Here is a 238954-nt window from a genome sequence, read left to right on the forward strand (position 1 = left end):
AGCTTGGTCAGACTCATGCTGGTAACCTCAAAAACACTATCCAACCATCTCGTCCTCTGTCGCCCCCTTCTCCTTGTGCCCTCCATCTTTCCCAACATCAGGGTCTTCTCCAGGGAGTCTTCTCTTCTCATGAGGTGGCCAAAGTACTGGAGCCTCAGCTTCACAATCTGTCCTTCCAGTGAGCACTCAGGGCTGATTTCCTTCAGAATGGAGAGGTTTGATCTTCTTGCAGTCCATGGGACTCTCAAGAGTCTCCTCCAGCACCATAATTCAAAAGCATCAATTCTTCGGCGATCAGCCTTCTTTATGGTCCAGCTCTCACTTCCATACATCACTACTGGGAAAAGACCCTAATCCTGTCAAATCACTCTGCCAAGCCTTTCCTCCAGGCAATGCCAGTACATGGACCATTGTCTTCTCATCAGGATGTGCTTATCTGCGTATATCTCCAGCTCTGCATATTCCCCCCTCCCTCCTCCATATGTTAATCCTGTGTAACCCAACCTCTTCTTAATGTATTCATGATGTAATCTGTGTAACCCAACCTCTTCTTAATGTATTCATGATGTAACTGGGATGTGTTTTGCATTGTATTCTGAGGCATGGAGGGAAGTTTCAAAAGTTCCTATCACCCCTTTCTCGCTGTTCAATCTCGCCTTGAACCTGTTGCGCAATAAACTTGGATCTTCTGCAGCTTGCTCCTATCTCCGGCTGAGCTCATTTTCCTCCGCAGGGACCCGTGGACTTAGTCCGACGAGCTGGGTGGCAGAGCAGCCTCGCACCCAGATTTTACCGTAACAACACCAACCAGGATAACTTGGAGCAAAACAGCAGCCTGTGGGCTTGGCCTTTATTGAACTGTTGCAACAGGGTGCTCCCCTCACTTGCAGGAGAGAGGAGAGACCCAGAAAAATGGTGTGCAAGGTCTTATAAAGACTTTTGAAACTGCCACCCTGTAGATCAAGAACACCCCCAGAAACATCATACATACATCACAGAAGGGGTGTAACCTAAGACCACCCCTCAGATACATCACACCTACATCACAGAAAGGAGGGGTTGAGGGAGGAGGTGTGGTGGTAACCTGAGTGTCCTGCCACCTGGCTGGTTCCCTTCTCTCCCCCTCCCCATGAGTACTTTCCAGGCGACAGAGGGGAGTTTGCAGTTTCCTGCCCCCAGAGGGAAGAGCTGATTATTGTCCTTTGTTCCAGTCCTAATGAATCCACTCCCATATGCAAGTTCTTTGTGATCTTGATTGTCTTCTGTCTAGGACCATCAGGGTTGGCATAGCAACTGGGCAGGGCTCCTGTGTACGTGCTGGTATGCTCAAGGGATTATGGCTGCCCTGTATCAAACCTTCCCCATTTTGTAGTCCTTCCTTCATGGAGTAAAATAAAAGTGGAACAGTGCAAATCCGATGTATGGTTGATTTTTTTATGAATTATAACAGAAGCAGAGCATATGTAGTGTGTGTGAAGTTTGTACAAACTGAATGATTGGGGGGGGGGGGTTTCCTGCGACAGGCAGACCACCTATTGGGAAAAGCTGCTTTAGTGCTTGGATTTCAAGAGCCCGACTGAACCTTTCCCCACATTGTACACCCCCGTATGGTTTCTCCCCATGGGTGTCATTTTGGAGGAAATTAGCAATGATCTTACAGTGAAGCATTTTGCACACTCTTGTCACACACCTGCTTGATTCAAGATGCTCCCACACTCCCCTGTGCCACCTTCCCATGCCGTGCAAAACATGCAGAGAGGAGTTGGGTCTTTTCTGGTTCTCCCACTAAAGGTAAAGGGACCCCTGACCCTTAGGTCCAGTCGTGACTGACTCTGGGGTTGCAGCGCTCATCTCGCTTTCTGGCCAAGGGAGCCGGCATACAGCTTCTGGGTCATGTGGCCAGCATGACTAAGCCGCTTCTGGCGAACCAGAAACACCGTTTACCTTCCCGCTGGAGCAGTACCTATTTATCTACTTGCACTTTGACATGCTTTCGAACTGTTAGGTCAGCAGGAGCAGGGCCCAAGCAATGGGAGCTCAACCCGTCGCGGGGATTCCAACCACTGACCTTCTGATCGGCAAGCCCTAGGCTCACCACCCGCGTCCCACTAAATACCTCCTTTATTCCTGCTGCCACCAAAGATAATGTCTTAGCTGAACATTTCGTCCACCACGTAGCCAAGAATGGCAATTTACTTATAATAGCACTATATAAGGGTTTCAAGATTACTTATCCTAATACATACATGGTAACTAATAACCCACTACATTTTGTATGAATTCATTCCCAATATCAGGGACGCAGGTGGCGCTGTGGGTTAAAGCCTCAGCGCCTAGGACTTGCCGATCGAAAGGTCGGCGGTTCGAATCCCTGCGGCGGGGTGCGCTCCTGCTGCTCGGTCCCAGCGCCTGCCAACCTAGCAGTTCGAAAGCACCTCCGGGTGCAAGTAGATAAATAGGGACCGGTTACCAGCGGGAAGGTAAACGGCGTTTCCGTGTGCGGCTCTGGCTCGCCAGAGCAGCGATGTCACGCTGGCCACGTGACCCGGAAGTGTCTCCGGACAGCGCTGGCCCCTGGCCTCTTGAGTGAGATGGGCGCACAACCCCAGAGTCTGTCAAGACTGGCCCGTACGGGCAGGGGTACCTTTACCTTTACCTTATTCCCAATATCAATATATATGTCCAAACACAGTCTCCATCTATAGGCAATCCGTTCATGTGTTGCATCTTCTATCGTGTTGTCATGTTTTTATTCTTCCAGTTAGCAGTAGCAGCTGGCCTGGGGGGGGGGGAGAGTCCAGCTTTTGGAAGGAGGGGAGGGTGGGGAATTGGACCTCCTCCCAATTTCAGGGATCCCTCTCTCCAAGGCAGAATTCTGGACAGGAGGGGAAAGCCAAGGCAGCGTCTCCGGAGATTCCCCCGCCAGCGCCCAAGTGGGAGACCTCCCTTCCAATGGGCAGCGTCTCTTTCTCTCTCTGCCCCCGCTGCCAATGCTGGACGGGGCTTTCCTCCCCCAGGGAGGCTTCCCTCCCTCCCTTCCTCCCCAGGTTCCTCTGCCCCCTCCGTCCCGAGTCCCTCCTGCGCCCAGAGACCCCCTTGGCCCGGCTCACCCCTCGCCCTGCGAGCAGAATCTCCCCCGAGCGCACAGACCTCTCCATCCGGAGGAGCCTCCCAAGACGAGTGGGGAGGGGGGGAGGAGGTAAGAGACGGAAGTGGGGAGGGTGGGGTCTCTTTCCAGACATCTCTAGGCATCTCGGCTCTCTCGCTTCCGTAACCCCTTCCATGGACTCGCCACACGTGCGCAGCCAGCAGTGGGAGAGCAGCCCCTGCCTTTGTTGCACAGCTGAGGAATATTTTTGTAGAAATTTCAGCTTTTCTTAACACAGGCAAAAAGGTACTGTTGGCAGTGTTTACATAAACGATTACAAACTCTTTTTATAAATGCTGTGATTCAAGGACTGGGAAAATATAACCATTTTCCCGTGACCTGCTTCCCAGAGGGAAGACAATGTTAAAAAGCGTGGGGAGAGGACGGAGCCCTGAGACACCCCCTAAGTGAGTGCCCAGGGGTCCAAACACTCAACCCCCAACACCACTTTCTAGACACAGCCCAGGAGGAAGGAGCGGAACCACTGCATACCCCTGCCCCTAACTCCCAACCCTCCTAGACCGTCCGTGAGGATGTGTTAATATTTAAAATGTCATTTTATTGGGAATGCATTTCACAAAGCAGAGGTGGCATTGGGGAAATGAGGTGGCGCTTGTTTGGTTGTGCACGATGAGTGGAGGAGTTTGGAAATAATACTTGTGACTCAACTCTTGCAAGCCTGACAACAAAAGATTCATTTTCAATGAATTAGGTAAGGCATATGACTACGCAAAAAGCCTTTGACTGTGTCGACCATGGCAAACTATGGCAAGTTCTTAAAGAAATGGGAGTGCCTGATCACCTCATCTGTCTCCTGAGAAATCTCTATGTGGGACAAGAAGCTACAGTTAGAACTGGATATGGAACAACTGACTGGTTCAAAATTGGGAAACTGGTACGACAAGGCTGTATATTGTCTCCCTGCTTATTTAACTTATATGCAGAATTCATCATGCGAAAGGCTGGGCTGGATGAATCCCTAGCCGGAATTTAGATTGCTGGAAGAAATATCAACAACCTCAGATATGCAGATGACACAACCTTGATGGCAGAAAGTGAGGAGGAATTAAAGAACCTTTTATTGAGGGTGAAAGAGGAGAGTGCAAAATATGGTCTGAAGCTCAACATCAAAAAAAACTTAAGATCCTGGCCGCTGGTCCCATCACCTCCTGGCAAACAGAAGGGGAAGAAATGGAGGCAGTGAGAGATTTTACTTTCTTGGGCTCCATGATCGCTGCAGATGGTGACAGCAGCCACGAAATTAAAAGACGCCTGCTTCTAGGGAGAAAAGAAATGACAAACCGAGACAGCATCTTAAAAAGCAGAGACATCACCTTGCCAACAAAGGTCCGTATAGTTAAAGCTATGGTTTTCCCAGTAGTGATGCATGGAATTGAGAGCTGGACCATAAAGAAGGCTGATCGCCAGAGAATTGATGCTTTTGAATTATGGTGCTGGAGGAGACTCTTGAGAGTCCCATGGATTGCAAGAAGATCAAACCGATCCATTCTGAAGGAAATCAGCCCTGAGTGCTCACTGGAAGGACAGATCATGAAGCTGAGGCTCGAATACTTTGGCCACCTAATGTGAAGAGAAGACTCCCTGGAAAAGACCCTGATGTTGGGAAAGATGGAGGGCACAAGGAGAAGGGGACGACAGAGAACGAGATGCTTGGACAGTGTTCTTGAAGCTACTAACATGAGTTTGACCAAACTACGGGAGGCAGTGAAAGACAGGAGTGCCTGGCGTGCTCTGGTCCATGGGGTCACAAAGAATCGGACACCACTAAACGACTAAACAACAAATATTTTTATCACAAATAGCTAACAGGGTACCGTAGTCAGTGGTATTTAAAGCCACTGAGAGACCGGAGAAATCCCTGGAACATGGAAAGAAGCTTATATAACATTGATTCCAAAACAAAAAAAAATCCTTCCAGTAGCACCTTAAAGACCAACTAAGTTAGTTCTTGGTATGAGCTTTCGTGTGCATGCACACTTCTTCAGATACACTCTGAAGTGTGCATGCACACGAAAGCTCATACCAAGAACTAACTTAGTTGGTCTTTAAGGTGCTACTGGAAGGAAAATTTTTTGTTTTGACTATGGCAGACCAACACGGCTACCTATCTGTAATTGATTCCAAAACAAGACTCGGCTTTAATGCAAATAAAAAAATCATAGGCCTATCTCATTATTAAATAATGATTATAAATTATTTGCAAATATTCTAGCAAATAGGATGAAAAAAATTCTAGGTGAATATATACATCAAGATCAAGCAGGGTTTCTTCCAGGTAGGCAAATGAAAGAGAATATAAGAAATAATCTGAATGTGATAGAATACCTGGAGCTAAAAAATGAAGTGACAAAAAGCAGCAACGATGTTTATAGATGCCGAAGCTTTTGACAACGTCTCCTGGGATTTCATGAAAAAATTACTTGGAAGAAATTAATTCTGGATACAAAGGAATGCAAGCAATTTATTCAGAACCATATGCGAAATTAATTGTAAACCAGGTGATAACGAATGAATGTAAAATACAAAAAGGAACTAGGCAAGGATGCCCATTATCTTTTTTTTAAATAAATATTTATTAGCATTTCCAAAATAATACAAAATACAAAAACAAAAAATAACAAAAACAAAAAATAACAAAGATACAAAAATGCAAAACTTAAAAACAATTAAAAACACATAGAATTTCCATTACTTACTTTTCTTTTAACTTATTTCTCCGACCTCCTCACATCTCCCCTCTCTGTATTCCAATTCAAATTATTAGCTCAGCAAGTCCTCACCTAATTTAATTCACCTTAAAAAAACCAATTTTACTTTATCTAATCTTAACTCTCATCCAAACTTGTACATCAATATTTATTCTTAAAACATTTTCTAATATCAACCATAATTCCCTTCCATGAATTTCCCAATTTTCATACAAATAGTAATGCAAAAAAAAAATTATAATTATATACCCTTTAAATTCCCAATTTCTATTCCACCCATACCCCCTTCCCGGTTTCAGTCCCCAGCAAATGTCTATCAGTCTCAATATACAGTCAGCCTGGAGATCTAACATCCGAGGCTCTTAATTCTCTCTCACTTCCTCTCTGCCGGTTTTTTTGATAGTCCTTAATGTTAAACACCAAATCTTGGAGAAGCTCCAGCCCAACACGGTCCATATTTATTCCGTCCAAACCTCCATACTTAAAGGTGAAGCCTATGGGGTATTCCAAATCTTGTTTCATATTCCTTTCATGTCCGATTATCCCCACAACTCCAACCTCCACCTTAATCAAATTTGTAATCCTTAGGTCTTCAGATCTCCACACAAGGAGATCTCTCCATTTTTCACTCTCCAATTCAGACCAGACTTTCCACATCAAGTTTTTACTTTCCTTTGTTGCCATCATGTCAGGCCTCAAATTACAGCTCTCCTTTGGCATCTGCAGAGTTACGGCTCCTCCAAGGATGCCCATTATCACCGCTACAGTGGTACCTCGGGTTAAATACACTTCAGGTTACAGACTCCGCTAACCCAGAAATATTACCTCGGGTTAAGAACTTTGCTTCAGAAATCATGCAATAACGGCACAGCGGCAGCAGGAGGCCCCATTAGCTAAAGTGGTGCTTCAGGTTAAGAACAGTTTCAGGTTAAGAACAGACCTCCGGAACAAATTAAGTACTTAACCCCAGGTACCACTGTATTGTTCATTCTGGTCTTGGAAGTACTTGCAAGAAACATAAGAGCGGACAAAGAGATTAAAGAGATAAAACCTGGGGAAAAATGAATTTAAGCTGAAAGTCTTTACTGATGATTTAGTAATCACAGTAGATCCAAAAAATTCTCTCCCTAGAGTTATAGAGAAAATTCAAGAATTTAGGGAAGTGGCAGGATTCAAAGTAAATAGAAATAAAACGAAATTATTAGTTAAAAATTTAAAAGAGGTAGAGAAAAAAGATTTGGCGCAAAGCATTGAGATAGAAATCCATAAAATGGTAAAATATTTAGGGATACGGCTAACAAACAAGAAATATAAATGTGTATAAAGACAATTATGAAAAAGTATGGTCTGAGATAAAAAGAAATTTAGAAATATGAAGTAGAATGAACCTTTCCCTACTAGGAAGCATTGCAGCGATAAAAATGAATGTGTTGCTGAAAATGCTCTTTCTTTTCCAGACAGTCCCAGTGATGGTCAAGGATGACTGCCTCCAAAGATGGCAGAAGGATATTTCTAAATTTATCTCGGAGGGAGGGAGGGAGAAGGCAAAGGGTTAAACCTAACTATACTTACAGATATAAAGTAAGGAGGAGGCCCTCCCAAACCTTAAACTGTATTATGAGGCTGCATGTTTGATTTGGATTAGGGACTGGATAAAACTGGAAAAGGAGGAAGCATTAGATTTGGAAGGTCATGATAACAGATATGGATGGCATGCATACTTATAGTATGGGAAAGGGAAAGTACATAAAGGATTTTACAATCATATAATCAGGAGATCATTAATGAAGAAGAAGAAGAGTTTGGATTTGATATCCCGCCTTTCACTCCCTTTAAGGAGTCTCAAAGCGGCTAACATTCTCCTTTTCCTTCCTCCCCCACAACAAACACTCTGTGAGGTGAGTGGGGCTGAGAGACGTCAGAGAAGCGTGACTGGCCCAAGGTCACCCAGCAGCTCCATGTGGAGGAGCGGAGACGCGAACCCGGTTCAGCAGATTACGAACCACCGCTCTTAACCACTACACCACACTGGCTCTCATGAGAGTGTGGGAGAGGTATAAAGATTTAATAGAACAAAAAACGCCTTGGTGGCTATCACCAATTGAAGCTTCGTTACTCAAACCGCTTGGCAAAAAGGAAGTGGCCTACATATAGAGATTTACTGAGGGATCAAGATGGAAAATGGAAATTAAAAGATTATGAGGAAATCAAAGACCATGTTCAGAGTTGGTTGCGTTATAGACAATGATATGAGATGTACAAGGAAGATAACAAAAAAGGGTTTAGGTATACAACCTCAAGATTTCAAAAGGAGGTTATAGAAGACGAAGTGAAGCTGTTGAAGAAAGCAAATAGTATTCTGCTAGAATGGGAAACGAAAGGTGAGGAGGTCAAATCAGTTATGATTAAAAGGGCACAAGATATAGGATACAATATACAATCTGAGGACTGGGAAAAGTTGTGGGAGGTAGATTTGAAATTTAGAGACTGTTCTCTTTTGTAAGAAAATTATATGAAAATGATGTATAGATGGTATATTACACCAGTAAAAATGGCAAAAATGTATAAAACCGGGTCAAATGCATGTTGTAAATGTAAAGGAAAAGAAGGTACTTTGTATCATATATGGTGGGAATGTAGAGAAGTTAAAAAAAATTGGGAGATGATATATAATTAATTGAAAAAATGTTTAAAATGACATTTGTAAAAAACCCAGAAGCATTTTTGCTAGGGATTTTAGGAGGAGACCTGCCAGAGAAAACAAAGAACTTATTTATGTATGCTACAACAGCGGCAAAAGTCTTGTTAGCACAAAGATGGAAGAATGAGGAAATCCCAACAAAAGAACAATGGGAAGAAAAACTGATGAGCTGTGCGGAATTTGCCAAGCTGACATATCAACTGCGTGACAAGGACAATTGTAATTTCAAGGAAGAATGGGAACTATTTACAAACTATTTAAAAAGACAACAAAAGGATTTGGACTCCTTGGCAGGTGTTGAATAAACATCCACAAATTCATTAGTAGAACATATGATAGATAATGTACAATGATATGTACAATTTTATAACATGCAGAGAATAATATGTATAAACAAATCAGAGAGGGGAGCTGAGGGAAGTCTCTGGAAGCGGGGAGAGGGAGGGAGTGGGGAAAATGTAGTTATATTGATTTATAAACGTGATTAAAAGTGATTAATTCTATTTACCGTATTTTTCGCTCTATAACACGCATCTGACCATAACACGCACGTAGTTTTTAAGAGGAGAAAAACAAGAAAAAAATATTCTGAACGAAACAGTGGGTGCATGATTTTTATGGTTCATGCTGTGGCCACAGACATGTGATCTGATGGTGAGTTTGGGGTAGCCCAATGCAAAAATCCTGAGGATCCATGTGGATCCGTGCTTTGTAACCACGTTTTAAGTGGGGAGGGAAGGAAAAGCACTCAAGGGACAAGGAGCACGCATGGAGGAGCTTTTCGGCGAGCTGAGCGGGGAGGAGGGAGGGAAAGAGCACTGTTGCTTTAAAGGTATACTTAAGGTACTTGCCCTGTGCCTGGGTTTTTTCCATTTAACAGTTTGCAGCCTTTTCCTTCCGCTCCTTGTTTTGAGGCAGAATAGATTTGAGCAAGTGAGGAGGACTTGGATTGCAGGGGATTCACCATTAGCTGTGTAAAAGCGCTCCTCCTTGTAGCCTGAGTGATAAGCAGCCACCAGCAGCAATAGAATGGAGCACAAAAAGTGGTTAGGGGCACTAGGACCCAGACAATGCTCGAATCTATCCTGCCTGAAAACAAACTGCTCCCTCCCAGCGGGGGGGGGGGGGGATTTGCGAAGTTTTCCCCTCTCCCTCATCCCCAGCCTTTTTTTTTTTAACCTCCTGGTTTTCACTGCGTGGCTCAGAGCTCGAGGTTGGTTTTATTTTGCTGCTGGTTGCTTAAATTTTATCTTTCCTGCCGTCCCTCTGCAGCTTCATTGCTCTGTTTAGAGAGCGCACGGACCTTTGCTAGCGTCTGTCCCTCCTCCCATGTAAGCAGCTGCTGCCCGCTTTGCTGCCATGGCTCTCCTTCCCTCCCTCCTCCCCGGCTCCAGGTCGCTTTAAAGCAAGCAAAGCGAGAGCCTCGTAGAGTGTGTAAGCGGCTCCCGCTTTGCTTGACTGATGGCAGCCATGGCTCCGATCCGTGCATTCGCTCCTTAACACGCACAGGCATTTTCCCTTACTTTCTAGGAGCAAAAAAGTGCGTGTTTTGGAGCGAAAACTACGGTATTTTTTTAAAAGCCACTGAGAGATCCAGCAGAACCAGGAAACAGCTTTTACCCCTATCCCTAGCTCGCCAGAAATAATCAACCAGCACCACCAGGGTGGTCTCAGTCCAATGGCAGGGCCTGAAACCCAACTGGGACAAATGCAGTCTAAATGGTCCATATCCTGCAGATATGCCTGGATTTATTCTGCAACCAAACATACATTTAAATAGTTTTTCCCATGTGAGTTTGCTGATGTCTTCTAAGCGTTCCACTTCTAGTGAAGCTTCCCCCACAATCCATGCATTTAAAAGGTTTCTCCCTTGTGTGAATTTGTAGATGTACATTAAGACTTGAACTATGAATGAAGCATTTTCCACACTCAAAACATTTATATGGTTTATTTCCTGTATGAGTATATTGATGCATTTTCAGCGATTCTCTATGGCGGAAGCATGTTCCACACTCCATGCATTTAAATGGTTTTTCGCCTGTGTGAGTTCGTAGATGTATGGAAAGTTTTGCCCTTTCACGGAACGTCTTTCCACACTCTGTGCATTTAAATGGTTTTTCCCCTGTGTGAGTTAGTTTATGTCTTCTAAGCGTTCCACTCTCTCTGAAGCTCTTTCCACACTCTATGCATTTAAATGGTTTCTGCCCTGTGTGAGTTCGCTGATGGTTTTTAAGGTGTCCGCTTTGACTGAAGCTCTTTCCGCACTCCATACATCTGTATGGTTTCTCACCAGTGTGAGTGCGATGATGTGCATTAAGGTGCTTACTCAAAAAGAAGCTCTTTCCACACTCCATACATTTAAATGGTTTCTCCCGTGTGTGAGTTCTCTGGTGTCTTCTAAGCGTTCCACTCTCTCTGAAGCTCTTTCCACACTCAATGCATTTAAATGGTTTCTGCCCTCTGTGAGTTCGCTGATGTGTTTTAAGCTGTCCACTCTGAGAGAAGCTCTTTCCACACTCCATACATTTAAATGGTTTCTCCCCAGTGTGAGTGCGATGATGTGCATTAAGGTGATTACTCAAAAGGAAGCTCTTTCCACACTCCATACATTTAAATGGTTTCTGCCCTGTGTGAGTTCGCTGATGGTTTTTAAGGTGTCCGCTTTGACTGAAGCTCTTTCCACACTCCATACATTTAAATGGTTTCTCCCCAGTGTGAGTGCGATGATGTGCATTAAGGTAATTACTCAAAAGGAAGCTCTTTCCACACTCCATACATTTAAATGGTTTCTCCCCTGTGTGAGTCCTTTGATGGATTCTTAGCTTTCCGCTATCACTGAAGCTCTTTCCACACTCAATGCATTTAAACGGTTTCTCCTCTGTGTGAGTTCCTTGATGTTGTGTAGGAGTTCCACTCCTACTGACGTCCTTTCCACAATCCATACCTTTAAATGGTGTCTCCACTATTTCAGTTCCTTGATATGAACTAAGTGTGTTCACTGACTCAATCACATTGTATGTTCCACAAATTTAAAGGATTTTTTCGTGATTCCTAATGAAAGTACAGATTGCTATGTCTTCTCTATTGCTTGCATTGGCATAGGGGGAAAGGAAATCCTGTAGAAGAGAAGAAGAGTTTGGATTTGATATTCTGCTTTATCACTACCCGAAGGAGTCTCAAAGCGGCTAACATTCTCCTTTCCCTTCCTCCCCCACAACAAACAGTCTGTGAGGTGAGTGGGGCTGAGAGACTTCAGAGGAGTGTGACTAGCTCAAGGTCACCCAGCAGCTGCATGTGGAGGAGCGGGGAATCGCACCCAGTTCACCAGATTACGAATCTACCGCTCTTAACCACACCTGCTCTCCAAAGAAGAAACTAAAGAATATAACACACATCAAGTGCCTTTGGTACCTTCTCTTATTTTAAGAAGAAGAAGAAGAAGAAGAAGAAGAAGAAGAAGGAGAAGAAGAAGAAGAAGAAGAAGAGTTTGGATTTGATATCCCGCCTTTCACTCCCTTTAAGGAGTCTCAAAGCGGCTAACATTCTCCTTTCCCTTCCTCCCCCACAACAAACACTCTGTGAGGTGAGTGGGGCTGAGAGACTTCAAAGAAGTGTGACTGGCCCAAGGTCACCCAGCAGCTGCATGTGGAGGAGCGGAGACGCGATCCCGGTTCCCCAGATTAGCAGACTACCGCTCTTAACCACTACACCACACTGGCTCTCTTTAACATCTCATACACTCTTCCTTCTTCTATGTGCCAATTTTTAAGGAAATGAAATAATGTCAGAGAATAGCATTGCATCAACTTTTGATAATAAATTATTGTTAATAATGCAGCATGATCTAAGATATGGTGCTTCTCTAAAACTGGCAATTTAAATAAAGAGGTTCCTCACAGGAAGGGGAGCTGCTCTCCCTCCATGAACATGCCCTTTATTTCTCAGGTTCAGAATTCCTAATGACTTTTTTGTCCTAATCCCTTAAATGTTTGGTTGCAAGTCTCTTTGGGTAAGATAAAGTGACTAACAAATTCAATTAATCATAATAATGGACTACAACAGACATGTTCATCCGGTCGAGCGCGATCGACCAATAGATCATGTGAGTGATCCTGGTCGATCATGGGATTACTGGGATAGGCGTCAGTTGTGCAGCTCCCTTTGATGGGGAGGAGAGAGAAAGGGCTGGCTTTGGGGGAGAGAGAGCTGCTTAAGGGGGAGGGGGGCTGGCTTGGGAGTGTGGAGAGATGACTGGCTCTTCAGAGAGAGAGGTTTTGCCTCCCTTTAATTCCCCCCAACTGAAACTCCCCCCTCCTGCATCCAGTTAGCCACCTCCTTCCACCCACGCACCCCACTCCTCATTCCCCCAGTGACAATGGGTAGAGCACTGCCAGTTTTTTATACTGGGAGTAGATCGCAGTCTGTTGGGAGTTGGACATGACTGAACTACAGGAACCCCTGAATTTCAGTAGCAATCTTCCCGATCCCTTAAATCCCAAAGACATGAGAATAAAGATAGTGGTTAATACTGGAAATCTGGTGGAATAGAGAGGAGGAGTGGGACGTAGTTATCACTGCGTAAGGTAAAAAAAAAGATATCTCTGCCTACAACCTTCATAGCAATGGGCAGGGAAGGGTGGACTGGAGGCAATGTCTCTCCACAGAAACATGGGTAAATGGGTGAAATTGCAGAAGACAAGCCAAAATCGGGTCATCCTCTCCATCCAGCAGGGCTTTTGATATATTTTTACATAGTGAAATGTCTCACTGCATACTGTAAGAGCTTACCTCTCAATTTCCCCTTCACGTTTCTGTATTTTTCTTTTTCTAGCAAAATGTGCTTAGACTTGTGAGTCAGAGTCTCTCCTGTGTGGAACAAGTAAAAGAGAAGTGCTGTTTATGTCATATGTGACTGTCAACGTCTTCAGAAACATTCATCTTTTGAAGCAAAAAGAACAAAGTTCCTGGTGGCCCATTGGAGGCTAATAAGCCGCAGCATCAGCTCACGAAATGTTACGGACAAATTTACAGCATTGCTATAAACGATAATCCCACCCACTGCCTTTCTCTCACACACAGTGTTTGTGGAATTCTGCACTCTCACACACCTCACCTGTAATACTGGCAATCCTTGGCCTGCATATGCACATGAATGTGTGTAAAGCCTCCAGTCACAAGCATTGTCTATCCTAATAATGGACCCTTTGTCCTTTTAAGCACCCCAGACTGTGAAGGTGCACACATTCACTGTCTTTGGGTGCTGGTGGATTGCGTCTCAGCTTGAAACTCCCTTTGACATATAGAAAGGTATAGAAAGCTGTCGATATATCTATTATATACAAATCCTGAAAGAATTTCCATAGCACCTCCAGCCATGTTTTTTTTGAGTAGTGGACCACATTATCACCTCAATTAACCATACAGTGAAACAAAGGCTTAGAACTGAAACCCTGGGAGAGGCAGACGGGTTTCTTCTGGCCCTTCGTGGAAGAGGATTCCAGATGCAAAGACCCGCTCTGGACGCCCTCTCTCCTTCCTCTCAGGAACTTCCTGCCCTTTCCTCTCCAGCTGGACGAAAGGCCCGCCTGGGTGTAACGCAGCAGCAGCAGCAGCAGCAGCAGAGTCCCGCTTCTGGAGCCCCCAGCAGCAGCTGGCCTGGGGGTGGGGGAAGGAGGGGAGGGTGGGGAATTGGACCCCCCCTTCCCAATTTCAGGGACCCCTCTCCCCAAGGCAGGTTTCTGGGCAGGAGGGGAAAGCCAAGGCAGCGTCTCCGGAGATTCCCCCGCCAGCGCCCAAGTGGGAGACCTCCCTTCCGACGGGCAGCGTCTCTTTCTCTCTCTGCCCCCGCTGCCAATGCTGGACGGGGCTCTCCTCCCCCAGGGAGGCTTCCCTCCCTCCCTCCCTCCCTCCCCAGGTTCCCCCTCCGTCCCCGGGTCCCTCCTGCGCCCAGAGACCCCCTTGGCCCGGCTCACCCCTCGCCCGGCGCGCAGAATCTCCCCCGAGCGCAGCACCGACCTCTCCATCCGGAGGAGCCTCCCAGGACCAGCGGGGAGGGGGGGAGGAGGTAAGAGACGGAAGTGGGGAGGGAGGAGGGGTCTCTTCCCAGGCCTCTCTAGGCATCTCGGCTCTCTCGCTTCCGTAACCCCTTCCATGCCCTCTCCTTCTGTCCAGCCAAGAGAGGCGCGCCTCGCCACACGCGCGCAGCCAGCAGCGCCCCAAGGAAGGGATTCCTGCCAGGGGGAAACGGGGGACGCGTCCCGAGGGGCGCTTGTTGGGGGGCCTGGGTTGAAAGCCATTCTCATAGGGACGGCCTTGGTGGCCATCTCTATTCCATTCCCGGGTGCAGGGCAGCTGAGCACAGATTGGCCAGCCAGATTGTTATAATGATAAGGATGATTTTATTGTTTATATGCTGCCCACCTCAATGGGTTTCCCCAGCCACTCTGGACAGCTGCAAAAAAAGAAGCAAAAACTTCCCTAACTGGTTTGCCAATGGGTGCCAATGAACTTCTTTTAGGACTGGTGTTATATGGTCCCTGAGGCCGCTCCCAGTCACCAGTGTAGCAGGACCCCCCCCCCACCCCAATCATCCAGTTTGTACAAACTTCACACACACTCACACTCACACACTACATACACCACACTTCTGTTATAAATTCATAGAAAAATCAACCATACATGGGATTTGCACTGTTCCATTTTTATTTTACTCCATGAAGTAAGGACTACAAAATGGGGAAGGTTTGATACAGGGCAGCCATAATCCTTTGAGCATCCCAGCACATCCACAGGAGCCCTGCCCAGTTGCTATGCCAACCCTGATGGTCCCAGACAGAAGACAATCAAGATCACAAAGAACTTGCATATGGGAGTGGATTCAGCATGGACTGAAACAAAGGACAATGATCAGATCTTCCCTCTGGGGGCAGGAAACTGCAAACTCCCCTTTGTCTCCTGGAAGTTCCTGGAAGTGACTCATGGGGGGGGCAAAGGAGGAACCAGCCAGGTGACAAGACACTCAGGTTACCACCAACTCCTCCCTCAACCCCTCCTTTCTGTAATGTATGCATGATGTTTCTGGGGGTGGGCTTGACCTAGAGGAGGGGAATTTCAAAAGTTTTTATAAGGTCTTGCACACCATTTTTTCTGTGTCTTTCCTCTCACCTGCAAGTGAGGGGAGCACCCTGTTGCAACAGTCAATAAAGGCCAAGCCTACAGGCTGCTGATTTGCTTCAATTTACTCTGGTTGGTGTCTTTACTTTTTTTCCAAGGGAGCCCTCGGATTTTTCCGGTAACACCAGTCTAGTTGCCACATTCTGGATTAGTTGCAGTTTCCGTGTCCCCTTCAAAGGTAGCCCCACGTAGAGCCCATTGCAGTAGTCCAAGGATAACCAGAGCATGCATCACTCTGGCAAGGCAGTTTGCAGGCTGGTAGGGTCTCAGCCGACATACCACGATAAAATAAATGATTAAGTTATTTTTATTATTAAACCTTTAGAAGACATCTGAAGGCAGCCCTGCATAGGGATGCTTTTTAAGCTTTAATGTTTCATTATGTATTCATAAGAGGCTGGGTTGAAATAAATTGTTCTTGTTGTCCTTGTTACACCTTTTAAGGAGAAAAAGAAACGTGTGTGATTCTCCAAAGGAGATGGTGCAATGCAGACCCTGCAGTTGTGGGTTCCTTACTTGGCAACTGGAGTGCGTGTATCCAGGTCCCTGCTAATGGGTCCCAGAAGAGGTGCTTTTTGGGGGGGCGGGTGGAGAAGTCCATTTGTCCTTTTCTTCCCCCTCCTCCCTCTCACCACCACCTTCCCACATGCAGCATCTTATTTTTGTCCTCCCTTGCCACCTACCTCCCTTGCTCACTTTTCCAATTCCCCTTATTGCAATTTATAGAGGCGGGCAGAATGTCCACTGTCACCCCTCCTCTCCTTTCCAACGCTCCCCCTCCCCACTCCCAGGGGCTCCTTTTGTCCAATTGCCCAGGAAACATCTGATTTAGGGGGAACACTTCAGGTTTGTTTTGGAACACGGGGGCCCATAGAGCTACGAGTGGGAGAGCAGCCCCTGCCTTTGTTGCACAGCGGAGGAATATTTTTGTAGAAATTTCAGCTTTTCTTAACACAGGCAAAAAGGTACTGTTGGCAGTGTTTACATAAACGATTACAAACTCTTTTTATAAATGCTGCGATTCAAGGACTGGGAAAATATAACCATTTTCCCGTGACCTGCTTCCCAGAGTGAAGACAATGTTAAAAAGCGTGGGGAGAGGATGGAGCCCTGAGACACCCCCTAAGTGAGTGCCCAGAGGTCCAAACACTCAACCCCCAACACCACTTTCTGGACATGTCCCAGGACTAAGGAGCGGAACCACTGCATAACCCTGCCCCTAACTCCCAACCCCCCTAGACCGTCCGTGAGGATGTGTCAGTATTTACAATGTCATATCATTGGGAATGTATTTCACAAAGCAGAGGTGGCATTGGGGAAATGAGGTGGCGCTTGTTTGGTTAATTCACTTTGCTCTTTCTTGACTGCCGAGAGGGAGAGGTGAGAGGTGTGGGGACTTTGTGCCCATGATGACTGGAGGAGTTTGGAAATAATACTCGTGGTTCAACTGTTGCCAACCTGACCAGTAAAGCTTTATTCTCAACAAATTGGGTAAGGTATATATTTTTATCACAAATAGGTAACCGAATACCGTGGTCAACGGCATTAAGAACCACGGAGAGATCCTGCAGAACCAGGAAACAGCTTTTACCTTTTTGCCCGCCAGACATAATCAACCAGCACCAATCATTCCAAATCTGTTTTCCCCTTCAAAGGGACTCCAGGAAGTTCCCAGAGGTGACAATTGCTGAGCTGATTGTTGGCCAAGGAAAGCCTAATCCCATCCCCAAACTTGCCAAGGGGCCAGACATGCAAAGGAAGTTCTATTGTACTTTGGGCGGTGGGACTTCAGAGGTGTTTGCCTGTGCTCATCTTATACCTGGGTCTTGCCCTGACATGTCTGCTTATGCTAATCTTGTACCAAGGACTTGTCTGGACATGTTTGCCAAGGTTGAACTAGTGTAACCTCTGTCTACCCCTCCCCTTTGGTGACATGTCAGTGATGTAGCAATGATGCTGTACGAACTGTATTCTGGGATATGGTGGGGAAATTCTAAAAGTCTTTGTCACCCCATCTTCAGAGTTCAAAATACCTCTTTGAACTGTTACGGCTAAAATCTGGGTGCGGGGCTACACTGCCACCCAGCTCGTCGGACTAAGTGTCCGCGGGTCCCTGCGGAAGAAAATGAGCTCAGCCGGACAGGAGCAAAATGCGGAGATCCAAGGTTTATTGCGCAACAGGTTCAAGACGAGATTGAACAGCGAGAAAGGGGTGACATGAACTTTTGAAACTCCCTCCATGTCCCAGAATACAGCGCAAAATACATCCCAATTACATCATGAATACATTAAGGAAAGGTTGGGTTACACAGATTACATCATGAATACATTAAGGAGAGGTTGGGTTACACCGGATTAACATAAGGAGGAGGGAGGGGGGAATATGCAGAGCTGGAGATATGCGCAGATAAGCGCTTCCTGAGTGTATGCATAGTCTGTCACCTGGCATTGCCCAGAGGAAAGGTTTGGCAGAGTGATTTGACAGGATTAGGGTCTTGACACCTTACTTGAGGAATTAGAGAGGACAGGGCAGGGGTGATGGAATCCTAGAGAAATTGAGCAAATATATTGTAGTGAAGAAGACATGCCCCCCCCTTCCGTAACAGAACCTATTGCACAATAAATTTTGATCTACAGCCATTTACTCCAGTTGGTGGCTGGACTCCTTCCCTTTATTCCGCAGGGACCCGTGGGCTCTGCCCGACGAGCTGGGTGACTTAGCAGCCTCACACCTAGACAGCGGCAAAAGTCTTGTTAGCACAAAGATGGAAGAATGAGGAAATCCCAACGAAAGAACAATGGGAAGAAAAACTGATGAGATGTGCGGAATTTTTCCAAGCTGACATATCAACTGCGTGACAAGGACAATCGTAATTTCAAGGAAGAATGGGAACTATTTACAAACTATTTAAAAAGACAACAAAAGGATTTGGACTCCTTGGCAGGTGTTGAATAAACATCCACAAATTCATTAGTAGAACATATGATAGATAATGTACAATGATATGTACAATTTTATAACATGCAGAGAATGTATAAACAAATCAGAGAGGGGAGCTGAGGGAAGTCTCTGGAAGGAGGGAGAGGGAGGGAGTTACATTGATTTATAAACGTGATTAAAAGTGATTAATTTTATTTATTTTTTAAAAAGCCCCTGAGAGATCCAGCAGAACCAGGAAACAGCTTTTACCTCTGTCCCTTGCCCACCAGAGATAATCAACCAGCACCACCAGGGCGGTCTCAGTCCAATGGCAGGGCCTGAAACCCAACTGGGACAAATGCAGTCTAAATGGTCCACATCCTGCAGATATCCCTGGATTTATTCTGCAACCAAACATACATTTAAATAGTTTTTCCCATGTGAGTTTGCTGATGTCTTCTAAGCATTGTACTACTGGTGAAGCTTTTCCCACAATCCATGCATTTAAAAGGTTTCTCCCCTGTATGAGTTTGTAGATGTACATTAAGGCTTCCACTCTGAATGAAGCATTTTCCACACTCAAAACATTTATATGGTTTCTCTCCTGTATGAGTACATTGATGCATTTTCAGCGATTCGCTATGACGGAAGCATGTTCCACACTCCATGCATTTAAATGGTTTTTCGCCTGTGTGAGTTCGTAGATGTATGGAAAGTTTTGCCCTTTCACGGAACGTCTTTCCACACTCTGTGCATTTAAATGGTTTTTCCCCTGTGTGAGTTAGTTTATGTCTTCTAAGCGTTCCACTGTCTCTGAAGCTCTTTCCACACTCTATGCATTTAAATGGTTTCTGCCCTGTGTGAGTTCGCTGATGGTTTTTAAGGTGTCCGCTTTGACTGAAGCTCTTTCCACACTCCATGCATTTAAAAGGTCTTGCCCCTGTGTGAGTTCGCTGGTGTATTCTAAGGGTTTCACTCTGACTGAAGCTCTTTCCGCACTCCATACATCTGTATGGTTTCTCCCCAGTGTGAGTGCGATGATGTGCATTAAGGTGCTTACTAAAAAGGAAGCTCTTTCCACACTCCATACATTTAAATGGTTTCTCACCAGTGTGAGTGCGATGATGTGCATTAAGGTGCTTACTCAAAAGGAAGCTCTTTCCACACTCCATACATTTAAATGGTTTCTCACCAGTGTGAGTGCGATGATGTGCATTAAGGTGCTTACTCAAAAGGAAGCTCTTTCCGCACTCCATACATTTAAATGGTTTCTCACCCCTGTGAGTTTGCACATGTATGCAGAGGCATCCACTTTTTTTGAAGCATATTCTACACTCAAAACATTGATATGATTTCTCTCCTGTATGAGTACGTTGATGCATTTTCAGCGAATCTGTACGACCAAAGCATTTTCCACACTCCATACATTTAAATGGTTTCTCCCCTGTATGAGTTCTCTGGTGTCTTCTAAGCGTTCCACTTTCTGTGAAGCTCTTTCCACACTCAATGCATTTAAACGGTTTCTCCTCTGTGTGAGTTCCTTGATGTTGTGTAGGAGTTCCACTCCTACTGACGTCCTTTCCACAATCCATACCTTTAAATGGTGTCTCCACTATTTCAGTTCCTTGATGTGAACTAAGTGTGTTCACTGACAGAATCACATTGTATGTTCCACAAATTTAAATGATTTTTGCGTGATTCCTAATGAAAGTACAGATTGCTCTGTCTGTCTTCTCTATTGCTTGCATTGGCGTAGGGGGAAAGGAAATCCTGTAGAAGAGAAGAAGAGTTTGGATTTGATATCCCGCTTTATCACTACCCTAAGGAGTCTAGCTCAAGGTCACCCAGCAGCTGCATGTGGAGGAGCGGGGAATCGAACTAGTTCACCAGATTAAGAATCTACCGCTCTTAACCACACTGGCTCTCCAAAGAAGAAACAAAAGAATATAACACACATCAGGTGCCTTTGGTACCTTCTCTTATTTTAACATCTCATACACTCTTCCTTCTTCTATGTGCCAATTGTTTAGGAAATGAAATAATGTCAGATAATAGCATTGCATCAACTTTTAATAATAATCAATTATTGTTAATGTGCAAGTAGATAAATAGGGACCGCTTACTGGCGGGAAGGTAAACGGCGTTTCCGTGTGCAGCTCTGGCTCGCCAGAGCAGCGATGTCACGCTGGCCACGTGACCCGGAAGTGTCTTCGGACAGCGCTGGCCCCTGGCCTCTTGAGTGAGATGGGCGCACAACCCCAGAGTCTGTCAAGACTGGCCCGTACGGGCAGGGGTACCTTTACCTTTACCTTATTGTTAATAATGCAGCATGATCTAAGATACAGTGCTTCTCTAAAACTGGCAATTTAAATAAAGAGGTTCCTCACAGGAAAGTGAGCTGATCTCCCTCCATGAACATGCCCTTTATTTCTCAGGTTCAGAATTCCTAATGACTTTTTTGTCCTAATCCCTTAAATATTTGGTTGCAAGTCTCTCTGGGTTGCCCTGGTAAACTAAAGTGACTAACAAATTCAATTAATCATAATAATGGACTACAACAGACATGTTCATCCGGTCGAGCGCGATCGACCAATAGATCATGTGAGTGATCCTGGTCAATCATGGGATTACTGGGATAGGCGTCAGTTGTGCAGCTCCCTTTGATGGGGAGGAGAGAGAAAGGGCTGGCTTGGGGGGGGGGAGAGCTGCTTAAGGGGGAGGGGGGCTGGCTTGGGAGTGTGGAGAGATGACTGGCTCTTCAGAGAGAGAGGTTTTGCCTCCCTTTAATCCCCCCCAACTGAAACTCCCCCCTCCTGCATCCAGTTAGCCACCTCCTTCCACCCACGCACCCACCCCACTCCTCATTCCCCCAGTGACAATGGGTAGAGCACTGCCAGTTTTTTATACTGGGAGTAGATCGCAGTCTGTTGGGAGTTGGACATGACTGAACTACAGGAACCCCTGAATTTCAGTAGCAATCTTCCCGATCCCTTAAATCCCAAAGACATGAGAATAAAGATAGTGGTTAATACTGGAAATCTGGTGGAATAGAGAGGAGGAGTGGGACGTAGTTATCACTGCGTAAGGTAAAAAAAAGATATCTCTGCCTACAACCTTCATAGCAATGGGCAGGGAAGGGTGGACTGGAGGCAATGTCTCTCCACAGAAACATGGGTAAATGGGTGAAATTGCAGAAGACAAGCCAAAATTGGGTCATCTTCTCGATCCAGCAGGGCTTTTTATGTGTTTTAACATAGTGAGTCTGACCAAACTGCAGGAGGCAGTGGAAGACAGGACCCAGGGGGTCACAAAGACTAAACGACTAAACAACAACAACAAACGTAGTGAAATGTCTCACTGCATACTCAAAGGGCTTACCTCTCAATTTCCCCTTCACATTTCTGTGTTTTTCTTTTTCTAGCAAGATGTGCTTAGACTTGTGAGTCAGAGTCTCTCCTGTGTGGAACAAGTAAAAGAGAAGTGCTGTTTATGTCATATGTGACTGTCAACGTCTTCAGAAACACTCATATTCTGATGCAAAAACAACAAAGTTCCTGGTGGCCCATTGGAGGCTAATAAACCACAGCATCAGGCCACGAAATGTTATGGACAAAACTACAGCATTGCTATAAACGATAACCCCACCCACTGCCTTTCTCTCACACACAGTGTTTGTGGAATTCTGCACTCTCACACACCTCACCTGTAATACTGGCAATCCTTGGCCTGCATATGCACATGAATGTGTGTAAAGCCTCCAGTCACAAGCATTGTCTATCCTAATAATGGACCCTTTGTCCTTTTAAGCACCCCAGACTGTGAAGGTGCACACATTCACTGTCTTTGGGTGCTGGTGGATTCTGTCTCAGCTTGAAACTCCCTTTGACATATAGAAAGGTATAGAAAGGCTGTCCATATATCTATTATATACAAATCCTGAAAGAATTTCCATAGCACCTCCAGCCATGTTTTTTTTGAGTAGTGGACCACATTATCACCTCAATTAACCATACAGTGGAACTAAGGCTTAGAACTGAAACCCTGGGAGAGGCAGACGGGTTTCTTCTGGCCCTTCGTGGAAGAGGATTCCAGATGCAAAGACCCGCTCTGGACGCCCTCTCTCCTTCCTCTCAGGAACTTCCTGCCCTTTCCTCTCCAGCTGGACGAAAGGCCCGCCTGGGTGTAACGCAGCAGCAGCAGCAGCAGCAGCAGAGTCCCGCTTCTGGAGCCCCCAGCAGCAGCTGGCCTGGGGGTGGGGGAAGGAGGGGAGGGTGGGGAATTGGACCCCCCCTTCCCAATTTCAGGGACCCCTCTCCCCAAGGCAGGTTTCTGGGCAGGAGGGGAAAGCCAAGGCAGCGTCTCCGGAGATTCCCCCGCCAGCGCCCAAGTGGGAGACCTCCCTTCCGACGGGCAGCGTCTCTTTCTCTCTCTGCCCCCGCTGCCAATGCTGGACGGGGCTCTCCTCCCCCAGGGAGGCTTCCCTCCCTCCCTCCCTCCCTCCCCAGGTTCCCCCTCCGTCCCCGGGTCCCTCCTGCGCCCAGAGACCCCCTTGGCCCGGCTCACCCCTCGCCCGGCGCGCAGAATCTCCCCCGAGCGCAGCACCGACCTCTCCATCCGGAGGAGCCTCCCAGGACCAGCGGGGAGGGGGGGAGGAGGTAAGAGACGGAAGTGGGGAGGGAGGAGGGGTCTCTTCCCAGGCCTCTCTAGGCATCTCGGCTCTCTCGCTTCCGTAACCCCTTCCATGCCCTCTCCTTCTGTCCAGCCAAGAGAGGCGCGCCTCGCCACACGCGCGCAGCCAGCAGCGCCCCAAGGAAGGGATTCCTGCCAGGGGGAAACGGGGGACGCGTCCCGAGGGGCGCTTGTTGGGGGGCCTGGGTTGAAAGCCATTCTCATAGGGACGGCCTTGGTGGCCATCTCTATTCCATTCCCGGGTGCAGGGCAGCTGAGCACAGATTGGCCAGCCAGATTGTTATAATGATAAGGATGATTTTATTGTTTATATGCTGCCCACCTCAATGGGTTTCCCCAGCCACTCTGGACAGCTGCAAAAAAAGAAGCAAAAACTTCCCTAACTGGTTTGCCAATGGGTGCCAATGAACTTCTTTTAGGACTGGTGTTATATGGTCCCTGAGGCCGCTCCCAGTCACCAGTGTAGCAGGACCCCCCACCCCAATCATTCTGTTTGTACAAACTTCACACACACTCACACTCACACACTACATACGCCACACTTCTGTTATAAATTCATAGAAAAATCAACCATACATGGGATTTGCACTGTTCCATTTTTATTTTAAGGGACGCAGGTGGCGCTGTGGGTTAAAGCCTCAGCGCCTAGGGCTTGCCGATCGAAAGGTCGGCGGTTCGAATCCCTGCGGCGGGGTGCGCTCCCGCTGCTCGGTCCCAGCGCCTGCCAACCTAGCAGTTCGAAAGCACCTCCGGGTGCAAGTAGATAAATAGGGACCGCTTACCAGCGGGAAGGTAAACGGCGTTTCCGTGTGCGGCTCTGGCTCTGGCCAGAGCAGCGATGTCACGCTGGCCACGTGACCCGGAAGTGTCTCCGGACAGCGCTGGCCCCTGGCCTCTTAAGTGAGATGGGCGCACAACCCCAGAGTCTGTCAAGACTGGCCCGTACGGGCAGGGGTACCTTTACCTTTTATTTTTATTTTACTCCATATGGCAAGGACTATCAAAGGGGGTGGCTTGGTTCTGGTCAGCCATAATCCCTTCACCATCTCAGCACATTCACAGGAGCCCTGCCCAGTTGTTATGCCAACCCTGATGATCCCAGACAGAAGACAATCAAGATCACAAAGAACTTGCATATGGGAGTGGATTCAGCATGGACTGAAACAAAGGACAATGATCAGATCTTCCCTCTGGGGGCAGGAAACTGCAAACTCCCCTTTGTCTCCTCGAAGTGACTCATGGGGGGGGGGGCAAAGGAGGAACCAGCCAGGTGACAAGACACTCAGGCTACCACCAACTCCTCCCTCAACCCCTCCTTTCTGTAATGTATGCATGATGTTACCACCACAACTCCTCCCTCAACCCCTCCTTTCTGTAATGTATGCATGATGTTACCACCACAACTCCTCCCTCAACCCCTCCTTTCTGTAATGTATGCATGATGTTTCTGGGGGTGGGCTTGACCTAGAGGAGGGGAATTTCAAAAGTTTTTATAAGACCTTGCACACCATTTTTTCTGTGTCTTTCCTCTCACCTGCAAGTGAGGGGAGCACCCTGTTGCAACAGTCAATAAAGGCCAAGCCTACAGGCTGCTGATTTGCTTCAATTTACTCTGGTTGGTGTCTTTACTTTTTGTCCAAGGGAGCCCTCGGATTTTTCCGGTAACACCAGTCTAGTTGCCGCATTCTGGATTAGTTGCAGTTTCCGTGTCCCCTTCAAAGGTAGCCCCACGTAGAGCCCATTGCAGTAGTCCAAGGATAACCAGAGCATGCATCACTCTGGCAAGGCAGTTTGCAGGCAGGTAGGGTCTCAGCCGACATACCACGATAAAATAAATGATTAAGTTATTTTTATTATTAAACCTTTAGAAGACATCTGAAGGCAGCCCTGCACAGGGATGCTTTTTAAGCTTTAATGTTTCATTATGTATTCATAAGAGGCTGGGTTGAAATAAATTGTTCTTGTTGTCCTTGTTACACCTTTTAAGGAGAAAAAGAAACGTGTGTGATTCTCCAAAGGAGATGGTGCAATGCAGACCCTGCAGTTGTGGGTTCCTTACTTGGCAACTGGACTGCGTGTATCCAGGTCCCTAATGGGTCCCAGAAGAGGTGCTTTTTGGGGGGGCGGGTGGAGAAGTCCATTTGTCCTTTTCTTCCCCCTCCTCCCTCTCACCACCACCTTCCCACATGCAGCATCTTATTTTTGTCCTCCCTTGCCACCTACCTCCCTTGCTCACTTTTCCAATTCCCCTTATTGCAATTTATAGAGGCGGGCAGAATGTCCACTGTCACCCCTCCTCTCTTTTCCAACGCTCCCCCTCCCCACTCCCAGGGGCTCCTTTTGTCCAATTGCCCAGGACACATCTGATTTAGGGGGAACACTTCAGGTTTGTTTTGGGACACGGGGGCCCATAGAGCTACGAGTGGGAGAGCAGCCCCTGCCTTTGTTGCACAGCGGAGGAATATTTTTGTAGAAATTTCAGCTTTTCTTAACACAGGCAAAAAGGTACTGTTGGCAGTGTTTACATAAACGGTTACAAACTCTTTTTATAAATGCTGCGATTCAAGGACTGGGAAAATATAACCATTTTCCCGTGACCTGCTTCCCAGGAAATAATTGGAAATAATACTCGTGGTTCAACTGTTGCCAACCTGACCAGTAAAGCTTTATTCTCAACAAATTGGGTAAGGTATATATTTTTATCACAAATAGGTAACCGAATACCGTGGTCAACGGCATTAAGAACCACGGAGAGATCCTGCAGAACCAGGAAACAGCTTTTACCTTTTTGCCCGCCAGACATAATCAACCAGCACCAATCATTCCAAATCTGTTTTCCCCTTCAAAGGGACTCCGGGAAGTTCCCAGAGGTGACAATTGCTGAGCTGATTGTTGGCCAAGGAAAGCCTAATCCCATCCCCAAACTTGCCAAGGGGCCAGACATGCAAAGGAAGTTCTATTGTACTTTGGGCGGTGGGACTTCAGAGGTGTTTGCCTGTGCTCATCTTATACCTGGGTCTTGCCCTGCCATGTCTGCTTATGCTAATCTTGTACCAAGGACTTGTCTGGACATGTTTGCCAAGGTTGAACTAGTGTAACCTCTGTCTACCCCTCCCCTTTGGTGACATGTCAGTGATGTAGCAATGATGCTGTACGAACTGTATTCTGGGATATGGTGGGAAAGTTCTAAAAGTCTTTGTCACCCCATCCTCAGAGTTCAAAATACCTCTTTGAACTGTTACGGCTAAAATCTGGGTGCGGGGCTACACTGCCACCCAGCTCGTCGGACTAAGTGTCCGCGGGTCCCTGCTGAAGAAAATGAGCTCAGCCGGACAGGAGCAAAATGCGGAGATCCAAGGTTTATTGCGCAACAGGTTCTAGACGAGATTGAACAGCGAGAAAGGGGTGACATGAACTTTTGAAACTCCCTCCATGTCCCAGAATACAGCGCAAAATACATCCCAATTACATCATGAATACATTAAGGAAAGGTTGGGTTACACAGATTACATCATGAATACATTAAGGAGAGGTTGGGTTACACCGGATTAACATAAGGAGGAGGGAGGGGGGAATATGCAGAGCTGGAGATATGCGCAGATAAGCGCTTCCTGAGTGTATGCATAGTCTGTCACCTGGCATTGCCCGGAGGAAAGGTTTGGCAGAGTGATTTGACAGGATTAGGGTCTTGACACCTTACTTGAGGAATTAGAGAGGACAGGGCAGGGGTGATGGAATCCTAGAGAAATTGAGCAAATATATTGTAGTGAAGAAGACATGCCCCCCCCTTCCGTAACAGAACCTATTGCACAATAAATTTTGATCTACAGCCATTTGCTCCAGTTGGTGGCTGGACTCCTTCCCTTTATTCCGCAGGGACCCGTGGGCTCTGCCCGACGAGCTGGGTGACTGAGCAGCCTCACACCTAGACAGCGGCAAAAGTCTTGTTAGCACAAAGATGGAAGAATGAGGAAATCCCAACGAAAGAACAATGGGAAGAAAAACTGATGAGATGTGCGGAATTTTTCCAAGCTGACATATCAACTGCGTGACAAGGACAATCGTAATTTCAAGGAAGAATGGGAACTATTTACAAACTATTTAAAAAGACAACAAAAGGATTTGGACTCCTTGGCAGGTGTTGAATAAACATCCACAAATTCATTAGTAGAACATATGATAGATAATGTACAATGATATGTACAATTTTATAACATGCAGAGAATGTATAAACAAATCAGAGAGGGGAGCTGAGGGAAGTCTCTGGAAGGAGGGAGAGGGAGGGAGTTACATTGATTTATAAACGTGATTAAAAGTGATTAATTTTATTTATTTTTTAAAAAGCCACTGAGAGATCCAGCAGAACCAGGAAACAGCTTTTACCTCTGTCCCTTGCCCACCAGAGATAATCAACCAGCACCACCAGGGCGGTCTCAGTCCAATGGCAGGGCCTGAAACCCAACTGGGACAAATGCAGTCTAAATGGTCCACATCCTGCAGATATGCCTGGATTTATTCTGCAACCAAACATACATTTAAATAGTTTTTCCCATGTGAGTTTGCTGATGTCTTCTAAGCATTGTACTACTGGTGAAGCTTTTCCCACAATCCATGCATTTAAAAGGTTTCTCCCCTGTATGAGTTTGTAGATGTACATTAAGGCTTCCACTCTGAATGAAGCATTTTCCACACTCAAAACATTTATATGGTTTCTCTCCTGTATGAGTACATTGATGCATTTTCAGCGATTCTCTATGACGGAAGCATGTTCCACACTCCATGCATTTAAATGGTTTTTCGCCTGTGTGAGTTCGTAGATGTATGGAAAGTTTTGCCCTTTCACGGAACGTCTTTCCACACTCTGTGCATTTAAATGGTTTTTCCCCTGTGTGAGTTAGTTTATGTCTTCTAAGCGTTCCACTCTCTCTGAAGCTCTTTCCACACTCTATGCATTTAAATGGTTTCTGCCCTGTGTGAGTTCGCTGATGGTTTTTAAGGTGTCCGCTTTGACTGAAGCTCTTTCCACACTCCATGCATTTAAAAGGTCTTGCCCCTGTGTGAGTTCGCTGGTGTATTCTAAGGGTTTCACTCTGACTGAAGCTCTTTCCGCACTCCATACATCTGTATGGTTTCTCACCAGTGTGAGTGCGATGATGTGCATTAAGGTGCTTACTAAAAAGGAAGCTCTTTCCACACTCCATACATTTAAATGGTTTCTCACCAGTGTGAGTGCGATGATGTGCATTAAGGTGCTTACTCAAAAGGAAACTCTTTCCGCACTCCATACATTTAAATGGTTTCTCACCCCTGTGAGTTTGCACATGTATACAGAGGCATCCACTTTTTTTGAAGCATATTCTACACTCAAAACATTTATATGATTTCTCTCCTGTATGAGTACGTTGATGCATTTTCAGCGAATCTGTACGACCAAAGCATTTTCCACACTCCATACATTTAAATGGTTTCTCCCCTGTATGAGTTCTCTGGTGTCTTCTAAGCGTTCCACTTTCTGTGAAGCTCTTTCCACACTCAATGCATTTAAACGGTTTCTCCTCTGTGTGAGTTCCTTGATGTTGTGTAGGAGTTCCACTCCTACTGACGTCCTTTCCACAATCCATACCTTTAAATGGTGTCTCCACTATTTCAGTTCCTTGATGTGAACTAAGTGTGTTCCACAAATTTAAATGATTTTTGCGTGATTCCTAATGAAAGTACAGATTGCTCTGTCTGTCTTCTCTATTGCTTGCATTGGCGTAGGGGGAAAGGAAATCCTGTAGAAGAGAAGAAGAGTTTGGATTTGATATCCCGCTTTATCACTACCCTAAGGAGTCTAGCTCAAGGTCACCCAGCAGCTGCATGTGGAGGAGCGGGGAATCGAACCAGTTCACCAGATTAAGAATCTACCGCTCTTAACCACACTGGCTCTCCAAAGAAGAAACAAAAGAATATAACACACATCAAGTGCCTTTGGTACCTTCTCTTATTTTAACATCTCATACACTCTTCCTTCTTCTATGTGCCAATTGTTTAGGAAATGAAATAATGTCAGATAATAGCACTGCATCAACTTTTAATAATAATCAATTATTGTTAATGTGCAAGTAGATAAATAGGGACCGCTTACCGGCGGGAAGGTAAATGGCGTTTCCGTGTGCAGCTCTGGCTCGCCAGAGCAGCGATGTCACGCTGGCCACATGACCTGGAAGTGTCTTCGGACAGCGCTGGCCCCTGGCCTCTTGAGTGAGATGGGCGCACAACCCCAGAGTCTGTCAAGACTGGCCCGTACGGGCAGGGGTACCTTTACCTTTACCTTATTGTTAATAATGCAGCATGATCTAAGATACAGTGCTTCTCTAAAACTGGCAATTTAAATAAAGAGGTTCCTCACAGAAAAGTGAGCTGATCTCCCTCCATGAACATGCCCTTTATTTCTCAGGTTCAGAATTCCTAATGACTTTTTTGTCCTAATCCCTTAAATATTTGGTTGCAAGTCTCTCTGGGTTGCCCTGGTAAACTAAAGTGACTAACAAATTCAATTAATCATAATAATGGACTACAACAGACATGGTCATCCGGTCGAGCGCGATCAACCAATAGATCATGTGAGTGATCCTGGTCGATCATGGGATTACTGGGATAGGTGTCAGTTGTGCAGCTCCCTTTGATGGGGAGGAGAGAGAAAGGGCTGGCTTGGGGGGGGGGAGAGCTGCTTAAGGGGGAGGGGGGCTGGCTTGGGAGTGTGGAGAGATGACTGGCTCTTCAGAGAGAGAGGTTTTGCCTCCCTTTAATTCCCCCCAACTGAAACTCCCCCCTCCTGCATCCAGTTAGCCACCTCCTTCCACCCACGCACCCCACTCCTCATTCCCCCAGTGACAATGGGTAGAGCACTGCCAGTTTTTATACTGGGAGTAGATCGCAGTCTGTTGGGAGTTGGACATGACTGAACTACAGGAACCCCTGAATTTCAGTAGCAATCTTCCCGATCCCTTAAATCCCAAAGACATGAGAATAAAGATAGTGGTTGATACTGGAAATCTGGTGGAATAGAGAGGAGGAGTGGGACGTAGTTATCACTGCGTAAAGGTAAAAGAAAGATATCTCTGCCTACAACCTTCATAGCAATGGGCAGGGAAGGGTGGACTGGAGGCAATGTCTCTCCACAGAAACATGGGTAAATGGGTGAAATTGCAGAAGGCAAGCCAAAATTGGGTCATCTTCTCGATCCAGCAGGGCTTTTTATGTGTTTTAACGTAGTGAGTCTGACCAAACTGCAGGAGGCAGTGGAAGACAGGACCCAGGGGGTCACAAAGACTAAACGACTAAACAACAACAACAAACGTAGTGAAATGTCTCACTGCATACTCAAAGGGCTTACCTCTCAATTTCCCCTTCACATTTCTGTGTTTTTCTTTTTCTAGCAAGATGTGCTTAGACTTGTGAGTCAGAGTCTCTCCTGTGTGGAACAAGTAAAAGAGAAGTGCTGTTTATGTCATATGTGACTGTCAACGTCTTCAGAAACACTCATATTCTGATGCAAAAACAACAAAGTTCCTGGTGGCCCATTGGAGGCTAATAAACCGCAGCATCAGCTCACGAAATGTTACGGACAAAACTACAGCATTGCTATAAACGATAACCCCACCCACTCCCTTTCTCTCACACACAGTGTTTGTGGAATTCTGCACTCTCACACACCTCACCTGTAATACTGGCAATCCTTGGCCTGCATATGCACATGAATGTGTGTAAAGCCTCCAGTCACAAGCATTGTCTATCCTAATAATGGACCCTTTGTCCTTTTAAGCACCCCAGACTGTGAAGGTGCACACATTCACTGTCTTTGGGTGCTGCTGGATTGCGTCTCAGCTTGAAACTCCCTTTGACATATAGAAAGGTATAGAAAGGCTGTCCATATATCTATTATATACAATCCTGAAAGAATTTCCATAGCACCTCCAGCCATGTTTTTTTTTGAGTAGTGGACCACATTATCACCTCAATTAACCATACAGTGGAACTAAGGCTTAGAACTGAAACCCTGGGAGAGGCAGACGGGTTTTTTCTGGCCCTTCGTGGAAGAGGATTCCAGATGCAAAGACCCGCTCTGGACGCCCTCTCTCCTTCCTCTCAGGAACTTCCTGCCCTTTCCTCTCCTCTCCAGCTGGACGAAAGGCCCGCCTTGGTGTAACGCAGCAGCAGCAGCAGCAGCAGCAGAGTCCCGCTTCTGGAGCCCCCAGCAGCAGCTGGCCTGGGGGTGGGGGAAGGAGGGGAGGGTGGGGAATTGGACCCCCCCCCAATTTCAGGGACCCCTCTCCCCAAGGCAGGTTTCTGGGCAGGAGGGGAAAGCCAAGGCAGCGTCTCCGGAGATTCCCCCGCCAGCGCCCAAGTGGGAGACCTCCCTTCCGACGGGCAGCGTCTCTTTCTCTCTCTGCCCCCGCTGCCAATGCTGGACGGGGCTCTCCTCCCCCAGGGAGGCTTCCCTCCCTCCCTCCCTCCCTCCCTCCCTCCCCAGGTTCCCCCTCCGTCCCCGGGTCCCTCCTGCGCCCAGAGACCCCCTTGGCCCGGCTCACCCCTCGCCCGGCGCGCAGAATCTCCCCCGAGCGCAGCACCGACCTCTCCATCCGGAGGAGCCTCCCAGGACCAGCGGGGAGGGGGGGAGGAGGTAAGAGACGGAAGTGGGGAGGGAGGGGGGGTCTCTTGCCAGGCCTCTCTAGGCATCTCGGCTCTCTCGCTTCCGTAACCCCTTCCATGCCCTCTCCTTCTGTCCAGCCAAGAGAGGCGCGCCTCGCCACACGCGCGCAGCCAGCAGCGCCCCAAGGAAGGGATTCCTGCCAGGGGGAAACGGGGGACGCGTCCCGAGGGGCGCTTGTTGGGGGGCCTGGCTTGAAAGCCATTCTCATAGGGATGGCCTTGGTGGCCATCTCCATTCCATTCCCGCAAAGGTGCCCAATGGGTGCAGGGCAGCTGAGCACAGATTGGCCAGCCAGACTGTTATAATGATAAGGATGATTTTATTGTTTATATGCTGCCCACCTCAATGGGTTTCCCCAGCCACTCTGGACAGCTGCAAAAAAAGAAGCAAAAACTTCCCTAACTGGTTTGCCAATGGGTGCCAATGAACTTCTTTTAGGACTGGTGTTATATGGTCCCTGAGGCCGCTCCCAGTCACCAGTGTAGCAGGACCCTCCCCCCAATCATCCAGTTTGTACAAACTTCACTCACACACTACATACGCCACACTTCTGTTATAAATTCATAGAAAAATCAACCATACATGGGATTTGCACTGTTCCATTTTTATTTTACTCCATGAAGGAAGGACTACAAAATGGGGCAGGTTTGATACAGGGCAGCCATAATCCCTTCAGCATCCCAGCACATACACAGGTGCCCTGCCCAGTTGCTATGCCAACCCTGATGGTCCCAGACAGAAGACAATCAAGATCACAAAGAACTTGCTTATAGGAGTGGATTCAGCATGGACTGAAACAAAGGACAATGATCAGATCTTCCCTCTGGGGGCAGGAAACTGCAAACTCCCCTTTGTCTCCTGGAAGTTCCTGGAAGTGACTCATGGGGGGGGGGCAAAGGAGGAACCAGCCAGGTGACAAGACACTCAGGTTACCACCAACTCCTCCCTCAACCCCTCCTTTCTGTAATGTATGCATGATGTTTCTGGGGGTGGGCTTGACCTAGAGGAGGGGAATTTCAAAAGTTTTTATAAGACCTTGCACACCATTTTTTCTGTCAAAACAAAAAAAAAATTCCTTCCAGTAGCACCTTTTTAGAATTTTTAGAATTTTTAGAATTTTTTTTTATTTGTTTTGTTTTGACTATGGCAGACCAACATGGCTACCTATCTGTAACATTTTTTCTGTGTCTTTCCTCTCACCTGCAAGTGAGGGGAGCACCCTGTTGCAACAGTCAATAAAGGCCAAGCCTACAGGCTGCTGATTTGCTTCAATTTACTCTGGTTGGTGTCTTTACTTTTTGTCCAAGGGAGCCCTCGGATTTTTCCGGTAACACCAGTCTAGTTGCCGCATTCTGGATTAGTTGCAGTTTCCGTGTCCCCTTCAAAGGTAGCCCCACGTAGAGCCCATTGCAGTAGTCCAAGGATAACCAGAGCATGCATCACTCTGGCAAGGCAGTTTGCAGGCAGGTAGGGTCTCAGCCGACATACCACGATAAAATAAATGATTAAGTTATTTTTATTATTAAACCTTTAGAAGACATCTGAAGGCAGCCCTGCATAGGGATGCTTTTTAAGCTTTAATGTTTCATTATGTATTCATAAGAGGCTGGGTTGAAATAAATTATTCTTGTTGTCCTTGTTACACCTTTTAAGGAGAAAAAGAAACGTGTGTGATTCTCCAAAGGAGATGGTGCAATGCAGATCCTGCAGTTGTGGGTTCCTTACTTGGCAACTGGAGTGCGTGTATCCAGGTCCCTGCTAATGGGTCCCAGAAGAGGTGCTTTTTGGGGGGGCGGGTGGAGAAGTCCATTTGTCCTTTTCTTCCCCCTCCTCCCTCTCACCACCACCTTCCCACATGCAGCATCTTATTTTTGTCCTCCCTTGCCACCCACCTCCCTTGCTCACTTTTCCAATTCCCCTTATTGCAATTTATAGAGGCGGGCAGAATGTCCACTGTCACCCCTCCTCTCCTTTCCAACGCTCCCCCTCCCCACTCCCAGGGGCTCCTTTTGTCCAATTGCCCAGGAAACATCTGATTTAGGGGGAACACTTCAGGTTTGTTTTGGAACACGGGGGCCCATAGAGCTACGAGTGGGAGAGCAGCCCCTGCCTTTGCTGCACAGCGGAGGAATATTTTTGTAGAAATTTCAGCTTTTCTTAACACAGGCAAAAAGGTACTGTTGGCAGTGTTTACATAAACGATTACAAACTCTTTTTATAAATGCTGCGATTCAAGGACTGGGAAAATATAACCATTTTCCCGTGACCTGCTTCCCAGAGTGAAGACAATGTTAAAAAGCATGGGGAGAGGATGGAGCCCTGAGACACCCCCTAAGTGAGTGCCCAGAGGTCCAAACACTCAACCCCCAACACCACTTTCTGGACATGTCCCAGGACTAAGGAGCGGAACCACTGCATAACCCTGCCCCTAACTCCCAACCCCCCTAGACCGTCCGTGAGGATGTGTCAGTATTTACAATGTCATATCATTGGGAATGTATTTCACAAAGCAGAGGTGGCATTGGGGAAATGAGGTGGCGCTTGTTCGGTTAATTCAGTTTGCTCTTTCTTGACTGCCGAGAGGGAGAGGTGAGAGGTGTGGGGACTTTGTGCCCATGATGACTGGAGGAGTTTGGAAATAATACTCGTGGTTCAACTGTTGCCAACCTGACCAGTAAAGCTTTATTCTCAACAAATTGGGTAAGGTATATATTTTTATCACAAATAGGTAACCGAATACCGTGGTCAACGGCATTAAGAACCACAGAGAGATCCTGCAGAACCAGGAAACAGCTTTTACCTTTTTGCCCGCCAGACATAATCAACCAGCACCAATCATTCCAAATCTGTTTTCCCCTTCAAAGGGACTCCAGGAAGTTCCCAGAGGTGACAATTGCTGAGCTGATTGTTGGCCAAGGAAAGCCTAATCCCATCCCCAAACTTGCCAAGGGGCCAGACATGCAAAGGAAGTTCTATTGTACTTTGGGCGGTGGGACTTCAGAGGTGTTTGCCTGTGCTCATCTTATACCTGGGTCTTGCCCTGCCATGTCTGCTTATGCTAATCTTGTACCAAGGACTTGTCTGGACATGTTTGCCAAGGTTGAACTAGTGTAACCTCTCATAGTTCCAGTTACAGATAGGTAGCCGTGTTGGTCTGCCATAGTCAAAACAAAAAAAAAATTCCTTCCAGTAGCACCTTAAAGACCAACTAAGTTAGTTCTTGGTATGAGCTTTCGTGTGCATGCACACTTCTTCAGATACACAGAAGAAGTGTATCTGAAGAAGTGTGCATGCACACGAAAGCTCATACCAAGAACTAACTTAGTTGGTCTTTAAGGTGCTACTGGAAGGAATTTTTTTTTTAGTGTAACCTCTGTCTACCCCTCCCCTTTGGTGACATGTCAGTGATGTAGCAATGATGCTGTACGAACTGTATTCTGGGATATGGTGGGAAAGTTCTAAAAGTCTTTGTCACCCCATCTTCAGAGTTCAAAATACCTCTTTGAACTGTTACGGCTAAAATCTGGGTGCGGGGCTACACTGCCACCCAGCTCGTCGGACTAAGTGTCCGCGGGTCCCTGCGGAAGAAAATGAGCTCAGCCGGACAGGAGCAAAATGCGGAGATCCAAGGTTTATTGCGCAACAGGTTCTAGACGAGATTGAACAGCGAGAAAGGGGTGACATGAACTTTTGAAACTCCCTCCATGTCCCAGAATACAGCGCAAAATACATCCCAGTTACATCATGAATACATTAAGGAAAGGTTGGGTTACACAGATTACATCATGAATACATTAAGGAGAGGTTGGGTTACACCGGATTAACATAAGGAGGAGGGAGGGGGGAATATGCAGAGCTGGAGATATGCGCAGATAAGCGCTTCCTGAGTGTATGCATAGTCTGTCACCTGGCATTGCCCGGAGGAAAGGTTTGGCAGAGTGATTTGACAGGATTAGGGTCTTGACACCTTACTTGAGGAATTAGAGAGGACAGGGGAGGGGTGATGGAATCCTAGAGAAATTGAGCAAATATATTGTAGTGAAGAAGACATGCCCCCCCCCTCCGTAACAGAACCTATTGCACAATAAATTTTGATCTACAGCCATTTGCTCCAGTTGGTGGCTGGACTCCTTCCCTTTATTCCGCAGGGACCCGTGGGCTCTGCCCAACGAGCTGGGTGACTGAGCAGCCTCACACCTAGACAGCGGCAAAAGTCTTGTTAGCACAAAGATGGAAGAATGAGGAAATCCCAACGAAAGAACAATGAGAAGAAAAACTGATGAGATGTGCGGAATTTTTCCAAGCTGACATATCAACTGCGTGACAAGGACAATTGTAATTTCAAGGAAGAATGGGAACTATTTACAAACTATTTAAAAAGACAACAAAAGGATTTGGACTCCTTGGCAGGTGTTGAATAAACATCCACAAATTCATTAGTAGAACATATGATAGATAATGTACAATGATATGTACAATTTTATAACATGCAGAGAATGTATAAACAAATCAGAGAGGGGAGCTGAGGGAAGTCTCTGGAAGGAGGGAGAGGGAGGGAGTTACATTGATTTATAAACGTGATTAAAAGTGATTAATTTTATTTATTTTTTAAAAAGCCACTGAGAGATCCAGCAGAACCAGGAAACAGCTTTTACCTCTGTCCCTTGCCCACCAGAGATAATCAACCAGCACCACCAGGGCGGTCTCAGTCCAATGGCAGGGCCTGAAACCCAACTGGGACAAAGGCAGTCTAAATGGTCCACATCCTGCAGATATCCCTGGATTTATTCTGCAACCAAACATACATTTAAATAGTTTTTCCCATGTGAGTTTGCTGATGTCTTCTAAGCATTGTACTACTGGTGAAGCTTTTCCCACAATCCATGCATTTAAAAGGTTTCTCCCCTGTATGAGTTTGTAGATGTACATTAAGGCTTCCACTCTGAATGAAGCATTTTCCACACTCAAAACATTTATATGGTTTCTCTCCTGTATGAGTACATTGATGCATTTTCAGCGATTCGCTATGACGGAAGCATGTTCCACACTCCATGCATTTAAATGGTTTTTCGCCTGTGTGAGTTCGTAGATGTATGGAAAGTTTTGCCCTTTCACGGAACGTCTTTCCACACTCTGTGCATTTAAATGGTTTTTCCCCTGTGTGAGTTAGTTTATGTCTTCTAAGCGTTCCACTGTCTCTGAAGCTCTTTCCACACTCTATGCATTTAAATGGTTTCTGCCCTGTGTGAGTTCGCTGATGGTTTTTAAGGTGTCCGCTTTGACTGAAGCTCTTTCCACACTCCATGCATTTAAAAGGTCTTGCCCCTGTGTGAGTTCGCTGGTGTATTCTAAGGGTTTCACTCTGACTGAAGCTCTTTCCGCACTCCATACATCTGTATGGTTTCTCACCAGTGTGAGTGCGATGATGTGCATTAAGGTGCTTACTAAAAAGGAAGCTCTTTCCACACTCCATACATTTAAATGGTTTCTCACCAGTGTGAGTGCGATGATGTGCATTAAGGTGCTTACTCAAAAGGAAGCTTTTTCCACACTCCATACATTTAAATGGTTTCTCACCAGTGTGAGTGCGATGATGTGCATTAAGGTGCTTACTCAAAAGGAAGCTCTTTCCGCACTCCATACATTTAAATGGTTTCTCACCCCTGTGAGTTTGCACATGTATACAGAGGCATCCACTTTTTTTGAAGCATATTCTACACTCAAAACATTGATATGATTTCTCTCCTGTATGAGTACGTTGATGCATTTTCAGCGAATCTGTACGACCAAAGCATTTTCCACACTCCATACATTTAAATGGTTTCTCCCCTGTATGAGTTCTCTGGTGTCTTCTAAGCGTTCCACTTTCTGTGAAGCTCTTTCCACACTCAATGCATTTAAACGGTTTCTCCTCTGTGTGAGTTCCTTGATGTTGTGTAGGAGTTCCACTCCTACTGACGTCCTTTCCACAATCCATACCTTTAAATGGTGTCTCCACTATTTCAGTTCCTTGATGTGAACTAAGTGTGTTCCACAAATTTAAATGATTTTTGCGTGATTCCTAATGAAAGTACAGATTGCTCTGTCTGTCTTCTCTATTGCTTGCATTGGCGTAGGGGGAAAGGAAATCCTGTAGAAGAGAAGAAGAGTTTGGATTTGATATCCCGCTTTATCACTACCCTAAGGAGTCTAGCTCAAGGTCACCCAGCAGCTGCATGTGGAGGAGCGGGGAATCGAACCAGTTCACCAGATTAAGAATCTACCGCTCTTAACCACACTGGCTCTCCAAAGAAGAAACAAAAGAATATAACACACATCAAGTGCCTTTGGTACCTTCTCTTATTTTAACATCTCATACACTCTTCCTTCTTCTATGTGCCAATTGTTTAGGAAATGAAATAATGTCAGATAATAGCATTGCATCAACTTTTAATAATAATCAATTATTGTTAATGTGCAAGTAGATAAATAGGGACCGCTTACTGGCGGGAAGGTAAACGGCGTTTCCGTGTGCAGCTCTGGCTCGCCAGAGCAGCGATGTCACGCTGGCCACGTGACCCGGAAGTGTCTTCGGACAGCGCTGGCCCCTGGCCTCTTGAGTGAGATGGGCGCACAACCCCAGAGTCTGTCAAGACTGGCCCGTACGGGCAGGGGTACCTTTACCTTTACCTTATTGTTAATAATGCAGCATGATCTAAGATACAGTGCTTCTCTAAAACTGGCAATTTAAATAAAGAGGTTCCTCACAGGAAAGTGAGCTGATCTCCCTCCATGAACATGCCCTTTATTTCTCAGGTTCAGAATTCCTAATGACTTTTTTGTCCTAATCCCTTAAATATTTGGTTGCAAGTCTCTCTGGTAAACTAAAGTGACTAACAAATTCAATTAATCATAATAATGGACTACAACAGACATGTTCATCCGGTCGAGCGCGATCGACCAATAGATCATGTGAGTGATCCTGGTCAATCATGGGATTACTGGGATAGGCGTCAGTTGTGCAGCTCCCTTTGATGGGGAGGAGAGAGAAAGGGCTGGCTTGGGGGGGGGGAGAGCTGCTTAAGGGGGAGGGGGGCTGGCTTGGGAGTGTGGAGAGATGACTGGCTCTTCAGAGAGAGAGGTTTTGCCTCCCTTTAATTCCCCCCAACTGAAACTCCCCCCTCCTGCATCCAGTTAGCCACCTCCTTCCACCCACGCACCCCACTCCTCATTCCCCCAGTGACAATGGGTAGAGCACTGCCAGTTTTTTATACTGGGAGTAGATTGCAGTCTGTTGGGAGTTGGACATGACTGAACTACAGGAACCCCTGAATTTCAGTAGCAATCTTCCCGATCCCTTAAATCCCAAAGACATGAGAATAAAGATAGTGGTTAATACTGGAAATCTGGTGGAATAGAGAGGAGGAGTGGGACGTAGTTATCACTGCGTAAGGTAAAAAAAAGATATCTCTGCCTACAACCTTCATAGCAATGGGCAGGGAAGGGTGGACTGGAGGCAATGTCTCTCCACAGAAACATGGGTAAATGGGTGAAATTGCAGAAGACAAGCCAAAATTGGGTCATCTTCTCGATCCAGCAGGGCTTTTTATGTGTTTTAACATAGTGAGTCTGACCAAACTGCAGGAGGCAGTGGAAGACAGGACCCAGGGGGTCACAAAGACTAAACGACTAAACAACAACAACAAACGTAGTGAAATGTCTCACTGCATACTCAAAGGGCTTACCTCTCAATTTCCCCTTCACATTTCTGTGTTTTTCTTTTTCTAGCAAGATGTGCTTAGACTTGTGAGTCAGAGTCTCTCCTGTGTGGAACAAGTAAAAGAGAAGTGCTGTTTATGTCATATGTGACTGGCAACGTCTTCAGAAACACTCATATTCTGATGCAAAAACAACAAAGTTCCTGGTGGCCCATTGGAGGCTAATAAACCACAGCATCAGGCCACGAAATGTTATGGACAAAACTACAGCATTGCTATAAACGATAACCCCACCCACTGCCTTTCTCTCACACACAGTGTTTGTGGAATTCTGCACTCTCACACACCTCACCTGTAATACTGGCAATCCTTGGCCTGCATATGCACATGAATGTGTGTAAAGCCTCCAGTCACAAGCATTGTCTATCCTAATAATGGACCCTTTGTCCTTTTAAGCACCCCAGACTGTGAAGGTGCACACATTCACTGTCTTTGGGTGCTGGTGGATTCTGTCTCAGCTTGAAACTCCCTTTGACATATAGAAAGGTATAGAAAGCTGTCCATATATCTATTATATACAAATCCTGAAAGAATTTCCATAGCACCTCCAGCCATGTTTTTTTTGAGTAGTGGACCACATTATCACCTCAATTAAACATGCAGTGGAACAAAGGCTTAGAACTGAAACCCTGGGAGAAGCAGACGGGTTTTTTCTGGTCCTTCCTGGAAGAGGATACCAGAAGCAAAGACCCGCTCTGGACGCCCTCTCTCCTTCCTCTCAGGAACTTCCTGCCCTTTCCTCTCCTCTCCAGCTGGACGAAAGGCCCGCCTTGGTGTAACGCAGCAGCAGCAGCAGCAGCAGCAGAGTCCCGCTTCTGGAGCCCCCAGCAGCAGCTGGCCTGGGGGTGGGGGAAGGAGGGGAGGGTGGGGAATTGCCCCCCCCCCAATTTCAGGGACCCCTCTCCCCAAGGCAGGTTTCTGGGCAGGAGGGGAAAGCCAAGGCAGCCCCTCCGGAGATTCCCCCGCCAGCGCCCAAGTGGGAGACCTCCCTTCCGATGGGCAGCGTCTCTTTCTCTCTCTGCCCCCGCTGCCAATGCTGGACGGGGCTTTCCTCCCCCAGGGAGGCTTCCCTCCCTCCCTCCCTCCCTCCCCAGGTTCCCCCTCCGTCCCCGGGTCCCTCCTGCGCCCAGAGACCCCCTTGGCCCGGCTCACCCCTCGCCCGGCGCGCAGAATCTCCCTCGAGCGCAGCACCAACCTCTCCATCCGGAGGAGCCTCCCAGGACGAGCGGGGAGGGGGGGGGGAGGAGGTAAGAGACGGAAGTGGGGAGGGAGGAGGGGTCTCTTGCCAGGCCTCTCTAGGCATCTCGGCTCTCTCGCTTCCGTAACCCCTTCCATGCCCTCTCCTTCTGTCCAGCCAAGAGAGGCGCGCCTCGCCACACGCGCGCAGCCAGCAGCGCCCCAAGGAAGGGATTCCTGCCAGGGGGAAACGGGGGACGCGTCCCGAGGGGCGCTTGTTGGGGGGCCTGGCTTGAAAGCCATTCTCATAGGGATGGCCTTGGTGGCCATCTCCATTCCATTCCCGCAAAGGTGCCCAATGGGTGCAGGGCAGCTGAGCACAGATTGGCCAGCCAGACTGTTATAATGATAAGGATGATTTTATTGTTTATATGCTGCCCACCTCAATGGGTTTCCCCAGCCACTCTGGACAGCTGCAAAAAAAGAAGCAAAAACTTCCCTAACTGGTTTGCCAATGGGTGCCAATGAACTTCTTTTAGGACTGGTGTTATATGGTCCCTGAGGCCGCTCCCAGTCACCAGTGTAGCAGGACCCCCCCCCCAATCATCCAGTTTGTACAAACTTCACACACACTCACACACACACACTACATACGCCACTCTTCTGTTATAAATTCATAGAAAAATCAACCATACATGGGATTTGCACTGTTCCATTTTTATTTTACTCCATATGGCAAGGACTATCAAAGGGGGTGGCTTGGTTCTGGTCAGCCATAATCCCTTCACCATCTCAGCACATTCACAGGAGCCCTGCCCAGTTGCTATGCCAACCCTGATGATCCCAGACAGAAGACAATCAAGATCACAAAGAACTTGCATATGGGAGTGGATTCAGCATGGACTGAAACAAAGGACAATGATCAGATCTTCCCTCTGGGGGCAGGAAACTGCAAACTCCCCTTTGTCTCCTGGAAGTTCCTGGAAGTGACTCATGGGGGGGGGCAAAGGAGGAACCAGCCAGGTGACAAGACACTCAGGTTACCACCAACTCCTCCCTCAACCCCTCCTTTCTGTAATGTATGCATGATGTTTCTGGGGGTGGGCTTGACCTAGAGGAGGGGAATTTCAAAAGTTTTTATAAGACCTTGCACACCATTTTTTCTGTGTCTTTCCTCTCACCTGCAAGTGAGGGGAGCACCCTGTTGCAACAGTCAATAAAGGCCAAGCCTACAGGCTGCTGATTTGCTTCAATTTACTCTGGTTGGTGTCTTTACTTTTTGTCCAAGGGAGCCCTCGGATTTTTCCGGTAACACCAGTCTAGTTGCCGCATTCTGGATTAGTTGCAGTTTCCGTGTCCCCTTCAAAGGTAGCCCCACGTAGAGCCCATTGCAGTAGTCCAAGGATAACCAGAGCATGCATCACTCTGGCAAGGCAGTTTGCAGGCAGGTAGGGTCTCAGCCGACATACCACGATAAAATAAATGATTAAGTTATTTTTATTATTAAACCTTTAGAAGACATCTGAAGGCAGCCCTGCATAGGGATGCTTTTTAAGCTTTAATGTTTCATTATGTATTCATAAGAGGCTGGGTTGAAATAAATTGTTCTTGTTCTTGTTACACCTTTTAAGGAGAAAAAGAAACGTGTGTGATTCTCCAAAGGAGATGGTGCAATGCAGACCCTGCAGTTGTGGGTTCCTTACTTGGCAACTGGACTGCGTGTATCCAGGTCCCTGCTAATGGGTCCCAGAAGAGGTGCTTTTTGCGGGGGCGGGTGGAGAAGTCCATTTGTCCTTTTCTTCCCCCTCCTCCCTCTCACCACCACCTTCCCACATGCAGCATCTTATTTTTGTCCTCCCTTGCCACCCACCTCCCTTGCTCACTTTTCCAATTCCCCTTATTGCAATTTATAGAGGCGGGCAGAATGTCCACTGTCACCCCTCCTCTCCTTTCCAACGCTCCCCCTCCCCACTCCCAGGGGCTCCTTTTGTCCAATTGCCCAGGAAACATCTGATTTAGGGGGAACACTTCAGGTTTGTTTTGGAACACGGGGGCCCATAGAGCTACGAGTGGGAGAGCAGCCCCTGCCTTTGTTGCACAGCGGAGGAATATTTTTGTAGAAATTTCAGCTTTTCTTAACACAGGCAAAAAGGTACTGTTGGCAGTGTTTACATAAACGATTACAAACTCTTTTTATAAATGCTGCGATTCAAGGACTGGGAAAATATAACCATTTTCCCGTGACCTGCTTCCCAGAGTGAAGACAATGTTAAAAAGCGTGGGGAGAGGATGGAGCCCTGAGACACCCCCTTAAGTGAGTGCCCAGAGGTCCAAACACTCAACCCCCAAACCACTTTCTGGACAGGTCCCAGGACTAAGGAGCGGAACCACTGCATAACCCTGCCCCTAACTCCCAACCCTCCTAGACCGTCCGTGAGGATGTGTCAGTATTTACAATGTCATATCATTGGGAATGTATTTCACAAAGCAGAGGTGGCATTGGGGAAATGAGGTGGCGCTTGTTCGGTTAATTCAGTTTGCTCTTTCTTGACTGCTGAGAGGGAGAGGTGAGAGGTGTGGGGACTTTGTGCCCATGATGACTGGAGGAGTTTGGAAATAATACTCGTGGTTCAACTGTTGCCAACCTGACCAGTAAAGCTTTATTCTCAACAAATTGGGTAAGGTATACATTTTTATCACAAATAGGTAACCGAATACCGTGGTCAACGGCATTAAGAACCACGGAGAGATCCTGCAGAACCAGGAAACAGCTTTTACCTTTTTGCCCGCCAGACATAATCAACCAGCACCAATCATTCCAAATCTGTTTTCCCCTTCAAAGGGACTCCGGGAAGTTCCCAGAGGTGACAATTGCTGAGCTGATTGTTGGCCAAGGAAAGCCTAATCCCATCCCCAAACTTGCCAAGGGGCCAGACATGCAAAGGAAGTTCTATTGTACTTTGGGCGGTGGGACTACAGAGGTGTTTGCCTGTGCTCATCTTATACCTGCGTCTTGCCCTGCCATGTCTGCTTATGCTAATCTTGTACCAAGGACTTGTCTGGACATGTTTGCCAAGGTTGAACTAGTGTAACCTCTGTCTACCCCTCCCCTTTGGTGACATGTCAGTGATGTAGCAATGATGCTGTACGAACTGTATTCTGGGATATGGTGGGAAAGTTCTAAAAGTCTTTGTCACCCCATCTTCAGAGTTCAAAATTCCTCTTTGAACCTATTGCGCAATAAATTTTGATCTACAGCCATTTGCTCTGGTTGGTGGCTGGACTCCTTCCTTTATTCCGCAGGGACCCGTGGGCGCTGCCCGACGAGCTGGGTGACTGAGCAGCCTCACACCTCGATTTTTCCGTAACAGCCAACAAGGCGGTCTCAGTCTGATGGCAGGAACTGAAACCCAAGTGGAAGAAATGCAGTCCACATGGTCCATATCCTCCAGATGTGCCTGGATTTATTCTGCAACCAAACATACATTCAAATTGTTTTTCCCATGTGAGTTTGCTGATGTCTTCTAAGTGTTCCACTATTAATGAAGTTCTTTCCACAATCCATGCATTTAAAAGGTTTCTCCCTTGTGTGAGTTTGTAGATGTACATTAAGGCTTCCACTCTGAATGAAGCATTTTCCACACTCAAAACATTTATATGGTTTATCTCCTGTATGAGTATATTGATGCATTTTCATTGATTCTCTCTGACTGAAGCATTTTCCACACTCAAAACATTTATATGGTTTATTTCCTGTATGAGTATATTGATGCATTTTCAGCGATTCTCTATGACGGAAGCATGTTCCACACTCCATGCATTTAAATGGTTTTTCCCCTGTGTGAGTTCGTAGATGTATGGAAAGTTTTGCCCTTTCACGGAACGTCTTTCCACACTCTGTGCATTTAAATGGTTTTTCCCCTGTGTGAGTTAGTTTATGTCTTCTAAGCGTTCCACTCTCTCTGAAGCTCTTTCCACACTCTATGCATTTAAATGGTTTCTGCCCTGTGTGAGTTCGCTGATGGTTTTTAAGGGGTCCGCTTTGACTGAAGCTCTTTCCACACTCCATGCATTTAAAAGGTCTTGCCCCTGTGTGAGTTCGCTGGTGTATTCTAAGGGTTTCACTCTGACTGAAGCTCTTTCCGCACTCCATACATCTGTATGGTTTCTCACCAGTGTGAGTGCGATGATGTGCATTAAGGTGCTTACTCAAAAGGAAGCTCTTTCCGCACTCCATACATTTAAATGGTTTCTCCCCTGTATGAGTTCTCTGGTGTCTTCTAAGCGTTCCACTTTCTGTGAAGCTCTTTCCACACTCAATGCATTTAAACGGTTTCTCCTCTGTGTGAGTTCCTTGATGTTGTGTAGGAGTTCCACTCCTACTGATGTCCTTTCCACAATCCATACCTTTAAATGGTGTCTCCACTATTTCAGTTCCTTGATGTGAACTAAGTGTGTTCACTGACAGAATCACATTGTATGTTCCACAAATTTAAATGATTTTTGCGTGATTCCTAATGAAAGTACAGATTGCTCTGTCTGTCTTCTCTATTGCTTGCATTGGCGTAGGGGGAAAGGAAATCCTGTAGAAGAGAAGAAGAGTTTGGATTTGATATCCCGCTTTATCACTACCCTAAGGAGTCTAGCTCAAGGTCACCCAGCAGCTGCATGTGGAGGAGCGGGGAATCGAACTAGTTCACCAGATTAAGAATCTACCGCTCTTAACCACACTGGCTCTCCAAAGAAGAAACAAAAGAATATAACACACATCAAGTGCCTTTGGTACCTTCTCTTATTTTAACATCTCATACACTCTTCCTTCTTCTATGTGCCAATTGTTTAGGAAATGAAATAATGTCAGATAATAGCATTGCATCAACTTTTAATAATAATCAATTATTGTTAATGTGCACGTAGATAAATAGGGACCGCTTACTGGCGGGAAGGTAAACGGCGTTTCCGTGTGCAGCTCTGGCTCGCCAGAGCAGCGATGTCACGCTGGCCACGTGACCCGGAAGTGTCTTCGGACAGCGCTGGCCCCTGGCCTCTTGAGTGAGATGGGCGCACAACCCCAGAGTCTGTCAAGACTGGCCCGTACGGGCAGGGGTACCTTTACCTTATTGTTAATAATGCAGCATGATCTAAGATACAGTGCTTCTCTAAAACTGGCAATTTAAATAAAGAGGTTCCTCACAGGAAAGTGAGCTGATCTCCCTCCATGAACATGCCCTTTATTTCTCAGGTTCAGAATTCCTAATGACTTTTTTGTCCTAATCCCTTAAATATTTGGTTGCAAGTCTCTCTGGGTTGCCCTGGTAAACTAAAGTGACTAACAAATTCAATTAATCATAATAATGGACTACAACAGACATGGTCATCCGGTCGAGCGCGATCGACCAATAGATCATGTGAGTGATCCTGGTCGATCATGGGATTACTGGGATAGGCGTCAGTTGTGCAGCTCCCTTTGATGGGGAGGAGAGAGAAAGGGCTGGCTTGGGGGGGGGGGAGAGCTGCTTAAGGGGGAGGGGGGCTGGCTTGGGAGTGTGGAGAGATGACTGGCTCTTCAGAGAGAGAGGTTTTGCCTCCCTTTAATTCCCCCCAACTGAAACTCCCCCCTCCTGCATCCAGTTAGCCACCTCCTTCCACCCACGCACCCACCCCACTCCTCATTCCCCCAGTGACAATGGGTAGAGCACTGCCAGTTTTTTATACTGGGAGTAGATCGCAGTCTGTTGGGAGTTGGACATGACTGAACTACAGGAACCCCTGAATTTCAGTAGCAATCTTCCCGATCCCTCAAATCCCAAAGACATGAGAATAAAGATAGTGGTTAATACTGGAAATCTGGTGGAATAGAGAGGAGGAGTGGGACGTAGTTATCACTGCGTAAGGTAAAAAAAAGATATCTCTGCCTACAACCTTCATAGCAATGGGCAGGGAAGGGTGGACTGGAGGCAATGTCTCTCCACAGAAACATGGGTAAATGGGTGAAATTGCAGAAGGCAAGCCAAAATTGGGTCATCTTCTCGATCCAGCAGGGCTTTTTATGTGTTTTAACATAGTGAGTCTGACCAAACTGCAGGAGGGAGTGGAAGACAGGACCCAGGGGGTCACAAAGACTAAACGACTAAACAACAACAACAAACGTAGTGAAATGTCTCACTGCATACTCAAAGGGCTTACCTCTCAATTTCCCCTTCACATTTCTGTGTTTTTCTTTTTCTAGCAAGATGTGCTTAGACTTGTGAGTCAGAGTCTCTCCTGTGTGGAACAAGTAAAAGAGAAGTGCTGTTTATGTCATATGTGACTGTCAACGTCTTCAGAAACACTCATATTCTGATGCAAAAACAACAAAGTTCCTGGTGGCCCATTGGAGGCTAATAAACCGCAGCATCAGCCCACGAAATGTTACGGACAAAACTACAGCATTGCTATAAACGATAACCCCACCCACTCCCTTTCTCTCACACACAGTGTTTGTGGAATTCTGCACTCTCACACACCTCACCTGTAATACTGGCAATCCTTGGCCTGCATATGCACATGAATGTGTGTAAAGCCTCCAGTCACAAGCATTGTCTATCCTAATAATGGACCCTTTGTCCTTTTAAGCACCCCAGACTGTGAAGGTGCACACATTCACTGTCTTTGGGTGCTGGTGGATTCTGTCTCAGCTTGAAACTCCCTTTGACATATAGAAAGGTATAGAAAGCTGTCCATATATCTATTATATACAAATCCTGAAAGAATTTCCATAGCACCTCCAGCCATGTTTTTTTTGAGTAGTGGACCACATTATCACCTCAATTAAACATGCAGTGGAACAAAGGCTTAGAACTGAAACCCTGGGAGAAGCAGACGGGTTTTTTCTGGTCCTTCCTGGAAGAGGATACCAGAAGCAAAGACCCGCTCTGGACGCCCTCTCTCCTTCCTCTCAGGAACTTCCTGCCCTTTCCTCTCCTCTCCAGCTGGACGAAAGGCCCGCCTTGGTGTAACGCAGCAGCAGCAGCAGCAGCAGCAGAGTCCCGCTTCTGGAGCCCCCAGCAGCAGCTGGCCTGGGGGTGGGGGAAGGAGGGGAGGGTGGGGAATTGCCCCCCCCCCAATTTCAGGGACCCCTCTCCCCAAGGCAGGTTTCTGGGCAGGAGGGGAAAGCCAAGGCAGCGTCTCCGGAGATTCCCCCGCCAGCGCCCAAGTGGGAGACCTCCCTTCCGACGGGCAGCGTCTCTTTCTCTCTCTGCCCCCGCTGCCAATGCTGGACGGGGCTCTCCTCCCCCAGGGAGGCTTCCCTCCCTCCCTCCCTCCCTCCCCAGGTTCCCCCTCCGTCCCCGGGTCCCTCCTGCGCCCAGAGACCCCCTTGGCCCGGCTCACCCCTCGCCCGGCGCGCAGAATCTCCCTCGAGCGCAGCACCAACCTCTCCATCCGGAGGAGCCTCCCAGGACGAGCGGGGAGGGGGGGGGGAGGAGGTAAGAGACGGAAGTGGGGAGGGAGGAGGGGTCTCTTGCCAGGCCTCTCTAGGCATCTCGGCTCTCTCGCTTCCGTAACCCCTTCCATGCCCTCTCCTTCTGTCCAGCCAAGAGAGGCGCGCCTCGCCACACGCGCGCAGCCAGCAGCGCCCCAAGGAAGGGATTCCTGCCAGGGGGAAACGGGGGACGCGTCCCGAGGGGCGCTTGTTGGGGGGCCTGGCTTGAAAGCCATTCTCATAGGGATGGCCTTGGTGGCCATCTCCATTCCATTCCCGCAAAGGTGCCCAATGGGTGCAGGGCAGCTGAGCACAGATTGGCCAGCCAGACTGTTATAATGATAAGGATGATTTTATTGTTTATATGCTGCCCACCTCAATGGGTTTCCCCAGCCACTCTGGACAGCTGCAAAAAAAGAAGCAAAAACTTCCCTAACTGGTTTGCCAATGGGTGCCAATGAACTTCTTTTAGGACTGGTGTTATATGGTCCCTGAGGCCGCTCCCAGTCACCAGTGTAGCAGGACCCCCCCCCCAATCATCCAGTTTGTACAAACTTCACACACACTCACACTCACACACTACATACGCCACTCTTCTGTTATAAATTCATAGAAAAATCAACCATACATGGGATTTGCACTGTTCCATTTTTATTTTACTCCATGAAGGAAGGACTACAAAATGGGGCAGGTTTGATACAGGGCAGCCATAATCCCTTCAGCATCCCAGCACATACACAGGTGCCCTGCCCAGTTGCTATGCCAACCCTGATGGTCCCAGACAGAAGACAATCAAGATCACAAAGAACTTGCATATGGGAGTGGATTCAGCATGGACTGAAACAAAGGACAATGATCAGATCTTCCCTCTGGGGGCAGGAAACTGCAAACTCCCCTTTGTCTCCTGGAAGTTCCTGGAAGTGACTCATGGGGGGGGGGGCAAAGGAGGAACCAGCCAGGTGACAGGACACTCAGGTTACCACCAACTCCTCCCTCAACCCCTCCTTTCTGTAATGTATGCATGATGTTTCTGGGGTGGGCTTGACCTAGAGGAGGGGAATTTCAAAAGTTTTTATAAGACCTTGCACACCATTTTTTCTGTGTCTTTCCTCTCACCTGCAAGTGAGGGGAGCACCCTGTTGCAACAGTCAATAAAGGCCAAGCCTACAGGCTGCTGATTTGCTTCAATTTACTCTGGTTGGTGTCTTTACTTTTTGTCCAAGGGACCCCTCGGATTTTTCCGGTAACACCAGTCTAGTTGCCGCATTCTGGATTAGTTGCAGTTTCCGTGTCCCCTTCAAAGGTAGCCCCACGTAGAGCCCATTGCAGTAGTCCAAGGATAACCAGAGCATGCATCACTCTGGCAAGGCAGTTTGCAGGCAGGTAGGGTCTCAGCCGACATACCACGATAAAATAAATGATTAAGTTATTTTTATTATTAAACCTTTAGAAGACATCTGAAGGCAGCCCTGCATAGGGATGCTTTTTAAGCTTTAATGTTTCATTATGTATTCATAAGAGGCTGGGTTGAAATAAATTGTTCTTGTTGTCCTTGTTACACCTTTTAAGGAGAAAAAGAAACGTGTGTGATTCTCCAAAGGAGATGGTGCAATGCAGACCCTGCAGTTGTGGGTTCCTTACTTGGCAACTGGACTGCGTGTATCCAGGTCCCTGCTAATGGGTCCCAGAAGAGGTGCTTTTTGGGGGGGCGGGTGGAGAGGTCCCTTTGTCCTTTTCTTCCCCCTCCTCCCTCTCACCACCACCTTCCCACATGCAGCATCTTATTTTTGTCCTCCCTTGCCACCCGCCTCCCTTGCTCACTATTCCAATTCCCCTTATTGCACTTTATAGACGCGGGCAGAATGTCCACTGTCACCCCTCCTCTCCTTTCCAACGCTCCCCCTCCCCACTCCCAGGGGCTCCTTTTGTCCAATTGCCCAGGACACATCTGATTTAGGGGGAACACTTCAGGTTTGTTTTGGAACACGGGGGCCCATAGAGCTACGAGTGGGAGAGCAGCCCCTGCCTTTGTTGCACAGCGGAGGAATATTTTTGTAGAAATTTCAGCTTTTCTTAACACAGGCAAAAAGGTACTGTTGGCAGTGTTTACATAAACGATTACAAACTCTTTTTATAAATGCTGCGATTCAAGGACTGGGAAAATATAACCATTTTCCCGTGACCTGCTTCCCAGAGTGAAGACAATGTTAAAAAGCGTGGGGAGAGGATGGAGCCCTGAGACACCCCCTAAGTGAGTGCCCAGAGGTCCAAACACTCAACCCCCAACACCACTTTCTGGACATGTCCCAGGACTAAGGAGCGGAACCACTGCATAACCCTGCCCCTAACTCCCAACCCCCCTAGACCGTCCGTGAGGATGTGTCAGTATTTACAATGTCATATCATTGGGAATGTATTTCACAAAGCAGAGGTGGCATTGGGGAAATGAGGTGGCGCTTGTTCGGTTAATTCAGTTTGCTCTTTCTTGACTGCTGAGAGGGAGAGGTGAGAGGTGTGGGGACTTTGTGCCCATGATGACTGGAGGAGTTTGGAAATAATACTCGTGGTTCAACTGTTGCCAACCTGACCAGTAAAGCTTTATTCTCAACAAATTGGGTAAGGTATACATTTTTATCACAAATAGGTAACCGAATACCGTGGTCAACGGCATTAAGAACCACGGAGAGATCCTGCAGAACCAGGAAACAGCTTTTACCTTTTTGCCCGCCAGACATAATCAACCAGCACCAATCATTCCAAATCTGTTTTCCCCTTCAAAGGGACTCCGGGAAGTTCCCAGAGGTGACAATTGCTGAGCTGATTGTTGGCCAAGGAAAGCCTAATCCCATCCCCAAACTTGCCAAGGGGCCAGACATGCAAAGGAAGTTCTATTGTACTTTGGGCGGTGGGACTACAGAGGTGTTTGCCTGTGCTCATCTTATACCTGCGTCTTGCCCTGCCATGTCTGCTTATGCTAATCTTGTACCAAGGACTTGTCTGGACATGTTTGCCAAGGTTGAACTAGTGTAACCTCTGTCTACCCCTCCCCTTTGGTGACATGTCAGTGATGTAGCAATGATGCTGTACGAACTGTATTCTGGGATATGGTGGGAAAGTTCTAAAAGTCTTTGTCACCCCATCTTCAGAGTTCAAAATTCCTCTTTGAACCTATTGCGCAATAAATTTTGATCTACAGCCATTTGCTCTGGTTGGTGGCTGGACTCCTTCCTTTATTCCGCAGGGACCCGTGGGCGCTGCCCGACGAGCTGGGTGACTGAGCAGCCTCACACCTCGATTTTTCCGTAACAGCCAACAAGGCGGTCTCAGTCTGATGGCAGGAACTGAAACCCAAGTGGAAGAAATGCAGTCCACATGGTCCATATCCTCCAGATGTGCCTGGATTTATTCTGCAACCAAACATACATTCAAATTGTTTTTCCCATGTGAGTTTGCTGATGTCTTCTAAGTGTTCCACTATTAATGAAGTTCTTTCCACAATCCATGCATTTAAAAGGTTTCTCCCTTGTGTGAGTTTGTAGATGTACATTAAGGCTTCCACTCTGAATGAAGCATTTTCCACACTCAAAACATTTATATGGTTTATCTCCTGTATGAGTATATTGATGCATTTTCATTGATTCTCTCTGACTGAAGCATTTTCCACACTCAAAACATTTATATGGTTTATTTCCTGTATGAGTATATTGATGCATTTTCAGCGATTCTCTATGACGGAAGCATGTTCCACACTCCATGCATTTAAATGGTTTTTCCCCTGTGTGAGTTCGTAGATGTATGGAAAGTTTTGCCCTTTCACGGAACGTCTTTCCACACTCTGTGCATTTAAATGGTTTTTCCCCTGTGTGAGTTAGTTTATGTCTTCTAAGCGTTCCACTCTCTCTGAAGCTCTTTCCACACTCTATGCATTTAAATGGTTTCTGCCCTGTGTGAGTTCGCTGATGGTTTTTAAGGTGTCCGCTTTGACTGAAGCTCTTTCCACACTCCATGCATTTAAAAGGTCTTGCCCCTGTGTGAGTTCGCTGGTGTATTCTAAGGGTTTCACTCTGACTGAAGCTCTTTCCACACTCCATACATCTGTATGGTTTCTCACCAGTGTGAGTGCGATGATGTGCATTAAGGTGCTTACTCAAAAGGAAGCTCTTTCCGCACTCCATACATTTAAATGGTTTCTCCCCTGTATGAGTTCTCTGGTGTCTTCTAAGCGTTCCACTTTCTGTGAAGCTCTTTCCACACTCAATGCATTTAAACGGTTTCTCCTCTGTGTGAGTTCCTTGATGTTGTGTAGGAGTTCCACTCCTACTGATGTCCTTTCCACAATCCATACCTTTAAATGGTGTCTCCACTATTTCAGTTCCTTGATGTGAACTAAGTGTGTTCACTGACAGAATCACATTGTATGTTCCACAAATTTAAATGATTTTTGCGTGATTCCTAATGAAAGTACAGATTGCTCTGTCTGTCTTCTCTATTGCTTGCATTGGCGTAGGGGGAAAGGAAATCCTGTAGAAGAGAAGAAGAGTTTGGATTTGATATCCCGCTTTATCACTACCCTAAGGAGTCTAGCTCAAGGTCACCCAGCAGCTGCATGTGGAGGAGCGGGGAATCGAACTAGTTCACCAGATTAAGAATCTACCGCTCTTAACCACACTGGCTCTCCAAAGAAGAAACAAAAGAATATAACACACATCAAGTGCCTTTGGTACCTTCTCTTATTTTAACATCTCATACACTCTTCCTTCTTCTATGTGCCAATTGTTTAGGAAATGAAATAATGTCAGATAATAGCATTGCATCAACTTTTAATAATAATCAATTATTGTTAATGTGCAAGTAGATAAATAGGGACCGCTTACTGGCGGGAAGGTAAACGGCGTTTCCGTGTGCAGCTCTGGCTCGCCAGAGCAGCGATGTCACGCTGGCCACGTGACCCGGAAGTGTCTTCGGACAGCGCTGGCCCCTGGCCTCTTGAGTGAGATGGGCGCACAACCCCAGAGTCTGTCAAGACTGGCCCGTACGGGCAGGGGTACCTTTACCTTATTGTTAATAATGCAGCATGATCTAAGATACAGTGCTTCTCTAAAACTGGCAATTTAAATAAAGAGGTTCCTCACAGGAAAGTGAGCTGATCTCCCTCCATGAACATGCCCTTTATTTCTCAGGTTCAGAATTCCTAATGACTTTTTTGTCCTAATCCCTTAAATATTTGGTTGCAAGTCTCTCTGGGTTGCCCTGGTAAACTAAAGTGACTAACAAATTCAATTAATCATAATAATGGACTACAACAGACATGGTCATCCGGTCGAGCGCGATCGACCAATAGATCATGTGAGTGATCCTGGTCGATCATGGGATTACTGGGATAGGCGTCAGTTGTGCAGCTCCCTTTGATGGGGAGGAGAGAGAAAGGGCTGGCTTGGGGGGGGGAGAGCTGCTTAAGGGGGAGGGGGGCTGGCTTGGGAGTGTGGAGAGATGACTGGCTCTTCAGAGAGAGAGGTTTTGCCTCCCTTTAATTCCCCCCAACTGAAACTCCCCCCTCCTGCATCCAGTTAGCCACCTCCTTCCACCCACGCACCCCACTCTTCATTCCCCCAGTGACAATGGGTAGAGCACTGCCAGTTTTTCATACTGGGAGTAGATCGCAGTCTGTTGGGAGTTGGACATGACTGAACTACAGGAACCCCTGAATTTCAGTAGCAATCTTCCCGATCCCTCAAATCCCAAAGACATGAGAATAAAGATAGTGGTTAATACTGGAAATCTGGTGGAATAGAGAGGAGGAGTGGGACGTAGTTATCACTGCGTAAGGTAAAAAAAAGATATCTCTGCCTACAACCTTCATAGCAATGGGCAGGGAAGGGTGGACTGGAGGCAATGTCTCTCCACAGAAACATGGGTAAATGGGTGAAATTGCAGAAGGCAAGCCAAAATTGGGTCATCTTCTCGATCCAGCAGGGCTTTTTATGTGTTTTAACATAGTGAGTCTGACCAAACTGCAGGAGGGAGTGGAAGACAGGACCCAGGGGGTCACAAAGACTAAACGACTAAACAACAACAACAAACGTAGTGAAATGTCTCACTGCATACTCAAAGGGCTTACCTCTCAATTTCCCCTTCACATTTCTGTGTTTTTCTTTTTCTAGCAAGATGTGCTTAGACTTGTGAGTCAGAGTCTCTCCTGTGTGGAACAAGTAAAAGAGAAGTGCTGTTTATGTCATATGTGACTGTCAACGTCTTCAGAAACACTCATATTCTGATGCAAAAACAACAAAGTTCCTGGTGGCCCATTGGAGGCTAATAAACCGCAGCATCAGCCCACGAAATGTTACGGACAAAACTACAGCATTGCTATAAACGATAACCCCACCCACTCCCTTTCTCTCACACACAGTGTTTGTGGAATTCTGCACTCTCACACACCTCACCTGTAATACTGGCAATCCTTGGCCTGCATATGCACATGAATGTGTGTAAAGCCTCCAGTCACAAGCATTGTCTATCCTAATAATGGACCCTTTGTCCTTTTAAGCACCCCAGACTGTGAAGGTGCACACATTCACTGTCTTTGGGTGCTGGTGGATTCTGTCTCAGCTTGAAACTCCCTTTGACATATAGAAAGGTATAGAAAGCTGTCCATATATCTATTATATACAAATCCTGAAAGAATTTCCATAGCACCTCCAGCCATGTTTTTTTTGAGTAGTGGACCACATTATCACCTCAATTAAACATGCAGTGGAACAAAGGCTTAGAACTGAAACCCTGGGAGAAGCAGACGGGTTTTTTCTGGTCCTTCCTGGAAGAGGATACCAGAAGCAAAGACCCGCTCTGGACGCCCTCTCTCCTTCCTCTCAGGAACTTCCTGCCCTTTCCTCTCCTCTCCAGCTGGACGAAAGGCCCGCCTTGGTGTAACGCAGCAGCAGCAGCAGCAGCAGCAGAGTCCCGCTTCTGGAGCCCCCAGCAGCAGCTGGCCTGGGGGTGGGGGAAGGAGGGGAGGGTGGGGAATTGCCCCCCCCCCCCAATTTCAGGGACCCCTCTCTTCAAAGCTGGTTTCTGGACAGGAGGGGAAAGCCAAGGCAGCGTCTCCGGAGATTCCCCCGCCAGCGCCCAAGTGGGAGACCTCCCTTCCGATGGGCAGCGTCTCTTTCTCTCTCTGCCCCCGCTGCCAATGCTGGACGGGGCTTTCCTCCCCCGGGGAGGCTTCCCTCCCTCCCTCCCTCCCTCCCTCCCCAGGTTCCCCCTCCGTCCCCGGGTCCCTCCTGCGCCCAGAGACCCCCTTGGCCCGGCTCACCCCTCGCCCGGCGCGCAGAATCTCCCCCGAGCGCAGCACCGACCTCTCCATCCGGAGGAGCCTCCCAGGACCAGCGGGGAGGGGGGGGGGAGGAGGTAAGAGACGGAAGTGGGGAGGGAGGGGTCTCTTCCCAGGCCTCTCTAGGCATCTCGGCTCTCTCGCTTCCGTAACCCCTTCCATGCCCTCTCCTTCTGTCCAGCCAAGAGAGGCGCGCCTCGCCACACGCGCGCAGCCAGCAGCGCCCCGAGGGATTCCTGCCAGGGGGAAACGGGGGACGCGTCCCGAGGGGCGCTTGTTGGGGGGCCTGGATTGAAAGCCATTCTCATAGGGATGGCCTTGGTGGCCATCTCTATTCCATTCCCGGGTGCAGGGCAGCTGAGCACAGATTGGCCAGCCAGACTGTTATAATGATAAGGATGATTTTATTGTTTATATGCTGCCCACCTCAATGGGTTTCCCCAGCCACTCTGGACAGCTGCAAAAAAAGAAGCAAAAACTTCCCTAACTGGTTTGCCAATGGGTGCCAATGAACTTCTTTTAGGACTGGTGTTATATGGTCCCTGAGGCCGCTCCCAGTCACCAGTGTAGCAGGACCCCCCCCCCAATCATCCAGTTTGTACAAACTTCACACACACTCACACACACACACTACATACGCCACTCTTCTGTTATAAATTCATAGAAAAATCAACCATACATGGGATTTGCACTGTTCCATTTTTATTTTACTCCATATGGCAAGGACTATCAAAGGGGGTGGCTTGGTTCTGGTCAGCCATAATCCCTTCACCATCTCAGCACATTCACAGGAGCCCTGCCCAGTTGCTATGCCAACCCTGATGATCCCAGACAGAAGACAATCAAGATCACAAAGAACTTGCATATGGGAGTGGATTCAGCATGGACTGAAACAAAGGACAATGATCAGATCTTCCCTCTGGGGGCAGGAAACTGCAAACTCCCCTTTGTCTCCTGGAAGTTCCTGGAAGTGACTCATGGGGGGGGGGGCAAAGGAGGAACCAGCCAGGTGACAAGACACTCAGGTTACCACCAACTCCTCCCTCAACCCCTCCTTTCTGTAATGTATGCATGATGTTTCTGGGGGTGGGCTTGACCTAGAGGAGGGGAATTTCAAAAGTTTTTATAAGACCTTGCACACCATTTTTTCTGTGTCTTTCCTCTCACCTGCAAGTGAGGGGAGCACCCTGTTGCAACAGTCAATAAAGACCAAGCCTACAGGCTGCTGATTTGCTTCAATTTACTCTGGTTGGTGTCTTTACTTTTTGTCCAAGGGAGCCCTCGGATTTTTCCGGTAACACCAGTCTAGTTGCCGCATTCTGGATTAGTTGCAGTTTCCGTGTCCCCTTCAAAGGTAGCCCCCCGTAGAGCCCATTGCAGTAGTCCAAGGATAACCAGAGCATGCATCACTCTGGCAAGGCAGTTTGCAGGCTGGTAGGGTCTCAGCCGACATACCACGATAAAATAAATGATTAAGTTATTTTTATTATTAAACCTTTAGAAGACATCTGAAGGCAGCCCTGCATAGGGATGCTTTTTAAGCTTTAATGTTTCATTATGTATTCATAAGAGGCTGGGTTGAAATAAATTGTTCTTGTTGTCCTTGTTACACCTTTTAAGGAGAAAAAGAAACGTGTGTGATTCTCCAAAGGAGATGGTGCAATGCAGACCCTGCAGTTGTGGGTTCCTTACTTGGCAACTGGAGTGCGTGTATCCAGGTCCCTGCTAATGGGTCCCAGAAGAGGTGCTTTTTGGGGGGGCGGGTGGAGAAGTCCATTTGTCCTTTTCTTCCCCCTCCTCCCTCTCACCACCACCTTCCCACATGCAGCATCTTATTTTTGTCCTCCCTTGCCACCTACCTCCCTTGCTCACTATTCCAATTCCCCTTATTGCACTTTATAGACGCGGGCAGAATGTCCACTGTCACCCCTCCTCTCCTTTCCAACGCTCCCCCTCCCCACTCCCAGGGGCTCCTTTTAAGGAAAGGTTGGGTTACACAGATTACATCATGAATACATTAAGGAGAGGTTGGGTTACACCGGATTAACATAAGGAGGAGGGAGGGGGGAATATGCAGAGCTGGAGATATGCGCAGATAAGCGCTTCCTGAGTGTATGCATAGTCTGTCACCTGGCATTGCCCGGAGGAAAGGTTTGGCAGAGTGATTTAACAGGATTAGGGTCTTGATACCTTACTTGAGGAATTAGGGAGGACAGGGGAGGGGTGATGGAATCCTAGAGAAATTGAGCAAATATATTGTAGTGAAGAAGACATGCCCCCCCCTTCTGTAACAGTCCCCCATTCGGAGATAGATTTGCAAATCTTTTCTCCGCACCCTAAATCTCGATGAAGGTATGGGTGCCCTGTGAATGGGAATAGGATCTAATGGAAAAGGAGGTGGGTTGAGCAGGGCAGCAAAGGAGGGAGCAACACGGACCAATACAATGTACACGCGTGTTATATAGATGTGCGCTAAATAATAACTTGGTATCTACCGTACCAGATGTGTGGGTTTATGCAAACCTGAAGGGGGCTTGCAAGCCATGCCTCTTAAGGTCATTTGCAAATATAGTAGTGCAGATAGCTGGATATAGGATATCAGATAAAAGAACACCTGTTGTATTTTGTTCAATAGTGGTCTATGCTTTACATTTAGCAGGAAGGTCCACTATTGACTGGAAAAGAAAATGCAGTTTTTTGTTTTTTTTTTTGTTTTTTTAGCTCCACCGTTTTTGTGTTCTCAGGTGCGAAGGTAGCTCTTCTGTGGTCTCACACCGGCATGGTGTCACAGTAGTGGCAATCCCTGGTGAATCCACTTAGGGCTTTCATATTAACCATGTTGCCTGGCACCCACCAAAGCTGGCACAGGTTTCGGACACGTCTTGAGAGAAATGTCTTTGCCTTGGCCATTCTATGGGATTTTATTATTATAGGCTCTGGTCTTGCAGTCATGGGAAGTTGCTCACTTGCACATTAAGGACCAAAAAGCTAATTGCAGCCTGGATACACTTGCCCAATTCAAACTGAGTCCAATTTTAATTTATCTTGCCCCGTGGTTCTCAACTTTCAAACCAATCTGTTAAAGCAACACCATTCTTAAGGGGCACTTGTCCAAATAAGTCAATTTAACTCTATAAGGGATCATTCCTGCTAAACCAAAGCATATACTTCCTGAAGCTTCTCCTTGGTAAAGTGAGTTTTAGCACATTTTAAAATGGGTAGGGAAGTTGGCAGAGTGCCAGGTGAAACAACTAAATGTGGTTATAAATTTATCTAATTCTAAACATTGGACTACATAATAGCCTGATCTGTTAAAAGGCATAAAATGTATGAGGATCCTCCACTGGGGTGTAAGGAATAAGACATTAAACATAAAAACAATTACACACAAAAATAGCCATGAAATAGCCCCCCCATTTGTGGAAATAACACACTGTCGAACACATTTTAACATTCCTACGTAATAACACATAATACAAAACAAACTAATATCCTCCAGATGTGCCTGGATTTATTCTGCAACCAAACATACATTCAAATTGTTTTTCCCATGTGAGTTTGCTGATGTCTTCTAAGTGTTCCACTATTAATGAAGTTCTTTCCACAATCCATGCATTTAAAAGGTTTCTCCCTTGTGTGAGTTTGTAGATGTACATTAAGGCTTCCACTCTGAATGAAGCATTTTCCACACTCAAAACATTTATATGGTTTTTCTCCTGTATGAGTATATTGATGCATTTTCATTGATTCTCTCTGACTGAAGCATTTTCCACACTCAAAACATTTATATGGTTTATTTCCTGTATGAGTATATTGATGCATTTTCAGCGATTCTCTATGACGGAAGCATGTTCCACACTCCATGCATTTAAATGGTTTTTCCCCTGTGTGAGTTCGTAGATGTATGGAAAGTTTTGCCCTTTCACAAAAGGTCTTTCCACATGCCATACATTTAAATGACTTTTCCCCTGTGTGAATTCGCTGATGTCTTCTAAGGTTTCCTCTACAATTGAAGCTCTTTTCACACACTATGCATTTAAATGGCTTCTCTTCTGTGTGAGTCAGTTGATGGCTTGTAAGGTTTCCACTATCACTGAAGCACTTTCCACATTCTATGCATTTAAATGGTTTATCCCCAGTGTGAATTCGCTGATGTCTTTTAAAGTTTCCACTCTGACTGAAGGTCTTTCCGCACTCCATACAACTAAATGGTTTCTCACCAGTGTGAGTTCGATGATGTGCATTAAGGTGTTTACTCAAAAGGAAGCTCTTTCCACACTCTATACATTTATATGGTTTCTCCCCTGTGTGAGTTCCGTGATGTTTTGAAGGAATTCCACTCCCACGGAAGTCCTTTCCGCAATCCATGCCTTTAAATGGTGTCTCCACTGTTTCAGTTCATTGATGGGAACTCAGTGTGCTCACTGACTGAATCACATTGTATATTCTGCATATTTAAATGCTACCTTTTTTATTCCTAAGGATATCTGTGATGGCCACTCCGAATTCTGACTGCCTTCTCCATCACCTGGTTGGGAGTTGGGGGAAAGGAAATCCTGTTAGAGTTTCAAGAAAGGGAACAAAGCAATGGCACCTTCTCTTGTGTTAACATTTGTTTAACATTTCACACATGCTCCCTTCTCCTGTGTTCCATTTTTTAAAAAAGGAAACCCAGCCCCCTGCAAGGCAGGAATCTTTTGCCTCACATGGGTTTCCAACTCACATCCCTGAGATTAAGAGTCTCATGCTTTACTGACTGAGCTGAGTTTAAAAGATTTACTTCCAGGAACTTGATTTAAATGTTACAGAAAGAGTAAGCAATATATTGCCTCAGGCATGCAGGCCTCTTCTTACCCACTCTGGTCTCATTATAAGGCCCTGTAGCATATATTTGGCAAAAACTAGCTTTTTCCACTAAAAAAAATGAATAAATCAAAATTAATTCTGCCTAGGGTTTCCCCTGAGATGTTGCCGATTTGGCCAAATTCCCTCACGATGCCATTTTTACACCCCAAAACCAAGGACATGTGAGGAATTTTCCTGATATATGGGAAGCCTAACTCTGCCCCTCTCTTTCCTGCTTTCTGCATCTTCCACAACACCTGTAGGAATTTGTGTCTGCCTGCAAAACAACTTGACATTTTGAAATTCTATCCAAAGACCATGATTCAGGAAGGTCTCTGACACCAGGAAGGTCATTTGGACCCACCCCATTTTTCAGGGATCCATCTCTCCATGGACTTGGAGCAGAGTCAGATTCCTAGGCAGGAGGGAGAAGCCGAGGGAGACCCCTCCAGATAAGGGTGCCAACTTGAATAAAATATGGGGTAAAAGGTAAAGGGACCCCTGACCATTAGGTCCAGTCGTGGCCGACTCTGGGGTTGCAGCGCTCATCTTGCTTTATTGGCTGAGGGAGCCGGCGTACAGCTTCCGGGTCATGTGGCCAGCATGACTAAGCCGCTTCTGGCAAACCAGAGCAGCGCACGGAAACGTTGTTTACCTTCCCGCTGGAGTGGTACCTATTTATCTACTTGCACTTTTCTCCTACTGTTTTCTTTGTCCATGGAGTCAACAGTAGGAGAAAATAACAGAGGCCAAACAGATAATACTGTATTGAGAAGCAAAGCAGCTAGTAAGCTGCTTTGGAAGTGAGAGCTGGACCATAAAGAAGGCTGATCGCTGAAGAATTGATGCTTTTGAATTATGGTGCTGGAGGAAACTCTTGAGAGTCCCATGGACTGCAAGAAGATCAAACCTCTCCATTCTGAAGGAAATCAGCCCTGAGTGCTCACTGGAAGGACAGATCGTGAAGCTGAGGCTCCAATACGTTGGCCACCTCATGAGAAGAGAAGACTCCCTGGAAAAGACCCTGATGTTGGGAAAGATGGAGGGCACAAGGAGAAGGGGGCGACAGAGGACGAGATGGTTGGACAGTGTTTTCGAGGTTACCAGCATGAGTCTGACCAAGCTGCGGGAGGCAGTGGAGGACAGGAGTGCCTGGCGTTCTCTGGTCCATGGGGTCACGAAGAGTCGGACACGACTAAACGACTAAACAACAACAACAATTTTCTCCTACCGATAGGGAACCCACGAAAGGACTCTATATGGGCTCTTGGGTACCCCATAAGGGAAGAAGGGCAGATTTTGTTTACAACAGGGGGCTACATAATTGATCACGACACAGCGTGCATACACCATTTGAATGGCAATGCCAATCAACTCGGGCGGGGAGCAGCCCCCTCGAATATTTTATGGGGAGGGGCGAAGGGACCTCGGCTCCCCGACAGCGCACAAGGTGGAGACGTCCCTCCGAAAGGCCACGTTTCCCGTTCTCGGTCTCCAGCCCCCCCTCCGGGCCAATGCTCCCTGGACTTAACTTGTTCTTGCCCCGGGGATGCTTCCATGCCCCCCAGCCCCTCCCCAGCATCCTCTGCCCCCTCTGAAGCTCCCCTGCGCCCAGAAACGTCCCTTGGCACATCTCACTCCTCGCCCTGCGCACCAAGTCTCTCCCGAGCGCGCCCACATCTCCATTCGCAGGAGCATCGCAGGGAGTGGGGGGGGAGCAGGGGGGGTCTCTATCCAGGCGTCCCTCGCGTCCTTTAACCCTTACGTGGACTCCCTCTCTCCGTCTCTGCAGCCCAAAGGGACCCCCCCCAAAGGCGCACCACGGATGCGCCTCGCAGCGCGCGCGGAGCCCGGAGCGCCCCGGGAGATTCCTGCGGGGGGGGGCGGACACCGGCCGAGGCGTCGCGAGGGGTCCGGAACCCGCAGAGGGACGCCGGGTTTGGGGTCCCGGTTCGACTTCCCTTTAGGGTGGTCGCAGGTAACTGCTCTCTCCCAACCCCTCCAGCGAAACAGGAACAAGTGAAACGTAGACGGCTCACCTTTTGCCACGGCCGTTTTTTCGGGGGGGGTGTGTGTGTGTGTCTCTTTCGCTGCCGCTGCCGGGGATCGAACCTGCGCCCTTCTCACTAAATAAACGAGATCTCTTAGAGCTTTGCTTGCGGGGAATCAGGATTTCCGCTTGGGTCTATCGAGCTGCGCTTCCTAGAGAGGCAAGAAGGGGGGTTTTTTTGCAGGGGGAGGAGGGATGGAAGTGGCAAAGTTGGAGGGGAGGGGGGGGGTCTCCATGCACAGCCCCAGAAGAGAAACAGGCCGGTTGAAGGGGAGAAAGAGGTGCAGCATATTTGGGGGTGGGGGGGTGGGGGTGGGAGAAGGATTTATGCTTTTCCTCCCCCTGAATCTACAAACAGGGCAGCTGGGAGGGGAGGAAGGATTTGGGGAGGGGGATGAGAGACAAGTAGGATCCGTTTAGGGGGGGGGAGATCCAGGCAATCCGGCTGCAAAATAGGGCCCTCCTCCCCCCCCCAACAGGGTTTGCATTACAAGATCTTCTTTGAAGCAGAGAGATCAAGCCAACATCCCTAGGGGATAGGAGGGGGCGAGGTGGGGGGGGCTGCCTGAGACGAATCCGCCCTCATGCAACCTAACTGCAAATAGGTTTACAGCCCCCATCCTGTCAAGCTTACTCCGAAGTCAGTCCTACTCCATTCAAAGGGGTTGCAGCCCCATTCCAACTAGTGATGCTCTGCTGAACAGCCTGCTTCTCTCTTCTCACCACTGCCTCCTCTTGCCCGCCCGCCCGCCCCCTCTGTTGCTCCTTCCAGGCTCTGCCTCAGTGGGCTCCTGGTTGCCCATATATTGGGAGGGCGAGTGGAGCGGGGGGGGGGTCTGCTTTGGTGCAGGGGAAACAGCTGGAGAACAGAGGCTTTTTTTAAAAAAAATATTTTATTGAAGTTTCAAAAAGGTTACAAAAATATAAAAGAGAAAATAAACAAAAAATACAGAATACACACACACACAAAAATAAAAACAATTAAAAAAAACCACACGTCATCCTTTCCATATCTTAACTTTCATTTACAGTACTTGTTTCCCTGACCTCCTCACACCTCCCTTTTTTGTATTCTAGTTCAATTAGTAATTTCAACAAATCCTTTCCATTTTTGCTTTTATCTTGATAATTCATCTTAATATATTATAGCTTTGCATTTTCACCTGATAACACTCAATTTTTAATTAAATAATTTATCTTAAAAGTCTAACCTGTTAATTAACTCAACAAGTCCTTCCATCTTTCTCTACTATATTCTGTCATTCAGTTTGCCTTAATTTATTTTAGCCTTATCTTACGATAAAATATCTTAAAGCTTAAGACTTAATACTTATTTGTATGTAACTCCTTATATTATTTCTACTAAAGCCAAATAGTTTCCTTCCAGAGAACAGAGGCTTTTGATTCGGAGAGAGGGAGCAGATCTTGAAGTGGGGAGGAGGGCAGTGAGAGAGGGACAATGTTAAGGGAAATCGGCCTCTGGAGCTTCCTTAGTAAGAAAGAGGCTGATGTGAGAAGGAGGCAAAAGGAAACAAGAATTTGCTTATTCCAGATGACGTCTACCTTTGCTTAATATTTGTTCCCCGTCAAAGGTGTGCTATCTGTGTAAGGTCCTGGGCCACAGAGAGGTTAGGCTGGCCTCATCCAGAGCCAGGGCTTTTTCGGCCGTGGCCCCAATCTGGTGGAACGCTCTATCACAAGAGACTAGGGCCCTGCAGAATTGACATCTTTCTGGAGGGCCTGCAAGACAGAGCTGTTCCACCAGGCCTTTGACCAAGGCACAGCCTGACCCCCTCCTTCGGTAATCCTCACAAAACTCTTGCCCAGTGGTTACCATGAAACTGATTTTGAATTGATTTTGGAATGTTGTGTTACTTTTATTGTTGTTAGCCGCTCTGAGCCCGGCTTTGGCTGAGGAGGGTGGGATATAAATATATTATTATTATTATTATTATTATTATTATTATTATTATTATTATTAAATGTCTCCCACCCTAAATAAATCTGTCTTTCTCCATTGCCCACATCAAAGACCTGCTCCCTGCTTTGAAGTGCATCTTGGCAATAGGTGAGGGAGTCCCAGAAGTGACAGCGCAATGGCCTCCGAGACCCCCTCTGAACGGCCTCTTCTCAGAGGTGGAGTGAAAAGAGGAGCCAGGCAGCTTCCTCAGGTAGGGAAAGAGCAACGGGAGCAGGGAGGAGGGAAGAGGCACAGATGGGACCACCCAGCCTCCCTCTGTGTTGAGTGGGGATGATGGGGACCAAAGAGAAGCTCTGTTTTCTTCTTCTTCTTCTTCCAGGCCCTCTTGACCTTTGAGGAGGTGGCTGTGTTTTTCACGGAGGAGGAGTGGGCTCTGCTGGATCCTGGCCAAAGAGCTCTGCACAAGGAAGTCATGGAGGAGAATTATGAGATGGTGGCCTCTCTAGGTAAGGGCAGATTTTTATTCCTCTTGGCTGTTAGACATTGGAGGTGTGAATCTCCTGTTTGAGCCATTCATTCATGCCATGTAGGAACAAGCAGTAGCCATCGAAAGACCTCTCCTACTCAATGCAGTTGCGTTCTATTCTTTTCAAGCCACCCAAGTTTGCGGCCATCACTGCCCCCTGTGGGAAAGTTCCCTAGTTTAACTATGCACTCTGTTTGGAAGGACCTACAGTGGTGCCCCGCAAAACGAACGCCTCGCAAGACGGAAAACCCGCTAGACGAAAGGGTTTTCCGTTTTGGAGGCGCTTCGCAAAACGAATTTCCTATGGGCTTGCTTCGCAAGACGAAAATGTCTTGCGAGTTCCTGCAGGTTTTTTCCCCTCCCCCCCTTTCCCTAAGCCGCTAAGCCACTTAACAGCTGATCGCTAAAAGCCGCTAAAAGCCGCTAATAGCGCTAATCCGCTAAGCTGTCAATGGGCTTGCTTTGCAAGACGAAAAAACGGCTATACGAAATGCCTCACGGAGCGGATTAATTTCGTCTTGCGAGGCACCACTGTACTTTTATCTCAACCTTCCAACATTCTGTCACATGACAAAGACACATGAGAGCAGAAGCAGCAAAGCAGGCTGGGAAGTGCGCAATCATTTGGGCCTACTAAAGTTAGTCAGGCCTAACTGCTAACTGCGGAGTCACTCCGACATGTGACTCATTCTCCTTATAAGTGGCAGCCATTTTCTCTCTGTGTTCTCTGTAAGATTTCAGTCAGAGTCAATCTGCCTCAGTTATGAGCAGAGTCAGTATGTAACCTTGTAGCCGCCGAAAACATTTTACAAACAAGTTTTTATCCTGTTTCAAAAAACCCCTTTCCCCCCCTTCCCCTTCATAGGTTTACATAGAAATGTTTATCTTGTTCCCTGGCTCTCTTCCCGGAAGAGAGTTTGCAACAAGCTATTGCCAAGGTCAGCTAGCCAGAGAGCGAAGGCATTGTTTTAATTCAGCTGCCTTTGTTGCATAAAAAGATGCTTAGCTAAAAGCTTTTTTAGCCTTAGAGAAAATGAAAAGTGCAGTTTGAAAAGTGCTTGAGGTTTTGAGGCCTGATTGGGGGGGGGGGGAATTCACAAACAGTTTTTTAGGGTAACCTAACTGACTGTCCCCCTTCAATCTCAGTCAAACTGTTTGGAACCATGTTGTTTAGGAAGAAGTTTATTTTAACTCAGTAAAGCTCTTATTCTTTCACTTAAAAACTCTGCATTATTAATTTACACTGCATGTCACATTCAGCATAAAGGAGTCGCTCTTCATCATTTCGGTTCATCCCCTTCATCATTTCGATTGTCCATTTCCAAACCTCCTCCAACTTTATACTATTTGTTTGGCGGTAAGGAGGACAGAAAGGGACGCAGGTGGCGCTGTGGGTAAAAGCCTCAGCGCCTAGGACTTGCCGATCGAAAGGTCGGCGGTTCGAATCCCTGCGGCGGGGTGCGCTCCCGCTGCTCGGTCCCAGCGCCTGCCAACCTAGCAGTTCGAAAGCACCTCCGGGTGCAAGTAGATAAATAGGGACCGCTGTCTAGCGGGAAGGTAAACGGCGTTTCCGTGTGCGGCTCTGGCTCGCCAGAGCAGCGATGTCACGCTGGCCACGTGACCCGGAAGTGTCTCCGGACAGCACTGGCCCCTGGCCTCTTAAGTGAGATGGGCGCACAACCCCAGAGTCTGTCAAGACTGGCCCGTACGGGCAGGGGTACCTTTACCTTTACCTTTAAGGAGGACAGAACTGCACACAGTATTCCAAATCAAAATACCAAAATGCTACAAAGCCAGTTTGCAATGTTAATAAATCAAGAAGTGGAATGGAACAGAAAAAGAATGGGACAGAAAAATTTCGGGATGTGCTGATAAATCAGGAAAGTGGTTGGCTTGGCAGATAAAAAAAAAAAAGCACAAAATACAATAAAAAAAATTTACAGTGGAAGGAAAAGAAATAGAAAATCTGAAAGAAATCAGGAGATGATTTGTGAATTTTTATAGACAGCAAATTTTTTCAGCAGGGGGCTGGTCCACTGTCCCTCAGACCTTGTGGGGGGCCGGACTATTACTTTGGGGGGAAATGAACGAATTCCTATGCACCACAAATAACCCAGAGATGCATTTTAAATAAAAGGACACATTTTACTCATGTAAAAACATACTGATTCCTGGACCGTCCATGGGCCAGATTTAGAAGGCGATTGGGCTAGATCTGGCCCCCGGGCCTTAGTTTGCCTACCCATGGCTTAGAATCATAAGAGTTGGAAGGGACCCCACAGGTCATCTAGTCCAGGGACAGATGTTAAATTAACCAGCCTGTCACTTCCATTCACTTTTTCTAAAAAATAAAATGAAAAATTATTCCATTGGCTACTTTCCAATCCTCAGATATGTCCAAGGGACAAATTACATACTGAATATAAGCTGCACCCGCAAATAAGCCGCACGTTTAAAATTCATGGGGTGGAGGAGATAAAAAGACAATACCTGAATATAAGCCGCTCCCTTAAAATTCAGCAGGCGCTCACACACGTTCCGTTTTACTGTATGTCTGTTTCAGCTGCAATATCGTAAAAGCCATTTTTTGTAATGTTGCAAATTTAAGCCGCACTTTAACTTTTCACTGTTTGGGGGGGGGGGAGTGCGGCTTATATTTGGGCCAATATAAGCTCCTGAAAAAGGCTAGCTACAGTCGTACCTCTGGTTACGAATTTAATTCGTTCCGGAGGTCCGTTCTTAACCTGAAACTGTTCTTAACTAGAGGTGTTCTTTCGCTAAAGGGGCCTCTTGCTGCCACTGCACCGCCAGCACACGATTTCCGTTCTTATCCCGGGGAAAATTTCTCAACTTGAGGTAACTCTTCCAGGTTAGTGGAGTTTGTAACCTGAAGCGTTTGTAACCTGAAGCGTTTGTAACTTGAGGTACCCCTGTAGTTTTTTTTAATAATAATAATAATAATAATAATAATTATTATTATTATTATTATCAACACACTTTTAAGAGTACAGTCATACCTTGGGTTACAGATGCTTCAGGTTGCGCGTTTTCGGGTTACGGACGCGCCGAAACCAGGAAGTACCAGAAAGGGTTACTTCTGGGTTTTGGCGCTCGCACATGTGCTAAATCACACTTTGCGTATGCGCAGAAGCGCCAAATCGCAACCCGCGTGTGCGCAGACGGGTTGCGAACGCTGTGGGTTGGGAATGTGCCTCCCGCATGGATCACGTTCGCAACCCGAGTGTCCACTGTACCTGTTTCCCTAGAGTTTCTTACTTTAGTTTAGCATGGGTCAGTGACAAATTTTCAAGTGATGTATCTGGTCCGGATATGTGATTCCCTTTTCATTGGATCATTGAAATGTAGAGTTGGAAGGGACCCCAAAGGTCATCTAACCCAACCCCCTGCAATGCAAGAATCTCAACTCAAGCATCCACCACAGATGGCCACTCAGCCTCTGCTTAAGAACATGCAAGGAAAGAGAGTCCATAACCTCCAGAGAGAGACTGTTCCATTGTCGAACAGCTCTTACCAACAGAAAGCGCTTCCTGATGTTTAGTCGGAATATTATTATTATTATTTTGTATCTTGGATTTGAGGTCATAGGTATATGCATTGATTTGAAATGGCTTTATATTTTGTGGCCCAAAGTAACTAATATTGTCTCTTTCCCTGAAAGAATCAGACCTCAACTCCTGTTGGGAAGAAATACAAGATCCGTTTCTCCAGAATCCCAAAGAAGGGGAGATATCAGCAGGTAGGTGCTTAGTTGAGACTGTAGGATATTCAGAAGCTAACTTCAGATTCAGCTGAGGAGGGAGAGAAGTAGGGAGACATGCTTGAAAATGGTAAAATCAGAGAAGCTGAGAACTGGGCCTGAACTACAATGAGAGTCTCTGCTTTACCTTGCAATTTGAATGACATTTTCTTTTTCTGCCTCAAAACAGGTAATGGGCAGAAGAGTGAGAAATCTGATGAGCCATCCATGGTGTCTGTAGAAAACATGGAGCATGAAGCACAGAAAGAGACCTTTGTAAATCAACAATCAACCAAAAAGTATGTAGGAAATACGTGGGAGAACTGGAAAAAGAACTCCCTTACTACTCAGGATATTGGTGTCCATGTATCCCTAAATCCACAGGAAGAATGCACAGGAAGTAGCAGTGTAGAGGGTGGAAAGAGCTTCAGTCAGAGTGGAAGTGTTAGTTTACATCAAGGAACCCAAACAGGGGAGAAAATGTTTAAGTGCACGGAGTGTGGAAAGAGCTTAAGCGGTGCTGGTAACCTTGTCAAGCATAAAAAAACCCACACAGGGGAGAAACCGTTCAAATGCATGGAGTGTGGAAAGAGTTTCAGCCAGAGCGGAAACCTTATTGCACATCAAAGAACCCACACAGGGGAGAAACCATTTAAATGTATTGTGTGTGGAAAGTGTTTCAGTCTCAATCACCATCTTATGTTACATCAAAGAACCCATACTGGGGAGAAACCACATACATCCATGGAGTGTGGAAACAGCGTCTGTTCGAGTAGTGTCCTTATTGTGCATCAAAGAACCCACACTGGGGGAAATCGATTTAAATCTATGTTGTGTGAAAAGACTTTCAGTCAAAATCACCATCTTACTTTACATCAGAGATCCCACACTGGGGAAAAACTGCATAAATGCATAGAGTGTGGAAAGAGCTTCAGTCATAGGAGTAACCTTAGTTTACATGAAAGAACCCACACTGGGGAGAAACCATTTGAATGTATGGTGTGTGAAAAGAGCTTCAGCCAGAGTGGAAACCTTACTGCACATCAAAGAACCCACACCGGGGAGAAACCATTTAAATGTATGGTGTGTGGGAAGAGTTTCACTTTTAGTCACTCTCTTACTTTACATCAAAGAACCCACACCGGGGAGAAACCATTTGAATGCATGGAGTGTGGAAAGAGCTTCAATTGTAGGAGTGCACTTACTGTACATCAAAGAACACACACTGGGGAGAAACCGTATGAATGCATGGAGTGTAGAAAGACCTTTCGTCGTAGGAGTAACCTTACTTTCCATCAAAGAGACCACACCGGGGAGAAACCATTCAAATGTATGGAGTGTGGAAAGACCTTCAGACATAGCGGAAGCCTTACTGCACATCAAAGGACCCACACTGGGGAGAAACCATTTCAATGTATGGAGTGTGGAAAGAGTTTTAGTCTCAATTATTATCTTACTTTACATCAAAGAACCCACACTGGGGAGAAACCATTTTTATGCATGAAGTGTGGAAAGAGCTTCACTTGTAGGAGTGCGCTTACTGTACATCAGAGAACCCACACTGGGGAGAAACCGTTTGAATGCATGGAGTGTGGAAAGGGCTTCAGTTGTAGGAGTGGACTGACTGTGCATCACAGAGCCCACACAGGGGAAAAACCATTTCAATGCCTCAAGTGTGGAAAGAGCTTCCGTCGTCAGAATAACCTTACTTTACATCAAAGAACCCATACTGGGGAGAAACCATTTAAATGTATGGAGTGTGGAAAGAGCTTCAGCCAGAGTGGAAACCTTGCTACACATCAAAGAACCCACATAGCAGAGAATGGAGCATGAGAAGATCTGCAATGTACTATGATGTAAGGTTTTGTTCCTGCTTGGTGAGAAAAAACTGTCAACAGTGAAGCCTAATGGAACCGAACTGCCAAAAGTACAATGTATGGCAGCTATGTTTCATCTTAGAGTTATGCAAAGTAATCAATGCCCATTCACAGCCGCCATAATTGATTATAAGGGGGAAAGAAGAAATTCCTAGCACTGCTATGTTAAGTGTCTGAGGCGGTATTCGCACTCTGCCTAATGTTTGGGCCGGCCCTGTTTGAAATTTGGAATGGGGCACAGATTCGGTGTAAATCCAAGTGGTGGAAAAGGAGATAAGACAAAGCGTAGCTCCTTGGTCAGAGGTGTGGCTAAAGGCACTGTTCTGCTGCCATCACCCTTTCCTTTAAGGAAAACGGTCACATATTTCAGGTATCACAAGGCAACTACAAGCAACGACTGATTGACATGCATTTGATATGTGCATCATGCATCGTGACAAGCCGGAAGGGGGCAGATTGAGGAGGAGGCAGGCTTATGAGTGCTTCACCACTGTACGCCAATTGCGAGTGGCCTGTATTTGGGGTCTTCTGGTGGCTTAGGATGTCTACTTGGGAAATGGGATATACTGTATTTTTTGCTCTATAAGACTCACTTTTCCCCTCCTAAAAAGTAAGGGGAAATGTGTGTGCGTCTTATGGAGTGAATGCAGGCTGCGCAGCTATCCCAGAAGCCAGAACAGCAAGAGGGATTGCTGCTTTCACTGCGCAGCGATCCCTCTTGCCGTTCTGGCTTCTGAGATTCAGAATATATTTTTTCTTGTTTTCCTCCTCCAAAAACTAGGTGCGTCTTGTGGTCTGGTGTGTCTTATAGAGCAAAAAATACGGTATTTGACTCTACACGTTGAAAATGAGCCACAGGTCAGTCCCTCCAAAGAGAAGGGGGTGCAGGACCTTAAAACCTGAGCTGCCCTCGCAGCTTTAATCCCACTCCTTTTCATGATGGGGTCCACAGTGCATCTTCCATACCAGCGGGAGACTGGCCATTTGCTGTGTTACGCATTAGTACACTAGAAATACTGTATTGCTTGTGAATAGGCTGTGCTTAGTCCAGGTAAAGAGCTACAGCAGTCTGCTTTGTTTTGAAATCTCTAACCTGGGGTTGTGGTGTTTTTTTGTTTTGTTTTGTTTTGCTTTGCTTTTAGGCCTCCTACCTTTTTTTCTAAATAAAGTTTCACAATCTGACCAGCTCTTCAGATTGTCCTGTCACAGGGGCTCTTTTGAGTACCAACCTTTAGTCTATTCAGAAGCATATCAAATATCAACATAGAGGATGTTTTGATTAAAACTGCTGCAGTGGTAGCCTTTCAATAATAATAATAACAATAATTTTATTTATACCCCACCCATCTGGCTGGGTTTCCCCAGCCACTCTGGGCGGATTCCAAACAATAAATAATAATAATAATTTAAAAAAAATATTTATACCCCGGTCAGAGCTGGGCTCAGGGCAGCTAACACCAGTAAAATTACAATAATAACATAATAGCGTGGGGGGCATTTAAAATACGGGTTAAAATACAATTTAAAATGCAGCCTCATTTTAATAGTAGCCCGTAGATCAAAACTGTAAGGGGAGGGGAACATAAGGGTCAGACTGAGTCCAAACCAAAGGCCATCCGGAACAGCTCTGTCTTGCAGGCCCTGTGGAAAGATGTCAAGTCCTGCAGGGCCCTAGTCTCTTGTGACAGAGCGTTGCACCAAGTAGGGGCCAGGACTGAAAAGGCCCTGGCCCTAGTTGAAACCAATCTAACCTCCTTGAGGCTCGGGACCACCAAAGTGTTGTTATTTGTGGACCTTAAGGTCCTCCGTGGGGCATACCAGGAGAGGCAGTCCCGTAGGTATGTGGGTACTAGGCCACATAGGGCTTTAAAGGTCAAAACCATCACCTTAAACCTGACCCTGTACTCCATTGGGAGCCAATGCAGTTGGTAAAGCACTGGATGAATGTGATATTAAAAACACTATACAGCATTAAACATTAAAATCTTCCCTAAACAGTAATGCCTTCAGATGTCTTCTAAAAGTCAGATAGTTGCTTATTTCCTTGACATCTGGTGGGAGGGCGCTACACAGGGTGGGTGCCACCACCGAGAAGGCCCTCTGCCTGGTTCCCTTTAACTTCGCTCCTTGCAGTGAGGTCTCCCATAATCTCCTGGCCTAGTCACATAGCCCCTTGCTCTTGAGCTCGGATCCTGCTTTCCGGCTTCTTTCTGGGGGCACCTGGCCAGCCAGGGAGAGAACTAGAGGCTGAACAAGGGGGGCCATAGGAACGTGAAGTTCTTATAGGGCCACAGGGTAGGACACAGCCGTTGTTGCTGCACATCCTCTGCACGGTGCCGCTTGCCCCCCGCCCAGGAGGCAAAGGCCACAGCAGCTCTGGTTCCCCTGGCAAAACTCCTTCCCTGCTGAATAGCAACAAAGGGCAATGTGCGGAGAACCAGATTGCTATTTGCTCCGATTCAGCTGTAAAGAGGGGAGAAGTGGGGGAGCCAAGTGGGGGGGAGCCCCGAGTGCCTCACGCCAGCAGGATGTCCTCTGGGGAAAGATGATCTGCAAAAAGGATCCCACTTGTCTTCCACTGGACGACCAGCAGATCCAAAGAGATCTCGGCAGCCGGAAGATATAAGATTGCATAGCAGGCTGGGGCTTGTCTGTTGACCTCTGCGATGTTCCTCTTCAAGGCTTGGCGCCAGGAAGGACGCCTCTCCCAAACCCCACTCGGTGGTGTCATTTACCTTCTGGAGACACTTGCAAGGGGGAGAAAAATAGCTGAACAACTCCTTCAACTCGCATTAGTTTATTTTAATGAGGCACAAAAATAAGGGCAAGATAGGGAGAGGAGGGAAAACACCAGATCAAGACACCAGAAAAGAATGAATCCTTCCTTGAGGATGTTAAGGCATGATCCAGATAACACAGCCAACTCATGACTGGGTTGCACGCTGACCTTGCATGTCCTGAAACACACCCCTTCCCTGCAGGTTGCTCCCCGCTGGCAGAAGATATGCAGTCATGCACACTGGATTTGGAGGGGTCTCTGCACATTTCCTTCCTCTTCCCCCCATCACTCACTCCAGGCTCAGGAAGACCAGGTGCTTTGCTCTGGTGAGACATTTTAGGAGAGGCAGGTGGCCTGTTCAGTCTCTCTCCTCTGTTCCCACAGAGTGGGGATTCACGGGTTGTGTGGGATAATGGTTTGGGGCATCACACATGACCCACAGCAGGCCTTGGAGATCAGAAGCGTAGAGAAGGGCTCGCCCCTGCCCCTTCATTTTGGGGATTAGTAGAGTGGGGGGAGGGGCTGATCCAGGCAAGCCAGCTGCAAAGTGGGATGTCCACCCCCGCCCAAGTTTGTACTACAAGATCATCTGTGAAGCAGAGATGGACCCAGCCTCTGGGGGTGGGAGAATACACACACACAGAGAGAGGGAGGCAAAGTTACAGGGAACCAGGCAGATGACCTTCTTGGCAGTAGCGCCCAATGTCAAGGAGATAAAGAATTACACAACTTTTACAAGACATCGGAAGGTAGCCCTGTATCAGGTGGTTTTGTATGCTTGATGTTTTCCCCCATGTTTTTAAGCTGTCTACAGTGAGGGCATTGGGAAACCCAGCCAGATGGGCAGGTTATATATACTACTACTACTGCTGCTGCTGCTGCTGCTGCTACAACTACTACTACTATTACCAGCCCTGCTTCCAAAGCAACACTCTCCCCCTCTCTATGTAACATTACATTAAGTCAGGCATCCTCAAACTCGGCCCTCCAGATGTTTTGGGACTGCAACTCCCATCATCCCTAGCTAACAGATCCAGTGGTCAGGGATGATGGCAGATGTACTCACAAAACAGCTGGAGGGCCGAGGGTGGGGACACCTGCATTAAGTCTTTTTTTATTATTATTTTTTATTAAGAATTTTGTTAATACAATAGAAAGAAAGAACAGAATAAACAGAGAACAAACAGAAAAGAAACAAACATAAAATTTAGCATCTTGTAATAACCATCTTTTCTTAATTTTTGGACTTCCTCACGTCTCTCGCTCCTACGTTCCAAATTTATAAAACTTTAGTCAGCAACTTATCACCTTGTTTCCATTCTTATTGTACACATTTCCAATATTTTGTCCCTAACTTTGAATATTTTTATCTAGGTCTTAAATACCTAATTTTAACATGATATTTATTCAAAATTTATTTTTCTCATAAAATTCACTCATTCTCATAATCTTTTCACCTAACTTTATGGTGCCCTGTTATTTTCAAATCTCTCATCCTCATATAATTTACAGTGTTTTTGTAAGTAGTCCTTAAATTTCTTCCAATCCTCTTCCACTGCTTCCTCTCCCAGGTCTCGGATTCTGCCAGTCATTTCTGCTAGCTCCATGTAGTCCATCAGTTGCATCTGCCATTCTTCCAGCGTGGGCAAATCTTGAGTTTTCCAATATTTAGCGACAAGTATCCTTGCTGCTGTTGTTGCATACATAAATAATGTTCGATCATTCTTTAACACCCTCTGGCCAACAATGCCCAAAAGGAGGGCCTCTGGTTTCTTAGGGAAGGTATACTTAAATACCTTTTCCAGCTCATTATATATCATTTCCCAGAAGGCCTAAACCCTGGGGCAAGTCCACCAGAGGTGAAAGAACGTTTCTTCAGTTTCCTTACATTTCCAACACTTATTATCTGACAGGTGATATATTTTTGCTAGCTTGACTGGGGTCATGTACCACCTATACATCATTTTCATAATGTTTTTGTGATGGGATGATGAGCTGCTTGTGCATAAAAGCTTAGCCCCTCAGAGTTTGCTCAGTTTAGCTAAGCTCTGTCTTTAGTGGAGCCCTTAAGCTTGGCTCCTTCAATCGCTGGCAGAATCCGACAGTGGGCATCTACGGAATTTACTCCAGCATAAAAGCTCCTTGACGGAAATGCGTCGTCTGGATTCACGGCGCGACAGTTTCCGGCGAGGAGTGGGTGTACCTATGGGAGGTCCTGAGACTTCTCCGCTGTTATCGCTAGAAGATTCCCTGAGCCATCCCTTCGCTTCCCTCTCTCTCTGATCTCCCATTCTCCCCCTGCTGGTGCCTTCCTCCGCTGCTAAGTCTCTCCTGACTTCTGAGAGCCCCTCCACCTCCTGTCTTTCCGATGGCACTTCCCTGACATCCACCTCCCCTCCAGGGCCCCCTTCACCCCCTCCCGCCTCCTCCCCTACGGGCGGTGAGGATGGAAAACCCCGGAAGGAACACTCCTCCTCATCCGAGGACTCAAACACTTCTCGTCACTGCCTCCCGTCTCTTCTCCCTGATTCCTCTTCCTCGTCGGAGTCTACTCCCTCCTCCACCCCTGACTCTGGGAACCCTTCAAACTCCCCTTCCTCATCGGAGGTGCCGAAGTGTTCCCTCCTGAACCGTGCCACGGGCTGAGGTTTCCTTGGGAACCGTTGATGAAACGTTTCTATTAAAACCTCGTCATTGACCTCCTCTGCCGGTACCCATGTGTTTTCTGACTCCGCTTCCCCTTCCCATTCTACCAAATAATCTACTTGATTCCCTTTCCACCTGGAATCAATGATTTCTGCCACATGCATGTTGCGTTCCCTTTCTTCTATGACTGGTGTTTGTGTAACCTCCCTCTCACGTTCTCCCCACTCTCGCCCCTCTCGGTACGGTGACAGTAAGGACCTGTGAAATACTGGATGCAGCTTCATATGGTTGGGCAATCTGAGTTTGAATGCTACCGGGTTGACCTGTTGTATGACCTCAAAGGGTCCCAGCCGTTTGGGTCTCAATTTCTTACACCCTCCCTTGAACGGCAGTCCTTGGGTGGATAGCCACACCCGGTTCCCCACCCTTATGGTTTCACCTTCCCTTCTGCTTCTGTCTGCTTGCTTCTTGTATTCTTCCTTGGCTCTCTCTAAGTTGAGTTGGAGTTGCCGGTGGATCGCTTCCATCTCTTCAACAAAGTGTTCCGCCGCCGGGACACTCCACCTCTCCCCTCCTTCTCCTGGAAATGCCCTGGGATGACACCCATAATTTGCCAGGAAGGGACTCATCCCTGTGGACACATTCTCCGCGTTGTTGTAGGCAAATTCCGCTAGGGCCAACTTATCTACCCAATCATTTTCTCTGTCACTTACATAACACCTCAGGTATTGTTGTAAAATCCCGTTTGCCCTTTCTGCCTGCCCATTTGTTTCTGGGTGCCTGGCAGTTGAAAAATTGACTTCCACGTGCAGTAAGCTCATTAGCTTCCTCCAGAACCTGGAAGTAAATTGTTTCCCTCTGTCTGAGACCACCCTCAAGGGGGCGCCATGCAATCTGAAAATATGCTTTACAAACAACTTGGCGGTTTCTTCCGCTGTGACTGCGTGTGAACAGGCAATGAAATGGCACATCTTAGTTAATAGGTCTACCACCACCATGACAGCTGTTTTCCCTTTGGATTTTGGCAGATCCGTCATAAAATCTATGGATACCGCCTCCCATGGCCTTTCTGGTGTGAGTAAGGGTTCCAATAGCCCTGCTGGTGCCAGCCTCTCCCCTTTCGCTCGCTGGCACCTGTCGCACCCCCTAACATATTCCCGTACGTCTTCCCTCACCTTGGGCCACCAAAACTCCCTGGTAACCAACCACATGGTTTTGTGCTGCCCGAAGTGCCCCGCTGTGGGGCTGTCATGTAACTGCTTGAGCACTTTGCCCCTCAGTTCCCCATCGGGTATGTACAGTGCCCCTTTGTAATACAACGCTCCGTTCTTTTCCTCAAACCCCCCTGTGTTCTCCCCTGTCCCCCTGAGTTCTCTGAGTTTCGCTTGGGCATATTCATCGTTCTCGGTACCCTCTACCAGTTCTCTTTGCCCCACCAATGCCGCCCCACACACCCAGTGGTCCTCGGGGATGATATGCCTTTCCTCAGGCGCTCCCTCCCCCTCTAAATACTCAGGTTTTCGGGAGAGAGCATCCGCCCTGACGTTCTCTGGTCCTGGTACGTAACGGATTTCAAAATGGAATTTGGAGAACTCCTGGGCCCATCTCACTTGTCTCTGGTTCAGTACTCGGGCAGTTCTCCAGTACTCTAGATTTTTGTGGTTGGTCCACACTTGGACCTTGTGCTGCGCCCCAATCAGCAAGTGTCGCCATCTCCGGAACGCTTCATGAATGGCGAGTAGTTCTCGGTCGTATACGGTGTAGTTCCTTTCGGATTTGTTCAACTTCTGCGAGAAGAAGGCACACGGTCTCCATTCCGAAGTATCTTTTCCCGGCTGTAGAAGCACGGCCCCCACCGCTCTGTCTGAGGCGTCAGTCTCCACTCTCATCGGTTGCTGTAGATCCACGTGCAAAAGTTGTTCTTCCGACGCAAACGCCTTCTTTAATCTTTCGAACGCTCGCTGCGCCTCTTCTGTCCAAACAAATTTCTTCTTGCTGCTGAGACAATCAGTGATGGGTGCCGTTAAGTGGGCAAAGTTCTTGATGAACTTCCGATAGAAGTTTCTGAAACCCAGGAACCTTTGCACGTCCTTCTTAGTTTTCGGTGTCTTCCATTCCAGTACCGCTTGAACCTTGCTAGGATCCATGGCCAATCCCTTGTCTGACAACCGGTACCCCAGGAATTCCACCTCTGTGGTATGAAACTGACACTTCTCAAGTTTCACCCACAGCTGGTTTTCTTGCAGTCTGCTCAGTACCTCTCTTACATCTCGCACATGCTGCTCCTCATTCTCTGAGTACACCAAGACGTCATCTAAGAACGCTACGCAGTTCTTGTAAAGCAAGGGTCCCAGGACGTGATTCATGAACGATTGAAAACAGGCCGAGCCCGCCTGTAGACCGAAGGGCATAATGAGGTACTCAAAGGCCCCCAAGGGGGTGAACATAGTGGTTTTCCACTCGTCTCCCTTTCTCATACGTATCAGGTTATACGCCCCCCTTAGGTCCAGCTTGGTAAAAAATTTTCCCTTTCCTCACCCGGGTCAGAATGTCATCGATTCTGGGCATGGGGAACGTCACTGGTTCTGACACCGCATTTAGGGCCCTGAAGTCCACGACCAATCTGGGTTTATTAGTATTTTTTTTGTCCACAAAGAACACTGGACTGCCCCCCACCGCTCGTGACTCTCTGATGAAACCCCGCTTGAGATTCTTGTCAATGAACTCCCTTAACTCCTGCATCTCCCTGTCTGACATTGCATACAGCTTGCCCACTGGCAATTGTGCTCCTGGGAGTAAGTTGATTTGACAGTCAAAGGGTCTGTGCGGGGGCAGTTTGTCTGCTTCCCTTTTGCTGAAGACGTTAGCCAGGTCGGCGTATTGTCGTGGTACCTTCCATTTGTCTGTTATTTCCACCCCTGCTAGCGTGGCCTGGGTTCCTACTTGGGCTTCCCTTTCCTTGCAGTGTGCCAGGCAATGCGCTGACCCAAATGAGACTACTCTCTGGTGCCATCCCACTAGCGGATCATGTAGCGCTAGCCAGCTCATCCCCAAAATGATGGGCGCTCCTCCTAAGTGTTGGTTTCTGCTCTCTTCACTGTGCAGCGAAAGGCTTGTCACAAGACAATGTTTACATTCCACAGACAGCATTGCTGTTGTGTTTCCCACAGGAAAGGGAAGCTGGATGTGACGTACACTGGTTTCCTGTTTTTCACTGTTCTCTCAGTGTGATTCTCTCTGTGCTTTAGAGGAGAGAGGATGCATTTTCTGCTTCGGCAGAGGAAAGATGCATTTCTGTAATCTACCAGCTTTGAAATGTAAATAAAGCAATTTAGAGTATGTACACATATTCCTCATCATTCCGCTGTGCACGGGACACTGCTACAAATCAACATATTGGTTATCGGCCCAGAAGACAGACGCAGTCATCTGATGCCGGCAAAAGGATCGGAATGCAAAGGGACGGATCGGACGGTATCTGCGCGTCAAGATGATTGATGAGGTATGTGCTACTGCTCCGGGCAGCCTGCCAGCATCTAATTAATGGCTTTATGGCTGGACTTTGAACTTTTATGTCCGTTTGCCGGGAACAGGCAGCAGCTATGGCTATGCTGGGGAAATCGAAAGTAACTTTTAAAAGGGCTGAAGCAGCTGCAGAAGTGACGCAGCATGATTTAGGGCAGCAGAGAGAAAGCACTTTTGAACTTGCCTTTGGAATGAGGCTTGAAGCAGCAGAGATGCAGCTTGTATAAAGCAGCTTGTTTAAAGCAGCAGAGATGACGCAGAAGGCTAATGCCAGAGACATGATGGCCCTTCAGGATGCTTGTGGGATTCCCAAGCTCAATAAGAAAAATTATACGGACTGGGTTATCTATGCAGAGGCTATTCTGCGGAAAGAGGGTCTGTTTGAGGTTATTACAGACACCCCCCCAGCTCCAGTTACAGATGCATGGAAAGCTAAAGATTCCAAAGCAAGGGGAACTCTTACATTGATAGTATCCCCAGAAGAGCTCTGTCTATTGCGTGATGAGACCTCAGCCAGAGAAATTTGGGACGCTTTGAGAGAGGCTCACTTGAGGACAGAAGCTGGAACTACTATGTTTTATTTTAACAAGCTGCATAAGATGGCTAGCTGCAGAAGGCTGGCTGATGCAAGTGGGGAATCTGATGCCAATCAGCCACATGCTCAGCTCAGAGTAGCCTGTGATACTGCCATGATTCAGAATGAAGCAGATTGCCAGGGTGATAGCTGCATGGGTAAGGGGGAGTCTTCACAGACGTCATCCCAGAGTGCAGTGGAACCACCAGATGGCGCCAAAGCTTTGAAGGCAGTGAAATGCTACTCCTGTGGACGTCTAGGCCATATGAAGAGGGAATGCAAATATCCCAGGGCCAAGACAGAGCAGCGCAGCGGAAGCTCATCGCGTGGAAAAGGCCAAAGCAGAGGCAAAGGTCTGGTGTCCAGGACAACGCAGCACAAAGCAATGGTCTCACGCTTCACTCCAAAAGTTGCAGAGGTCCAGAAGACGTCTAGATCTTTCTTCGTTGTTGATTCAGCTGCAACGCACCACATGTGCAACGATAAGCGACTGTTCGTGTCTTTTACACCGCAGGAAGGTGCGATTCACCAGGCGGATGACCACACAATTCCCAGTAAAGGCTACGGAACTGTTGTTCTTCACAGTTTGGACTTATCGATACAGAATGTACTTTATGTTCCAGATGCCAAACATAATCTGCTCAGCGTTGGACAGATGAATGAGCGGAACATTGACGTTTCCTTTAAGAACAAAAGGTGCATCATCACAAAGAAAAATGATTATGTATTGTATGCTGAATATGTTGATCGTTTATATGTTTTGTATTATGATGATGTTGTGCAGGATGACACTTGTTGCATTGCAGGTTCTAACAAAAGTTTGCATACAGAATGTATTCATGATTTTCATCGAAAATTTGGTCATTTGGGTTTTGAGGCAGTATCTAAAATGCCTGCCTTGGTTGAAGGTATGACTATTAAACCCTGCAGGTACCACATGAAGTGCAAGGCATGCGCAGCAAACAAGGTGAAAATGGCTGCGAAAGGTAAGGTGTCTAGTAGGCAAGCTACAGAACCATACCAAATTGTTCATGCTGATTTGGTTGGACCACTAGCGCCCTCTTTGGGTGGAAATAGGTACTTCATGGTTCTCATTGATGCATTTTCCAGGTATATTCATGTGTACAATCTCAAGCAGAAATCAGAGGCTTTTCCTAGGTTCAAGGAATTCTGTGCTTGGTTGGAAAATGTGCAAGGTAAGAAGGTAAAGACTCTTTTCAGTGATCGCGGGGGAGAATTCACTTCTCAGCAGTTTGAAACTTTTCTGACTGAGAAAGGAATTCAACACGCTTTGTGTAGTCCTCGCTCGCCATGGCAGAATGGGCTTGCGGAACGAGCAAATCAGACATTGCTTCAAGGGTTAAAAACCTTGCTACATGATGCAAATCTTCCAGAGAGTTATTGGGCCGAAGCTCTCTCATGTTTCACTTACAGTTATAATCGCAGGTTGTCTTCAGCGATTGGTTGTATCCCCTATGAGAAGATGTTTGGCAAAAAGCCATACATCAAACACATGAAAATTTTTGGTTCTGACATGTGGGTTCACTCACCACAAAACTCCAAGTTAGACAAGCGTGGTTTGCATGGTATCTTTCTAGGTTATGAGAAAGGTTCTTATAGAATAAGGATGACTGACTCTAAGACAATTAAGCTCACAAGAAGTGTTGAGTACAATGCCAAGTGGGGGGAGAATGTGGGAATTTTCCAATGTTATCCTGATGACAGTGATGAGACTGAGGATAGTCAAAAGCAAACACAGCAACCCACACCCACTGATGAAAGTTCTGATTCTGAGTCTGAAACTGAATCAGGTGATTCAGAGGATTTCAAGAGTGCGAAAGCCTCTATGCGACCCTCTGAAAGTTCTGATCAAGAATTGGAGGAACCATTGTTCACAATAGGTCGCTTTTCTCCTAAAAAGGAAGAGGAGAGTGTTGAAGACTTAAGGCTAATTCGTAGGTCACAAAGAGCCACAAAAGGTAGACCTCCAAAGAGATTTGCTGATGAGTTTGCTAAGATAGCAGTAACAGCTGTTAAAAGCTCTAAGAAGGTATTTGAACCTTCAAGTTTCCAAGAAATCCAGGATTTGGATTCAAAGGAAGCTGAGCCATGGTTAAATGCCATGAAGGCTGAGCTTGATTCCTTGGAAAGGAACAAAACATGGGAACTTGTTCCAGTAGTTCCAGGAATGAAACTGCTTGGAAGCAAATGGGTCTTCAAAGCGAAGACTGATCAAAATGGCAAGATAGTCAGACACAAAGCCAGATTGGTAGCCAGAGGTTTTGCACAGGTACCAGGTGAAGACTATCACGAGACCTACTCACCCACAGTGAGGTATGAGAGCATTAGGCTTATGCTCAAGCTAGCTGCAGAGGAGAATTTACACATTAGTCACCATGATATGAATACAGCTTTTCTGTACGGATCTCTAGATGAATCACTTTATATGCTTCCACCTGATGGCGTACAGGTAAAACAGGGATTTGTTTGTGCTCTGAAAAAGTCCCTTTATGGTCTCAAACAAAGTGCACGGTGTTGGCACACAAAACTCACTGAAGTATTGTTTTCTCTAGGTTTTAAGCAAGGGAAAGCTGATCCATGTGTATTTGTCAAAGAGGAGGGGCAAAAGAAACTGTATTGTTTGTTTTATGTTGATGATCTATTATTCTTTTGGAAAGATGTCACAATGTACAATAACGCCCTAGCTCAACTGAAAGAACACTTTGACATGAAAGATCTTGGTGAGGTAAACAACTACCTATCTCTGGAAATAGAGAGAGATCAAGATGGTAACATTCTAGTACACCAGTCACGGAAAATTGCTGATGTGTTAGGCAAACTAAACCTGATGGATGCTAACCCTGTAGACACACCGATGATAACAGGTTATCAGGTAGATGACACTGAAGAAGCATTTTCTGACACTACACTGTACAGAAGTGTACTAGGCAAGCTAAACTTCATTGCCAGATGTTCAAGACCAGACATTGCTGTTAGCTGTAATTTGCTAAGCAGACAAGTCAACAATCCTACTGTTAAGGATTGGAAAGCTCTGAAACGCATAGCGCGGTATTTGAAAGGCACTATGCATTACAGACTGAGATTTAACAATCAGAAGTCTGGTGGTCTTGAGATATTTGCAGATGCAAGTTTTGGAAGTGACACTACAGACAGGAAAAGCACGTCTGGAGTTTGCTATATGTACAATCAGGGTCTATTTGATTGGTCATGCAAGAAGCAAACAACAGTTAGCTTAAGTACTTGTGAAGCTGAACTGAATGCACTGTCTTATTCACTTAAAGATTGTGAATGGTTGTTACAATTGTGCAAAGACATGAAAATTCCTGTCAAATGTCCAATCCAGGTTTACCAGGACAACAAAGCATGTTTGGCTTTGCTGAATTCTGAAGGTTGTAAGCAAAGCACGAAGCACTTGCAATTGAAGTTGCAACATGCTAGGGAACGTATTCAGAAGGGACTCGTAACGGTGTCCTATATGCCAGGTAATGAAATTCCTGCTGATGTATTGTCCAAGATTGTATCAAGGGATCAACACTGTACCTATGTGCAGAAGTTGGGTTTGTACTGATATTGTACGAACACGCTGCCCAGTGGTGTTCACAGAAAGGGGGAGGATGTTGGTTTCTGCTCTCTTCACTGTGCAGCGAAAGGCTTGTCACAAGACAATGTTTACATTCCACAGACAGCATTGCTGTTGTGTTTCCCACGGGAAAGGGAAGCTGGATGTGACGTACACTGGTTTCCTGTTTTTCACTGTTCTCTCAGTGTGATTCTCTCTGTGCTTCAGAGGAGAGAGGATGCATTTTCTGCTTCGGCAGAGGAAAGATGCATTTCTGTAATCTACCAGCTTTGAAATGTAAATAAAGCAATTTAGAGTATGTACACATATTCCTCATCATTCCGCTGTGCACGGGACACTGCTACAAATCAACACTAAGGTGGCCACATTAAACGCTATCAGTTCTGTGTGCCTTGCCACCCTCATTATCATTGTGACAGTCTGCTGGTTCACTTCTCCTCCCAACAGCGCCCTCCCATCAATCGTGGTCACCTGCAAAGGGTTACTTAAGGGGATAGTCTGTATCTGGTGTTCTGCTGCAAACTCCTTACTCATAAAATTACAGGAGCTGCCTGAGTCCAATAGCGCCTTTATCTTTAGTGGGTGTCCGTTTGGCAGCTCTAGCAACACCTCTACGACAAGCGCTGGTCTTGGGGGTTCCGGCGTGGGCACATTCACTGCTCTTTGGCCTGGCTGCTGTGCCCCGATGCTGGCAGCCAGGCGTTGGCTTTTACTTGCTCTTTAGCTCCCTCCTCCTCTCCCCCAACAGCTCCCGCCATCCCTTGCCATTCCTTTCTTTGCGGACAGACTCTGGCAAAGTGACCTGGCTGTTGGCAGAGAAAACATTTCTTGGCGCTCTTTCCCTCCTTCTTCCGCCCTTCACTGGGGTTTGAAACTGCGCGCGCGCTGTTCCAATTTCCATCGGCTCCGCTGGTGGGGAATGCTGCTCGGGAATCTCTGGAATGCGGAAATCCCTCCAACGTTCCCCCTTCCCTTCCCGCTTCTCCAAGGCTCTCGCCTCCTGGCGTGCTCCTATGGTCAGCGCGGATTTAGTCAGTAAATGCAGTTAGTGACCATTAACAGGTATCCTTGAGGACAGGTTTTCTGCTGTAGACCGCCTCTTGTGATGTATTCCTGCTATAGACAGTCTCCTTCTGTATGATATTTAGGGGGGTGGTCTTGGGTGGGCAATTTCAAAAGACTATATAAGGCCTTGCACACCTCCCTCCTGGTTGTGGTGGTGGTGGGGACACTGTTGCAATAAAGATCAGGCTTACTAGCTGCTTTGCTTCTCCATATACTCTGGTTGGCCTCTGTTATTTTCTCCTACCTACCGTATTTTTCACTGCATAAGGCGCACCTGATCATAAGAGGCACCTAGTTTCTAGAGGGGGAATTCAAGAAGAAAAATATTATTTAAAGGGAGCGCTGAGCAGAGCTCCCTGGTGCCCTGCGGAGGCTTTACGCCACTAAGGCACTGCACAGCGCTCTCTCTCGCTGTTCTGGCTTCTGGGGTAGCCCGCGAAGCCTCCACAGGGCAGCAGCGAGCCTTCATCCCCGGCTTCCCCCGCCAGCCCTGACAAACTCTGGGAGTATTCCCCACCTCCCACAAAAGCCCACAGGAGCTGTGCACCCTTTAAGGAGCGTGCGGCTCCTGCAGGCTTTTTTACAAGGTGGGAGAAGGGACTGACGCAGCCAGTCAGTCCCTTCTCCCTCCTCAGGGAAAAGCCCCCAAGAGCGGCATGCTCTTTAAAGGGCACGCGGCTTCTGCGGGCTTTTGCAGGAGGTGGGGGAATTCTGTAAGATCATTTGGGGAAGTTTTTCTAATGAGAAGATATTGTCACAGATGCTTGTTTTTGCCATTCTCAAAACTGTGAATTTGTGTCTGCAGAGATAAAATGCCTTTTCTTCACAGGAAAAATGTTATAAAATAAACATACAGAGTTAACGGAAAACCTTAATCCCATTGTTCCTTTGCAGATTTATATACACAGAATTAACCCCTTAAATTCTAAGTTCTAAGAGGTTCAATGAATAGATGGTTTGCAGTGGAAGAGATCTGCACAAGTAGCTAAGTGTGAAGCAGTAAAAATGAAAGTGCATCCTTGTGAGCAGAATACTCCACACATCTTGGGGTCTTTGTGTAATAATTGTGCAAGTCAGACTTGAGGCAAGCGCTGAAGGCTCTTCAGGGCTGCCAACCTCTTCCCAATCCCACTGGGTTCCAACAACCGCACTAACACTTAACTGTACAGAATAGGCACCTGGATGTTGAAGCCAATCCAAAGGGGTGGCTGGTAGTGGAGGTGGTGAAATGCATAAGTTCTGAGTTTTTCATGTGCGCTAAAACTCAGCCTGCTTGGTGGTTGTTTTTTATTAAAAAAAATTTTTACCAACATGCTATAATATTATTGTTTTAGTTAAATAAATTGTTTAAGTTGTTACTAAGGAAATGATTATTTTTCTCCTTCCAATAAATTACAGCAGAACTGTTGTCCAAATATAGACAGTTAACTTATTAAACCTCAGACTGATTTCATAATTATCTGTCTATGTATTTCTAATAGTGTAACCAAATCAGAAATTTTTGATTTAAATAGAATCATACTGACTAGTGATTTACCGTAAATAGTGATTGAAATCAATTTGATTTATATCAAATCCACCCTGATTGCAATCTACCACAATGTCTGAAATAAGGCTGGAACTATACAGAGGCGAACAGGACAATGTCCTGGCAGCTGCTGCTACTTAGGGGTCTGAAACGGATAAATGAAAATATTATCAATCATCACATACTCAGTTTCATCAGCAGGGAAGCCAAGATGCATCCTAGCAGGACTTTTGGGTTTGGGCTAGGCTACCAAATGGTGGAATTCAGGACAATCCAAAGTATGGAGATGAGTCCTAGTGAATAAGATAACCTGGTAGTGTCATCAGGGAAGGGGGGGGGAGAGAAGGGGGTCAGGGGTGCTGGAAGTGGAGGGGTCTCTGTCGAGGCTCCTCCCCTTCCTTTAACCCTTCCCTGGACTCCCTTTCTCCCTTTCCCCAGCCAGGCGCCCCACGACCCCAGGGATTCCTGCCAGGGGGAAGCCTTCCTGCCAGGGGGAAGCCGGGAGAATGGGGGGCCTCAGCCCCACCCCCAGCCCTGCTTGGGGTCCTCCTTCCCCTTCCCGCCCAGGCGTCCAGGGGGGGCAGGGCAGCCCCCCAGGCCCTCTCTCTTTCTCCAAGATGGCTTTGATCCCTCCCCAGGGATGCTCCCTTCCTCCCTCCGCCCCCCCCCCAGGGTACCCTTTCCCCAGAGGCCCCGTGGCCTTCCTGCCAAATCTCTCCCCATCCCAGGAGGGAGACGGGGGGGGGGGGTCCTCCATCCAGGCATCTCTCGCCCCCATTAACCCTTTCATGGACTCCCCAGTCTCCCCCCAAAGGGGACCCACCAAGCCAGGATGCCAGCGCCCCAGGGATTCCTGCCAGGGGGAAGCCAGAACTGGGGCCTGGGTCCGGGTCCAAGTCCCAGCCCTGGGGGGGGGGCTCCCATTTCCTTCCCGGGGGGGGGGCAGCTGAGCATCTCCTCTCCCCCCTCCCTTGCTCGCTCTGCTATTCCCATTTCCTTCCCCGCAAGACAAAGGGCTGGGGGTCTCCAAGGAGGCGCCCCCTCGGGGGGAGGGGCTCCTTTCTCCCAGTCTCCCCCCAAAGGGGACCCACCAAGCCAGGATCGCGGCGCCCCAGGGATTCCTGCCAGGGGGAGGCCGGGAGAATGGGGGGCCTCAGCCCCACCCCCAGCCCTGCTTGGGGTCCTCCTTCCCCTTCTCGCCAAGGCGGGGGGGGCAGGGCAGCTGAGCATCTCTCGGCCCCCCAGGAAAGAGAAAGGGGAGTCTGGCGGTGCTGCTGCTGCTGCCCAGGAGATCTTGCCAGGTGTAGATCCCTGCAGGTGTTGGCTCCCCCCTTCCCCCCTGGGTCGGGGCCTGGATCGGGGCCCCTGTCGACGGGCCCCAGGGCGGGCGCTTTCCTTACGGGGGGGGTCTCTTCGTGTTCCCCCTCTATTTCCCCCCTCCCCTATTTCCCCCCTCCTCTCCCTCTTTACCTCTTGGTCCTCCGCCTCCCTGGCTCCAGATTAGTCCGCTTTCCTGGTCTGCAATAGAAAGGGGGGCGACGGCGGGGGGGGGGGCCTCTTCAGCAACGCCCCGCCTCCTCTCCCGGTCTGGAAACTTCCGGCGCGTTTCGCGGCGACACTTCCGGTTCCTTTTGAGACGCGCGCATCCCTAGAGCTACGAAATTAGAGCAGCCCCACCCTGTGTCCGGAGGGGAAGGAGACGGGACAGCGCTTCCTCTGGCCTCCTGCTCTGGGGGCTCCATGGGGACCCGGCCCCCTCCCCCCAACTGCCTCTCCTCCTCACGGGGAGTCTCACTGGGGTCTCCTTCTGGGCCTACTTCTGCATGCCAAGCACTCAACCTGGGTCCTTCTGCATGCAGAGCAACTGCTGCATTGCTGAGCTCAGCCCCCTAGCAGCCAAGCCCCGCTTCAAACACCAGCCCCCCCCCATTAAAAGACCACCCCCTGGATTGAGAGGCAGGGAGGGATTCCAGACAGACAGAGGCGCCCTTGCTCTGGAATTCCCTTGCCAGCAGGGAGACTTCAAAAGCCCCCCCCCCATGCCTCCCCCTTCCCTCATTTAGAGGGAGACTTTTCATCTTGTGGCTGGGTCATTTTAAATCCAGTTTTTCTCTCTCTCCTCGCAATTTTAAGCAATTGTGGCTCTTATGATCCCTGCAGGGTATTAAGTGTTGTTCTAACCTCCCTATTGCAGGTGGAAAGAGCAATGTGGGGCTTGCTTATAATATCTTAGGGTGGCACGATTAAGATTTGGGACTGGGACTTTCAGATTCAGAGCCGCTTTTTCTTCCAACTACTCGAGGAAAGTATGCCTGAGGTTTATGACAGAAATATAATTATTACGGGTGAATTTAATGGAGTAGTATCACTGGACTATGACAGAACACTGAGGGAAAGTATCTCAGAAGAAGGAAAAATGCCAAATACCTTTTTGATATGGTTACAACAATGGATCTACTAGATCAGGGGTCAGCAGACTTTTTCAACAGGGGGCCAGTCCACTGTCCCTCAGACCTTGTTGGGGGCCGGACTATATTTTGGGGGGAGATGAGCGATTTTGGCCCGCCCGCAAAGAGGTCTGAAGATGTTTGGCTTTACCTGTCCCAGTTGTCGTCCCAATAGCCCCAGTTGGGCTTTTCCAGCCAGATGCCAGGCCAGGGCAGGAGGCTGCGTTGGCCGGTGAAGACAGAAGCAGAAGCCCTGGCGGAGCCACGGACGGAGGCAGGGGAACAGGGGCATTGCCAGAGCATTTACCCACCAACTGCTGCTGCTTCCCAACCCGCAAGCGGCAGCTGCAGCCGCTGAAACAAACCGCCTGAACGCCATGGGAGGAATGAAGGAGGGAGGGGGTGACGAAGAAAGTGCGTGAGGAAGCGGCACGGAGAAGGTGCGCAGAAAAGGAAGGAAGGGCGGACTGAGGGAGAGGGAGGAGGAGCAGGAGGAAAACTCAGCAGCAGCTGGCAGCCAGCGTCACACCCCCTTCCCAGTGCCACCCTTCTGAGGCAGGCACCGTGTGAGGGAGAGGGAAAGAACATGTGTGCTGGCAATCCATGCGGTGATTCCTGGACCGTCCGCAGGCCGGATCTAGAAGGCAATTGCGCCTGATCCGGCCCACAGGCCTTAGTTTGCCAACCCAGATGCTTGGAGATTCAGATCCCCATTAGAACAAGAGTAAACATGTTCTTCTGATTCAAAAGATTCTGCGGGAAGAAGAAACATGATCTGGATATTGAAGGAACTGCCTACAGGATTAAAAACTGTAGAGATCCAGCCAAGAACAATATCAGATCAAAACTCAAAATGGATGATAACGAGGGGTGAAAAGAGTTCATTGTATAGATGGAGACTAAATAAGGGTTTATTTGAAAAACACTGAATTACAACATATTCCAATTACATTAGACTATCAAAAAATGTTAAAAGCATTTGGAAATATAGGGAAGGATGAAACTATCACTTTTACGAAGGATTTCAACCATAAAGAGAAATGTTTTACCTAAGATACTGTTTTTATTCTAAATGATACCAATAATAAATAATACAAGCTTCTTTAACGAATGGCAAAGAGATATTTCATGATTACTCTGGCAGGGGGAAAACACCAAGAATAAAGTATAAAATTTTGATAGATACCAAAAATAGAGGTGGCTTCGCACTCCTAGATTTTCTCCTACGAGGCAGCCTCTTTGTGTTGGTTAAAAGAATGGATATCGGATTTCCGGTTGGCGCCAGCACTAATGGCGGCTCGTTCTCCGATCTCCGGAGAACGAGCTGCTCCACGAGTTCGGGTCTGACCGCTACGGCGAAGCGGGGACCCCTAAAATCACAGGCGCGGAAGCCTGTGAACAAAGGAGACTCGGTGGGCACTTTTTGCGCCCCCCTTTACTGCAAAAGAGCCTTTTTAAAGGCTCCGGAGGAGCATCGGGGGTGCGCGGAGCTGAGAGTCGCTACCCAGCCCGTGGAGTGAAGCCGCATCGCCATTAACGGAGAGCGCCGATTCCTTCCTGAAATTTGGACTGAAAAGAGATTCCCGTGAGTAGGATTGGCAACTTTATCGGGACTTTAAATTCAAACTTTTAAAATTTGGCCGAAAGTGCGGACGGTAAATAAAGGAAGTCTGCCTCCCCCGGATTGCATGATTGCTAAAGCAACGGATCCAGGAAGCTGTAATTGATAAATTTACGGAGAACTTTTGGAAAGACCAACCCTAGCATTGAGTTAAATCCCCCCCCTAGTAAGCAGGAACAGGGGGGGGGGGGAAGAAGAGAAGGAAACCTGCGGGAAAAGTTTTAAAGGGACAATTTACTGCAGGCTCTGACTCTGGGAACGGACTGTCTGGGTGAAGCACTTTGACAGGGAAACTGTCAGATGTGTTGCAAAGTGGGGACTTTATTAGATACAATTTTCTGAGACTCTGTAGAAATAATATTGTTGCAACTAAAAAGACTGAAATACGTTTCTTAGTAACTTTTTCCCTCTGAGGACTGTTGGATTCTTTGTTTCTCTGCCTATTGGATATCTTGGCTCCCTCTAGAGGGCTGAAGGCAACAGTTGCAACACTGACTGTTAAAAACAAAGTCACTGGATTTTTCCATTCAAGACCTGTTCCTGTGAGAACGACCTTGGGACATGAGTGGCCCTGCAGATGAGATAGCAACAAGATCTAAGGCTAAAGCAGCACAAAAGAAAAGGGGCTCTTTATCAGGACTATTGCCAACAGGCCCAGGCGGACAGGAAAAAGGAATAAGTGCATTCATGGAGTCAGTGACGCAGGCATTATTGAAGATAAATGAATCTCTAGAAAAGTTGAATAAACAGAGTACAGAAAACACCAAGCAATTGGCAGATTTAACGGCAAAATTAGACTTGAACACTAAGAGCGTGACATCTAACACAGAGATTATACACAAATTGGTCGAGGAGAACGCCACAATTAGGAAGATTGTGGAAGAGGCTAAATCCACAGCGGAATCTACACAGGAATATTTAGTACCGGTTTGCAGGAGGTTGGACCAACATGAGGCGACCCTGTCTTTATGGGATATGCAACGTAAGGAGAAGAACCTGAGACTTAGGCTTGTTCCAGAAAGTGAAGGGGACAGCCTCGTGGACTTTCTCACAAAAGAAATTTCAGAATTTTGGCAGGTGAACCAAGAGGAAAAAGAATTTGAGATAACAACTGCCTTCAGATTGGGTAGAAGGCAAGGCAGGAAGATTCCAAGGGACTGCTTGATAACATTGAGATCTAAAGAGGAAAGAGACAAGATATTAAGTTTGCACTACCAGAAGACACTTCAGATTCAAAACGTCTCTGTGCAAATCTACAGGGATATCCCAAAATACTTTCTGGAGGTGAGAACCCAGTTCAAGACCTTGGTTGACCTGCTGAAGAAGAACAACATACCGTTCAGGTGGGAATTTCCACAGGGCCTGTCTTTTAATTTCAGAGGAAAGAAAATTAAAATAAGGACAGTACAAGATAAAGAACAATTTTTGGACAGGTACGGAGAGGACCTGGTGAAAGGAGTGTTAAATTCAACAGCGGATACAGATTTGGGGAACTTGACATTTGGACTTAAATCACCAACGGATGAAGAACAGCTGCAGGGTGCAGTTGGAGGTAACTAACTAACAATGTCTCTGCGATTCTTAACTTGGAATTGTAATGGACTGAACCTTCCCAGGAAAAGGCGTGAGGTTTTTCATATTTTGAAAAGAGAACAATTGGATCTGATTTGTTTACAAGAAACCCACGTGACAAGGGCACATAGAAGATTACTTATAAATAAAAGATTGGGACAAGAATTTATTTCATCAGATAAAGTTAAGAAAAGAGGAGTGGTGATTTATGCAAAAGAGAAATTGGCTCCAAAACAGGTTTTCAAAGATGAACATGGAAAAATTTTGGCAATTGAGATACAGATTCAAGGAGAAAAATTTTGATATTTGGAATTTATGCACCGAATGAAGGGAAGGCAGAATTTTACAAGAAACTGCATGAGACATTAATGGACTATTTGGACTGTAAGGTGATCCTTTTAGGGGATATGAACGGCGTTGTCTCTACAAATATGGACAAAGCACAAAGACAGGTGATCTCCAAGGACGGGAGATTACCTAAGACTTTCTTCGAAATGACTGACAACTTGGACCTGATTGACATCTGGAGAACAAGAAATCCTCTCGAGAGGGAGGGAACATTCTTTTCGGAATCACAGATGACCTGGACAAGAATAGATCAAATATGGATTACTAGTGGAATGGCTCCAAAGATAAAAAAAAGTGGAAATCTGCCCAAAGACATGCTCCGACCATAATGCGGTAAAGATGGAAATGAAAATAACAACAGCTGGTTCCTTTAGATGGAGAATGAATGACCTTATTTAGAGATCCAGAGGTTTACCAAAAGGCCCAAAAGACTTTGAAGGATTATTTTGAGATAAATCTGAGGACAGAAGTGGAGAAACGAGTGATCTGGGACGCAAGCAAGGCCGTGATGAGGGGCTTCCTGATACAACAGAATTCCTTAAAAAGGAGGAAACAGCATGAGAAGAAAGATAAAATTCTGGAAAAGATAAAAGATAGTGAAAAGAAATTGAGATCTAAACCAAAGTCACATGAGATCTTGAGAGAAATTAAACTGTATCAGAAGCAATATATGGAATTGATGAACCAGGAGATTGAATGGAAAATTAAGCGAATGAGGCAAAAGACATTTAAATCGACAGATAAATGTGGAAAACTCCTATCATGGCAATTGAAGAAGAGACAGAAACTGAACACAGTCACAAGTTTGGAGGTAGATGGAAAGAACATTTCTAAACCAAATGAGATCAGCAATTGCTTTCAGAGTTATTTCAGAAGACTATACGCACAAGGGCCGGAAAACGAAAGAGAAATGGAAGAATTTTTCAAGAAATATGGATTACAAAAAATTTCGCAACAAAGTATGTTGTTCTTAAACGAGAAAATAACTGAACAAGAAATAGAGGGTGCCATTCAAAATATGCAATTGGGGAAATCTCCAGGGCCAGATGGATTAACCTCCAGATACTACAAAGCTTTGAAGGACTGGATAATACAGCCGCTTAAGGAGGTTTGTAACGAAATATTAGAGGGGAAAAGGGCACCCGAGACGTGGAAAGAAGCTTTTATTACACTTATACCAAAGACTGAGATTGACAAAAAACAGATCAAGAACTACCGCCCTATATCACTACTCAATGTGGATTACAAAATTTTTGCAGACATTTTGGCAAAAAGATTGAAGAAGGTGTTGATGGAGGAGATTCACAAAGATCAGGCAGGCTTTCTCCCGGGTAGACATATATCTACCAATGTAAGGAATATAGACATTATAGAAATGTTGACAGTGAACATTAATACAAAGGCAGTTTTAATTTTTGTGGACGCGGAGAAAGCCTTTGACAATATATCTTGGAAATTTATGAAGAAGAATCTCCATGGGATGGGGGTAGGCCAAAAGTTTGAAAATGGTATAAGTGCAATCTATTCTGAGCAAAAGGCAAAGTTAATTGTAAATAATATGGTCATGGATGAACTACCTATTGAAAAAGGGACACGGCAGGGGTGCCCAATATCTCCATTACTTTTTATATCGGTCCTGGAGGTTTTGTTAAATATGATTAGGGGGGACCAGCTGGTAAAAGGGATCCAGGTCGGAGCCAGACATTACAAATTGAAGGCCTTTGCAGATGACTTAGTATTGACCCTGCAAGAGCCAGACACTAGTACCAAAAGAGCTCTAGAACTAATTCAAGTATTTGGCCAGGTCGCAGGATTTAAGTTGAATAAACAAAAAACTAAGGTACTGGAAAAAAACTTAACGAATGTTGAAAGAGAGAGATTCCAAGAGGAAACTGGGTTAGTGGTGGCAAAGAGTGTAAAATACCTGGGGATCAACATGACATCTAAGAATGTAAACCTATTTAAGGATAATTATGATAAGTGCTGGACAGAGATAAAGAAAGACTTAGAAATATGGTCGAACCTGAAGCTTTCCTTGTTAGGTCAAATTGCAGTAATCAAAATGAATGTATTGCCTAGAATGTTATTTTTGTTTCAGACATTACAAATAGTTGATAAAATGGACTGCTTCAAGAAGTGGCAGAAAGATATATCTAAATTTGTCTGGCAGGGCAAAAAGCCCAGAATTAAGTTTAAGATACTTACTGATTCTAAAGAAAGAGGGGGGTTTGCCCTGCCGGACTTAAGACTGTACTATGAATCGGCAGCTTTCTGCTGGCTAAAAGACTGGCTACTTCTTGAAAATGCAGACATTCTAGATTTGGAAGGATTTGACAATAACTTTGGTTGGCACGCATATATCTGGTATGACAAGGTTAAAGTGTACAAGGGTTTTAAAAATCACATTGTTAGGAAAGCACTATACAATGTTTGGATTCGGTACAAAGATTTGTTGGAAAATAAAACTCCCAGGTGGCTTTCACCAATGGAGGCCAAGGAGGTAAAGAAACTCAATATGAGAACTAATTGGCCGAAATATTCTGAAATTTTAGAACAAGAAGGTGGTGAATTCAAATTACAAAGTTATGAGAAAATAAAGTCCAAGGTACGGGATTGGCTCCATTATTTTCAAATAATGGAGGCCTACAAACAAGACAGGAAAATTGGTTTCCAGGTGGAGAAATCGAAATTAGAAACAGAACTGTTAGAACCCAATACTAAGAATTTATCAAGTATGTATAACTTGCTGTTGAAGTGGAATACAATAGATGAGACAGTGAAGCCAGCTATGATTAGATGGGCACAGGACATAGGTCATGACATTTTGTTTGCTGACTGGGAGCAGTTATGGACCACAGGTATTAAATTCACGGCATGCAATGCCTTACGAGAAAACATTATGAAAATGATTTACAGGTGGTACATGACCCCAGTCAAGCTCGCGAAGATTTATCATTTGCCCAATAATAAATGTTGGAAATGTAAAGAGACTGAAGGTACTTTCTTCCACCTTTGGTGGACCTGCCCAAAGATTAAGGCCTTCTGGGAAATGATTTATAATGAGATTAAGAAAGTACTTAAATGCACCTTTCATAAGAAACCAGAGGCATTTCTCTTGGGTATGGTCGGCCAGCTGGTGCCGAGGAAGGATAAAAATTTCTTTTTGTACGCTACTACGGCAGCAAGGATTCTCCTAGCAAAGTATTGGAAGACACAAGAGCTACCCACGCTGGAGGAATGGCAGGCGAAAGTGATCGATTTTATGGGACTGGCAGAAATGACCGGCAGAATCCGTGGCCAAGAGAAAGAGACTGTGGAAGAAGACTGGAAGAAGTTTAAAATATACCTTAAGAGTTACTATAAAATTGAGGAGTGCTAAAATGCTAAGGGAAAGGAAGACGTAGAATTACAGCAGTAAATTTTGTTTGATTTAGGTGAAATTGAAAGGGAGAATGAATTTATATTTAATTGGCTAAAAGGGTTGTTGAATAATTGTTAAAAATAAAAGGATGCAAAAAGGGGAAGGTATGGGGAAGTCCGGGAAAAGAGGTTTATGGAAATAAGGTAAAGAAATTATGATTTTATTTTTTTGTGTGTTTGTTTTTATGTTGTTTTTGTGTTTGTTAAAAATTGGAAATCAATAAAAATTTTATTAAAAAAAAAAGAAAAAAAAAGAATGGATATCGTTGGACAACACAGTATTGCTGGATTCTCAGTGGAATCTCGGTTGTAGAACGCTTCGGAAGTTGAACGTTTGGGGCTTTCAAACGCCAAGAACCCAGAAGTGAATGCTTCCATTTTTGAACGCAATTTGTAAATAAAATTATATACAGTGGTGCCTCAGGTTAAGTACTTAATTCGTTCCGGAGGTCCGTTCTTAACCTGAAACTGTTCTTAACCTGAAGCACCACTTTAACTAATGGGGCCTCCTGCTGCTGCTCCGCCGCCGGAGCACGGTTTCTGTTCTCATCCTGAAGCAAAGTTCTTAACCTGAAGCACTATTTCTGGGTTAGCAGAGTCTGTAACCTGAAGCGTATATAACCCGAGGTACCACTGTATTAATAAATTTATCTATATATAAAGCAATTGAAACACTTCCCACTCCTTCCATTCAAACCATTTAAGATTTTTCAGTTTGTGGATTGTAGGGTTTCAACTCTTAAAGCTTTTCCTCCTTGTGAGTCCATTGATGGTTTCTAAGAACATCAGGACTGAAGCTCTATGTACGCTCCATATACGCAAGTGGTTTTTCCTTTTTGAGTTCACTGATGTTTGCTAAGGTTTCCACTTCTATTGACGCTCTTTCCACACTCCATACATTTATTTGCTTGTCCCCGAGTGAGTCTGTTGATGTCGTCTAAGTTTCCTGTGTGTGAAATTAGGGTTCCACTCTGAAAGAAACTCTTTCAACTCTCCATACATTTAAATGGTTTCTCCTGTGTGAGTCCGCTGATGTCTTCTAACATTTCCAGCATTGGTGAAGCCCTTTCCACACTCCTTACATTTAAATGGTTTCTCCCCTGTGTGAGTCCATTGATGTTTTCTAAGTGTTCCACTGCGATTGAAGCTCTTTCCGCACTCGGTGCATTTAAATGGTTTCTCCCCAGTGTGAATTTGATAATGGGTTCTCAGCTCTCTACTATTAATAAAACTCTTTCCACATTCCATGCATTTTAATGGTTTTAACCTTGAGTGAGTCCGTTGATGTCTTCTTACTGCTCCATTAGAAGTGAAGCTCTTTCCACATTCCATACATTCAAATGGTTTTTCCCCTGTGTGAGTCCGTTGATGGATTCTAAGTGTTCCACTACAAGTGAAGCTTTTTCCACAATCCATACATTCAAATGGTTTTTCCCCTGTGTGAGTTTGATGATGGATACTAAGTGCTGTACCAGCAATAAAGCTCTTTCCACATTCCATGCATTTAAATGGTTTCTCCCCTGTGTGAGTCCATTGATGTCTTCTAACATTTCCAGCATTGGTGAAGCCCTTTCCGCACTCGGTGCATTTAAATGGTTTCTCCCCTGTGTGAGTCCATTGATGTTTTCTAAGTGTTCCACTGCGATTGAAGCTCTTTCCGCACTCGGTGCATTTAAATGGTTTCTCCCCAGTGTGAGTTCGATAATGGCTTCTCAGGTCTCTACTCTCAATAAAACTCTTTCCACATTCCATGCATTTTAATGGTTTTTCCCTTGAGTGAGTCCATTGATGTCTTTTTACTGCTCTATTAGAAGTGAAGCTCTTTCCACATTCCGTACATTTAAATGGTTTCTCCCCTGTGTGAGTCCGTTGATGTAGTCTAAGTGTTCCACTACAAGTGAAGCTTTTTCCACAATCCATACATTCAAATGGTTTTTCCCCTGTGTGAGTATGATGATGGATATTAAGTGCTCTACCATCAATAAAGCTCTTTCCACATTCCATGCATTTAAATGGTTTCTCCCCTGTGTGAATCCATTGATGTTTTCTTAGTGTTTCACTGTGCCTGAATCTCTTTCCACAATCCATACATTTATATGGTTTTTCTCCCGTGTGAGTTCGCTGATGTATTCTAAGGCTTCGGTTATTAGTGAAGCTCTTATCACACAGCATACATTCAAATGGTTTTTCTCCAGTGTGAGTTTTATTATGAATATTCAGACTTCTATTCGTACTGAAACTCTTTCCACACTCCAAACATTTAAATGATTTCTCCCCTGTGTGAATCCGTTGATGGATTCTAAGGTAGCTACTCTGACTGAAGCTCTTTACACATTCCATGCATTTGAATGGTTTCCCGCACGTGTGTGTCTGTTGATGTTTTCTAAGTGTTCCACTATCAGTGAAGCTCTTTCCACACTCCATACATTTATATGGTTTTTCCCCTGTGTGGGTTCGTTGATGGTTTCTAAGGTGTCCAATCTGACTGAAGCTCTTTCCACACTCCTTACATTTATATGGTTTCTCCCCCGTGTGAGTGTGTTTATGTATACGAAGGTTTGAACTCCAACCAAAGCTTTTTCCACACTCCATGCATTTAAATGGTTTCTCTCCTGTGTGAGTCCGTTGATGTTTTCCAAGTGTTCCACTGTCAGTGAAACTCTTCCCACACTCCATACTTTCAAATTGTTTCTCCTCTCTCTTTTCACATTCCATGAATTTATATGGTTTCTTTGTTATTCCCATTGGACATGGCCCTCCAGAATTTTGACTGCCTTCTCCATTGTCTTCTTTCAACAGGGAGGAGCAGGGGGAAAGGAAACCTAGGAAGAGAACAAAGGAATATTACACACATCAATTAGCACCTGCTCTTATTTTGATGTCTCGTACATTCTTTCCTGTCCTCCATATGTTCCAAATTTTTAGGAAAGACAGATGAAATAATGTTAACTAATTGTACTGCATCATCATTAAGCATTAATGAAGCAGCATTATCTTAGAATACGGTTGAACTGTGGGGTTTACGTTTTATAAAAAGTGGTTTCTCACAGGAAAGGGAGCTGCTCTATGTTCCATGAACCTGGCCAATATTAATCAGGATCCTAAATTCATCATGAAGTTCTTCATCCGCTGCACTATAATCCTCCACCCCTTGGGCCACATTCTGTCCCCTTCAACCTCTAGATCTTTATTCATCACCTGCATATTCCCTTTGGCCTCAGGAAGTCCATACTGACCATTTTGGGAGACCCATATATAAGTCTAGTGACAAGGCTTGGTGCTTGTGGTCGGTTGAAGGAGTGCTCAGTTGGAGAATGTTCTTGGAGTTGGACCTCCATCTCTCAGCCTTGCATTATTGAATGGAGAGAGCTGGAGATGCAGAAGGAAAGCAGCTGGAGCCTGACCGCTGGGAAGGCCAGATTGAGACACCCACCCCAATTAGGATTTATAATAATTATATGCCATCAGGTCTCGCACCTGCCTCCTGACACTGGCTTATCTTAGTGGAGATTCCCTGTCCAGGCCTCTCTCACTGTTCTTCCTCCTTTGCCCTGGGTGGCCAAGGGCTTCTGGATATTCTAGCTCTGCTCCAACTGGGAATTATTTATTAAATTGTTATACCTCTTTTCATTTGAAGATCAGAAGATAAAAATATGTGTGACACTGAAAAAGGTGAGTATTAAAGGTGAATAACACTGATTGTTGGAAAGAAAAGAAAGAAGATGAAACCCGTGGTGTGTCCTCCTGAACGTAATATAATAATAGTAATAGTAATAATAATAATAATAATAATAATAATAATAATAAAGTATAAAGAAGAAACCAATCTTCAAATCAGTTTCATATTCCCTGGCTGTATTTCTCAGCCATGATTGTGACTCAGAATCTTAGCCACATTTTTATCTAGAATATCAACTAGATCTCTTTGTAATGGGAGGCAGACATCCCTGGGATTTCATCCAGACATTCCTTTAGTGTGGGCAGCAGCAGCGGAGGAAGGAAGGAAGGAATTAACTTTGGGGGCAAACCATTTCCTTCAGAAGGTCTTCCCCAGCGGCCAGCAGGGTTGATAAACTGCTCAGTGTGGACACCTTGGATTTATAGTGTTAGGGTCTGGATACCAATCACAATCCCTGAAGAAATGTCTCAAGAACCCTTAAGATCCAGTTCCATCAACTCCCAAGTAACACTGAGCCCTAGAGGAACCTTCTATGCTGAGTTGAGGCACCTCTGGCCCTCCAGATGTGGTTGTACTCAAAGTACCACCTGCCCAAGCAAGGATGGGCCATGGCCAGGGAGGATGGGAGTCTTATCTGGGGGGGACACACTTTCCCCTTCTTCCCCCTCCCCTGAAATCGCTGAATATCTGTATTTTGTTTCCTCCTTCCTTCGTGATCTCCAACATCTTCCTGATGAAGTCCAACCAACTGCACACATTCCCAAATCATCCTGCACCACTGACTTCCCAAGGCTGCTGCATTGTGTCTAGGACACTGGCAATGGGACAGCACCTTCCACTGGATGAGAGGATAGAGGGTTAAATCAGGGCTGGCCAAATGGGACTCCGCTCCCTCCCCTCCTTGCCCCTCCCTGCATCACCTGCCTGAGGGGGCTGCCTCAGTTTCCCTCATGGTGGAGCAGGCCCTGAGAACAGTCTTCTCTCTCCCCCCCAAAATATAGGAAACATGCCAAAGAAGAGTGTCACCGTGGAACATAACAACAACAATAACAACAACTGGTTGTAAGTCATTTTGGGCTGCCCTGGGCAAGAGAAAGCAACTAATAGATTAAATAAATAAAGAAAAATATAAATAATTGTAATTGCCGTACAGTGGTACCTCGGGTTAAGTACTTACTTCGTTCCCGTGGCCCGCTCTTAACCTGAAACTGTTATTAACCTGAAGCCCCACTTTAGCTAATGGGCCTCCTGTGGCTGCCGCTGCGCCGCCAGAGCACAATGTCTGTTCTCATCCTGGGTTAGCGGAGTCTGTAACCTGAAGCGTATGTAACCTGAGGTACCACTGTACTAATAATAATAAGGCAGGCTCTTGAGGGGGGAACACGGGAACCCACCCATTTCCATAACAATCTTCCCCATCCCTTAAATCCCACAGAGTTAAGAGAACTGATACAGTGGGAATAATGGAAACCAGATGAGAAGGATTTGGGGCCAGGTGTCGGGGGGGGGGGAGCCCTTTAGATGCTTCTCCACAGAAACACAGATGTGTGGGAGAGACTGGAGTTGCCCAGAGAGAAGCCTCAAAGGGGGAAAATAATAAAATGGGCTTCCTCCCTTTCCTCTTTCCCCCCATGGTTGGACTCGCTCTAACAGCCCCCAGCGCCCCCTGCAGCTCCTGATCTGGGACCTAAGGCAGGGCAAGGACTGAGCTTCAGGGGAGGAGAGGGTGGCTGGATCGGGGCTCCTGCTCAGGGATCTCTCCCTGGTCTAGTCCTGGCAGATTCCTGGGCAGGAGGGAGAAGTCAAGGCAGGCGGCCCCCCAGGCCCTCTCTCTTTCTCCAAGATGGCTTCGATCCCTCCCCAGGGATGCTCCCTTCCTCCCTCCGCCCCCCCCCCCCAGGGTCCCCTTTCCCCAGAGGCCCCCCTGGCCGGCTCAGCCTTCCTGCCAAATCTCTCCCCATCCCAGGAGGGAGACGGGGGGGGGGGTCCTCCATCCAGGACTCTCTCGCCCCCATTAACCCTTCTCCCCCCAAAGGGGACCCACCAAGCCAGGATCGCGGCGCCCCAGGGATTCCTGCCAGGGGGAGGCCGGGAGAATGGGGGGCCTCAGCCCCACCCCCAGCCCTGCTTGGGGTCCTCCTTCCCCTTCTCGCCAAGGCGGGGGGGGCAGGGCAGCTGAGCATCTCTCGGCCCCCCAGGAAAGAGAAAGGGGAGTCTGGCGGTGATGCTGCTGCTGCCCAGGAGATCTTGCCAGGTGTAGATCCCTGCAGGTGTTGGCTCCCCCCTTCCCCCCTGGGTCGGGGCCTGGATCGGGGCCCCTGTCGACGGGCCCCAGGGAGGGCGCTTTCCTTACGGGGGGGTCTCCCCTTATCCCCCCTCCTCCCCTATTTCCCCCCCTCCTCTCCCTCTTTACCTCTTGGTCCTCCGCCTCCCTGGCTCCAGATTAGTCCGCTTTCCTGGTCTGCAATAGAAAGGGGGCGGCGGCGACGGGGGGGGGGGCTCTTCAGCGACGCCCCTCCTCCTCTTCCGGGTCTGGAAACTTCCGGAGCGTTTATCAGCGACACTTCCGGTTCCTTTTGAGACGCGCGCATCCCTAGAGCTACGAAATTAGAGCAGCCCCTCCCTGTCTCCGGAGGGGAAGGAGACGGGACGGCGCTGCCTCTGGCCTCCTGCTCTGGGGGCTCCATGGGGACCCGGCCCCCTCCCCCCAACTGCCTCTCCTCCTCACGGGGAGTCTCACTGGGGTCTCCTTCTGGGCCTCCTTCTGCAGGCCAAGCACTCAGCCTGGGTCCTTCTGCATGCAGAGCAACTGCTGCATTGCTGAGCTCAGCCCCCTAGCAGCCAAGCCCCGCTTCAAACACCAGCCCCCCCCCCCATTAAAAGACCACCCCCTGGATTGAGAGGCAGGGAGGGATTCCAGACAGACAGAGGCGCCCTTGCTCTGAAATTCCCTTGCCAGCAGGGAGACTTCAAAAGCCCCCCCCCATGCCTCCCCCTTCCCTCATTTAGCAGGGAGACTTTTCATCTTGTGGTTGGGTCATTTTAAATCCAGTTTTTGTCTCTCTCCCTGCAATTTTAAGCAATTGTGGCTCATATGATCCCTCCAGGGTATTAAGTGTTGTTCTAACCTCCCTATTGCAGGTGGAAAGAGGAATGTGGGGCTTGCTTATAATATCTTAGGGTGGCACGATTAAGATTTGGGACTGGGACTTTCAGATTCAGAGCCGCTTTTTCTTCCAACTACTCGAGGAAAGTATGTCTGAGGTTTATGACAGAAATATAATTATTACGGGTGAATTTAATGGAGTAGTATCACTGGACTATGACAGAACACTGAGGGAAAGTATTTCAGAAGAAGGCAAAATGCCAAATACCTTTTTGATATGGTTACAACAATGGATTTACTAGATCAGGGGTCAGCAAACTTTTTCAGCAGGGGGCCAGTCCATTGTCCCTCAGACCTTGTTGGGGGCCGGACTATATTTCGGGGGGAAATGAGCGATTTTGGCCCGCCCGCAAAGAGGCCTGAAGATGTTTGGCTTTACCTGTCCCAGTTGTCGTCCCAATAGCCCCAGTTGGGCTTCTCCAGCCAGATGCCAGGGCAGGTTGGAGGCTGCGTTGGCCGGTGAAGACAGAAGCAGAAGCCCTGGCGGAGCCACGGACGGAGGCAGGGGAACAGGGGCATTGCCAGAGCATTTACCCACCAACTGCTGCTGCTTCCCAACCCGCAAGCGGCAGCTGCAGCCGCTGAAACAAACCGCCTGAACGCCATGGGAGGAATGAAGGAGGCAGGGGGTGACGAAGAAAGTGCGTGAGGAAGCGGCACGGAGAAGGTGCGCAGAAAAGGAAGGAAGGGCGGACTGAGGGAGAGGGAGGAGGAGCAGGAGGAAAACTCAGCAGCAGCTGGCAGCCAGCGTCACACCCCCTTCCCAGTGCCACCCTTCTGAGGCAGGCACTGTGACGATCTGTGATAAGATCTTAATTGGCACTGGCCAGCTAATTGCTTTATGGCCCCAATTAGCCCCAGTATAATGCGGTCCGGCACACTTCCCAGGTCTCAAGCTGCGCAGACCTTCTGCTCTCCGGTTTCACCTTGCAGAGTAAAAAACACAGCGGATCAAAAACCGTTGCTGTCTGCTTCAGATCCAGACAAACACACGAAGCACCTGTGTGTCCAAATTCATCAGTTCTTTATTGCAGCAAATATTTACAGCTCAGTATTTCTCAGATTCTCCTGGACTGCTAGCATTCATGGCGTCCGTCTCCCTCAGAGACCAAGAGAGAACAACAAGTAGAGCTCCTCCCTCCTTCCAAACGTCAGAATAGGAGGCACAACTCAGAACAAAATTAACCCAGTAAGTTCTGAATCCCAACAGGCACCGTGTGAGGGAGAGGGAAAGAACATGTGTGCTGGCAATCCATGCGGTGATTCCTGGACCGTCCGCAGGCCGGATCTAGAAGGCAATTGCGCCTGATCCGGCCCACAGGCCTTAGTTTGCCAACCCAGATGCTTGGAGATTCAGACCCCCATTAGAACAAGAGTAAACATGTTCTTCTGATTCAAAGGATTCTGCGGGAAGAAGAAACATGATCTGGATATTGAAGGAACTGCCTACAGGATTAAAGACTGTAGAGATCCAGCCAAGAACAATATCAGATCAAAACTCAAAATGGATGATAACGAGGGGTGAAAAGAGTTCATTGTATAGATGGAGACTAAATAAGGGTTTATTTGAAAAACACTGAATTACAACATATTCCAATTACATTAGACTATCCAAAAATGTTAAAAGCATTTGGAAATATAGGGGAGGATGAAACCATCACTTTTACGAAGGATTTCAACCATAAAGAGAAATGTTTTACCTAAGATACTGTTTTTATTCTAAATGATACCAATAATAAATAATACAAGCTTCTTTAACGAATGGCAAAGAGATATTTCATGATTACTCTGGCAGGGGGAAAACACCAAGAATAAAGTATAAAATTTTGATAGATACTAAAAATAGAGGTGGCTTCGCACTGCTAGATTTTCTCCTACGAGGCAGCCTCTTTGTGTTGGTTAAAAGAATGGATATTGTTGGACAACACACTATTGCTGGATTCTCAGTGGAATCTCGGTTGTAGAACGCTTCGGAAGTTGAACGTTTGGGACTTTCAAACGCCAAGAACCCAGAAGTGAATGCTTCCATTTTTGTACGCAATTTGAAAATAAAATTATATACAGTAGTGCCTCAGGTTAAGTACTTAATTCGTTCCGGAGGTCCGTTCTTAACCTGAAACTGTTCTTAACCTGAAGCACCACTTTAGCTAATGGGGCCTCCTGCTGCTGCTCCGCCGCCGGAGCACGGTTTCTGTTCTCATCCTGAAGCAAAGTTCTTAACCTGAAGCACTATTTCTGGGTTAGCAGAGTCTGTAACCTGAAGCGTATATAACTCGAGGTACCACTGTATTAATAAAATTATCTATATATAAAGCAATTGAAACACTTCCCACTACTTCCATTCAAACCATTTAAGATTTTTCAGTTTGTGGATTGTAGGGTTTCAACTCTTATAGCTTTTCCTCCTTGCGAGTCCATTGATGGTTTCTAAGAACATCAGGACTGAAGCTCTATGTACGCTCCATATACGCAAGTGGTTTTTCCTTTTTGAGTTCGCTGATGTTTGCTAAGGTTTCCACTTCTATTGACGCTCTTTCCACACTCCATACATTTATTTGCTTGCCCCCGAGTGAGTCTGTTGATGTCATCTAAGTTTCCTGTGTGTGAAATTAGGGTTCCACTCTGAAAGAAACTCTTTCAACTCTCCATACATTTAAATGGTTTCTCCTGTGTGAGTCCGCTGATGTCTTCTAACATTTCCAGCATTGGTGAAGCCCTTTCCACACTCCTTACATTTAAATGGTTTCTCCCCTGTGTGAGTCCATTGATGTTTTCTAAGTGTTCCACTGCGATTGAAGCTCTTTCCGCACTCGGTGCATTTAAATGGTTTCTCCCCAGTGTGAGTTTGATAATGGGTTTTCAGCTCTCTACTATCAATAAAACTCTTTCCACATTCCATACATTTTAATGGTTTTAACCTTGAGTGAGTCCATTGATGTCTTCTTACTGCTCCATTAGAAGTGAAGCTCTTTCCACATTCCATACATTCAAATGGTTTTTCCCCTGTGTGAGTCCGTTGATGGATTCTAAGTGTTCCACTACAAGTGAAGCTTTTTCCACAATCCATACATTCAAATGGTTTTTCCCCTGTGTGAGTTTGATGATGGATACTAAGTGCTGTACCATCAATAAAGCTCTTTCCACATTCCATGCATTTAAATGGTTTCTTCCCTGTGTGAGTCCATTGATGTCTACTAGCATTTCCAGCATTGGTGAAGCCCTTTCCACACTCCTTACATTTAAATGGCTTCTCCCCTGTGTGAGTCCATTGATGTTTTCTAAGTGTTCCACTGCGATTGAAGCTCTTTCCGCACTCGGTGCATTTAAATGGTTTCTCCCCAGTGTGAGTTTGATAATGGGTTCTCAGGTCTCTCCTCTCAATAAAACTCTTACCACATTCCATGCATTTTAATGGTTTTTCCCTTGAGTGAGTCCATTGATGTCTTCTTACTGCTCCATTAGAAGTGAAGCTCTTTCCACATTCCGTACATTTAAATGGTTTCTCCCCTGTGTGAGTCCGTTGATGGAGTCCAAGTGTTCCACTACAAGTGAAGCTTTTTCCACAATCCATACATTCAAATGGTTTTTCCCCTGTGTGAGTATGATGATGGATATTAAGTGCTCTACCATCAATAAAGCTCTTTCCACATTCCATGCATTTAAATGGTTTCTCCCCTGTGTGAGTCCATTGATGTTTTCTTAGAGTTTCACTGTGCCTGAATCTCTTTCCACAATCCATACATTTATATGGTTTTTCTCCTGTGTGAGTTCGCTGATGTATTCTAAGGCTTCGGTTATTAGTGAAGCTCTTATCACACAGCATACATTCAAATGGTTTTTCTCCAGTGTGAGTTTTATTATGAATATTCAGACTTCTATTCGTACTGAAACTCTTTCCACACTCCAAACATTTAAATGGTTTCTCCCCTGTGTGAATCCGTTGATGGATTCTAAGGTATCTACTCTGACTGAAGCTCTTTAAACATTCCATGCATTTGAATGGTTTCTCGCCCGTGTGTGTCTGTTGATGTTTTCTAAATGTTCCACTATCAGTGAAGCTCTTTCCACACTCCATACATTTATATGGTTTTTCCCCTGTGTGGGTTCGTTGATGGTTTCTAAGGTGTCCAATCTGACTGAAGCTCTTTCCACACTCCTTACATTTATATGGTTTCTCCCCCGTGTGAGTGTGTTTATGTATACGAAGGTTTGAACTCCAACCAAAGCTTTTTCCACACTCCATGCATTTAAATGGTTTCTCTCCTGTGTGAGTCCGTTGATGTTTTCCAAGTGTTCCACTGTCAGTGAAACTCTTCCAACACTCCATACTTTCAAATTGTTTCTCCTCTCTCTTTTCACATTCCATGAATTTATATGGTTTCTTTGTTATTCCCATTGGACATGGCCCTCCAGAATTTTGACTGCCTTCTCCATTGTCTTCTTTCAACAGGGAGGAGCAGGGGGAAAGGAAACCTAGGAAGAGAACAAAGGAATATTACACACATCAATTAGCACCTGCTCTTATTTTGATGTCTCGTACATTCTTTCCTGTCCTCCATATGTTCCAAATTTTTAGGAAAGACAGATGAAATAATGTTAACTAATGGTACTGCATCATCAGCCTTTCCTAACCCTTAATTAAGCATTAATGAAGCAGCATTATCTTAGAATACGGTTGAACTGTGGGGTTTAAGTTTTATAAAAAGTGGTTTCTCACAGGAACGGGAGCTGCTCTATGTTCCATGAACCTGGCCAATATTAATCAGGATCCTAAATTCATCATGAAGTTCTTCATCCGCTGCACTATAATCGTCCACCCCTTGGGACACATTTTGTCCCCTTCAACCTCTAGATCTTTATTCATCACCTGCATATTCCCTTTGGCCTCAGGAAGTCCATACTGACCATTTTGGGAGACCCATATATAAGTCTAGTGACAAGGCTTGGTGCTCAGTTGGAGAATGTTCTTGGGGTTGGACCTCCATCTCTCAGCCTTGCATTATGGAATGGAGAGAGATGGAGATGCAGAAGGAAAGCAGCTGGAACCTGACCGCTGGGAAGGCCAGATTGAGACACCCACCCCAATTATGATTTATAATAATTATATGCCATCACAAAATAAAAAAAATTCCTTCCAGTAGCACCTTAAAGACCAACTAAGTTAGTTCTAGGCATGCACACGAAAGCTCATACCTAGAACTAACTTAGTTGGTCTTTAAGGTGCTACTGGAAGGAATTTTTTTATTTTGTTTTGACTATGGCAGACCAACACGGCTACCTATCTGTAACTGGATATATGCCATCAGGTCTCGTACCTGCCTCCTGACACTGGCTTATCTTAGTGGAGATTCCCTGTCCAGGCCTCTCTCACTGTTCTTCCTCCTTTGCCCTGGGTGGCCAAGGGCTTCTGGATATTCTAGCTCTGCTCCAACTGGGAATTCTTTATTAAATTGTTATACCTCTTTTCATTTGAAGATCAGAAGATAAAAATATGTGTGACACTGAAAAAGGTGAGTATTAAAGGTGAATAACACTGATTGTTGGAAAGAAAAGAAAGAAGATGAAACCCGTGGTGTGTCCTCCTGAATGTAATATTATAATAATAATAATAATAATAATAATAATGTGTAAAGAAGAAACCAATCTTCAAATCAGTTTCATATTCCCTGGCTGTATTTCTCAGCCATGATTGTGACTCAGAATCTTAGCCACACTTTTATCTAGAATATCAACTGGATCTCTTTGTAATGGGAGGCAGACATCCCTGGGATTTCATCCAGACATTCCTTTAGTGTGGGCAGCAGCAGCGGAGGAAGGAAGGAAGGAATTAACTTTGGGGGCAAACCATTTCCTTCAGAAGGTCTTCCCCAGTGGCCAGCAGGGTTGATAAACTGCTCAGTGTGGACACCTTGGATTTATAGTGTTAGGGTCTGGATACTAATCATAATCCCTGAAGAAATGTCTCAAGAACCCTTAAGATCCAGTTCCACCAACTCCCAAGTAACACTGAGACCTAGAGGAACCTTCTATGCTGAGTTGAGGCATCTCTCGTCCTCCAGATGCCCAAGCAAGGATGGGCCATGGCCAGGGAGGATGGGAGTCTTATCTGAGGGGACACACTTTCCCCTTCTTCCCTCTCCCCTGAAATCGCTGAATATCTGTATTTTGTTTCCTCCTTCCTTCGTGATCTCCAACATCTTCCTGATGAAGTCCAACCAACTGCACACATTCCCAAATCATCCTGCACCATTGACTTCCCAAGGCTGCTGCATTGTGTCTAGGACACTGGCAATGGGACAGCACCTTCCACTGGATGAGAGGATAGAGGGTTAAATCAGGGCTGGCCAAATGGGACTCCGCTCCCTCCCCTCCTTGCCCCTCCCTGCATCACCTGCCTGAGGGGGCTGCCTCAGTTTCCCTCATGGTGGAGCAGGCCCTGAGAACAGTCTTCTCTCTCCCCCCCAAAATATAGGAAACATGCCAAAGAAGAGTGTCACCGTGGAACATAACAACAACAACAACTGGTTGTAAGTCACTTTGGGCTGCCCTGGGCAAGAGAAAGCAACTAATAGACTAAATAAATAAATATAAATATAAATAATTGTAATTGCAGTACAGTGGTATCTCGGGTTAAGTACTTACTTCATTCCCGTGGCCCGTTCTTAACCTGAAACTGTTATTAACCTGAAGCCCCACTTTAGCTAATGGGCCTCCTGTGGCTGCCGCTGCGCCGCCGGAGCACAATGTCTGTTCTCATCCTGGGTTAGCGGAGTCTGTAACCTGAAGCGTATGTAACCTGAAGCATATGTAACCCGAGGTACCACTGTAAGAAGAAGAAGAAGAAGAAGAAGGAGGAGGAGGAGGAGGAGGAGGAGGAAGGCTCTTGAGGGGGGAACACGGGAACCCACCCATTTCCATAACAATCTTCCCCATCCCTTAAATCCCACAGAGTTAAGAGAACTGATACAGTGGGAATAATGGAAACCAGATGAGAAGGAGTTGGGGCAAGGTGTCTGGGGGGGGGGGGGGCGGAGCCCTTTAGATGCTTCTCCACAGAAACACAGGTATGTGGGAGAGACTGGAGTTGCCCAGAGAGAAGCCTCAAAGGGGGGGGGGGAAATAATAAAGTGGGCTTCCTCCCTTTCCTCTTTCCCCCCATGGTTGGACTCGCTCTAACAGCCCCCAGCGCCCCCTGCAGCTCCTGATCTGGGACCTAAGGCAGGGCAAGGACTGAGCTTCAGGGGAGGAGAGGGTGGCTGGATCGGGGCTCCTGCTCAGGGATCTCTCCCTGGTCTAGTCCTGGCAGATTCCTGGGCAGGAGGGAGAAGTCAAGGCAGGCGGCCCCCCAGGCCCTCTCTCTTTCTCCAAGATGGCTTCGATCCCTCCCCAAGGATGCTCCCTTCCTCCCTCCGCCCCCCCCCCCAGGGTCCCCTTTCCCCAGAGGCCGGCTCAGCCTTCCTGCCAAATCTCTCCCCATCCTAGGAGGGAGAGGGGGGGGGTCCTCCATCCAGGTCTCTCTCGCTCCCATTAACCCTTTCATGGACTCCCCAGTCTCCCCCCAAAGGGGACCCACCAAGCCAGGATCGCGGCGCCCCAGGGATTCCTGCCAGGGGGAGGCCGGGAGAATGGGGGGCCTCAGCCCCACCCCCAGCCCTGCTTGGGGTCCTCCTTCCCCTTCTCGCCAAGGCGGGGGGGGCAGGGCAGCTGAGCATCTCTCGGCCCCCCAGGAAAGAGAAAGGGGAGTCTGGCGGTGATGCTGCTGCTGCCCAGGAGATCTTGCCAGGTGTAGATCCCTGCAGGTGTTGGCTCCCCCCTTCCCCCCTGGGTCGGGGCCTGGATCGGGGCCCCTGTCGACGGGCCCCAGGGAGGGCGCTTTCCTTACGGGGGGGTCTCCCCTTATCCCCCCTCCTCCCCTATTTCCCCCCCTCCTCTCCCTCTTTACCTCTTGGTCCTCCGCCTCCCTGGCTCCAGATTAGTCCGCTTTCCTTGTCGGCAATAGAAAGGAGGGGCGGCGGCGACGGGGGGGGGGGCTCTTCAGCGACGCCCCTCCTCCTTTTCCGGGTCTGGAAACTTCCGGAGCGTTTATCAGCGACACTTCCGGTTCCTTTTGAGACGCGCGCATCCCTAGAGCTACGAAATTAGAGCAGCCCCTCCCTGTGTCCGGAGGGGAAGGAGACGGGACGGCGCTGCCTCTGGCCTCCTGCTCTGGGGGCTCCATGGGGACCCGGCCCCCTCCCCCCAACTGCCTCTCCTCCTCACGGGGAGTCTCACTGGGGGCGGCAGGGAGGGGGACTCCAGAGGGGAGTGGGGGAAGTGGGCCAAGTTTCATCCACCATCATTTTTTTAAGGGAGGGGGAGGATCTCCTTCTGCATGCCAAGCACTCAACCTGGGTCCTTCTGCATGCAGAGCAACTGCTGCATTGCTGAGCTAAGCCCCCTAACAGCCAAGCCCAGTTTCAAACACCAGCCCTCCCCCCCCATTAAAAGACTTCAGGTAGTTGTTTTTCTCTTTGACATCTGGTGGGAGGGCGTTCCACAGGGAGGGTGCCACCACCGAGAAGGCCCTCTGCCTGGTTCCCTGTAACCTCATTTCTAGCAGGGAGGGAACCTCCAGAAGGCCCTTGCAGCTGGACCTCAGTGTCCAGGTTGAACGATGGGGGTGGAGACGCTCCTTCAGGTATACTGGACCGAGGCCGTTTAGGGCTTGAAAGTGTTGGAATTCAGGCTCGGTCAGAGGTATGTGCCTATCTGTCCAGGCACCGGCTGAATTCCTTTGACCTCCCTCCGGCGACTCCCGGCATGAAAAACACACGAGGTCCGTTCCGGCGATTTTCCTCAGGCTGTGAGAAAAACACACCACTGCATCTCCTCCTCCCTGCTCCCCAGGGAGGGGAATCAGACTCAGACAGAAATGTATCTACATGTCTTTATTTCTGTCTCTCGTAGCCATACAGTCAAAGATGTCTGCTCTCTTCAACAAAACAGAGAGAAACTCGAAACTCCACCCATGTACATCCTGTACAGGTCATATGACACACACTGAGCTCACATCCTGTGCTCAATAAGGAGAATAGACTGCCCCTTTGTTTCCATGGCAACAGTCACAAACATCCTGTCTGGCTTTGCAGCCACAAGCAGCTGACTGAGCTGCTGGAGCCTTTGCTTGCTGCAGCATTGCTGCTTTATGGTAACAGAAAGGTCAACACCAAGACTTTGAATTGTGCTTGGAAATGTACTGGGAGCCAGTCTAGGTCTTTCAGGCTGCCCCTCTCCCGTTAAAAAACTACCCACTGGATTCCCCCGGTAAAATGAGTGCACTAATGACGGACCTTCCAACCCAAGAGGGGGGGGGAGGAGGAGGAGCTGTCAATACTTGTGAAACCAGTTTCCCAGAGGGGAGGCTCAGGAAGAATCTCCTGCTAGGGGACTGGAGGAGTCCAGAGGCTGACTGGGGCCAGGCATAGCTGCTCTTTTGCTCTTGTCTCTTTCCAGCTCAGGGTTTAGTGGTAAAAGTGATATTTCATCCAGAAACGGGTGGATTCCCCCCCTGTCTGCTCCTCCCTCCCTCCTGCTGCATTTGGTTAGTCACCGGGAGCAGAAAGGCACGCTCTGTTTTTCATTTCAGTGTGGATGCAGTCAGCGCCTTGCTGAGCCAGGCAGAGGCCCAGGCCAGAGAAATAATGTGCCCGGCCTTTTATTTTTTACCCTGGGTATAACTGAAGTCTTATAAATAAGTATATAAATCATTTTGACAAAAGTTATGCTGTCAAATAATTTTATTTCAAGGCTTCAACTGGGCCTGCAGATAAAGACAGAGCATCTCCTGCAATTGTGAATATGCAGACCGAGGCCCCCTTTGGAAACGGAGGCCCTGGCCAAGTTGCCCATATGCCCCCCCCCCGGGCTGGGCCTGGATGCAGTTGACCTGAGCAACCTGCAGCCTGAGTTAGTGAGGGTCCATCACCTCCTGGCAAATAGAAGGGTAAGAAATGGAGGAAGTGAGAGATTTTACTTTCTTGGGCTATATGATCACTGCAGGTGGTGACAGCAGTCACGAAATTAAAAGACGCCTGCTCCTTGGGAGAAAAGCAATGACAAACCTGGACAGCATCTTAAAAAGCAGCGACATCACCTTGTTGACAAAGTCCGTATAGTTAAAGCTATGGTTTTCCCAGTAGTGATGTATGGAAGTGAGAGCTGGACCATCCAGAAGGCTGATCACCAAAGAATTGATGCTTTTGAATGGACTGCAAGAAGATCAAACCTCTCCATTCTGGAGGAAACCAGCCCTGAGTGCTCAGTGGAAGGACAGATCCTGAAGCTGAGGCTCCAGTACTTTGGTCACCTCACGAGAAGAGAAGACTCCCTGGAAAAGACCCTGACGTTGGGATGGATGGCACAAGGAGAAGGGGACGACGGAGGACGAGATGGTTGGACAGTGTTCTCAAAGCTACCAGCATGAGTTTGACCAAACTGCGGGAGGCAGTGGAAGACAGAAGTGCCTGGTGTGCTCTGGTCCAGGGGGTCACAAAGAGTCAGACACGACTAAACAACAACATCATCATCAACAACAACATAACTTTGTGTACAAGTGAGCCCAAGGATTTTCCTAGAACAAGATGCCTTCAGTCTTTCTTTGTCTTCATTTAGTAGCAAAAGCTGGCTGGTGGCATTTTAAATATTTTTGGCTAAGCTCAGTAGTAAGAAAATCCGCTTTGCATGCAGAAGGCCCAATGTTCCAACCCTGGCACCTCCAGGGAGAACTGGGAATGTCCCCCATCTAAAATTACAAGGTCCTGTGATGGTGTTTAAGCAACACAACAGGTACAGGGACAGAATTGGGCTCAGAGGTTTCCTGCAGGGCCCACTGAGTTTCTGTCTTGCCCTCCCTGAAAACCTGCAGAACCATTTCCCCCCTAGGTATATTATTCTGGGTCTGCCATACGTCTGGATTTTCCTGAGATTTCAAAGGTGGAATTGACGTCTGGGGGGGGGGGGGGATTTCCAAAAGAAGGCACTTTGTCCTCGATTTAAGACAAGTCAATTGAAAACTCATGGGCTTTTTTTGGCGTTTATTTGGGGCCTTGTCTAAAAAAGAAAAAGTTCTACAATTTTGGGGGGTCCTGGTTTTTACTTTTTGAAATATGGCAACCCTAATTATTCTGGGCTCTGCTTGAACTGAAACTCCCTTTTAGAGCTCAGTCAGTAGAGCATCAGACTCTGAATCTATGGGTCGGGGCTTTGAGCCCCACTTTGGGCAAAATATTCCTGCATTGCAGGGGGCTGGGCTAGATGACCCTCGTGGTTCCTCGTGGGAATTCAGAGCCTGGAAGGCGTCCTGGAGAGAAAGAGGAGGGCTGTGAACATAACAGGCAGGGGGCATAGATACAAAACCCACAAAAACTGATTGGATCACTAAAAAACCCTATTTTGCTGGAATTGTCCAGAACACCCCACCTCCAAAGGCTGTGTACGGAATATACACTTAAAGCAGATTCTTTCCTTCAAAGAATCCAGAGAACTGTAGTTTACCCCTCACGGAGCTACAATTCCCAGAACCCTTGACATCAGGCTGAGCTGATTTCCAACTTTCAAGGGTGGCTAAGTTGGCATCTGCTTTCTGCTAATCTCTTAGACTCATGCCATGGGCTGGATCCATAGATATATACATATATATACATATACAATTTTATACATATACATATACAATTTATATATAAATATGGCCTTTGGTTTGGACTCCGTCTGACCCTTATGTTTCCCTCCTCTCATGGTCTTGATCTATCGGCTACTTTTAAAATGAGGCTGCATTTTAAATTGCATTTTAACCTGTATTTTAAATTGGTCCCTCCCCCCCATTATGTTTTTACTGTAATTTTATTGGTGTTAGCCACCCTGAGCCCGGCTATGGCCGTGGAGGGCAGGGTATAAATAAAATAATTAAATAATAATAATAATTTCCTCCCATCTTCACCTCGCCCAGCTTGCAAATTAAGAATGTGAAAGAATATCCTCCTAGTGAGCTGTGATGGGAACCTTTTGCCTTCAAATTCTCTGGATGGCCCCCATTCAGGAGTTCCCTTGGTGGGAAACTGTGTTTTTTGGGGTGGGGGCTTCAAAGGAGACGCTGCAAGGAAACCCTGCAGGGTCGCCGCTTTGCAACTGCAAACTCTGTCCTTTTCTCCCCCACGCAGCGATGCCTTATGAGGAACGGCTAAGGGAGCTGGGCATGTTTAGCCTGGAGAAGAGGAGGTTAAGGGGTGATATGATAGCCATGTTCAAATATATAAAAGGATGTCACATAGAGGAGGGAGAAAGGTTGTTTTCTGCTGCTCCAGAGAAGCGGACACGGAGCAATGGCTCCAAACTACAAGAAAGAAGATTCCACCTAAACATTAGGAAGAACTTCCTGACAGTAAGAGCTGTTTGACAGTGGAATTTGCTGCCCAGGAGTGTGGTGGAGTCTCCTTCTTTGGAGGTCTTTAAGCAGAGGCTTGACAACCATATGTCAGGAGTGCTCTGATGGTGTTTCCTGCTTGGCAGGGGGTTGGACTCGATGGCCCTTGGGGTCTCTTCCAACTCTACAATTCTATTCTATGCATCTATACCTCTTTGTCCTCTATGGCCACCTGTCTCCCTCCTTCCCTCTCCAGATATTACCGCGCCCCCCCCCTTTTACAAACTCCTGTTTTTCTAGAGGGGTTCCTTTTGCAAACTTCCGACCAAACTTCCTGAGAGAAGCCCCTTCCAGCCTTCGCGTGGGAACCGGATATGACGGCACTGCCTTTGGCTTCCTCCTCTTTGAGGAAATTCCAGAAAAACAACAACAAAAACAAACCCGTTTTCCGGGAGGGGGTCACTCCCCCTCCCTCTGGGTCAATGAGCTCCGCTTCCTAGAGAGGCAGGAAGTTTTGGGGGTTATAGAGGTATTGTCGGAGGGGAGGGGTCTTCATGCATATTAACAGAAAAGAAAAGGGCTTGCAGAGGAGGAGAAAAAAGGTGCAGTATATTTTTTGTGTGTGGGGGGGGGAGGAATGGAGGTAGGGGCTGGGGGGGGGAGAAGGATTTGTTTCCCCTCCCCTTGAATTTACATGAAGGGCTGCTAGGGAGAGGGTTTTTTTTTGGGGGGGGGAGGAATGAGAGAAAAACAGGGAAGGTTTGTAGGGGGTGGGAGGGGGCTGCAAAGTGGGGTCCCCCCCAACAAGGTCTGCATTGCAAGATATTCTTTGGGGTGTGTGGGGGGGGGCAAAGACCCTTCGGTGCCAGAGAACCAGGAAAGGGCGCTCGCTCCCCCTGCCCCGCATGCAACCAGAATCGGATACTGAAGAGTCACAAGGTGACAAGCAGACACTCCCCCCCCCCCAAAAAAAAGGTATCTTAGACGCAGCCTCTTAATCCACCCCCTCCCTCCCTCCCACCGCTCCTTGCAGTCTCATGGTCAAGCTCGCTGGGGTGGGGGCGGATTTTGCTGCAGTGGAAGCTGCCTTGCATTGGGGGGGGTGGAATTGGGGAGGAGGGTGTTGCTGTGCTGCTTTTGTAGCCCCCCCCCCAGCTGGAGAACGGAGTCGCCTCTGGATTGGGAGAGAGGGAGGGGATTTCGAATTGGGTGGGGAGTGAGAGATGGGTAGTGTTAAGGGAAATCGGCCTCTGGAGCTTCCTTAATAATAATAATAATAATAAATTTTATTTATACCCCGCCCTCCCCGGCTAGAGCCGGGCTCAGGGCGGCTAACACCAATAAAATCACAGTATAAATATAATAGGGGGGAAAAGAAAAGGAAAAAAAAATTAAAATGCATCCTCATTTTAAAATAGCTGATAAATCAAGACCATAAGGGGAGGGAAACATAAGGGTCAGATGGAGTCCAAACCAAAGGCCTGTCTTGCAGGCCCTGCGGAAAGATGTCAAATCCCACAGGGCCCTGGTCTCTTGTGACAGAGCGTTCCACCACGTCGGGGGCCAGTGCTGAGAAGGCCCTGGCCTTAGTTGAAACCAATCTAACCTCCCTGAGACTCGGAACCTCCAAAGTGTTGTTATTTGTGGACCTTAAGGTCCTCCGTGGGGCATGCCAGGAGAGGCGGTCCCGTAGGTACTTGGGTCCTAGTAAGAAAGAGGCTGATGTGAGAAGGAAGCAAAAGGAAACAAGAATTTGCTTGTTGGGAAGGGAGAGGTCGCTCCCGCAGTCCCCCTTTCAGAAATCATAGATGGGGGGCTGGGAGATTGGGAACAAGAATGGGCAAGTCGGTCTTAAGCACCTTCCAGATGGTCTCAAGGCATTGGCTGGAGGCATTAAATAAATACCCTCTACATGTAGGAGTTGGTAAAAGGGCAGCTGAGGGACAAGGAATTTGCTAATAATAATAATAATAATAAAGCATGTTAATTAGAGATAAATCTGTAAAATAAGCAGCATGTAAGAGTGGATGAACTGGAATATATCTGAGAGAGTGGGAAAGCAGGGTTTTTTTTGGAGGGGGGGAGTGTATTAAATTAATTATAATTTGGCTTTGACATCTTAATAAATTGGAAAATGAGTTTCCCCCCTTTAAAGTCTCCCTCCCCACCCCCCAAAAAGTTGAAAATAGCAAACATAAACTGAATCCCCGTCAAAACAACACACACAAATGTGTGTCCTTTTGGGAAAACATTGTTCCAAAGTGTTGGGTGTGAATCTGGTGGATGCCAAGGCAGTTGACGTTCTTTAGAGTAAGGGGTGAAAAGTTACTCTGTCACAACGAAATCATCCCCTGTACTTCTTTTTCCAGCAAATGCTTCAACTCCTTTTTGTCAGGTTGTGGGTTTTTTTGTAGATGACCATAATTTTATTAGTCTAGATTTTCAAGATAGCCTACAAAAGAGAACAAGAATATAACACAGATCAAAAACATAAGAAACAAAAGCAATTATTGTAGCAACAGTAAAAATACAAAAAGCAGTAGGTATAAAAATCTGTGGGGTTTTTTGGAAAGTGTAGTAGTCCAGATTTTCTGATTCCATTGTGATAAATGCAAGTCTTCCAGAGATTTCTCGTTTTGAGCAATGAGTTTTTTAGCCCCTGCTGAAATAAAGGTGATGAGTTCTTTATATTTCATATTAACATTTTCATCTTTAAAAATAGTTAACAATTCCAAAGTTGGGATATGTAGGATTTTTTTGTGTAGGGATCAAGCTTATTTCATAAACATTTCTTTCCCCCAAAATGAAAGCCCTTTGTGGCATGCCTACCACATGTATAGTTGTTCCAACCCCGTCTCACTCTCTCCAGCAGAGATGGAATATTGTTGTTGTTTAGTCGCTTAGTCGTGTCCGACTCTTCGTGACCCCATGGACCAGAGCACGCCAGGCACTCCTGTCTTCCACTGCCTCCTGCAGCTTGGACAGACTCATGTTTGTAACTTTGAGAACACTGTCCAGCCATCTCATCCTCTGTCATCCCTTTCTCCTTATGCCCTCCATCTTTCCCAACATCAGGGTCTTTTCCAGGGAGTCTTCTCTTCTCATGAGGTGGCCAAAGTATTGGAGCCTCAGCTTCAGGATCTATCCTTCCAGTGAGCACTCAGGGCTGATTTCCTTAAGAATGGATGCGTTTGATCTTCTTGCAGTCCGTGGGACTCTCAAGAATCTCCTCCAGCACCATAATTCAAAAGCGATCAATTCTTCGGCGATCAGCCTTCTTGATGGTCCAGCTCTCACTTCCATACATCACTACTGGGAAAACCATGGCTTTAACTATACAGACCTATGTTGGCAAGATGATGTCTCTGCTTTTTAAGATGCTGTCTAGGTTTGTCATTGCTTTTCTCCCAAGAAGCAGGCGTCTTTTACTTTCATGACTGCTCTCACCATCTGCAGTGATCATGGAGCCCAAGAAAGTAAAATCTCTCACTGCAATGGATTGAGAATGGATCTCTCACTGCAATGGATCACTGGATTGTTCCATATCCAGTTCCATATCCAGTTCTGAGATGGAATATAGCTTTGTTCATATAGCTACATCTCAGGGTTCCCTCCCACAGTCTCTGCCAGCTGGCCTCTTCGATTACTGTCCCTACGTCTGATTCCCAGGTATGTTCCACTAAGTTGGTTTCACCTAAATGAATACCACCAACTGCTTTAATACATTTTTGATAATACGTGTTTGGATTTTGCATTTGTATTTGCAATTAGAATTTCAGCCGAAGTTTAAAGAGGCATGCGCAGTAACTGCTGGGTTTGTTAGAAAAATGTGTGATTTGATGCACGTTTAGCAAATTCCAGATGTTGTCTAGCTTTACTTAGCATTTGTTCCCCAGTCAAAGGTATGTCATCTGTGTAAATGTCTCCCACCCTAAATAAATCCGCCTTTCTGTGAACCGCTCTCAGACCTCCGGGTATAGGGGGGTATATGAATTCAATTAGTAATAATAATAATTTATGCATCGTTTTCCTTAAAGAGCTGCTCCTTGCATTGAAGTGCATCGTGGCAACAGCTGAGAGCATCCCAGAAGTGGCCCAATTTACGCCTCCTCCTCCGTCCTTTCCGCTGGCAACGCAATGGCCTCTGAGACCCCCTCTGAACGGCCTCTTCTCAGAGGTGGAGTGGAAAGAGGAGCCAGGCAGCTTCCTCAGGTAGGGAAAGAGCAATGGGAGCAGGGAGGAGGGAAGAGGCACAGATGGGACCACCCAGCCTCCCTCTGTGTTGAGTGGGGATGATGGGGACCAAAGAGAAGCTCTGTTTTCTTTCTCTTCTTCTTCCAGGCCCTCTTGACCTTTGAGGAGGTGGCTGTGTTTTTCACGGAGGAGGAGTGGGCTCTGCTGGATCCAGGCCAACGAGCTCTGCACAAGGAAGTCATGGAGGAGAATTATGAGATGCTGGCCTCTCTAGGTAAGGGCACATTTTTATTCCTCTTGGCTGTTAGACGTTGAAGGTGTGAATCTTTAGGTCAAACCCTGTATGTACTAGTTACAGATAGGTAGCCGTGTTGGTCTGCCATAGTCAAAACAAAAAAAATTCCTTCCAGTAGCACCTTAAAGACCAACTAAGTTAGTTCTTGGTATGAGCTTTCGTGTGCATGCACACTTCTTCAGATACACTGAAACAGAAGTTTCCAGACCCTTCTATATAGTGAGAAGGTGGGGAGGGGTATTACTCAGAAGGGTGGTGGGAATGGGTGATTGGCAGATAGCTGTGATTGGCAGATAGCTGTGATGAGCCTGTTGACGACTCTTAACGACTGCAATAGGTCTTACAGGAAAAAGCAAGGGGTGAGAAGGTGAAAAATGGCTTTGTCATGTATAATGAGATAAGAATCCAAGGTCTTTGTTCAGACAAAGACCTTGGATTCTTATCTCATTATACATGACAAAGCCATTTTTCACCTTCTCACCCCTTGCTTTTTCCTGTAAGACCTATTGCAGTCGTTAAGAGTCGTCAACAGGCTCATCACAGCTATCTGCCAATCACCCATTCCCACCACCCTTCTGAGTAATACCCCTCCCCACCTTCTCACTATATAGAAGGGTCTGGAAACTTCTGTTTCAGTGTATCTGAAGAAGTGTGCATGCACACGAAAGCTCATACCAAGAACTAACTTAGTTGGCCTGTATGTACTCTTACTGTATTTGCAACTTTGCTTTCTCCTACTGGTGTGGTGCATCTTTATAGGCTCTGGTTATGTAATCCCTTCCTTTGAGGTCGTGGATACAGATTAATTTGAAACGACTGGATGATTTGCAGCCAAAAGTAACTAATATTGTCTTTTTCCTTGGCAGAATCAGACCTCAGTTCCTGTTGGGAAGAGAGACAAGAGCCATTTCTCCAGGATCCCAAAGAAGGGGAGATCTCAGAAGGTAGCTGCTTAGATGTATTGTGGGGCACGAGCCTGCTGCCTTTATGTCCTGCTTCTGGGCTTCCTCTCACAGCATCTAGCTGGCTTCTGTAGGACTAAATAAATAGACCAGGTGGGCAAAGGCAGCCTTCAAATGCTCTCCAGCTGGCCCTTGGCCATCTCCCTCCCCAGGCCATTACCTGCCCTGCTTCACATCCTCCTTGAGTCCCTTTTTCCTGGCTGGGTTGTGTCCTTTAAATCTGCTTGCCTGATTGGAGGGCAGAGGGTGGGTTTTGTAGTAACTCTGCTGCTCCCCGAAGGCGACATTGAATAATAATAATATTATTATTTATACCCCGCCCCTCCAGCTGGGTTTCCCTAGCCACCCTGACCAGCTTCCAGTACAGTGGTACCTCAGGTTACGAACTTAATTAGTTTTGGAGGTCCATTCTTAACCCGAAACTGTTCTTGACCTGAGGTGCGCTTTCGCTAAGGGGGCCTCGCATGCCGCTGGTGTGCGATTTCCCTTTTCTTCCTGGGGCAAAGTTCGTAATCTGAAGTACTTCTTCCAGGTTAGCGGAGTTTGTAACCCGAAGCGTTTGTAACCTGAAGCGTTTGTAACCCGAGGTACCACTGTACATATAAAAACATCATAAAACAGCATAATTTTTTTACATTTGTTGTTACACCCGCTTCTGCCCCTGGCCCCAACATAGCATGAACATGCACACCTGAAGCTGCAAAAGTTGACAATGTCTAGGAGGCCTTTGGCTTGGTCCAGTAGGACTATTCTTGTAAAGACCAGAGATGTCCTCCAGGCTTGAGTTTTCCCTTTCTTTGTGCTGAGATATGTCTCAAATGAAAATATCCTCTGTGGTGCCACTGAGCTGAGGTTAATGTACTGTGAGGTTCTTTTCACAAGTGCCCATATACCCTTCTCATAGCGGGAAGGGACATGCTTGAGAACAGTAAAGTCAGTGAAGCAAAGAATTGGACTCAGTGCGTAATGAGCATGTCGGCTTCTGCCATGCAGTCTGAGTGATATTTTCATTTTCTCCCTCTCCCTAAACAGTTTACAGGCAGAAGAGCGAGAGTTATGGAGAGCCATTGATGGTGTCATCAGAAAATGTGGAGCGTGAAGCAGGGAAAAAGATGGAAAGGAAATCCTCTACTACGCAGGACATTGATATCTATGTCACCCTAAAACCACAGGAAGAATGCACAGGGAGCAGCAGTGTGGAGTGTGGAAAAAACTTCAGTCAGAGTGGAGGTGTTAGTTTACATCAAAGAACCCAAACAGGGGAGAAAGCGTTTCAATGCACTGAGTGTGGAAAGAGCTTAAGTAGTGCTGGTAACCTAGTCAAGCATAAAAAAACCCACACAGGGGAGAAGCCATTTAAATGCATGGAGTGTGGAAAGAGTTTCAGCCAGAGTGGAAACCTTATTGCACATCAAAGAACCCACACAGGGGAGAAACCATTTACATGTATGGTGTGTGGGAAGAGTTTCAGTCTTAATCACCATCTTACTTTACATCAAAGAACGCACATTGGGGAGAATCTGCATAAATGCATGGAGTGTGGAAAGAGCTTCTGTACCAGTAGTTTCCTTACTGCGCATCAGAGAACCCATACTGAGGAGAAACGATTTAAATCTATGGTGTGTGAAAATAGCTTCAGTCTTAATTACCGTTTTACTCTACATCAAAGGACCCCCGGTGGGGAGAAACCGCATAAATGCTTGGTGTGTGGAAAGAGCTTCAGTTGCAGGAGTAACCTTACTTTACATCAAAGAACCCACACTGGGGAGAAACCCTTTAAATGTACAGAGTGTGGAAAGAGCTTCAGCCAGAGCGGAAATCTTACTGCACATCAAAGAACCCACACAGCAGATAAACCATTTAAATGTATGGTATGTGGAAAGAGTTTCAGTTTCAATTACTCTCTCACTTTGCATCAAAGAACCCACACCGGGGAGAAACCCTTCAAATGCATGGAATGTGGAAAGAGCTTTCGTGCAAGTAGTGTCCTAATTGTGCATCAAAGAACCCACACTGGGGAGAAGCCATTTAAATGTATGGAGTGTGGAAAGAGCTTCAGGCAGAGTGGAAGACTGACTGCACATCAGAGAACACATACTGGGGAGAAACCATTTAAATGTATGGAGTGTGGAAAGAGCTTCAGCCAGAGTGGAAACCTTACCACACATCAAAGAACCCACAAAACAGAGAAACCATTTAAATGTATGGTGTGTGGAAAGAGTTTCAGTCTCAATTACTATCTTACTTTACATCAGAAAACCCACACCGGTGAAAAACTTTTTGAATGCCTGGAGTGTGGAAAGAGCTTTAGTTGTAGGAGTGCTCTTACCGCACATCAAAAAACCCACACATTGGGGAAACCATATGAGTGCATGGTGTGTGGAAAGAGCTTCAGACGTATGAGTAACCTTAATTTACATCAAAGAACCCATACTGGGCAGAAACCATTTAAATGTATGGAATGTGGAATAAGCTTCAGCCAGGGTGGAAACCTGATTGCACATCAAAGAATGCACACGGCGTAGAAACTGTTGTGAATCCCAGAGGTGGAGAAGCAGAGAAGACAAAACTTAGCCACTAATAAGAAATGGTCTCCCCATTCTGCCCAATATTTGGGCCGGCCTGGTTGTCATTTGGAAAGCGTTTCATTGTGAATCCAAGACGTGGAGAAAGAGAGGAGGCAAGGTTTAGCCACTTGGTCAGGGGGTCAGTGAAAGGCATTGGTCTGCTGCCATCACTGTTTCCTTTCAGTAAAACAGAACTCCACCTTGCGTATCACCCAACAAGTAGGGTGTGCTTCCTTGGGAAATGTAATAGAACTGGCTATGGCTTTCCGTGTAGAGAACCACGTGCCACTCCAGTCACAATAACTTCTCCTATCAACATTTTGAATGGTCCAAGGTCAATCTCTGGTTCTCAGATTCCTTATCTTGCAGCTGGAGATCTCCCAGTTACACTCCTATAAACAGTTTCATCACCACAGAGTCTGTACTTCAATTTCCCATACCACTAGGAAACTGTTTTCCTCTGGGCTACTCATTAGTACACTAGAAATACTATATTGTTTGTGGGTGGGCTATGATTAGTCCTTCTGCAATGCAACAGCACTCTGTTTTATTTTGTAATCTGTTTAAGCTGTTTACTTGCTATTCCCTTACCTTTCATTCAAAATAAAGTTTCATAATCTGACCAGCTCTTCACTTTGCCCTGTCACTGAAGCTCTTCTGAGTACCAGCTTTTAGTCTACTCAGAAGAACAGTGAATATCAATTCTAGATTCAGGTAGGTAGCCGTGTTGGTCTGACGCAGTCAAAATAAAAAATTAAGAAATCGTCCAGGAGCACCTTAGAGACCAACTAAGAAGTAAGATGAAGTTGGTCTCTAAGGTGCTACTGGACTTTTTTAAAATTTATTTTTAATTTCGACTGAATATCAATGTAAAGGATGCTCAGATTAAAACAGCTGTATGTGTAGCCTTCATATTACAACTATTGCCTACTTTTCACATATACAAATATCCCACAAATCATATTTCCTTTCATCAAAAAAGAGAAATCTCCTTTTGGCCATTGTGAAAATAACCAAGCATTTTGGATGCATATCATAAAATTCTTCTCTTCAAAGGAGAGATGGGCCCCCTTTGGGGCACTAACTCTGCCTTTTCTTGCTGAGAGAATCAGGCTTGCGACCAGGAAATTAGTCCTTTTTTCTCAACTCTGCAATTGGACAACTTGGAATTCTTTTGCATTGATTTCTTAGAATGTATTTTCTGTATGTGTGTAAAAACAACCTTACGTTTTTATCTTCTGTAATCCTGAACTGTCGTGAGATCTATGGATGAACAGCAGTATACTACTACTACTAGCATCTTAACTAAATAAATCTATTAACTAAGGTTATGTGACTGAAATCTTCACTGGAGCCTGTATATTCTGTGTGCTTATATGGTGGGTGTAAACACCCCCCCCCCAAACTATTTCTGAAATAAAGTTATTACTTTAACGCAGGGGTCAGCAAACTTTTTCAGGACGGGGTTGGTCCACTGTCCCTCAGACCTTGTGGGGGGCCGGACCCACCACCACCCTAAAGCACCCCCCTCCCAAAAGCCCCCCCCCCCGCCTATGCCACTCATGCCGCAGCGGCTGACACTGCCTCGTCTTCGGCAGCGTCGGCGTCCTCTGTCTCAGTGGGGTACAGAGCCCAAGCTCCTGGCCGCCTCAGCGGGAAGGAAGGGGCGGCACCCAGAGGCGTCTGTGGCTTCTGATTGGCTGCGGGAGCTTCCTGCAGCCAATCAGAAGCCATGCCAGCATCACTGCCCACCCAGAGGCATATGCAGCTTTTGATTGGCTGTAGGAACTTCCTGCAGCCAATCAGAAGCTGTGCCGCGTCACGGAAGTCAGTCTTCGCGCGGCGAGGCCTCTACGCCACGCCTGTTTAGTGTGGGAACTGACCGAGCGGGCAGCAGGGTCCACAAGGTTCGGGGGCCGGATTAATGAGCCCGGTGGGCCGTATCCAGCCCGCGGGCCTTAGTTTGACAACCTCTGCTTTAACCAAATGATAAGGTGACACAGCCCTCACTTCTGTCACTGATTATAGAATTGGGAGGGACCCTAGTCCAACTCCCTGCAGTGCAGGAATCTTAACTAAAGCATCCCTGAGAGATGGCCCTTAACCTCTGCTCAGAAACTTCAAAAGAAAGTGTCCACAACCTCCTGAGGGAGTCTGTTCCACTGTCGAACAGCTCTTACTGCCGGAAAGTTTTTCCTAATGTTTAGTCAGAATCTCCTTTCTTGTAACTTGGAAGTCACAGGTGAAGTGAAGGCATGAGGCAGGAGTTGGTAGTGCAGGTGAGCTGTGCACAGGCAAGCTGCCAGCTAGCTCTGCTAAGGCTCTTTTTATTAGCACAATATGCAAAACCAGTCAGATACATTTTGGGCTGTGACCTTTACACGTCCCAAGATTGAGGGGTTGTACAAAGTTATTTTGGCACCTGTTTCCACCGCGTCATTCTCCCCTTGCACAATGTATAATGAAGGAGACAAAGGTCACAGACAGGGCACGGCAGACCACTGAGAAAGCCAAAGGTTAGATAGAGGGCATGATGTTCAGACAGCTGTGGTTTGTCTGCAGGCGGAAGTGTGTTCCACACCCGGCGGGTGGATGTGTGCTCCTACCCTCCATCTTCCAAGGGGCAGCCCTTTAGATATCTGAAGATGGGTCTCATATCTCTGCTTTTCTAAGCTAAACACAACCCACTCCCTTAACCGCTCCTCATAAGGCTTCGCTTTAAGATCCTTTAAAGTCTGCACATTTTCCAGCTTGTCAATACCCTCAAATTGTGGCACCAAGAACTAGACACCGTACTCCAGGTGCGATCTGACCCAGGCAGAACACAGAGGGACTAGGACTTTTCTTGATCAGGACGCTAGACTTCTGTTGATGCATCCGAGAACAGCATTAGCTTTTTTTGCTGCTGCATCACACTGTTGACTCACGTTAAGCTTGTGTACAACGACCACTGGATCCTGTTCACGTGTGAAACTGGCAAGTTAAGATAGCCACGGGCAACTTATACCCTCCAGTAGCAATGCCTCATTGCCCTCCGTAATTTTGCATCAGGAAGATTTTGGGCAGCATGTGACAGGACATTCTCAAACAAATATGTGCTCTTTCTTTTTATTTTATCACGGCCGAGGACCCTGATACCTACGGGACTGCCTCTCCCAGTATGCCCCACGGAGGACCTTAAGGTCCATAAATAGCAACACCCTAGAGGTCCCGGGCCCTAAGGAGGTCAGATTAGCCTCAACCAGAGCCAGGGTCTTTTCAACACTGGCCCCGGCCTGATGGAACGCTCTGTCTCATGAGACCAGGGCCCTGCGGGATCTGATTTCTTTCCACAGGGCCTGTAAGACAGAGTTGTTCTGCCTGACCTTTGGCTTGGAGACAATTTTATTCCCTCCCCCTCTTTCTTTTTTCCTTTCTCCTCCTATGATGAGGCTGCATTTTAATGTTTTAATGTTGTATTTTAATCTTGTTTTTAAGTTGTATTCATTCAACTTGTTTTTATTATTGGTTGTTAGCTGCCCTGAGCCCGGCCTTAGCTGGGGAGGGCAGGGTATAAATAAAATTTATTATTATATTAAATTTATTATTTTCTTTGCCCATAGATCTCAGGGTAGCTCACAACATCATAATACAAGAAAGAAACACAAAATGCATCATAAAAACAAGAGAAATAAACACCCCACTAACCAATAACCCTCGCTCCCCCCACCTCACTTGCGGGTTGCAGCATTGACCACACTGGCTTGGTCATGTACACAGAATGGAAGATGTTAGGACCCCAAGAGCCGCACGCACGCTCCATGCGGCTCGGAGCGCTAAGCAGAGCCTCCCGCCTGCATTCGCTCCATAAGACGTACACGCATTTCCCCTTACTTTTTAGGAGGGGAAAAGTGCATCTTATATAGCGAAAAATATGGTAAAAGAATGAGAGAGGATGTTGCGGGGGCTCCCCCCCCCAGCATTAAGGAAGAAAGGAGTGGGTGGGAGGGGCAAGACAAGATGGGTGAAAGGGGTGTGTGAAGAGAAAAATTAATCTAAAATAAAAAGCAAACTGGGGATGAGGAAGATGAAGGCTGCCTGTTTTGTCTCTTCATGCCACTTACCATATTAAAAGTCCAATGGGGAGAACTGGGTGAGGGGCTACAAAGGAGAGAAGGGGGGAAATTGGATCAGGGCAGGCAGGCTTTCTCTCTCTCTCTATTTTTTATTTGATTTTCCAAATAAAAATTTATAGCAAAACCGAATACATACCCATACAGAGATTTATTTATTTTTAATCTCAAGACTTTCCCCCAATGCTATTGTCAACATTTTCAACTGCATATCATTTCATGTTTTGTATCCTTATTGTCCATTGTATTTGTTACATTACAAATGAGATTAAAATTCTGCTAATGTTTTCTTCTGGTTACGGTAGTCTCTTAAGTAAATTATAAATTTTCGCCATTCTTTCTTGATGTTTTTGTCTTTTTGGTCCCTGACCTTTCCAGTCAGTTTTGCTATTTCAGTGTCGTCTAACAACTCGGTTCGCCATTCCTCTCTAGTAGGGACTCTTTTTTCTTTCAATCACTGGGCTAATAGCATCTGTACTGCTGTTTTCACATACATTAAGAGCCTTTTCTGTTCCTTTGGAATGTCGGAACCTACAATTCCTAATAAGAAGGCTTCTAGGTGTGCTTTTTTATACAAAAGTTATTTTAAACATTTTTTTTCCAGTTCGTTATATATCATGTCCCATAAAGACTTTATTACCTTACACAACCACCACGTATAATAAAAGGTACCTTCTTTTTCTTTACACTCCCAGCACATATTTGTACTTGTTCTATACATTTTTGGTAGCTTAAAGGTAAAGGTAAAGGGAACCCTGACCGTTAGGTCCAGTTGCAGACGACTCTGAGGTTGCGGCGCTCATCTCGCTTTACTGGCCGAGGGAGCCGGCGTACAGCTTCTGGGTCATGTGGCCAGCATGACTACGCCGCTTCTGGCAAACCACAGCAGCACACAGAAACGCCGTTTACCTTCCCGCCAGAGCGGTACCTATTTATCTACTTGTACTTTGATGTGCTTTTGAACTGCTAGGTTGGCAGGAGCAGGGACCGAACAACGGGAGCTCAACCCGTTGAGGGGATTCGAACCACCAACCTTCTGATCAGCAAGCCCTAGGCTCTGTGGTTTAGACCACAGCGTCACCCGCATCCCTTTTTGGTAGCTTACTAGGAGTCAAATAGCACAGGTACATCATTCTCATATAATTTTCTTTCAGTGTACAACATGCCATGAATTTCAGATCTGTTTTCCATAATCTTTCCCAAAATGCAATATGAATGTTATGCCTTTCTCTCTCCCCGTCTTCCTTCCTTCCTTCCTTCCTTCCTTCCTTCCTTCCTTCCTTCCTTCCTTCCTCTCTCTGTCTCTCTCCTCAGCCCACCATCATTCACATTAGCAGGTTCACACTCCCCCCACTATCTAACAGTACATTACATATTATTAAACTTATTATTATGAGACATTACTTTCATTATTTTAACACATATATGTATAGCTTTACATGGAAACACCAAATACATCAAATACACACCATGCTTCCACCACCAATTTCCCCCTATAGGAATCCGTGATGTCATGGGAAGAGCAAACTCTGAGGGTAATACTCTCCACACTCCATACAACTAAAAGGTTTCTCCCACATGAGAGGGCAGGGGGTGTTTCGCAAGCATTCAGTTATAACTGAAGTGCTTTCAGCACTCCATCCATTTAAACGGTTTCTCCTCTGTGAGTTTGTTGATGGTTTGCAAGGCTTCCACTCTTAGTGAAGCTCTTTCCACACTCCATACATTTAAATGTTTTCTCTTCTGTGTGAGTCTGACAATGTTTTGTAAGATCGCCACTCACTAAAGCACTTCGCGCACTCCAAACATTTTTAAGTTTTCTCCCCTGCGTGAGTTTGTTGGTGTTTTGTAAGACTTCCTTTATCACTGAAGCTCCTTCCACACTCCATACATTTAAATGGTTTCTCCCCTGTGTGGCTTTGTTGATGTATTCTAAAATGTCCACTTTGAGTGAAGCTCTTTCCACATTCCATACATTTAAATGGTTTCTCCCCTGTATGAGTTCGTAGATGTATATCAAGATTTCCACTATAACTGAAGCTCTTTCCACACTCCATACATTTAAATGGTTTCTCTCCTGTGTGGGTTACTTGATGAATTCTAAAATGTGAACTTTGACTGAAGCTCTTTCCACACTCTGTACATTTAAATGGTTTCTCCCCTGTGTGAGACCGTAGATGTAAATTAAGATTTCCACTATGAATGAAGCCTTTCCCACACTCCATACATGTAAATGGTTTTTCTCCCGTGTGTGTTCGCTGATGTGTTATAAGAGATCCACTATGACAGAAGGCCTTTCCACACTCCTTACATACAAATGTCTTTTCTCCTGTGTGAGTTTGGATATGTGAATTAAGACTTCCACTATTAGTGAAGCACTTTTCACACTGTGTGCATTTAAACGGTTTCTCCCCTGTATGAGTTCGTTGATGTAAAGTAAGTTTTCCACTACAACTGAAGCATTTCCCACACTGTGTGCACTTAAATGGTTTCTCCCCTGTGTGAATTCGTTGATGTACAGTAAGGTTTCCACTATTATTGAAACACCTTCCACACTCCAAACATTTATACGGTTTCTCCCCTGTGTGAATTCGTTGGTGTTTTTTACAGGCTCCATTATTACTGAAGCTCTTTCCACACTCTGAACATTTATATGGTTTCTCACCTGTGTGAGTTCGATGATGTACAGTAAGGTGCGAACTATGATTGAAGATCTTTCCACACTCCATACACTGAAATGGTTTCTTCTCAGTTTGAGTTTGACATTTTGCAAGACTTCCATTACCACTTAAGCTCTTTCTGCACTCCATGCCTTTAAATGGTTTCTCCGTTGTATGAGTTCATTGATGGGATAACCATGCAGACTGACTGAAGCGCATTCCACATGTCTAAATATTTTCTTCATCTGAACATTTTATTTGTTTTTCCCAATTAAATTGCAGGTGGCCCCTCAGAATTCTGAATGTCTTCTCTGTTGCCTTTCTGGGAGTGGGGTGGAAAGAAAATCTTGTTAGTGTTTCAAGGAAGAGTAAAAGAGAGGTTAACACACAGTAAGCCCAATTAGCACCTTTTCTTATTTTAACATCTCCTAGATCCTCTCCTCTCTATGTCTCCCTGAGGAAGACTAGTTAGCTCTGCCTGACCTTCTGCCCATATTGTAATATAGGAATATCTTAGTGGAAATTCCCTGTCCCGCTAGACGAAAGGGTTTTCCGTTTTCAAGGCGCTTCGCAAGACGAATTTCCCTATGGGCTTGCTTCGCAAGACAAAAACGTCTTGCGAGTCTTGCAATTTTTCCCCCGCTCCCCCCCCCTTTTCTAAGCCGCTAATAGCGCTAAGCCGCTAATAGGGTTGCTTCGCAAGACGAAAAACCGCAAGACGAAGAGACTCGCGGAACGGATTCTTTTCATCTTGCAAGGCACCACTGTAATATAGAAGCTTTCAATACAGTGGTACCTCAGGTTACACACGCTTCAGGTTACATATGCTTCAGCTTACAGACTCCACTAACCCAGAAATAGTACCTCGGGTTAAGAACTTTGCTTTAGGATGAGAACAGAAATCGTGCGGTGGTGGCGCAGTGGCAGCGGGAGGCCCCATTATCTAAAGTGGTACCTCAGGTTAGGAACAGTTTCAGGTTAAGAAAGACCTCCAGAACGAATTAAGTTCTTAGCCTGAGGCACCACTGCCATGGAAGCATATTCACCCAGTGCTTTAACAGTTGCACTGGCTCCTGGTGGAGTATAGGGTCAGGTTCAAGGTGCTGGTCTTGACCTTTAAAGCCCTTTGTGGCTTAGGGCCCTCGTATCTATGGAACTGGCTCTCCTGGTATGCCCAGGAGGACCTTAATGTCCATGAACAACTATAGTTAGAGGTCTCAGGCCCTAAGGAAGTCAGACTATCCTCCACCAGCACCAGGGCCTTTTCAGTGATGGCTCCGACCTGGTGGAATGCTCTGCCCCATGAGACCAGGGCCCTGCAGCATTTAACTTTCTCCCGCAGGGCCTGTAAAGACACAGCAATTCCGCCTGGCTTTCAATTTGAACTTAGCCTGATCTTTTGTTCCTCTTCCTTCCCTCCCCTTTTTATGAAGATTACCCGCTCCGGGATCCCACAGCTAATTCTCCCCTGGTCTCCTCACTGGCCCAAATAGGACTAATTAAGCCAGCTAGCCCTGGTGCTCATCTAATGTTTATTTCCCCTAAATTGATTTTTGAATTATATTGTTATTCATGTTTTTATACTGTATTTTATGCTGCTTTTATAACTAAGTGTTTTAAATATGTTGTTAGCTGCCCTGAGTCTAGTTTTTGAACCGGGAAGGGCAGGGTATAAATAGAAATTATTATTATTATTATTATTATTATTATTATTATTAAAATCCAAAAGCATTTCAATAGCACCCTCCACCCATATTTTTGGACTGGTGTCCAACAGTATAAATAATCAGCCCTGCAGTGGAAAGTGAACATTGCTACTGATCATGATAGGTTCCTTCTCTGCAGGGAGAAAGGGGGTCCCGTGTGGGTTTTCAACATTCCCCTCCCCACAGCAGTTAGTCAAACCTTCGAGATGGGCAAGCCAACCCTCTCGCCAGCTCAATTTGTGCTTAAGCAGGTAACTGTATAGCAAGAAATAAACAACAGAACAGGAAGAAAAAGGAAGACAACTTCTTAGGATAAAGGAACTCAGTGGTCCCACAGTGGGGCATATTATTCTGGAGAGCTCCTAAAGGTCCCTGTAAGGAAGTCCAGGTAAGGAAGAGAAGAAAACCCAGGTAAGGGAGGAAGAGGAAGAGAAAGGGGGGGGGGACAGGAGGCCCCTGAGCATTAATGTGTGTGCAACCCTCAGCTCTTGGTTCAATGGTCTCCCCATCACAGATAGGAAAAGCGCAATTGTTGGAGGAGTGGAATGGGGAAGCAAATGCAAGAACAAGGGAAATTCTGTTTACAAAAATGCAGTTCCACCTACTGGCAATGCTGGGCTTGGCTCCACCCCCCCCATGGCTCCCTCAGCCCCCCAACTTCCTCTGCCCTCCTCTCTCCGTCCCCTTGGCGCAGCTCACCCCTCGCCCTGCGCCCCGAACAGCACGTAAAACTCTCCATCCGGAGGGGCATCGCAAGAGGGGGGGGGAGAGCGAGGAGAAGGGAGGGGGGATCTCTCTGCTGGTCTCCCCCGCTTCCTTTAAGCCTTGCATGGACCCCCTTCTCTCCATCTCTCCTGCCAAAAGGACCCGACAAGGCGCAACACGCGCGGAGACCCTGGGGGATCTCCTGCCAGGTTTGGGACCTCGGCTCGGACCCCAGCAGGGCAGGTGAGCATCCCTTTGCCCCTCAAAAGAGATCGTGCAATGGAATCCCTGCGGGCGTTTCGTCTGGAGTAAGACGTCGTGCACCCCACACCGCGCTGCACATAGAATCATAGAATCGTAGAGTTGGAAGAGAGCACAAGGGCCATCGAGTCCAACCCCCTGCCAAGCAGGAAACACCATCAGAGCACTCCTGACATATGGTTGTCAAGCCTCTGCTTAAAGACCTCCAAAGAAGGAGACTCCACCACACTCCTTGGCAGCAAATTCCACTGTCGAACAGCTCTTACTGTCAGGAAGTTCTTCCTAATGTTTAGGTGGAATCTTATTTCTTGTAGTTTGGATCCATTGCTCCATGTCCGCTTCTCTGGAGCAGCAGAAAACAACCTTTCTCCCTCCTCTATGTGACATCCTTTTATATATTTGAACATGGCTATCATATCACCCCTTAACCTCCTCTTCTCCAGGCTAAACATGCCCAGCTCCCTTAGCCATTCTTCATAAGGCATCGTTTCCAGGCCTTTGACCATTTTGGTTGCCCTCCTCTGGACACGTTCCAGTTTGTCAGTGTCCTTCTTGAACTGTGGTGCCCAGAACTGGACACAGTACTCCAGGTGAGGTCTGACCAGAGCAGAATACAGTGGCACTATTACTTCCCTTGATCTAGATGCTATACTCCTATTGATGCAGCCCAGAATTGCATTAGCTTTTTTAGCTGCCGCGTCACACTGTTGGCTCATGTCAAGTTTGTGGTCAACCAAGACTCCTAGTGAATTCACATAGTGAATTTGAAAGTGGGGGTGATCTCAAATGCAATGCAAACCTTGCAGGTGTTGAGTCCCCACTTTGCAGCTGGGATGCATAGATCTGGGCTCCTGTCGATGGGGGGTCCCAGGAACGGCTCTTGTGGGGTGGGTGTTGGGGGGTCTTCTTTCCCTGTCCCCCTCTCATCACCCCCCCCCCCAGGCTGCGTCTTTACCTCTTTGTCATCTCCGGCCGCTTGCCTCCCTAAATCGTTAATCCAGTTTCCATTCCTGCAATAAGGGGGGGGGGCGTTTTCCTCCACCGACACACCCCTCCTCCCTTTTCTAAAACCTCCCGCCTCTCGAGGGACTCCTATTGCCTTTGTCTTGAAACTTCCGACACGTTGAGTAGCGACACTTCGGGTTCCCCTTTGAACGCGCGGGCCCATAGAACTATACTTGCAGAGCAGCCCCCGCCTGCATTTCAGGATCCCAGTGCGAGTCAGGCTTGTGCAAAATATGCATAGGGGAGGGGAGTAAAGCTGCCCAACCTTCATCCACCAGAGGTTTTTTTTAAAAGGGGCGGGGGTGTGTGTCTTTCCCTGTCGAGGACTGAACCTGGTGTCTCCTTTTGCATGCAACGCATTGAATCTGAGACCTTCTGTATGCAAAGCAGCTGTTCTGCGCCTCTCTATACAACTCCATACACACACACACCCTTTTTAAAAAAGTGTGCATTATAACAACACTGGACTACCCTTTAGGGTTGTCGTAAATTTCCTGCCGCTGCCAGAGACCGAAGCTTGCACCTTCTTGCAAAATAAATGGGATTGCAGAGATTGTTTGCAGCGGGGAAGGGAATTTCTGCTTGCAGGGAGGGGAAAGAGTGGTAACCTCCTGCCACCCAGTCCCTCCACCTGGGTCAACGAGCTCCGCTTCCTAGAGAGGCAGGATGTTTTGGAGTGGGGGGGGAGGCATTCTGGGAGGGGTCTCCGACCATATTCCCGGAAGAGAAGCAGCCGTGGAGAGGAGGAGGAGTAGAAGGTGCGGGTAGGATTTGCATCTGCAAACAGCGCAGCTGGGGGTGGGGGGGGAGGAGGAGGGAAAGGGTTTTATTGGGGGGGGGGCGTGGGGAATGAGAGGAAAGCAGGGAATTGGCTCTCCCACCCTTTCCCTCCGGGCTTGTCTTTTGCAAGATCTGCGTCCTTGGAAGCAGGCGAAGACATTTTGGTGCCAGGTGACAGCTGCTCCCCCTCCCACAAAGACCAACTTGCATTAAATATTATGATTATATATAACATAATCGATCACAAATATTTCATTCGGGGTTTGCTCCAGCGGTGTTTTGTGCATCTTTGCACACTGAGCAGCGGGTTTGGACTTCCGCGCATGCTTGTGCAAATCCTGCTGAGCTCGGAGGCATTGCAGCCCCCCAGCCTGGCTAGGGATGCTCCGGCTTTGTCTTACAACCCCCCTACCTCCTGCCACCCCCTCATCACCCTATGACCCTTTCCTTCTTTCAGCCACTGCTCCTTCCAGGCTGCGGGGGTGGGGAGGCGATAGGGAGGGGGGGGGCAGGGAGGCTGCTGTTGTACAGTGGAAACAGCTTGACAGGAAAGGAGGGGGGGCATAGCTGTCAACTTTTCCCTTTTCTTGCGAGGAATCCTATTCGAAATAAGAGAATTTCCCTTTAAAAAAGGGAAATGTTGACAGCTATGCAGGGCGGTGTGGGGAGGGGTGTGTGGCGTTTGCTGTGCTGCTTTTGTAGCCCCAGAGCAGGAAAATACAGACACCTTTGTGTTCCCAGAGAGGGAGGGGATTTTGAATGGGGAGGTGTGGGTTTTGTTGAATGCACAATGCCAAGGAAGTTTTTTTTCATGTGTTTTGATTTGCTGGAAGCCACCCAGAGTGGCTGGGGGAACCCAGTCAGATGGGTGGCATATAAATATTTTATTTATTTATTTATTTATTTATTTATACATACATACATACATACCCCGCCCATCTGGCTGGGTTTCCCGAGCCACTCTGGGCGGCTTCCAACCGAATATTAAAAAACCCACAGTGTCAGACATTAAAAACTTCCCTAAACAGGGCCACCTTCAGTTGTCTTTTAAAAGTAAAATACAGTGGTAGCTTGGGTTAAGAACTTAATTCATTTTGGAGGTCCGTTCTTAAACTGAAACAGTTCTTAACCTGAAGCACAACTTTAGCTAATGGGGCCTCCTGCTGCTGCCGCGCGATTTCTGTTCTCAACCTGAAGCAAAGTTCTTAACCTGAGGTACTATTTCTGGGTTAGCGGATTCTGTAACCTGAAGCATCTGTAACCTGAAGCGTCTGTAACCTTATAATAATAATAATAATAATAATTTATTATTTGTACCCCGCCCATCTGGCTGGGTCTCCCCAGCCACTCTGGGCGGCTTCCATAAAAACCAAAAATACACTAAAATATCACAGATTAAAAACTTCCCTGAACAGGGCTGCCTTCAGATGTCTTCTGAATGTCAGGTAGTTATTTATTGCTTTGACATCTGATGGGAGGGCGTTCCACAGGGCAGGCGCCACGACCGAGAAGGCCCTCTGCCTGGTTCCCTGTAGCTTTGCTTCTCGCAATGAGGGAACCGCCAGAAGGCCCTCGGCACTGGACCTCAGCGTCCGGGCAGAACGATGGAGGTGGAGACGCTCCTTCAGGTATACTGGGCCGAGGCCGTTTAGGGCTTTAAAGGTCAACACCAGCACTTTGAATTGTGCTCGGAAACGTACTGGGAGCCAATGTAGGTCTTTCAAGACCGGTGTTATGTGGTCTCGGCGGCCGCCCCCAGTCACCAGTCTAGCTGCCGCATTCTGGATTAGTTGTAGTTTCCGAGTCACCTTCAAAGGTAGCCCCACGTAGAGCGCATTGCAGTAGTCCAAGCGGGAGATAACTAGAGCATGCACCACTGTAGATACCACTGTAGTTGTTTATTGCATTGACATCTGCTGGGAGGACATTCCACAGGGCAGGCGCCACTACCGAGAAGGCCCTCTGCCTGGTTGCCCTCTCAGCAAGGGAACTGCCAGAAAGCCCTCAGAGCTGGACCTCAGTGTCCGGGTAGAACGATGGGGGTGGAAATGCTCCTTCAGGTATACAGGACCGAGGTCGTTTAGGGCTTTAAAGGTCAGCACCAACACTTTGAATTGTGCTTGGAAACATACTGGGAGCCAATGAAGGTCTTTCAGGACTGGTGTTATGTGGTCTTGGCGACCACTCCCAGTCACCAGTCTATCTGCTGTATTCTGCATTAATTGCAGTTTCCAAGTCACCTTCAAAGGTAGTCTCATGTATAGTGCATTTAGTATTACTATTATTATTATTATTATTATTGGCTTTGGGAGCTTCCTTAGCAAGAAGAGGCTGATGTGAGAAGGACCCAAAAGGGAGGGGGAGTTGAGGGGGGAGGCAAATGGGGAGGGGGTGCTGCACTGCTCTTGTTGTAAGGATAAAGGTTGGAGGACTTGGTGTGCCACTCTTGAAACCTTTGCGGAACTTCCTCTCCATGAACGGTGAGGTTTTCTGTTGTTATTACTGCCAATTGCCTGCTTCCAAGGGTCCCCTCTTGGACTCCTTTGGTCACTAGAAGAAAGGGCACTTTTCACTTGCTTGCACCCTCAATTCCCTCTTTTCCCTTCTGTCTCCTCTCTGTATATCATTCCTGAATTTTGGACATCTCTGGGTGTGTGTGTGAGAAGAGAGCTTAGAAATGTTTGCATTTTTGCCTTGTGTGTATAATGTCAATCTTGCTATTATTTTCTATGTACCACATCAAGACAGAGGCGGTTTCGAAACTCATGTCCTGGAGCCTATTATTATTATTAATAATAATAATAATAATAATAATAATAATAATAATATTTTATTTATATCCCGCCCTCCCCAGCCGAAGCCAGGCTCAAAGTGTCTAACAACAATAAAAGTAACACATCATTCTAAAATCAATTAATTTTAAAATCAGTTCAACATCAAATTAATGGCAACCATTGGGCTAGAGTTCTGTGAGGATTACCGAAGGAGGGTGGTCAGACTGTGCCTTGGCCAAAGGCCTGGTGGGATATCTCTGTCTTGCAGGCCCTGCAGAAAGATGTCAAGTCCCGCAGGGCCCTAGTCTTTTGTGACAGAGCGTTCCACCAGATCGGGGCCACGGCTGAAAAAGCCCTGGCTCTGGTTGAGGCCAGCCTAACCTCCCTATGGCCCGGGACCTCCAAGATGTTTTTGTTTGAAGACCGTAAGGTCCTCCATGGGACATACCAGGAGAGGCGGTCCTGTAGGTACGAGGGTCCTAGGCCATATAGGGCTTTAAAGGTTAAAACCAGCACCTTAAACCTGATCCTGTACTCCACCGGGAGCCAGTGGAGCTGGTAGAGCACTGGGTGAATGTGATCCTGCGGCGATGACCCCGTAAGGAGTCTCGCCACGGCATTCTGCACCCGCTGGAGTTTCTGGGTCAGTCTCAAGGGCAGCCCCACATAGAGTGAGTTACAATAATCAAGTCTGGAGGTAACTGTCGCGTGGATCACAGTGGCGAGGTCAGTGACTAGGTCAGGGCAAGAGACCCTCTGGTTTGACCCTCTGGTTATTTCTCACCCTGTTCCACCTCACTGTGCTGGAATATTAAACAGTTCACACACACTGACACTCTTAGAGGAAGCCCTGGAGGGTCAAAAGTCACTAATCTTCCTATCTGCCCCCCCAAATCCATATTTGAGCTGAGATGGAGTCTCTGCACCCCAGTGCCCTCCAGATGTCAGCTTTCTTCCAACCAGAGAGTCTTGTCAATATCTTAGGGCTTTTCTTTATTTATAAATGTATCAGGGGATTTCCTGGATGGCTGTTTTGGAGCAAGCAATAAGTGAGTTCTGCAGAGGTACTGACCATAATGCTTTCTGTGAAGTCCGTTTAGTAGCTTATAGTATTAGAAAGTTCCTGTATAAAGGATGGCATTGTTCCCATTCCCTGTCTCTCCCCTGCAGGCCCAGGGATGGCTTCTCTAGAGAGCTGCTTCCTGTTTTGAAGTGTTCCCTTCAGGCCTCCTCATTCACCTTCTCTCCGACAGGCAGCCTGATGGCCACAGAGACACCATCTGGACCATCTCTTCTTACAGGTGTGGTGGGAAAAGGTGCCAGGCAGCTCCCTCAGGTAAGGAGACAGCATCCGGGAGGAAGGGCAGGTAGGAGTTGGTTGGGTATTATTTAAGATTAACGATTTAATTTGCTAGACAAAATAAAAAAAATTCCTTCCAGTAGCACCTTAAAGACCAACTAAGTTAGTTCTAGGTATGAGCTTTCGTGTGCATGCACACTTCTTCAGATACACGTGCATGCACACGAAAGCTCATACCTAGAACTAATTTAGTTGGTCTTTAAGGTGCTACTGGAAGGAATTTTTTTATTTTGTCTTGACTATGGCAGACCAACACGGCTACCTATCTGTAACTGGATTGAATTTGCTAGTTACTTTATCTTGCCCAGGGCCACCAAAAGCAACCGAGAACCAAGAAACCAAACAGACAGAGATGAGGGGGATCTAAGAGAAGCTCTGTTTTTTTCCTCTTCTTCTTCCAGGCCCTCTTGACCTTTGAGGAGGTGGCTGTCTTTTTCACGGAGGAGGAGTGGGCTTTGCTGGATCCTGGCCAAAGAGCTCTGCACAAGGAAGTCATGGAGGAGAATTATGAGATGCTGGCCTCTCTAGGTAAGGGCACATTTTTATGCCTCTGGACTGCTAGACGTTGAAGGTGTCAAGCAGCTTTTGTGCATTTATTCTTGCAGAGTAGGAATAATTTAAGAAGAATAGCCTGCTTGGATCCCCATTTTTGCAGATGTACTCTACAATATTTGCAGCTTTGTTCTCTGAAGAAGCATCCATATATTCACACAAACGCCCCTTGTGACAGTGGGGACCACAAGGCCCTCTCCTGCTCACGTTACGTGTCTTTATAGGATCTGGATATGGCAATCCCTCCTCTTTGCCTTTGTTGACGTAGATACGGATTGATTTGAAATGACTGAGAGTTTGTGGCCCAAAGTAGCTAATAATATCTCATTCCTTGGCAGAATCAGACCTCAGTTCCTGTTGGGAAGAAGGACAAGATCCATTCCTCCAGGACCCCAAAGAAGGGGAGACCTCAGCAGGTACCAGTGTTGGGAGGGGGCCCTTTTGCTCCAGGAAGAGAGGGAGGGGAAGCCTGATAATAATAATAATAATAATAATTTATTATTTATACCCCGCCCATCTGGCTGAGTTTCCCCAGCCACTCTGGGCGGCTCCCAATCAGTGTTAAAAACAATACAGCATTACATATTAAAAACTTCCCTGAACAGGGCTGCCTTAAGATGTCTTCTGAATGTCAGGTAATTCTTTATCTCTTTGACATCTGATGGGAGGGCGTTCCACAGGTCGGGCGCCACTACCGAGAAGGCCCTCTGCCTGGTTCCCTGTAGCCTCACTTCTCGCAATGAGGGAACCGCCAGAAGGCCCTCGGCGCTGGATCTCAGTGTCCGGGCTGAACGATGGGGGTGGAGATGCTCCTTTATGTCCTGCTTCACATTCTCCTTGAGTGCTTTTTCCTGGCTGCTTTGCTTCCTTGAAATCTGATGGGGCTTCTTGCTTACCTGGACAACAGAGAGGAGGATGCAGGAACTCTGCTCCTGTCCGAAGATGACATTTGCATTTGTTGTTACACCCCCTTCTGCCCCACAGAGCCTGAACATGTATACCTGAAGCTGCAAAAATTGACCATGTCTGGAAGACTTTTGGTCTACTCCAGCAAGACTATTCTCTTCCTTTATTGACCTCCCAACTCCATCAAACATCTCTGCTTGATGAAACTTTGGATCACTACTAGGCCTCTAGAGAGCAGAGATGTCCTCCAGGCTGAGTTTCCCCTTCCAATGTGCTGAGATATTCCCTCAAGTTCAAAATATCCTCTGTGGTTCCCTTGAATTGAAGTCCATGTACAGTGAGATCCTCTTCACGGGTTGCCAGGTGGATTCTGTTGGGTCCACGTGTCCCCTCTGCTATCACCTCAGCAGGGGATTTAAAATCTTGCCTTTCCCACTTCCGGGTTAGCGCTGTCGACTAATGGCGGATTCCCTCCGAGCTCCGGAGGGAATCGGCTCCGCAGGATCGGGTCTTGTCCGCGCCGGCGACGCGGGGACCCTTAAAAATCACAGGCGCTGATGCCTGTGAGCGTGGTGACTCGGCGGGCACCATTTGCGCCCCCCCCAAACCGCGAAGGAGCCTTTTTAAAGGCTCAGGAACGGGGACGGGGGACGGCGCGGTGCTGTGAGTAGATTGCTCCTTCTGCGGAGCGAAGCCGCATGCCATTGTCGGAGAAGCGCTGACTTTTTCCTTGGAACATTTGGACTCAAAAACAAGAACCCGTGAGTAAATATGGAATTTGGAATTCAAACAAATTTTTGTTGAATTGGGAACGAGCGGGGAAGGGTCAAAAAGGAAGTCGCCCCCCCCTCTGTGTAGATACTCTAACGCAAAGAGCTTGCAACTTAAGGTCGAGAGAACTCTTTTTCTTTTATAAAAAAAAACCTTCACGGCTTGACGTTATAAATTTTACCGGAGGATAAACCTAACGTTAGGAGCTAAAGTTTCACCCCCCCGAACCCGGGGGCGTCCCGCGAGAGAACCTGCTGAGGAACTATTGAAGATTTTGACAGCTGTCAAAATAGCTGTCAAAAGGAAAGGATAAAGGGAACTTTGTCTTTGTTGCATCTGCTGGCTATATTTGTTGCAATTTCTGGAAAATAAGGGAGAGCTGCTACAAATTAACTTGCTGACTGGTTTTTAAACTGAAAGACATTGAAGGATTAAAATCCCCCTTCTGGGGGACAGAGACATTACAAGAATGGCTGAAGGAAGCAAAAATCAGACTAAACTCAACAAAATACTGGCTCTCCTGGGAAAGTTACAAGATCAGACAGATGTTTTGACTACAAGTGCGAACACTCTGGCCCTGGCAGTAAACAACATTGTTGAAGCTGACAGGGAGTGGAGGCAAGAAGTTTACATATATCAACAACAAGAGAAATTTGAGAGCCATGAGACTATGGAAGAGACACACGTTGTTTTTGAGGAAAAGGAAGGTGGACTGGTAACTTTGCAGATGTCAAGGGAGAATTACAGTTTGGGGCCTGGCATGCAGACAACAAAGGAGAATAAAAATTTGAGGTGGAAAGTTTGGACTGAGCTGGAAATTGTAAATTTGAGAGTGGAGCACCTCATTAGCACTAATTTTAAATATGGAGGGCCAACTGGAAAAATTATGGATCTTGTTGGGTCAGAGCCCCTTCGAGCCTTGCGGCTTAACCCAAAGGACTATCCAAGAGGCCGGCAGAGAGGAACTGAGGATGACTTGAGAGCCTCGGATGTGAGATCTCCAGGTTAAACAGTACTGACTGATGAACACTTATTGGGGACCAAAACCGGGAAAGGGGGGTTGGAGTTTGGTAATCCAAAGGGTACAGAATTATTAATTACTTTGTTTTAATTTGTTTTGTTATTTGCATGGAAGTTGGGAAAGCCGTGGAAGGGAAATATTGACCGACTTTAAGAAATATGTTAAAGAATAAGAAATGATGCATAAGATGTTTAAGATTAGATAAGTTAGAATTGGTGTCTAAAATGGTTAAAATGAAATGAAAATGAGGAATGCAAAAATAATTTAATGGAAGAATGAGGAAAGGTAAAATTATAGTACGTAAAAATCATTAAGTTAAGGTTGAGAATTAAGTAATAAGGATTTGCAGGATTAATAACTTGAACTGGAATACAAGAGGAGGTCTAAGGAAGGAGAGGAGGTCTAAGAAAGAAGTTATATGAAAATAAGCAATTGAAATCCCATATGTTTTTAATTGTTTTTTTAAATCTTTGTATTTTTTGTTATTTTTTCTTTTTCTGTGTGTTTGTGTTTATTATTGAAATGCTAATAAATATTTATATATATATATATATAAAAAATCTTGCCTTTCCCTGCTTTTGGGAAGGGAGCCATGGCAGTAGTAGCAGTAGGAGTGTCTGGGCATATTGTACAGTCATACCTCGGCTTAAAGACACTTCGGGTTAAATCTTTTCAGGTTGCGTCCCGCGGGGACCCAGAAGTACCGGAAAGGGTTACTTCTGGGCTTCGCCGCTTGCGCATGTGCAGACACTCAAAATGACGTTACATGCATGTGCAGAAGCGGTGAATCGCGACCTGCTCACGCGCAGAAGCGGATTGCATTCTGCTCAGGTTACGAATGGGTCTCCGGAATGGATTCCGTTCACAACCAGAGGTACCACTGTACTGAGAGTTAATTGGCCTTTTGGAAAGTATTTCCCAAACCAGACTTCATTACTTGGGTGGAAGGAGAAGATGTTAGGAAAACATTCAAGAAACAGATAAAAGTTCCTTTAAGCTTTAAAGAGGATTCCAGAATTTTCTTTAGTGTGTGGGAGTGCCATTCTTAGCTTGATTGGTGGAAATAAAGGAAGGAAATTGCAGGCTGCAATTCTGCACAAGGAAAGCGCACACACACACACACTGAGTTTATACCATGCTGGAGAGATATAGTAGGCATGTAAATAGTTTGTATATATTTGTAACTGAAATGCTTGTGCAACAAGTCAAGCGATATAGAAACTCTTGACTGAGGAATTTGACTATGACTACTGTTCTTGTCAGGGACACGGGTGGCACTGTGGGTTAAACCACAGAGCCTAGGACTTGCCGATCAGAAGGTCGGCGGTTCGAATCCCCGCGACGGGGTGAGCTCCCGTTGCTCGGTCCCAGCTCCTGCCAACCTTGCAGTTCGAAAGCACATCAAAGTGCAAGTAGATAAATAGGTACTGTTCTGGCGGGAAGGTAAACAGCATTTCCGTGCGCTGCTCTGGTTAGTCATGCTGGCCACATGACCCAGAAGCTGTACGATGGCTCCCTCGCCCAGTAAAACGAGATGAACGCCGCAACCCCAGAGTCGCGACTGGACCTAACGGTCAGGGGTACCTTTACCTTACTGCTCTTGTCATCTGCCTCCTGGGAAATATTCTGCTACAACGAGGTGCCATCACACAAGCAGAAAGGGCAGCCGAAGTGTGTGGTTGGGGTTCTAAGTGTTTGGATGGAGTTCTAAGGAAAGTTAAAGATCACCAGGTGGGAGTCACAGCAGGTGGGAGGTGGAGCGGAAAGGGACCTTGAGATTGTAGCACATTCAGAAATTAACTTCAGATTCATCTGGAGAGGGAGGGGGACAAGCTTGAAAAAAGGGAATAAGCAAAGAACTGAGTTCAATGTGTACTGAGGGTCTCTACTTCTGCCTTGTGATTTGAATGGCATTTTCTTTTTCTCGCTCAAAACAGGTAATGGGCAGAAGAGCGAGAATCATGGAGAGCCATCTGTGGGGTCATCAGGAAATGTGGAGTGTGAAACAGTGAAAGGGAAATTTGTAAATCAACGATCACCCCAAAAGCATGTAAGAACCATGTTGGAAAATGGGGAAAGGAAATCCTCCACTCCCCAGGACACTGATGTCCACGTCGAGCTGAATTCACATGAAGAATTCGCAGGGAGCGGCAGTGTGGAGTGTGGAAAGAGCTCCAGTCAGAGTGGAAGCTTCAGTTTACATCAGAGAACCCAAACAGGGGAGAAAGCGTTTCAGTGCATTGAGTGTGGAAAGAGGTTAAGTAGTGCTGGTAACCTTATTAAGCACAGAAAAACCCACACAGGGGAGAAGCCATTTAAATGCATGCAGTGTGGAAAGAGCTTCAGACAGAGTGGGAACCTGACTGCACATCAAAGAACCCACACAGGGGAGAAACCGTTTACATGTATGGTGTGTGGGAAGAGTTTCAGTCTCAATCACCATCTTACTTTACACCAAAGAACCCACACAGGGGAGAAACCACATACATGCATGGAGTGTGGAAAAAGCTTCTGTACCAGTAGTTTCCTTATTGTACATCAAAGAAAGCACACTGGGGAAAAACCATTTAAATGTACGGAGTGTGGAAAGAGCTTCAGCCAGAGTGGAAACCTTACTAAACATCAAAGAACCCACACTCAAGAGAAACCGTTTAAATCCATGGTGTTTGGAAATAGTTTAAGCCCCAATTGCCAGCTTACTTTGCATCAAGAAAAGCATGCAGAGGAGAAACCATTTAAATGCATGGAGTGTGGAAAGAGCTTCAGTCGTAGGAGTAAGCTTACTTTACATCTAAGAACCCACACGGGGGAGAAACCATTTAAATGTATGGAGTGTGGAAAGAGCTTCAGCCAGAGCGGAAACCTAACTGCACATGAAAGAACACACACAGGGGTGAAACCATGTAAATCTGTGGTATTTGGAAAGAGTTTGGGACTCAATCATCTCACTTTACATCAGGGAGCCCACACTAGGGAAAAACTGCATAAGTGCATGGAGTGTGGAAAGAGCTTTCGTGCGAGTAGCATCCTTATTGTGCATCAAAGAACCCACACTGGGGAGAAGCCATTTAAATGTACAGAGTGCGGAAAGAGCTTCAGCCAAAGTGGAAGCCTTACTGCACATCAAAGAACCCACACAGCAGAGAAACCATTTAAATGTATGGTGTGTGGAAAGAGTTTCAGTTTCAATTACTACCTTACTTTACATCAAAGAACGCACAGTGGAGAGAAACCATTTAAATGTATGGAATGTGGAAAGAGCTTTCGTTGGAGAACTACACTTATTTTACATCAAAGAGCCCACACTGGAGAGAAACCATTTAAATGTATGGAGTGTGGAAAGAGCTTCAAACAGAGTGGAAGGCTTACTGCACATCAAATAACCCACACAACAGATAAACCATTTAAATGTATGGTTTGTGGAAAATGTTTCAGTGTCAATTACTACCTTACTTTGCATCAAAAAGCCCACATTGGGGATAAACCGTATAAGTGTATGGAGTGTGGAAAGAGCTTCAGCCGGAGTACTACACTTATTGTACATCAAAGAACGCACACTGGGGAGAAACCATTTAAATGTTTGCAGTGTGGAAAGAGTTTCAGTCGACGGAGTACACTTACTGTACATCAAAGAAGACACACCAGGGAGAAGCCCTTTAAATGTGTGGAGTTTGAAAACAGAAGCTTTATAGAACATCATAAAACAGACACTGGGGAGAAACCATTAGAATGTATGGAGTGTGGAAAGAGCTTCCGTTGTCGAAGTGCCCTTACTTTACATCAAAGAACCCACACAGGGGAGAAACCATATGATTGCATGGAGTGTGGAAAGAGCTTCAGTCGTAGGAGTACACTTATTGTACATCAAAGAGGCCACACTGGTGAGAAACCATTTAAATGCATGGAGTGTGGAAAGGTCTTCAGGCATAGTGGAAGCCTTACTGCACATCAAAGAATACACACAGGGGAGAAACCTTTTAAGTGTATGGAGTGTGGAAAGAGTTTCAGTCGAAGGACTACACTTAATATACATCAGAGAGCCCACACTGGGGAGAAACCATTTAAATGCGAAGATTGCGGGAAAAGCTTCAGTTGTAGGAGCGCACTTACTTTTCATCAGAGAACCCACTCTGGAGAGAAACCATTAAAATGTATGGAGTGTGGAAAGAACATTCAGCGGACTACAGTTACCTTACATCAAAGAATCAACATTGGGGAGAAACCATTAAGATGCATGGAGTGTGTAAAGAGCTTCAGTGAGGGTGATGACTTGACTGCATCCGAGAACCCACACACGGGAGAAACCTTCCAAGTAAATGGAATATGAAAAGAGCTGCAGTGGGAGCAGCAAACTTAACTTCACACAAGATAATTCACACAGAGAGAAAAACTAACAAAATTCATGGAATGTGAACAGCACTTCGTTAGCGACTGAAGCTATCACTTCACAGGGGGGAACCAAAACAGGAAAAAAATTAGAGTGTAGAAACAACAATCTTGTGGCACCTGAAAATGCATTACGATGTAAGGTTTCATCTTCCCTAAGAAAAAGAAAAAATTGCTAGCACTGAAACTTTCAATTGCCCAAGGCAGTCTCCCCTTTCTGCCTAATGTTCGGCCGGCACCTACTTTACACCTAAGAACCCATACTGGGCAGAAACCATTTAAATGTATGGAATGTGTGATGATCTTCAGCCAGAGTAGAAACTTTATTGCACATCAAAGAATGCACAGGCGTAGAAACCGGTGAGAATCCCAGAGGTGGAGAAGCAGTGAAGACAAAGCTTAGCCACCAAGTAGAATATTAAATGGTCTCCCTGTTTTTGGAAATGTGATATAACTGATTGGATCTCCATGTACAGAAAGAGCCACAGGCCAGTCCTCCCAAAGGGAGGTGGTGCCAGACCTTAAAATCTGAGCTGCCCAATCAGCTTTCCCCTCAGCCCCCTCCATCACTGGGTCCGCACTGCATCTTCCATACCAGCCAGAAACTACACATTGGGCTACACTTTAGTACACTAGCCTGCGAGCGCTCCAGTTGGAGAACAGCCTTTACCAAAGGTGTCCTGGACTTTGAAGACATTTGAACTCAAGGGAGAAACGTGCTAAGAGGAAGGCACGCTTGGCAAATCCACACTGTGATCAACTCCCGCCCGGAAACCAATGTCCCCACTCTGGAAGGATCCAGAATTGGCCTCAGCAGTCACTGACAGATTCATTGTTAAAACCGTGTTATGGAAGACAATCTTGCTCAACTATGAGTGATGGCCAAAGAAAGAAAGAGAAAGAAAAGAGTACACTAGGAATACTATATTGTTCGTGGGTAGGCTGTGATTAGTCTAGGTGCAGAGCTTTGTTTTGTAATCAATGTAACCTGTTTTCTTGCTGGCACTCGATCTTTTATTATAAATAAAGTTCACAATCTGACCACCTCTTCAGTTTGTCCTATCACTGAACCATTTTTGAATGCAACTTTTACTTCATTCAGAAGCACATAAAATATCAGCATAAAGGATGTTTAGATTAAAACAGCTGCAGGTGAGGCATTCATATTAGAACTATAGCTTTCTTTTCCCATATGCAGGTGTCCTACGAATCAGATTTCCTTTGATCCGAAAGAGAAATGTTGTCTCTGACAAATGTGGAGATAACCAAACATTTTGGATTCATATTACCTAATTATCCTCTTAAAAGGGGAGATGGGCTACACAGCTTGACATTTTGGTAGCACCAACTCAGTCTCATATAGGATGCTTAGTTTAGAGCTGCTGAATGTGTTGCATTGAGTGATTTATGGGGAGGAAGAAGGGACAGTCCAGGTGAAAAACAGGTCAGTAGATTCTCCACCTTCTTCTGCCCATTCTCTCATAGAACCAGGAGGAGCTTGAAAAGTGAAGAGCAGCCACGACTTCCGTAGTTTCAGGCAGCAACCCATCAGGGGAGGAGGGGAGGGTCCCCATTGTTGCTACATGGTGAGCTCCCGTTCCTCTGTCCCAGCTCCTGCCAACCTGGCAGTTCGAAAGCATACCAGTGCAAGTAGATAAATAGGTACCACTGTGGCGGGAAGGCAAATGGTGTTTCCGTGTGCTCTGGCTTCCATCATGGAGTCCTGTTGCACCAGAAGCGGTTTAGTCATGCTGGCCACATGACTCAGAAAAGCTGTCTGTGGGCAAACACTGGCTCCCTCGGCCTGAGAGTTGAGATGAGCACTGCACCCCATAGTTGATTTTGACTGGACTTAACCCCCTCCAGGGGTAACCCTTTACCTTTTACCACAAACAGTGTTCAAAACGCCAGGAGAGAGATCCTGAGGGACATTGTTTACTCTTACTATTGTTTCTGTCTGTGTCCAAACTACCATCAGTGGAGTCCCCTTATCCAGACAGATTTAAGGAGATCATAGTCCCACCCTTTTAATGGGATCCTAGATGGTGATATTGTCCCTAAATCCTGGACCAGAATGGTGATAATCCCCAAAAGCAGGAAAAGACCCAGAAAAAATTGAGTCACTCCTAAGCCAGGACCAGAAGAATGTTTACAGTGCTTATTATAGTGCGATTTAATAGGGGAATCACTTCATATGTTCATCCAGACCAGGTAGGTTGCGTAGATCTCATATTCCATTAGATGGCTGCTCAATGTAATTAGAAATGCTAAGGCCTTCTGTCAGTCTGAGACTTCTATCACGTTCGATGCCTTCAAGGCATTTGACTGTCTTGAGTGGCCGTATATTTTTGCTGTTTTAAAAGGATAACAGATAGGGAATAAGAAGGGTAGGGTTATGAACTTCCAGCGATGAAAGATGGCCGTGCAGAGCTCATAGGGACCACCAACACCAACAGGGCTCTCTGGCTGGTCAAGGGGGAGCCAGGGCTGCCAAACGCAAAGATTGAGAGGGCTGTGCGAAGCCCCCCCCTTCCCCAATGACCTTGGCTCCACCAGGCCTGGGATTACCCCAGCAGCGATCCAGCAGAGCTCAGAGGTCCAGAGGCCTCCAGAGCTGAGCAGGTAACACAGTGGAGCCCCCCCCCCCAATTTTTTTTACCTGCTGCCACGGCCATCGAGAAAGCCTTTAATTTTTAACTTTTTATTATGAAGCCCTAACCCCACCCCATACTTGTGTGTATGCGTGTGTAGGTCTGTGTGCACATGTGTATCCACAAACAAGCCCCCTCAGCACACACTCTCCCTCTGGCCCCACCCCACCGGTCCCTTGCATCGCTGCTTGTTAAGTTTACCTGCTTCTTCCTTCCATGCTTTAAGCATGGTCTGTGTGAACTAGCTATTAGATGGCCCACCAGCTCTAAGACATCTTACACCTCCTTGTGATATTTGTCAAGGGGTACGTTTTATGGGTGCAGAATCTACCAGAAGTTTCTAGAACATTCTGGGTCTTTTAAGTCACCTCTAAGATTCTCAACTGGGACGCGGGTGGCGCTGTGGGTAAAACTTCAGCGCCTAGGGCTTGCCGATCGCATGGTCGGCGGTTCGAATCCCCGCAGCGGGGTGAGCTTCCGTTGTTCGGTCCCAGCTCCTGCCCACCTAGCAGTTCGAAAGCACTCTTAAGTGCAAGTAGATAAATAGGGACCGCTTTATAGCGGGAAGGTAAACGGCGTTTCCGTGTGCTGCACTGGTGCTGGCTCGCCAGAGCAGCTTTGTCACGCTAGCCACGTGACCCGGAAGTGTCTCCGGACAGCGCTGGCCCCCGGCCTCTTAAGTGAGATGGGCGCACAACCCTAGAGTCGGACACGACTGGCCCATACAGGCAAGGGTACCTTTGCCTTTTAAGATTCTCAAAGCACAGCTGGTGTTTACAGGCTGTGTGTGTTATCTGAATTTCAAGGTTATTTACTCTGGTTATTTCAAGTATATCTACTCTCTACTGGGTAGATCTATTATTTCTACCTTTTCTACTGCACTTTACATTTCATTTTTGTAATTATTTCATACTGCACGGTGTGTATTTTACTGGTTGCAACTGGATAGGGCATCAGGAGCTAAGTTTTGTAGCTGCTGAATTTCAGCATGAACTGTATGGTTTCTGAACCTCAGCAAATTGCTACTGAAGAAACCTCTGCTGCCTCTTTGTGTGTTTTTGATCTCAGGTAATTGCTCTTTGGTTTGCTTCCGCTACTCTGCTCATACAAGGAGATGGGGGTGTCTATTTTTTGGACATCTTACTCCATCAGTATTTGGAGAGGGGGGACTTGGCGGTCTTTGAATTTTTCCATTATTGGGAGGGTGTCCATTGTAGCCCTGCCCACAATCTTGATTCACTTTCAGGTCCTTCCTCTTTCAGTTTCATGTTATAATAATAATAATTTATTATTTATACCCCGCCCATCTGGCTGGGTTTCCCCAGCCACTCTGGGGGAAAGTAATACCCTGACCTCTTCGCAATGCCCCGTTAACAGGTTTATTTTTTGTTCTAAACAGCCCAGATTATCCTCTTCACTGTTATATTATAAATCCAGTTTTAGAAAATGGCGAGTCCCTCATTTATCAACATATCTTGACACCTTTCAGTTATGGCAAATCATTCCCATTCTTTCAGCAAATGTAGTAACATCTTGGGTCACGCTGGAGGCACGAGCTCCCCCTTCTCTCTCACAAGCTGTGATCCCCAAACAGGTCAATATGGAAGTCTATATCCAAGCCTTTCACACAATGAACTATAGAGATGTGAAACAGATGGTATAAAAATACTCAAGGTAAGAAAAGCCTGCCACAGAAACATTCTATTCCTAAACTACGCAATCAGCACTAAGAAAAATTACAGGGTGGGAGTCAGGTGGAATAATCCACGTAGCATATAAATTATAAGAGCATTCATACATACTCTGGTTATCTCCCGCTTGGACTACTGCTATGTGCTCTATGTGGGGCTACCTTTAAAGGTGACATGGAAACTACAACTAATCCAGAATGCAGCAGCTAGACTAGTGATTGGGAGCAGCTGCTGGGACCACATAACACTGGTCCTAAAAGAAGTACATTGGCTCCCTGTACGTTATCGAGCACAATGCAAAATGTTGGTGCTGACCTTTAAAGCCCGAAACGGCCTCAGCCCTGTAGACCTGAAGGAGCATCTCCACCCCCATCATCCAGCCTGGACATGGAAGTCCTCCTCCGAGGGCCTTCGGGCAGATCCCTCAATGCAAGAAGAGATGTTACAGGGAACCAGCAAAGGCCATCCCTGTGGAACGCCCTCCCAAGGAAATAAACAACTACCTGACTTTTAGAAAACATTTGAAGGCAGCCCTGTTCAGGGAAGTTTTTAATGTTAGAATTTTTTTTCTGTGTTTTTATATATGCTATAAGCTGCTCAGAGTGGCTGGGGAGACCCAGCCAGAGGAGCAGGGTATTAATAATGTTGTTGTTGTTATTACTACTACTACTACATAGGGTATATTCAGGTATTACAAAAATACATAAATTTGTAAAATTTAGCATTGAATAAATTGTCTCGTATGCTAAATGGGTTAACTAATTTTATAAGAGATAAACCTCTTCAGTCCCGACTTGGGAGGTTGCAAGATGTGGGGGCAGCTCCCCAAAGGGAAAAAAGGCTACAGCATCTGGTCTAGCAAACACCCCCTCTCTCCAGGGGCCTTGCAGGTTTCACAGCCACCCAGACACCTGACCAGATTCTACTGGATTAAATCCCACCACAGAGATACCAGTTTTAGTTTGCTAAAGCTCCTTTCATTTGGGGCAACTGAAACTGGAATTGTATGGAGGATTTTCACAACTGTGGTTTTGCCCCCATTAAATAAAGTGTACACATCTCACTGTATGAAAACTACAAAAATCTATACAATTTACCAGTGTTTATCTTGTAGTGAGTGAATATTGAACAAAAAACAGAGTTTTATTAATAAAAAGAAGCTTTTGAAAGAATGTGGGTCAGGAAATGTGTTCTCCCGGGTAGAAGTCAACTTATTTACTTAAACTATAAGATGTTTCAGTCTTAAACACAGGATTACAGTCAAAGCTTCTCTTAAACTCTCTTCACTTAAAAAAAAAAAGTTGTTATATGTCAGTTTCCGTTACTTAGTTAGGACCGGTGGTTCAGTTAAATAATACAACACACCTTCCTTCTGCCATCAATGCCCTGGTTCATGAACGAGGGGCACTTTCCCTCACTAAGCAACTCCACTCCTGAGGTAATTCCAAAATGGCATGACAGACCCAGGGGATCCCCTCCCCCCTTGTGCCTGGCTTGGGGGTCCTTTCTCCCTAGAAGAACTGTCCCTTCCGGACTGGAAAGAGACCCTGAGGAGCCTGAATCCCCCAGGATCTGCTTCTCCTGCCTCAAGAGTCAGCCATCCCAGGACACCCCTGTTTGTAAACCTTCCCCAGACCCCCAACTGGGTCTCCCTCTCCAGGCTGGGAGGGTCTTTCCTCTCTCAGGGAGGGTGTTCAACTCAACTAGAACCAGTTCTCCCTCAGGCAAATCCTATCCTCCTCCCCAACTCCCACCTCAAAACAATCCCTCTTCATGTTCTCTCATATCAAACTCTCTCCCTCAGTAACAGCTCCTTTTATTTTCCCTCCAAAAGTGCTGTTGTCCAATCAGAGAGAGGCTCCATCCCTCCAGTGGAATTTCAGGGGGACTGAATGACCAGACTCTGGTCCGCTCTGCGATCCGTCCGTCACACTTCTGCCTGACAACAACCAGTACAGGTCAGCAGTAGGAAATTTCTGTCCCTCATCACAACCACCAGACCTACTAAAGGTCAATATTTGTAAGGAAAATTTCAGGAACCTGGAATCTCCATGTATCTACATCCCCTTGGGTTTCACGATATGGCAGTTCTAAAAGCGGGGGGGGGGAGCAGGAGTAATATTGTACTGGCAATCCTTGTCCTGCAATCCAATCATATGGGAGGCATATAATGAATTATTTTATTATTATTATTATTATTATTATTCATGTACCTAAATGTAAACCCTGCAGCAATGGGCCTTCATTGTCTATCATGATCTTGGGTCCTTTACCCTTGAAGCCCACCAGACTGAGAAAGTGCATTCACCCATTATCTTTTGATGCTGTTGGAATGCATTGCAGCTTGTAATTTTTGGACTGGTGTTCAACAGCATCAATGATCAGTCGTGCAGTGGAAAGTGAACATTGGTACTCTCCATGTAATCTCCATGTATCTACATCACCTTGGGTTTCACGATATGGCAGTTCTAAGAGCAGAGGTGGTAAAAGCTGTGTGCCTGTGAGAGGAAGAGTTTTGGGCTCCTTGTGAAAGGGGATTCCAGGAAGCAGGAACCACTTCAGACAAGGCCTTTCCCAGGATGGAAAGGAAGTGAGGGAAATCTGACACTCCCTTGTTCATTTTGAAATAATTTATTCCTGGCTTTACAATACGGGGTAAGAATTTCCTTCCAAACCACCGCTCAGTGGTTCATGGCCAGGGACAAGAATAACACCTCAAAGAAAAACACAGCCAAGAGATAGGAAAATTCAACGTCCGGAAGGGACCCAGTTTATTGAGAGATAAGCTATTGCAAAGCTCCAGTGACCCAAAACCAGATGTTCATTTTAGTAGAACTTTGAGAGGGTTTTTTTTGGAGAATGGTACAGGCATTAGCTCATAGAAGTTATACATGTAAGGGAAGGTCAGTCAGGGAGCTAAAATGGTTCTTCTGCCCATTATTTTGGGTATCCCGGTGTCTTGCTGTCTTAGGATTTACATTTCACTCATTTATTGTCATTTAGTATAATTACAACAATAGGTGTTATACGGTTGTTCGTATACTACTGATATAATGAACCCTGCTTCCAAAGCATCACAACTTTGACCCTGTAATTTCCACAATGCTCTATTAGCAATCCCAAAACACCAACATTTCCAACTCCCTCTACCAAAGACTGAACTTCAGCCGACTCAAATAGCATCAACATTGACCACCAGCATTGCAGGTTCACGCTCTCTGCAAACTGCAAACAGTTCATGACATATGATATTGCATTTACTATTGTGAGACATCACCTTCATTACTTGAATACATGGGTACAAATTTACATGCAGACACCAGAACTTCGCATGTACTCTATGCATCTAACGGCTGATGTATGTTAAGATCTGCACTCCAACTGAAGCTCCTTCCACACTGACTGAAGCTCTTTCCAGATTCCATATATTTAAATGATTTCTCACTATCAGTAAAGTTCTTGCACACACAATCCTCACATTTAAATGCTTTCCCCCCTGCTGTGAATGTTCTCTGGTGTCTTTAAAATGTCCGCTTTGACTGAGGCTCTTTCCACACTCCTTACATTTAAATGGTTATTCTCTGGTGTGAGTTCGCTGGTGTTTCTCAAGGTTTCCACTTTGACTGAAGCTTTTCCCACATTCCATACATTTAAATGGTTTCTCCCCTGTGTGAGTTCTTTGGTGGCTTTTATAATTTCCACTTTGACTGAAGCTCTTTCCACAGTCTATACAGTTATATGGGTTCTCCCCTGTGTGAGTTCTTTGGTGCTGTCTAAGGTTTTTGGTTGAAGTGAAGCTCTTTCCACACTCCATACATTTATATGGTTTCTCCCCTGTGTGAGTTCGCTGATGTGTTCTAAAGGTTACACTATGACGAAAACTCTTTCCACACACCATGCATTTAAATGGTTTCTCCCCTGTGTGTGTTCTTTGGTGGCTTTTATAATTTCCAATTTGACTGAAGCTCTTTCCACACTCTTTGCAGTTATATGGGTTCTCCCCTGTGTGAGTTCTTTGGTGCAGTCTAAGGAGTACACTTCGACTGAAGCTCTTTCCACACTCCATACATTTAAATGGTTTCTCCCCTGTGTGAGTTTTCTGATGTGTTCTGAGGTATCTACTTTGACTGAAGCTCTTCCCACATTCCATACATTTAAATGGTTTCTCCCCTGTGTGAGTTTTCTGATGTGTTCTGAGGTATCCACTTTGACTGAAGCTCTTTCCACACTCCATACATTTAAATGGTTCCTCCCCTGTGTGAGTTTTCTGATGTGTTCTGAGGTATCCACTTTGACTGAAGCTCTTCCCACATTCCATACATTTAAATGATTTCTCCCCTGTGTGAGTTTTCTGATGTGTACTAAGGTTTCCACTTTGACTGAAGCTCTTTCCACATTCCATACATTTAAATGGTTTCTCCCCTGTGTGAGTTCGCTGATGTATTCGAAGCGAGCCATTTTTATGGAAGCTCTTTCCACACTCTATACATTGGAATGGTTTCTCCCCTGTGTGAGTTTTCTGATGTATACTAAGGTTTCCACTTTGACTGAAGTTCTTTCCACATTCCATACATTTAAATGGTTTAATCCCTGTGTGAGTTCGCTGATGTATTGTAAGGGCATCCCTACGACCAAAGCTCTTTCTACATTCCATACATTTAAATGGTTTCTCTCCTGTGTGAATTCTTTGATGGATTTTAAGTGTTCCACGCTGACTGAAGCTCTTTCCACACTCCATACATTTAATTGGTTTCTCTCCCTTGGGCATTTGTTGATGTTTCCTATGAGTTTTGCTCCAGTTTAAGTTCTTTTTGCACTGCATAGCTTTATATGGTTTATCTTCTGTTGAGTTCATTATTGTAAACTCAGTGTGCACACAGACAGAACATTATGCACATTTTAACTCTGTCTTCATTATTCTCAATGAAATTGAAGGTGTCTCCTCAGAATTTGGATCGCCTTCTCCTTTGGGGGAAAGAAAACCATTTTAGGGTTTCACGGAAGAGGGAAAAGGAACTTAACACAAAGTGAGCCTAATTAACACCACCGTCTTTTTTATTTAAAAGCATCTCCTAGATTCTCTCCTCTCTTCTCTGTCTCCCTGAGGAAGTATGGCCAGGGAATGGACCACCTGATCTCATGCCCGTCTTGTGATATAGAACTATCCTTGTGGAAATTATCTGTCCAGGACTCTCTCACTTTCCTTTCTCCTTTGGGGTGGGTGGTTAAGCAAATATGTGTGACACTGAAAAAGCTGAATTCTAATGGGAAGACTTTCAGAGGAAAATATCCTTTGGAATAATATACCAATTGCATGTAAGCTGTCAATTGGATTACAAAAGTGGATTATGCATTTCCTAGATGTGGCCAAAAGACTGATACTGATAAATTAGAGGAATAAAGATATGTTTCACATTAATTAATTAATTAATTAATTAATATATTATATCATTATTCAAACCCCATCCATAAGGCTGGGTTTTCCAACCCTCTGGGCAGCTCCCAACAGAATATTAAAGACACGCTAAAACATCAAACATCGACTTCCAGTTGGTCCAGAGAGCTGAGAAGAGATGGGACTCAGCCCTTAGGGGAGAGTTCAGCTCTTTGCGAAACAAAGGGGGAGTCTGCAAGGGCACCGCAGCCCCCCAAACCCTCAAAAGGATTATTTTGAGGCCACCAGCACTATAAGGACGTCTCTCCGGCGCCAAAAACGCTCCCCTTGGAGAGCGGAAAGTGCAGCGACATCAAGACGCCAGCGCGGGACGCCATTAACTACTCGGAGGATTGAAGCCTCGAGTCTATCCTGCACAGCGGCCAGTTCTCAAAGAAAAAGAAACCTGAATCTGGCAAAAGGCTGGTGGAAAATTTTAATTGAGAAAAGATTCGGAAGACAGCAGGGATAAAAAAGGAAGTCAGCCCCGACTGAGATTGATTTACACTGCATGAATTACCTGCAAAACAGAGTAAGATTCTAATCTCCTACAGCGAATAAAAATAATAAATATACTTTTTTAGTTCTGAAGGTTTGGTTTACTGAAAGGGAGGTGGAAATCCCTAGAAAATAAACTTATTTGAAACCCTTTGGGAGTTGAAGGAGAATGCAGGAGAAGGAGCTTCCGGCTTTCACTTTCAATTTTAATTTAAACTGCACAATTTGTAAAAAATATGTTTATCGAGCTATTTTTGCGAGTTAAAATACCAGACCAGCAGAGACAAATATAAAAAGACTGCTAAAGTCTGGTACTGTAAGAAATTTGAGGAGATATTTACAGGAAGAGACTTGGGGACACCCTCCCCCTTTTGGTTAATGAGCATGATGGATTTATTTTCTCTCTCTTTTAACTTCACCTTTTTCATTCTTAAGACATTATAATTGTAGTGAATACCTTCTTCTTTTCCTTTTTCCTGGAATATAATGCGGTGGAAGTTGGATTAAGCCACCAAGAGGCGGAATAATTTGTTTTGTTTTGTTGGTACTTGGTTTTGATTTCTTCTTTTTCTTGGACGGGGACACAGTGGAAAGTGCAAAAAATCTGTGGAAGTGGTGGAAGACATTTTTCTCCTGCTTTCTCTTTTTTTTTGTACAAATAATTATTGGATTATTGCAGCATTTACCCTTTGTCCCCCTCTCAGCTTTATACATTTGATATAGAACTGGTTGGAGGCAAAAGGGCCACCTAGTGGTGAAAGAGGAAATAACAGTTTAAGAATGACATCATCACAGAAAAAAGGAGGGGAGGGGCAGCATCAGGAGAGACCTGGAGAGGGTCAAAGCAAGAAATGGAAGGGAAAGGAGATGTTGCAAAAATGTTTGCAGAACTGAAGAAAGATATTAAAGATATTAAACAAAGTGAGACAAATATGGAAAGTAGATGGGAGCAGATGGACAAAAAATTAGATTTAACTGTGAATGAGATGAAAGCCCAGATAAAGGATGTGAGCAAGAGAACACAAAATTTAGAGGAAAGATTGAAACCTATGCAATGAAAAGTAAGGAATTTAAAAAAGGAGGATGAGAAAATTAAAAGTGCAGTGTCAGAGCTGAATAAGGAACAGGAGGAATTATGGGATGCAATTGTGGTGCAGGAATTGAAGCAGAGATAAATTTGAGAATCAGATCTCTCCCAGAAACAGCAGGACAGAATATTTTAGAAGAATTAATTATTGAAATTGCACAATGGCTAGGAATTGGAAAAGATGAATTTGCCAATACAGTATTGAATGCATTTAGGATAAAAGTTAAATAAAAAAAAAAGGAAAAAAGTTTCCAGGAGATTGTTTGATGATATTTAAAGATAAGTAGATGAGAAATTTAATTTTGCTAAAAAAAATAAGAGAAAAGAAGCTCTATATTGATAGAGCAATGATAATCATATTTAAGGAAATTCCACTTTGTCAGCTGAAATGACGTGATGGATATAAACTTCTGACACAAGTGCTGAGAAAAAACAATATTGATTTTAAATGGGAGTATCTGGAAGGAGTCTCATTCTACTACAAGGAAAAGTTAAACTGAAAAAGATGAAGTAAAAAATTCCTCCAGAGGTACAGGGAACTGGATAAAGAGGAAGAAGGGGCAGCAGCAGCAGGAACAGATACCATAGAGCAAGAATAAGAAGTAGAAGTAGAAGATAATAAATTAGAAGAAGAAGAGGAGGAGGAGGAGGAAGGATAACTTTAAGAGACTCTAGTTCACAAATAGTAGCAAAAACAAAACGGCCTGAACACTTATGACATGGAGTGTTAATGGTTTGAATAACAAAACTAAAATAAATAAAGTTGAAAAGATTCTATTAAAAAGAACTTAGATATTGTTTTTGAGAGACTCATGTTGCAAGAAAACATAGAAGAATTTTGGTAAAAAAGAAATTAGGAAGTGAATTTATTTCATCAGACAGGAGTAAAAAGAGGGGTGGTGTTGTATATAAAAAATAAATATGAAGCGAGACAAATCTTTGTGGATCAAAAAATAATTATGGGGGACCTGAATGGGGTAATTTCATTGGAAATTGATAGAATGAGAAATGGGAATAGAATAGAAAGAAGGTAAACTACCCAAAACTTTCTTCTCTATGGTAGAAAGCTGCAATTTGATTGATGCGTGGAGATTAAAACACCCGTTGGAGAAACAATATACAGTGGTACCTCGGGTTAAGAACTTAATTCGTTCTTGAGGTCCGTTCTTAACCTGAGATACCACTTTAGCTAATGGGGCCTCCTGCTGCTGCTGCGAGATTTCTGTTCTTATCCTGAAGCAAAGTTCTTAACCCCAGGTACTATTTCTGCTGTTTACCAGCTCCATCTGGTATGCAGGCTGAGAACCTATCTTCTCCTCGGACTGCTTCACCAGAGTGGTGCATGCTCTGGTTATCTCTCGCTTGGAGTACTGCAATGCGCTCTATGTGGGGCTACCTTTGAAGGTGACCCAGAAACTACAACTAATCCAGAATGCGGCAGCTAGACTGGTGACTGGGAGTGGCCGCCAAGACCACATAACATCGGTCTTGAAAGACTTACATTAGCTCCCAGTACGTTTCCGAGCACAATTCAAAGTAACCTTTAAAGCCCTAAACAGCCTCAGTCCAGTATATCTGTAGGAGCATCTCCACCCCCATCGTTCTACCCGGACACTGAGGTCCAGCACCAAGGGCCTTCTGGCGGTTGCCTCACTGTGAGAAGCCAAGTTACAGGGAACCAGGCAAAGGCCCTTCTCGGTAGTGGCACCATCCTGACAAACGCCCTCCCACAAGATGTCAAAGAGAAAAACAACTATCAGACTTTTAGAAGACATCTGAAGGCAGCCCTGTTTGGGGAAGCTTTTAATGTTTGATGCATTACTGTATTTTCATATTTTGCTGGAAGCCGCCCAGAGTGCCTGAGGAAGCCCAGCCAGATGGGTGGGGTAAATAAGTAAGTAATAAATAAATAAATAAATAAATGATGATGATAAAAATTTCAGCTAGACCCTACTGGCACCATTGGAGGAAGTAATGAACAACATTTTGAAAAAAGAAGAAACACCAGAGACTTGGAAAGAAGCATATATTACACTGATACCGAAACCAGACTCAGACTTATGACAGGTTAAAAACTACAGGCTGATTTCTTTGTTGAACAGTGATTATAAACTATTTGCAAATATTAAGGTTTTCTTCCTGGCCGCCAGATGAAGGACAATATAAGGAATATTGTGAATATTATTGAATACTTGATGGCCAGGAATGAAAAGCAGGCAGCCATAATATTTGTGGATGCTGAGAAGGCCTTTGATAATATATCTAGGGAATTTAAGATTAAAAACTTAGAAAGGATGGAAATGGGTCAATTGTTTATGAGAAGTTTAAAAGCAATATATTCACGTCAAAAGGCAAAAATTATTGAAAATAATGATTTAACAGAAAATATTGAAATTACAAAAGGGACAAGACAAGGGTGTCCACTATCACCATTGTTATTCATATCGGTTCTGGAATTCTCCTGAATAATATAAGGTTAGCAGAAGGAATTAAAGGAATATCAGTCAGAAGGAAAGAATATAAAGTAAAAGCCTTTATGGATGAGTTGGTAATAACAATTGAACCAATAACAAGTCCGAAGGAAGTACTAGAAAAAAGTGAACAGTTTAGACAGGTAGCAGGCTTTAAAGTAAATAAAAATAAAAAGTTTGTTAAAAATATGGACAAAAAGATAGTGGATCAGTTGCAATAATAAACAGAAACAGGGGTGGTAAAGAAAGTGAAATACCTAAGAATATTGTTAACCCCCCAAAATATAAATTTCTATCAAGAAAACCACAACCAGGTATGGAATAAGATTAAGAGAGATTTGGAAGTGTGGGGAAGGATGAAATTGTCACTTTGGGGAAGGATATCGGTTATAAAAATGAATGTGCTACCCAAAATGTTATTTTTGTTTCAGTCAATTGATGGAGTACACAGAATTAGCTAAGATGACCGGGAGAATCCGAGAACAGCGGGACCAAAAATTCCTGAAGGACTGGAGTAAATTTGTGAATTATTTGAAGGGCAATGGTGTTCAATTGAATACGCTTGTAGGATAACAAGAAGTCTTGTGAAAAACGGAGATAAGAAATATTGTTAATCAAGGTTAAAAGATAGGATGTTAACATTTTGATTATATAAACAGTAGTAAAGAGACAAATTGTAAACAGAAGAGAGATAGGATGAAATCATTAGAAGGGAATGATGGAAGTCACTGGCTAAAAGTAGCCAAGATGTGTAAGAGATGATAAGATGGATGTTTTGTTTGGAAAGTTTATGTTAAAAATCTTTAATAATAATAATAATAATAATAATAATAACATCAAACATCAAAAACTTCCCTAAATAGGGCTGCCTTCAGATGAATTGACAATCTGAGAACACTCACAATGGTTGAATGGATTGCTTATAGACGTAGACTTTGTTTGGATAAACAAGGGCTCTGGTGCATGTTTATGGACTCTGTGCTTATTTGCAACCATTCAGATGTAATTGGCCAGTACTAAGCCATTCTACTTGAAGTCTGGAATGTCATGTGGATTTATAGCTCTTCTTCGTGCTTTGGTTTCCTGTGCTCTGAATGCTGCTGTTTGTGTGAACTCTGTGGAGAGGCCAGTTTGGCGAAATGATACTGGACCCAAGCAGTCAGTGAATTATGAGCGGAATACCATAATTCCTTAACATCCTACAGATCTGGAAGGGCTCTTTCTATGTTTCTACACGCTGAAAGGAAACACACAAAGATACAGTCTCACAGAAAAGTGGAAGTACAGACCTCTCAATTTCTCCAGGACACACCTCTGCGATTTTCTTTTTCAATGCAGCTGATGTCAGACTGGTGTATCAGACTCTGTCCTAACTGGAATAAACAAAACAGAAGTGTTATTGATGTCCTATGTGATTGTTAAAAGTATTCAAAAATATTCATCTTTAGAAGCAGAGCTACACGTTCCTCCACTTGCTGGACTTTGTCTTCTAAGAGGGCAATCAACATACAATTGCTGCAGGTAAAGCTGCCTGCAACCTTTGGCAAGATGGCAAACATTGCGCAGGAAGCACAGGCGACTGCAGCTGTTCCCTCACCCTCCATCTTGAAAACGTGTCGTGAACTGGGTGGGGAAATGGGACCCCCCCCCTTTTGCAAGGATCCCTCCCTGTCCCTCTCTCCAAGGCAGATTTCTTGCCAGAAAGGGAAAAGCCAAGGAAGCCCCTCTGGAGATTCCCCCCCCCCCCCAGCGCCCAAGATGGAGACATCTCTTCCCAAAGGCCACGGGTCTCTCCCTCTCCCCCCCCCCAGGGTTCCCTCCTCCCTCGCCAAAGATGCTTCCATTGATCCCCCGGCCTCCACACTTCCTTCGCCCTCCTCCCTCCGTCGCCCCTGCGCCCAGAAACCCCCCTTGGCTCCTCTCGCCCCTCGCCCCCAAATGCGCCTGGCGCGGATGCTTCCAAGAAGAAGGCGCCACGGAAACCCGGCAGGGGGCTCCTCTATAGAAAGGACCCCTGCACCCCCGCCCTTGTGCATGTCCCATAGTGTTATTATGGGGGGGGTGATCTCTTGTGGGGGAGGGGCTGCAAAGGAGATCGAGCCACGCAAGTCCTGCAGGCGTTGGGTCCCCACTTCGCAGCGGGATTGCATGGATCCAGACCCTCCTGACGGGCCCCAGTAAAGGCGCTTTTGGGGAAGGTGGGGAGATATGGAGGGGTCTTTGTCCTTTCCTCCCCCCTCCCCATTTCACCCCCCCCTTCCCTGCATCTTTACCCCTTTGTCTTCTCTTCTGCCCCTCCGCCTCCCTTGCTCGCTCTTCCGATGTCTTTTCCTGCAAGAGAAAGAGCAGGGCGGGAGGAGTTAGTCCAGCGACGCCCCCCCCCCTTTCTCAAGCCCCTCCCGATGCTTCGGCCCATAGAGCTATGGGGCAGAGCAGCCCCTGCCGGTGCTCGGATGGGGTTGCATGGGAGGCCTCTCTATCTCTCTCCTCTCTATGATAGAGGGGGGCAGTTCTTCCCTGTCCAGTTCTTCCTATACTGGAGGCTCTGGGATTCTGCATCTCAGCCCGCAAGGCCCCTTTTCTGTGGTTAGACCAAGCCTGCAGGGCGGTTCTTGGGCCACTGCTTCCCTGCCTTTGCTTTACAGGAAGAGCAGCAAACTCTGTACATGCCCAGAGTATATTTGTATGAACTCCCGCCACACTGTTACAGTACCCAAGGGACTAGATGACCCTTGGGGGCCCTTGCAACTCTGCATCTTTATGATTAACCACCAGTCAATAATGCAGAGCGGCAAACTCTGCACATGCCCAGAGAATACTGTATGAACTCCCACCACACCGTTACCAGTTTTAGTTTGCCACTAAACGAACCACCAGTCAATAATGCAGGGCTCTTTTGCCCCACGTGGATCATGAACCCGCAACCCTGAAAGGAGGGGCCTCATGCTGTGCCCACCTTTCGCCCCTAAGGGACTGGGGCCCCTAGGAGTTGGCCCCACTGGATGCACCTTTCCCAGCACGGGAGCCTAGCTGAGCGTTGCCATGTCCAGAATCTGGTGGGATCTCATGGCGGGATCCGGATCCCTCCCGGTGCCTTGCCCACTTTCTCCCTGGGCAGAAATCCCCGAGCGGCGAGGCCACGTAAGGGTTAAGGGGAGAGAGAGAAAAAAGGCCCCGGAAAAGGCCCCTCTCTCCATTACCCCACTTCTCTTTCCGCTTGTTTTGGGAGGCCTCTGGGGTGGCAAGTCCTTTGGGTGAAGGGGAGGCTCTGGGGCGGCTGGGAGATGAATTGGAGGATCCCCTGGGTGGGTGGGTGGAAAGGAAACCATGGGGCCCAAGGCCTTTGAGGTCCCTGCAACCCCCTGCCCAACCCCCACGAACCCCGGGGGGGGGGAGCTCTTTGGGGGGCTCAGAAATGGGTGTTGTAGCAGGAACCCCCCACCCCAATCATTCAGTTTGTACAAACTTCACACACACTCACACACTACATACGCTACGCTTCTGTTATAAATTCATAGAAAATCAACCATACATTGGTTTTGCACTGTTCCACTTTTATTTGACTCCATGAAGGAAGGACTACAAAATGGGGAAGGTTTGATACAGGGCAGCCATAATCCCTTCACCATCCCAGCACATCCACAGGAGCCCTGCCCAGTTGCTATGCCAACCCTGATGGTCCTAGACAGAAGACAATCAAGATCACAAAGAACTTGCATATGGGAGTGGATTCAGCATGGACTGAAACAAAGGACACTGATCAGATCTTCCCTCAGGGGGCAGGAAACTGCCAACTCCCCTTTGTCCCCTGGAAGTGACTCATGGGGAGGGGGAGAGAAGGGAACCAGCCAGGTGACAGGACACTCAGGTTACCATTGCAACTCCTCCCTCAACCCCTCCTTTCTGTAATGTATGCATGATGTTTCTGGGGGTGGGCTTGACCTAGAGGAGGGGAATGTCAAAAGTTTTTATAAGGTCTTGCACACCATTTTTCTGTGTCTTTTCTCTCACCTGCAAGTGAGGGGAGCACCCTGTTGCAACAGTCAATAAAGGCCAAGCCTACAGGCTGCTGATTTGCTCCAATTTACTCTGGTTGGTGTCTTTACTTTTTGTCCAAGGGAGCCCTCGGATTTTTCCGGTAACAGTGTCCCTTGAGAAGGGGTGAGGACTCCAAGTGGGGAAAGAGGGTGGGCCCCTGTATTTGGCAGATGCTTTCTTTGTGACCCCTGCACTGCAGAGGGGTTGGACTAGATGACCCTGGGGGTCCCTTCGAGCTCCACAGTTTTATGGTTCTGGGGGGTAGAGGACAGATTGAATAAGTATCACCAGAAAACATTTAAAAACAGGGCTCCTTGTGTGACCTGAACTGTGGGTTCTCACATATGGGAATGTCCAAAATTCAGCATTCCATTGACGTTGGAGAGAGACTAAGTTGAGAAATAAGACCAAGGGTAGATATTGATATAGGAATGTATTAGATAAAATGTAAAGAAATATACAATAATAAGAGTACATTCATTTGTAAAAAAGGAATATACAGTGGTACCTCTCGATGCGAACGGGATCGTGTTCCGTTACTTCCAGGTGCCCGTGGAATTCAACCCGAAAACGCTCAACCCGAAGCTACTTTAACCTGAGTTATGACTGTACAACGGGATAGACAGTAAGTCTGAAGTGCTGGAATATATATGATTTTGGAATAGTTTTTTGTCCTTGTGTCCCCCCCCCCTTTTAAGTATATAAAGTTTGTATACAAGCTGAAAATTACAGTATAATAATATACAGTGGTACCTCGGGTTACATATGCTTCAGGTACATACGCTTCAGGTTACAGATACAGCTAACCCAGAAATAGTGCTTCACGTTAAGAACTTTGCTTCAGGATGAGAACAGAAATTGTGCCACGCGGCACGGCAGCAGCTGGAGGCCCCATTAGCTAAAATGGTGCTTCAGGTTAAGAACAGTTTCAGGTTAAGTACTTAACCCGAGGTACCACGGTAGCGCGCACATCTCACTGTATGCAAACTACAAAAATCCATACAATTTACCACAGTTTATCTTGTAGTGAGTGAATATTGTCTCGGGCAGAAGTTGAACAAACAACAAGGAGAGTTTTATTAATAAAAAGAAGCTTTTGAAAGAAAGTGGGTCAGGAAATGTGTTCTAGGTAGAAGTCAACTTATTTATTTAAACTTTAAGATGTCTCAGGCTTAAACACAGGATTACAGTCAAAGCTTCTCTTAAGCTCTCTTCACTAAAAAAAGTTGTTATACTTCAGTTTCTGTTACTTAGTTATGACAGGTGGTTCAGTTAAATACAGCACAGCTTCCTTCCCCGATCAATACCCTGGTTCATGAGCGAGGGGCACTTTTCCCCAGCTCCCCCTCTAAGCAACCCCACTGCTGAGGTAATTCCAAAATGGCGTAACAGACCCAGGGGTCCCCTTCCTCCCCTTGTGACTGGCTTGGGGGGGTCTTCTCTCCCTAGAACTGTCCCCTCCTGACTGGAAGGGGACCCAGAAAAGCCTGAATCCCCCAGGATCTGCTTCTCCTGCCTCAAGAGTCAGCCCTCCCAGGACACCTGTTTGTTGACCTCCCCCAGACCCCCAACTGAGTCTCCCTCTCCAGGCTGGGAGGGTCTTTCCTCTCTCAGGGAGGGTGTTCAACTCAAACCAGAACCAGTTCTCCCTCAGGCAAATCCTATCCTCCTCCCCAACTCCCACCTCAAAACAATCCCTCTTCATCTTCTCTCATATCAAACACTATCTAACTCTCTCCCTCAGAAATGGCTCCTTTTATTTTCCCTCCAAAAGTGCTGTTGTCCAATCAGAGAGAGGTTCCATCCCTCTGGTGGAATTTCAGGGGGACTGAATGACCAGACTCCGGTCCAGCTCTGCTGTGCGTCACACTTCTGCCTGACAACAACCAGTACAGGTCAGCTGTAGGAAATCTCTGTCCCTGATCACAACCACCAGACCTACTACAGGTCAATACATTGTGAGGAAAACTTCAGGAACCTGGAATCTCCATGTATCTACATCCCCTTGGGTTTCACGATATGGCAGTTCTAAAAGCGGGGGGGGGGGGGGGGAGCAGGAGTTTGCCTGTGAGAGGAAGAGTTTGGGGCTCCTTGTGAAAGGGAATTCCAGGAACCACTTCAGACAAGGCCTTTCCCAGGATGGAAAGGGAGTGAGGAAAATCTGACACCCCCTTATCCCTTTCGAAATAGTTTATTCCAGGCTATAAGATATGGGGTAAGAATTTCCTTCCAAACCAAATTTCCTTCAATTGCCCATGGCCAGGTGAAGGAATAACACCTCAAAGAAAAACACAGCCAAGAGATAGGAAAATTCAACGTCCAGAAGGGACCCAGTTTATTGAGAGATAAGATATTGCAATACCCCCAGTGACTCAAAACCAGAGGTTCATTTTAGTACAACTTTGAGAGGGTTTTTTTGGAGAATGGTACAGGCATTAGCTCATAAAAGTTATACATGTAAGGGAAGGTCACAGGTCAGGGAGCTAAAACGGTTCTTCTGTCCATTACTTTGGGTATCCTGGTGTCTTGCTGTCTTAGGATTTACATTTCAATCATTTATTGTCCATCTCCCAGACAACCAGACCTTTATAAAGTCCTTAGCTTACCATTCCAATAGCTCCCAACGCCTGGGAAGAAGACTCAAGGGAAGAAGAGTCAGTCACATAAATTTTCTATTTCTAAACTTTTTAAACAGCTGTTCGAAAGATAAGCGGGTGGAAGTCGGGGTTGAGAAGTCAACGTAGTCTAGAAATTAATACAGCACTGAGACATAGCTTCCATCAGAGAAAGTAAGATGAAGGTATAACAAAGGTACATGTGTTTCATTCACTGTTAAGTTGTATGAATTCTGTCATATGCTAAATGGGTTAACTAATTTTACAACAGAAACACCAGTTCAGTCTCGACCTGAGAGGTTGCAAAATGTGGGGGCAGCTATAGAAGGGCCAGACCCCCCCAAAGAGAAACTGCAGCAGCTGGTCTAGAACACTCTTTCCCTCCAAGCCGTATTAATGGATCCTTCTCTAGGAGGACTTGGAGGAGCCACAGACCCTTGGGAAGGGGAGAGGAGCAAAGGAGGCCCAGAGCCCCTCTGAAGAAGTTACTGACAGCACCCCAAACAGAATCACCCACCAAAGGCCATGTTTCTCTCTCTCCACCACCTTCTCTTCCCCCAGGGTTGCTTTTATTCATCTAGAGGAGCGGGGGAGGGGGTCTCTTTAACACACCCTCTGGACACCCCAGAAACCCTGCTTTCTTCATTTCTCTTTTCCTGCTGCCACCGGAAATAATGTTTTATCTGAACATTGCGCCCTTCAGAGAACCAAGGAAGAGGAAGGCTTGTAACACAATTAGTGTATCTGTTATAAAAACTACAGAAGGGGTTTATGCACATAAGAAGATGGCCTCACTCTTTCTGTGTCTTATTTGTTCATTTAGTATAATTATAACAATAAGTCTTATACAGTTTTTCGTGTACTACTAATTTAAACAACCCTGCTTCCAAAGCATCACAACTTTCACCCTGTAATTTCCACAATGCTCTATTAGCAACCCCCAAAACACCAACATTTCCAACTCTTTCTACCAAAGACCGAGCTTCAGCCAACTCAAAGAGCATCAACATTGACCACCGGCATTGCAGGTTCACGCTCTCCGCAAACTGCAAACAGTTCATGACATATGATATTGCATTTACTATTTTGAGACATCACCTTCATTACTTTAATACATAGGAACAAATTTACATGCAGACACCAGAACTTCGCACGTACTCTATGCATCTAACGGCTGATGTATATTAAGATCTGCACTCCAACTGAAGTTCCTTCCACACTGACTGAAGCTCTTTCCACATTCCATATATTTAAATAATTTATCGCTGATGTATGTCTGTTGATGTTTTCTATGTGCTCCACTATCAGTAAAGCTCTTTGCACACAAAATCCTCACATTTAAATGCTCCCTCTCCCCTGCTGTGAATGTTCTCTGGTGTCTTTAAAATGTCCGCTTTGACCAAGGCTCTTTCCACACTCCTTACATTTAAATGGTTATTCTCTGGTGTGAGTTCGCTGATGTCTCTTAAGGTTTCCACTTTGACTGAAGCTTTTTCCACATTCAATACATTTAAATGGTTTCTCCTTTGTGTGAGTCTGTAGATGGCTTCTAAGGGTTCCACCATTACGGAAGCTCTTTCCACACTCCATACATTTAAATGGTTTCTCCCCTGTGTGAGTTCTTTGGTGGCTTTTATAATTTCCACTTTGACTGAAGCTCTTTCCACAGTCTATACAGTTATATGGGTTCTCCCCTGTATGAGTTCTTTGGTGCAGTCTAAGGTTTTTGGTTGAAGTGAAGCTCTTTCCACACTCCATACATTTATATGGTTTCTCCCCTGTGTGAGTTCGCTGATGTATTCTAAAGGTTACACTATGACGAAAACTCTGTCCACACTCCATACATTTAAATGGTTTCTCCCCTGTGTGTGTTCTTTGGTGGCTTTTATAATTTCCACTTTGTCTGAAGCTCTTTCCACACTCTACACAGTTATATGGGTTCTCCCCTGTGTGAGTTTTCTGATGTGTTCTGAGGTATCCACTTTGACTGAAGCTCTTCCCACATTCCATACATTTAAATGGTTTCTCCCCTGTGTGAGTTTGCTGATGTGTTCTGAGGTATCCACTTTGACTGAAGCTCTTCCCACATTCCATACATTTAAATGGTTTCTCCCCTGTGTGAGTTTGCTGATGTATTCGAAGGGGCCCACTTTGACGGAAGCTCTTTCCACACTCCATACATTTAAATGGTTTCTCCCCTGTGTGAGTTTTCTGATGTGTACTAAGGTTTCCACTTTGACTGAAGTTTTTTCCACATTCCATACATTTAAATGGTTTCATCCCTGTGTGAGTTCGCTGATGTATTGTAATGGCGTCCCTACGACCAAAGCTCTTTCCACATTTCATACATTTAAATGGTTTCTCTCCCGTGTGAATTCGCTGGTGTGTTCTAAGGTCCCCACTTTGACTGAAGCTTTTTCCACACTCAACACATTTAAATGGTTTCTCCCCTGTGTGAGTTCTTTGGTGCAGTCTATGACATTCACTTTGATTGAAGCTCTTTCCACACTCCATACATTTAAACGGTTTCTCCCCAGTGTGAGTTCGCTGATGTGTTCTTAGGTTTCCATTATGAACAAAGCTCTTTCCACACTCCATACATTTGAATGATTTTTCTCCCGTGTGAATTCGCTGATGTGTTCTAAGGTGTCCACTTTGACTGAAGCTCTTTCCACAATCAACACATTTAAATGGTTTCTCCCTTGTGTGAATTCTTTGATGGATTCTAAGTGCTCCACGCTGACTGAAGCTCTTTCCACACTCCATACATTTAATTGGTTTCCCTCGCTTTCGAGTTTGTTGATTTTTCCTAAGAGTTTTGCTCCAGTTCAAGCTCTTTTTGCACTGCATAGCTTTAGATGGTTTCTCTTCTGTTGAGTTCATTATTGTAAACTCAGTGTGCACACAGACAGAAGAACATTATGCACATTTTAACTTTGTCTTCATTATTCTCAATGAAATTGAAGGTGTCTCCTCAGAATTTGGATCGTCTTCTCCTTTGGGGGAAAGAAAACCATTTTAGGGTTTCAAGGAAGAGGGAAAAGGAACCTAACACAAAGTGAGTCTAATTAACACCACCGTCTTTTTTTTTTTAAAGCATCTCCTAGATTCTCCCCTCTCTTCTCTATGTCTCCCTGAGGAAGTATGGCCAGGGAATGGACCACCTGATCTCATGCCCGTCTTGTGATATACAACTATCTTTGTGGAAATTATCTGTCCAGGACTCTCTCACTTTTCTTTCTCCTTTGGGGTGGGTGCCTAAGCGAATATGTGTGACACTGAAAAAGCTGAATTCTAACGGGAAGACTTTCAGAGGAAAATATCCTTTGGAATAATATACCAATTGCATGTAAACTGTCAATTGGTTTACAAAAGTGGATTATGCATTTCTTAAATGTGGCCAAAAGACTGATACTGATAAATTAGAGGAATAAAGATATGTTCCCCCTTAATTAATTAGTAATAATAATAATAATAATAATAATAATAATAATATATTATATTATTCAAACCCCGGCCATCCGGCTGGGTTTCCCCAGTCCTCTGCGCAGCACCGAACAAAATATTAAAAACACGATAAAACATCAAACATTGATTTCCGGTTGGTCCGCAGAGCTGAGAAGAGACGGGACTCAGCCCTTAGAGGGAGATAAAGGGGGAGTCTGCAAGGGTGCCGCAGCCCCCCCAAAACACTCAAAAAAGGATTATTTTGAGGCCAGCTGCGCCATAAGGATGGAATGCATGCAAGGCAGTCATGAGAGGATTCTTTATTCAACAGAATAGAATATATAGAAGATTCAGAGAAAAGAAAAAATGGAAATTTTAAATGAGAGAATGGAAAATGAAAAAAGCTAGCTAAAAACCAAATGATATAATGATTAATCAAAATATTAAGATATTACAAAGTCAGTTTTCAACAATTGTGAACCAGGAAGTAGAATGGAAAATTAAAATGATGAAACAAAAGAACTTTGAATACGCACATAAACCAGGAAAATGGCTGGCATGGCAGATAAACAAAAGAAAATCTCAAAAGACAATTCATAAAATTAAAATTGGAGAGAAAGAACTAGAGAATCCGAAAGAAATAAGAAAAGGATTTGTAAACTTCTACCGACAATTGTATAAAAAAGGTGGAAAAGAGAACATAGTCAAAGTAAAAGAATTTTTAAAGAAGAATGGAATGCAACAAATCCCACAGAAAAGAAGGACAGACTGAATGAATTAATAGAAGGGAAAGAAATTTTGAGAGCAATAAAGGACTTAAAATCAGGAAAAGCACCAGGACTGGATGAATACTTGATGGCCATGAATGAAAAGCAGGCAGCCATTATATTTGTGGATGCTGAGAAGGCCTTTGATAATATATTTGGGAATTTATGATTAAAATCTTAGAAATGATGGAAATGGGTCAATTGTTTATGAGCAGTTTAAAAGCAATATATTCAAGTCAAAAGGCAAAACCTATTGTGGATAATGTATTAACAGAAAATATTGAAATTACAAAAGGGACAAGACAAGGGTGTCCACTATCACCATTATTATTCATATCGCTTCTGGAATTCTCCTGAATAATATAAGGTTAAGGGTACCCCTGCCCGTACAGGCCAGTCGTGTCCGACTCAAGGGTTGTGCGCCCATCTCACTTAAGAGGCCGGGGGCCAGCGCTGTCCGGAGACACGTCTGGGTCACGTGGCTAGCGTGACGAAGCTGCTCTGGCGAGCCGGCACCAGCGCAGCACACGAAAACGCCGTTTACCTTCCCGCTAGAAAGCTGTACTTATTTATCTACTTGCACTTAGGGGTGCTTTCAAACTGCTAGGTGGGCAGGAGCTGGGACCGAATGATGGGAGCTCACCCCGCCGTGGGGATTCGAACCGCTGACCATGCGATCGGCAAGCCGTAGGCGCTGAGGTTTTACCCACAGCGCCACCTGCGTCCCTTATAATATAAGGGTAGCAGAAGGAATTAAAGGAATATCAGTCAGAAGGAAAGAATATAAAGTAAAAGCCTTTATGGATGACTTGGTAATAACAATTGAAGGACCAATAACAAGGCCTAAGGAAGTACTAGAAAAAATTGAATAGTTTAGACAAGTAAATAAAAATGAAAAGTTTGTTAAAAATTTGGACAAAAAGATTGGTGGACCAGTTGCAACAGCAAACAGAAACGGGTGGTAAAGAAAGTGAAATACCTAAGAATATTGTTGACCTCCCAAAATATAAATTGGTATCAAGACAAACACAACCAGGTATGGAATAAGATTAAGAGAGATTTGGAAGTGTGGGGAAGGATGAAATTGTCACTTTGGGGAAGGATATCAGTTATAAAAATGAATGTGCTACCAAAAATGGAGTACCCAGAATTAGCTAAGATGACCGGGAGAATCCGAGAACAGTGGGACTGGAGTAAATTTGTGAATTATTTGTAGGACAATGGTATTCAGTTGAATACGCTTGTGAAAAATTGAGATAAGAAATATTGTTAATCCAGGTTAAAAGATATGATGTTAACATTTTGATTATATAAACAGTAGTAAAGAGACAAAATGTAAACAGAAGAGAGAGATAGGGTGAAATCATTAGAAGGGAATGATGGAAGTCACTGGCTAAAAGTAGCCAAGATGTGTAAGAGATGATAAGATGGATGTTTTGTTTGGAAAGTTTATGTTAAAAATCTTTAATAATAATAATAATAATAATAATAATAATAATAATAATAACATCAAACATCAAAAACTTCCCTAAACAGGGCTGCCTTCAGATGGATTGACGATATGACAACACTCACAACGGTTGAATGGATTGCTTAATGGACGTAGACTTTGTTTGGATAAACAGAATGACATGTGGAATAAATTCATAGAGAATATAGTAGATATAGAGAATATAAAAAGGTAAAGGTAAAGGTACCCCTGCCCGTACGGGCCAGTCTTGACAGACTCTGGGGTTGTGCGCCCATCTCACTTAAGAGGCCAGGGGCCAGCGCTGTCCGGAGACACTTCCGGGTCACGTGGCCAGCGTGACATCGCTGCTCTGGCGAGCCAGAGCCGCACATGGAAACGCCGTTTACCTTCCCGCCAGTAAGCGGTCCCTATTTATCTACTTGCACCCGGAGGTGCTTTCGAACTGCTAGGTTGGCAGGCGCTGGGACCGAGCAGCGGGAGCGCACCCCGCCGCAGGGATTCGAACCGCCAACCTTTCGATCGGCAAGCCCTAGGCGCTGAGGCTTTAACCCACAGCGCCACCTGCGTCCCATAGAGAATATAGTAGATATCTAATAATCATATGTACAGCACGAGAATATTTTATTTCATGGTATTCTTTGAACTTTTTTCTCTTCTCTCTCTTTTCTCTTTTCTCACTTTATTTTCTATAACTGAAATTATTTCAGTCAGTTAGTTCCAAACTATCAGCATTCTTCTCCTTCCACCTTCAGAGGTATTATTCATCTGGATCCCAGGGGATGGGAATCACGGCTGGGGAGGGAGCTTTTGCCCTCAGGCCCTGCTGGTGAGTTTCTCCTGGGCTGGTGTCATGGTATTGCCAGAGAATGAAGAGGAGGAGCAGAGACAGGTAGGCAGGGGGGCAGGAAGTGGAGATTGAGGAAAGAAAGAAGGGAAAGCCAGGAGGCGGAACGGCTCACAGATGTTGAACCAGAGCCTCAACACCGTACCGGAAGTTCTGGCACAGAAAAAACTGGGCCAGCTGATCTCAGAAAACCACTATCTACCGTATTTTTCGCTCTATAAGACGCACCAGACCACAAGACGCATCTAGTTTTTGGAGGAGGAAAACAAGAACAAAAATATTCTGAATCTCAGAAGCCAGAACAGCAAGAGGGATCACTGCACAGTGAAACCAGCAATCCCTCTTGTTGTTCTGGCTACTGTGATAGCTGCACAGCCTGCATTCACTCCATAAGACGCACACACATTTCCCCTTACTTTTTAGGAGGGAAAAAGTGAGTCTTATAGAGCAAAAAATACGGTATGTTCATTATCTGCATGAGGGGAGTTTTGGGGAGTTGCCCACCACTTGCAAGGTCAAAGAAATGAAGCCATTTGACCTTCCAGTTTTCCTGGAAACGGGAAGGTGTGAAACTGAATTTCAGAGGAGATTCTGTGGACTGTGGCTTGCTCACTCGCACTTTCCATCTGGACTGTGACTGTTTCAGGACTGAGAGTGAAAGATTCTCTCTAAGGATTGCCTTCACAAGGGCTCTGGTGCATGTTTATGGACTCTGGGCTTATTTGCAACCATTCAGATGTAATTGGCCAGTACTAAGCCATTCTACTTGAAGTCTGGAATGTCTTGTGGATTTATAGCTCTTCTTCGTGCTTTGGTTTCCTACACTATGAATGTGGTTGTTTGTGTGAACTCTGCGAAGAGGCCAGTTTGGCGAAATGATATTGGACCCAAGTAGTCAGTGAATTATGAGCAGAATACCACAATTCCTTAATATCCTACAGATCTGGAAGGGCTCTTTCTATGTTCCTACACGCTGAAAGGAAACACACAAAGATACAGTCTCACAGAAATGTGGAAGTACAGACCTCTCAATTTTTCCAATTTCTCAACTTCTCTGTGTTTTTCTGTTTCAATGCAGCTGATGTCAGACTGGGGTATCAGAGTCTCTCCTAACTGGAATAAATAAAACAGAAGTGTTATTGATGTCCTATGTGATTGTTAAAAGTATTCAAAAATATTCATCTTTAGAAGCAGAGCTAACAATGTATCCAGTGGCCCATGAAAGGCTAATAAAGATAAGATGGGCTTTGGTTTTTGTGGGCTCCGGTCCGATGATGTAGACAAGGAAGCTCAAAATTAAAGGATTCCTATATAGTCCCACCAATTTACTATGTTTCACAGTTTGTAGGATTGACAAGTTGACAAACAATGAAAAATTCCTTCCAGTAGCACCTTAGAGACCAACTAAGTTTGTTTTTTGGTATGAGTTTTGTGTGCATGCACACTTCTTCAGATACACAGATTACGAATAAAGAAATTTTTCGAGGCCCCATTGGCGAAAATACACCTTGTGTTACAACCTGTTTTGGTTTACAAACAGAGCTCCGGAACGGATCATGGTTGTAAACCAAGGTAGCACTGTACTGGCAATCCTTGTCCTGCAATCCAGTCAGATGGGAGGCATATAATGAATTGTTATTATTATTATTATTATTATTATTCATGTACCTACATGTAAACCCTCCAGCAATGGGAATTGTCTATCATGATCTTGGGTCCTTTACCCTTGAAGCCCACCAGACTAAGAAAGTGCATTCACCCATTATCTTTTGATGCTGTTGGAATGCATTGCAGCTTGTAATTTTTGGACTGGTGTTCAACAGCATCAATGATCAGTCGTGCAGTGGAAAGTGAACATTGGTACTGACCGTGATAGGTTTCTTCTCTGCATTGAGGATGGGGGTCCTTTGTGGGTGTCAACACCCCCCTCTCCCCTGGTAGGAAGTCAAACTTTCGAGATGGGCAAGACAACCCTCTCGCCAGCTCAATTTGCGCTTAAGCAGATAACTGTATAGCAAGAAATAAACAACAGAACAGGAATAAAAAGGAAGACAACTTCTTAAGATAAAGGAACTCAGTGGTCCCACAGTTAGTCTGGAGAACTTCCTAAAGGTCCCTGTAAGGTAGTCCAGGTAAAGAAGAGAAGAAAACCCAGGTAAGGGTGGAAATGAAAGAGAAGGGAGAAGGAGGGGAAGGAGACAAAGGAGGATTCTGGACATCTGGGTGGGGGAGTCCCAACCCCCAGGACAACCCTGGTTTCTCTGAATCTGATGGTCTCCCCCTCGACAGAGACTGAAAAGGCCGCAGGAAGAGAAGAGAGGAAAGAGGAGGCAGGAGACGAAGGAGGAGAAAGGGAAGAAGAAAGGAAGATCCTTTCCGAAACGGCGTTCCTGACTTTTCTCTTCTGCCCTCCCTGGAGCTCTCATGCAGCTGACCTGGCCAGGGGGTTGCTCTGCCCACCAGGTCTGCCCTCTTGACATTTGGACCTCCTGCCAGCACAGAGGTGGGCAAGGACCACCCACACGGCCCCCCCCTCCTGCAATAAACTGGAAGCCTGAGCTAGGGGGGAAGTTTCCAGTAACTTAAGGGAGGGGGTTCCTCCCAGGATCTTCTTGCCTTTTCCCTCCAGAGGCAGGACTTGGTAGAAAGAAGATGGAGACATCTCTTCCAAAAGACCTCCCGTCTCTCCCTCACTCTCTCCCCCCCGCCCCTAGGATTCCCCCCTCCCCCGCCAAGAATGCTTCCATTGATCCCCCGGCCTCCACACTTCCTTCGCCCTCCTCCCTCCGTCGCCCCTGCGCCCAGAAACCCCCCTTGGCTCCTCTCGCCCCTCGCCCCCAAATGCGCCTGGCGCGGGTGCTTCCAAGAAGAAGGCGCCACGGAAACCCGGCAGGGGGCTCCTCTATAGAAAGGACCCCTGCACCCCGCCCTTGTGCATGTCCCATAGTGTTATTAGGGGGGGGGGTGATCTCTTGTGGGGGAGGGGCTGCAAAGGAGATCGAGCCACGCAAGTCCTGCAGGCGTTGGGTCCCCACTTCGCAGCGGGATTGCATGGATCCAGACCCTCCTGACGGGCCCCAGTAAAGGCGCTTTTGGGGAAGGTGGGGAGATATGGAGGGGTCTTTGTCCTTTCCTCCCCCCTCCCCATTTCACCCCCCCTTCCCTGCATCTTTACCCCTTTGTCCTCTCTTCTGCCCCTCCGCCTCCCTCGCTCGCTCTTCCGATGTCTTTTCCTGCAACAGAAAGAGCAGGGCGGGAGGAGTTAGTCCAGCGACGCCCCCCCCCCTTTCTCAAGCCCCTCCCGAGGCTCCGGCCCATAGAGCTATGGGGCAGAGCAGCCCCTGCCGGTGCTCGGATGGGGTTGCATGGGAGGCCTCTCTATCTCTCTCCTCTCTATGATAGGGAGGGGGGCAGTTCTTCCCTGTCCAGTTCTTCCCATACTGGACGCTCTGGGATCCTGCATCTCAGCCCGCAAGGCCCCTTTTCTGCGGTTAGACCAAGCCTGCAGGGCGGTTCTTGGGCCACTGCTTCCCTGCCTCTGGTCTAGAGAGAGCAGCAAACTCTGCACATGCCCAGAGTATATTGTATGAACTCCCACCACGCTTTTACAATACCAGTTTTAGTTTGCCTAGTCCCACATTGGAGTTTCCAGCATTGCAGGGGGTTGGTCTAGATGACCATTGGGGGTCCCTTGCAACTCTGCATTTCTATAATTAACCACCAGTCTATAATGCAGGGCTCTTTTGCCCCACATGGGTCTCGAACACACAACCCTGAAAGGACGAGCCTCATGCTGTGCCCACTCAGAGAGAGAGAGAGACCCCACCTGCCTAGAGCAGCCCCGAAAAGGCCCCTCTCTCCCTCACCCCGCCTCGTCTCCTCTCCTTTTTCCGCTTGTTTTTGGAGGCCTCTGGGGTGGCGAGTCCTTTGGGTGAAGGGGAGGCTCTGGGGCGACTGGGGTGCAGAGAAGGCTGTTGGGGGGCTGAGAGATGAATGGGAGGATCCCCTAGGTGGGTGGGTGGAAGGGAAACCATGGGACCCAAGGCCTTTGAAGTCCCTGCAACCCCCACGAACCCCGGGGGGGGTGGGGAGAGCTCTTTGGGGGGCTCAGAAATGGGTGTCCCTTGAGAAGGGGTGAGGACTCCAAGTGGGGAAAGAGGGTGGGCCCCTGTATTTGGCAGATGCTTTCTTTGTGACCCCTGCATTGCAGAGGGGTTGGACTAGATGACCCTGGGGTTCCCTTCGAGCTCCACAGTTTTATGGTTCTGGGGGGTAGAGGACAGATTGAATAAGTATCACCAGAAAACATTTAAAAACGGGGCTCCTTGTGTGACCTGAACTGTGGGTTCTCACATATGGGAATTTCCAAAATTCAGCATTTGATTGACGGAGAGAGACTGAGTTGAGAAATAAGACTAAGGGTACATATTGATATTGCAATGTATTAGATAAAATGTAAGGAAATATACTGTAGCACCCTGCTTGTGGTTAACACTTAGCTGGAATGAAATATTCAACGCAGCAATAGAGAAATTAAAATCATAATTTATTTGTCAGACAAATAAATATGAGGCACAGTGGTATATGGTTACCAAACTCTGGCCTGGCCTCTTGCCATTCTGGCCAGCACTTATATTTCCTTAATCCAGCCCCCTTGCTCCTCCTGTGGCTGCCTCTGTCCAATCAGCCTGGTTGAAATTCCTATTGGCTATTTGCTAGAACCAATCACAAAAGATACACCCATTTCCTCTTGCCCTTTTATGGGAATCAAAAAGCTATATATTCTTCTATCTATAAATGACAAATAAGTAGTAATATATCTTACATGTGTCTCAACAAGGAATCTTAATTACCAGCTCACCTCTTGCCCTCCTTGCCCTATTGCCTTCCAAAACAGATGGTTAATCTTGAATTTTTATCTTAAACATATGTCAAGGATTTTGAGTTCACATCAACATTGAGAGATCTCCTTCATTTGAAGGTTTCTAAACAAAAGGCCTGACAACCATATATCAGGAGTGCTCGATGGCGTCTCCTGTCTGACAGGAGGCCGGGCTGGTGGCTGACTTAATTTCAGGATAGTTACAACTCTTACAACTATATGAAATAAGAATCTAGCATTTCTTAAATCCTTTGCATAATTATATTTAAGCTAATATATTTAATACATAAATAACCTTTTAAAAGGAAAAGAAATCTTAAAAGGATCTTAGTTTAAGAAAGAAACAGCTTTAGAAAAGACTTCCCAAAAATGCTCTCTTTCTGCCAGCCAAGCCAGTTGTCTTTTTCACTGCTCTTGACCTTTTTAACCTTAGGAAGAAGATATGGCTCATTTTACTATTTATCCACCCTTAATTTGTAGGGTCAGTGTAACCGTGGCTGTCAGCCTGTAATTCCCTTTTTACGACTTTGAGAATTGTTTTCTGCTATAAATCAGGGGGCCCCCTTGTCTAGGAGTAAAAACATTTTGCCAAGGTTCTTAGGCAGCTGCTCTTCTGCCTGGCATGAAACATTTGAAAATCTTTAAGCTCATTTTAAAATACAAGCCCTGATTAAACATATAAGCTTTGATAAAAATGCAGGCTTATGATTAGATGCCTCAATACAATAATAAAAATACATTCATTTGTAAAAAAGGAATATACAACGGGACAGACAGGAAGTCCAAAGTGTTAGTATGATGCTAAAAATTACAGTATAATAAGCCTTGTGATGTAATATAATGTTTACCGATGTAACATACGAACTTTAATAAATAAATAATACTGGACTGACCCTCTAACTGCCCACTATTAAATATAGTGTGCACATCTCACTGTATACAAACTACAAAAATCTATACAATTTACCACAGTTTATCTTGTAGTGAGTGAATATTGTCTCGGGCAGATGTTGAACAAACAAGGAGAGTTTTATTAATAAAAATAAGTTTTTGAAAGAAAGTGGGTCAGGAAATGTGTTCTCCTGGGTAGAAGTCAACTTATTTACTTAAACTATGTTTCAGGCTTAAACACAGGATTACAGTCACAGCTTTTCTTAAGCTCTCTTCACTAAAAAAAGTTATTATACTTCAGTTTCTGTTATTTAGTTATGACAGGTGGTTCAGTTAAATAATACAGCACAGCTTCCTTCCCCTATCAATATCCTGGTTCATGAGCGAGGGGCACTTTCCCTCTCTAAGCAACCCCACTGCTGGGGTAATTCCAAAATGGCGTAAGAGACCCAAGGGACCACCTCCCCGCTTGTGACTGGCTTGGGGGTCTTCTCTCCCTAGAAGAACTCCCCCCTCCGGACAGGAAGGAGACCCTGAGGAGCCTGAATCCCCCAGGATCTGCTTCTTCTGCCTCAAGAGTCAGCCATCCCAGGACACCCCTGTTTGTAAACCTTCCCCAGACCCCCAACTGGGTCTCCCTCTCCAGGCTGGGAGGGTCTTTCCTCTCTCAGGGAGGATGTTCAATTCAAACCAGAACCAGTTCTCCCTCAGGCAAATCCTATTCTCCTCCCCAACTCCCCCCTCTAAACAAATCCCTCTTCATCTTCTCTCATATCGAACACTAACTCTCTCCCTCAGAAATTGCTCCTTTTATTTTCCCTCCAAAAGTGCTGTTGTCCAATCAGAGTGAGGTTCCATCCCTCTGGTGGAATTTCTGGGGGACTGAATGACCAGACTCTGGTCCAGCTCTGTCGTCCGTCCGTCACACTTCTGCCTGACAACAACCAGTACAGGTCAGCAGTAGGAAATCTCTGTCCCTCATCACAACCACCAGACCTACAAAAGGTCAATACTTTGTAAGGAAAACTTCAGGAACCTGGAATCTCCATGTATCTACATCACCTTGGGTTTCACGATATGGCAGTTCTAAGAGCAGAGGTGGTAAAAGCTGTGTGCCTGTGAGAGGAAGAGTTTGGGGCTCCTTGTGAAAGGGAATTCCAGGAACCAGGAACCACTTCAGACAAGGTCTTTCCCAGGATGGAAAGGAAGTGAGGGAAATCTGACACCCCCTTATCCCTTTCGAAATTGTTTATTCCAGGCTTTAAGATACAGGGTAAGAATTTCCTTCCAAACCACCTCTCAATGCCCCATGGCCAGGTGAAGGAATAACACCTCAAAGAAAAACACACCCAAGAGATAGGAAAATTCAACGTCCGGAAGGGACCCAGTTTATTGAGAGATAAGATATTGCAATACCTCCAGTGACTCAAAACCACAGGTTCATTTTAGTACAACTTTGAGAGGGGTTTTTTTTTGAGAATGGTACAGGAATTAGCTCATAGAACTTATACATGTAAGGGAATGTCAGTCAGGGAGCTAAAATGGTTCTTCTGTCCATTATTTTGGGTATCCTGGTGTCTTGCTGTCTTAGGATTTACATTTCACTCATTTATTGTCCAGACCTTTAGAAAGTCCTTAGCTTACCATTCCAATGGCTCCCAACGCCTGGGAAAAAGACTCAAGGGAAGAAGAGTCGGTCACATAAATTTTCTATTTCTAAACCTTTTAAACAGTTGTTCGAAAGATAAGCGGGTGGAAGTCGGGGTTGAGAAGTCCCGGTAGCCTAGAAATTATTAGAGCACTGAGACATAGCTTCCATCAGAGAAAGTAAGATGAAGGTATAACAAAGGTACATATGTTTCATTCACTGTTAAGTTATACAAATTCTATCATATTCTAAATGTGTTAACTAATTTTACAACAGAAACACCAGTTCAGTCTCGACTTGAGAGGCATCAACATTGAGAGGCATCAACATTGACCACCAGCATTGCAGGTTCACGCTCTCCGCAAACTGCAAACAGTTAATGATATATGATATTGCATTTACTATTGTGAGACATCATTACTTGAATACATGGGTACAAATTTACATGCAGACACCAGAACTTCGCATATACTCTATGCATCTAGCGGCTGATGTATATAAGGATCTCCACTCCAACTGAAGCTCCTTCCACACTGACTGAAACTCTTTCCACATATATTTAAATGTTATATTATATTTATATTTTCCATATATTTAAATGATTTCTCACTGGTGTGTGTATGTTGATGTTTTCTATGTGCTCCACTATCAGTAAAGCTCTTTGCAAACACAATCCTCACATTTAAATGCTTTCCCCCCTGCCCGAACGTTCTCTGGTGTCTTTAAAATGTCCGCTTTGACCGAGGCTCCTTCCGCACTCCTTACATTTAAATGGTTATTCTCTGGTGTGAGTTCGCTGATGTCTCTTAAGGTTTCCACTTTGACTGAAGAGCTTTCCACATTCCATACATTTAAATGGTTTCTCCTTTGTGTGAGTCTGTAGATGGCTTCTAAGGGTTCCACCATTACGGAAGCTCTTTCCACACTCCATACATTTAAATGGTTTCTCCCCTGTGTGAGTTCTTTGGTGGCGTTTATAATTTCCACTTTGACTGAAGCTCTTTCCACAATCTATACAGTTATATGGGTTCTCCCCTGTGTGAATTCTTTGGTGCAGTCTAAGGTTTTTGGTTGAAGTGAAGCTCTTTCCACACTCCATACATTTATATGGTTTCTCCCCTGTGTGAGTTCGCTGATGTATTCTAAAGGTTACACTATGACGAAAACTCTGTCCACACTCCATACATTTAAATGGTTTCTCCCCTGTGTGAGTTCTTTGGTGGCTTTTATAATTTCCACTTTGACTGAAGCTCCTTCCACACTCTACACAGTTATATGGATTCTCCCCTGTGTGAGTTTTCTGATGTGTTCTGAGGTATCCACTTTGACTGAAGCTCTTCCCACATTCCATACATTTAAATGGTTTCTCCCCTGTGTGAGTTTTCTGATGTGTTCTAAGGTTTCCACTTTGACTGAAGCTCCTTCCACACTCCATACATTTAAATGGTTTCTTCCCGGAGTGAGTTTGCTGATGTATTCGAAGGGGCCCACTTTGATGGAAGCTTTTTCCACACTCCATACAGTGGAATGGTTTCTCCCCTGTGTGAGTTTTCTGATGTGTTCTAAGGTTTCCACTTTGACTGAGGTTTTTTCCACACTCCATACATTTAAATGGTTTCATCCCTGTGTGAGTTCGCTGATGTATTGTAAGGGCGTCCCTACGACCAAAGCTCTTTCCACATTCCAAACATTTAAATGGTTTCTCTCCCGTGTGAATTCGCTGATGTGTTCTAAGCTGTCCACTTTGACTGAAGCTCTTTCCACACTCCATACATTTAATTGGTTTCCCTCCCTTACGAGTTTGTTGATTTTTCCTAAGAGTTTTGCTCCAGTTCAAGCTCTTTTTGCACTGCATAGCTTTAGATGGTTTCTCTTCTGTTGAGTTCATTATTGTAAACGCAGTACGCACTGACAGAAGGACATTATGTACATTTTAACTTTGCCTTCATTATTCTCAATGAAATTGAAGGTGTCTCCTCAGAATTTGGATCACCTTTTCCTTTGGGAGGAAAGAAAATCATTTTAGGGTTTCAAGGAAGAGGGAAAAGGAACTTAAAACAAAGTGAGTCTAATTAACACCACGGTCTTTTTTTTTTAAAAGCATCTCCTAGATTCTCCCCTCTCTTCTCTATGTCTCCCTGAGGAAGTATGGCCAGGGAATGGACCACCTGATCTCATGCCCGTCTTGTGATATAGAACTATCCTTGTCGAAATTATCTGTCCAGGACTCTCTCACTTTCCTTTCTTCTTTGGATGGGTGGCTAAGCAAATATGTGTGACACTGAAAAAGTTGAATTCTAACGGGAAGACTTTCAGAAGAAAATATCCTTTGGAATAATATACCAATTGCATGTAAGCTGCCAATTGGATTACAGAAGCGGATTATGCCTTTCCTAAATGTGGCCAAGAGAATGATACTATAAATTAAAGGGGGAAAATATGTTCCACCTTAATTAATCAAATAATTAATTCTAATATATTATTCAAACCCCACCCATCCGGCTGGGTTTCCCCAGCCCTCTGGGCAGCTCTCAATGGAATATTAAAACATGATTAAACATAAAACATCGACTTCCTGTTGGTCCGCAGAACTGAGAAGAGACGGGACTCAGCCCTTAGGGGAGAGTTCAGCTCTTTGTGAGACAAAGGGGGAGTCTGCAAGGGCGCTGCAGCCCCCCCAAAACAGGAGTAAAAAGAGAGGGGTGGTGTTGTATTAAAAAAAAAAATGAAGTGAGACAAATCATAAAGGACAAAGAAGGGAGGAAAACTGATAATTGTCAGGATTTATGCACCAAATGGCAGCAAGACTGAATTTTATAGAAAGTTGGAAGATAAATTATTTGACTTTGTGGATCAAAAAATAATTATGGGGGACCTGAATGGGGAAGTTTCATTGGAAATTGATAGAATGAGAAAGAGAATAGAATCAAGCTTGTTTGTTAAAAATATGGACAAAAAAGATGGTGAACCAGTTGCAACAATAAACGTAAACGGGGTGATAAAGAAAGTGAAATACCTACAAATATTGTTAACCCCCCAAAATATAAATTGATATCAAGAGAACCATAACCAGGTATGGAATAAGATTAAGAGTGATTTGGAAGTATGGGGAAGGATGAAATTGTCACTTTGGGGAAGGATATCGGTTATAAAAATGAATGTGCTACCAAAAATGTTATTTTTCTTTCAGTCAATTGATGGAGTAGCCAGAATTAGCTAAGATGACCGGGAGAATCCGAGAACGGGGACCAAAAATGCCTGAAGGACTGGAGTGAATTTGTGAATTATTTGAAGGACAATGGTATTCAGTTGAATACGCTTGTAGGATAACAAGAAGTTTTGTGAAAAAATGGAGATAAGACATATTGTTAATCAAAGTTAAAAGATAGGATGTTAAGATTTTGATTATATAAATAGTAGTAAAGAGACAAAATGTAAACAGAAGAGAGATAGGATGAAATCATTAGAAGGGAATGATGGAAGTCACTGGCTAAAAATAGCCAAGATGTGTAAGAGATGATAAGATGGATGTTTTGTTTGGAAAGTTTATGTTAAAAATCAATATACCCAAAACTTTCTGAGAAAATAAAAAATGGAAATTTTAAATGATAATGAAAAATGGAAAAAAAAACTAGCTAAAAACCCAAATGATATAATGATTAATCAAAATATTAAGATATTATGAAGTCAATTTTCAACAATTGTGAATCAGGAAGTAGAATGGGAAATTAAAACGATGAAACAAAAGAACTTTGAAAACGCAAATAAATCAGGAAAATGGCTAGCATGGCAGATAAATAAAAGATAATCTCAAAAGACATATATAAAATTAAAATTGGAGAGAAAGAACTAGAGAATCTGAAAGAAATAAGAAAATGATTTGTAAATTTCTATAGACAATTGTATAAAAAAGGTGGAAAAGGGAACATAGTCAAAGTATAAGAATTTTTAAAGAAGAATGGAGTGCAACAAATCCCAACAGAAAAGAAGGACAGACTGAATGAATTAATAGAAGTGGAAGAAATTTGGAGAACAATAAAGGACTTAAAATCAGGAAAAGCACTAGGAACGGATGGAGTTACTGCAAGACAGAAGTACTGTTTTTAGGGGACAGGAGGTGGGTGGGTGTTGATGATTCCCTGGTCCTGAATGGGGTAACTGTGCCCCTGAAGGACCAGGTGCACAGCCTGGGAGTCAGTTTGGACTCACAGCTGTCCATGGAGGCGCAAGTCATTTCTGTGTCCCAGGCAGCTGTTTATCAGCTCCATCTGGTATACAGGCTGAGACCCTATCTGCCCACAGACTGCCTCACCAGAGGGGTGCATGCTCTGGTTATCTCTCGCTTGGACTACTGCAATGCGCTCTATGTGGGGCTACCTTTGAAGGTGACCCAGAAACTACAACTAATCCAGAATGCGGCAGCTAGACTGGTGACTGGGTGCGGCCGCCAAGACCACATAACTTCGGTCTTGAAAGACCTACATTGGCTCCCAGTACGTTTCCGAGCACAGTTCAAAGTGTTGGTGCTGACCTTTAAAGCCCTAAACGGTCCAGTATATCTGAAGCGTGCTCACCCTCATCGTTCTAGCCGGACGTTTAAAGCCCTAAATGGCCTCAGCCCAGTATACCTGAAGGAGTGTCTCCACCCCCATAGTTCTGCCCGGACACTGAGGTCCAGCGCCAAGGGCCTTCGGGCGGTTCCCTCGCTACAAGAAGCCAAGTTACAGGGAACCAGGCAGAGGGCCTTCTCGGTAGTGGCACTCGTCCTGTGGAACGCCCTCCCACCAGATGTCAAAGAAAACATTAAGTACCAGACTTTTAGAAGACATCTGAAGGCAGCCCTGTTTAGGGAAGCTTTTAATGTTTGATGCATTACCGTATTTTAATATTTTGTTGGAAGCTGCTCAGAGTGGCTGGGGAAGCCCAGCCAGATGGGCGGGGTATACGTAATAAATTGTTGTTGTTATTAAATATTATAAAAATTTCAGCTACACCCTACTGGCACCATTGGAGGAAGCGATGAACAATATTTTGAAAAAAGGAGAAATACCATAGACTTGGAAAGAAGCATATATTACACTGATACCCAAACCAGACTCAGACTTATTACAGGTTAAAATCTACAGGCTGATTTCTTTGTTGAACAGTGATTATGAACTATTTGCAAATATTAAGGCTTTATTCCTGGCCGCCAGATGAAGGACAATATAAGGAATATTATTCAGTACTTGACGGCCAGGAATGAAAAGCAGGCAGGCATAATATTTGTGGATGCTGAGATGGCCTTTGATAATATATCTTGGGAATTTAAGATCAAAAACTTAGAAATGATGCAAATGGGTCAATTGTTTATGAGAAGTATAAAAGAAATATATTCAAGACAAAAGGCAAAACCTATTGTAAATAAATGTATTAACAGAAAATATTGAAATATTGAAATTACAAAAGGGACAAAACAAAAGTGTCCACTGTCACCATTGTTATTCATATCAGTTCTGGACGTTCTCCTGAATAATATAAGCTTAGCAGAAGGAATTAAAGGATTATCAGTCAGAACCCTCCAGCAATAGGCATTGTCTATCATGATAATGGGTCCTTTACCCTTGAAGCCCACCAATATATCAATGATATATGAATCCCGAAAGCATTTTCATAACACCCTCCACCCATATTTTTGGGTTGCTGTACAGTGGTACCTCGGGTTAGAGACGCTTCAGGTTACAGACTCCTCTAACCCAGAAATAGTACATCGGGTTAAGAACTTTACTTCAGGATGAGAACAGAAATCGCATGGTGGCGGCGCGGCAGCAGTGGGAAGCCCCATTAGCTAAAGTGCTACCTCAGGTTAAGAACAGTTTCAGGTTAAGAACGGACCTCCAGAACGAATTAAGTTCTTAACCCGAGATACCACTGTACAACAGCATCAATGATCAGTCATGCAGTGGAAAGTGAACTTTGCTACTTACCGTGATAGGTTCCTTCTCTGCAGGGAGGAAGTGGGTCTCATGTGAGTTGTCAACATCCCCTCCCCCCTGGTAGGAAGTCAAACTTTCGAGATGGGCAAGACGACCCTCTCGCCAGCTCAATTTGTGCTTAAGCAGGTAGCAAGTACAACAGAACAGGAAGAAAAAGGAAGACAACTTCTTAGGATAAAGGAACTCAGTGGTCCCACAGTTACTCTGGAGAACTTCCTAAAGGTCCCTGTAAGGAAGTCCAGGTAGAGAAGAGAAGAAAACCCAGGTAAGGGTGGAAATGAAAGAGAAGGGAGAAGGAGGGGAAGGAGACACAGGAGGATTCTGGACACTTGGGTGGGGGAGTCTCAACCCCCAGGACAATCCTGGTTTCTCTGAATCTGATGGTCTCCCCCTCCACAGAGAGTGAAAAGGCAACAGGAAGAGAAGAGAGGAAAGAGGAGACAGGAGACAAAGGAGGAGAAAGGGAAGAAGAAAGGAAGATCCTTTCCGAAATGGATTTCCTGACTTTTCTCTTCTGCCCTCCCTGGAGCTCTCATGCAGCTGACCTGGCCAGGGGGTTGCTCTGCCTACCAGGTCTGCCCTCTTGAAATCTGGACCTCAAGTTTCCGGTAACTTAAGTGAGGGGTTCCTCCCAGGATCTTCTTGCCTTTTCCCTCCAGTGGCTGGCCTTGGGAGAAAGAAGCATCCTGGAAAGAACTGGGTGGGGAAATGGGACCCCCCCCCCCCACTTTTCTAGGATCCCTCCCTGTCCCTCTCTCCAAGGCAGATTTCTTGCCGGGAAGGGAAAAGCCAAGGCAGCCCCTCCGGGGATTCCCCCCCCTCCCAGCGCCCAAGATGGAGACATCTCTTCCAAAAGGCCACGTGCATCTCTCTGTTCGGTAGGGCTCCCCTCCCCTACCCCCACGGATGCTTCCATTGATCACTCAGCCCCCCAACTTCCTCTGCCCACCTCCCTCCGTCCCTGAGTCTCCCCTGCGCCCAGATGCCCCCCCGGCACCATTCAACCCTCGCCCTGCGCGCCCACCTCTCCATCCGGAGGGGCTTCGCAAGACGAGCCACGGGGGGGGGGAGGGAGAGAGAAGGAAGGAAGGAAGGGGGGGTCTCTATCCAGGCCTCTCTCCCGCCCTTTCACCCTTCCATGGACTCCCTCTATCCCCCCAGGGAACTAATGTTCGTGGCGGGGGTGCTTCAAAGCAGAAGGCGCCAGGAAACCGTGCAAGGACCTCCTCTCCAGAAAGGCCCCCTGCACCCCCCCCCCCGTGCATATCCCATAGTCAAGTGTAATTGGGGTGGAGGTGATCTCTTGTGTTGGAGGGGCTTCATCGTCCCATGTAAGATCTGGGGTTTTTTTTGTGGGGGGGATACGGAGGGGGTCTTTGTCCTTTCCCATTTCCCCCCTCCCTTCCCCATCGCTGCATCTTTACCCCTTTGTCCTCTCTTCTGCCCCTCCGCCTCCCTTGCTCGCTCTTCCGACGTCTTTTCCTGCAACAGAAAGAGCAGGGCGGGAGGAGTTAGTCCAGCGACGCCCCCCCCCCTTTTCTAAATGCTCCAGCCCATAGAGCTATGGGGCAGAGCAGCCCCTGCCGGTGCTCGGATGGGAACCTGCACTGAGGATTTTCCCCAGGACTTGCATCGGAATTGCTTGGGGGAGGGGGAGTCAGTCTCTCTATCTCCTCTCTATAATAGAGGGGGGGGGGGAGCTGTTCTTCCCTGTTCAGTTCTTCCTATCCTGGAGGCTCTGGGATCCTGCACCTCAGCTCACAAGGCCCCCTTTCTGTGGTTACACCAAGCTTGCAAGGCGGTTCTTTGGCCACTGCTTCCCTGCCTCTGCTTTACCGAAAGAGCAGCAAACTCTGCCCATGCCCAGAGAATACTGTATGAAATCCCACCACACTTTTATCACTTCCAGTTTGCATTTGAAGCAACTGAAACTGGAATTGTATGGAGGATTTTCAAAACTGCGGTCATGTCTGAGGATTGCATCTTGAATACCATTTTGGAAGACTGAAGGTGCAGCTTTGTTTGCTTCGCAAGGATTAAAAACTTCCCACTTCAAGAATGAGGACTTTACCCAGTTACCTTGGAGGAGGTTCCATTGAATTCATTGGGATAGGTCAGTTAGCAGAGCACGGGAGTCCTAATCTCAGGGTTGTGGGTTCAAGTCTCACATTGGGCAAAATGATTTCTGCATTGCTGGGGGTTGGACTAGATGACCGTCAGGGGTCCTTTCCAACTCTGCAGTTCTATGATTAACCACCAGTCAAGAATGCGGCACTCACCCCACTAACGGCCCCCCATTAAATATAGCTTGCACATTTAACAGTACGCCAATCTCAAAGATCTCTACAATTTACCACAGTTTGGCTTGTAGTGAGTGAATATCGTCTCAGGCAGAAGCTGAACAAACAAGGAGAGTTTTATTAACAAAGAAGTTTGTGAAAGAAAGCGGATCAGAAAATGCGTTTTCCTGGGTAGAAGTCAACTTATTTACTTAAACTATAAGCTGTCTCAGGATTAAACACAGTGTTACTTAACCTCTCTTTACTCAAATAGCAGTTGTTATACTTCAATTTTTTTTACTTAGTTATGTCAGGTGGTTCAGTTAAATACTGACAATACAACACATCTTCCTTCCCCCATCAATGCCCTGGTTCATGAGCGAGGGGCATTTTCCCCCAGCTCCCCCTTCTCTCTAAGCAACCCCACTGCTGAGGTAATTCCAAAATGGCATAACAGACCCAGGGGACCCACCCCCCCTTGTGACTGGCTTGGGGGTCCTTTCTCCCTGGAAGAACTGCCCCCTCCTGACTGGAAGGGGACCCAGGGGAGCCTGAATCCCCCCAGGATCTGCTTCTTCTGTCAGCCCTCCCAGGACACCCGTTTGTAGACCTTCCCCAGACCCCCAACGGCATGGACGTTCTCCTCAGGGTGGGTGTTCAACTCAAACCAGAACCAGTTCTTCCTCAGGCAAATCCTATCCTCCTCCCCAACTCCCACCTCAAAACAATCCCTCTTCATCTTCTCTCATATCCAACTCTCTCCCTCAGAAATGGCTCCTTTTATTTTCCCTCCAAAAGTGCTGTTGTCCAATCAGAGAGAGGTTCCATCCCTCTGGTGGAATTTCTGGGGGACTGAATGACCAGACTCTGGTCTGGCTCTGTCCTCCGTCCGTCACACTTCTGCCTGACAACAACCAGTACAGGTTGAGAGCCAGTGTGGTGTAGTGGTTAAGAGCGGTGGATTCGTAATTTGGGGAACAGGGTTTGGGTCTTGGCTCCTCCACGTGCAGCTGCTGGGTGACCTTGGGCCAGTCACACTTCTTTGAAGTCTCTCAGCCCCACTCACCTCACAGAGTGTTTGTTGTGGGGGAGGAAGGGAAAGGAGAATGTTAGCCGCTTTGAGACTCCTGAAGGGGAGTGAAAGGCGGGATATCAAATCCAAACTCTTCTTCTTCTTCTTCTTCGTCAGCAGTAGGAAATTTCTCTCCCTGATCACAACCACCAGACCTACTAAAGGTCAATATTTGTAAGGAAAATTTCAGGAACCTGGAATCTCCATGTATCTACATCACCTTGGGTTTCACAATATGGCAGTTCGAAGAGCAGAGGTGGCAAAATCAGGAGTTTGCCTCTGAGAGGAAGAGAGTTTGGGGCTGCTTTATGAAAGTTCCTTCCAGAAACTAGGAGCCACTTTGGAAAAGGCCTTTCGCAGGAATGAACAGGGTGAGGGAAATCTGACTGGAGGCAAATTCTGGATCCATACATCCTTCCACAGTGGGGATCTGAGGCATAGCTAGGGGTCAGGGGCAATGAGCACCACACCACAGGGAGTGGCACTACGCCTGAGCCATGCGTCTCTCCTGGGAGTGATACGATGACTTGGGCGCCTGCAGGCTCCGCGCTGCCTACAAAAAGCAATGTGGGTCTGCTGGGTGTTGGAGCAGAACGGGCCTCAGGCGCTGATATTCAGGCGCCTGGCACAAGCCCCACCGCCCTGGATGTCCAAGCGGCTAGCCACACCACTGTTGGGGACATAGGTTTCCAGGTGGGAGTCGATTGTGGTGAGGGTTTGCCAAACGTGCTTTCCTCTTAGAACACTCCCCCCCTTTTGTCATGGTTTTGATCACCTTTAAAGTCCATGACACCTTTGCTAAAGGCTGTTCTCCCATTGGAGCACTCACAGGTCAGAGTTTCCCGATTGTCGGTGTTTATACTACATTCTTTCAAAGGTTAATGCCCAGGGGAGGGAATAACACCTCAAAGAAAAACACAGCCAAGAGATAGAAAAACTCAACATCCGGAAGGGACCCAGTTTATTTTGAGATAAGCTATTGCAATAGTGTCAGTGACTCCAAGTCAGGAGTTCATTTTAAAACAGTTTTGAAAGAAATGTACAGGCATTAGCTCATAGAAGTTATATGTGAAAGGGAAGGTCACAGGTCAGGGAGCTAAAACTCTTGGGTGTCCAGGTGTCTTGGAATCTTAGGATTTATATTTCACTCACTTTTTGCCCACCTACCAATCCTTAGCATTCCATTCCCATAGATTCCTATGCCTGGAACACTCAAGGTGAGAACAGTCCGTCACATAAAAGTGCTATTTCTAAAACGATTTAAACAGTTGTTAGAATGATAAGGGTATGGGAGTTGGGAGTTCAGAAGTCCACATAGCATAAAAATTCTTACATTACATAGAGTCCATCACAGAGAGTTGTTGCAGATACAGTGGTACCTCAGGTTACATACGCTTCGGGTTACAGACTCCACTAACACAGAAATATTACCTCGGGTTAAGAACTTTGCTTCAGGATGAGAACAGAAATTGCGTGGCAGTGGCGCAGCAGGAGACCCCATTACCTAAGGTGGTGCTTCAAGTTAAGAACAGTTTCAGGTTAAGAACAGACCTCCTGAACAAATTAAGTACGCAACCAGAGGTACCACTGTATTACAAAAATACATACATTTCATTCAGTGCTAAATTATATGAAATCTATTGTTTACTTGTTAAATGGGTTAACTAACAGCCTCCAGCCCAACATGATCCAAGGGGAAAGGGAAATTCGTGTCCACCACCATCACCCTGCCTGCTTCAAGCTGCTACTTGAGTGGCTCTGACCGTGACAGTCTCAGAACTCCTGAGGCACAGGTGTGCAGCCCAGCCAGAGAGGAGGGCCTGGGGCTCAAAACTTTATTTAATCCTTTATTCCTGCTGCCACAGGAGATAATGTTTTAACTGCACATTGAGTCCTTCAAATAAGCAAGAATGAGGAGGAGTTGTAGCGCAATTATCAATAACAAAAACTATACAGGGGTTTCAACATTACTTTATGTACATAAGATTACTTCACTCTTTCTGTGTCTTATTTGTTCATTTAGTGTAATTACAACAATAGGTGTTATACGGTTGTTTGTATACTACTAATTTAACCATCCCTGCTTCCAAAGCATCACAACTTTCACCCTCTAATTTCCACAATGCTCTATTAGCAACCCCAAAACACCAACATTTCCAACTCTCTCAACTGAAGACCAAACTTCAGCCAAATAAAAGAGCATCAACATTCCCACCAGCATTGCAGATTCATGTTCTCCACAAACTGCAAGCAGCTCATGACATATGATATTGCATTTACTATTGTGAGACATTACCTTCATTACTTTAATACATGGGTACAACTTTACATGCAGACACCAGAACTTCACATATACTCTATGCATTTAACGGCTGATGTATATAAGGATCTCCACTCCAACTGAAGCTCCTTCCACACTCCATGCATTTAAATGGTTTCTTCACATGTGAGTTCACTATTCTTCAGAGATGTTTTCACTCCGACTGAAGTTCTTTTCATACTCCATAAATTTAAATGGTTTCTCCCCGTGTGAATTGACTGCTGTTTTCTAAGTGCTCCACTCTTAGGGAAGCTCTTTGCAAACACAACCCACACATTTAAGTTCCTCCCCCCATGAGTGTGTTCGTTGATGTATCTTAAAATGTCCAAATCAACTGCCGCTCTTCCAGCACTCTATAAATGAGTTCATTGATGTATTTTAAAATGTCCCCTGACTGAAGCTCTTTCCACACTCCATTCATTTAAATGGCTTCTGCCCTGTGTGAGTTCTATTGTGTACTCTAAGGCTTCTACTTTCACTGAAGCTCTTTCCACACTCCATACATTTATATGGTTTCTCCCCTGTATGAGTTCGCTGATGCTTTCTAAGGCTTCCACTTTGACTGAAGCTCTTTCCACACTCCATACATTTAAATGGTTTCTCCCCTGTATGAGTTCGCTGATGGCTTCTGAGGTACCCACTATCAATGAAGCTCTTTCCACACTCCATACATTTAAATGGTTTCTCCCCGGTATGAGTTCGCTGATGTATTTTTAAATGTGGACTTTGACTATAGCTCTTTCCACACTCCATACATTTAAATGGTTTCTCCCCTGTATGAGTTCGTTGATGTAGTTTAAAATGTCCACTATGACGGAAGCTCTTTCCACACTTCTTGCATTTAAAGGGTTTCTCCCCTGTATGAGTTCGTTGATGTATTTTATAGTGTCCACTTTGACTGAAGCTTTTTCCACAATCCATACACTGAAATGGTTTCTCCCCTGTATGAGTTCGCTGATGGCTTTTGAGGTTCCCATTATCACTGAAGCTCTTTCCACACTCCATACATTTAAAGGGTTTCTCCCCTGTATGAGTTCGTTGATGTAGTCTAAGCTTACCACATTCACTGAAGCTTTTTCCACAATCCATACATTTAAATGGTTTCTCCCCTGTGTGAGTTCGTTGATGTACTCTAAGGGCTACACTATGAGAAAAGCTCTTTTCACACTCCATACATTTAAATGGTTTCTCCCCTGTGTGAGTTCGATGATGCATTTTAAGGGTTTCACTATGACTGAAGCTCTTTCCACACTCCATACATTTAAATGGTTTCTCCCCTGTGTGAATTCGTTGATGCATTTTAAGGCTTCCACCTTGACTGAAGCTCTTTCCACACTCCATACATTTAAATGGTTTTTCCCCTGTGTGATGTCTTTGGTGTAGTCTAAGGTTTTTGGTTGAAGTGAAGCTTTTTCCACACACTATACATTTATGTGGTTTCTCCCCTGTGTGAGTGCGTTGATGTATTGTAAGATTTCCCTTCATAATGAAGCTCTTTCCACAGTGTATACATTTAAATGGTTTCTCCCCTGTGTGAGTTCGCTGATGTATTGTAAGGGTTGCACTATGAGCAAAGCTCTTTCCACACTCCATACATTTAAACGATTTCTCCCCTGTGTGAGTTCGCTGATGTATTTTATAGTGTCCACTTTGACTGAAGCTCTTTCCACACTCCAAACATTTAAATGGTTTCTCACCTGTGTGAGTTCGCTGATGTATTTTATAGTGTCCACTTTGACTGAAGCTCTTTCCACACTCCAAACATTTAAATGGTTTCTCTCCTGTGTGAGTTTGCTGATGTATTTTATATTGTCCACTTTGACTGAAGCTCTTTCCACACTGCAGACATTTAAATGGTTTCTCCCCTGTATGAGTTCGTTGATGTATTGTAAGGCTTCCCTTTATACTGAAGCTCTTTCCACACTGCATACATTTAAATGACTTCTCTCCTGTGCGAGTTTGTTGATGTTTCTTAGGAGTTTCAATCCAGTTCAAGCTCTTTCCACTATCCATAGTTTCAAATGTTTTGTCTACTGGGTGAGTTCATTGATGTTAACTAAGTGCATACACTGGCTGAAGCATATTACACACATTTTAATGTTCTTTTCATTATTCCCAGTGAAATTGCAGATGGCCTCTCAGAATTCTGAATGCCTTCTCTGTTGCTATTTGCGAGTGGAGGAAAAAAAAATCCTGTTAGGGTTTCAAAGAAGAAAAACGAACTTCTTAAAATTAAACATCACGGCCTAGGACCCTCGTACCTACGGGATCACCTCTCCAGGTATGCACCACAGAGAGCCTCAAGGTCCATAAATAGCAACACCCTAGTGGTCCCGGGCCCTAAGGAAGTTAGATTGGCTTCAACCAGAGCCAGGGCCTTTTCAACACTGGCTCCGGCCTGGTGGAACGCTCTGCCTCATGAGACCAGGGCCCTGCAGGATCTGATTTCTTTCCGCAGGGCCTGTAAGCCAGAGTTGTTCCGCCTGGCCTTTGGCTTGGAGCCAATTTGATTCCCTTCCCCTCTTTTTTTTTCCTTTTTCCTTTCTCCTCCTGTGATGAGGCTGCATTTTAAAATTTTAATGTTTCAATATTTTAATTGTTGTATTTTAATCTTGTTTTTAAGTTGTATTCATTCAACTTGTTTTTATTATTGCTTGTTAGCCGCCCTGAGCCCGGCCTTCGCTGGGGAGGGTGGGGTATAAATAGAAATAATAATAATAATTATTCTCCCCTCTGCTCTGTCCAGGACTCTCTCACTTTCCTTTCTCCTTTGGGGTGGGTGGCCAAAGGAATATGCGTGACACTGAAAAAGCTGAATTCTAACAGTGAAGACTTTCAGAGGAAAATATCTTTTGGAATTATATACCGATTGCAAGATATCAACTGGATTACAAAAGTTGATTATGCGCTTCCTAAATGTGCCCAAGAGACTGATATTGATGAATTGGAGGAATAAAGACAAGTTCCTCTTTAATTAATATTAGTTGTTGTTTTTCTACGCTGCCCATCTAGCCCCTCTGGGTGGCTTCCAACAGAATATTAAAAACACGATAAAACATCCAACATTAAAAACTTCCCTAAATAGGGCTGCCTTCAGATGGATTGATGATATGACAACACTCACTACGGATGAATGGATTACTTATATACGTAGACTTTGTTTGGATAAACATACTGACATTTGGAATGAGTTCATAGAGAACATAGTAGGTTTCTAATAACCATATATGCAGTATGAGAATACGGTAATATTATGGTATTTTTTGCACTTTTTCTCTCTCTTTTATTCCCCCCCCCTTTATTTTCTATAACTGAAATTATATTATTCAGATGTCTACATGTAAACCCTCCAGTAACGGGCATTGTCTATCTAGAGATCTGCACTGGCTCCCAGTACGTTTCCGAGCACAATTCAAAGTGTTGGTGCTGACCTTCAAAGCCCTAAACGGCCTTGGTCCTGTATACCTGAAGGAATGTCTACACCCCCATCATTCTGCCTGGACACTGAGATCCAGCGCCAAGGGCCTTCTGGCGGTTCCATCATTGCAAGAAGTGAGGTTACAGGGAACCAGACAGAGGGCCTTCTCGGTGGTGGCGCCCGCCCTGTGGAACGCCCTCCCTTCAGATGTGAAGGAAATAAGCAGCTACCTTCTCTTTAAAAGACATCTGAAAGCAGCCCTGTTTAGGGAAGTTTTTAATATTTAATGCTGTATTGTTTTTAACACTTGATTGGAAGCCGCCCAGAGTGGCTGGGGAAACTCAGTCAGATGGGCGGGGTATAAATATTAAATTTATTATTATTATTATTATTATTATTATTATTATTATTATCATCATCATCATCACCATCATCATGATTGTGGGCCTTTACCCTTGAAGCCCACCAGACTGTGAAAGTGCATACATCTATTCTCACTTGATGCCGATGGACAGTATCACAGGTTGTAACTCACTCTACCAAAAACCAGAAGTAATGAAGATGGTTTCAATATATAATTGATATATAAATCCCAAAAGCATTTTCACAGCATCCTCCATGTACCACAATTATTAGCACAGGTTAAAGGCTAATGAACATATTATGGCTCAAGTTTTTGTGGGCTGTGTACAGACCTGAAGGTGTTGAATGATTGGTTAAGGACCCTGTACGAAAAGCTGGAAATGTACGGTCTCCCATGGTTTCAAGCTGGGAGAAGAAATGGAAGCCCCCAGGTGAGGTCCCTCCCCTTTCTGTGTGAGACAAGGGTTAAGATCTACCTTTGAGACAGCGTTAGAAACTGATATATGAAAGCTAGCAGCTAAAAGGCACCTTCCACTTAGGTTATGGGCACAACAACGGAATGTCTGGGCTGCAAAAAACAAATCCATGCTTCTTCTGCCTGCTCCCCTAATATTCTTAAGATGGTCTCTTCTCCAGAATTCAGAGAGTGGCTGGAAGTGGGGAGGCAGAAAAGGTCCTCCTTTCCTTCCACTCTGCAGTTTTAATCTGAAATCTTAGGTGCAGTACTGTGCCCAAAGCTCAGAAACTGCTCATGCTAATGAAATTCCTTGTTACAAAATTTGCCCAGAACAACGGGAGTTTCAAACGCTGCTTTGAGACAGGTAGACATTGTATTCTTTCTTTCTTTTTGGTGTCATTTAAATTAATTTTGTTTTTTTTAATCATATGGTATTATGAAAAAGTTTGAATGAAATTGGAATTTAACCACTCTTTTAAGGGGAGTGCAGGGAGGCAGTTTCCCCATCAAGTAAATAATTAAAATACTTAACTAACTGACCAATTGTGTCACAGACAATTCGGTTCTGCCCTGCCCCCCCAAATGTGCCCCCCATAAATCCTGGCTACGCCCATGCCCTCTGGACCCCCGCCCCCCATCTCCCACACCAAAGGCCACCTCTGTCTCTTATCTTTCTCTCTGCAGATGCTTGGCTGTTCTTATCTTCCCAAAGGATGCTTCTATTCATTCCCCAGCCCCCCCCCAAACACCCACTGTCCCCCTACTTCCCGGATTCTCCCCTGCGCGCCCAAGGTCTCCCCAGCCATAGCTGTCAACGTTTCCCTTTTTAAACGGGAAATTCCCTTATTCCGAATAATATTCCTCGCAAGAAAAGGGAAAAGTTGACAGCTGTGCTCCCCAGCGCGCCATCCTCTCCATCTGGAGGGGCCTCGCAAGAAGAGCAGGGAGGCGGGAGATGCAGAAAAAAGTGGGGGTGGGTCTCTATCCGCTTCCTTAAACCCTTGCGTGGACGACTGTTCTCAACCTGTGGGTCCCCAGATGTTGTTGGACTACAACTCCCATCATCCCTGAGCTCTGGCCTTGCTAGCTAGGGGTGATGGGAGTTGTAGTTCCACAACATCTGGGGACCCACAGGTCTCTACCGCCAGCAGGGCCCCACGCGACACGGATGCGCCTCTCGCTACACGCGCGGAGCCAGGCGCGCCCCAGGGATCCCTGCCTGGGAGAAACAGGAATCCGCAGCGTCGGCGTCACGTCTGAGGCCTCGGTTCAAACACAGCCCTCCTTGGGGACGGGGGCTCCCGCAAGGACCCCCTAAGGGTGGGCACCGCATTTCAATTCCAGCACAGGCACCAGAAATGGGGGGGGGGGAGAGTGCAGGGCAGCTGAGTATCTCTTGCCCCCCCCCAAGGAAAACGCGTGTTGGGGGGGTTGCACAAAAGGAGATCGTGCAATGGAAACCTTGCAAATGTTGGGTTTGCAGCTGTATTGCATAGATCCGGGACCCCGTCGCTGGGTTTTTTTTGGGGGGGAGGGTGTCTCTTTGCCGCCGTCCCCCCCCCCCTTTGCTGCACCTTTACCTCTTTAGTCTTCTCTGGCCACCCGCTTCCTTTGTTCGCTTTTCCGATTACCTTCCTTGCAATATGAACGCGGAAGGAGGGTGTGTTTTCCACCGATACCCCCCTCCCCTTTTTAAGCCCTCCCTCTGCTCCCCACGCCCTGCGCTAGCTCGGATGGGAACCGGACGTGACCTCGCTGCCTTGTGACTCTTCCTCTTTGGGCTCCGTGGGAAATTGCAACACGCCCCCCCCCCCCAATAGCTGTCAACTTTTCCCTTTTTTAAAGGGAAATTCCCTTATTCCGAATAGGATTCATCGCAAGAAAAGGGAAAAGTTGACATCTATGCCCCCCCGCTCCATTTACCGTGGGGGCAATTGCTGCAGGCTGATCGAGATTAAAATTGGGTGCTGGGTGGGTGGGGGGGAAAGTACCCTTCCCCCCCACCCCGTGAAGCAGCTCCCCCCCCCGTCTGCACTTAGGGTTTGCACATGGTTGGAGTCGGACGGGGGGGGTGGTCTCCTCCCCACAGCGGAGAACTGAAAATGGGGATGGGGGGGGGTTGGTCCTCTTTTCACGCCGGAGATCGAACCTGGGTCTTCCCTATACATGCAAAGCGTCTCCTCTGTCATTGAGTTGCCCCCCCCCCCCAAGGAACTGACTTTGACCCCCTCCAGCAAAACGGGCAGAACAACACCGGCCTACTTTGCAGGGCGACACTCCCCTTGGGAAATGGGTGTCACAGTGGCGCGATCTCTCCCCCCACCCCAATTAACAGAGATAAATGTAACCCTGTGTAACCTTCAGATCCAGGAGTAGTTTTTCCAGAGGTGGGGGGCCGTGGGTGGGTCTCTTTCCGTGCCGCCACCGGGCATCGAACCTGCGACCTGCTCACAAAAGAAATAGGGATTTTTGTTTGCAGGGAGGGGGAGGGGGAGGGGGAGGGGGAGGGCGGATCTCCTGGCACTCCTCCCCCCTCCTCTCCCAGGGTCAATGAACTCCGCTTCCTAGAGAGGCAGGAAGTTTGTGGCGGGGGTGGGGTGGGGTTGTAGAGGCTGAATGGAGGGGGGGGGGTCTCCATGCACATCCCCAGGCGAGGAGGAGGCCTGGAGAGGAGAAAGAGGTGCTGCGTATTTGGGGGGGTTTCGGGGTTGGTGGGGAAAGATTCGCTTTCCTTGCACCTGAATCTGCAAGCAGCTGGCGGGGGGAGGAGAGAGGGAAAGGATTCCCTTTGCAAAGGAAAGTCTCCCTGCTCCCCTTTCCCCTCTTGGGATCTGTAGTCCGCCTCCCAAGTGGATCTCGTTTCTTCGGGAAGCACCGCTGTGCTCATGCATGTTTACTCAGAAGTAAGTCCTACTCTGTCCATCCTATCTAATAGCGCTCTCGTTTATAACTGCAATCCCCCTCCGCTCCTTTGCTAAAGCCCCCTTGGGGTGGGGAGGAAGGCTTTGGCGCAGTAGGAGCAGCCCCCTATATGGGGGGCGGGGGCTTGGAGAGCTGCTTTTATAGCCCCAGAGCTGGAAAGCAGAGTTGCCTTTGCGTTGCGGGAGATGGAGGAGATTTTGAAGAGGAGGTGGGGCTGTAAAAAGTAAAGGGACCCCTGACCATTAGGTCCAGTCGTGACCGACTCTGGGGTTGCGGCGCTCATCTCGCTTTATTGGCGTACAGCTTCCGGGTAATAATAATAATAATAATAATAATAATAATAATAATAATTTATTTATACCCCGCCCATCTGGCTGGGCCTCCCCGGCCACTCTGGGCGGCTTCCATAGAAACCAAAAATACAGTAAAATATCACACGTTAAAAACTTCCCTGAACAGGGCTGCCTTAAGATGTCTTCTGAATGTCAAGTAGTTGTTTATCGCTTTGACATCTGCTGGAAGGGCGTTCCACAGGGCGGGCGCCACTACCGAGAAGGCCCTCTGCCTGGTTCCCTGTAGCTTTGCTTCTCGCAATGAGGGAACCGCCAGAAGGCCCTCGGTGCTGGACCTCAGCGTCCGGGCAGAATGATGGGGGTGGAGACGCTCCTTCAGATATACTGGACCGAGGCCGTTTAGGCCTTTAAAGGTCAGCACCAACACTTTGAATTGTGCTCGGAAACGTACTGGGAGCCAATGTAGGTCTTTCAAGACCGGTGTTATATGGTCTCGGCGGCCGCCCCCAGTCACCAGTCTAGCTGCCGCATTCTGGATTAGTTGTAATTTCCGAGTCACCTTCAAAGGTAGCCCCACGTAGAGCGCATTGCAGTAGTCCAAGCGGGAGATAACCAGAGCATGCACCACTCTGGCGAGACAGTCCGCAGGCAGATAGGGTCTCAGCCTACGTACCAGATGGAGCTGGTAAACAGCTGCCCTGGACACAGATTTGACCTGTGCCTCCATGGACAGCATGTGGCCAGCATGACTGAGCCGCTTCTGGCGAACCAGAGCAGCGCACGGAAATGCCGTTTACCTTCCCGCCAGAGTGGTACCTATTTATCTACTTGCACATTCGAACCGCTGACCTTCGGATCGGCAAGTCCTAGGCTCTGTGGTTTAACTCACAGCGGCTGAGGAGCAGACAAAATGCTAAAGGAAGTCGGCCTTAGATAGAGTTTGGAAGGGGACCCCCCAGTGTCATCTAGTCCAACTCCTGGCAATGCAGGAATCTCAGCTAAAGCTTCCAGGACTGATGGCCCTCCAGCCTCTGCTTAGAAACATCCGAGGAAAGGAGGAGAGTCCTCTACCTCCAGAGGGAGACGGTTCCACTGCTGAACAGTTCTTCTTCCTGGTGTTTAGCTGCAATCTCCTTCATTGTAACTTGATGCCCTTGGTTGAGGCCTACGCTCCAGAGCAGGACAGAAACAAGCATGCACCCTCCTCCACGTGACAGCTGTTAAGATATTTGACAATGGCTATCCCATCCTCTCTCAGTCTCCTCTTTTCTGGACTAAACATACCCAAGTCCTTCAACCGTTCCTCATAAGGCTTGGTTTCCAGACCCTCGATCATCTTGTGAGATTCCTTGGCAAGAAAAAGGCTGCTATTGGAAACAGTCAAAGGGAACCAAAATGTGGGTTTTTGGGGAAGGGGGAAGCCCCCCAGCTCCCCTTTCAGAACTCGTAGATAAGGGGGGCTGATGGACTGTGGTTTCCTTGGAGCCTTGGAGAGTCTTCCTGAGGTTGCTCATGTTGAGGGGGGAGGCAAATGGGGAGGAGTCCCTGCTTCAAAACAGGAGGGAAGGGGCAAATTTTGGATTTCCTGGAGCCTGAAAAAACACCTGGTCAGTCTTCCTCCTGCTAGGCAAGGGAAATGGGTGCATGGATGGCGGTATTTGAAATTGATTGGGATCTTAAGGGCACTTTTAAAAGCCTCATGGCAAAAGACTGGAGGAATTAAATAAATGCCCACTCCCCAGTTTTGGACTTGGGGGGGGGAAAGAAATATATTACCCCCCAGCTGATTTTGATGCTGTCTCCAAAAAGAGGCTTCTCTAGACATGCTCTGGGAAGATTGTTGGGGGGGGGGGGAGATGAAAGCCGGCGTGGGTGGGCATGGGGGAGGGATCTGGCCCCTCTTGCAGGACTGGCGCAGCTGAAGGTCTTTCTCCTCTGTCGCTGAAGCCTCACTCCTGCCCAGTCTCCTCGCTTGCCTTGAAAACATTCAGGTTGGCAGGAGAGCCTTGTAATGCTATAGGCTGAGCATACATATGTACATTCCTTAGAGGAAGGCCTGGGGCACCATTGTTCGTCAGCATGCCTCCATCCCCCAAACTACAATCCCCTAAAAACTGAATAAACTTTTAATATCCTGATCTTCATGACATCCTTCCCGTTCTCTGTCTTTCCCCTGCAGGCCCAGGAATGGCCCTTTGGAGAGCTGCTCCCTGTTTTGAAGTGCATCGCGGCAACACCTGAGAGAGTCCCAGGAATGTCCCAGTTTACGTCTCCATTCCCTCTGTCTTCCACAGGCAGCGCAATGGCCCCAGAGGCACCGTTTGGACCGCCTCTTCTTAGGGGTGGGATGGAAAGAAGTGCCAGGCAGCTCCCTCAGGTAGGGTAAGGGTATCGGGTGTGGGGAGGAGAGGGGGGAAGAGGAAGAGAGGGGGACAAACCAGCCTCTCTCTGTGTTGCCTGGGGAATATTTGTTATTACAGTGGTACCTCAGGTTGCAGACACTTCAGCTTACGGACTCCGCTAACCCAGAAATAGTACCTCGGGTTAAGAACTTTGCTTCAGGATGAGAACAGAAATCGCGTGGCGGCGGCGCGGCGACAGCAGGAGGCCCCATTAGCTAAAGTGGTACCTCAGGTTAAGAACAGTTTCAGGTTAAGAACGGACCTCTGGAATGAATTAAGTACGTAACCACAGGTACCACTGTATTTCTATTAGTGGATTTATCTTGCCCAGGGTGATCCAAAGAGGCTTACGACCAACCAACAAAACAGACAGGGATGAAGGGGATCTAAGAGAAGTTATCTCCTCCTCCTCCTCCTCCTCCTCTTCTTCTTCCAGGCTGTGGTGACCTTTGAGGATGTTGCTGTCTTTTTCACGGAGGAGGAGTGGGCTCTGCTAAATTCTGGCCAAAGAGCTCTGCACAAGGAAGTCATGGAGGAGAATTATGAGATGGTGGCCTCTCTGGGTAAGGATGCATTTTTATCCCTCTTGCCTGTTAGATGTGGAAGGTGTCGACCAGCTCTTTCTGCCATGTATTCATGCAGAGTAGGAATAATTTAAGAACAATAGCCTGCTTGGATTCCCCTTTTTTGCAGATGTACCCTACGATATTTGCAGCTATGCTCTCTGAAGCAGCATCCATATATTCACACACACACCCCTTGTGACAGTGGGGACCACAAGGCCCTCTCCTGCTCATGTTGCTTGTCTTTATAGGATCCAGGTATGGTAATCCCTCCTCTTTGCTTTTGCAGTCGTAGATATGGATTGATTTGAAATGGCCAGGTGATTTGTGGCCCAAAGTAGCTAATATTACTGCTTTCCTTGGTAGAATTGGACCTTGGTTCCTGTTGGGAAGAAAGACAAGATCCATTTCTCCAGGTCCCTAAAGAAGGGGAGATATCAGAAGGTAGATGTTTAGCTGCATTTGGGGGTCCTTTTTTTCCTCTGGAAAGAGAGAGAGCAGAAGCCTGTTCCCTTTATGACCTGCTTCTGGGCTTCCTTTCAGCATCTAGTTGGCTCCTATAGGACTCTGGGACTAAATAGACCGGGGGGGGGGCAGCCCATGGGACTCCACCCCCCGCCCCAGTTCCCGCTGTCCCCAGGCCATGACCCATGACCACCTCTGCTTCACATCCTCCTTGAGTCCTTTTTTCCTTCCTGGGTTGTGTCCTTGAAATCTGAAGATGTTTCCTGCTTGCCTGGGTGGAAGAAAGAGAAGGGTGTGTGTAGAAACTGCTCCTGTCCAGAGGTTGCATTTACATTCGTTGTTACACCCAGTTCTGCCTCTGGTCCCACAGAGTGCGAGCACCTGGCCCTCAGGCTGTAAAAAGCTGCCCTCACAGGGTCCAACAGGGTTTTCTTCTGAAGAGCAGAGCTGGCATCCAGGCTGAGGTTTAAATTTAAAATAGCCTCCGTGTTGCTTCTGAGGTTGATGTACAGTGAGATCCTCTTCACAAGTGCCAGGTGGATTCTGCCCTTCTTCTATCCCTCAGACGGAGTGTTAAGATCTTGCCTTCCCCTTATTTTGGGAAGGGAGCCATGGCAGTAGTAGGGCTTGGCATGCCTGGGTATTTTGCACTCGGAATTAACTAGCTGCTTTGAAAACATTTCCCAAACCAGACTTCATCGCTTGGGTGGAAGGAGACAATCCAATTGGATGGTGCTCTGAGAAAGGGGAGAGATAATCAGACACGGCAGTGCGAGGTGACAGCTTGTGTGAGGTGGAGCAGGAAGGGACTCGTGGTGTTGTCTTGAGAAATTAACTTCAGATTCAGCTGTGTGGGGAGATAAGTGCTTGAAAATGGTAGAAGAGGCAGAGAACTGAGCTCGGTTCTCAATGGGAGTCTCTGCTTCTACCTTGCAATTTGAATAACATTTTCTTTTTCTTCCACCCCCAAAACAGGTAATGGGCAGAGGAGAGAGAATTATGAGGAGCCGTCAGGAAATGTGGAGCATAAAGTAGGGAAAGAGACATTTGTAAATCAACTGTCACGCCAAAAGCATATAGGCAGAAACGAGTCAAATAATGGGAAAAGGAAGTCTTCCACTACTCAGGACATTGGTGTCCATGTAACCCTGAACTCTCAGGAGGAATGCACAGGAAGGAGTAGTGTGGAGTGTGAAAAGAGCTTCACTCAGAGTGGAAGCGTTAGTTTACATCAAAGAACCCAAACGGGGGAGAAAGCGTTTCAATGCACAGAATGTGGAAAGATCTTAAGCAGTGCTGGTAACCTTATTAAGCATAAAAAAACCCACACAGGGGAGAAACCATTCAAATGCATGGAGTGTGGAAAGAGCTTCAGCCAGAGCGGAAACCTTATTGCCCACCAAAGAATCCACACAGGGGAGAAACCATTTAAATGTATGTTGTGTGGAAAGAGCTTCAGTCTCAATCACCATCTTACTTTACATCAAAGAACCCACACCGGGGAGAAACCACATAAATGCATGGAGTGTGGAAAGAGCTTCTGTACAAGCAGTTTGCTTATCGCGCATCAAAGAACCCATACTGGGGAGAAACCATTTAAATGTATGATCTGTGGAAAGAGTTTCAGTCTCAATCACCATCTTACAATACACCAAAGAGTGCACACTGGGGAGAATCTGCATAAATGCATGGAGTGTGGAAAGAGCTTCAGTTATAAGAGTGCACTTACTTTACATCAAAGAGCCCACACTGGGGAGAAACCATTTAAGTGTATGGAGTGTGGAAATAGCTTCAGACAAAGAAGAAGCCTTACTGCACATCAAGGAACCCACACTGGAGAGAAACCCTATGTATGCATGGAGTGTGGAAAGAGCTTCAGTTGTAGGAGTGCAATTACTGTGCATCAAAGAGCTCACACCGGGGAGAAGCCATTTAAATGTATGGAGTGTGGAAAGAGCTTCAGTCGGAATGGAAGCCTTACTACACATCAAAGAACCCACACTGGGGAGAAGCCGTTTGAATGCATGGAGTGTGGAAAGAGCTTCAACCGGAGGACTGCACTAACGGTACATCAAAGAGAGCACACTGGGGAGAAACCATATGAATGCATGGAGTGTGGAAAGAGCTGCAGTTGTAGGAGTGAACTTACTTTACACCAAAGAACCCACACGAGGGAGAAACCGTATGAATGCATGGAGTGTGGAAAGAGTTTCAGTTGTGCGAGTGCACTTACATTTCATCACAGAACCCACACTGGTGAGAGACCGTTTAACTGCATGGAGTGTGGAAAGAGCTTCAGATATAGCGGAAGTCTTACTGTACATCAAAGAGCCCACACTAGGGGAAACCATTAAAATGTAGAAAGTGTGGAAAGAGCTTCAGTGGGAGTGAAGACCTGACTGCATCTGAGAACTCTCACAGGGGAGAACACCTCCAAGTGATTGGAATATGAAGAACAGCAGTAAATGCAGCAAAATTGCTTAACACAGAAGAATTTACAGAGGGAGATACAAATCGAGATTCACTGAGTGTAAACAGCACTTCACTAGAAACTGAAGTATTTACCACACATGGAAGAACCACAACAGGGAGGAAACTTGAGTGTAAAAACAAGCATCTTGTGGAACCTGAAAATGCATGATGATAGGTTTTGTTGCCTCTAAGAAAAATAAGAAACTCCTAGCACTGCTATGCTAATTGCCCACGATGGTCTCTCCATTCTGCCTAATGTTTTGGCCATTTGGCATATTATTATTAATGCAGTAAGTGGAGAAGGAAAGGAGGCAAAGTTTACCCACTTGGTCAGAGGTGTGGCGAAAGGCATTGGTCAGCTGCTATCACCCTTTCTTTAAGTGAAACTCTCATGTGTCTCAGATTTCACCCATCAAGTATTCAGAGTTCCTAAGTGGTTTAGAGTGCCTAGTTGGGATATAACTGACTGTGACTTTTTATTTATTTACTACATCAGACTCTCCACATAGGGAAAGAATCACAGGCCAGTGCTTCCAAAGGGATGGTTGTGCCAGACCTTAAAACCTGAGCTGCTTTGTTTTGTAATCTGTTCAAACTGTTTTCTTGCTTTCCCCCTATCTTTTATTCTAAATAAAGTTTCGCGATCCGAACAGCTCTTCAGTTTGCCCTATTGCTGAAGCTCTTTGGGATACTATCTGCTCAGATGCACATCAAATATCAACGTTAATGATGCTTAGATTAAAACAGCTGTATGTGTGGCCTCCCTATTAGAACAGCGTGGCCCAAATCTTAGAGCCCTCCCACCTACTTCCCAAAGCTGGGAAAGTTCTAACTTGGCTTTGGGAAGGAGGTAGGAGGACTCTAGGACCCTGACAGAGGCCTCACACCTCTTTTTGGAGCCCAGCACCTCACTCTCCCCACTTTGGGAAGGTGGTGTGAGGGCTGGTGGGGTGTCAAATGTTGCTGAGGACTACAACAATAGAATTGAGTGCTGCTTGCACTCCTTATGTGGCAGAGGATGGGGGCCAGGGAAGTGACCCAGGAGAGGGGACCTGTGATTTATGGGGTGTCATGACACCCACCAGTGGAAGATAGGAGTGCCTGGCGTGCTCTGGTCCATGGGGTCACGAAGAGTCGGACACGACTAAACATCAACACCACAAGGTTGGAGTCAGGGCAGGTGGAGGAAAAAGGGACGTTCCAGGCAAGGGATGGGTGAGTAGTTTCCCCAAAAGTCCTTAACATAATTTCTATGCAGAAAATGGCACCCAGTCATTTTTGAGGTACAAATGGAGAATCTTTAGGCACAAAACGCAACTGGTGCCCTGCTAATTTCAAACCCTGGTCAGAGTGCTCACCTTACTTTACATCAGATAACCCACACTGGGGAGAAACAAAATATAAAAATTCCTTCCAGTAGCACCTTAGGTAAAGGTAAAGGGACCCCTGACCAATAGGTCCAGTACAGGCCGACTCTGGGGTTGCGGCGCTCATCTCGCTTTAATGGCCGAGGGAGCCGGTGTACAGCTTCTGGGTCATGTGGCCAGCAGGACTGAGCTGCTTCTGGCGAACCAGAGCAGCGCACGGAAACGCCGTTTACCTTCCCGCCAGAGCGGTACCTATTTATCTACTTGCACTGGTGTGCTTTCGAACTGCTAGGTTGGCAGGAGCAGGGACCGAGCAACGGGAGCTCACCCCGTCATTGTGGGGATTCGAACCGCCGACCTTCTGATCGGCAAGTCCTAGGCTCTGTGGTTTAACCCACAGCGCCACCCGCATCCCCAGTAGCACCTTAGAGACCAACTAAGTTTGCATGCACATGAAAGCTCATACCAATAACAAACTTTGTTGTTGTTCAGTCGTTTAGTCGTGTCCGACTTTTCGTGACCCCATGGACCAGAGAACGCCAGTCACTCCTGTCCTCCACTGCCTCCCGCAACTTTTATATGCCTGTTGTCTTTCTCCATGGAGTTTTCTTGGCAGGGATACTGGAGTGGCTTTCCGGTTCCTCCTCCAGGTGGATCACGTTTGGTCAAAACTCTCCACTATGACCTGTTCATCTTGGGTGCCCTGCTCGGCATAGTTCATAGCTTCTCTGAGTTCTTCAAGCCCCTTCGCCACGGCAAGGCAGTGATCCATGAAGGGGATAACAAACTTAGTTGGTCTCTAAGGTGCTACTGGAAGGAATTTTTAAATTTTGTTTCAACTACGGTAGACCAACACAGCTACCTACCTGTAACTAGAACTATTGGGAGAAACAGTTTAAATGCATGGAGTGTGGAAAGACCTTCAGGTGGAGAGGTAACCTTACTATGCTTCGCAGAACTGGCAACCAGGGTAAACCATTTGAATGTATGTAAGTCACCTATAAGTTCCAGTGCAGGTAATGCACAAATCCAGTAATCAATAATAAGCAATAATTGGTAAAAGGCTAATTGGCCAATTACCGTAAGCAAAAACACAAGTCATTTAAAGCAGGAACAAATGTTATTAGCTTACAAAGAATGAGCCCCCAAACACCACAAACTGAATCTGTACTTCGCTAAATTAAAAATTCTGTTTTTTCTTTTTCTTTTTTGGAGTAATTTTTATTACAATTTGAAAAGGGCATGAGAAGGAATAAAGGTGGGAAAGGGAAGAGAAACAGGGAGGAAATAGAGAGAGATGAGGAAGGGAAAGGAAAGAAAGAGAATAAAGAACTTGTGATTCTTTGTCAGCTATATATAAACGTTATTCAACTCATCCATTCCAATGTAACACCCAACAAAACTACTTTTGATAAACTATTATCAAGATTCTTATTTTTGTTTTTGGAGAGGGGGACTTTTTTTTAATGCACTTTAACGGCACTCTGTGAGCACAGCCTGGCCCCCCCCCTTCTCTCCTACAGTGTGTTTCCCAAGCCGCTTCAGCTGAGATTCCTGCACTGCAGGGGTTGGACTAGATGACCCTCGGGGTCCCTTCCCACTCTTAAGATTCTGTGATGCCCCACAAGGTGGTTAAGTTAGTTTCTTTTTTCCTACATTGGTGTCTGGTGCTCTGTCCCTTTTCCCCAGAGTCTGTCAGCTGCTAGAAAAGGTAGCAATCCAGGTTTTGTGAGATTTCAGTAAGGTCTCTGATGAATAAAGCCAAGGCTACATTTGTCAAAGGATCAGTCTGGTAGTTGTTGTTCTCTTTGACATCTGGTGGGAGGGCGTTCCACAGGGCGGGTGCCATCACTGAGAAGGCCCTCTGCCTGGTTCCCTGTAACTTGGCTTCTCGCAGTGAGGGAACCGCCAGAAGGCCCTCGGTGCTGGACCTCAGTGTCCGGGCAGAACGATGGGGGTGGAGACGCTCCTTCAGGTATACTGGGCTGAGGCCATTTAGGGCTTTAAACGTCAGCCCCAACACTTTGAATTGTGCTCGGAAACGTACTGGGAGCCAGTGTAGATCTTTCAAGACTGGTGTGTCTCGGCGGCCGCTCCCAGTCACCAGGGAAGACCCTTGCAATGGACATTTGTGGGAACGCTTAGAAGGGCATTTGGCTTCCTTAATAGCTACGGTCGAAATTAAACTTGAGGTTTGAGGGACTCCTCACTCCCCCCCCCTTTTTTTTTGTTTCTGAGGGAATCTGACAAAATAACCTCCAGGAGGTTCTCTCAAACTTCAGTCGACATGGAGGTTATTTTGTCAGTTTCTCTCACAAACAAACAAACAAACAAACAAACACGAATTGGGTGATGAATCTGGTGGGGAATCCTGGAGAGCAGGATTGGACCAGATGAGGCCCCTTCCAACTATGATTCTGTGCATGCAGAATATATAACACAGATGCGATTCCTGTGTTGCACGGGATTGGACTAGGTGACCCTTGGGACACCTTCCGTCTCCACATGATTTTGTACTGTGTATGAACCTCAAGGACCAAGTGGCTCAACGACGGCCCCCCATCAAGGCCGCTTCAGTCTTTGGGCTCTAGAAGAAGGGGATCTCCCCTCATATTTCCAGAATCCATCGGATCACCAGCCAGAAGGCATCTAGGCCTGGGTGGACCCAAGTGGGCAGCTCTTATTAACAGACCTTTCCAAGTTTTTCGACAATTTCCTTTGCTTTCCTCTAACTGCTTCCCATCCCATAGAGCAAAGGTTTTAGGTAGAAGGCTTCATTATGGCTTCCCAGAACCGCAAAACTGCCCCAGTAGCCTTTACAAACACAGCAGATGTGACATTTAGGGTCTGGAAAGTACGGATCTAGAAAGTGCCAAAATAATAATAATAATAATTTCTTATTTATACCTTGCCCATCTGGCTGAGTTTCCCCAGCCACTCTAGGCTGCTCCCAACAGAATATTAAAAGCACATTAAAGAAAAATCAAACATTAAAAACGTCCCAGTAGACAGGCCCTCCAAGTGTCCTTGTTTTCCAGGGACAGTCCCTGATTTAGACTGAAGCCGCCCCGGTTTCTGATTTGATCCCAGAAGGTCCAGCTTTTCCTTAGGACGTCCGTGTTTCCATCGGAGGAATGTTGGAGGGGATGGAATTATCTGACCCCTGAGTCATCTGAAGGCAATCCTGTATAGGGAAGGTTTTTCTAAAAAATGTTGTATTATGTTTTTATATATCTTGGAAGCTGCCCAGAGTGGCTGGGGCAACCCACTCAGAGGAGCGGGGTGTAAATATTAAAATGACCACGATGATTAGGATGTGCCTCTTTTCATCGGAGAAACGTTGGAGGGGAACAAAACACGAGATGCCCCCACAAACCGGGAGAAGACTAGACTGCAGCGTTTCCCAGCCTTGGGTCGCCAGCTGTTTTTTTTTCCAGACTACAATTCCCATCATCCCTGACCACCGGTCTTGCTAGCTAGGGATGATGGGAGTTGTAGTCCAAAAACAGCTGGTGATGACCCCCAGGTTGGGAAACACCGAACTAGAGCTTAGCATGCAAGACTTTGGCCGATTAGGAAGGTTATGTGGATCTCGGACATGAGATCTGGGATCTTGCCAAGATCTGCTCCCCCCCCCCCCCAATCCTTGGGGGGCAGGATTTGCGGATCCATCCCCTCTTTCAAGAAAGTGGATTCCTTTCCCAGCTCACTTCAGGGGGCAGAACCTCTGGGGGCTTCACGTCACGGGGCTGCTCTTTTATGGAAAAAGAGCCCCAAGTGCGTTTCTGCAGCCGCGGTGGACCCCTTAGCGTGGAGGGGTGGGGGGGTGGCAGCAGGCAGAGGAAGAGGAGTGGGTGGGTGGGTGGGCTTCTGTATGCAAGACCCTGGAGAGAAGGAGGGCCCCCTCTGCCGCCTCCCCAGCTGCAAAGTCCTCTTGCGGCTGCTCTCCGGGCTTTTGCAAAGGGATCCCGGGGGTGGGCGGGGGGCGATGGGGTGGGAGGCCCTCTCTGTGTGGGTCCGCGGCGAGGAAGGGGTTAAAGCGAGCGAGGCTGGGTTCCTGGAGAGGCGTGCAAGGGGGGGGCACGGGAGGGAAGGAGGGGGCGGGTGGCTGCGCGGCGCACTGAGCATCCAACGAGCCTGGGGGTTTTCTCCCCTCCTCCTCCCACCACCCCCCACCGGGACCCCCCAGCCACCCACTCAGGTTGGCTCTTCCTCCAAGCTGGGGGTGGGAGTGGGGAGCAGGTGAGTGGCAAACACATTTGGGGACGGGCTGCAAAGGTGGGGGTAGGGAGAAGAGGGGAAAAGGCTCAGCAGCGGGTGGAGACAAAAGGAGGGAGGGGTACCAGGCGCTTGGCTGGGGAGAAAGGGTGGGGGAGATCTTCTCCCCGCTCCCCCCCCCCGGTCCCACTCCAGTTATTCCCTTCCTCCAAAAAGAGGTGGGCTGCTCCGGCCAGCCCTCTCCCACCTCCTCTCCCGGCTGCCAGCGTCAGAACAAAAGATTCGCACTGGAACCAGTATCAAACCAGTTTGCATTAGGAGGAGAGAAATAGGTGTTGGGGGAGCGCGCCGCTTGGGGCTGGGGCTCAAGGGCAGGGAGGGGCAAGGGCAGAACCTCTCGCTGTGGGGTTGGCAAGCAGAAAGCTGGTTTTAGTCTCCTTTGTTGCTGATTGGTCTTGATTCTTTTACAGTTTGTTTTTTCTCTCTCCAAAGAGAAGCCTCCCGTCCCAAGTTTTAAACCTCTCAACTGCCCCTTGGGGTAGGTTGGAGTGTGGGATGGTGCCAGATTCATGACTGAGTGGGTTCTGGGATTTGTAGTTCGGTGAGGGGGTAAACTATAGTTCCCATGATTCTTTGGGGGAGGGGGAGCCAAGTGGTACTTGGATGGCTTAAAAAGAGGATTACAGTGGCACCTTGGGTTACATACGCTTCAAGTTACAGACTCCGCTAACCCAGAAATAGTACTTTGGGTTAAGAACTTTGCTTCAGGATGAGAACAGAAATTGTGCGGCGGCAGCAGGAGGCCCCATTATCTAAAGTGGTGCTTCAGGTTAAGAACAGTTTTAGGTTAAGAACGGACCTCCGGGACGAATTAAATACGTAACTAGAGGTACCACTGTACTGTAGACAGATTCAAAGTGGAGAGGGCTACCGATTGTTGTTGTTTAGTCGTTTAGTCGGGTCCGCCTCTTCGTGACCCCATGGACCAGAGCACGCCAGGTACTCCTGTCTTCCACTGCCTCCCGCAATTTGGTCAAACTCATGTTTGTATCTTCAAGAACACTGTCCAACCATCTCGTCCTCTGTCGTCCCCTTCTCCTTGTGTCCTCCATCTTTCCCAACATCAGGGTCTTTTCCAAGGAGTCTTCTCTTCTCATGAGGCGGCCAAAGTCTTGGACCCTCAGCTTCAGGAGCTGTCCTTCCAGGGAGCACTCAGGGCTGATTTCCTTAAGAATGGACAGGTTTGATCTTCTTGCAGTCCATGGGACTCTCAAGAGTCTCCTCCAGCACCAGAATTCAAAAGCATCCATTCTTCGGCGATCAGCCTTCTTTATGGTCCAGCTCTCACTTCCATACATCACTACTAGGAGAACCACAGGTTTAACTATACAGACCTTTGTTGGCAAGGTGATGTCTCTGCTTTTTAAGATGCTGTCTAGGTTTGTCATTGCTTTTCTCCCAAGAAGCAGGCGTCTTTTAATTTCGTGACTGCTGTCACCATCTGCAGTGATCATGGAGCCCAAGAAAGTAAAATCTCTCAATGCCTCCATTTCTTCCCCTTCTGTTTGCCAGGAGGTGATGGAACCAGTGGCCATGATTTCCCTTCAGAATTGGAAGCATCAGTGCTTCCAAATGCCAGTTGCTGGAAAGCATTCTGTTCAGATGTTGCTTGCAGGTTTCTATCAGGCATTTGATTGGCCCCCATGAGAAAAGAACACTGGACTTTACAGGCCATTAGGCTGATCCAGCAGGCTCTTCTTATGTTCTTAACCCTGGTCTCCCACCTCCACACCCAACACACTAAGCACTGCACCACACCGCCTCTTCTACTTCTTAAATTCATAGAATCATAGAATGGTAGAGTTAGCCCAACCCCCAGCCATGCAGGAATCTCAGCTAAAGCATCCATGACAGATGACCACCAACCTCTGCTTAAAAACCTCCAGTGAAGGAGAGTCCACAGCTTTCCCAGGGAGACTGTCCCACCAGAGCACGAGAAAACAAGCTTGCTCCCTCCTCCATGCATCAGCCCTTGAGATATTTGGAGATGGCTCCCCTTATCCTGACTAAACTTGCCCAGCTCCCTCAATCGTTCCTCATAAGGCCTGGTTTCCAGACCCTTGATCATCATGGTCGCCCTCCTCTGCACACGTTCCTGCTTGTCCAGATCCTTTTTAAATTATGCTGCCCGGAACTGTACATAGTACTCCAGGTGTCGTCTGACGAAGACAGAATAGAGTGGTACTATAACTTCCCTTGATCTGGGACACTAGACTTCTGTTGATATCCTTGAATAGCATTAAATCCCGCCCCCCCCCGGCTGCATCACACTGTTGACTCATGTTAAGATTGCGGTCCACTAAGACCCCTAAATCCTTTTGACATGTATTACTAGTAAGCCAGGTGTCCCCAATCTCGTATTTGTGCAGCTGTTATTCTTGCCCAAGTGTAAGAACCTTGAATCCCGATTCCGCCTTCTTCAGTGAAAGCTACCTCTCCCAATGTGATGACATCTGCAAATTTGATGAACTTCCCCTCACATTCCTTTGCCCAAGTCATTTATAAAGATGTTGAGCAACAACGGGCCCAGGACAGAACTCTGCGGCGCCCCAGTTGTCACTTTCCCCCAGGATGACAAGGAACCACCAGTGAGTATTCTTTGGGTTCAGTCATTCAACCAGCTACAAATCCACCTAACAGTTAACACATCCAGCCTATGTTTTACCAACTTCTCTGCAAGAATATCAGGGGGGGACAGGACTTTGTCTTGGCTGCTTATAAGTCTCTGCCGTCTTTTGCAGGTCCCAGCCGGGGTCACCCTTCGCTCCTAGCCAAGCGTCTTTCCCTTAGGCGTGTGCAAGAGGGGGGCTTGCAGACTTTGCCGGACATTGACACCCTCCCCTCCAACGCCAGTCAAATTCCGGCAGCCTTTGGTTTGGGAACAGAATTCTCCGCGGAGCAAGGCAACCCTTGGATTCCTTCGGGGAACTTTGGGAGATGGAAAAGCCAGACTCAGCGGCTCCCTGGGGAGGAAAGGACCCCCACGTCACCCAGACTGGGAGCACTGGGGAGGTGTGGGAAAGGAACGTGCAGCAGATCCTGGGCGAGGGCAATGCCAGCTCAGACGTCCAGCGCCAACACTTCCGGGCGTTTTGCTACCAGGAGGCCGAGGGGCCCCGCGAGGTCTGCAGCCGCCTCCACCACCTCTACCGCCAGTGGCTGAAGCCGGAAAAGCACACCAAGGCCCAGATGCTGGACCTGGTGGTCTTGGAGCAGTTCCTGACTATCCTCCCCCCGGAGATGGAGAGCTGGGTCAGGGAGTGTGGAGCGGAGACCAGCTCCCAGGCGGTGGCCCTGGCCGAAGGCTTCCTCCTGAGCCAGGTGGAGGCAAAGAGGCAGGGAGAGGAGAAGCAGGTGAGAGCGCTTTCTTTAAATCATGGGAGTTGGGAAGGAGCCAGAGTCCAACCCCCTGGAATTCCTCCCCCTGCCCGCCCCATTAATTTGTTATAATAAAAGAAAGCAAAGTTTAATAACAGAGGCCAAATAAAATAAAGCAAAAGCAGATGGGGTATCTAAAACTAACGAGACAGGAGCAAAATTCAATCAATTAGTAGCACAAATGGATTTACCTTATCCTGCATGTTACTGCTCCGGTACATTTATATTAAAAGACTCAATTTCTCAATAAAGACATTATATTGTTTTCTGTCCTTTCTGGTTTTTGCCGCATACGTTAGCTTAACCATGCTCACTGTGTTCCTGATTTTCATTATCCATTCTGTCATGGACGGTCTTCTCATTCCCCTACCCCACCCAGACTTGACAAAAATAATAATTCTAGAAGCAGTTAAGAGGTGTTGCATTCATTCCCTGTTATCTATTGGTTGTTTGTTTAATATGTCTGAATAGCAAAAATTGGGGGATCCATGGGTAAAAATATAGCAAGCTATTACTTGAGTTTCCTTTGCCGTATCTTCCTAGAATTTTCTGATTTTGGGACATGCCCAGAGTATATGCCATACCCCAGCTTTTGTGGCTTTAAACCTCCACAAGCAACATTGGTTATTCTGTATATCCAGGTAAGATGTGGTGGTGTTAGGTATAATAAAAATACATACATACAAACATACATGCATTCATACATAAAACCGACTGGGTTTCCCCAGCCACTCTGGGCAGCTCCCAACAGAATATTTAAAACACGATAAAACATCAAACATTAAAAACTTCCCTAAACAAGGTTGCCTCCAGATATCTTGTAAAAGTCAGATAGTTGTTTATTTCCTTGACATCTGATGGGAGGGCATTCCACAGGGCCACTACCGAGAAGGCCCTCTGCCTGATATCCTGTAATTTTGCTTCTCGCAACGAGGGAACCGCCAGAAGGCCTTCGGAGCTGGACCTCAGTGTCCGGGCTTAATGACACTGTTACAGTGGAACAGAAGCTTGTAAAATATTTCTTTTAGAATCACATTACCTATTTGCTGAGGAACTCTATGCCAAAACCGATTCCAACAGTCAGGTGGAAGTTCCCATCCAAATCCCTCTTCCTAATCCCTTTTCTCCATTCCCCACTTGAGGATCCCCAAATTTTGTTTCAGGTTCAAGGTACGAGAAAAGGGGCTCCTTCTTCCCCCAAAGTAGATAAGGTCCCGCCAGCCAGCAGGAGGAGGCAGCTGTTCCGAGGAGCCATTCCGCAGGGTGTTGGAGGGGATGCTTCCACCTTGCAGGGTAAGCAGGAATTGGGACCACATTTTGGCTTGATCTTGGTCTCTCGAGGGGGTTGCCTAGAATCGGGACGCTGCTTTTTAGGACATAAGAAGAGTTACTGCCTCGTAGCCAGACCTACTTTGCAGGGTTGTTGTGAGGATAAAATGGGAAGGTGGGTATGTAAGAATAGCCTTGCCCACATAATGAACCATCCTTTTCTCACGGTGCCCCTCCCATGCCCCAATGGGAAACTTGCAGACTTTTAAGTTTCCCTTCCATCAGTGGTGAAAGTGTGGGGAGGTGGGAATTTTGCCCTCATCTCCAGCCCTTTTTAAAACTGGTGTGAGGGGTGGGAATCAAAGTTTTTTTTTGTATAATTGTATTATTATTATTATTATTATTATTATTATTATTATTATTAATTGAATTTATATACTGCCCTATACCCGGGAGTCTCAGAGCGGTTCACAGAATAAAATCAAGATATAAAACCACAAAGTACCTAATAAAAATAAAAACAACCACCTAATAGCCCCACCCACCACAAAAACACAAACATTCTAAAAGGGCATAGGATGTAAATTGGATCAACAAAAGGCCTGGTTAAAAAGGAACGTTTTTGCCTGGCGCCTAAAGGCGTATAATGAAGGCGCCAGGCGAACTTCCCTGGGGAGAGCATTCCATAGATGGGGAGCCACTGTAGAGAAGGCCCGTTCTTATGTTGCCACCCTCCAGACCTCTCAAGGAGGGGGCACATGAAGGAGGGGGCACACTTTAACTTTTCACTGTCGGAGAAAAAAGTGTGGCTTATATTTGGGCCAATGTGGTAATTAAGCCCCAGGCAGTTCAGGACTGAGAAACAACTGAGGTGGCGGGTGCAGCTTCTCGCCTCCTTCCCACTTCCTTCCTTTCTCTTCCTTCACAGATAGCCAAGCTCCTCTGGCGGATGGTCTCAGCCCTTCCTTAATGTGTGACGGAGCGGAAATGGTTGCTGCGCAGTTGCCCGGACAGGTAGGAGCGGAAGAACTGGGGAACTGAGGAAGGAGGGTCAACTTGGGTGCCTCCATCACCTGCACACGTCTGTGGGCCTGAAAGGATGTGTCTCTTGACCCCTTTCAAAGGATGTTCCAAAGCTGGGAAGGATCTGAGCATCCCTGAGAGAGATCTGGATCTTGCAGGGCGAGCCTCCATCCCTTTCAAAAGTTTATCATAGAATTGTGGAGTTGGAAGGGAACCAAAGGGTCATCTAGTCCAGTCCCCTGTAACATCATCATCATCATATATTATTATTTATAGCCTGCCCATGTGGCTGGGTTTCCCCAGCCAGTGTGGTGTAGTGGTTAAGAGCAGTGGACTTGTAATCTAGTGAACCGGGTTCGATTCCCCACTCCTCCACCTGCAGCTGCTGGGTGACCTTGGGCCAGTCACACTTCTCTGAAGTCTTTCAGCCTCACTCACCTCACAGGGTGTTTGTTGTGGGGGAGGAAGGGAAAGGAGATTGTTAGCAGCTTTGAGACTCCTTAGGGTAGTGATAAAGCGGGATACCAAATCCAAACTCTTCTTCTTGTTTTCCGAACAGAATATTAAAATCACGATAAAATATCAAACATTAAAAACTTCCCTAAACAGCCTTCAAATGTCTTCTGATAGTTAGATGTTTATTTTCTTGACAGCTGATGGGAGGGCATTCCACAGGGCCAACGCCACTACCCAGGAGGCCCTCTGCCTGGTTCTCTGTAACCTCACTTCTCGCAGGGAGGGAATCACCAGAAGGCCCTCGGAGCTGGACCTCAGTGTCCGTGCTGAACGATGGGGGTGGAGATGCTTCTTTGGGTATACTGGGCCGAGGCTGTTTAGGGCTTTAAAGGTCAGCACCAGTACGTTGAATTGTGCTCGGAAACGTACTGGGAGCCAATGTAGGTCTTCCAAGACCGGTGTTATATGGTCTCTGTGGCCACTCCAGTCACCAGTCTAGCTGCCACATTCTGGATCATTTGTAATTTCTGGGTCACCTTCAAAGGTAGCCCCATGTAGAGCACATTGCGGTAGTCCAAGCGGGAGATACCGTATTTTTCCCTCTATAACACGCAGATTTTTTCTCCTAAAAAGGTAGGGGAAATGTCTGTGCGTGTTATAGAGCGAATGTGTAGTCCCTGGAGCCGAAAAAGCAGGCAAAAATCAAATCGCGCTTCACGGAGAAGGGAAACCTGAAAAGAGGAAGTGGCTGCTTTCCAGCATTCTGCCTCAGGGTCTTACTGCCCACCCACCTCTGTTTCCTTGCTGTGTTTGCTCAAACGGAACAAAGAGCAGGGAAAGCCCCTCCCCTCCAGGCAAGCAGAAGGGAAAGCTGAAAACATGCAGGAGGGAGAGAGAGAGAGAGCGCGCGCGAGCTGGCTGGCTTGGGTGGGTAGGTGAGGGAAAACTTTTGCCTTCCTTTCCTCCCTCCCGTTATACCCCTCTCCTGCATTCTTAGCCAGCTGCTTCTCTGCACACCCCTGCGTATGTAGGGCTCACAGCTCTCTCTTTTTAATTGTTCCATTAGCTGTGATGAGCATTTTCTTTTCCTCTTCTTTCCAGGGCCCGGTGACCTTTGAGGAGGTGGCCGTGTACTTCACAGAGGAGGAGTGGGCTCTGCTGCATCCAGACCAAAGATCCCTGCAGTGGGAGGTCATGGTGGAGAATTATGGGAACTTGGTCTCTCTGGGTAAGGCTCACCTTTTCCCCTGTTAACAGAAGCTATGCAGTGATGGGTCACAGAGGTCAGTCTGTCCTGGTCAAGAAACGGCTGTAGCTGTCCCATCCGCTGAAGCTGGTCCAAGGCACTCTTAGCCACTGGGTCTCGGGTGATGAGTGGGGGTACAATGCCATCGAAAAACAGGCAATGGACCAGTTATCCAGACTGAAGAATGTAAGAAGAGCCCGCTGGATCAGGCTGGAAGCCCATGGAATCCAGTGCCCTCTTCTCGCGGTGGCCAACCAGATCCTTATTATGGGAAACTTGCAAGCAGGACACGAACACAAGGGCAACTCTTCCCTCCTGTGGTTTCCAGTAACTGGTACTCAGAAGCATTGCTGCCTCTGATGGGAGCCAGAACATATCCATCATGGCTAGTAGCCATTGATAGCTGGAGCTCTCCTCCATGGCATTGTCCAATCCTCTTTCTAAGCCATCTAGGTTGGAGGCCATCACTGTCTCCTGTGTGGGGTTAAGCCCATAGTTATGAACCAACCTGGACCCTGCGATCATCATCCTCTGGAGGCACTTCTTCGTGTGCCATCTCTTTCTTACCAACGCAAGAAAAGGGTTGCCTGGAGGGTGGCAAAATGAGAACAGGGCCTTTTCTGCAGTGGCTCCCTATTGCGGAATGCTCTCCTCAGGCAGGCTTGCCTGGCACCTTCATTACATGTCTTTAGGCGCCAGGCGAAAAGCATTTCTCTCCAATCAGGTGTTTGGCTGATTAACATGCTATGACTTTTAAAATGTGTTTGTAGGAGGGGAGCTCTTCGTTTTGTTTCCTTATGTACTCATTGTTCTCATTTTGTATTTTTCTGTTGTGAACCACCCTGGTATCTTCTGATAAAGAGCGGTATGCAGATTTAATTTGCCCACAGTGTTGTAAGAATGGAAGAAAAGCTTTTCTCTGCCCATTTCCTCCATATCTGCTTCTCCCATATCGCCTCTTTCTCATCTTGTCTCTAAACTAAAAAGTCCCACGTGCTGTAACATTCCCTTAAAGGGAAGTCGCTCCATCCCCATGCCCTTTTCTGAAACTTTTCCAGCTCTACAATATCCTTTTCGAGGTGTGGCAACCGGAACTGTACTCAATACTCCAAATGTAGTCGCATCACAGTTTTAAATAAAAAAGTTATGATACAACTGGGATATACAGTGGTACCTTGGTTCTCAAATTTAATCCATTCCGGGAGTCCGTTCGACTCCTGGAATGGTTTGAAAACCAAGGTGTGGCTTCTGATTGGCTGCAGGAGCTTCCTGCACTCAATCAGAAGCCATGGAAGCTGTGTCGGATGTTCGGCTTCCAAAGAACGTTCGCTAACACTCACTTTTGGGTTTGCGACGTTCGGGAGCCGATTTGTTCGACAACTAAGCCATTCTGCTACCAATGCACCACTGTAGAAGTGAGTTGGGCTTTTGCTTGGTGGCGTGAGGTTCATTTCCCTCTTTCTCCCTTCAGGTGAAGCGATGGAGAACGGGATCGTTGCCAAACAGCAGAGAAGTGACTTGGAGCCGCAAGAACTTGTTTGCAAGGCGGAGGGTGTCTTGCTTGAAGGAGCCAACCTCCACGAATCCCCAATGCAAGAAAAGGGTTGGGATGAGAACGAAAGGCAGGCGCTCCCTCCCTTGTGCGCGGAAAGCATGGCGAGCAAGCCCAGCGTCCGAAGGCATCAGAGGATCAACAAGCGGGAGACCCTCCTGGAATGCTCCGAGTGCGGAAAGGTCTTCAACCGGCGCTACAGCCTCACCAGGCACCAGAGAGTCCACACGGGTGAGAAGTGGTGGATCTGCTCGGTTTGTGGGAAGAGCTTCAGCCAGAGGTACCACCTCACTCGGCACCAGCGAGTCCACACAGGGGAGGAGTGGTGGATCTGCACGGTGTGCGGGAAGAGCTTCCGGTGCAGCAACAGCCGCCTGAGGCACCAAAGGATCCACACGGGCGAAAAGCCGTTCGAGTGCTCTGAGTGCGGGAGGCGCTTCAGCGAGAGCTCCACGCTGTACAAGCACCAGAGGGTCCACACCGGGGAGAAGCCATACAAGTGCCTGGACTGCGGGAAGAGCTTCCGCCAGAAGATCAACCTCACCCGCCACCGGACGGTCCACACGGGGGAGAGGCCGTACCCGTGCGCCGAGTGCGGGAAGAGCTTCAGTCAGAGGGTGAGCCTGACTCTGCACCGCACCATCCACACCGGGGAGAAGCCCTACAAGTGCTCCGAGTGCGGGAAGGGCTTCAGCCAGCGGATCAACCTCACCTCGCACCAGAGGACCCACACGGGGGAAAAACCATACCAGTGCTCCGAGTGCGGGAAAAGCTTCAGCCGAAGCAACAGCCTCGCTTATCACTTGAAGCACCACATAAATGTTCAGTGCGTTGAACTTGTGTCGGAAGAGAAACCATAGATCAGTGGTAATTTTTTAAAATGGGGGAAACTCTGGGGAATTTTTAGAAATGCTCAGAACTTGAGATGGTGCATTGGTCCTACCATTTAAATGACTTGTGTCTCTGGTGGTCATAGACTCACAGAGTTGGAAGGGTGACCCAAAGGTCATCTAGTCCAGCCCCCTGCCATGCAGGAATCACAGCAAAAGGACCCCTGACAGGTGGCGTCCCAGACTCCTTTGAAAAACCTCCAGTGAAGGAGAGCCTACCACCTTCCAAGAAGAAACATATGAATACAGTGGTACCTCGGGTTACATACGCTTCAGGTTTCAGGCGCTTCAGGTTACAGACTCCGCTAACCCAGAAATAGCACCTCGGATTAAGAACTTTGCTTCAGGATGAGAACAAAAATTGTGCTCCGGTGGCGCGGTGGCAGCCGGAGGCCCCATTAGCTAAGGTGGTGCTTCAGGTTAAGAACAGTTTCAGGTTAAGAATGGACCTCCGGAACGAATTAAGTACTTAACCCGAGGTACCACTGTAGATGAGGTACCACTGTAGATGAGCTTTCTTAGCCTGTCAGGCCCAACCACAGGCAAAGGTGACCGGGCCAATGGACCCAACCAGCATGCAAACTGTCCTCTAGATAATGTGCGGGGTTGAGAAATCAGCTGCCCTCAGAGGCTCCATGTTGTCTGGCATTTCGTCTTAACATAAAAACGTAAGGAGAGTCTTCTGGATCAGGCCAATGGACCATCTAGTCCAGCATCCTGTTCTCACAGGGGCCAATCGGGGGCCCATAGAAAACCCGCAAGCACAAGAGCAAATCCTGTGGTTTCCAGAAACTGGTATTCAGAGCCATCTATAGCCCACTCCTCCTTCACAAATTTGTCTAATCCTCTTTTAAAACCATCCAAGTTGGTGGCCGTTCCTGCCTCCAGTGGCAGGGAGTCCCGTGGTTTAACTGTGCGCTGCATGAGGAAGTTCTCTTACCCTTTTACCAGGTTGTGTCTCGGTCTCAAGGTGGGTCACTACAGCGGCACTTTTGTTGTTGTTGTTTAGTCGTTTAGTCGTGTCCGACTCTTCGTGACCCCATGGACCAGAGAACGCCAGGCACTCCTGTCCTCCACTGCCCCCCGCAGCTTGGTCAGACTCATGCTGGTAACCTCGAAAACACTATCCAACCATCTCGTCGTCTGTCGCCCCCTTCTCCTTGTGCCCTCCATCTTTCCCAACATCAGGGTCTTCTCCAGGGAGTCTTCTCTTCTCATGAGGTGGCCAAAGTACTGGAGCCTCAGCTTCACAATCTGTCCTTCCAGTGAGCACTCAGGGCTGATTTCCTTCAGAATGGAGAGGTTTGATCTTCTTGCAGTCCATGGGACTCTCAAGAGTCTCCTCCAGCACCATAATTCAAAAGCATCAATTCTTCACTGCACAAAATTAAGAAATGGATCCTTCTTTGGTCCAAGGTGTGAAAAAGGTGGAGGCTGCTGTTCTGTGATCCCATCCTGTTTGTCTCCTGGTTTCAGTGTGAGTATCCATGACTGCAAGGATGGATCCCCTTTCTTACCTGTGGGCATTTATTTTGCCGTCGTTTATTCATTTACGTTGCTTCGTCATCACACCAAGGAAGTGAATACCTTTGGGGGCAGAGGTGCAGGGAGTCCTGGGCTGCATGCTTCTCCTCACAGCGGCCAAGCAGAGGTTTGCCCAGGAGTCTTTGGTGGGGGACATTTTCACAAAACAGATCTACACAATGTCAGCTGGATCATCCCCTTCTCTGTATCTACTTGCTGGACTCTTCAAAGAACTATTTCAGTAGCAGAAGCCATGCTGGCACTTCTACAGCAAGACTTGTTCTTCTATACATTTGGTAGTTCTATCTTTGTTAATGCTTTCCATCAATTTACCCAGAGCAGCCGTTAAGGCCTGCAGTTTCCTGGATCCCTACATTGCTTCCTGTCGAGGCACCTCCTGTAGTTTCCTGTGGAAATCTCACGCATTTTCATGCCACAAATGTACTCCCTCCCCAGCCCACCCCCAATAAGAAAACACGGCCTTGAAGGAGCTCTGCATCTATAGGATCCTCATAGCATGGATCCTTGTGAAGTAAAAATGGCCCCATCACATGCATTTTTTTGTGGGGGGGGGGAGTGGATCAGCTGGCTTGAGGGAACACCAAAACATGCAGCTAAGGACGCAATTAAATTCCCAAACAGTAACAATTTACTGCACATTTATTCAGAAGCTAGTTAAAACTCTTTAGGTTCAGTGATACCAGCTTTTCAAAGTCGTCAGTCATTTATACCTCCAGTGCCCCACCGCCACTCCCTTGCCTATAACCCCACCCTCCTCTTTGGGAAACGCACAACACACCATTTGGGGCCAGGGATAGCAGTGGGGTTGGGAGGAGCTGAAACAGCCAAATTTCGGTCATGCGACTCGATGCTGAATGTTGGAGCAGAAGGGATAGGGAATGGAGTGACCTGGGAAAGGGCAGGCTTTCGTGGCTGGCTGGAGCGCTGGGTGGAAGCCCTCCATTGCAGCCCTCACTTTTCTCCTGGGGCTTTCTCAGTGCGCCTTCTCAATGGGGACCTTGTGGCTAGGAGGAACCCCGGAAGTCCTGGGAAGGCAGCCACGAAAACCTCAGATAACTGGCAAAGCTCAAAGGCTTTTGGGTTCATGTGCCATCAGACCCGGCGGATCGTCTACTTCAAAACCTGGCACCTCCATCGTTTGCTACACGTGCATCTTTTTGGTTAATTTCTTGGAGATGGAGCAAAGCGCTCAGAATCGGTCCCTGTGCATGTTCCATCATATAAGGATGTCAAAGCTTTTGTGTAGAGCGTGATGAGGAGAATATTTAGAAAACCGAGGACACTTGATCGTCATTATTTTTTACATGGGGTGGGCAGGCTATTCAAAAACACCTGACCTCATCTACGTGGAAGGGAAGTGCCCTCTCTCATTTCTGGCATGTTGTGGACCTTGCTGGAAACTTGCCGTCTTGTCTTCCTGTGATGTTTTTCTCATTTACTGGATTTCTACTCTTAATTAAAACTGCTTGCCTTCTCCTAACTGAGAAACTCGTGTAAGTGTTAGAGCTTGCCTATATATATCGATTTAATATCCAATAGCTTCCTAACCTGAGTGGGTGTTATTTTATGGTGATTTTTTTGTAGGTTGGGTTAATAAAGCCTTCAAATACATCACCCCTATTTCCTCGGTAGGGTTTTATTTCCTCTCCTTTCATGGTCTCCCAAATGAATCTCCTGATTCTACAGAGGAACGCCAGCAGACCAACAATTTAAGTGGAAAAGTGGGCCTTTATCTATATAAGCACAGCCTCCTTAAGGATCAGTCACAGAGGCCGGCCCAAGACATTTTGGCACCTGAGGAGAACCACAAAATGGTGTCCACCTGCCAAGGAAGATGGGGTGAGTGAAGATCTATGTTGGAAACAAGGGGGGAACAAAGAGCTACATTGGGAATGAGGGGGAGGGAGACCAGCAGCCCCTCCTGCTCACCAAGCGGCAGCATGGGCAGGGATGCCATGGAAGGGGCAGATCTGGCTTCGAAGGGGAAATGCCTCAGCTGCTGTTGCCACTTTGGCAGGAGCAGCAGGCGATGCATCCCTTGGAGGCTTGATAATAATAATAATAATAATAATAATAATAATAATAATAATAATAATTTATTATTTGTACCCCGCCCATCTGGCTGGGTTTCCCCAGCCACTCTGGGCGGCTTCCAACAAAGATGAAAGATACACTAAAATGTCACATATTAAAAACTTCCCTGAACAGGGCTGCCTTCAGATGTCTTCTGAATGTCAGGTAGATGTTTATCGCTTTGACATCTGCTGGAAGGGCGTTCCACAGGGCGGGCGCCACTACCGAGAAGGCCCTCTGCCTGGTTCCCTGTAACTTGGCCTTTCGCAGCGAGGGAACCGCCAGAAGGCCCTCGGAGTTGGACCTCAGCGTCTGGGCAGAATGATGGGGGAGGAGACGCTCCTTCAGATATACTGGACCGAGGCTGTTTAGGGCTTTAAAGGTCAGCACCAACACTTTGAATTGTGCTTGGAAACGTACTCTGCTGCCCCTGTGGATCCTGCCACTTGGAGCAGTTGCAGCCCCTTGCCTCATAGGTGGGCCGGCCCTGGGAGAGGGAATCGGAATGTTGGTGGCGAGTGATGATTGGCTGGGAGTTTGAAAGCGAAGGTTGAATGTGAATGAGGAGGCAGTTGAGGGCCAGAGCTTGGCGGTTGGTGTCTGGAGTTGGGAGGACCCTGTTGGAAAACACCCGGGAAGGCCGCCAACTTCCCAGGACACGAAGGCTTCTCTCCGATGGTCGCTCTCAGTCCAGAGACACCGGCAATAAGCGACCCCTCCCTCCTGAGAGGAGCACACTTACCTTATGGCATCTCATAGCAGAAGAAAGAGTCAATCAGTAGCTCTAAACTACCGTACTTTATTTTACAGTCTATATACAAATAATCCATCAGCATGTCTGTGCTCTCTCAGCAACAGTACAGAACAGCATCACACACAGAAGTGAAACTAATCTTCCAACACTGCTCAGACTTCCTGTCTCGTGCACTCAGGCACTCACATGATATAAACATAGTGCTACATACTGGAGCAGCACAGGTGGATAAAAATCCTAACAGACCCTTGTGTCATGCGAAAGCTCTGGACTCTCTCTCTGCCTGGACTCAGGTGTATGTAAAAGGTAAAGGGAACCCTGACCATTATGTCCAGTTGTGGCCGACTCTGGGGTTGCGGTGCTCATCTTGCTTTATTGGCCGAGGGAGCCGGTGTCCAGCTTCCGGGTCATGTGGCCAGCATGACAAAGCCGCTTCTGGCGAACCAGAGCAGTGCACGGAAATGCCGTTTACCTTCCCGCCAGAGCGGTACCTATTTATCTACTTGCACTTTGACGTGCTTTTGAACTGCTAGGTTGGCAGGAGCAGGGATCAAGTAACGGGACATCACCCCGTCGTGGGGATTCGAACGCCTGACCTTCTGATCAGCAAGTAAGTCCTAGGCTCTGTGGTTTAACCCACAGCATATATATGTGTAAATCATAGAATTGCAGAGTTGGAAGAAGACCCCCAAACATCATCTAGTTCAAGTCCCTGCAATGCAGGAACCTCAGCTCAAGCATCCATGACAGACGGCCGTTCAACCTCTCCTTTAAAACCTCAAAGGAAGGAGAGTCCACACCCTCCCTCCAAGGGAGACCATTCCACTCTCAAGCTGATCTTAACTGTTAAAAAAAATGAACTGTTGTCGGGCTCTTCTAATACTATTGTCAGAAAAGTTCAGGCCAAACTCTCTCTCACACACAAACAAACAAACACATGGCTGATGTCAGACTGGGAGTTGCATCTGCTATCCCTCACAAACATGTTTTTCTCCCGCTCTGTTGCTTCCCCTCTAACTACACATCGGCTCCAGGATGTTGCAGAGAGGAGCTTTTTCCTATTGTAATTACGGAAATCATGGTGATTTTCTATAGCCAGAGCCCAAGAGATTTATGGATGTTGCCGAGGCATCGGAATCAAGGCCAACATGAGGTTACTCATTGCATCGTTCCTGGGGGAATAATATCTCTGTCGGAGACAGAGTGAGTCAAGATTTAGAGCAGGTGTAAGTGGGGGAGATGTGTGTGTGATCTTTAAAAACTCTGAAGTCATCAGTGACCACTAGCTCCGTGGGTGATGACACTGCAGCTTTGGTCTTGCATGAGATTTCCCTTGCATAAGCTCACAGGAAGAAGAAGAAGAGTTTGGATTTGATATCCCGCTTTATCACTACCCTAAGGAGTCTCAAAGCGGCTAACATTCTCCTTTCCCTTCCTCCCCCACAACAAACACTCTGTGAGGTGAGCGGGGCTGAGAGACTTCAGAGAAGTGTGACTAGCCCAAGGTCACCCAGCAGCTGCATGTGGAGGAGCGGAGACGCGAACCCGGTTCACCAGATTACGAGGCTACCGCTCTTAACCACTACACCACACTGGCTCTCAGGAGAGGTGCAGGAGCTACAGCCAGAATGGTATCCCTGCTGTTGCTACTTCTGCTGCTCCTATTGATGCCTCACGGAGTCTTTGGAAACCCCAAGGCAAAATGCCATCTGAATCTGATCAGGGAAGAAAAGGGAGCACAGAATTTCTTCCAGCCTGGAGACTTCCTCGTTAGTGGGGTCATCTCTCCAAAACAATTTTTTGATCAATTTCCATATGTCTTTACCCAGCCCCCATTAACTAGGTTTGATGAGTAAGTAAATGTATTCTGGTGTCTCTTATGCATCTTTACACACACACACACACACACACACACACACACACACACACACCCTACTTACTAGGGAAATTGTCCCTATTTCATGACTGGGACCATCATGATGTTGCTGGACTTCCATCTCCCTGACTCCTGGTCACTGGCTATGCTGCCGGGGGGCTAATGGGAATTGGAGTCCTGCAACATATGGAGGGACACAGGTTTATCACACACCTGTCCTGTTTCCCTTTGTCATCCCTGCTGTGTTGCTTGCTCAAAGGAATCTGATCAGGGATGAAAAGGATGCATTGAGGTGAGGGAAGAAGATGGCAGGACTGGATAAGGTGGTGGCGTTGGGGATAGACTTGTAGGCTGAGATCTCCATTTCAGCAACTGGGGATCTATGCAAGACAACGATACCCCCAAAGCAACTGTAACCTTGGCAACAAGGCCCCTACATTTCACAAACCTTTAAAATAGAATGCCTTCAGTTTTGTTTTTTGAAAGTTGTGGGTTTTTCTGCTTCTTCAATGACACCTCACCATTTTTATTCTGAAGCGGGGAATTGATTTTTAACTTGAAACAAGGATATGTCTCTTCTCATCCCTCACTACAAACGTACAAGCTGCTCTTTGGTGATCATATCATAGTTCTTTTCATTAAATGGTGAACAGCAGTTTCAAATTGTTTTATTAATCTGTTTATTGCAGTGTGTCAGATAGACGCTACTGGCACATCTTGTCTTTCCTGTTCACCATCCAAGAGATCAACAGAGACCCCAGATTCTTACCCAACATCACCCTGGGCTACAACCTCTATGAGAACTTTTTCGATGCAAGGATGACTTCCGATGTCATGCTAGACCTGCTTTCCGGTGGGGAAAGCAACATCCCAAACTATACCTGTGGAAAAGGGAATAATAACCTGCTGGGTGTTCTTGAAGGGGCCAATTCTGTAATCTCTAAACAGATTTCAACCATATCAGGCATCTACAAAATCCCACAGGTATGAAGGACAGAATAAAATCCCATTTTTTATCCAGGGGAGTCAAGATGTTTACCTTGAGACCAAAACAAATCACTAATCTCTCCCTTCCCTCACTAGATCAGTTATGGCTTTGATGCTCAGATTCTGGATGATAAATCCCAGTTCCCTTTTGTCTACCGGATGCTCCCCAAAGAAGATACTCAGTCCCAGGGGATTATCAAGCTGCTCCTGCATTTCGGATGGACATGGGTTGGCCTCTTTGCTCCAGAAAATGAGAACGGAGAAAGGTTTGTGGGTGCCCTGACATCTCAGATGATCCACAGTGGAATCTGTGTCGCCTTCACACATAGGCTATCAGAAAGCAATCCATATCGATCACTTGTGCCAAATGTGCCAGTTATGATATGGAGACAAGTCAATGTATTTCTATACTATGAGAACACTTACACGGGATGGCTACCAATCATGGCACTACAACAAAGATACCATAAAGAAGCTAAGGCAAGAGTTTGGATCACAACAGATTTTCAGGACATCAACTATAATTTACTTTTGGGTCCAGAGTTTTTCCATCCCATCCATGGTTCCTTCTCCTTTGTAATGAAGACCAAAAAAAGAACCATACATGACTACTATACACCATCTTCATATCTTCTTTATTGGTTTTGGAGAAAAGCATTTTATTGCTTATATGCGAAGCATACCTTGTCTGTGAAAGGTCGGACAAAATGCACCGAGAAGGAGAAGCTGGAGACTCTGCCCCAGGAGGAGCTGGAGAGATCCCTCTCCCAAGACAGCTACAGCACTTACTTCCATGTCCAAGCCATGGCGCACGCTTTACATGCTGCATGTTCATCGAGATCAAAACGGATGCCGAGGATGAGTGGGACGGACAGTTTGGGGTGTCAAAGTCTACAGCCATGGCAGGTATTTTCTTTCACCTTTTTGCAAACTTCAATCCATCCTCACAACTGTGAAATAAGATCTAGTAACAGGACGAAGAATCTGTCCTTTTTTGACGCAAATCCAATTGATGAGGTTCTGGTGCAGAGCAATATTTCTGCCCACCATGGGTATGTCAGAAGAAGACTATCCCATTTTTCAGTGGTTACTCCTTAGGGCTCTGAGAGTGACCCACTTGGTGTGTCCTCATCTCCTCCTCTGTCTCTGCTGGCCTTCAGTGAGCAGCTGCAACACGGATGGAGCGGGAACACAAGCCTTCTGGTCACACAGGTCTTCCCCATGATGCTGAGATGTACACTCATTGAGCTTTTTCTATTTTAATCTTTATATACTGCCCTTTATTTTGTGTGTGTGTGTGTGTGTGTGTGTGTGTGTGTGTTTGTGTGTAAAAACACTGGTTGTTTTATAATATACCAACAGAACAGAATTAAAAATGCTGAAAGTTTCAAAACAACACCAACTGTGTATAGGATAAAACAGAAGACAAAAAGAATAGCCATAGCAGGGACCTTTTCCACGTGCTGGAAATGCTTATTGAAAGCAAAGATGTTTTTAAAAAATTAAAAAAAAATCATTGGAACTTTCTAACTTTGTGTCTATGTGCAGAAATTAGCACCTGGGGTGCAACAAAGCAGTGATTGTCGCAATTGGCACTGTTTCTGTTCTTCTACAATGTTTCATTCCACTAAGATGAGAGCCAGTGTGGTGTAGTGGTTAAGAGCAGTGGTCTAGTAATCTGGTGAACCGGGTTCTTGTCCCCGCTCCTCCACATGCAGCTGCTGGGTGACCTTGGGCTAGTCACACTTCTCTGAAGTCTCTCAGCCTCACTCACCACACAGAGTGTTTGTTGTGGGGGAGGAAGGGAAAGGAGATTGTTGGCCGCTTTGAGACTCCCTAGGGCAGTGATAAAGCGGGATATCAAATCCAAACTCCTCCACCTCCTCCTCCTCCTCCTCCTCCTCCTCCTCCTCTTCTTCTTCTTCTTCGATGTACACTGGGATGGAATGACTGGTTCTCAAACTTATCTAGATCAGTTGTTCCCACTGGGGGTCCATGTAACCCACCCAGGGGGGTCTTCATCACTATTCACATAACAAAAACACTCTGCCTGCCTGTGACTCCCAGCAACTTTCATTCCAGCTTCACCCCTTCTTAAGAGCAACCCAGTTTTCTAATACCTCCATGGGTGGAATGCAGTTGGATGAGAATGGGGAGCTGCCAGGCAACTATGACCTTGTGAACTGGGTGGTGTTTCCCAACGAGTCTCATGCCAGAGTGAAAGTTGGGAGTATCGAGAGAGAGACATCCTTTGACACAAGGTTCTCTATCAACTCGGATGCTATTTTGTGGCCCCAGAGGTTTAACCAGGTGGGGGAAACTTTTTCTGTATGGCATCTGTTGATATACATTTATTTGTGGAATAATTCACACAGGACTTGGACTGCAGTCCTTTGCTCAGTGCAGGGGTGGGAGCTGGCATACAAGGGTGTCCCCCACATACCTTGAGCCCCATATCCATGAAATGGACATGGAATATCCACATTCCATTTTGAAATCTGGAAATTTGGGGTTGACAGTGACATCATGTATAGGAATAGAAAAGAGGAACAATGAATTTTGAAGCAAGCAAGGAAACACACCAAAGAGGTTTTTGGGGAACGTGCCAGAAGTCCTGGCAGGGCTAGTGGTCCATGAGATGCTGTTGGGCCCATTCCAGACTCTATCAACCAATTCCATAGAGAGAAATTGTCCCCTTGATGCACCTTCCTCTCTTTGTGCTTAGACTGTGCCTTGCTCCAGATGCACCGAAAACTGTCACCCTGGATATTTCAAGGTGATCCAAGAAGGGGAGCCGGTTTGCTGCTATGTTTGTTCTCCGTGTGCGGAAGGGACCATCTCCACCCAGGAAGGTGGGTGACTCCAAGGGAGAGGCCATTTCTTGGGGGAATAGAAAGAGGGCGAAGATTCACTCAGATACATTTTCTGTTGAGATCTGAGAGAAATTTCTTAACAAGGATCTAGGGCTGAATTTAGACATACAAAAAAAGTTTCAGGAAAATGTGTTGTAAACATCATAATGGGAAATCACTCTACAGTGTCATCTGGTGCCACAGTGTTATAACACATTTTAAATGCTTTTAAAAAACAACAACCCACTGTAGCTGAGTCACCTTCGGAGTTTGTAATCATCTCCCACAAAACAAATCACCTTAGCTGCCAAAGGTGAAGGTACAGAAATGTGTCTTCACCAGGCAAAGAGAGTGGGAGAATGAAGACAGCAGAGACACCTCTGGAGGGAGGTCATTGCCTCTCAGCTTTACCTACATCCCAAGGGGATGAAAAGTGAGAAAAATCTTGTGTGACAACTCTAGGTCCTTGGAGGAAAGGAGGGGTGCAACAATGACAATTTAATATACAGTGGTACCTCCTGTTGGCACAGGATCCGTTCTGGAGCTCCGGTTGGATCCCGAGGAATTTGCAACCGGAGGTGCCTGTTCTGTGCATGCGAACAGTGCAGGGAGTGCTTCTGAACATTCATGCATGGCAGAAGCTGGAAAAATACTTCTGGGTTTGCCACGTGTGTAACTTGAAGGATACACAACCAGAGGAATGCGTATCCAGAGGTACCACTCTATACACAAATAAAACTAAATCTTTCACATTGTTATTTCCTCACCTCCAGAAGATCAGTACCCCCCCCCCCAAAAAAAAGTATTAGAAGCTACGTGGTTATGGATGCAAGGAATACTAAAGCCACTCTTTTTCTCATTCTCAGATGCAACACACTGCACCAAATGTCCAGAAGATCAGCATCCAAACAAGGACCAAGATCAATGTATTCCCAAGATTATCAACTTCCTAGACTACAAAGAGTATTGGGGGATCCTCTTGGCTTCCCTTGATCTCTTCTTATCCTTAACTACAGGCTTTGTGCTGGCAATCTTCATTAAATACAAAGAAACTCCAATAGTCAAAGCCAACAATCGGGACCTCTCCTACATCCTCCTCATCTCCCTCATTCTCTCATTGTTGTCCTCCTTCCTCTTCATTGGACGGCCAAGCAAAGTGACCTGCCTTCTCCGACAGACAACCTTCAGCATCGTCTTCTCATCTGCTGTCTCTTCTGTGTTGGCAAAAACCATCACTGTGGTGCTGGCCTTCTTGGCCACTAAACCAGGGAACAGGGTGAGGAGATGGCTGGGGAAGAGTTTGGCCCACTCCATTGTCATTTCCTGCTCCAGTGTCCAACTTGTCATCTGTTCCATCTGGCTAGGGATCTCTCCTCCATTCCCAGAATTTGACATGAGCTCCCAGCTTGGAGAAATCATTGTCCAATGCAACGAAGGCTCTGTTGCCATGTTTTACAGTGCCCTCGGCTACATGGGCTTCCTGGCTGCCATCTGCTTCACAGTGGCTTTCTTAGCAAGGAATCTGCCTGGGGCCTTCAATGAGGCCAAGCTGATCACCTTCAGCATGCTGGTCTTCTGTAGTGTTTGGGTGTCCTTTGTGCCCACCTACCTGAGCACCAAGGGTAAATACATGGTAGCTGTGCAGGTCTTTTCCATCTTAGTCTCCTGTGCTGGGCTCCTGGGCTGCATCTTCATGCCCAAGTGCTACATTATTTTACTGAGGCCAGATCTGAACACAAAGGAGCATCTGACAACAAAACACTAAAGACAACATTGGATCTATAATAGGGCGGAACTCTAATAAATAGTTTGAAGCAGTCCCCTGCAGAATTGAACTCTCTTGTTCAGGTGTTGGAAGCTGACAGAGTATCTCCTTCCCCTTTCACCTTCTCAACCATATATTTTATTAGGCTTAATTTGGGGGTAGATCCAGGAGGCTTTGCCCCATATTGGCCTGGATTGGGTGGGGGAGGAGCTGTGCGCTACATCTTAGTAGTAAGTGAAGTACTTACTAAAATACTTACTAATAAGTACTTCCTACAGCTGAATCTGGACCAGAACCATGGCTTCATGTTGGGACAAAAACCATTTCTGGGTAGGATCCATTCTACAAATCAGTTATGGTGCAGAAATACGGGTATTTCTAAAATGAAAGAAATAAAGAAAAAAGAATCTGGAAATACCCCGGAATAAATATAGTTGTGTTAATTTTTTATTAGGGATCAGATCTCCCTCCACCACTGAAAAACGGCCTGTTTTGCCTTCAGAGTGGCAATATTAAGGAGAAAAGTTTGTGGTGTTTATAAGTTAGATTATTCAGAGCAGCAAAGCCTTCCCTGACAGAATTCCTGGTTTCAATATTTATTATAACTGTGTAATGCATTTTATTCTGTTTTCATTTTTTGTCTCTTGTAATGGCTTCAGCCACACAAATAAATAATATACATATTCATATTTGGATGACATCCAAGGCCTGTGGCTTTCTGTTTCACTTCTTTTTCCACAGCAACAATAATTACTTATTTCTTCCATATGTCATACTATTCTGTTCTCTTTGGAGTTGTTCTTATTGGTTAATTATTGTAACAGTTTGTTGTTGTTTTAATTATATATTGTAATCTATTCTGGGGCTTTATGGCAGAGAGCAAGTGAAAAATCTTAAAGAAATAAATAAAAATATAGAGAGAGTGAAATTATTTGTCCTTCTTTTGGTTTGTATTCAAAGCATCGTCCATCATTTTCACCAGGTGGTGCTGAGTTCTAGTGTTTCTCCAAGGAGTTCAGAACTTGATTAAATTCTAGCTTCTCTCTACTGAAAAACCAAAAATGCACCAGTCTGTCCTCACATGCTCCAAGCTCTTTATTATTCCAGGAATCTTTTTCTGTGCCTCTCGCTTCCCTGAAATACTTTTTGAGAAGTCACTTGAATGGCAGACAGTATCCTCAATATCTTTGTAGCAAAGGTTTATACATTATTGGGCTGTTAGCTGTATTTCATAAGCTTATTGCCTTACTAAAGGACAATGATGATTTGCTACCATTTGTATTTTTTCCTCTGCGGCCAGCGGATGTTGCATCACGGGCAGCAGGTAGGCAAAGTCTGCCATGGCAGCGGCAGCCAGGCTGGACAAAATCAAGAGGACTCTGTCTTGGGCCCGGTCTTATTCAACATCTTTATCAATGACTTGGATGATGGACTCAAGGGCATCTTGATCAAATTTGCAGATGACACCAAACTGGGAGGGGTGGCTAACACCCCAGAGGACAGGATCACACTTCATAACGACCTTGACAGATTAGAGAACTGGGCCAAAACAAACAAGATGAATTTTAATAGGGAGAAATGTAAAGTATTGCACTTGGGCAAAAAAAATGAGAGGCACAAATACAAGATGGGTGACACCTGGCTTGAGAGCAGTACATGTGATAAGGATCTAGGAGTCTTGGTTGACCACAAACTTGACATGAGCCAACAGTGTGACGCGGCAGCTAAAAAAGCCAATGCAATTCTGGGCTGCATCAATAGGAGTATAGCATCTAGATCAAGGGAAGTAATAGTGCCACTGTATTCTGCTCTGGTCAGACCTCACCTGGAGTACTGTGTCCAGTTCTGGGCACCACAGTTCAAGAAGGACACTGACAAACTGGAACGTGTCCACAGGAGGGCAACCAAAATGGTCAAAGGCCTGGAAATGATGCCTTATGAGGAACGGCTAAGGGAGCTGGGCATGTTTAGCCTGCAGAAGAGGAGGTTAAGGGGTGATATGATAGCCATGTTCAAATATATAAAAGGATGTCACATAGAGGAGGGAGAAAGGTTGTTTTCTGCTGCTCCAGAGAAGCGGACACGGAGCAATGGTTCCAAACTACAAGAAGAAAGATTCCACCTAAACATTAGGAAGAACTTCCTGACAGTAAGAGCTGTTCGACAGTGGAATTTCCTGCCAAGGAGTGTGGTGGAGTCTCCTTCTTTGGAGGTCTTTAAGCAGAGGCTTGACAGCCATATGTCAGGAGTGCTCTGATGGTGTTTCCTGCTTGGCAGGGGGTTGGACTCGATGGCCCTTGTGGTCTCTTCCAACTCTATGATTCTATGATTCCTCCAAGGCCTCATAGATTGTGCAGAGGCAGAAGGCCATGGCTGTGGCTGTGGCCATGGAGTGTAAAGAGGCAATGCTCAAGCCTAAAGTTTCATCTCAGTACTGTATCTCAAAGTCTTATTCTTAGAGTCATAAGTCACCGCGGAAGAGGTGCAAAACATAATTTATTCATTGCAAAACAAAAGCAACCTTTTTAAAGCTTCCCACTGATAAAATATCAAGTTAATACAAAAATGATCTACAAATCTTTTTCCCCAAACCTCCTAGAGTTCAGGAGCTATAATTAGACCTGTTCCTAACAAATGAACCTAAACTACCTGAATCATGTAGAGTGCTAGTTTTTGGGAATCCCATGTAAGGAAAGGGCTGCTGCACTGACCCCTTTCTTGTGGGCTTCCCTTTGGGGCCACTGATTGTCCATTTTGAGAAGAGGATGCTGGACTTTATGGGCCCTTTGCCTGATCCAGTTTCAGGGCTCTTCTGATGTCAATCATGTTCAGCAAAATTCAACTTTTTCCCTCCTTGAACCATGTCAGTCTCTTGAGTCAACATGTTTTTCTCCTGCTCTGCACCTGCTCCCAGAGGAGACCTTTCTTCCCCTTACAATTATCAGAACCACAGTGATCTATTTTTATCCCCCTTGCACACCCTTTGAATGCTGCCTTTGGGAACAATAACACAAACATCAAAATCAAGAGCAGCAGGAGGTTATTTACTCCACTGTGCCTGAAAAGTCTGATGTATAAAATGTATTGTGTGCCACAGAGGCCTTGCAGTCAATATAGAGTTCAGGTGAAAGGGTGTAGGGGATAAGTCCTTGTGAAACTTAATCGGAGCATAGGAAGCTGCCTTCTACCTTAGTACTATCTACTGACTGGTGACAGCTTTCCAAGTAGAAGACATCTTCAGCCCTACCTGAAACAGTTAGGAGAGGTTGAACCTGGCACTTTTGGGTGCAAGCCAAAGATCTACCACAGAGCTGTATCCTTTCCTCTTTGTCTCTGTAGCCAGAGCTGGACATGTCTTTACAGGAGTTTAGGCTTCTTCTGATAAGCAGGCTATGGAGTTGAGAGGAACAGTCAGAAGGGATGTGTAGCAGGTGGATTCAGAATGATAGCACAGCTCTTGTTCCTCCCTCTTGTAACCTGCGGGATGCAGCAGAAGGCGAAATGCTCACTGAATCTGGTCAGGGATTTCAATTATGCTCTGAATTATTACAGGCCAGGAAACCATCTCATTAGTGGAATCGTATCTTCAAAATTCATTGGAGATCGTTTGCCCTTCACCTTCTCCAGAACCCCCTTCAACTGGGTTGATGCGTGAGTAATGTATTGATGTGTTTCTCCTACACTCTACACTCCTGGTCTCATGATGCACGTGGGTCAGCCCCTCTAAGATGAAAGTGACTGAAGCAAGGGTGGGTCACTCCTGGAGGTCTATGGGCTCCTAGAGGTCTATGGAGGTCTATGGGATATGCCTATTGCAGGTTTTCTGTAGTTAGCCAAAGGAAATTCATTCTGTCATTGTGTCTCATGGAACCTTGGAGCATTTCTTGGCATGAAAACTATCACTCAGAAAAGTTGCAAGGCAGACTTTTTCTTTATAGCTGGGTGCAATGATAGATGGGAAGCACAATTTTTAATGCACAATTATTTCCCCCAGGCACAAAGCAATCTATGCAACTGAAAACTGTAACTCTCTACTAGGCTTAGGCAGGTGCTCTTCTCATGCTTTGATTCCAAACATGCCAACCCTTTTATGGGAAGCAATGTTTGTGACATATATAACACCTGGAGAAGACCTTAGATACAGTGGCAGCTACTGACCGCTGGAGAAAGTGAAGCCCGGCTTCCCCAGTCTTCCCTTCCTGTAACAGGGTGGAGGATTCCATGCTGTGGAAGGCTGCTGGGTGTGAGAGATTGTATTAAAAAATATTAGAAGCATTTCATTTATAAAAAAATAAAAGTATAAAGTAGGATTTCCCCACAGAATGAATCCTAATACTGTCCACGTAACCAAAGGCTTTACTGTATGTATGTATGTATGTATGTATGTATGTATTCTCTAAAGTTGCCCAACTCTTGAGATTAAAACCACCAGCAGGTCTCCAGTGTCTGATACTTAACAATAAATAAGCAAGATGGTATAATTTCAGATTTGCAATTCCAAAGCCACCTTCCTTAATTTGTAATGGAACTTTCTGCAATATCATTCTCAGTACATTTGACCTCCAAAGACATTTCTTTTTTTTTAAATTTCATATTTATTAAGATTTTTGAATACAAATACATAAATAAAAATTACTTATATCATAACATAGTTTCGTCTCTTCTTTGGACTCCCTCACATCTCCCACTCCCACTTACATCGTTACAGAAGATGATAATGTGATGATAAGTGAGAAATAAGGAAAATATAAATTTTTTGGAGAATTGTTAGATTTTATTTAAATGAGCGGAGATAAATATTGTAAACAAGTGGGTAATTTGCTTGGAAAAAATCTCCAAAGACATTTCTTAAACAGGAGGTTTTTTTCTGGAAATATGATTGGGATATAAAAACTGGAAGTCCTCTCAGAATATAAATGAATCTAGGGATAATGTTCATTTTTAGAGCGTTCACCATTTCCCCAAAGGATAAGGTTTAATGACACCCATCTATCAATATCTTGGTAGGCCTCTGATTATTTTGTCTGTATTAACTGTAACTAACTGGCGTGCTCTGGCTCCTGGGGTCACGAAGAGTCGGACATGACTAAACGACTAAACAACAACTGAGTTAAATCTCTTTGTATTAATATAATGAAATATGTGATAGTTTCGGTACAAATTCAAAATTGATATTGAATGGATAATTAATTTTTTATCTATTGGCATCGGTTCTAATTTGGACCAATTGATAGAGTATCCTGATATTTTACCCAAAGCATCAGTTGTTTGCAACAGATTGGGGATACACATTTGAGGCTTTGAAATAAGCAGAAGACTATCATCTGCAAAGAACACCAATTTGTATTCAACAGAATTGTGAACTGCTCCGTGAATCTTACAATGTTGTCTAATGGTGCAAGTCAGGGGTTCTAAATATGCTTGTCTAGTTCCTCGGACCAGTGGAAAAAGAGCAGGCATAATACTGTTCATTTTAGCTGTAGCTGAAACATACTGTACTTTAATCCATTTTATAAAACCCAGTGGAAATCCAAATTTAGTTAAATCTACTTCTATGTAGTCTTTATAATTTTTGTTAAAAATCTTCTCAGTGTCTAATGATATTATAAAAATTTGATTCTTATTTCTATTTAAATCTATCAAGTTCACCACTAGTCTATTCATATCTGCAGCTTGTCTTGTTGGTATAAAATCAGTCTGGTTATTCCCCCCCCCCACTTTTTAAAAAAATATATTAGTATTTTCCACACAACAGCAGCAATATGAAAAATATCGAAAAATAACAATACGCAACACACAAAAACCAACATTCAAAAAACTAAAAAAGAACAACAACTAAAAAACACACAAACCAAATCCATATCTTACAAGTTAATAATATAAACACTATAAAAACAACAACAAAAAGCCTGATGAAATACAGTAGATGGGGTACCCTTATCAAATATCTCTCCATACAATCAATGAAGTTTTGCTACTAGTAAATCTATATGTCTTTTTTGTAATTGTTTCATGTCTTCAAAGTGTTCACCATTCAAAGTGTTCCATTTTTTTGTGCTTCTGAGAATG

The 238954-nt window shown here is 46.2% G+C and overlaps 19 protein-coding genes and 3 long non-coding RNA genes across 43 annotated transcripts; 9 read left to right on the top strand and 13 right to left on the bottom strand.

Annotated features, from left to right (window-relative positions):
• Positions 1-8869: 8869 nt before the first annotated feature.
• LOC307208823 (uncharacterized protein) lies at positions 8870-41031 on the bottom strand. Of its 3 annotated transcripts, none has more exons than XM_079963808.1 (4): positions 40965-41031; positions 13367-13444; positions 10141-11694; positions 8870-9078 (listed from the first exon to the last, which is right to left on the bottom strand). In XM_079963808.1, exon 3 carries the CDS (start codon positions 11518-11520, stop codon positions 10351-10353), a length of 1170 nt encoding a protein of 389 aa, XP_079819934.1. In that variant the 5' UTR covers positions 11521-11694; positions 13367-13444; positions 40965-41031; the 3' UTR covers positions 8870-9078; positions 10141-10350. The 3 variants fall into 3 exon arrangements, with proteins under 3 accessions (XP_079819934.1, XP_079819933.1, XP_079819935.1); XM_079963807.1 differs by lacking the exon at positions 40965-41031 and adding an exon at positions 14594-14648; XM_079963809.1 differs by lacking the exon at positions 40965-41031 and adding an exon at positions 14551-14571.
• On the top strand, positions 17801-27523 carry LOC307209145. The gene is made up of 3 exons (XR_013835341.1): positions 17801-18090; positions 26852-27045; positions 27082-27523. It is a non-coding gene; the product is annotated as an uncharacterized lncRNA (long non-coding RNA).
• LOC307208822 (uncharacterized protein) lies at positions 18413-23309 on the bottom strand. 2 transcript variants are annotated; one of them, XM_079963805.1, is made up of 3 exons: positions 23278-23309; positions 22050-22127; positions 18413-20441 (listed from the first exon to the last, which is right to left on the bottom strand). In XM_079963805.1, the coding sequence occupies exon 3, from the start codon at positions 20261-20263 to the stop codon at positions 19094-19096; it is 1170 nt and encodes a 389-aa protein (XP_079819931.1). In that variant the 5' UTR covers positions 20264-20441; positions 22050-22127; positions 23278-23309; the 3' UTR covers positions 18413-19093. The 2 variants fall into 2 exon arrangements, with proteins under 2 accessions (XP_079819931.1, XP_079819932.1); XM_079963806.1 differs by having other exon boundaries at positions 23235-23304.
• Positions 35428-58096, top strand: LOC307209149. 2 transcript variants are annotated; one of them, XR_013835345.1, is made up of 3 exons: positions 35428-35859; positions 57764-57957; positions 57994-58096. It is a non-coding gene; the product is annotated as an uncharacterized lncRNA (long non-coding RNA). The 2 variants fall into 2 exon arrangements; XR_013835346.1 differs by having other exon boundaries at positions 57764-57938; positions 58016-58096.
• LOC307208821 (uncharacterized protein) lies at positions 36637-41066 on the bottom strand. The gene is made up of 3 exons (XM_079963804.1): positions 41008-41066; positions 39780-39857; positions 36637-38185 (listed from the first exon to the last, which is right to left on the bottom strand). The coding sequence occupies exon 3, from the start codon at positions 38030-38032 to the stop codon at positions 36863-36865; it is 1170 nt and encodes a 389-aa protein (XP_079819930.1). The 5' UTR covers positions 38033-38185; positions 39780-39857; positions 41008-41066; the 3' UTR covers positions 36637-36862.
• Positions 42773-48489, bottom strand: LOC307208940 (uncharacterized protein). 2 transcript variants are annotated; one of them, XM_079963988.1, is made up of 3 exons: positions 48360-48489; positions 47175-47252; positions 42773-45571 (listed from the first exon to the last, which is right to left on the bottom strand). In XM_079963988.1, the coding sequence occupies exon 3, from the start codon at positions 45391-45393 to the stop codon at positions 44476-44478; it is 918 nt and encodes a 305-aa protein (XP_079820114.1). In that variant the 5' UTR covers positions 45394-45571; positions 47175-47252; positions 48360-48489; the 3' UTR covers positions 42773-44475. The 2 variants fall into 2 exon arrangements, with proteins under 2 accessions (XP_079820114.1, XP_079820115.1); XM_079963989.1 differs by having other exon boundaries at positions 48403-48448.
• LOC307208942 (uncharacterized protein) lies at positions 50432-132336 on the bottom strand. Of its 4 annotated transcripts, none has more exons than XM_079963993.1 (3): positions 132317-132336; positions 54569-54646; positions 50432-52971 (listed from the first exon to the last, which is right to left on the bottom strand). In XM_079963993.1, the coding sequence occupies exon 3, from the start codon at positions 52791-52793 to the stop codon at positions 51876-51878; it is 918 nt and encodes a 305-aa protein (XP_079820119.1). In that variant the 5' UTR covers positions 52794-52971; positions 54569-54646; positions 132317-132336; the 3' UTR covers positions 50432-51875. The 4 variants fall into 4 exon arrangements, with proteins under 4 accessions (XP_079820119.1, XP_079820118.1, XP_079820116.1 ...); XM_079963992.1 differs by lacking the exon at positions 132317-132336 and adding an exon at positions 62261-62274; XM_079963990.1 differs by lacking the exon at positions 132317-132336 and adding an exon at positions 55803-56066.
• Positions 59276-62836, bottom strand: LOC307208970 (uncharacterized protein). The gene is made up of 2 exons (XM_079964027.1): positions 62662-62836; positions 59276-60305 (listed from the first exon to the last, which is right to left on the bottom strand). The coding sequence occupies exon 2, from the start codon at positions 60143-60145 to the stop codon at positions 59312-59314; it is 834 nt and encodes a 277-aa protein (XP_079820153.1). The 5' UTR covers positions 60146-60305; positions 62662-62836; the 3' UTR covers positions 59276-59311.
• On the top strand, positions 62836-71322 carry LOC307208483 (uncharacterized protein). 2 transcript variants are annotated; one of them, XM_079963094.1, is made up of 5 exons: positions 62836-62953; positions 64705-64843; positions 64973-65099; positions 68799-68876; positions 69067-71322. In XM_079963094.1, the coding sequence occupies exons 2-5, from the start codon at positions 64769-64771 to the stop codon at positions 70707-70709; spliced, it is 1923 nt and encodes a 640-aa protein (XP_079819220.1). In that variant the 5' UTR covers positions 62836-62953; positions 64705-64768; the 3' UTR covers positions 70710-71322. The 2 variants fall into 2 exon arrangements, with proteins under 2 accessions (XP_079819220.1, XP_079819221.1); XM_079963095.1 differs by lacking the exon at positions 68799-68876.
• LOC307210246 (uncharacterized protein) lies at positions 96113-100760 on the bottom strand. The gene is made up of 2 exons (XM_079965833.1): positions 100736-100760; positions 96113-98701 (listed from the first exon to the last, which is right to left on the bottom strand). Exon 2 carries the CDS (start codon positions 98622-98624, stop codon positions 96882-96884), a length of 1743 nt encoding a protein of 580 aa, XP_079821959.1. The 5' UTR covers positions 98625-98701; positions 100736-100760; the 3' UTR covers positions 96113-96881.
• Positions 104475-106335, bottom strand: LOC307210247 (uncharacterized protein). Its single transcript, XM_079965834.1, has one exon. The coding sequence runs from the start codon at positions 106293-106295 to the stop codon at positions 105378-105380; it is 918 nt and encodes a 305-aa protein (XP_079821960.1). The 5' UTR covers positions 106296-106335; the 3' UTR covers positions 104475-105377.
• On the top strand, positions 115524-124466 carry LOC307208530 (uncharacterized protein). The gene is made up of 5 exons (XM_079963191.1): positions 115524-115728; positions 119161-119333; positions 119463-119589; positions 120477-120554; positions 121605-124466. The coding sequence occupies exons 2-5, from the start codon at positions 119259-119261 to the stop codon at positions 123095-123097; spliced, it is 1773 nt and encodes a 590-aa protein (XP_079819317.1). The 5' UTR covers positions 115524-115728; positions 119161-119258; the 3' UTR covers positions 123098-124466.
• LOC307208898 (uncharacterized protein) lies at positions 127856-133791 on the bottom strand. 2 transcript variants are annotated; one of them, XM_079963925.1, is made up of 2 exons: positions 133539-133791; positions 127856-130233 (listed from the first exon to the last, which is right to left on the bottom strand). In XM_079963925.1, the coding sequence occupies exon 2, from the start codon at positions 130059-130061 to the stop codon at positions 129063-129065; it is 999 nt and encodes a 332-aa protein (XP_079820051.1). In that variant the 5' UTR covers positions 130062-130233; positions 133539-133791; the 3' UTR covers positions 127856-129062. The 2 variants fall into 2 exon arrangements, with proteins under 2 accessions (XP_079820051.1, XP_079820052.1); XM_079963926.1 differs by lacking the exon at positions 133539-133791 and adding an exon at positions 133383-133457.
• A 448-nt stretch (positions 133792-134239) lies between these two features.
• LOC307206288 (uncharacterized protein) lies at positions 134240-148952 on the top strand. Its single transcript, XM_079959375.1, has 5 exons — positions 134240-134352; positions 138313-138478; positions 138904-139030; positions 139393-139470; positions 143690-148952. The coding sequence occupies exons 1-5, from the start codon at positions 134255-134257 to the stop codon at positions 146077-146079; spliced, it is 2859 nt and encodes a 952-aa protein (XP_079815501.1). The 5' UTR covers positions 134240-134254; the 3' UTR covers positions 146080-148952.
• A 603-nt stretch (positions 148953-149555) lies between these two features.
• On the top strand, positions 149556-160820 carry LOC307209295. Its single transcript, XR_013835521.1, has 2 exons — positions 149556-152438; positions 160402-160820. It is a non-coding gene; the product is annotated as an uncharacterized lncRNA (long non-coding RNA).
• On the bottom strand, positions 153220-176457 carry LOC307208786 (uncharacterized protein). 7 transcript variants are annotated; one of them, XM_079963749.1, is made up of 4 exons: positions 176328-176457; positions 175021-175159; positions 161260-161343; positions 153220-155445 (listed from the first exon to the last, which is right to left on the bottom strand). In XM_079963749.1, the coding sequence occupies exon 4, from the start codon at positions 155333-155335 to the stop codon at positions 154055-154057; it is 1281 nt and encodes a 426-aa protein (XP_079819875.1). In that variant the 5' UTR covers positions 155336-155445; positions 161260-161343; positions 175021-175159; positions 176328-176457; the 3' UTR covers positions 153220-154054. The 7 variants fall into 7 exon arrangements, with proteins under 7 accessions (XP_079819875.1, XP_079819874.1, XP_079819873.1 ...); XM_079963748.1 differs by lacking the exons at positions 175021-175159; positions 176328-176457 and adding exons at positions 162244-162301; positions 162979-163213; XM_079963747.1 differs by lacking the exon at positions 175021-175159.
• LOC307208713 (uncharacterized protein) lies at positions 166315-169951 on the bottom strand. Its single transcript, XM_079963597.1, has one exon. It carries the CDS (start codon positions 169504-169506, stop codon positions 168058-168060), a length of 1449 nt encoding a protein of 482 aa, XP_079819723.1. The 5' UTR covers positions 169507-169951; the 3' UTR covers positions 166315-168057.
• Positions 166315-198942, bottom strand: LOC307208622 (uncharacterized protein). Of its 4 annotated transcripts, none has more exons than XR_013835200.1 (3): positions 198816-198942; positions 191003-194384; positions 166315-166515 (listed from the first exon to the last, which is right to left on the bottom strand). XR_013835200.1 is itself a non-coding variant. In XM_079963418.1 (2 exons), the coding sequence occupies exon 2, from the start codon at positions 194230-194232 to the stop codon at positions 192637-192639; it is 1596 nt and encodes a 531-aa protein (XP_079819544.1). In that variant the 5' UTR covers positions 194233-194384; positions 198816-198942; the 3' UTR covers positions 190829-192636. The 4 variants fall into 4 exon arrangements, 1 of the variants encoding a protein (XP_079819544.1); XR_013835201.1 differs by having other exon boundaries at positions 191003-194412; XR_013835202.1 differs by lacking the exon at positions 198816-198942 and adding an exon at positions 198038-198145.
• Positions 181164-187141, bottom strand: LOC307208847 (uncharacterized protein). Its single transcript, XM_079963847.1, has 2 exons — positions 186540-187141; positions 181164-182572 (listed from the first exon to the last, which is right to left on the bottom strand). Exon 2 carries the CDS (start codon positions 182459-182461, stop codon positions 181349-181351), a length of 1113 nt encoding a protein of 370 aa, XP_079819973.1. The 5' UTR covers positions 182462-182572; positions 186540-187141; the 3' UTR covers positions 181164-181348.
• A 188-nt stretch (positions 198943-199130) lies between the features above and the next one.
• LOC307208524 (uncharacterized protein) lies at positions 199131-206229 on the top strand. Its single transcript, XM_079963181.1, has 5 exons — positions 199131-199360; positions 201852-202049; positions 202511-202637; positions 203004-203081; positions 204078-206229. Exons 1-5 carry the CDS (start codon positions 199343-199345, stop codon positions 205454-205456), a joined length of 1800 nt encoding a protein of 599 aa, XP_079819307.1. The 5' UTR covers positions 199131-199342; the 3' UTR covers positions 205457-206229.
• A 4809-nt stretch (positions 206230-211038) lies between these two features.
• On the top strand, positions 211039-222042 carry LOC307208577 (zinc finger protein 213-like). Of its 3 annotated transcripts, none has more exons than XM_079963321.1 (6): positions 211039-211183; positions 213961-214573; positions 215761-215890; positions 216795-216880; positions 218447-218573; positions 220063-222042. In XM_079963321.1, exons 2-6 carry the CDS (start codon positions 214157-214159, stop codon positions 221001-221003), a joined length of 1701 nt encoding a protein of 566 aa, XP_079819447.1. In that variant the 5' UTR covers positions 211039-211183; positions 213961-214156; the 3' UTR covers positions 221004-222042. The 3 variants fall into 3 exon arrangements, with proteins under 3 accessions (XP_079819447.1, XP_079819449.1, XP_079819448.1); XM_079963323.1 differs by lacking the exon at positions 211039-211183 and adding an exon at positions 211305-211426; XM_079963322.1 differs by lacking the exon at positions 211039-211183 and adding an exon at positions 213221-213807.
• A 5544-nt stretch (positions 222043-227586) lies between these two features.
• On the top strand, positions 227587-233813 carry LOC307210995 (vomeronasal type-2 receptor 26-like; the record flags this gene model as incomplete). Its single annotated transcript, XM_079967191.1, has 5 exons — positions 227587-227627; positions 227971-228265; positions 228365-229174; positions 230994-231120; positions 231987-233813. The coding sequence occupies 5 exons, from the start codon at positions 227587-227589 to the stop codon at positions 232883-232885; spliced, it is 2172 nt and encodes a 723-aa protein (XP_079823317.1). The 3' UTR covers positions 232886-233813.
• Positions 233814-238954: the final 5141 nt, after the last annotated feature.

The sequence above is a fragment of the Podarcis cretensis genome, assembly GCF_951804945.1.
Source record: "Podarcis cretensis genome assembly, chromosome: 2".
NCBI classification, from domain to species: Eukaryota; Metazoa; Chordata; class Lepidosauria; order Squamata; family Lacertidae; genus Podarcis; species Podarcis cretensis.

Excerpts from the sequence above, each read along its gene's own strand:
- LOC307208530 (XM_079963191.1), top strand. The coding sequence starts at position 119,259 with ATGGCCTCTGAGACCCCCTCTGAACGGCCTCTTCTCAGAGGTGGAGTG. Across the intron at positions 119,334-119,462 it reads GAGCCAGGCAGCTTCCTCAG|GCCCTCTTGACCTTTGAGGA; the intron begins GTAGGGAAAGAG and ends TTCTTCTTCCAG. Across the intron at positions 119,590-120,476 it reads TGAGATGCTGGCCTCTCTAG|AATCAGACCTCAGTTCCTGT; the intron begins GTAAGGGCACAT and ends TTTCCTTGGCAG.
- LOC307208713 (XM_079963597.1), bottom strand. The coding sequence starts at position 169,506 with ATGAACTCAACAGAAGAGAAACCATCTAAAGCTATGCAGTGCAAAAAG.
- LOC307208577 (XM_079963321.1), top strand. The coding sequence starts at position 214,157 with ATGGAAAAGCCAGACTCAGCGGCTCCCTGGGGAGGAAAGGACCCCCAC. Across the intron at positions 216,881-218,446 it reads CTGCGCAGTTGCCCGGACAG|GGCCCGGTGACCTTTGAGGA; the intron begins GTAGGAGCGGAA and ends TCTTCTTTCCAG. Across the intron at positions 218,574-220,062 it reads TGGGAACTTGGTCTCTCTGG|GTGAAGCGATGGAGAACGGG; the intron begins GTAAGGCTCACC and ends TTCTCCCTTCAG.
- LOC307208940 (XM_079963988.1), bottom strand. The coding sequence starts at position 45,393 with ATGGATTGTGGAAAGGACATCAGTAGGAGTGGAACTCCTACACAACAT.
- LOC307208524 (XM_079963181.1), top strand. Across the intron at positions 202,050-202,510 it reads GTGCCAGGCAGCTCCCTCAG|GCTGTGGTGACCTTTGAGGA; the intron begins GTAGGGTAAGGG and ends TTCTTCTTCCAG. Across the intron at positions 203,082-204,077 it reads AGAAGGGGAGATATCAGAAG|GTAATGGGCAGAGGAGAGAG; the intron begins GTAGATGTTTAG and ends CCCCCAAAACAG.
- LOC307208970 (XM_079964027.1), bottom strand. The coding sequence starts at position 60,145 with ATGGATTGCGGAAAGGACTTCCGTGGGAGTGGAATTCCTTCAAAACAT.
- LOC307208622 (XM_079963418.1), bottom strand. The coding sequence starts at position 194,232 with ATGGATAGTGGAAAGAGCTTGAACTGGATTGAAACTCCTAAGAAACAT.
- LOC307208942 (XM_079963993.1), bottom strand. The coding sequence starts at position 52,793 with ATGGATTGTGGAAAGGACATCAGTAGGAGTGGAACTCCTACACAACAT.
- LOC307208786 (XM_079963747.1), bottom strand. The coding sequence starts at position 155,335 with ATGAACTCAACAGAAGATAAACCATATAAAGCTATGCAGTGCAAAAAG.
- LOC307206288 (XM_079959375.1), top strand. The coding sequence starts at position 134,255 with ATGTTTTGGAGTGGGGGGGGAGGCATTCTGGGAGGGGTCTCCGACCAT. Across the intron at positions 138,479-138,903 it reads GTGCCAGGCAGCTCCCTCAG|GCCCTCTTGACCTTTGAGGA; the intron begins GTAAGGAGACAG and ends TTCTTCTTCCAG. Across the intron at positions 139,031-139,392 it reads TGAGATGCTGGCCTCTCTAG|AATCAGACCTCAGTTCCTGT; the intron begins GTAAGGGCACAT and ends ATTCCTTGGCAG.
- LOC307208822 (XM_079963805.1), bottom strand. The coding sequence starts at position 20,263 with ATGGATTGTGGAAAGGACGTCAGTAGGAGTGGAACTCCTACACAACAT.
- LOC307208821 (XM_079963804.1), bottom strand. The coding sequence starts at position 38,032 with ATGGATTGTGGAAAGGACGTCAGTAGGAGTGGAACTCCTACACAACAT.
- LOC307210246 (XM_079965833.1), bottom strand. The coding sequence starts at position 98,624 with ATGGGAATAACAAAGAAACCATATAAATTCATGGAATGTGAAAAGAGA.
- LOC307208898 (XM_079963925.1), bottom strand. The coding sequence starts at position 130,061 with ATGGAGTGCAGAAAGAGCTTAAGTGGTAATGGAAGTCTTGCAAAATGT.
- LOC307208847 (XM_079963847.1), bottom strand. The coding sequence starts at position 182,461 with ATGAACTCAACAGAAGAGAAACCATCTAAAGCTATGCAGTGCAAAAAG.
- LOC307208823 (XM_079963808.1), bottom strand. The coding sequence starts at position 11,520 with ATGGATTGTGGAAAGGACGTCAGTAGGAGTGGAACTCCTACACAACAT.
- LOC307208483 (XM_079963094.1), top strand. The coding sequence starts at position 64,769 with ATGGCCTCCGAGACCCCCTCTGAACGGCCTCTTCTCAGAGGTGGAGTG. Across the intron at positions 64,844-64,972 it reads GAGCCAGGCAGCTTCCTCAG|GCCCTCTTGACCTTTGAGGA; the intron begins GTAGGGAAAGAG and ends TTCTTCTTCCAG. Across the intron at positions 65,100-68,798 it reads TGAGATGGTGGCCTCTCTAG|AATCAGACCTCAACTCCTGT; the intron begins GTAAGGGCAGAT and ends TTTCCCTGAAAG.
- LOC307210247 (XM_079965834.1), bottom strand. The coding sequence starts at position 106,295 with ATGGATTGTGGAAAAAGCTTCACTTGTAGTGGAACACTTGGACTCCAT.